General features: G+C 43.4%; 22 protein-coding genes across 43 annotated transcripts in view; 5 read left to right on the top strand and 17 right to left on the bottom strand.

The window, feature by feature from the left end:
* The window catches only part of pex1 (peroxisomal biogenesis factor 1), an 11,619-nt gene extending 9,964 nt beyond the window's left edge, over positions 1–1,655 (bottom strand). The window contains exons 1-3 of the mRNA XM_085261748.1: positions 1,523–1,655; positions 176–322; positions 1–33 (exon numbers count right to left, since the gene is read on the bottom strand). The exon at positions 1–33 is cut by the window's left edge and continues 51 nt beyond it. Coding sequence (XP_085117874.1) covers positions 1–33; positions 176–322; positions 1,523–1,630 — 288 coding nt within the window. The 5' untranslated portion in view covers positions 1,631–1,655. The remainder of the gene's footprint in view (positions 34–175; positions 323–1,522) is intronic.
* An 11-nt stretch (positions 1,656–1,666) lies between these two features.
* Positions 1,667–4,092, top strand: rbm48 (RNA binding motif protein 48). The gene is made up of 5 exons (XM_085261751.1): positions 1,667–2,006; positions 2,250–2,440; positions 2,522–2,667; positions 3,300–3,829; positions 3,935–4,092. The coding sequence occupies exons 1-5, from the start codon at positions 1,878–1,880 to the stop codon at positions 3,995–3,997; spliced, it is 1,059 nt and encodes a 352-aa protein (XP_085117877.1). The 5' UTR covers positions 1,667–1,877; the 3' UTR covers positions 3,998–4,092.
* On the bottom strand, positions 3,993–5,941 carry clxn (calaxin). The gene is made up of 6 exons (XM_085261752.1): positions 5,783–5,941; positions 5,439–5,597; positions 4,736–4,840; positions 4,481–4,632; positions 4,252–4,356; positions 3,993–4,161 (listed from the first exon to the last, which is right to left on the bottom strand). The coding sequence occupies exons 1-6, from the start codon at positions 5,856–5,858 to the stop codon at positions 4,111–4,113; spliced, it is 648 nt and encodes a 215-aa protein (XP_085117878.1). The 5' UTR covers positions 5,859–5,941; the 3' UTR covers positions 3,993–4,110.
* Positions 5,942–7,409: 1,468 nt separating this feature from the next.
* LOC146549400 (synaptotagmin-like protein 1) lies at positions 7,410–21,868 on the bottom strand. The gene is made up of 15 exons (XM_085261749.1): positions 21,603–21,868; positions 16,439–16,565; positions 16,001–16,152; positions 15,806–15,911; positions 15,672–15,726; positions 15,562–15,598; positions 15,440–15,480; positions 12,620–12,736; positions 12,316–12,482; positions 12,129–12,231; positions 11,850–12,011; positions 11,388–11,466; positions 11,168–11,267; positions 10,213–10,418; positions 7,410–8,861 (listed from the first exon to the last, which is right to left on the bottom strand). The coding sequence occupies exons 2-15, from the start codon at positions 16,561–16,563 to the stop codon at positions 8,719–8,721; spliced, it is 1,593 nt and encodes a 530-aa protein (XP_085117875.1). The 5' UTR covers positions 16,564–16,565; positions 21,603–21,868; the 3' UTR covers positions 7,410–8,718.
* A 1,179-nt stretch (positions 21,869–23,047) lies between these two features.
* On the bottom strand, positions 23,048–26,120 carry cd164l2 (CD164 sialomucin-like 2). 2 transcript variants are annotated; one of them, XM_085262394.1, is made up of 6 exons: positions 25,842–26,120; positions 25,357–25,443; positions 25,058–25,150; positions 24,926–24,967; positions 24,588–24,747; positions 23,048–24,369 (listed from the first exon to the last, which is right to left on the bottom strand). In XM_085262394.1, exons 1-6 carry the CDS (start codon positions 26,101–26,103, stop codon positions 24,354–24,356), a joined length of 660 nt encoding a protein of 219 aa, XP_085118520.1. In that variant the 5' UTR covers positions 26,104–26,120; the 3' UTR covers positions 23,048–24,353. The 2 variants fall into 2 exon arrangements, with proteins under 2 accessions (XP_085118520.1, XP_085118521.1); XM_085262395.1 differs by lacking the exon at positions 24,926–24,967.
* A 3,569-nt stretch (positions 26,121–29,689) lies between these two features.
* On the top strand, positions 29,690–32,669 carry gpr3 (G protein-coupled receptor 3). The gene is made up of 2 exons (XM_085262144.1): positions 29,690–29,935; positions 31,021–32,669. Exon 2 carries the CDS (start codon positions 31,051–31,053, stop codon positions 32,044–32,046), a length of 996 nt encoding a protein of 331 aa, XP_085118270.1. The 5' UTR covers positions 29,690–29,935; positions 31,021–31,050; the 3' UTR covers positions 32,047–32,669.
* A 426-nt stretch (positions 32,670–33,095) lies between these two features.
* On the bottom strand, positions 33,096–42,078 carry wasf2 (WASP family member 2). The gene is made up of 9 exons (XM_085262710.1): positions 41,935–42,078; positions 40,681–40,846; positions 40,330–40,464; positions 40,039–40,192; positions 38,782–38,899; positions 38,518–38,639; positions 37,368–37,523; positions 36,603–37,072; positions 33,096–34,530 (listed from the first exon to the last, which is right to left on the bottom strand). Exons 2-9 carry the CDS (start codon positions 40,811–40,813, stop codon positions 34,370–34,372), a joined length of 1,449 nt encoding a protein of 482 aa, XP_085118836.1. The 5' UTR covers positions 40,814–40,846; positions 41,935–42,078; the 3' UTR covers positions 33,096–34,369.
* A 1,438-nt stretch (positions 42,079–43,516) lies between these two features.
* Positions 43,517–50,234, bottom strand: LOC146549396 (putative methyltransferase-like protein 24). The gene is made up of 5 exons (XM_085263250.1): positions 49,697–50,234; positions 48,718–48,816; positions 47,018–47,154; positions 46,583–46,850; positions 43,517–44,605 (listed from the first exon to the last, which is right to left on the bottom strand). Exons 1-5 carry the CDS (start codon positions 50,018–50,020, stop codon positions 44,300–44,302), a joined length of 1,134 nt encoding a protein of 377 aa, XP_085119376.1. The 5' UTR covers positions 50,021–50,234; the 3' UTR covers positions 43,517–44,299.
* Positions 50,235–52,231: 1,997 nt separating this feature from the next.
* ahdc1 (AT hook, DNA binding motif, containing 1) lies at positions 52,232–71,886 on the bottom strand. Of its 3 annotated transcripts, none has more exons than XM_085262847.1 (6): positions 71,326–71,886; positions 59,667–59,861; positions 58,034–59,366; positions 56,181–57,898; positions 53,968–55,702; positions 52,232–53,077 (listed from the first exon to the last, which is right to left on the bottom strand). In XM_085262847.1, exons 3-5 carry the CDS (start codon positions 59,243–59,245, stop codon positions 53,974–53,976), a joined length of 4,659 nt encoding a protein of 1,552 aa, XP_085118973.1. In that variant the 5' UTR covers positions 59,246–59,366; positions 59,667–59,861; positions 71,326–71,886; the 3' UTR covers positions 52,232–53,077; positions 53,968–53,973. The 3 variants fall into 3 exon arrangements, with proteins under 3 accessions (XP_085118973.1, XP_085118974.1, XP_085118975.1); XM_085262848.1 differs by having other exon boundaries at positions 59,748–59,861; XM_085262849.1 differs by lacking the exon at positions 59,667–59,861.
* A 1,945-nt stretch (positions 71,887–73,831) lies between these two features.
* On the bottom strand, positions 73,832–90,256 carry yrk (Yes-related kinase). 4 transcript variants are annotated; one of them, XM_085262903.1, is made up of 14 exons: positions 89,731–89,828; positions 83,086–83,129; positions 81,571–81,810; positions 81,292–81,394; positions 79,687–79,785; positions 79,443–79,546; positions 79,171–79,320; positions 78,079–78,243; positions 77,357–77,512; positions 76,547–76,726; positions 75,756–75,832; positions 75,510–75,663; positions 75,218–75,349; positions 73,832–74,372 (listed from the first exon to the last, which is right to left on the bottom strand). In XM_085262903.1, exons 3-14 carry the CDS (start codon positions 81,785–81,787, stop codon positions 74,164–74,166), a joined length of 1,746 nt encoding a protein of 581 aa, XP_085119029.1. In that variant the 5' UTR covers positions 81,788–81,810; positions 83,086–83,129; positions 89,731–89,828; the 3' UTR covers positions 73,832–74,163. The 4 variants fall into 4 exon arrangements, with proteins under 4 accessions (XP_085119029.1, XP_085119026.1, XP_085119027.1 ...); XM_085262900.1 differs by lacking the exon at positions 77,357–77,512; XM_085262901.1 differs by lacking the exon at positions 78,079–78,243.
* Positions 90,257–90,640: 384 nt separating this feature from the next.
* sesn2 (sestrin 2) lies at positions 90,641–100,040 on the bottom strand. 3 transcript variants are annotated; one of them, XM_085262897.1, is made up of 11 exons: positions 99,217–100,040; positions 98,286–98,351; positions 97,479–97,667; positions 94,083–94,265; positions 93,050–93,271; positions 92,738–92,873; positions 92,544–92,659; positions 92,331–92,414; positions 91,732–91,838; positions 91,495–91,639; positions 90,641–91,256 (listed from the first exon to the last, which is right to left on the bottom strand). In XM_085262897.1, the coding sequence occupies exons 1-11, from the start codon at positions 99,550–99,552 to the stop codon at positions 91,170–91,172; spliced, it is 1,671 nt and encodes a 556-aa protein (XP_085119023.1). In that variant the 5' UTR covers positions 99,553–100,040; the 3' UTR covers positions 90,641–91,169. The 3 variants fall into 3 exon arrangements, with proteins under 3 accessions (XP_085119023.1, XP_085119022.1, XP_085119024.1); XM_085262896.1 differs by having other exon boundaries at positions 92,544–92,873; XM_085262898.1 differs by lacking the exon at positions 99,217–100,040 and adding an exon at positions 98,743–98,860 and having other exon boundaries at positions 92,544–92,873.
* Positions 100,041–101,346: 1,306 nt separating this feature from the next.
* Positions 101,347–106,291, bottom strand: matn1 (matrilin 1). Of its 3 annotated transcripts, none has more exons than XM_085262904.1 (10): positions 105,998–106,291; positions 104,390–104,574; positions 104,134–104,298; positions 103,814–104,036; positions 102,871–103,002; positions 102,591–102,763; positions 102,273–102,504; positions 102,031–102,183; positions 101,876–101,951; positions 101,347–101,751 (listed from the first exon to the last, which is right to left on the bottom strand). In XM_085262904.1, exons 1-10 carry the CDS (start codon positions 106,083–106,085, stop codon positions 101,700–101,702), a joined length of 1,479 nt encoding a protein of 492 aa, XP_085119030.1. In that variant the 5' UTR covers positions 106,086–106,291; the 3' UTR covers positions 101,347–101,699. The 3 variants fall into 3 exon arrangements, with proteins under 3 accessions (XP_085119030.1, XP_085119031.1, XP_085119032.1); XM_085262905.1 differs by having other exon boundaries at positions 102,871–102,999; XM_085262906.1 differs by lacking the exon at positions 102,871–103,002.
* A 6,400-nt stretch (positions 106,292–112,691) lies between these two features.
* Positions 112,692–126,739, bottom strand: nobox (NOBOX oogenesis homeobox). Its single transcript, XM_085262167.1, has 9 exons — positions 126,569–126,739; positions 121,863–122,578; positions 118,640–118,802; positions 118,436–118,542; positions 117,819–117,952; positions 116,478–116,617; positions 115,146–115,407; positions 114,347–114,651; positions 112,692–113,790 (listed from the first exon to the last, which is right to left on the bottom strand). The coding sequence occupies exons 1-9, from the start codon at positions 126,600–126,602 to the stop codon at positions 113,336–113,338; spliced, it is 2,316 nt and encodes a 771-aa protein (XP_085118293.1). The 5' UTR covers positions 126,603–126,739; the 3' UTR covers positions 112,692–113,335.
* Positions 126,740–133,229: 6,490 nt separating this feature from the next.
* On the bottom strand, positions 133,230–174,068 carry sdc3 (syndecan 3). 2 transcript variants are annotated; one of them, XM_085262015.1, is made up of 6 exons: positions 173,497–174,068; positions 143,965–144,058; positions 140,204–140,967; positions 139,127–139,313; positions 138,619–138,672; positions 133,230–136,363 (listed from the first exon to the last, which is right to left on the bottom strand). In XM_085262015.1, exons 1-6 carry the CDS (start codon positions 173,548–173,550, stop codon positions 136,197–136,199), a joined length of 1,320 nt encoding a protein of 439 aa, XP_085118141.1. In that variant the 5' UTR covers positions 173,551–174,068; the 3' UTR covers positions 133,230–136,196. The 2 variants fall into 2 exon arrangements, with proteins under 2 accessions (XP_085118141.1, XP_085118142.1); XM_085262016.1 differs by lacking the exon at positions 138,619–138,672 and having other exon boundaries at positions 173,497–174,061.
* Positions 174,069–176,104: 2,036 nt separating this feature from the next.
* pum1 (pumilio RNA-binding family member 1) lies at positions 176,105–203,941 on the bottom strand. Of its 4 annotated transcripts, none has more exons than XM_085261679.1 (23): positions 203,812–203,941; positions 199,882–200,054; positions 194,335–194,457; positions 193,611–193,679; positions 192,368–192,473; positions 190,066–190,259; positions 189,687–189,859; positions 189,328–189,592; positions 189,147–189,240; positions 188,652–188,750; positions 188,360–188,502; positions 187,976–188,114; positions 187,753–187,887; positions 187,059–187,358; positions 185,114–185,356; positions 184,069–184,363; positions 182,415–182,544; positions 182,085–182,219; positions 181,282–181,419; positions 180,500–180,625; positions 180,175–180,296; positions 179,529–179,721; positions 176,105–177,951 (listed from the first exon to the last, which is right to left on the bottom strand). In XM_085261679.1, exons 2-23 carry the CDS (start codon positions 200,041–200,043, stop codon positions 177,820–177,822), a joined length of 3,516 nt encoding a protein of 1,171 aa, XP_085117805.1. In that variant the 5' UTR covers positions 200,044–200,054; positions 203,812–203,941; the 3' UTR covers positions 176,105–177,819. The 4 variants fall into 4 exon arrangements, with proteins under 4 accessions (XP_085117805.1, XP_085117807.1, XP_085117806.1 ...); XM_085261681.1 differs by having other exon boundaries at positions 184,069–184,339; XM_085261680.1 differs by having other exon boundaries at positions 192,368–192,470.
* A 3,787-nt stretch (positions 203,942–207,728) lies between these two features.
* Positions 207,729–216,492, bottom strand: nkain1 (sodium/potassium transporting ATPase interacting 1). Its single transcript, XM_085262558.1, has 8 exons — positions 216,147–216,492; positions 215,432–215,820; positions 214,465–214,602; positions 214,277–214,357; positions 213,538–213,735; positions 213,285–213,345; positions 209,901–209,982; positions 207,729–208,242 (listed from the first exon to the last, which is right to left on the bottom strand). Exons 2-8 carry the CDS (start codon positions 215,483–215,485, stop codon positions 208,233–208,235), a joined length of 624 nt encoding a protein of 207 aa, XP_085118684.1. The 5' UTR covers positions 215,486–215,820; positions 216,147–216,492; the 3' UTR covers positions 207,729–208,232.
* A 4,998-nt stretch (positions 216,493–221,490) lies between these two features.
* Positions 221,491–226,797, bottom strand: snrnp40 (small nuclear ribonucleoprotein 40 (U5)). Its single transcript, XM_085262477.1, has 10 exons — positions 226,560–226,797; positions 224,571–224,700; positions 224,376–224,469; positions 224,088–224,253; positions 223,843–223,965; positions 222,903–223,023; positions 222,735–222,817; positions 222,549–222,610; positions 222,090–222,193; positions 221,491–221,860 (listed from the first exon to the last, which is right to left on the bottom strand). The coding sequence occupies exons 1-10, from the start codon at positions 226,668–226,670 to the stop codon at positions 221,811–221,813; spliced, it is 1,044 nt and encodes a 347-aa protein (XP_085118603.1). The 5' UTR covers positions 226,671–226,797; the 3' UTR covers positions 221,491–221,810.
* Positions 226,798–226,808: 11 nt separating this feature from the next.
* On the top strand, positions 226,809–232,258 carry zcchc17 (zinc finger, CCHC domain containing 17). Its single transcript, XM_085262478.1, has 7 exons — positions 226,809–226,925; positions 228,075–228,272; positions 230,389–230,489; positions 230,715–230,806; positions 230,897–230,997; positions 231,114–231,250; positions 231,523–232,258. The coding sequence occupies exons 2-7, from the start codon at positions 228,134–228,136 to the stop codon at positions 231,697–231,699; spliced, it is 747 nt and encodes a 248-aa protein (XP_085118604.1). The 5' UTR covers positions 226,809–226,925; positions 228,075–228,133; the 3' UTR covers positions 231,700–232,258.
* A 2,356-nt stretch (positions 232,259–234,614) lies between these two features.
* fabp3 (fatty acid binding protein 3, muscle and heart) lies at positions 234,615–237,461 on the bottom strand. The gene is made up of 4 exons (XM_085261818.1): positions 237,271–237,461; positions 235,701–235,873; positions 235,041–235,142; positions 234,615–234,952 (listed from the first exon to the last, which is right to left on the bottom strand). Exons 1-4 carry the CDS (start codon positions 237,341–237,343, stop codon positions 234,899–234,901), a joined length of 402 nt encoding a protein of 133 aa, XP_085117944.1. The 5' UTR covers positions 237,344–237,461; the 3' UTR covers positions 234,615–234,898.
* An 11,239-nt stretch (positions 237,462–248,700) lies between these two features.
* Positions 248,701–256,436, top strand: dclk3 (doublecortin-like kinase 3). 3 transcript variants are annotated; one of them, XM_085263249.1, is made up of 7 exons: positions 248,701–249,025; positions 250,163–250,374; positions 250,879–250,987; positions 252,351–253,535; positions 254,629–254,761; positions 254,846–255,013; positions 255,133–256,436. In XM_085263249.1, exons 2-7 carry the CDS (start codon positions 250,238–250,240, stop codon positions 255,843–255,845), a joined length of 2,445 nt encoding a protein of 814 aa, XP_085119375.1. In that variant the 5' UTR covers positions 248,701–249,025; positions 250,163–250,237; the 3' UTR covers positions 255,846–256,436. The 3 variants fall into 3 exon arrangements, with proteins under 3 accessions (XP_085119375.1, XP_085119373.1, XP_085119374.1); XM_085263247.1 differs by having other exon boundaries at positions 250,856–250,987; XM_085263248.1 differs by lacking the exon at positions 250,879–250,987.
* An 840-nt stretch (positions 256,437–257,276) lies between these two features.
* On the top strand, positions 257,277–263,584 carry zftraf1 (zinc finger TRAF-type and ring finger containing 1). 2 transcript variants are annotated; one of them, XM_085261540.1, is made up of 7 exons: positions 257,277–257,815; positions 258,085–258,419; positions 259,476–259,570; positions 260,249–260,392; positions 261,424–261,635; positions 261,783–261,961; positions 262,985–263,584. In XM_085261540.1, the coding sequence occupies exons 2-7, from the start codon at positions 258,132–258,134 to the stop codon at positions 263,195–263,197; spliced, it is 1,131 nt and encodes a 376-aa protein (XP_085117666.1). In that variant the 5' UTR covers positions 257,277–257,815; positions 258,085–258,131; the 3' UTR covers positions 263,198–263,584. The 2 variants fall into 2 exon arrangements, with proteins under 2 accessions (XP_085117666.1, XP_085117665.1); XM_085261539.1 differs by having other exon boundaries at positions 258,070–258,419.
* A 2,680-nt stretch (positions 263,585–266,264) lies between these two features.
* arpp21 (cAMP-regulated phosphoprotein, 21) lies at positions 266,265–275,711 on the bottom strand. Of its 5 annotated transcripts, none has more exons than XM_085261538.1 (20): positions 275,477–275,710; positions 271,817–271,982; positions 271,504–271,669; positions 271,370–271,408; positions 271,192–271,257; positions 270,993–271,107; positions 270,667–270,805; positions 270,330–270,467; positions 270,145–270,244; positions 269,943–270,038; positions 269,815–269,852; positions 269,658–269,708; positions 269,223–269,413; positions 268,618–268,749; positions 268,388–268,506; positions 268,178–268,249; positions 267,936–268,097; positions 267,723–267,816; positions 266,890–266,996; positions 266,265–266,755 (listed from the first exon to the last, which is right to left on the bottom strand). In XM_085261538.1, exons 3-20 carry the CDS (start codon positions 271,663–271,665, stop codon positions 266,597–266,599), a joined length of 1,980 nt encoding a protein of 659 aa, XP_085117664.1. In that variant the 5' UTR covers positions 271,666–271,669; positions 271,817–271,982; positions 275,477–275,710; the 3' UTR covers positions 266,265–266,596. The 5 variants fall into 5 exon arrangements, with proteins under 5 accessions (XP_085117664.1, XP_085117663.1, XP_085117660.1 ...); XM_085261537.1 differs by having other exon boundaries at positions 269,943–270,041; positions 275,477–275,709; XM_085261534.1 differs by having other exon boundaries at positions 269,815–270,038; positions 272,524–275,711.
* Between the last annotated feature and the right edge of the window lie 4,133 nt (positions 275,712–279,844).

The following is a 279,844-nucleotide window of genomic DNA, read 5'->3' as shown; positions in this document are numbered from 1 at the left end:
TGATGAGACCTGATGACATGGCCTTAAGAAGCCCTGAGGAAAAACAAACCAGTAAACTAAACAACTAGTAAGTCCAGACAGAAACTGACAATCACTGTACACTGTCACAAGATGGAGAAAATTAGCTTCTTCTGAAAATACAGCGAAGAACAGATTCCTCACGGAGGGGCTCTACCTGCTCTCCATCTGTCAGGCCCTGCTTCTCTCCTAGCTGCCGACACAGCTCCACTTTGTGGCTGCCCAGGCTGGAGCTGGCTCTGTTTTGAGTCCAGGTGAGGAACACTGGAGGCCCATGACCACAGGACAACTCCAGAGGCTGGTTCTGAAAAAGACCTTAAATGGGTTGACTGTGAATGTCACTGTATACAAAAGTATTCTACAGTCATTGCCAAGTTGCATGGGATCATGCAACTTGGCAAAGACCCCAAACTAGAGCAGCAAATCTCCAACAGAGTGGCTGTAAAGGAAAGGAATCAGTGTGTTGCAATAGCCCAGTCAAAGTCCAGACCTCAGCCTGATTGAAATGCGGAACCTAAAGAGAGCTATGCATCAAAAAATTCCTGCAAACACTGTAGAGTGGGACAAAGTTTCTCCACAACGCAGTCAGACACTAATAACAACATAAATAAAATGGTTACTTCAATTTAGTGCAGCTAAAGGTGGTTCAACAAGCTTTACTGAATCAAGGGGTGTACTTTGTTTTTCACATGACTGCATGTTTGCTGAAGCACCTTTTGTTTACCCTAGACTACACCATGACCACCATCCTTGCTTGCAACCATGCTTGAGCAAACAAATCGTCCTCATTCAATCCATTTTACACTGTTTAGACTAATAATGACAGGGTTAACCCAGTTCTGAATCCTTTGTAAGTAAAGGTCAAACTTAAGGAGAGGAAGCCACGAACCAGGAATTCCTGTTAGCCAAAAAAGTGCAAATATAAACAGAAAGCCTTCATCAGAAAAACACTGTTCATTCATAACAGCGAACAGGATACAAGCTAGAAAAGTCATTTTAAAAGATACACTAGACCCCGGATTTATTTCTAACCTAGTCCTTTGTCTCCACCAAGTGAAACCGTAAAGGAACTGCTACGAAAACAGCTCCACCGAGAAGGAAACAAATACTGAAATACTAATTGCTAACTACCCTCTCTCTCCATATGCTGTAGTATTGTGTTTGACTCAGCTCCTCTTCTATCTATATTCAGAGCACGTTTCCAGCCGGGCCGAAGTGGAGTGAATGGAGTCATGAAAAACTGATCTTTCCAATTCATTTGATCTAGAGAGCAGCCTGACGCGAGGTCTAAACTGCAGAAGTCACGTTTTATTTTGTAATGTGAATAACTGTCAAAGGGTCTCGGAAATTAATTTACAGCAGCATTAATTTTGTTAAAAAAAATACAAGAATAGAACAACATACAGAACGGGCCAACATTTTAGCTAAAAATTGTTTAAGTCAACAAAGCTTCTACTAATTTTACCTAAACGATAGTGCTAGGTGGTTAGCTAGGCTATCTTACCTCGTTCAGGGAAAGCTGTGATATTAGCTTCAAGGGAAGGTGTAAAAAGCAGTTTTTTGCGTTGCTAAAAGTGACAGTTACGGGTTGAATGCCCTGATTGCTAAACATGATTTTCACAAAGTTTTCTATTTCGCGTTCAACGCGTCAAGGAAGCTGCACCGCTAACATCAAGTGTATGACAAACTCATAGTGGATCGATGTGCTCTGTGTGTGCCAGACCAGAGTAGCCGATATTCGGTTGAACGCATTTCAGAATAAGACGTCCAACTACGACATGCTTTGAATGAATCCTATTCAACACGAGAATGAACCTTTATTTTGAAATGCATCAAGTGAAAAGTTAATTTCCACAAACATGGCGGCTCCCGTCAACAACAGCTCTGGCTGCTGGAGAGTCCCGGAGGTTTACAAACATCACGAACAGCAGAGAGTGTGCATTTCTCGACCAAAATATAGGGAAGGAAGAAAAGCCAAAGCAGTTAAGGTAAGAGGACCCTTTTGTTTAGAAAAGAGCGTATCTTAAGGTGTGAGACACTCCCTGCTACATGGGAACGTCACTTACAGTGTTTTTAAAAAAACATTTGCTCTCTTCCGGATTTTATGGACTCCACTGAACCACAGTGAGAGCCTTAACCACATCTGGATGATAAATATAACCACTGTTCGCAGTTTTCACATGAGCATTTTCCCATCAGTGTACCGCAGTCAAGTGTTGCATTATTTGCAGGTTTACACCATAAATTTAGAGAGTCGTTACCTGATGGTCCAAGGGGTCCCAGCGATTGGGGTTATGACTGAGTTGATTCAGCTGTGTGCCCTCTATGGAGCTGTGGAGGAGTACAGGCCCCTGGACGAGTATCCTGCCGAGGAGTTCACAGAGGTGTACCTCGTAAAGTTCCAAAAACTCACAAGTGCCAGGTACAAGATGTCACTAGACTGTTCATTATGCCTAACTGGCAACGTCTGAAGGACCTTCTGAATAATTTGGTTTCATTTCAGAGCAGCAAAGCAACACATGGATGAGAAAGGTTTCTATGGTGGTGTGCTGCATGTGTGCTACGTCCCCGAATACGAGACTGTGGAAGACACCAGGCTCAAGCTGCAGGACCGGAGGAGCTATGTCATCCGGGCTGCTCAGAAAAGAGGTATAATTTTATGTCTATAGGTTATATTTTGCCTCACAAAATCCACCACTCAAATGAGTAGCTTCTTAGTTCCTCATTAGTCCAAGCAAACTTCAGTTAACATAAATAAGGATAAGCTTTATTTGTCAGTTGCAGTTGCCTGCAGCTGAGATGACAGACCTACAGTAGATGACCATACAGACAATACATAAAATATACAAACTTACATTGGGGAGACAGGTCAGACTAGGCAGCAGAAAAAAAAGGGTAGACAGTGAAATATGTAACATATAGGGGCAAGGTCAGGAGAAAAAAAAGGTTTCTGCCCATGGTGACTCTGACAAATGAGTCATCATGAGGAGAAAACACAAAAACACTCCATAGCACATAAAGAGCAAAGATATCATCACACTATACTCCATGAAACACAGACAAGCAACATAAGGGCGGGGGTGCACCAATGTGCACAGACGCTGCGATTCTTCGTGCCTCCAGCTGAGCCGCTGTCTCTGTAGACGGGGAGGTAAGCATGACAGGAGGCGTTGGATCCGGGGAGGGATATCTGCATGCACTTTTATTTTCATTTGACTCGGATCTTTTTGAATGATGTGGATTTTTGACACTTTTTTCTGTCTCATTTTATTATTGCAAAGTGAGAGAAAGGGAACAGAAAGAGGACACACAAGAGGAGCCTACTTCATCGGAAACAACTACCACGTCAGACGACAACATCCTCACACACAAACAGACCTCTGGAAATGACAATACAAGGGAGACTCCAAACATCAGCCACTATTTAGGCTTTCCTCTACTGCCATTACCTCCCCAAGAACATCATTACCATAGGCCTAAAAGTCAACATTTACCAACAGAGGATAAAATGGGGACTTTGCACAATACCTGTGCTGACACATTAGAGCAGCGAGAAGGGAGTTCAAGGAGCAAACAGACCTTATCGAGCAGACCGTCAGCACGTCAGGCTGCGGCAGTCAGATTTCTTCCTCGGACCACACACTTGGAGAAACGGAAACGCAAAATGGAAGAGGCTGAGGAGGCCTCCAGTACTGTTTCTGGGCAGAACGAGCCTTTGATTGGACCAAAACTACCAGAACCATCCAAACTGGACATGGAGGATGAGTCACTGAACACAACTGTCAGCCTGATCAGGAACACAATGAAGCAGGTACATGTGATTATATTGTTTTGGTTGTAATTAAGGACAAAATAATATTTTCACTATGCTCTAAATCACTTTTTACAGTTAATCCAGTTTCGTCGTCTCTCCTAGGTGACATCGAGTCCAGACATCAAACCAGTGGAGAAGAAGGTCAAACCACGCCGTCGGATTTGATAGAGCAGGATTTATTTATTTTTTCTTAATTAAACAAATCTTGCATCACAGCACCGTTCCATTGAGGTTAATATTAAAGATGTTTTGGCTAGGTATGCAGTTATGTGATTTGGTTATTGTTCGAATTGTTCCTGAAATACGTGTCCCTCAAACATCTCGATTCTCTGAAAAAAAAGAAAGAAAAGCAGACTGTAAGATTGAGAATTTTTGATGGGGAAATTTAAAGAGCTTAACAAATTCTCATTACAGATTACCCTGAAGTCAGGAAGGCAGGTTCCAAAAGCTTCCAGCAATAGGTTCTCATCTTTCACAGTCTTTTCAAAATCTTCAAAAGACAATTTGCCATCATGGTCATAGTCCTGTGGGAGGAAGCACCATTGGCAGAGCTGCTAAACTATTTACAGACCTGAGAATTTTTTAAATAGTGTTTTGGTTTGTTTTAATCATGTGTAAACAGTTATATCTGTGCAGCAAACAGCTCACCATCTTCTTCAGTATGATCTCCACCAGGTCTTTGATTCCTTCGTCAGGGTCCTCCTCATTGGGCTGTCTGATGAGCCTGCCCTTCAGCATATGAAGCATCTCCTCTCTAGAGATGGCATTGTCACCATTCAGGTCGTAGACAGTGAAGCAGTCTGAGCCATGCCAAACACAGGGATTTTTTTTAGGTAGATAAAGCTACATGTGTGAAGGTGTGAGAGTGAGGTTAAGCAAAAAAAAGTAAGATTGAGAAGTTACATTTTATTTTTTCATCCAAGGTCCCCCGAAGAAAGACGGACAGTCCCTCGATCCACTCTTTCATGCTGACAACGCTGTCGTTGTCTTTGTCAAATGTCCTGAAGACTGAATGACAGACAGTTACACTCACAACATGTCTTGGATTTAATTATAGATTTCAATTGTTTGTACTGAAGAAACTTCTCATTCCCAACTGTACTCCTGGACAAGTGTACTGAAAGATTTAATTTAATCATTCTGAAAAAGGTGGTGGAGGTGAGAATTCTGGGTTGTACTTACAGGGTGATAGTGATGATTTGGAGATTTTGCTTACTTTCCACCATTTTATTGACATTTTACTATTTCAAAAAACAATATTGGCTCTGTTTAAATTTGATGGCACCAACATATCTCAAGACAGCTGAGAGGGCAACAGTAGGGTGCAAAACTAAGTGGTACTAAAAAAAGAAACGATGCAACTTTAGGTTAATTGGCAGCAGGTCACTGACATGAATGGATATTTTATTTTATTTTTTAAAAACATCTTAGAGAAGCAGAGTTCCTCAAAAGTAAAGATGGGCCGAGGTTTGCCAGTCTACAAAAAACTGCCTCTACAGTTTATGCAAATTCGAAATGATCAAATTTACATTTTACAGAGCGTCCCACCTTTTTTTGGAACTGGGTTTGTAAATAATATAAGTTTAAATAACTGTAAACTGAATACCTCTACCCGTCATCCTGTCATCAGTAAGTCCAAAGATGCTGTGGAGTGTGCTTATGAACTTTCCTCGGTCCAGACCGTGCACAGCTCTGCCAGAGTTGTTCTGCTCCGCCACAAGGACGTTAAACTCTCGGATAAGGCACTCAACCTCTTTTTTACTGACTATAAACAGAAACATAAAAAAAATGGCGTACACTTCATCTGCTCTAACAATACCTAGACGGCAGTGTGTATTTTCATACCTGCTAAGTAAAACAATGAACCGTAAAGCTTAGCATGGACTGAACTACCGCTATAACAAAGCTGGCTTAGTTTATTGATTTGAGAAGTTTAACCGTCATACTCACAGTGCTCCACTTGTTTCGAAATGTTCTCAGCGAGCGTCTGTGTCGCCCGTTTGTTCACAGCAGATATTTTTGACATTTTCGACGAGGCCAGACTCAGCTACAGTCCACTCACAGGGAAGTTGGTGTACTGTTGCCATGGCTACCGCGAAACGTTTACGGTAGTGTGTGTTCAAGAACCTCGACGGTTTACTACCGGTGGAAACACCGTAACTACACATCATTTTCTACTTGAATTTTTAGCGCAGTAACACAAACGAAGATATGCCTCAACACTGACTGTCCTGTATCTGTTCCACTAGAATGACAATGAACCGCTGGCTGACCAAAAACCCATTGTTTTTCTGTCTTTCCTTAGGGCTATTTATTCTCCTTCAGAATACACGTTCATTTATATACTGAACAGGTACACATGAAACATGTTAAAATGGTTTTTTAACCCATCATCAGACCAAAATCACACATCAGGAAGAGGGCGGCTATATACTGTTTATGTTTATAATGCAGATTTGGGAAATGTTTACTGTTAGTCGCTTCAGGAACCTAATAAAAGCTTTGCTAAAATTTATATTTACCATCTAAAGTATCTTGGTGTTTGAGAAAAAGAAAAGAAAATGTGGGTGTTATGGAAGAATAGTGCAGCATTCCTTTAGTCAGATTCATCAAAGCCATGGAAATAGCTCCAACTTCTCCAAAAATATATATTTCATATATGCAATCCGCGTTAAGTACAAATTAAATGCGTATATCTCAAAATATTAATCATTCATTTAATGTATTATAGCCCAATATTATTTATTTTAAAAATGACTTTCTCATATAAAATGTACTTGTTTTTCCAGATTGTAGCATGCTTGCAAGGCATTTTCCAATATACAGTGCCCCATTCCTGATGAGTTTTTGGGGTTTTTTTGCTCCCATTTAAGTTTATGAGACAAAGCAGCAAGGCAGCTAGAAATGATTGTTTGATGGTCATTGGATCAGTCGTTAATCTGCTCTTGGAGTTACTTGGGAGGGCCGGCCACTCCTGACAAGATTCAACATTGTTTTCTGTTTGTTGATAATGGCTGGAGTCCCAAAGCACTAGAAATGGCTTTGTTGCCCTTTCCAGTCTGACAGATGTCAGCGACTTTGTTTCCCAGCAGTTTCTTTAGAGGCATGATGTGTTACTTTTTGAAAACTTTTAATCCACTTCACTTTGTCGCATAGGTTCTATTACCATGTCATTTTTTGATTCAACAGGTCTGTGATGTGGTTAAAGTGAATTCATGATTTAACAAGGAGAACTTTTTCCCTTGAATAGATTAAATCATTTAAAAACTGCATTTTTTAAATTTACTCAAGTTATCTTTGTCTAATATTAAAATTTGTTCTGAAACATGCAAGTGTAAAGCATGTATATCTGATGATTTAAAGGGCAATTTTGAGGGTCTAATGCAAATAGATACACAACAGATATGTAAGGAGAGTACGTCCACCATCAGCCCCCCACAAAATAAAAGTGCACAGTCACTTTAATTTAGTTTTTCAAGGATGATTCAACACCGTGGACCTGCTAGAGTCAGAAGTAATTTTCAACTGATGTCTCTCGGCTAGATATCATATTAGACATGAAAAATGAGTCAAGGAGAAAACAAGGACAACCTGTAATTTCTCATGACAAAAAGCTTACAGGAGTAGAAGATTAATACATTATTTTAAGCAGACAGTGTTGTGAAGCAGATATCAAAACAGACTGCAGTTCTCAGAAAGAAACCTCAATGGTGAATATCTGCAGGGCACACAAAATTAGAATTAGATAACTATCCAAGGCAATAATAAAAAGTAATAAAATAGTAAACCTAATTATATAAAGACAGAATGACCGACATTTAAAAATTCACCACAAGAGCTTAGTGTTTCAGGGGAAACTATGAAACCAATAACATTTAATTCTTACAGTGTCTTGCAGACGTTTTTTCAACAATTAATATTGCCTTCAAACAGCCTCTTTATACCAATAATACTGGACTTCCAGTATCTGGTGTCAACAAGAAAGGTGCAACTTAAGGAAAACCTGCGATGAGATGCAGAAATCACAAACGTTAAGACACAACACACAGACACTTACTGTTATTCCAGCTTGAAAAAGTATTGTAAATATTGCCATCTGCTGGACACAAGTTATGAATCATGATTCATGTAGTAAATTCTTACTTGGTGAGAAATATAAAGAAGAATAGCTGATGTGAAAAATAAAATTTATTTTTAGGGAAACACGGAAACAGGCCCTTTTCTTCTCACTTCTTTGCCTGTGACCGTCACTGCGCCCCCTGTCATTTGCTCAGTGTGTCGAGAATTTGTATACAGTCTGACCACAAGGTGGTAGTCAGCTATTCAGTCAAAAGAGATTAGGTGAGTGAATTCAGCTGCAAGGACTTTCCAAATTACTTACAATAGGGATACCTAAAAAAGATACAATTATCTGAATGAGGAGAATTTCTCACAGTGAAAGTCATCAGGCCTGCCTTTCTTAAATTGTCTGAAAGGGCTGAGACTGCGTTTGAAATAAAAGGAAAGACCTCCCACCCCCTTCTTACTTCATGTAATATCACAGAGAAGTCACTAAGCCAGGGCACTAATGACTCAACACTTAGATTTGTACTTCATAAACTACACTGAATAACAAAAAAGTGCCTCTTTGCCAGATTAGAGCCAGACTGAACCGATCCAATCCACTCCGTTAAGGCAAAATATTATACCACTGCTTACACCTCCCTGTGTGTTTCTGTGCCATGTACAGTATATAGTATGGACATATGAAAAACACCTGTGTGTTTAAGTGTGCATCACTGTGACAGAGAGGTAAATGTGAAGATGTGAAGATGGCTTCCCTTCAGTCCGACCATAATAGCAACGTGCATACGAATGATTCCGCTTGAGTGCAGGATACGTCTGAGTCACTCAGACCGCCGGGTGAGGTTAGTTCTGATCGGTAGCGTTGCGTCAATCCAGTGGTTTGGATTCTCAATCATGGACATCCACACAGTGACTTCCTCTTCTGTGGAATCCATCCAGCTGACGACCTCGCCGTAACTCTGACCTGGCATTACAGAAAACCCACATGTGTGGTCATTATTTATGTTGTGGACTTTACCGCAGCTGTTTTTCTCAAAGAGATGTAAACACTCCCTGCATGTCCATGCACATACACTCCATTTGAAGAAGGAAAAAGGTTTAACCAACAGACTAAAATTCTGCATACAGCCATTGAGAAATCGTGACTACAACCTCCAAGCTAAAATTGACAGCAACAAACAGCCTCAGCAGGCAACAGCTCTGCCTGTGAAGAACACAACTTTGCTCAAAATCTGTCTGTAACAAAACAAATCCTTCAAAGCTGTTACTTCCCACCACTTCTCTGACATGATCTTCTTCGCAGTGAGACATAATGGAGCTGATGCTCTGCCTGCAATTTGATCTTGAGTGCTTCCCACTCCATATAAAGCACAGTAACACAATCTACGAGCAAAAAAAAACAAAAAAAACACCATCAGTATTAAGGATAAGTACTTGAGGGAAACTAAACTGTTTTCTGTATGTCACTAGACACACCTGCTAAATCTATCTTGCAGTCTATGTGGTAGATTTCAAAAGCAACCAAGCAGACGAGGACAGACAGAGACGCTGCATTACTAGCGACGTGACTTCGCTCCGATGACACGACCATATGAAATGCCTGACATGCCAGCAGGCATTAGTTCAGTATGAAGCATTTCACTCTAAGGTTGTCTCAACTATCAGCACTATAGAAAAAAATTAGACAGGTTTTCAAGACACAATCGACAAAGCCTACTATTGAAATATGAGACAAGTGCAACAATTGCATTAATGTTCCAGCCCTGAACACAGGAAGTGCTTTCCTCCTGCAAACCTGTGAAGTATCACAGCACCCACGAGACACCATTTGAAAAGCTTAGCACAAAGACAAGGAGATCCTGTCAGAGCCTCCAGTCAACTACAGAGACAAACAACAGACAGGGAGACAAGAGGAAACAATGCAGTCCCTAATCACTTGGGGCTCTTAGATAGTATTGCAGGTAAGGATGTATCATGCAGCGATATCTTACCACTTTTCACTGTTTTTCACTAGTTATAAAAAAAAATAGCCAGCACAACACGCTGACAAACTATTTACAAAAACTGTTAGAATCACCTTCGTTTATAGTCACTCTCTAGTCAGATTTATGTGTAACAGTAACCACAATCTATTCAAAAAACACAAATTATATAAATATGTGACCTTATTACGATGCTGCATTACTTCTTTGTACTTCTCAGAGGTCAAGTTTTCTTTCTATATCACCTCTTCCTCTGTAACCCTAAATAGTTAGGGTCTTTTTTGATGTGATTTTCAGTTAAACTATTAAAATGTGCAATATAGATGATCTAACCAGTTCCACAGCTCAGACGGACGCCCCCGAGGACATGAGTCTTTAACCCTTCGCGTTGCCACACCGTCAGCTCAGCACAAGCCTCCCTCAAGTCGCTGGTATGGAAGCCGTCGTAGACCATGGTGTGGTTGTAGGTAGGACTGATGGAGTGCTTCACCACCCGGGTCTTCTGACCACTTTGACGACTTGCATCTGGGAGTATGTAGCTTGTGGGGTGTGGAGCAAGTAAATTAGTGGGATTATTTAAAGACTCAAATTACAGGCATATGGAAATAATTCAATATTCATGAAATGCTATCACAAAGTTTTGCCCATTAGGAAGAAAAAAATAAAAAAATCCAAAAAACATACATGATTTCAATTTGGCCAACCTCCCTTTCAAGGCTATCTCCTTATGCACCACTTCCACTGTGACTGCTAGTTTCCAAACTGCTCCACGGGAGTCCCATTCTGACCACCTGACCATGTGAATCTGCTATTTTTCCTTAGGTTACTTTACCATAACGTGCTTTTGATAGAAACCACCTTGTTACCATGCTTGTCTGAACATTTTTGGCCATGCCAACAAATCCTTGCTCACCACCAGCCTCATTTGCAACTTGCACATCTATCCAGTTCTCCAAAATGAAAGTTTGCCACTTAGTTTTGGAGGATATGCAGTGTATAATCACAAGTTCAGAGTGCATCTATGAAAAGTAGAGTGAAAAAATATATAGTTTTTAGGAAATGTTTTGTAGTCATGTTGGAAGCACTGCAGAGGTGCACAACGACATGACCCTGAAGGGGAGATTGACCACATTTGAATCATGTATTGCGAAAATCCCCATGAAAATACGGGGAACTCTGTAATTACTGATAAGAATGCAACATGACATGTAATGTGCTGCTTATACGTAATGACAGAGTAGATAACTGATGACAAAATATCAGGAAATGTGGTGCAGAGCTGACGCACCTTCTAACAAAGGAGTCTACAGCACCTCCTTTGTTGGACAGGAGACCCTGAGCCTCCCGAAGCCAGATGTGAACCTCTCCGGTCAGAGGCAAACCGCCACCTTAACACACACACACACACACACACACACACACACACACACACAGAATGCATGAGATTCGGGTGATTGTGGTACACAGATATAACGTGCATCCGTGTTGTATTAAGGTATTTTCCTCACCTTCATATCCTTCTGGGATGTATTTAATAGAGAACATGATGTTCCCACGACTTCTAATGGAGTCTGGGCTCAGATAAACCTGTGACAGAGCGTACATAAAATAAAAAAAGATGAAGTCAGAGGAAATGACAGTATGAAAAAGAAGGAAAAAAGGAAGCAGGAGAAGTGTGGAAGCAGGGAAAGATTAAAGTTACATAAAACCTAGTTGAAATTCACAGCATGTCTTCCTCTCCCTTCAGCTCTCCCAGACACAAGAGACACCTCCCCACATTCTGTCTCCAACAAAGCTGCTGTAACTGCTGCTACAAAGACACTCAGATACTAAACAAATGTAGATGCAGGCACCACAGTGGGCTGGTAAATATTTATCTGGCACCATTCAAACACAAACACACACACTAATTTATGCAACTACAAGAGTGTGTGTTTGCATGCCACTCGTTGATGCCAGGTCCTTCCTACCCGTGGCTGCAAGTCCTGCCACAGAGGCTGTGTGCAGGTCCAATCCCAGAGCGCCAGAGTCACCTCCACCTCCCCGAGAAATACGTTCCTCCCCAGGGGCTCGGCATGCCACACAGAGAGGTTCAGGGTCCGACTCCGCAGCTCCCCGATCCGCACCTTATACTGAAAGAACATACATCATGAGTGTGTTTTTGTTATTTAGGTAACTTTAGTTAAATGCTGGTGGGGGATTTCTGTGATTGACACTTTATGTAACATGTAAATGACAGAGAGTCTCACTCTGAGTGTCTGATCATAAACTGGGTTTAGGGTCTTCTTCTTCACTGAAGTCTTCTTCTTACTGTGATTTGACTTGTCCGGCAGGAGGTAGGTTTTAACATATCTGTGAAAAACACACATCCATTGCTAGACTGGCTCCATATGGGCCCGGATCACATCACATGCATGCAAACATGCAGTCACTTACGGGTCAGACCGGTTCTTGCGTGCTGCAGCAATGTCCTCACAACGATACACTTTGACCTGCAGCTCCTCCCTCTGGCTGTTGTAAGCCAATGAGTACTGGATACGGCCCCTCACCTCAACCACTCCGAAATCCCCCGAGCTGAACAGACTCATCATGCTACCGCTGAGCTATAACACATACGCAAAGGAAAGATCAGCTCCTACGTCATTGTCCTGAGCTGAGTCATCTTGCGTCGCCAAATAGGCAATTAATCAAATGTGTGTGCGTGCATGCAAGTATGCTGTGCGTGTGTATGTGCATGTACCACGTAGCCCGAATGAAGACTGTTGGTGGAGCTGCTAGTTCTCAGAGAAGAAGGATCCGTCTCTGTCAGGCTGCTCAGCGAGTCAGTGTCCCCATTATAGTTGTCAATCAAGTCTTCCTAAACACACACACACACTCACAGTTCTTATGCAGCGTTATAATTAGACACAAAACATCTGTCATAAACTTTTAGTATACTTTGAAGGAGTTTTTAATGGGTAAAAGTGGCATCCCAACCACCCACACACACACGAACATGCACACACACTCAATACACCATAATAATGCCTCATTTACAAAAGTACCCAGAGCCATAATTTACCACTCAGTAGAAGCCCCTCTGGCTGCAATAACAGATTTCAGTCTTCTTGGATAACTCTGTACTGGCTTCACACATCTAGATTATTTCTGATATTATTTTTTAGAAGATTCCTTCAAACTCATCAGACCGGATCGAGAAAGCATCCATCAACCCGTTTGCTGCCTTCTCCGTGCAGATCTCATTTTACCTTGGACAATCCAGACTGCCAGAAAACACTCCTGAGTAATACTGATTCACTGATATGCTGAAAGGTGATGTGTTTATCCCCATGTCAGGTTGCTTCTTATAGTGTCCTCTGTCTTTGATTGTATTCAGCCTTCCCTCAGCTTTGTCCAGCTGACAAATAACCCAAAGAGTTTTCCATCTTCAGATTTTATCCTTTACTCCGTGCTCCATGGATAGTAGCTAAATTCTGGTCTCATCAGAGAATCTTTTTCCTCCTGCTCTCGAAGACTTGAAGTTTCTGCTTGTATAAGCCAGGTAAGTTCAGAACATCCACTCTGTTACTCTACAGGTAATCAGAGGGGGAGTGGGGCTGTTTTAAGTCTCATCTATTGTATTTGTATAGCGCTTCACTTAGTCCCTATGGACCCCAAAGAACTTTACACTACATTCAGTCATCCATTCATTCACACACTGGTGATGGTAACATTGTAGCCACAGCTGCCCTGGGGCGCACTGACAGAGGCAAGGACACTGGCGCCACCGGGCCCTCCGACCACCACCAGTAGGCAACCAGTAGGCAACGGGTGAACTGTCTTGCCCAAGGACACAACGACCGAGACAGTCGGAGCCGGGGCTCGAACCGGCAACCTTCCGGTTACAAGACAAACTGCCAACTCTTGTGCCACGATCGCCCACATGATGGGCAACCCATCATTCGGACTATCCTCCACACATCATCAATCTGAACCGTGGTCTGAGTAACCCTCGTCACTCAGGCTACTCACATATGGACTCTATACTCAGACCAAGTCTTTTGCACTACTAAGCAAGCACTTCTCCTGTTTTGCATATATCTTGATTGATAATGTCTCCTCATTTCTTGTTTGTTGCTAGAAAAAATGGAAATAGGTGCAGGAACTAAATGAAACATACAAACATGTTTGGAAAAAAGTATAGAAGGGAAAAACAGTGTTAATACAATACTAATAACGTTAGAAGTCAGCATTTCGTACGATCACCTTTATTCTAGCGCAGTCTGAACTCTCTCAGACAAGCTTCTTTTGTCTTATCAAGTAATCTTGTGGAATAGTTCTCTAGGCTTCCTAAAGGACGTCCAGGGCTCTTCTTTGGATCTTGGCTGCCTTTTGTTCTGTTCTCCGTCAAGATGATCTCACAATACTTCAATAACGTTGAAGTCCCTGTCTGGGGAGGCCACTCCATGACTGATAGCTTCCCATTGTTTGTTTTTCTATCCATGTATGCTTTTACTGCATTAGCAGCATGTTTGAGGTCATTATTATGCTGAAAAAATGAAACTGTTACCAATCAGTTGCTTTAAAGAAGGTATTAAATGGTGGATCCAAATCTGATGGTACTTTTATTTGCTCATAATTCAATGATTCAAATCTCCAACACCACTGGCTGCCATACAGTCCCAACTAAGACAAATGCTCCACTGTTTTTTTACAGATTTAAATGACAAATTTCCACTGATTTTCAGTTCAGCACTTGAGCTTTTTCTCCCCGTTTCCCTTCCTTAAGAATGGCTACTTGACAGCCACCTCTCTACTGAGACCATTTGTGATGAGGCTTCAGTAAACAGATCAACTGAAGGGCCAGTTTGTTTAGTTATTTATTGCTAAATAGTCTGTAAGTATTCATGTAGATTAATCACTTGTTCATCCATTGAATTAGGTGCAGTTATTTATCCAAAAACTAACCAAGAAAACAATCCTCTGAAAATGGTCAGACTGATAAAAAATGACTGAAAAAGCACTCAAAGAAAAACTTTGAAAGACCTTCAGAAAGACTTGAGAACTGGTGCTCAAAACAACTAAAAAAAAAAACTACAAGAAAGTCCGACTTCTTGGAAGCAAAATATAAAGAAATGAAAGGTGGTTCAAGACTTTTGCAGAGTACTGCAGTTTTGCTAAATTTGCTGATAAAACTGATTCTCTATATGCTGCACGAGTCTAGCTGAGTCCCTCTTTTCCTTTGCTTGCAACTGTAACACAGCCTCCTGAGAACCATTGCAATGAGTCTGAAATTTTAACAAATGAGACATTTTGATTTATCGAGTAAAAACTGATTGTAAGTGATGACTGATTTGATCAATATATAATTAAATACACAACAAAAACTGCGCAACTTTCTGGAGCCACTGTATGAAAATGATCGTTGAAGTACTGCATTGGCTGTTTTTTGGATTTATACACTGAAAAAATGACAAATATTGACTCAGTGTCTTTGAATAGGAGGTACAATAAAGACCAATTCAACAGTGTTTGCCAGAACCATTAGTCATGGTAATCTGTGGGTGTGTGGTATAATCACCTCAGGTTCCTCCGATTGGCCGTTACTTCTGGTTTCACATTCTGTGAGCACAACATTGAGTTAATAACATTACTGAGGGATGGCTAGAGAGGCACAGACACAGCGGGGGAGGAATTTCATACCTTTGGATGATGAGGAGCTGTTACTGTGCTGGAGACCCTGTAAATTATTCGTATTTACATGGTTATTAGGACAAGAATGGAAAAAGGGGAAGAAGAATGCACGCACAAACCTGTGACACGGGTCCGTTTACTGTGGATGTGGGTACCGGTTTCAAACTCTGAGTCCTGAAAACAAATATTGGGAGATGTAGCAGCAGATAAATGTTACAATCAGTCCGTTTGTCTCACAGTCATCCCCACAAACCCTTCAGTTTCTTCCTGGTTGCTGTCCTTCACACGTCCTTCAGTCTCGAGTAAAGTGTTGTTGTTGTCCTCTCGCTCCATGTTGAAAAGTCCATTCAGGGACACATCTGTCAGCAATCACAGACAGTAAACACAGACAGACAGAAAACAGTCCTGCTGATCGCTGACAATTGTACTACATGAACTGAAAACTGACCTCTGCTCTTTGTCTTCCTGTGGCGGATGGTGGCGTGGACCAGGTCGCAGCCCGAAGTCCAGTTGAGATGGCGTTTGCTACACTCCTCGCTGAACCACGCCCCTGACAGGAAGCGCAGACGGGTTGAGTTCGTCTCTCTCCGCTCGAGGGTTCTGCATCATCAACAGAGAGACACTCTTTGTAACACCTGATATTCAAAGCAGCTTAATTAAAAGTTATGGCAAAAAAAATTGATAAAAACATGTGACGAAGTATAAGGAAATAATTATAATTGATCACCAACTGTGTCTTACTTGACCTGAACACTAAAGGGAGATTTTGCACCAACACCAAAGAAAGTAATATATGCCTGAGGACCAATCCCACCCATACGGTTACAAACATCCGAAGAGATTAGCACACATATCAGTCAGACTTGAATAAATAGTCACCTCTGACCTTACACGTCCTTCATCACGGCGACGTAACTCCAAGTCACGCTGTACAACCTGCAGGATGGAGGTCTGCTCCTCCTCCGTCAGGTGGCTCAAGTCAAGTGAGGAGTCTCCCTGCTTTCCTTCCATCCCTAAGACAAAAGTGTGTTTGACTATCATTACACAACACAAATAGTGCAGTACAGTACAGTCAACAGTAAAGAAAAAAGAAAATTCGGCAAACTAGCCTTCCAGATTTTTTTCCCTCTTAACAGTAATGAAGGTTTGTCTGGTTAAAGTCATTTGAAAAAGAAAGTTCACATTCCTATAAAACACTAAGTACATCTTGCTGTTCCCATTGGAATTAAGAAGGTAATCAGCAGCCAGGTCCTGCTAATCAAATGCACTTCATTTATGATTATCAGTAAGTGTGAGTGCCTCTTTAAAAGCACAAGTTTGGGAAGTTTGCTGCTCTTTACTTCTATGCTAACACAATGCCACGTTCTTCACTGGAGTGGATGTCCCATCAAATGAAGTTCAAGGTCAGGCCATGTAATGCTCAGAGAAACTGCAGAAAACCCAAGAGCTATAGCCACAGTTAGCATGTTAAATGTTAAATTCATGACGGTGTTAAACAGGACATATCTTCTTATCTCTAAGAAGAATGTGGCAGCACAGATTAGGTTTGCAAAGTTCTAAATAAACCACAAGACCTCTGAAACAATGTCCTTTAAAGAGACAACGCCAAAGTGTTTAGCCACGATGCACAGCACTACTGTCACGCCCTAGCAAACTTTGCGTGTGTGTCCTGTTTTCCTTTCCTTCTGACTTCAGCTGCCACCCATTTCTTCTGAGGAGCTGGTGCACAGCTGGCTCCACTCAGCAATTAACCACCCACCTGCATAAAAGCTGGTGACGGCCCACTTAGTCACTCAGAGTGAGTGCTGTGGTGAGCTTAGGTGTGGGGTTTGAGGTACCAGTGAGTAGCTGTTCCCCCCCCCCAGCTGCAAATGACTGGTTATAGGTGTACTGTTACAGAGCATTTAGTGGTGTGTTTGAGCTACCAGTGAGTAGCTGCTGACAGCAGCGGTGTTTTTCTTTGGTTTGTTAATGATTTCCTTTCTTTTCAGTGTGTTTTAGTTTGTTGACATATTTGTTTGATTGTTATAGTGTAGCCATCTCTTTAAGTCCTTTTTAATAAAGGTTTTTTGTCTTTTCTTTTTCCTCCTGGACTTACTATTGTTACTCCTCATCCCCTTGGCCCTTTTGGGGGACATGACAACCAAACACCTCATACTAGCTGTCAGCAGGTGGTGAAGTGGGGGGATGTTTTGGGCGTGGTTCTCAGCCACAGGACCTGGGCACCTCACAGTCATTGAGCTGACCATGAGCCCCTTTGTATAACCAAAATATTCATGTCAAATATAGCAAATCTACAGCAGAACAACTGAAAAGGAAATGAATCGAGGTGATGCAATGGCCCAGTCAAAGTCTAGACCTTAACCTGATTGAAATGTTGTGGCGACATAGCTGTGCATCAAAGAGAGCCTGCAAACCACAATAAGTTGAAGCAATGCTGATGATGTTGTGTAAGAAGAGTGGACCGAATTCATCCACATATGTTGACCCTTTGTGGGGGAATAAGTCACACAGAAATAATCACCTCAAGTTAATACTGCTAAAGGTATTTCTACAAGTGGTTTAATCATAGGGTGTACTTTTTGTTTTTAAAGGACTGAGCCGAGTCCTGTAAACTTTTTTTTCCCCCACATGTAAAATTTGGTTAATGGTTCACAATTTCCACCGTAATGTGAAGTGTGCTACCAGAGGAGATAGAACGTTGGACCAGGTGTACACCAACATGGCGAATGCGTACAGAGCCCAGGCTTATCCCCACCTGGGTCTGTCAGACCATCTCTCCCTTCTGCTACACCCAATATACACACAAAAGATCAAGAGCACTGGGATTACAACCAAAACCGTGAGAACATGGCCGCAGGATGCTATTCCGATGCTTCAGGACTGTTTCCACTGCACAGACTGGGATGTATTCAAGGTGCAGGACACTGACAATCGTGTCGCATTGGACAGTTACACCTCCACTGTCTTGGACTACATCTGTTTCTGTGTGGACAATGTAACAACTTGGAAACGATTCCGTGTGTTCCCTAATAATCCACCCTGGATGACACACGGAGTTCAACAACTTATTCGAACAAGGAACAACGCTTTCAAATCCGGGGACCAGGAGGCATACAGTGCTGCCAGGGCCAACCTGAGAAGAGGCATCAAGACTGCCAAGCAGCAGCACAGGAGGCGTATCGAGGCCAGGTTTGAGAACAACACAAACCCAAGGCAGGTCTGGGAGGGCATCAGGGCTATCACGGACTACAAAAGAAGAACACCATCACCCTCAGCCGACAGTTCTACTCTGGCTGAGGATCTAAATCTCTTTTATGCCCGTTTTGACAGGGAGAACACCGACCCTGTCCTGTCCCCTCTCCCCTCAACCGACCCTGCTCCGGTCCTGAGCACTCATGAGCTGAGGCGTGTGTTCCGGAGCATTAACGCCAGGAAGGCGGCCGGGCCGGATGGAGTGCTGGGCCGGGTGCTAAAAGACTGTGCTGCGGACCTGGCGGACGTCTTCACCTCTATATATAACACCTCGTTGTCCTGTTCACTGGTACCATCCTGTTTCAAAGCAGCAACCATCGTTCCCATCCCAAAACAGTCAAATGTCACATGTCTGAACGATTTCAGACCTGTGGCACTCACCCCCATTCCCGCCAAATGCCTGGAGAGACTGGTCATTAAACACATCAGAGCTGCTTTTCCACCATCCCTGGACTCGCACCAGTTTGCATACAGGGAGAACCGGTCAACCGAGGATGCGATCGCCACAGTGCTGCACACATTACTGAAGCACTTGGAACACAGGAACACCTATGCACGGCTCCTCTTTGTAGACTACAGCTCGGCTTTTAATACCATCCGGCCATACAAACTCCGTCCCAAACTCCACCAACTGGGACTTAACTCCTCTCTGTGCAACTGGATTGTGGACTTCCTCACTAACCGTAGACAGAGTGTCAGAGTGGGTAAGAACACCTCTTCCACCCTTGTGGTCAACACCGGTGCCCCTCAGGGGTGTGTTCTGAGCCCTCTGCTATACACTCTCTTCACCCATGACTGTATTTCCTCCTGCGCGTCCAATCTCATTGTTAAGTTTGCAGATGACACTACAGTGCTCGGACTTATATCCAACAATGATGAGACAAACTATAGGACAGAGGTGCAACAACTAGAGTCATGGTGCCACGACAATAACTTGGTCTTAAACACCAAAAAGACCAAGGAGATCATTGTAGATTTCCGGAAGAGGGGTCATAACAACCATCTGCCTCTCTTCATTGGCAGTGAGGCGGTGGAGAGGGTGAGCAGTTTTAAATTCTTGGGGGTAACTGTGACCGAGGACCTGTCCTGGGGCAACCATATCACCTCAGTTGTACGGAAGGCCCAACAGCGCCTCTACTACCTGAGGAGACTGCGGAGCGCACACATTCCCAGATCTCTGATGTTGAACTTCTACAACTGTGCCATCAGCAGCGTTCTGACGTATGGATCTCTAGTGTGGTTCCCCAGCTGCACCAAGGCCGATCAGCAAGCACTCCAGCGGGTGGTGAAAGAAGCTGGCAGAATTATTGGAACAAGTCTGCCAGAGATCAGTAATATCTTCCCCACTCGCTGTCTGAGGAGGGTGCACAGTATCCTGCGGGACCAACATCACCCTGCGCGCCACCTTTTCCATCTGCTGCCCTCAGGGAGAAGGTACAGGTCTATACAGGCCAGAACATCCAGACTGGCCAACAGCCTGTATCCACAGGCTGTGAGGCTCCTGAACTCTCTGCCCCCCTCTCACGGACAATAACCATATCCAACTTCTTAATAGCAATGAACTGGTCTGCATTGGTGCATCATATCTTTATTCTCTTCCCCCTCCTGCCCCCCCCCTCTTTCTTAAATAGATAACTATCATATCTGATATCATATCTCACAGTACAATAATATTGAATGGGTTGCATTGTTGTATTTTGTCATGTTTCTCAGGTCTTTGTCTGAATTTCTACGAACATTATTGCTAAGGATTGTCTTATTGCATTGGAGTCACACTGGGTTAAATATGTACACTTGGGTTTTAAGGGGTATTTATTATTTTCTTCTTTTTTTTTTTTTCTTTTTTTTTTTTTTTGGGTTGTATGGAAGCCCCAAACGCAATTTCATTGTTCTTGACAATGACAATAAATAAATAAATACTAATACTAAATACTAATGATGACATTACTTTGCTCAGAGAGGTCTGAAGGTTACAAACTGCACAAATTGTCATTTACATGAAACATAGTAGAGAAATGCTTAAGAGGAAACCTATAATAAAGCTGTTTCTTTTTTTCTTTAAATCACCTGAAGCGAGCTCCCTGGTATCTTTCAGGATGCAGTACTCTTTGAAGCTTTGATACATGCTGTTCCAGGTGAGCCTTTCCTGTCTTCAATGACTTTCACTCCCTCCTACTCTTAAGTACTCTACTGTAGACAGCCTAAAAAACTACATTCAAAAAGATTAATAACAACCTACTACTGAATTCACTTTCAGCTAATGTGAGGCCGAGATGGATGATCTAACCTTCTGCACCACCATGTAATAACTGTTAATGAGTTTTCATGTCCCCAACGCCTAAGGCTAGTTACTTTTGAGAAGTTAACGCATGCGCGTCAGGAACGTGTTCGCCTGTCAACGGGTAGGTTAGAAAACGCCACGCACAAAGTGCTCCAGTTTTCACAAAACACGCCGAGTAATATTAATAACAACGTTGTTGTTCTTATCAATAGTTCCTCCATAAAGCACTCCTTTGGTGTTTTTTTTATTGTTATATAGGTTTAAACCTCTAAAAGTGACTGAACACTTGTTTTTAAGACTGTTAATGGGTTTAATTATTTAGGCTTATTTATTTACGCGAAGTGCCCTTTAGGGAGAAAAGAAATAGGTCAGTGCACTTCTTCTCATTACGGATCTACCGCGAGAGAGGAAACACCTGTCGCAACTTTTCCCTTTAAAGATTAAAGATTAAACTCTCTCCTCTCCCTTCTGTTAGAAACACAGAAAGAAACACACGAAAGAAAAACCGGGTTACCTTATTTGACAGCTTCCACTGGTTCCATCGGGGGGAAAAGTTCTCAGGAAAAGTTTTCCTCAGTGCGATGTGTATGTCTGTGTACGTCGACGCTTGTGTGCTGAGTAAACGGAGTGAACACGCCCTCCAGAATTAGTCCGCACAGGAGCTGCTCTCAGCTGTGTGTGTGTGTGTGTGTGTGTGTGTGTGTGTGTGTGTGTGTGTGTGTGTGTGTGCGCGCGCGCGCGCGCGCGCGTGCTGATACTGTGTATTTGTCTGACTGTGTGATATGACTCACGCGGATGTTTTACCAAACTGCAGGGTGGAGGTGGGATGTATCTTGTAGCTGTCCACACCTGCTAAGCACACACACTCTTGCCTACCTGGCCTTACTGTGCACAAACAAGCACGCAGATATCGAGCCTTCTGGCTGTTTTGAAGAGGAACACAGACCCATACGTGTAACCAGCCTCGGTTTAAATTTGGTAAGGTGTTGGACTTCCCTTTCCCTCAGTGGAACTGCATTGTGTGAGTGTGTGCAAGGCAGAGGGGGGAGGGTAGGAGAGGATGAAAGAAAGAAAAAGGCCCAGTTCTGTCCTTTGTCACCAAACTTGGATGACAGCCACAGTCTCCTCAGATGGGGAAAGCTTTTTTGTGTGGACTTATTCAAGCCTGTATAGGTCCTGGCTCAGACAGAGACCAAAGCATCCAACCAGCCCTCGCTCTGCTCCCCTAAAGAGTCCCATCAGTGCTCTGTTAGTGCCAAATACTGGGGTCCATACTGACACCCAGATATGGTACATGGACAGGTCATTTTTATTAACAGGTCCTTGGTCTTAAGCAGATCATAGTTCAGTTCTTCTGCCGAGTTCTATTTTATTTATATAGTGCTAAATCACACCTCGGACGCCTCAAGCTGCTTCATATTTAAGGTGAAAACCCAAACAATCACATGACCCTTGTGAGAACATGGTAACAGTGGGAAGGCAAGAAATCCCTTTTAACAGGAAGAAACCTCCAGGGGAACCAGGCTCAGGGAGGGGCAGACATCTGCAGTGACCAGTTGGGGGTTATGAGGGGAGGAAATGGAGAAAATAATGATTAATAACTAATGATTAAATGTAAAGTGGTGTTAAGGTGAGTGAATAATAGGAAGTCCTCAGCAGCCTAGACCTAACTAGGGGAGGTTTCAGGGTCACCCGATCCAACCCTGATTAAATGCTTTATCAAAAAGGGTCGTTTTAAGCCTGATTTAAAAACTATGGGGGCTGTCTGTGCCCTGAATCCAAACTATGAGCTGGTTCTACAGAAGAGGGGCATGAAGCTGCAGACTCTGCCTCCTGTTCTACCTTTAAGTACTCAGGAACCACGAGTTGTGTTTGCGTATTTAAATGCAAGAAAGCAAAGACATACCAAACATACTGAGAGACACCTCTTCTTATTCCTAGTTTATTCAGGAAATCCAGTGTCATCACAAAAAAATCAAACAGCTCATATTAATGAGTTTAACCAACATTAGTATTATTTAAACAGGATCACGTCTATGTCACCTGTTTTATAACAGCAATCAAATGGTTCAAACTTTATTATAAATCTGAGAAATCAAGTCAGAGTTCTTCTCCATGACTACCACGTTGGGTTTGTCTGAACTACTGACAGTAAGAGCATCAAAATAAAAGTAATGCACCACTAGAGTCATTACTGGAGGTTTTTATAAAGATTGAAATCCTGACTCTGCTATTAGGGCTCAGGTTTTAGGTTATGGTGTGTCTTTCTCAGTGGTTCACAGGTTGTTATCACAGTTGTTATCTCTAACACTTCCTTTCCATCAGTGAGGTGCAGGTGTCCGAGCTGTAGCTTATTTTTCCCCCCACTAAAATAAGACTGGCAGTAGCAGGCCACCATAAAACAGCCGACCCCAAAGCTGGAAGCAGTGATGTCAGTGGCTATACAAGGACCTGCTGAAAATGTTTAAACAATAACTGGTGAATGAAGCAGCCTGCATGATTTTCTTCTCATGGAAATAGAAGAAGCATCACTGCTAGTAAAGCTATGTAATCACTCCTCAAACCATTTAAAATGTAGGATTACTTTTTTTTTTTTTTCAAAAGGCACCAAAGGAAGGCGTCTCCCTGCATCCGCAGCAGCACAAACACTCACTGCAACTTGACGGAAAGAGGTATAACAGCCTGTGAGTGGATTTTAGGACCTTAGTTACTATATTTATATTATATTAATCAATAATTTCATACATTACAGGTTAACATTTGGTTATTTTTGTTTCAAAAAAACTCTAGAAAGTTATCAAAATGCACATGAACAGAAATGTACTCAAAGACGATGGATAAAATGTTTGTTGTGACCTTGTCTGAACTACAGCCTAAATTTAATAATATAACTGCACCACACTATTTATAACAGTATAAACACCTAAATTACTGTAATTTAAGGTGAATTGTATGATCAAAAAGCAGTTGCATAAAATTCTGCAGAAATCAAAGTCTTGCTTGATCGTGCATCTAACACACTGATCGTGAACTGTAAATACTGCAGTGAGCTCATGCACAGACACTTGTTACACAATGCAGTATTTTGGGAATATGTCCTCGTACAAACACACCCATCCCCCAGGGGGTACACACAGGGACCAGACCAAAAAAACGACAGGGGGAAAAAAGGAGAGGGAAAAAAATTCTTGTCGTCATAACCAGATGAGTCACCGTTCTGCTGTCCTTCTCTGCACCGTCTGCTTGTCCGTCATTTATCTTGTCTTCACTGTGGCTGCTCTCTGCATGAAGACAGACAGAAGAGTGTGTATAGACTGATGGAAAGTGTGTGTGATCAGAATCAAAACAAGACAGGCAGAGATGCTGAAGGTGAACCGTTTGCGCTGTGCATCGTGTGTTGTTGACGATTCCTGCCACCAGAGGCTGCTGTTGCACTTAACACGTTTCGCACAAACGCGTGAGATTCTGTGTTCTCCAACACCTCCGCGCATAAACTCACATGGGGTCGTAGCTGCTCTGCTCTTTGGATTTGAGGAAGCGCATGGCGAAGAATCCGCCTGCCTGCAGACACAGCACGAGTATGATGCCGCCTATGAAGCTGGACATGTCGAACTTGGCCTGGGAGAACTCGGGGGAGGAGTTGGTGTTGCTGTCATCACCTTGAGGGAAAGGACACAGAATTCACTGGTTGTTTTATATATATATATATATATATATTTATAAAGTGCTGTCAGGGTTTTTAGCGGGTGGAGATGACTGGATTGCCTTTAGGGAATCTTTTAGTCAGCTGTTATGGGACTAGGAGATGACGTCTGAAGCAGAGTTGATTCAGTTTACCTGAAACGGTTTTACCACCTCCCGCAGCGACAGACTCTACAACTGGGGAATGAATTATGTAACAGGGTTATGAAGATGGCAGAAAAACACTTGATATCATCCCCCCCAAAATTATGTTCATTTTTTTAATACCTGTGCACAATTCAGACACTCTGGTCCAGCTGCAGTTCATGCCGTTGTCTGCCGAATCCCCTTCATCGGTCACACACATGCCTGTATCATTGCCTGAGGGAGACAGACCCCGGCATCACTCAATAATTCAGTGATCTTCTACAAACCAGGGGAGCTAGTGTTACAGCAGCATTGGTGATTGAATTACTATCAGAGGTCACGTGTGTGTGTGTGTGTGTGTGTGTGTGTGTGTGTGTGTGTGTGTGTGTGTGTGTGTGTGTGTGTGTGTGTGTGTGTGTGTGTGTGTGTGTGTGTGTCACCATTTGGACAAAGCCTCCAGACACAGCCTGTCAGGTTGAGCATGGAATCGCCGACACACAGGTCACATGACTCGGCTTGAGAACAATCTGTAGGAGGGACAACACTGGCAGTTAATTAGCAGTGTCAATCAAAACCCAGCTGGCTGGCCAGTGCCCATTTATTCTACAGCAGCTTCATTATTATATGATATCCTGTTAGTTTGGACAGTATCTGAGAATGCAGAAGTTTATGATGATAAGAAAAAGATAATTGCTTCCTGTTAAACTCTCTTATTTGTGCTGCTTTGTGGTGTGTTAGTAATAATAGACAAAAAGCCATCTTACCAGTAAATAAGAAGTGAGACATTAATGAGGAAAGACAACAGATTAAAGCACGAAAATAGACAGCAGATGGCAAGCTTAGGAAGACACACAAGCAGGTTCAGAGCAAAATATACTGAAATGGACACGCTGTAAGAAAATAAAACATACGGATAGACCCATACCTGGCTGTAGATACACAGAATGGATCACTGCTAGAAGCAGCAGAGTGGAGGAGAGAACAGTAAATGCCACCAGCTGCATCCTGACTGCAACAGACACCTGCGAGCAACACCTGGAAACGTTGGCACTTAAAAGGGAGTTGATTTTAAAAACTAAAAAAAGGCTTTGAATTGAAGTCTCCTCAGCTTGTCCTCGAAAGGGTTTCTGGAGGTGATGATAACCAGGACACAATGACAGATAAGAGTGAGGAGATCTGTGTAACATGAGCGCCACTAAACTTGGTTCCCTGGCAACCAACTGGCCCACCTCAAGCCACCTGAAATGCATGCCAGTTGGAACGGACTGACACCTGTTTACCTAAGCAGGCGGTGAATGTATACACACACCTTCATTCACATATATGTCCTTATGAAGCCTATAAATTAAAGAAGGACTAATGGGAATAAACTGAGCTAAATTAGTGTTCATTTTGATGTTACCTGCACTTAAACGCATGACAAGGTTCTTTGTTTTCCCTGTTGGAACTCTGGATTTAGTGATGTGGTTGCCTGCTTTGTTAAATTTTCTAAAATCCATGTTGTGGGGACCTTGAATGTCTACGCTTCCGTTAAACAGATGTTGATATTTCAACATCATGAAAAGGGTGATCATCAAAGTCACTTGCAGTCAGCTTCATCGGCACCAAATGTCATGTGATGCCCATGAAGATATCAAGAATAAAATAGCTGAAAAATGCTGCTGACCTTTTAAACCTGAGGTTTATGTTGCTATTGTAGCTAAAATTCATTCCTTCAATGTCTTTTGTGACTTATTGAGATTCTTTTATCTACCCAGATCCCCCAAAACATTCAAAAAATGAACAGCTTCAAAAAGGAATTCATGCTAATTCATGTTATTCATACTTACAGCAATACAAGTCAAGTAGAGGAAGGTTTAATAGACCTTGATCTAGATATAACAAGAGCTAATAAGGTCTTCATATCCCTTTAAAGATTTCCAACAGGCTTCTGCTAAAAAAGTACATTGGCTTTTCATCTATTCTGTACTCACATTTTTACCTCGGTGATGAAATTAAGATTTTTTTTTAAAAAACTTTTTTACTGTATACCTTTTAAGCATCACCACCCACCTATTGATAGAATATGTTTCTTGTACTTTATCTGTGCAAATAAATATAAAATATCCCAGATAAATGTAAAGAAAGAGACAAAGAAAACCATTGTAACACTCTGTGACACTAGCCTAGATCGGGATGTTTGTAGTAATGTTACTCTTAATGTGTGATTAGTTGTAAAAGCTGAAGAGGTTACAGTTAAATCGCACATTCCTATTGGTAAAGCTGGATCTGGATGTAAAGGACCAGACGTGAGTATTGAGCATTACTGTTTGAAACTACAGTGAAGTCCATATGGGATTTTGGACAATGACACATTTTCTGTTTGTCTACAAATCACGGCAGTATGTTTTGTTTTTTAATCCAACAATCCAGATGTAAATGAGGGGCAGACTTTGAGCTTTACTTCAAGTGGTTTAACAAAAGTATTACATGATATAAGCAGTTTCAACAGCAATTAAGCAATGTTTCCTGGTTATTCCATGACAAATCAGGCTGGTGAGAGACCTGGAGTTGATTCCAAGTGTTGAGCTCTGTAGATTTTCAGCAGAACTCTCAACATGATGTCCAAAGAGACATAGATGTAGGTGATGGAGGTAAGGCTGAAAAACCAAATAGTCTTGTTAGAGAAATAGCAAAATCCTTATAGGACAGGACAAATCAACAACTGACCTTCTCGGCTACACAAAAAAGCCTGAAAAGCAAAAAACCCCCTCATCTGATTAAGAAAAACCCTTCACATCATCTAAAGACAGAGAATCTGTCCATGATGCCCAGGTGTTCTAGACTTTCAGACTGTTTCATGTTCGTTAAACCATTTGATGTAAAGCTCAGACTCTGCATCTGAATCACATCCTGGTTGTTTGATTTTAAAGCGACTGTGATGTACAGAAAGGCAACATTACAAAAAATTGCGTCATTTCCAAAAACCTGTGGCGCATGGGGTTAGCTCAGAGTACAAAGGTGCTCAGGTTTTGCTTTTTATAAGAGGCTCCACAACGTGCAGCTGGGCAAATGCATCAGCACAAACTGCACAAGTGCTTCCGACCTTTTAAGTTGTCGCTGTGTGATGCAGATGCACTGAGTCACAGCCCCCAATCAGGCCGCAGGGGAAAAAAACGTGCAGGATCACGACAAAACTTTGCAGCTTTATGCAATGATCGCCACCTCCTCCACTCACACCGACGTGGCTCCTTTAACTCCCACATCTCATATGCTCTGGCACCCATTGTCTGGGTAGATCTTTCTTCAGAGTGGCTCGTGTGTGTTAGGAAGCAAAGAAAACACACACACAAAGGGATATTCCGCAATCCTGTTCCACACGATTTCCTCCTCCGCTGTGGGCAAGCAATCTACAACACCGGCCACAGACTAGTTTACACTCCACGGAGCACTGCTAGTATTAGAAAAGATATACATGACATAATAACATAAAGGACAGGGTGGCACACGCACACACAAATAATCTATAATTATTAAGTGTTTTACATTAATGTAAAGCACAGTTAATATTTTAACAAAATAGTTTAATGCTGTGTAAAAAGAAGTGGGTAACATGAGCAGAGCAGCCGTGATTCTGCAGAAATTTGTAGAAGCTGCTTAATACCGGCGACATTTACGAAGGTGACAAGTGTTGCGCCTCAACTCTGCTCGGTGACGTAGGAGGGGTGTATCGACAGGAAGCGTGTCCTAATATGGCTCGAACAAGACGAGATTCCCCCAGTTAGCTCAGCGCCGTGCGCCACCACGCAGACAGCTGTTGAGCCCAGCCTGTAGCGTCCTACGCTTCGTGTCAAACCGGGGGAAGCCACGAATCCCCTGCTGCTGTATTACTGTAGGGGAGGTGGGGGCGTGTATTTCTGTGAAGCGATACTAAAAATCAAAAAAAGACGAGACAAATACGGTGGATAACAAGCAAAATGTACGACTGATTCCTGTCTTTGCTGGATTGTAGGAAAACTCTCACCACCCACGGCCTAAACACAAATGCTCAATCCTCTTAGAAGATTTCTAAATGATTATGAGGCTGTGCGAGGCTCATAAAGACAAGTTATATCTATATATCTATTTATCTTTCTACATATATAATATGTATGTATGCTGATGTTATTTTGAAAACAGTTTTAGTGTATAATACTTCTTGAATTTTACCCAGCACTCCATATTAGTATACCCATATCTCTGTTAGTGCAACCATGCACGCACAGGCCAGTTTTTCACCACTTCACCCTCAAGAATATTTCACCTATGTGCTTTACATAAATTTAAATTGTGTTTAAAAAGAGTTCAGTGTGTGCTAAAGCTGCTCCCCATCATTCGTTCATTCAGCAGGCTCTCTGTCTCCCTGTACGACATCTCCCCATGAGTCATACTCTGAGATTCAGCACCGTGGACAGCGCCAGCGCTTTGCGTTGTGCGCTCACAGCTGCCAAGTTCCAGCCCTGCCCAACACAAACTCGTATCCTCACCTTCAGCAAGGGGTCTGGGTCTTATTGAGAAAACGTGTGTGTCCGTCGATGGTCGTTATTTATAAGAAATGAAAGCATTAGCGAGCCGCAGTGGGAGGGGCGACGGGGCTCTGCCGCATTTTTCTGAATGAAATTACTCCATGGACGTCCCCTCCCACTTCTCCCCGCATCCCTGGCGCCGTCCCTTGATTGGTCGAGGCTCCCAGTCACTGACGTCAGACAGACTCTTGTGGATGAGCCCGCGCGCAAGAACATTCATTCTGCCTCCAGTGAGCGATTCGGCGAGCTTGAAGAAGGAGAGATGCAAGCGACGCCAGGTGAGAGTTTGGCGCAACTTTGGTGAAGACGGGAACGCGGAGCTGTGTCTACACGGGAACCGTCGGTATTTAAACCTGCTGTCGAGCCTTACCGCGAACAGCCTCACCTCGGCTCCATCACCTGTGCTGGATCTTACAGGAGAAAGAGAGAAAAAAATCAGTGTGACTCCCTCAGAGGACTGACTCGTTTAAATAAGGTGAGAGGAATTTAGTACATGCTCGTAAACGTGTCTCGGTACGTGCATGTGTTGGGGGGCACGCTCTACGGTGCAGTGAACCCGCATTTGTATGATACTTAAGGGTCCCCTGCGTCAGGAGGTGGGATATACCTCCTCACTGTGGGAACGGAGAAAGAGCGCGGGGTAGGGGGGGACTCAGTACCCGAGGAGCGCAGAAATAATGCGCTTATAACGTTCCTGCAGGACGTCCAGTTTGTTTTCATGTGTGCGAGCAGATAACTGATAAGATCCTTACCGCGCAGATTTTCTCGTGCATGCATGTTGCACGTAGAATTTATTCGAGGTTCTGCGCCTCTGCTGTGCGGCATCACGAGGAAAACCCAGACTGTGGCTTACATAATAAATCGAGTTTACATATAGCCACGCGCACATATGCCTTAAACTGTAATCCTATTTTAAAATGATGCCGTTCATTCATTCTTTTCAGTGGGCAGCAAATGATAGCCCACCTTTTACAGTCACGTGTTAGCCTGGTGATTAATTAAATATTATATATCTATCCCAAATCATTCAAAATACATAGCCTGTTGGTTGACTGGAAGTTTCGCTCCTTCCCACAAGACTTCCAGTCACGAGATGAATCTCGTGACGTCCCAAAATACAAACACATAGATTTGGGTAACTGTTAAAAAAAAATTGAAAAAAAGTGATAATTTTTAAAGAAATAAAACCTTATATGGGCTTTCAAAACTACCTTTTTTCTACATAGCTATTGGAAAGTAGTTTTTTGTGTTGTTTTCCCAAAATGGAGCAGGTAATGATATCACAAAGAGCAGGAGAACACAACATCTGAAGGTCTTATAGTGGTAGGATGGTTTCTCAATAGCTCAGCCGTGTTGGATTACAAGATTATAGCATTTGAAGCAGCGCATTAGCACATCAAGTGCTCTTCTGCTCTGTGTGATGCTACAGCCTGCATCCTGTGGCTCAAACCACACCAGCTTCTGTTTCTGGAAATGCTGTTCGATGGACATGTGGGAGCTGTGGTAGTGACTCATCTTTCTGATAGTAACGTATTTCTCAATTTTTTCTCTCTCCTTTAGGTTTTATTGGTGTGACTGCTGAACCAAACAATGATCCTGAACGCCACAGACTTGGGCTGGGATTCTGAATCCTCAGGTGCAGAGCCCATCATCCCATCAGACCAACTGGGAAAGTCATCTGCTTATGAACTCCCACCTCTCACAGCGTGGGGCGTGGCCCTCTGTGTTTCAGGGACCCTCATTGCGACTGAGAATGCCATCGTAGTCATCACCATCCTGGCCACCTCATCTCTTCGTGCCCCTGTCTTCCTGCTGCTTGCCAGCCTTGGTATGGCTGATCTTCTGGCTGGTGTGGCGCTGATTCTGCACTTCCTCTTCATGTTCTGTGTGGAGCCCAGTGATTGGTCAGAACTGCTGACCTCAGGACTACTGGTGACATCACTGACTGCCTCCCTCTGTAGCCTAATGGGTGTTGCCCTGGACAGGTATCTGTCTCTGAGCCACGCCCTCACCTACGGCTCAGGCCAGTCACGGCGGAGAGCCGCCATCCTCCTGCTGCTGGTCTGGTTGGGTGCATGCATGATTGGGGCGGGGCCAGCAATGGGATGGCACTGTCTTGAAGACCCAAATTCCTGTTCTGTAGCACGACCTCTGACCCGGACATATCTATCGCTGCTGTGTGGGGGCTTCCTAGTGGTTGTAATGGTAACCCTGCAATTGTACGCTGGGATCTGCCGTGTTGCTAGGCGGCATGCCCATGCCATCGCTACCCAAAGGCATTTCCTCCCTTCCAATCAGTCATATGCAAGCAAGCACGGCAGCGGGAGAGGTTTCTCTAGGTTGCTCCTGGTCCTCAGTGTGTTTGTGGGCTGCTGGATGCCCTTCTCCCTCTGGGGGCTGCTGGGAGATGCGTCCAGCCCTCCTCTGTACACCTATGCCACCTTGGTGCCAGCTGCAGGCAGCTCCCTACTAAACCCCATTCTCTACAGCCTGAGACACAAAGACATTCGCAAGGTGCTGCTCCACGCCTGCTGCCCACACAGATACTCGCACAGCACACACATACACTACCCTGTTGATGTGTAAACTGCCAAACCTCAGCAGACTCAACCCAACATAAGATCTATGCCAGACATATCACCGTTTGTGTGCCAAAATACACTCATTGCTGCACTGACTGTCACTTGGACTCTGACACATGTATACTCCCACACACGCAGGCAGCACTTTTCAGAGATAAAAGTGTTTCTACAAATCAGAATGTACTGAGCTGTCCTGGCTGGTGGCCATCTTGGGACAAAAGATACTGTTTGTGCTGTGTACCTCATTCTCAGTCAACTGTAGCTTCACTGGATTCCCAGAAGAAAACAATCACAGAAATACTATATGTGTATTATACATATATAAATATATATATATATATATAAAACAGACTTGATGAGTATCGGCACTTTACAACAGGATTGGAGAGATTATAAATAGAAGCCTTTCACAGTGTAATGACATGTGATCCAAAGCCTGAGTTCATTTACTTGAATGTCTGCAAAGCAACATGTTCTATAATGTTGAGAGTATATTTTGCACATGTTGTTAAAGGCACTTTGAAACATACTGACAGTATGTTCGAGTTGCACAACCATTTTTAAAAAATTTTTTTTTTTTTAAAAATGAATATTTTATACTGGTGAATAATAAATGATTTTTTTCTACCAAGTAACGTCATCCTTCTTCACTGCTAGCAGGGCTTTTAGTGCTTGTCTCTTTCCATCTCTCACTCTTTAACTCGGACCGCTGCTGCTGTTCCTGTATCTTAAATTATTTCGTGTTCGAAGCAATGGGCGATGTTATTACCGTCCTGGAGCACCCACTGCATCCTTGAAGCAGCCGTGGCATGAGAATGCGGCGATTATGCAAGAGGTTTCTCTCTCCTCCTACCAGTTTTCTGAAAATTTCTGCAGTCAGTTCGTTTTCACACTCTCTACGCACGCGGCACCGAGGGCTATGAAAGGTGTCCAGCAAAGACATAAAGAGGATGAGTCACTGGAAGCCTGAGCAGAGCTTTTTTTTCCCCTCCTTCAAGGTTTAACCTCTCACTTAAGACATCATAGCACACACACCAAACACTGAACAGTCAGTGAAATTCACTCTCTTTATTGAACGAACTAATCATTTGGAAATTTAAGGCAGGAGAAGCAGATCTTTGGCTAAGCATGCCGTGTCATGGTGCATTAACACAGACAGACTTAAAAGAAAAGGCACTTAAAAAAAAAAAAAGTGGTCCACATTAAACAGTCAGTTCATTGGACTCATCATCATAGTTTTGGAGAAAGCTGACAGGAACCTGTATTGCTAACCAAATTAAGGCACAGACACTGAAATTCAGTATAAAAAGGCACTGTGATTAAAGCAACAAATTCTAGTTGATCCCCAGAAAATCTCAGAATACAATTGCAGGAAGAAAAACATAAGAAAAGTAAAATACATTAGCTAAAAAAATAACATTAAAAATAAAAATCAAGTTATTAATGTTAATTTCTGCATATGTTAAGTATGGCAAACTTATCCAACACTCCTGGTGTCTGACATCAGCCAATACCTCTCTCCTTATCTCACTGAATAATTAATTACTGAGTTTGTTTATGAGCTACAACCACAAGACAAAGGTTCTCATGAAACCACTTAAAAAAAACAAAGAAAAAGTGAGAAGACAAAATACAAAATGTAATAAAAACTGTGCTTTGGGATTTAAAGTGATTGAATTAATAATCCATAGATATAAACTTTACATCCGTATCACATAATCTATGAAGAAGCTTGTCTTTCCATCGATACATATAACTACTGTGAACTGAAGCTGTTGCACGTGTGTGTGTGCTTGTGTTCGATTTTACTCTCTATTATCTGTTGCCATAATGCACCACAGCCACTAAAAACCAGGCTTTAAGCCCTCAGCAAAGGATACCTGACTGTAACAGACACGCAGAGAGAGGCGGAGGTGATGCATTTAGGCACGCGCTCAGGAGAGACGTGCCTCACATCACATAGCGCTCTTGCATCAATAACAGCCGTGTGTCATCCAATGAGAATTAATGGCAAACTAGGACAAAACCAGACACGCTCGCTCCATTTATAATTCTGACATAAATTATTTTGAATATATACGTGACCGGATCGAGGAATGTGATTTGAAATTGGTCACAAGCAAATACAACATGCACACGTCCTCTCAAAGTGACCAGCTTTCACACAAAAAATACACAGACCTCTGTGCTGTTTGTACTTGAAGGCTGGAATCTGAATGGGAATGCACAGGTGTTTTCTAAGACTGAGGAAGAAAACAAACAAACAACCACACACACACAGACAGACACAAACACGCACACGGTAGTGAGAGGAAAAAGGATGGCGATCAATCGGACCAGTCATCGTCCTCTCCGAACTCGGAGGAGTCGTCCTCGCTGTCGCTGCACTCCACGGCGATACGGCGCGACAGGATGGCGGCCACATCGTTGCCGAAGTGATCCCTCTTCTCCTGCTCCCGCTGTTCCTCCACCTTCCGCAGGTTGAAACCTGAAAGCGTGTTAAACGGTTTAAAGGCGTGTTCAACATCTGAGTAATCTTTATCCAGCTTAACTCTGTCATTATTTAGGTCATTCATAGAAAAACGCTGTCATCACTGACTATCAGGGTAATCAGGGAGCTGGCAGATAGTAGTCACAAATCATGTATGGCACTTGAAGGAAAGAGTCCACATACTCAATACTTAAAATGCAGTTTTTAAGTATTTAATATCATTCGAGACCAGCACACATTGTCTTTTTAAAAGCTGAACGTGTTACCTAAGGTCCTTGACTTAATTAATTACAGCTCAGTGGCATAATTCATTTCCTCCTCTGCCCTCTTCCCTGCTGTACTGATACAGAGACATACTGTTTCCAGATAATGGTTTGAGGCGAGTGGGAGTTGACTGCAGCGTTAAAGTCTACAACAAATCAACTAGTTTAAGATAAACAGCTCATAAAGCTCAACAATAACACATGATTAGCATATCATTTTGTATGTATCACAGGATGATGAGAACCGTATGGTTGTGAAGAGGGAGTATCAGTTTGACTGCAGAGCTGGAGGAGTCAAGGACATCACACTTATTTATGTAAGCCGCAACATGTTGTGGAGAAAATACTCACTGCCGAGTGGAGAAAACAAAAAACAAACCCAAAAAAAACCCAAACAAACCATTCAGGGTTTTGAAGGACTTTTCTTGTCAGCAGCCTTGATTCAAATTAATGGTTAAAACGCTCAAAATAGCCACTTTATTCACCTGCTGTTAATGTAAATGTCTCATTAGCCAATCACATGACCGTAACCAAAAAACATTTACGTGGCACAGCTGTTGATGCCAGAGTACTTCAGAAACTGCTGATCTACTGGGATTTCCCCAAACAACCATCTCTAGGGCTTAAAACACTGAAGAAATGTTTCCTGGTCTGAGTTTTGATTTCCGACTTTGGGCCCGTAATTACCAGCCGATCGTTATTCAGCACAGTCTAGCCAAGTACTGTTGCTGACCATGTCCATGTTCATGACCAGAGTGTAACACATCATGTCACAAAGCTCAAATCATCTCAAACTGGCTTCTTGAACATGAGTTCACGGTTTGTAGGTCCCCGTTTTTTTGTTTTTTTTTTATGCATGCCACTTTGTTTATACTCCTGCTCAAACGTATCACACTGTTTCACTCACTGACAGCTGGGAGTAAAAATGTGTCAAAAAACAGCGGCAGGCAGCAGGGACCAAATTAAGTAGTAAACATTGCAGGATTCAAATTTTTTTTTCTCCAATCTGCTTTGTAAATGTTTCGCAAGTAAGGGAATGCACAGACAAAGTAAATGGTGACATGTCAGTGTGCACAAACGCAGAGCATATATCTTCTTTACTCTTTGGTAGTTCAAGTATTGTGTTAGTGCTTAAATCTTTATCTGAGAAACTAGCACTGATAATCACGTTTTAGAACAATAGTGGTGTTAAAAGAAAAGGGTGTGCATATCTCACTGCTAGATGTCAGTGGATTGCAGTCAACTGATATCTATTTTCTCACATTTCCCAATTCAAGTGCATGAATTAAGCTACGGTGGCTGTTGTAGGACAAAAACAACAACTCTGGAGTGTTTTGTTCAGAGGGAAGGTGTGCTTTTTAAGACTCTTTAACCATGTCAGCTGTTTGAAGATGAGAGGGCTGCATGTCTAATCTCCTGCCAAGAAGTAATTTTGAAAATACCAGGAATAAATAAGCATGTTTTTGCACTTTTTCCTGATTTACAGCCCTGACTTCAATTTAGGAGATGAGGCCTGATGTGAGGAGGAACAGATGATGCTTTATTTAGATGCCACTGCTGTTGTCTCTTCATGTTTTCATTACTTTGGTGAAGGGGCCCTGTTCTCCCGTGATAAAAGATAAGTCTGATCTTTTATATCTTGATTCTGACACAAATTAAAGTTTGCGACACAAGAACGCCTACAAGTTAATTCTTCATGGTTCGTTATATATGTATGTTTGCTATGTGTTGCATGTTTTATTTGTTTCCCATGTTTGACACTTTGGTCCGGCCCATGAGGCCCGAGGTGTTCCTGCGGTGCTTTACCTTGTCGGATGGCCTGCAGCAGGTCACTGCGAGCGTCACTGACGGGCTCTGGCTGAGGTTTGGGAGCAGAACAGGCTGTTACCCCGCCAGAAGGTGGCGGACGAGGAGCAGAACTTTCGAAAGGTGGTGGAGGAGGACCGGGGGGAGGCGGTGGAGGAGGTGGTGGCGGTGGACCCCCGCCTGCAGGCATAGGTGGTGGAGGAGGGATGGCGGACATAGATGGGGGAGGAGGGGGAGCAGGTGGAGCGGAAGAGGAGAAGAAGGGAGGGGGAGAAGGTGGGGTGTCAAAGCCAGAGGGAGGTGGGGGAATCCCAAAACCAGAAGGTGGAGGAGGGGGAGGAGGTGCAGGGGGAGGAGAGAGACTTGGGCGGGAGTTGTTCGGGGAAGAAGCATTGGGGGGAGCTGGGGGAGGGTGGCTTGGACTCAGCATGCTGACACGCTTCTGGGTGGGTGCTCCATCGTTACCATACCTGTAAGTGATGGAGAGGAAGTTGGAGGTATAAAGGATAATATAAACGGCATAATGGAGCCTTCACTTCCCTCCATTAACCTGCAATTTGTGTGCAGCTGCTTCCAGAGCAGCTCCTATTCATTAAAGAATCACAAAGTCAAAGACTATAATCCGTTTAGCTTCAGCTCAGAAGGCGCGTATAGGATTTCAGTGTAGCTGTACGTGTGGCTGTACTTTCACTACATGTTTGCACGGGTGGTGGTGCAATGTGTGGAGCATGTGTGGGCCGGTATGTATGATGTTACAGTACTTACGCCATGTCCGGAGGCGGAGGAGGCAATTCATCGGGACCGGGAGGAGGAGGAGGCGAGCCAGGATCATAAGCATAGGAGTTTGTGCTAAGCTCAAGGCTTTCAGAGTTGAAGCCCTCCCCAGATCCAATACTTCCATTCAGGCCCTCACAAGAATTCCTTATAAGAAATGAGACATCGCTGTGAGCCCAAAAATAAACCAGACCACAAGTAACAAATAATAAGAAACACGGACGTGACTAGCATTTTGTGCTCAGGCCGCATCTGTTTATGCGCATTTATAACAATTTCATAGACGTGCCAAACGCATTTTAAAGCAGCAGAAACAGATTGTTACACAAAGTGTTGAGAGAGAATAGCTTGTTCTTCACCTATACAGCTTGTCAGGAAATCGGACTTTTTCTCCTTATCAGGCCTGCTGTCAGGCTGATGAAACACTGCAGGAGCTGAATCAGCAAAACTTCCCATTTTGGTAAAAAGAATATAATCCAAAACGAGGAATTTAGGACTCTTTGATGTTATTATAATGGGTACTATTAACTAATTTGTGCACATATATCTGTTGTATTCATTCTTTTAATTATAATATATATTAAAATTAAAAAACAAACATATATACACATATGCGCGCACACACACACACACCCACACACACACACACACATATATATATATATAAAAGTATGCAACAGTATTAGTACCATCAAGAACAGGGCCCAGTGTGACTCACACATTTGTTTACTGCAATTTTCCAATGACGGCCAGCTCTACACCCAACCCCCCGAGAACATTTTCTGACAGGACATACCATCCAAACCACTGTGTACAGATCCAGTGATAAAAGGGGAAAGAATGAGCAAAATAATGTCTCATCTGTTATTTTACTTTGTAAAGAGAAACAATAGATTTTTATTGTATTAATTAAATGATTTATAAGATGCTTGAAATCCACATTAAAGCCTACTGGGTATGTCAGGGCTCAGAGCCACTGCAGCCTTGTGGATGACGCTGGATGAAAATGATTGATGTTTTGTGATGGACTATTGTGAAGATATTATTTTACTATAATTCGACTTTGATGGTTTTTGTTCTTTTGATTCCTGGTCAGTGTTAATGACTGATAAACAAAAAGGAGGCATCTCAGAAAACTTACATCAAGTCAGACTTTGGTACAACAAACTCCTCTCCCATCTTACGCCGTTCCCATTCATCCTTTCTGGTCTTGATCTTTCGAGGATTGAGGGTCCGTTGGTTCAGATGGTCTTTCTTTTCCTTCTGCTCATTAAGGAGACGGTTTAAAAAGTGCAAGATTAGCACTGGATTCGAACATTTTCATGTGATGTGACTAATTGTAGATTGCTTTTACTTGTGTAATGACTCATGTCTTTGTGCGTATGAGGGTGTTTAGGAGTCTCACTCTGTGCTTGCGTTTCTCCTTCATGATGTCCTTGGTGTCCTGCAGCATCTTCTCCTTCCACAGGTCAAAGAAGTAGGAGGAATCGGTGTAAAACTTTAGGGCCTCCTTCCCGTCGTCTCTGTAGACAACAATTTACAGACATTAATAATTATTTCTAGGTATCAGTTGCACAATGTGCCATCTTACAAGTATGAAAAAAAAAACAGTGTTAGTTAAAAGATGGTTATCTGGCATGTGTGTTAGTCTTAAGACGCCAGTAAACTTCCCTTTTTAAAAGAAAACTTCACTAAAAATACATTAATGTCTTTAGTCACATCCAGATCACACCGCACGGATAAATCATTGTCCGTAAAGAATGATCCGAGTCAAATTATCACCACATTTACATTCAAACCAGGAACAGCTCTACACATTACATTTAACATTGCCTTCTGATTATTCACACTTCAGATGACATATCGTGCCTTGTAAATGATCTACACTCACAGATATCTTAGCTTGTGACTAAAGACGCTTTACATGCATCCATCCGTCCCTTTTTCCCCCCACTTATCTAGGCTGGAGCCTATCCCAACTACTACACAGCAAAAGGCAGTGTACACCCTGGACAGGTTGCCAATCAGGGCTCCCGCAGAGAGACAACGATTCACAGTCACATTCACACCCACAGTTGATTCGTAATCAACAATTAACATGAAATGCATGTCTTTTGACTGTGGGAGGAAGCCGGAGCAGCTGGAGAGAACCCAGGCAATGGTGCTAACCACGACACCGCCATACTGCCCTCTGGGGTTATTTCCCACAGAATATCTTTCCACAATCAATTGATTGGTGGGTTATTTAACAGCAAAAGCAACAAGTGTGGCTTGTCAAACAGCTGCCAGAATTAAAACCCCAAAACTGCCTGGACTTAAAGAGGTTACACACTAAAAACAAAACAACAGGGAAAACTATGGCGTCGACACCATAATTCTCTAGGATTTTGTAACGGCGTACTATGCGTTTTCTAGTGTAAAACTGCCATTCGTGTTAGACTGAGCCTCCTTAAATCAAACCTAATACTGCCCAGACACCTCCGAGACCCTCTCCTTGATAAGAAGCACATGTAACAGGGGTAAGCTTAAATAATGCACATTACAAGAATCTCCCATGCATGTGTGTTTCCATATGGGCACATGTGCTTGCACGTGTTCTTGTTATTCACTGCTGGAGCTGCTGCAGTGGGTAAATATGAGCTTGGCCTGTGCAGCATCTTACCGGTATACGCTGAGCTGGTTGAGCGGTGGAGGTGGATCGCAGTACGTGTAAGTGTCTTGTACAGGCATTGGCAGAGATGGCCTGGTGAAGAGCTGCTGGTCCTGGGTCAGACTGCTTTTAAAAGCCTTCTTTGCAGTGATTCCATGCAAAGAAACTGAGAGAAACAGACCGGCAATGTTTTAAACATGTATTGTGTTCATTAGATTCTCTGCAAAGGAGGTTTCAAACCAATACTCTACACTGATACCAGTATAAGTAGTAACGTTAACAGTAAAATGTGCAAGTACATACCCTCCTCTTCTTTGGGGTCCAGCTGGGTGACTTTAACCTGCAGGCGATCCACTCTTTCTCCAAGCGAGCTCACCCTGCCGGCAAATTCTCCAGCCTGAACAAACAGCTCCCCGAACACGTCCTCTGCATATTTGCCTGCACGCGTGCACACACACACACACACACACACGTTTCTCACTTGCACCAATTAAAGGATTTATCTCACGCATGCATAGCCAATGAAAATTCACATCTACATAAAAATGCATTAACTTTTTTTTTTAAAACAATAAAGATCCATGTAATACATATTCATAACTGCTCATTAACCATTCATACACACACTGACACCAGAGCATAACAGAAGCTTACTGAGGCTGCCGAGCTGGCGGATGATGTTAGCCAGGCTTATGTTGGTGACACATTCCAGCTCACTGCGGATGTTAGAAGGAATGGGATGGCGACAAATATGCCGCGGCTCTATATTCCTCGTCACCAGAGGCATGGTGGGGTGTGCTGGGGGTAGGGCAGCCCAACCCTGTTGGAAAAGGAGAGGTAGGTCAGGGGAGTGAAAAACATATAAATGTAATCAAATTAATATTCAATTTTACTATACTTTTGCACCCAATGAGCACCTATTTTCATTATGACACGACTGTGAACTGGTCCTAAATAAGTCACATGAGACAGACGCCTACAAAAATACACTGACCCAGACAGAGCTAAAGCAGAAGCAAAACTATGCCTTCGCTCCACCCATCGAGCATGCACCACCCACCCGGTTTAGAGTGGACAAATCTAAAATGTCCAAAATAGCAAAGAGCAGAACTAGGTGGATTTGTGATTTCCGCACTGCTTAGAGCAGTGGAAACACATCACGTTATTTTAAACAGATTAGTCAGGGCAGCCGTGTGAGCTCACGCAGTGCAGTAACTCCACAGTGTCCAGACTGAATAAGATAAGCAAACGACAGTTCCTATTAAGGGGTCAGAGATTTGCAGTGACTGCAGACTCTCCCTGCTTTCAACACAGTGCGGCCTTGATTTTGGTTTACTCTCTAAGTACACCCTGTTTTGACTGCTGTTGCCCATTGCAGCTGCCTAATTACAAGTTTTTTCCTGTTGGTGGTGAATCATGGCATAAATGTTACTGTGTGTAGAAAAGGAAAGAAAAAGAAAGCGGGAAAAATGGAGGGTCGCTACCTTCGTACCTCGGGATGTGTATATTATTACCAAGCTACCTGGAGGATTTAGTGATTAATCATGAATGAAGGAATGCGTCCATTTCAGGCTTAGAGGCTTGTTCGTCACTGACAGGTCGCCCACTCTGCCTTTGACAAAGTGCTATTAGCTAGCTTTACTGCACTTTCCCCCCCAACTTTACACCGAGCTCCTAACTTTCTCTGACGTGAGTAAATACGTGGTAAAAAAAAAAATAAAAGACGGGTTACACTTTTTTTGCGCCACTAACTTAACTTAAATGGAATAAATGTAACTTGGGATCTCGGCCTTCTCAGAGCAGGAAGTAACTTCTAGGCGTCTCTTATATCGAAGGAAAAGCCAAACAAACGTACATTTACGCCACTCGCTTAAACAAAACAACACACAACAAAGACATTTCACTTACCGTCAAACCTGGTAACCTTAGGCGTCTCTTTATACAGCCCTACAATTGTTATTGTCTCAAGTTTTTCTTAAGAAATGTTGTTCGGTACTGTATGCGGGACCGAGCTAAACAGATCGCCCAAGTCCCGGGGTTGCGAACTTCTGATTGGTCGAGCGGCGGAGTTCTTTGAAGCTGATTGGCTGCTGGGCCTGTCACCTGCTATAACCGAGAACAGGATGTGGAAATTGCAACGTAAAAAGCGCAACTCCACCCAAACTAGTGGCAAACATCTGTCCGCAATTTACGTAAGAGAGGGTGGAGGCAGCGGCACATTCCAACGTGCGCTCAAGCGAGTTGGAACGCGTCCGAGGAATGACTGGCATTAGCTTCCATGGATAAAATGTGCTGTGGAGAAAAGCTCATACCGACAAGCAGGTTGTCCAGTAAGCCTCGGTGAGTGTTAAGTGCCTGCTTAACCTCAGCTCAGCCCGAGCAAACTGCAGAGCTTTAAGTTAGCGTGCATCCAGGGAAGACTCAATCACATAGAAGTTGGCGTCACGCCTGTGAATATGTGGTGAATACATTTGAGACAATGTGGTTATTTTAATGTTGCGATGGGCTTCATCTTGCGGTATAGTGCTCACATTTGTTTTGGCATATAAAGTTAACACTGTTACACCCAGCTTCTTTTGTTTTCCTTCATAGATCAAGTGTCCATACAATGTGGTTGGAGGAAATAGACTATCAAAGTAATTTAATTGTTGCACGCTTGTAGACTTTTTTTTCTTTTTACTTTTTTGTGCTGTTTCCCACTATCAAGTCCATGTAAATACCGCACGTAGGTTGATGTGTGCTTCTCTCAAATTATTAAACACAACCTTAGAATACACTCATAAAGACATTAAACCTTGTCATTTGTAAACAACCACAGATTCCAAGATCATCAGTACAAACAATTATATGTGAGTACAAGTTATTGAGATGTGTCACCACTTTGCCAAGGCCTGGAAGAAGCCCCGAACTGTCACCCTCAGTGACAGGACACTGGTTAGGATGTTCAGGAATAATCCAAGAACCACCGAGGCTCAAGCCTACTGCGATCTGGAAACTGCAGAAACACCAGTGTCACTGTCCACAGTGAAGCATCACCATGGACTGAGAAGGTGCTTACCAAGAAAGAAGCCCCTGCTCCAAAATCTTCAAGCTCAACTTAAATTTCCAACTGCCCACATGGACAAACCAAATACCTTCAGAAGAAAGGTTTGATGGTTAAGATGGTCAATGGACAAGATGAAGTTTAAGCTATTTGGTAAAGTTGTAAAGAGTAAAGTTGAGGCTCTCAAACCAAACAACACTGTACTTGTACCAGCGGTTACGGATGATGGTGGCAGCGTCATGCTTCGGGCTGTTTGTTGCCAGTGGTACCATCAAATTCTTCAACTTCACCTCAAATCAACAGCTAAACGGTTGAAACGTGGACAATATTGGATGTCTCAACAGGAAAAATCATATCAAACACATAACGGTTTTTGGAATGGATAAAGCTATAATAAATATAGGAAAATATGGGTGAATATATAAAACAAATTGTGAGATAATTCTTTTTAATTCAATTCAGTTTTATTTATATTGTGCAACATTGAAACAACAGTTGCCTCAAGGTGTTTATCTTCCACAGGACACAAATTATAGGTGCTCTGACACACCTGACCCATTGCATTACAACCAGTCACTAACAGAGTAACCCTTATTTGGAATTTAATGTGGTGTAAATTCAGGTTTTAAACTGCAACTTGATTGTTTTCCTCTAATACATCATCACAGTATACACACCCAGTTTACGATAAAAGCTCTTCTTCGATGTAAAATTTTATTGCACGTATAAGTAATTAAGGCTTACAGTGATGTACTCAAAGAAGTTAACCTGTTGGATCAGACTCGGGTCAAAGGGTTGCATTTTGGGATTCATTGGTAAAAACAAAACAAAACACAGCTTTATGGTACAACTGTAAAATAAAGAATAGCCTGTCAGACAGTTGTTTTGCATTCAGAAATAGTTGGAACATATATACGTCCTTTGTGACACAGTACAGTCTATATGAGTTGAAAATAGTTGTTATTATTTGGCCTCTAACTTGGTTAAAACAACAAGCCCTTCTTCTTCTCAGTATTTGGATACAAGAAAATGCTGTTTTAAACATAAATACAGTTTCCATTTCAGAGTTGGCTGTACCCTTTAGCTGCAGATTTCTTCATGTCCACTAGAGGGAGTTGTCATGTGAAGAACTGTGTATGCCTGAAATCCCAGGAAAAACAGGAAACTTCACTAGCTGCTTCCCCCTCTTTGGATAATGTGTGCGCAGCTTCATCCAGCAGTGTGTGAGTCTCAGTGTCGTGTGTTTACCCAGCTGAGTGTGTAGGAGCTGTGAGCATTTGCTACTGTCTGTTTAAGGACACTGTGACCCTCTCCTGCAGAGCTGTGAACCAGCTTGAGTCCACAAGCTTGAAGACCTTGAAGGACACTGAACCAATAGCGGAGCACTTCCTCATCCCTTCCGCCCACCTCAAACCCTGCCCACTGCAGGTGCACCTTAGCAACAAGATGGTGGACATTCTGTAGAGTTCCTGCCTCGATCCAATTCTGAAAAACGCGCCACTCGCCGCTTAGCAGGTCAGCATACAGGAAGTGAACCTAAGGAGAAGAAAGAACAGAGGAAAGTACGGCTCTGGTCTAGCACCTCCCCACCCTCCCAAGCACATAGGAAGCCTAAGTTAGCAAAACACCAGATACAGAACAAAGCAGGCTTTTAGCAACAACAGAAAAGACACTGATTAAGTCAGGAACAGAATTTCCTGTCAGCATGCAAAAGCACTGTAAAAAAAAAAACGGCTTTATCAGCTGATCTGAATTGGGATGGTACTGAAATCAGCTCAGCTTTACTAAGAACAATTCCCAGCACCGTCTATATGTTTAATGATAGTTTATTAGGATATATTCATGCTATGAGGGGGGCTGTGGCTCAGCAGATAGAACAGGTCTTCTGCCAATCCCTGCATCCCCTAGTCTGTATGTCAAACTGAACCCAGAGTTTCGCCCGATGCATCCGTTGGAGTGTGAACATATATGTGAATGGGTGACCAGGCTTGTAATGAGAAAGTGTTCTGAATGTTCAAAATATCAGTTCATTTACCATATTACTACTTTCCATAGTGGCCCTGCTGCTTTGTAATCATACAATCATATACAGTCAAATATTGATTAATAGAATTATTAGCTGCAGTTCTTGGAGAAATCGCTTGCAGCTCACTTGCAACTGTTGAAAATACATCCTTACAAGCTAAAAAGTCACAAAATAGAACAATACGTAAAATGTTGAGTCTGTTGCCCTCCCCGTTTAGCATGCAGCAGAAATTAGTACTAGGAATTTTAGCCCACTCTTCTTTGAAGAGTAGTTTTAATTCAGTCACATTGGAGGGGTTTGTAGTTCTTAAGATGCTGTTCCGGGTTCTTTTGTGACCTCCTGGATGAGTCGTTGATGCGCTCTTGGGGTAATTTTGGTAGACCGGCCAATCCTAGGAAGGTTCATCACTGCTCCAAGTTTTCTCCATTTGTGAATAATGACTCTCATCATGGTTCACTGGAGACCCAAAACTTTAGAAATGGCTTTGATATGCGTCAATGACTTTGTTTCACAGTTGCTTCCTTAGATTGTGAAGTGAACGTGTCATGTTCACTTCACTTTGTTAGACAGGCCGTATTTAAGTGATTTTTTTGATTCAACGGGTCTGAGTGTAATCAGAACTGAGTGTGACGAGTAAAATTGAACTCAGCTTTCACAAAAAATCTGGTTAATCACAGTAGATTTAATTAACAGCACTGTCGGTCATAAATGTCGGAACAACTGAGCCACACAGGTTTAAAAGCTGGCAATGGCAGCCACTTGTGTAGTCTGCGTCATGGGCTCTACATACTTGAACCAAATTTGGATCAAACTGGAGGCAATCAGGCACTGAAGCAGTCAGAATTGATTTGCTTGTCCAATCAGAGGGAAACAATACATGAAACCTCTAATTAAACACATGAGCAGTGTCCTGAGTTGTCCAAACATCTTGTGCACCACGTTTGGTTATTTTTGGATGAAATCTGAATAACAGAAAGTCAAAAGTGTTAACAAATGCAACAAATGTGCACGGTCTGTATCAATCTCCTCTGCGTCATCCACTGAATCCAGACAGCTGTGTTCGAATTTTCCTTGTCCATCTAACAGCGAGAAAGTTTAGCCCCCCCCCCAAAATTTAACCCACTCATTTGATCATTTCTCCACCTATGGTGGCGCTATTGCTTACATGAAGCTATTGTATATTTTAATTCCATGCTGTGGCACTAAGTAGTTATAGATGAACGTATTGGACTGCTTGCTATTCTGTCACCCCGCATATAATCAAACTCCAGGTATGCAGTTCCCTCTTGTGGCTGCAGGAAGCAATTGGGTGATTCATTCACTTAAACTGTTGCCATGGTAGCCAGAGATGGCGCAGAGCCCTGTTGCTATGGGAACATCTGAGTAAAAGAGCTTTCAGGGTATGTTGGGGTGAAAAGACTCTAAGGTATGTTTGTTTGGCACTGTTTCTCTACATTTCAGTGTGTGTGCATGCGTGCGTGTCTTACTGTGTGATGTCCCAGAGCTGCCATGATGTCTGCCAGTGTTTGAGAAACACCACCCGGGTTTCCTCTCCTCTTGTGCGCGCGCTTCTTTGGAGCTCGCCACTCAAGCCACATCTTGTGCTGGCTGACCACGCCTCCATTGCCATGGTTACTAGCCAAACTGTTGCCAAGGTGACCACCAGATGCATTAGAGTTGCTGGGATCAAAACAGTGTATTTCACATCCCAGCCCCGACACAGTCTTCAGAAAGTCTGCATCTCCCCCATCCATGCTACAGAGACAAAGACAGACATACAAAGACAGGAAGGAAGGCAAAGGCCGTTTGAACATTATTGCATGCATGATTAAATATGCATTGCATTGTTTATTCCAACTGAACCGGTGATAAGAATGCATAGCAGCACGTGCATTGACATAAGGCTCAGACAAGTGGCACACCTGAAGGAATATGCGACACACGTTTTGTGTGTAGCTGGAAGGAGCCAGTCCTCAGCACACAGCAGCCAATGGGCTGGCGCTGCAGGGCTCTGTGCTGGCTGAGCCTGCCCTGGAGATAAAACCTTGGAGCAGTTCATCTGGGGACAGACAAGAGGAAAGAGTCACATAAGACGGGCTGGATGGAGGTCTGGAAACAGCGCGACACAGAATTAGCATTCAAATGAGAAGAGGGGAAGCTAAGGAAGGAGAAGTTGTTCAGAAAAGTGGCCAGAATTGTGTAATTTGTGAGAACATTGCAGAGTCATGGCTCGAAATAACTTTGAATAAAACAGAATTGTTTAACGATAAACTCATAATTTGATAGCGGCTGTTTAAAAAGGCCACACGTGGACTGTTTCTGTTTCTGTTTCTGCTTTTGTCTTGTTTTCTGTCACATATGCTGCTCCTGCTTTGTGCTCACATTAAGCACGGTGAAAGTTTCAAGTCATGCAGTCAGGGAAAGTTTAAGGTTTCAAACAGCTCTGTTGTAATGTCACCGACTGGCTATCCTTATACAGTCATCTCAAACACTGATGCCCCACCCACCTGCAATTCAAAACACTTTGTGAGGGGCAGCCAATCACAAGAAAGCTGGCTCTAAGTGAGACACAGAAGGTGAACTAACATGCTTCCCTGAGGTATAGTATGAAATACATAAGAATTCATTTAAGTCTGAGAATAAAAACATGGAGCATTATCAAGCCCCTTTAAATAATACCAAACTAAATCAGCACACTAGGAGCAGTTTTTTAAATTCTTCCATATATAACTTTCCTTCCCAGTTCTCCAGCACTTGGTGTTGCGTAAGTTTTGTCTCTTGTTTGGGAGTTTCCTGTCTGGAACAAAAAGTCCTTACTGGCTCCAGATATGGTAGATTTCTGCTGGCAGCATATTGACAGTGCCTGACTGATCATATTACTGCTATGTTAACCCCCCACACTCGACTGCAGTCAAAGAAGTGTAGTAGTCAAAAAAGTGAAGTTGCTTTTCTTTATTGATTTCTGTTAAGGCTTGGCAAGGTCTAACTCCTGGCTACAAAAATGTGAAGCCCCCACTGAGCTGGAGTGCAGCCTTCAGGGAGTGCGTTATTTATTGGACCAGTGGTTTCCAACCTAAGGGCTGGGACCTCTCCAAGGGGTCAGAAGATAACCCTGGGGGGGGGGGGGGGGGGGGGGGGGGGGGGGGGGGGTGTCATGAGACCAGATTTTTAAACAGACAGGAAAGATGAAGAAAGCCGTCTGCAAATAAAAACCTGATTTTTCTTCCTTGACTTTTCTCGTGAAATATAGCAGACACTTTTTAAAGGGTCACAAGCCAAAAGTTTGTGCATTCGACATTCGATGTGTATTACTGCACATACAAGTCCTTTATAACTTCAAGTTGTATTCATCCTGTTATTTCTCATTGCTTATCTGTAATCTTGTGAAATGTGTGTTATGTTGTAGGCTTACTATAGTCTCATTGTTCTACAGTCCCGTAAACGGTTAAAAAATTACCAGACTTCAGGTTGCGTTACATAAAGTAAATGATGTTAGGGAGTTTTGAAATCACTCTCAGACATTTCAAACCCTCTGATTATTTTTGCTCTTTCAGTTTCGGATAACTTTGTGAAGGAAACATTTTTCACTGCAGCATTTTGGATGGTGCTCTGCGCAGCCTACCTGTGGCCTTGTGATATATGAGATGATTCGATTGAGCTCTGCTGTGAAGGATGGCTCGCCTGCTGCCCACAGCTGCACTTCCAATGCTCTGGGTCCCACCTGGGAACATGCATGACATGTATATTTATATATACTCCAGCGCAAGGAATACCAACACATCCAAGAGAATTCTGAATGTGGTTAAATAATGTATAGGAATAGCAGTAAAGTGTGCGAGTGCCCAGGTAGGAGTGCAGAGGAGCCAGGTCACAGGCACTGACCTCCGTCCTGCTGGTATTTGCCTAAGGCGGTGTAACATACAAACACACGTTTGCACACACAACCCCACCATCACCATCAATCTGCACCCCACCTAACTCAGAATGAACCTTTTGGTCACCATGGCAACCTCTGTGGGGAGCGTGTGTGTGTGTGGGGGGGGGGGGGGGGGAGAGGTGATGATTCACTAGAATGAGTCAGAGTTTAGCCTTGGGCAGATAAAGAGACAGTGAGAGAAGAGCAGAGTGAAAGCGAGAGGGCGAGAGGAGTGAGAGGTGAAGAGGGGACAGATGCACCTACACACAAACACAGATGGAGGCTGTAGCACTCTGCAGCTGAAGGGCAAAGACAGAAAGACGGGAACAGCTGTCATCTCTCTCTGATGTGGGGTCAGCGCTGAGCTGCGCCCCCTGCCCTCACCTGTCCCATCATGCCTGTAATCATGCAGGGAGTCGTGCACAAACTGGCCCAGCATAATAAATGAACTGGATGAGGACGCCACAGCAGCAGCAGCAGGGTGGCAGTCCTGTTGAATCCCAGTGATCCCAGTATCTGTCTCCCACTTAGTTCATTTTTTAAATTATTTCTAAACTTCATTCATAAATTTAATATATTGGTAATTTAAGTTAAAATTAAAAATGCAAGTCATCCCAAAACATTTACACGTGTACTATAATAAAACATTCCACGCATAAACTTATTTCCCTACTTCTTTACGAACCTGGCGCGAGTGCATCTCGTTCTCGTCCTCGTACGCTCTTGCCCCCTCCCCCCTCCTCTGCCCGTCGTCCACCTCTGCCTCCTCCTCAGCCACACCGGGCGTCCCCCGATGCCGTGAGCTCCGCTTCGGTTGAATGCTGATAACGGAAAAGGCGACCCCTCCGTCCCGCTCCTCTAACCCCATCCACACCCGCGCGACTCCAGGTAAAAGTGACCCGACGACAAGGAGCTGGAGCGCGAGGAGAAACGGTGGGATTAAGAGGAGTAGTACTCCCGAGCGGAGGGAGACACCGCAGCGGCCCCTCCACGGCGCACAGGTCCGCATACCTCCACTTCCGCGACGGCTCCGGCGAACATCTCCGGCGCTGTGCCCTGTGATTTAACTTTTTTTTTTTTTTTTTACCCTTTTTTTCGGTTTTCCTGGAGGGCAGAGGAAAGTCCCAGCTGAGAACTCCCCTCCTCCACTTTCCTCCGCGACCTCCTCCTTCTCGTTATCCCCAGGGGAAAGTTGCTGATGACGAAGCGCATTCCTCGGTCAGCGTTGGCCTTATTGACACAGTGACCCCCGCTTTATTTAACCTATAAGTAACTAGGTTATAATTAACAGGCATGTAGGATTAAAGAAAAACACCATTTCGTTTTTATAATGGGCAAACAGGCCACCTCTACCGTAAAAATAAATGCTTTATTTATCAAAAAGATGACCAACTACTGATATTCTTCCACCATACCAGTGTGAGTCATATAAATTTATTATTAGGGTATTAAAAAATATTGAATAAATAAATAAAACTCCAGGCTGTCATATTTAAGATGCACAATCACTGCCTGTGGTCTGTACTTTTATTGAAGTTTGGAAAGTTTATACTAGAACTCTAAATGCTCATTTTGCTCCACATTAATGTCCTAGGCTACTTGGCATCAGAAATCTTCATATTCTATACATCTATTTATCACAAACCATACTTATCGGTGTGTTAACCCAGTTTTAAGTAATTTTAGGTTCTTTCTTGTATGCTGGAGTATAAATACAAAATGAATGGCATCTGAGTAAAATGATGCAATTATATAAATGTGTTTCCATGATATAGTTTAGGACATTTTCATTAATAAACCCCTAAAATGTCCACAAATATGCTAAATAATAGAAATGGATGGCTTCTAGTGTTACCTCTGCTTAACTTGAGAAATTATTGTACCGATAATGACAGATTATTGTTATTAGATTTGCTTCTGGTGTGGGATGAAATTGGCTGCGATTTTCCCTAAATTAAACACACACAAAAACGAAGCAGTTGCATATAAATGAAATTGCAGTGTTTTATAGAAATGCCACACAAAAGAAAAGTCTGAAAGAGAGCTGTCGCTCTGCACCATCCCCCTCTCGGTCTGTCATGTAATGTTGTTGACAGTTCGTGCACCCTTCCACCATACAGTGGAATGTCACAGCAAACACATTTCCTCCGGCCATGTCTGAGTCTATTTAGTCAGTCTGTTGACAAACTGTACACAAAATGCAGCCAGTAAACTTAGCCCATCTGCTTTCTTTCTCTCTAATTCTCTGTCTGGCATGCACATGCATATACACAAGCTGCAGATGTACAGTATTTGCCGTATAGTAGCAAGTTTCCCTGCGAGGGCATGAAATAGGCATGGGTTCCTTTCCTGTCAGCTCTCTCCTGTACCAGCAGTCTTTGGTTGCTTGCTTTAAAACATTTCCTTATTTGGATGAATTGTGAAACTACAATTTTGCGCATTTTTTTTGTTTTGTTTTAATGGCTTTAAGAACCAATTCAACACCTTTTTCTGATTTCCTCAGTCTGGTTTCTTTCTTTTCCCTCCAACGTATCCTCCCCTGCTCTCTCCCCACCATCTATTCCTCTCCTCCCCTCCCTTTCACTCCCTGTCGAATTGTGTCCTTGAGTGAACTCGCTCGCTCGCACACTCGCTCACAGTCCCAGACAGCCTGGGCAAAGCCCAATACTCAGGGAGGCTCTAAAACACAGCCACACACAAACACACTCACACCTCCCCCCTTAATCCGGCAAAGAAGCTCAATGCTATAGACGAGATTACCAATGGCAAGAACAGAATGTGTATTTAAATATTTTGCACCTCAGATACATACATGATATGTAACAGACAGATATACAATTTATTTATTTTTTTTCATCACAAAAACCACCAAACAACACAAGACCACAGAAAAAAGAAGGGAGAGAGTGAAAGAAAGAATTAGGCCCCGCCAAGACTTTGGTGTCTGGGAAGCTTCACTCCTTTTGACCCCACAGGCACACACACGCACACGCCCATACACGCACATGTAGGCACACGTACACACAAAAACATGCATGTCACACGAACGCAGCCGCTCCGTCTCAAACTCACACAGAGAAAACAAGAGTCTCTTTGGGGCCGTTGTGTAATTTCAATGTCTCTTTCCCTTGTAGTTAAAACAGCAAAACACAGGATGTTAAGTCTCCATGCTGCAGTATCCCCAACCCCCCACCCCTCCCTCCCACCCACCCCACAGAGCAGAGAAACCATGGCAGAACGCAGAGGAGGGCAAGTTGATGATGGGCCTTCACAGCGAAAGAGAGGCCCCCTGGCTTGGAGCTGGAGTCATATGTACAGATGCTGGTATTTCAAGAGCAGAAACTGATTGAGTCCACTTTTTCTCTTATGGGACACAACACAAGGAGTGCACAGAGAGGGACATTTGCTAGGCTTATGGCATTTCAGAAGTTGATTCGGGCTCAGATGCGGTTCGAGTTTGGGCACAAGACAGAAATGCAGAGCTGAGAGCAGAACACAGTTGCTGGTTTAGCAGAGGAGGAGAGAAAACAGGGGAAATAAACACAGAGAGAAAGAGCGAGTAGTGTGATCTTAGTTTGCCCACATTGCAGATACAGGGAAAAAATAAAATAAATAACGCAAAGATTTGGTGAGTTAGACTTCCAAGGGAAACAGAGTCCTCCATGTATCACAGCAGGACTCCAAGGGATGAGGAGATAGGTTTGTCTTTGTCCGTCAGCGTCTGGTATTCATCTGTCAGCTCCTCCTGGCCGTTCCCTCATTCCAGCGTGTGAGTGCGCACACGTACGACTTCATGTGGTCATGTTTAGGTAGTGAACAAATCCGCGCAAGCGTGTCTCGCGTTTGCGCGTGCGTGTGCATTTGTGTATGTGCATGCTCGAGTACGTGAGTTGATCTTGATTGTCAGTGCTGGAGAATTAAAGCTTTAACTGTCCAAAAGCTGGCAGCTAAATTCTCACCCTTCATTTCGCAGTCCCTCACAAAGAAGTCCCCTTAAAAAAAGGAAAAGAAAGAAAAGAAAAAGAAAAAATGTTTGCAAATCTGTAAAAGCTTGAATCGAATGCACCTGAAAGGAAAACGGAGAGAGGGAGAGACAACAAGAGATCAGAAGAGACAATAAAAGTAATATGAGACACTTTCTATTAAAAAAACAAAGATTTTTAGGATATTTTAGTCAGAGCGATGTGTCCATTTTGATGAAAATTGCACTTTTGCATTTCAGCCTAAAGATAAATATATGGGGTTTAACAAGCTAGAGAGGTTTTGAAATACAAACTGCAGCAAAACACATTCAAATTCACCTGTAACCTCCATTAAATTGGCAAAAAGAATGTGCAAATGTGGTTCTAGAGAGTGTGCAGAGCAGGGCTCAAACATGCAACTTTGAACCCATGTCTTTAGCATTGTTTGGTTTGGTTTGAGACCATCCTACACCCTTTTTAAAGTATTTTGTATCTTAGATCTAAAAAAAAGAAAAGAAACAATTTTATTATTGATGTCCTTTCCCCCCATTAGCTCAAAAACAGATTAAAGGTAGCGAGCGTCTTTTACTGTAAAAGTTGCTTGGCACAAAATTGCTCATGCACACAGATATAAGCTTCGCACGACGAGGCTTAAATTGTTTTTGATGGGTTATTACTAAAAGGTGACCTGTTCCATTTATCATTGGACAAAAATACTGTTGTTAGTGTTGCTCTGCAAATAAGTGCTATCAGCACACATCGTCTTTTAAGCTGCCTTTACTGTTGGTGTTCTAGATACACTGAAGATATGAATTGGCCTTTTATGATCATGTTTATGGGGTAAGTCTAATAATAACAAAACAGTAATAAAAAAAAAGATTTTGCTTCTACATCCAGTTGAATATTATGTAACATTCATTGCTTAACAGTTTATGGATCTATTTATGCATTTCCACCCTTTTCCATACCTACGTTGTCCTCGACAGTCACTCACCTGCCGTTACAGGCTTGTGACGCTGAAGCTGTCATCACCGGCTGGGTCCAGGAGCTGGCACAGCACCCCGCCACCCTGAGCCGCCTGGGAGGGGTAGCGGTGTCCCATGCCTTGGTAGGATTGCTGGGGCACAGAGTAGCCACTAGTGTCCTCCTGATGGGGCGAGGAGTCCAGGGGAGGTTTGGGGTACGGGGAGTGAGGCAAGGGCCCCTGCCGATGGCCCGTGCTCATGGCGTGGGAGGTCATATCCCGCTTGTGTGGGGTAATGGCGGCGGGAGGGCTGCGCTCCTCATAAAGCATAGGTGTTGCATGGCAATGGAGGCCGGGGCTGGGGTTGGAGTGTGTATGCGAAGGGAGGTGGGTGTTGAGGTTGGTGTGTGCATTGAGGTGGGGTTGATTGTTGGAGTGCGAGAGAGGGCTGCTCTGTAGGTGCGATGTTGGATGCGTGTTTGTGTGTGAGCTCAGGTGGGGCTGTGTGCTGGGATGATGTGCGTCGTGCGGAGTTGGAGTCAGATGTGTGTGCGTGTTTGCATTTGGGCTAGAGAGCGAATTAGCCGGTGTGCTCCCATGTGGACTTGCGTGCGGGTTGCTGTGTGCGTGCACAGCTGTATTTGAGTGAGCGTGTGGGCTTGGGCTGCCGCTGTGCGATGTCTGTCCGTACCAGTAGGGGGAGCTGCAGTAGCTGGGCGAGTCGTACTGCGAAAACTGGGGGTCTTTCAGAGGGGGGCGGTGCGAGGGACTGAGTGCAGTGCCGCAGTGGGGTGTTAGCCGTGGTGAGGGGGAGCAAGAGGGGGAGAAGGTCCTGGAGGGGACAAGGTGGTAGGACTGGTGTGGAGGAGGGGTGGGCTTGGGTGGATAAGGGGGAGAGGAAACACTGGGTGAGAGGGAAGAGGAGGATTCTCCAGGGTATAAGGCCGGATATCGCTCCTCAGAGGATGGTGTGGAGGGGTGGGCAGAATAGGGGGAGGGGTACTCACAGGGGTCCTGGAGGTAGCTGGAAGGTGGCGCAGGATTAGGAGTGGCCAAAGGAGAAAGGCTGCTACTGTCTCCACTGTAATAATCCAGCCCTTCCTGAAACAGCCCGGACCCCTCTGGACCTACAGCAGACACCGCTGGTCCCACCGCTGACGTAGACGCAGCCTTGCCCCTCCCTTTGGATCCCGCTGGCCTCTCCCTCTGACAGGGAGACAGACCTCCTCTGCCTCCTCTCGACCCCCTGCCCCGTCCTCCGACCCCTCCGCGCTTAGGTCCAGGAGCAGGTGTTGGTGAGGGACTGGATGGGGAATCAGAGTGCAAAGCAGAAACTCCTTCTTTTTCTAAATGTGGCTCAGTCCGTTTCCTGCGACCACGGCCGGGTTTGTTGGTCCCCCCGCCCTGGAAGAGGACATTCTGGCTCCAGTTATAAGAAGGTCCCGAGGCACTCTCATGCCAGTCCATCATCAGCTTCTCCAGGCTGGACAGACTTGACTGGCCCCCTTCTCCACTAACAGAAACAACCTCATTCTGTTTGTACGTGCCACATGTGGAACTAGGGCCACTATTAGTGGCTGTGGAGCCAAGATGTGAAGAGTCAGAAGAAGATTCTGACAAACTTTCAGGGAAAGGTTGTCGCTTGGCCTTCTGGGGGGTGTAGTTTGAGATATCCAAGATGTCTTTGGACTCATTGGATCCATATTCACTATAGCCATGGTACTGAGGTCCAAAGCTGTCTGTTGACCAGCCACTGTAACCTTGTCTGAAAAAAATAAATAATAAGAATACCAACATGTATTATACAATAAATAAAAACACTTAAGCAGTATTTGTGCAAAAGAGTTTTCACTGCTCTTTGTTGCAGTTTCACAAATCAGTAACAGGAGAAATCTCAGTGGCAGGCTATGACAGTGCACTTGTAAGCTGGGTAAGGATGAGGAATATTTAGCCAAAATTTTAATTTTCACAAGGCGGGCATGGTGATATTGAAAATTGCATGCTGGAGTGAAACATTCATCCTGAGAAATATAATCATCAGACGTGATCGGGTTTTTCAGATATCTAAAAGCCTGATTTGCACCTTTTTTTTGTTTATTGTCAAATAAAATATTTAATTACCTACATTTACATTTAAGTTTCATTAAAACCAAGTCAAATGTTTGTGTGATAATTTAAGATTTACTTCCATTAGTTAATGTAGGATTTCTTTTAATGACACCTGAGTGGTAGAAGTGATTTACCTGAAGTTCCACTGATTGGGGTTGTATTGTTTGTAACCCTCTAGGGAGAAGGAGCTGAAGGGGCTACTTTTGGCCACAGACATGTATCCTCCTCCAGGTGACGTCGGCCCTGTTGAGTCCCCCCGCATTGCAGAGGAATGACTTGCACTTGGATATCCACCGTAGCCCCGCTTGGCTGTGGCTTGATAGCTAGAATAACCCATTGGACCGACAGGGTTGGCCTTGCCAATGTTGTTACCAGACCAGCTGCAGTCTGAGGATCTCTGTGGCACCACAGGAGAGGAGCAGGAGTAGCCAGAAGAGTAGTGGCCATAAGAGGCGGGATGGGGGGAGCTAGGAGAGTGTGAGAGAGATGGAGGAGTGGATTTAGGATAGGTAGAAGTGGTGGGGGATGTTTGGGCAAGGCTGGCATAGCTATATGGAGGCCTGCTTGAGGAGCCAGGTGTCTGGCCTGAACCCTCCGCCCCAGAACTTGCACCCTTAGTGCTCCACTTAGAGAATGCGGTAGACCAGTTGTGACTGGTAGCTGGGCTGGATGGCTCGTATCCAGGGGTAGATGAAGCTTTGCGGGGGTCAGACTGTGCGGAGGAGATGTCCAGCAGGTCCGAGGAATCATCAGAGTCGAGCAGTGATCGGAAATAACCAGCGAAGAGGCCTTGTGAGTCCTCCCCAGCTGGCCCAACCCCTCTGCTCCCACCTGGGCTGCTGTAGGCACCTCCCCGTCCAAGCTCACAGGAGGAGAAGCCCCCCCTTGGAGTTCCACAGAGCTGATACCCACCCAAGCCTTTCTGTTTATCCATAGGTCCCTCTTCACCCCAGCCACCTGCCCCATTGGGCCAGTCTTGCCCCATGGACACCCCACTCCCTTTGAATGCACCATTTTTTTTCATACGTCTCCTCCTGACTATTTTCTCACCCCCAGGCACTGTTCCTACTACACCGCCTCCTCTGCCCACCCCACCTCCACCCACACCCTTCCCTCTTTTCCTAGGTAATCCATGCTCAGACAGGGGGCTCAGTTTCCGCTTTTTTCCGATAGATTCAAAGAAGTCACTGAAGGTGCTCTTATTACACTCTCTGCCTCTGATCCCCCCTGCTGCTCCTCCTCCCCGTCCAACACCTCCTCCTCTGCCACCCCGTGGGCGTCTAAACCCAGTGAGCCGGTGGAGCAGGGTGGATATTCCAGGGTTTTCTGAGGGGGTATGAAAACTTTCTGGCTCACTAGGTGTCCAGCAACGAGGGGGGGAGCAGCGGCCAGTCACAGGAGGCTGGCGGTTTAAAAAGGCCAGTTTGGAGAGAACATCCCCATATTCGGTTTTCACATCATTCGTGTCATTAACATAGGATGGATAAGGATAAGGGAGTTTAGTCCGTCGCCGCCTTCGGGGCTTCTTGGGCTGGTCTCCATTACCACCAGGGTTCCCAGCATTTGGAGGCTCCCCCTGTATTCCTGGCAGGGGCTGTTTAGGCGGTCGTCCCCGCCTGCGTTTGAGGATAACAGGGAGCTCTCCGGGAGGGAACATCACCATCACACTCTTTCCGTTGTTTTTCATTCGGAGGAGCGCAGTTGGCTCTCGGGCTGCCTCTGAGCCCTCCACGTTGCCATCATTACTCTTTTCCGTCCCCGTGATCGTTTCCAGATTAGAAATTTTGTAGCTCTTCTGTCGCCGGCTAAGGCTGACTGGAATGCGTGCCACTTTGACAACAATCCTCCTCACCTGTAAAGCAGACACAAAGGTAAAACAGCTGCGACAGCAAATTGACTCAATGTTCATTAGTGAATAATATGACGTTATATATAATGTCAAAAAGAAGTGGTGATGCAGCGATATGTGACTAAAAAATAAACTTACACCAACAAAACGCCCACGTCTGCCATTACTGGGAGGACATACCCTCAACTCCGCAACGGGTTCCTCCTTCATCGTTAGCAGAGATCCAGGGATTGTGGGCGTGTTCCCAAATGAGAGATGAGGAGTAGCGTGATCGTGGATAGCCTGGGCTGCCTGACGCTGTTTCATTACACTTTTAGGGCCTGCTTTATGAACAGGTTTCGTTGAGGGCCTGGACCTGGATTTAGGTCCAGGTCTATAGCCGAGTCTGGGACCAGGTTTAGGTATAGCTTTAGGAACAGGTTTAGGTACAGTTAGAGCAAGAGCAGTGTCTGTGTGACTGGTAACTGCAGGGAGAACAGCCTCCACAGATGAATGCTCTTCTTTATCACCAACTGCCACCTCCTCCTCTTTTACCCTCCAGATCTTTTCCTCTAATACTTCCTCATCCTCCTCTCCTCCCTTTTCCCTCCCTGCTTTTTTTTCCCCATCCTCAATGCTTCTGCGGAGGCGTGAGGATTTGCGCAGGTGACAGGGAAAGCGGGGACGTCCAGAGCTACGGAGTGCATACTTTTTTTCTGTCTCTATGGGAAGTGGGGAGGAGTCAGTGTTTGAGTTTGGACCAGCAGGGACTGGACAAAATGTTGAGGGCACGTCTGTCTCTGCAGTTCGGACCGGGGCTGCCAGCTGATTGGTGGAGGCAGGATGATTGCCTAGCGCCAAAGACAAGGGCTGCGGTGAGTGTATGGCCTCTGGTGTAAGAGATTTGGAGAGTTCTGGCCCTACAGAAGCTGCGTGTGAGTTCACATCCGTGAGTCCACAGTTCTCCATATTTGCATGAGAAAAAGCCTGTGCATGCACATCTGGGTCTATGTGTGTTTGCATGTTTCGAAACGTCTCTGCAAACGTATGTGTCTCAGCAGTCGTGTGAGTCTCTGTCTGCCGCCGCCGGCAACTGCTGTGCCCCAGCCTCCTCTGAAGATGGAGGCCGTTGGCCAGGGCAGACGGAGAGGAGGAGGGAATGTGGTCGGATGTTACCAGTGTCAGTCCATCATGAGAAGGATCCTGGAACCCCCCCTGGAGCGTGAGCTCCCTGGTCCAGAACTCCGCTCCTTCGAGCGCTTCAAGCTCCTCGAGCCCCGGCACACACCCCTTTTCTTCAGCCCGAGCCTCACCACAGCCCACTGGAGCCCCAGTTTGGCCTGAATGCAGGTGATCTGATAAGCTACTCATTCAGGACACAGTTTTGCTGGCACTGAGGCAGGGAAAAGATGGATGTTTTCAGATTTATGTAAATGGGTATTTCTTCTTTGTAGCTGTCGTCCTCTAACAGCTGGCAAGAAGACTCAAAAACCTAAAGACAGATACGAAAACAATATTACCAACTGAAAAGTAAGCCCATAAATATGTTAAAACCTCCTCCTTGAATTTAAGACATTTAATCCAAACCCCATGAGTCTCCCCACCCCCAAAAATGGCTTTTGCTAAGCATAAATTATGGAACACGTAGAAAAATTTGCAGAGATGTAATTGCGATTGTGAAATCGAATCGTCAACATTTTTGGCAATGGGCCATAAACCTAATCCATGATGCACTCTCCTCTATTAACTGTGCCACCCACACAGCAGCATTACAACATTAGATTACATTTACCATTCATATCCTGTTCAATTTGTTGCTTTTACCAAACGATCATGGCACTGATTCTGATTTTGATTCTGAGTTGAGCCTCACTCTGTCTGCCTGACTGGCTCTGTTCTGCAGGGGATCATTGGGTCATCAATACTGCAGTGGAGAGCTCACATACTTCTCCCTCTCCCCTCTGCTCCTGTCTTTTGCCCATGGTTGCTGGAGTGAGAGAAAGAAAGATAGAGATACAGACAGGGGGAAGGGACAAAGAGTTGAAGAAGGTGGAGGAAAATGCGGAGTGGGGGGAAATAAAAGGAGAAAAAAGAAAGGAGGAGGGTGGAGCAGAAAGAACAAGAGAAAAAGAGATTAGTACATGATGTCACAGCATGCATCAGGCCAGACTAGAATCAGTATTTTGGTGCGGGCTGCACTATCTCATGCAATTATTTTGGAGGATGACTTGCAGTATAAATTTTTAAAGTCTAATTGTAGTTAGTGTTTCATTCTGATGTGTTCCAGCATAGTGTGGGTACAAGCGTATGCTGGTATAAATACTCAGAGGATCATCAATACGCGACAGTAATGTTTTTGCCGCATGTGCGATATTTGAGTGAGAGGACGTATATGTTGTTGAAAAATGCAAAGAAATTCAACTGTTGAATCATGTCGCACAGCAGACATGGGTGCGTGCGCCCACACACACATACACACACACTGTCACTGCTCGTGCCACGTTTCACCAAAACTATTCCAAATGCATTACAAAGCTCTAGACTCTGAGGGTGCAACAAGAATGAGAATGTGTGAATAATCACATCCACCAGGGGGAAGCAGAGAGGTGGTGAATGGAGAGGTGTTAAGAGGATGGAGAGATGAAGGTGACAGAAAGACAGGAGCGATGGAGGGATTATAGAAACCCAAAGCATGGGGAGAAGTGCAGGCAGAAGTGCTGTGAAATCTCAGCCCCGTGTGGTGTGAGACTCACATGTGACTGCATCCAATCACAAGTAAACGCAACATTTGCAAACTTAATTTATACATACGCACACGGCTGACTCCCAACACTGTACCGCACGGTCTACATTCAACACAATTATGTCCATCGTCAGATCTCCCTGCCTCCCTCTCCAACATATGGCTCTGATTAGGAGGGAGGGTGAAGGACAGGGAGAGAGAGAGAAAGGCGGGGATGGAGAAAGGGGGAGTGTGAGACATGGGAGAATGGGAGAGTGAATGGGTGAGAACATATGAAAAGAGTGAGAGAAAAAAGAAGAAGAAGAACAGGAAGGTGAAAGATATGATTAAGTCGGTAGCGGGGCAGAGACAGGCAGACAGATTTTTGGCAAAATGAGGGAGCAAAAGTTGGTGAAGAGGAGGCGAGAGGAAGACAAAAGAGTAGAGGGAGTAGAGGAGAAGAAGTGGGAGAGTTTCGCTGTAGCAGAGTTTTGCGGCTGCACACATGGAGCAGAGCAAACCTTGGTGCTCTGCTGCTCTGAGGAATGACACAACTAGGACAGACGAACATGGAGATGAACACAAACACGCTAAACATACTTTCTTTAACCCCCCTCTCACCCACACAGCCCCCCCATTCCCAGCGCTACCTCAGATTCCCCCACCCCTCCTCCGCCTCTCCCACTTTCATTCTCACTTTCTCTCTCGTCTAATTAACAGCGCTCATTAATTAAGGCTTCATCTGACCAGTTTGTGAGAGAACAAGAAGAGCACATGCTTTAATTAAGCATTGCGTCACATGCGCTCGCTGCGCTCACGCACACACATGCGTGCACGCGCTGTCACTCAGAGGCGCACACGCACCAGCGACACATGCCAGCACGCAAACGCGCATGCAAAACATGCCCCCACAGCTCCATCCTCCCACACACTCGCACATCGATTTACACATAAAGACAGACATATCACGCACACATGTGAACCCATGCACGATCACACGCCAAACAAAGACAAACATGCAAATATCCCTCTACTGTGCTCTGCGGGGGGTTTTCTGACAGGGTTTTAGATGCCAGCCAATCAAATGCTCCCACTGTGATTCATTGTTTTAAGCAAACACTCCTGGCATCCATCAGCCGCCATTCCAATGTAATCACCGTCATACGTAGCGAATGCGTTTTGGTGCATTTTTTGCTGTGAATGGCTCTGGGGCTTTGGAACACACAGTCGCGTAGTATTGTCTCTGTGAAAACAGCCGAGGGTGCGCGCTGCTCCCACATGATGATCTGTTGAATCTGTTTCACAAAGAGCAGCTCTCGTATGAATGATACTGTTTGAACAGTTTTCATCTTGCACATTTTCTTTTTTTTTCTCGGAAAACTTTTAGGTCTAATTGTGCAAGCGCGGGGGAAAGGAAACAGAGGGAGCGACACAGAAAGAGAGAGACTCGAACCTCTCAATTTCCAGTTTGGGCCACTGGCCTGTTGGTGCGTAGTCTAAGAGGCGCAATGACTCTGTACATGGTAGCTGTAAAGCATATCTATTCTGTTCCCATCTATCTCACTGCCACAAAGGCTTGCAGACTCACAGGCCTGCCAGCAGAAACCCTCAATGAGGAACTAGAACCAGTGTGTATGGTTGTGTTTGTGCGCGCACGCACCAGTGTGCTCGTGTATAAGTGTGTCTTCCTGGGTGTGTTTGTAAAAGCACTCACTGAGCTCTAACGGGTGTGCAGTTGTTGCTAAGAGACAGGCAGCAGCACCGAAACAGCATGGGGGGGTGTAAGGGAGGGGGGGGGGGGACATAGAGAAGAGAGTGAGTGAGAGAGAGAGAGAGAGAGGTGGTGAGGGGAGGAGGGGGCTCCACCGAGAGGTTTAGACAGATAAGAAGAAGAAGGAGGGATGAAACAGAGGGAGCAAGATGGAAAAAGTGTATGTGAGGCCAGCAGAGAAGCATGAGAGGTGGGGAGGGGGAAGTGGGTCAAGGGGTCCGCAGAGGCTGAGTGACACCGCGCAGCGGCTCGACTACACCGTCAGGCTCTCGTCGCTCCATCACCTCAACCCTGACGCAACCCCAACCTTCGGCTCCAACAAACATACACGCAACAATAAAATCCTTCCACGGAAATCATCGGTGAACGGAAACATGAGAAAAACACAGCAACAGTGTGTGTACTTTCTAAAAATGTAGCAGACACGCGTGCAGGCAGCGGTTTTGGGGTGTTTACCCCTTTTCCATAGGTGAATGCAAGGCTGATATTGCTCACATTTGGCTATTTGATCATAATTTTAAGTCTGTGTAGATGCTAGGCTTTATTGTTTGCTTGTTTGCGATTGGTTTGATATCCAGAATATAACGTTCGGTTATCCAACACTTCTCAATGAGACACTGTGACCAAGCAACTTGTTGAGTCGTTGACTGGCGCTGTCGCTCCAGCTTCACACATTACACATTACGTAGTGTCAGTACCATATAGGAGCATTACTTGATGTTGCACTTTAACACTTTGGCCCATAAATGCAACATTTGACGATCTACCCTGTATGATGAGTTTTGACACCTTAGTATATATCAGTGAAGACGTGGTTAGTAAGAAAAGCGAAGTCCACCCTCATAAATTCAGATCCAGTCATTTTGTTGGGCCTGAAATATGACAGAAACTGCTCAGTTCAGAAAAGACCTTCAAGGGTTACTCCTAGTAGGTTTTCAAGGGTTAAGGAAAGACAATACAGGTAAATCGATATGCCACACTTGATTACTTACATGAAGGTGTTTTTGTACGTACTGGAAGTTCTGCTGAGGTTTCAGGTTTACGTATGCAAATAAGGCATTATCTATCTAAATATGAACTAATCTGCCTACTTTTCCAGAAGGGAAAACTGAACACCAGATAAAGCCAGGATCACAATTCTTGTTACATTATAATATTTATCTGCAGAGTCAAAGGGAATGTCGTTTGGCACTTTATAAATTGGAAAATGCTGTTCACAACCAGAAAAGGAAAACATTTTTATGATTAAATCATACTATAAATCAACCTCTGAACAATATAGGGACAAATCTCTCTTCAGAATATAGACGGGAATAAAACTGAAGAGTCTGGTGTATGTAAAGTGGAGAGCTCCAGCTCAGAGTGTGAGAGACTCTAAAGCTACGAATTGTAAAAATGTCAACACATTTTTATTGGAAAGTAGTATTTACAGGCAAAAAGTTGGAGCATTAGTAGTAAGTCATCGTGAAACTCTTATCAGTCAATTCCTTGTAGTGAGACAATACAAGTTTATGAAATTTTATGTTAACTTATGTTAATGAGGTATTATCCTGTTAAATATGCGCTAATTTGCATAAATGCCCAGAAGAGAAAGTCTGGAAGAGTAAAAGTACTAAATGTGAGCAGTTTCTTTCCATTAGTCTGAAGGAAGACTTAACTTTGTTCATTCTGAGCTGCATTACAATACACAAGAATATCCTCATTTAACATGAGCTAAACCTAAACAGAACTTAGACATCAGCTTTAAAATAGCTGTCTGACATTTGGATAATAGGTATTTTTTCCCTTCCAAAAAAAGTTTTCAGTATTGAATCTTTATTAGTTTAGCCAATTTCTCAAAAGTTTTAATTTAACTCAATAAACAAAGAGTAAAACTCAAGTTATAAGGTCCTGTCTCAACTGCAGTGCACTGCAGCCCAACAGGCAAAAACAGTGAGCAGCTAAGCTTTAACCATATGCAAACTCTTCTGATCAGCAGACCTGGGTTGTCTGAGAGCTCGAGGTGCTGGTAAGTGTGCCAAAGCGGTGTTACGTACAGACCGCCGACATCCCCGCACACAAATTACCATCAACATCCCCTCAGAACAAAACCGAACCCTGGTGAGCTGCAGCTCCATCCACACACGTCAGTCAAACACAGACAGTCCAAGGAACACCCTTTACATACAGACCCCCCCCCAAACACGCATACACCCACCCACCCACACTTCTTTCACTCTGACCTCTCCTCTCTTTCTCACCCACTCACATCCCACCCGTCCTGCTGCCCCCCCCCCCCCCCCCTCTGCAACCACCTTCCCAGCTGCAGGAAATTCCTAATGATCTCCATCATCAGTGCGCGCGCTGTATCTCCTGCCAAGAGTAGGCGTGTGCGCGCACGCACGAACACACGCACGTACACACACCAAGGATGCACACAAAGCATATCAATGAGCAGAGACCAACACATAAACCATATGTGCAGACAAACAAAAAGAGGCAGACAGACAGAAACGCATCTAACGTAAACAGACTTCACACAGAGCAGATACAGTGGCAGCTCAGCCAAGGATGCACACAGGGGATTGGAGAAGTAGCTCCAAACACTAGACAACACAAAACCAGGACCCTCCACCACCACTACCACCAACAACACCCCCCATTTGACTGTCTCACTGTCTGCCTGTCTCTCTCCTGTTGTTTCTGCAGGAACCTACATGCTGTAGTTATTTTAAGACGAGCAGGACCGTATTACCCCTTCCTTCCTTAGCCCCTCCTCACTCCTCTTTCTCACTGTTCCTTCTCTCATCTCCCCAGTACCCCCCACTCTCGCACCACCACTACCACCCACCTCCTGCCCCTAGTTTCTCTCCCACAGCTCCCACTCCCCAACACCCCCTTCCTCATCTTCAACTCAGCCTGACACTCTCTCCTCTCTCTCTCTCTCTCTCTCTCTCACTCTCCTGCAGGCAGTTTACTGGCGCTGCTGATGGCCGCCCCTCATTCGGGTCATGTGACCAACTGCGCCAGCTGGGAACAGCGAGGAGTGTGCACATGTGCGCACGCATTGAAACACATGAACAAGGACACACATACACAGGGATATGTCTGGAAAAACACACACACATACACACACATACACAAACACATGCAAATACAGGAAGATGAAACCAACCACTTAGGTGCAAATACAGAAACACTCCCACTTACAGTTCACACAGGTGCGCACACACGCAGACACACACGCTGAAGCACGCTACACGCTGACACTGATGAAAACCCACACTTAACAGCCACACATACCGGCACACGTGAAAACAGTCACGCACATCCAGCGCACACATTGAGGACACACAAACCAGATGCTTGGACCCCGACACACACTCAGACCTTGAGGCCAGTGTTTTGGAGAGGGGCCTCCGTGCTGCGGCCCTGACTTCCTGACTCCTCCTCCTCCTCCCTCCATACTCCTGTTCCACAGTTGCTGTGGGAGACGCTGCTGCAGCGCCCGTTGCCAAGGAGAAGGCTGCTGGCTGTTTGAACAACAATGGCCGCCTTGTGAACATTCCAACTGTAGGTACTGACAGCTCATCAGCCACAGCCTCAACATACACATTTCTCAGAAAGCGCGCACGCACACACACACACACGTGTACGGCTGACACTACACACCAGCGCTACACCACTGTACCTCTCTGTGCTGTGGTTCTTGGCCTCAAGCCTGTGCGAGGTAACACTTTCAGACACAAACACAATGAGGCAGGCACACGAAACACACATACACACATCTGTGCACGCTCTAAGAAATTATGACTTCTGCTGAGAGGATAAGAAACCCTTCCGTCCCTCTCTGTCTACCTGCATCTCTTTACCATTGCTCTCTCTCTCTCTCTCTCACACACACACACACACACACACACACACACACACACACACAATTGGTGCGCAGTGCATTCATCCATCTTCCCCCTTCTCCCCGACTAGTCTCTGTCTTTCTCTCTTATCTCTTTCTCTCTCCTCCCCCCTCCACAGCCTCCTGCTTTCAGTCTCTCACTTGCTCCTCACTTGCTCATCTCCTGCCTCTCTCTCTCTCTCTCGCCGTCTCCCTTTCCGTCTCAGGAAGTGTGTGTTCTCACTCTCACGCACGCACACACTATCATCCTGGCACGCACATATGTGGAGGACACACATTCACACATAGACACACACACACATATATATCGAGAGAGAGCCGCTCACAATCTCTTTCTCTCTTGGAAGGTAGCGAATCTTTTCGTCCCTTGGGGGCATACACTTCCTCAGAGAAGGAGGGAAAAGGGAAAGAAGAAAGAGAACTAGAAACAAGGGTGGAACGGGCAAGAGAGAGGAAGATGAGGAGGAGGAGGGAGGAAGACAGACAAGAAGGGTAGAGAAGAAAGGAAGGGAAGAGGGTGAGAACTATACTCACAGTGGGGATTTATAGACAGACCCCTTAGTGCTCTGATCATCTGTTCATATTGATGGGACGACATTGAAGCCACGCTGGTGGAACGTTGAGACGGCGCTGAAGCCAAATTGGGTAGTGGGGGGGGGGGGGGGGGGGGGGGGTGAGGAGGGGGGTGGGGGGGGTGCGTGTTGAGGAGAATCACTAACAAGTCTCTGCTTATCCTCTGACTCACTGTTTTTAAACACACATACCCAGACACATGTATACTCACACACAGCTGTAAAAAAAAAAAAAAAAGACAGAAACTCTAAGAAACACAAAGCTGCACATGTGCAGATAGGTGTGTGTGTGTCTGCGATAATGATGATGCGATCGTGTTGTGTGCGCAGACACGGAGAGATGCTTCTTGTGCGTGCGTGTACGTCTGTGTCTGCGTGTTTTCCCCATCTCTCGCTCCTCTTTAATAATTGAGCTGATTCTGTCCAGCTTGTTAGGGAGGTACACAGCAGCTTCACACTCTGTCTTTCTTTCCTTCTCATCCCTTCTGCGCCGGTCAATCCTTCCCTCCCCATACTTCCATCTTTGCCGCTCTCCCTTCATTTATCACCCTTTCTCCTTCCTGACCCCTCTGTCCTCTCTCTGTCTCATGTGCTCTCCCTCCCTCCGTCCCTTCCCCCAGCTCTCTTCCCTCACAAATCCCTCCTGTTCTTTGACCTCTCTCTCGCCTTCTCCCTCAGCAGCCTCCCCCTCCACCCCACTGCCCTCCATCATCCCTCTCCTCTTGCCTATCCCCACACCCTGCCGCACCTCGCTCCATCCTCCGGAGGTGAGAGGTCGGTGCTTCCTCTCCACTGTCAGACTCAAACCGGCTGCAACCAGACCCGTTGGAGGGGGGGTATGGGAGGTAGGGGTAAGGGGGATGAAGAGAATGAGGACTTGGGATGAGGAAGGACATATAGGAAAGGAGAGGCTGAAGGAGTGAAAAAGACAAGTGAAAGGAGGAAAAAAGAAAGGTGTGTTGGGGGAGGAGGGTGGCACTGACTGGAGGACAGGTGTATGGAGAGCAGTGGGGTTAAAGGAAGGAAGGAGGCGAGAGAAAAAGAGAAGGGTAGATGTCTCCTCTTGAGTCACCGCTTTTGGCGCGGAGGAGCCGTTTTATGAATGTATCGTGTGGGAGGTGACAGAATGGAGCATACAAACACTGCTTACACTAATGCTAAACGGTTGCTGTGTGTGTGGGTGCATCCGTGCGTGTGTGTGTGTGTGTGTGTGTGTGTGTGTGTGTGTGTGTGGGGGAGTTGAACCACGTTTACCTGCCTGTGGCAAAAGCTATTTCACTTCAGGTAACCATTAGATTAAAAAGAGTCATAAAAGACAGAACCCTTCACCCCAAGGACAAAGTAGTGACTAATTATTATTTTTTGCCAATAGTGGCTTGTTGCAGAGAAAAAGTTTTTAAATATGCCCAAACATGTCCTTTCACTCTACATTTCATTTAGAGGTCTTTTAGTACATGATGTCAGTTTTTTTTCCTCCTTTTTTTCCACCAATGATTTAGAAACAACAGCAAAATAAGCATTAATTTTGTTTGTATGGCGATACTCAACTTAGGTTCAGAGGACAAATCAGACCCACCAGAGGATGCCAGCTGGCTAACTCCTTTAATAAAACTGACTGAAGAGGTTCAGGTTGTGTTTGAGTGGTTTACATGTAACCGTTTGGAGCTAAAGCGCAGTGGAACAACTGGATGCAGTATGATATGTTACATAGGTCTTAAAAAAAAGGTTGGGTCTTTTTAATGTTTATTTGTTTTATACTAGAAATATTATTGTTTGTTTATTAACTGGCCTCTGGCCTCCTGTCATTGCATAAAGATGGCCTCTGGGCAAATCGAGGTGAAAATCCCAGCTTTAGAGAGAACCGCTAACAACTCTGAACGCTATCCAACCAAATTCTGTTGCTTTGAGGACAGTGAATGGCTTATTTGTGGTGTGTTGGTTAATCTGTGCTCTGCAATCAGTTACTTCTGTATTTTGGGAGGCATTTCAAGTACAAAGTATTATTAATTGCTGGACTCATTTAAGATAATGGTTTAAATTCCCTTTTCCCTGAGTGCTGCTGTGAAGGGTTCAGAGTTGAGAGCCACAATGATCTTCAGCTGTTGTTTAAAAAACAACAAAAAAAACTTCACTTTGTTGCATTCAGCCAGTTTTGCACACAGCTAGAAGGCAGATGCTTTGCAGAACTAAGGAGAGTCCTTTCTTTTTGGAGAATAAGCATTTGAACAGATCCAATCTCCTATAGGATTTCAGATTTAATCTCCGCTGTTTGCATTCAAGAATGCACCAATTATGAAGCTATGAGCCAGTGCAGATTTTTATAAAAATTTGCCAGAATGGTGGCATTTTTCTGTTTTTTTTTCTCTTTTGTTTTTTGTAGTTATTTATTACACCTTGACAACAAAGAAACGGAAATCTCCAGTATGACAAAAATAACTCAACTGTTTCAAAGTCTTTCGAATCATCCTCACAATATCTTTGAAGGTTTAGCCAGCACAAAATTGGTAAACATTATTTTATGTTAGATATTTGGCCAATATAAAGGTGCATCCCGATTTGTGTGTGCGGCTCAACTTAAGCAGATGATTTGTCACAAGACCACAGAGAGTTTTACTCAATGATCCTGGCTCTGACGTGAAAAGCCCTGTGTGCAGAGTAGATGCATCAAAACCTCCATTCAACAGGTTGCACCATCCTGCTTAGCTCAAAACTTGCCAAGACACTGAGAAATCAGTGGAAGTCAGTGGCTATACTGTACCATTCCATGCCCTGTGTGTGTGTGTTTATGTGCGTGTGTGTGTGCGTGCGCTTATAGGTGAATATGTGCGTCCATTCTGTCTTCTCCATCTCCATGACGACCTCCATATCAAGGGGACGTCTGACTATGGCAACCTCACATGCTGATAGGCAGAGAGAGAGGAAACAGGTGATTGGTTGAGCTGTCGGCTGTCATATCAGCAGGGTGTATCTTTGTTACACGCACACAGACACACACATTCAAAACACGCACACACACACACACTGACTTGTCTGTGCCATCAACCTATACGCCTACAAACTGCAGCAAGGCACAAACAAAAGGTACCTCCAAAGCACACACACACTCAGATTTGAGACGAGATGTGGTGTGTTAGGTGCGCTGACCCTGCCAATGAGGACAGGAGGAACATCAACGGAGCTACAAGGCCGTTGCTATGACAACTAGCCCCGCTCACACAGGTAGGAAGCACAATGGGCCTAAGCTGTTATATGTTCACATTCCCTCTGTTTGTCACTCACTCTCTCAAACACACACACACACACACTACCATGCACTCAAGACAAGTCTGACAGACAGCGGCTGAATGCCAAGGTAAGGCCATTTCCTTTTCATTCCAGCATTCAGAGGGTTGAAATTATTCATTATGTCCAAGTGGACCTGCCAAAAAGAGAACTCACTCTTCAACCAGCCACTGAGAGAGTGAGACTGTGTGAGTGAGAAACAGACAGACAGACAGACAGAGCATCACTCTGCATACTAACAGCACCTGCACTAGGGCAGCCTGTGCACGTCTCTGAGGGGCCCTTAAATAACGAACTGTCACTGCCCAGACACTGACATTGACTTCTCTCATCCCCTCTTCTTCTCCTTTCTTGCACTTCCTCTGCACCCTCTCTCTCTCCTTTTTTTCTTTGCACCCCCTCCCTCCTTTTCTACTAAACCACAGACAAGAGCTGATAATCACCACCATGAGTATGCCTTGTCTCCAACACACTGCCTCTGTTGCCACTGCAGGATGTGCTGCTGCTGCGTCCTGCCTTATTGCCGTGACAGATCTGGGGGGCTGCCGAGAAGGAAACCAGAGGGCTGGATGGATGCTCTGCTTCAGAAAAACATCTGTCCGCCAGCAGGAGTTGTGCTCACAGCTACATCTGTACTACATGCACACTGATATGTAAATATATAGATATTAGAAAAGTCCAATCAAGCTGACCCACAGGTAAAAATCTGTGCAGACATTAAACGAACAGAAGAGAACATATGTGTGTGTGGGTCTGTGTTTGTGTGTCAGCAGTGTGACAGTACCCGGGGTGCTACTGTACACTGCTGCCCTACCTTCACTGTACATATATATTCAGTGATAATGAGGCTAAGAGGTGAGAATCTTGCAAATAGTGAGGAAAAATAGGTGAGGGTACACTGGGTTCACGCACGGAACTACACTGCGCGCACGCGCGTGTGTATGTGTGTGTGTGAGCGCACGCGCGTGTGTCTGAACATCATCATTTAAGGTCTAACCACACACACGCTGCATGCCCACAGTAAAGCCCAGATGACCCAGCAGCACGAGCGGCACGCATGCAGAGCTCCGTCCAGGTGACTGCGCCGATGAGGTTAGTGTAAGAAAAACATTTTTTTTAAAACTCAGAAAGAAAGCCAGAGGTGCGCAGCACAGCTGGCTGAGTGGACGGCGAGCAAAATTTGAATGTTTTGTACATAGGTCGCGCACTCACCAAGGGACACAGAGTCTGGGGGCTCGCGCTGCCCGCTGGAGCTGTTGCGGTGTCAACGCTGGCTAGGGGCTCGCGCAGCTGTCGGCGGCGGCGCTCACTCCTCTTCCCGCCCGGGTCACGGAGCCGTTGCCTTGACGGCTGCAGCCGTCAGCGAACAGCATTCCCCCTTCATCTCAGCTCCCCGTGTCGGAAGGAGATAGTCCTCCCACATCAATGTAAACGCTGTATTCTCCCGCCGCGCGCCACCGTCTCGAGCGGCTCAACAGAAAAACCGCTCCTCTGGCTCACATCAATATCTGCACCACAAAAGACGGGAAAGCAAAAAAACAGAAAGGGGAGAAAATGTAAAAAATAAGGAGCAGGGGTGCTGCTTCACCGTCCTCTTTCTAATTCAGGTGCTGACACAGCCGCTTGCGAACACTGTGCTTCGGTTTGGGGTGACAGGCGCGGGACTCCCCACTATGCGGGAGGCGAAAATCGACCGTGCGCCCGTGCGTCTCTGCCTCTGCAATTCCAGCTCTCTGTCTCTCGTGCGCTCCGGTCTCGGCTGTGCCTCTCCAACGTGCCTGACTGTCAAAGCCATCCGGGCACCCGTAGCTGCCTTTACTTTACACCTCTGGAACTATGGGAACAGTAGTCTTCTGAAGAAAGAAAGCGAGTCACGGTGACGTTAGAGAGAGCGCAAACAGCAGCAACAATATCATAAACCATAAAGACCCGATGGTTTATGAAACATTTGTTATTAATAACTTTCTAATAACAGCTTATTCAGGGCTCTGTGGTAGATAATGCTTCAAGTAATATGAAGTAAAGTACAGCATCATACTCAGGTGATGCATAAACGTTAGGCACTGGTAAAGGAATCCCAAAGTAAAGAGTAAATAACTAATATTATAACAATCAGCAATGGATTAATGTGAAATTAAATTGATTTACTGAAACAAATGAAGGAATTAATAAAGATTTACTGATCATAGTATCTTCCAGATCCACTATACGTTCCTGGATCAAGAGTTATCCATTGAATGACTCATAGCAAGTATCAGGTTTCTTTTTTTCATTCCTTCATCACTTTTCTAGAAACTATTCAAACATTTTTGTGTCTCTTTGTTGGAAATCGTTAACAATCTTTGGTAAATTCAGGGGAATTGCTGATGCAACAATTACACAGCCGCTGAGGCTGACTGATGGTTGGTATTTTCATTGTCATAGTGATAACATCCACAATGAACACGCTGCAAAAGACTGCCATGCATTTACTCTACATTGATATTAACCTTGCTCAATAAAATGTGCACATTACAAATATTTTGTTTAATACCCATTAAGTTTATAACTATAACTATTTGTTCTAGTCCTGTATTCACATATCAAACAATGGTTTTGCAGATCACGTGGGTATATTTATTTACACAGTTATGTTTGTGTCTTTCACCTGTGATTGTAGACCTTTTACAAAGCAGTTTGTGGAAATAATATAAACTGGTAGGCCCATTTAGTAAAAACGAAATCTCTCGGCGTGTGTTTAAAATCATAATAAAGTGAAAGGAAAATGTCTCAGTGTAGTGTTTGTTTTTAATTTGAATCTAGAAGTTGCCAAATTAATAAAGTTAAATAGTTAAAAGAACTAAATTTGCCTTTCAACTCAATCAGAAGTTTGACAGTAACTCGAAATTTGCTTTTAATCATGTCATTTTACATATGCATATAAAAAAAGACATAGTGTGACGACATGACGGTGTAAGTGTCCAAGCACACACATAATCAGAGACATGTTCGAAAAAAAGATATCTGATCTTTATTACAACGACATGACAGGGGAATCTCATCATGAAGCTTACATTCATTTCAGACACCATCCTTCCACAGTCCTCTGATATATTTTTCCCCTGTTATGGATACCATATTGCCCTGCCCTCCCAAAAGGATGAAAATTGTATACATGTTAACTAGATATAGAAATCTTTGTGATGCACAGATATATCCAAGTTAAATTAAAACAAACAAAAGAGACAATCCATACAAAATTGCCATACAAAATATCAGACAAATAAAGCGCATTCCTGACCATCCCTCAAAGTTTCATAGCACAGTTTTAAAGGTACTTATTTGAAAACAGTCATTTGACCAGTTTAAAGGCACACATTGGCGATAGGGTGGAAAGCAGGAAACAGGCATGACTCTGATATCAGTTCAGCAGCTCTTTTTATCAGAAAGAGATAAAAACTGATCTCTGTTCAGTTAACACAGAACCTAGTACACAATGTACATAATCTATTCAGTGACCACATAGGGGCACGAGGTTCATTTTCGACTGCTTTTGGAGACTGTTTAAAGCAATGCGTGATAATCACCTGTTGCACCTGCGGTTCTTTCTCTTACAACATATTTATCTCAGGCGAAAAGTAAAATCTAGCTCCTCTCAAAAAGAGAAATCAAAGGACCTGAACGTATATGGCAGCTGAACAGATCATGTATCCACTCGACTCCCCCACCCCCCCAACCCCAACACAGCCATCTACATCTTCTTTCAGTTCCTTGTTGTCATGGTTACACAGTGAAGCAACATTACTGCAAGGCCTGACCAGAAGAGCTCCAACTCTTCAACACGCCTAACTGATCTGTCCTGAACAGACTGCAGTGAACAAAGACAGAAGAGGGGAAACTGTCTTTAAACAGTTACAACAAAGTAATAATAATATGAATCTTTTATATGTGTGTGTACGTGTGTGTGTCCTGTATGGTACATGCACGTCAAATACCCTGAGAGCATGAGTATGAGTACTACAGCGTGCCCGTCAGTGTATTGCTGTCACGCCTGCCCTACACGTGTGCCGGTCACAGGTTTTCTCCGGGCTGATACTGTGGCTCTGTGGCGGTGAAGTAATCCTCCAGGAAGGACTGGAGGTACTCAAAGGTATGCCTCTCATCAGGCTCCCGCCTCCAGCACTGCAGCATCAGTTCATGGAGCGAGGTCGGGCAGCCCGGGGCACAAGGCATCCGGTAGCCCCGCTCCACCTGCTCCAGCACTTCACGGTTGTTCATTCCTAAAAAGAGACATATGCAGAGAGCGGGAATGTTGGCGTTAGAGAGAGAGACAAAAGTGCCAATGGATTCTGAAGAAAATAAAGATCTGACCACTTCCAGTATTGTAATTTATAAATGGTGCATAAACATCTGGAATTCTTTACATAGTAGATGTGAATGGTCTTAAAGTGAAACAGGTCTGTCCATTGGGGGGGTCTGTATATTTTGGAAAACTGTATAAACCCCAGTATTTCAGGACTTTTATAGCCCTCTGAATTTGAACCATGACACGTGCCAAAACAATCTTTGTGGGCCCCCGGCAACTTCAGCTTTTTCATCAACGCAAAATTCAGTTTAAAGGCACACTGATGGGCATCCAGTGAGCATTACGGACCTGTTATTTCAATCAGGAATGGTTTTAAATTTTTACGAGTGGAGTCACAGAACTTTATGATCCCCTCACATTAGTGCTCTTCAATTAGTCTCAAATTATTCTTTTTGACAGCCCTCTATAAGAGGTTTGTAATCACAGCCAGACTGGCAGTAATTTTCTGGTTTCTCTTTTTTTCTTTCTTTTTTTTTTTTTTTTAAATATAAATGTTTTGTCCGTTTGGTTTTTCCATGTGGTACATACAGTACCAGGGAAGCACATAAGCTGCATGTTAGTTTACACAAGAGGTTAGCAGGTTCTTTAGAGATATTCTTCATTCATCCGCTGCGATTAGGTTTCTTTGAGACTGCTTTTCCAGATGGTTGATAGTGTATAAAAAATTTTAAGAATGTAGATGAAAAATAACCCCTGGGAATTTCACTGTGGATAAGGAAAAACCTGTTGCTGCATGTGAATTAAGAAACAGAGCAGTACCTGGATATGGCACACGTCCCTTAGTGATGAGTTCGGTTAGTAGGATGCCAAAGCTCCAGACATCTGACTTGATAGTAAAGCGTCCATATAGCGCAGCTTCTGGAGCCGTCCACTTGATGGGGAACTTCGCCCCTGAAACCATGGCAACACAGTGGAGATGCATAATCATATAATTAGGATAGGTTGTGTATAAAAATATAGACATGGAGGCAGAAGGAAACTGTTAATCACAGCATTGTGCGAGTGTGGCTCTTTTTCTTAGGCGCACGCAGTTAATGTGACATCGTGCTACCTTGTCTGGCTGTGTACTCGTTGTCCTCGATGAGTCTAGCCAGGCCGAAGTCGGCGATCTTGCACACCAGGTTGTCTCCAACGAGGATGTTGGCTGCTCGCAGGTCACGATGGATGTAGTTCATCCTTTCGATGTACGCCATTCCAGCTGCAATCTGCACACCCACACAGACGACAGGTGCTCAGACCTGTGGTAGATTATAAGCTGTTTTCTTTCTTTTTTCCAGTGTGCCTGACTATAACTCACCTGTGCAGCCATGTCGACCAGCTGAGGCAGCTTCAGACTCTGCCCCTCTCCATCTTTCAAGAAGTCCAGCAAACTTCCTAAATTAAAAAAGTTACAGGTGAGGTACAGGTGGGATCACAACAGACTCTTATACCTGCTGCGGTCCAGAAAAATAAAGAGAATCTGGTTTTGGTAGGGATTCTGCGTTTTGTTTATCGGGGAATCAAGGGGGTGGGGGGGGCCCTTAACTCTGACCTTCCACTTCACACAGTGCCACCTTAAGTCACCATCCCTTCTGCTAATTCATTATTGTGTGGCGTGAAAGCCTTCGCTGGTGACTGCTTAGGTTTTTGTTCTTGGTAGTTTGTTTGATGCCAAGCAAGCAGGATATCTGAAAAATGTCCTTTTGAAAGATGGATGAAAGTTAGAGTGGCATCCAATTAAAAATAATTATTAGTGCAGGTCTGGAAGTGTGGTCTACTTATTTATTTATTTACTAGAAAGATTTCATTACTAGATAGGGAGTTTCTGAGAACCAGCTTTAATTTCCCAAGAACTACTGCACTTAATTAAAGAAATCTACCCATTGTTATTTGTTTATACGTTTATCCTGGTAATATCTGTATATTATTTTGCTCTGTCGGTGTATTATGATGACAAATTCAGAGGTTTGTCACCTCATTTAGGGAAGTAAAAGCCAGTCCAATTTATGGGGCGTTCAAATGTTCATTGAGGTTTCTACCTGCTGTAAGGGCAGCATTTCATATCTACAGTGTGTCAACCACACGTGGCGGTTTTACTTTTCCTGATACCTTGGCTCATGAACTCAGTGATAATGTAAATGGGCTCCTCAGACACAACGGCGTAGAGCTGCACCAGCTTGTCATGACGGAGTCTCTTCATGATCTGAGCCTCCTCCAAAAAGGCCTCGGGGGACATGGTTCCTGGCTTCAGAGTCTTCACCGCTACCTTGGTGGTGCCGTTCCACATGCCTGGCATACAGAAAAGCGTGTGTTAGCGCACACCTCAGAACCTGGACGAATGCACCTGTCTTTATGTCAGTGTGACACGGGGAAGGGTGCATATACTGTACATCCACTGTACCCAACAAATATGACAACACAAACACCAACACATACAGATGTAGATATCTGCCTGATATAAATATCTGTATGTGTGACAACAGGTACACAACATGCAGGCTATTTTGCATGCATATGACAGAGCATGCATGATGTGTGAGAGAGATGAAGAGGGAGGGAAGGGGGAGGTTCTGGTCTTACGTCAAAACCAGCAGCACTTGAGCTACATGGACAGACACAGAGCTTGGCCGGGCCTCGGGGAGAAACTCTGCACGGCTCAGAAAGCCAAAACGCTGGGATTTGACAGAAATTTCCGTAAGTGTAAATGCAAAAACATCTTTTTGGCAATGCCAGGTAATTCAACTGGAATACACATACTATCTCACATACACTGACATAAATGGCCATCAACAGGGCAGACAATGAGTGCTACCAACAATGTTTGCCACAGGACAGCAGCAGACACTACAAAGGACAATGACAGACAGCTTTCCCTCTGTGCCTCTAGAGGGTGTCAGAGGTTGGCGGCGTCGGTCTCACCCATCCACACGTCCCCAAAGCACCCCTGCCCCAGCTTCTGTTGCAGGGCCAGCGTGTCCCTCGGTACCTCCCAGGCGTCCCGCCCGAGACCCATGGTGAGCGGGGTGGAGTTGGGACAGGCCTTTGTCAGGTAATAACACAGCCCGTCATTAGAGCCTAAGTAAGGAAGGAAGAGGAGGAGGAGGAGGAGATAGGTGGCAAGAAGGTGGAGATGGGGGGGGGTGGGGTTAAGAATGGATGAAGAAAAGGGGGTGAAGTGGTGGGTGGAAAGATGGAAGGAAGAAGGGTGGGTGGGAGAGGTGACAAAGAGGTGAAGTGAGATGATGAAACATGCACATGCAGTCACAGGGGACGAGGAGAACAACTTTACACACCTGGATGTAAAACACACTTTTTGAAAAAATTTATTAAGTATTTGCCTCAGAAAATGTAAAAACAGGTGCAGACTACATCTGACAATGATGTGTGCGTTCCTACGTCTGTGTGGTCTGATCCTCAGGTGTATTTGTTGAAGATACAGGAAGAGAGCAAGAAACACAGATCACAGGGCTTTACCGTGTTTGCTCCTCACACCAGAAATGTTTACTGATGTTCTTCGAACTCAACAAATGCTTACGTGTTATATGTGACTGCTGCAGTTTTAATGTGTTTTCATTCTGGTGTGCATCTGTTGTTATCTCGCCTCCTCTCACCCACACGCATCCCCTCCCCTTTGGCCCTACCCATCCAGACTTCTCCAAACTGGCCGTTGCCCAGTTTCTTAATCAGCTGGAGAGATTCACGGGGAATCTCCCACATATCCTTGGTCTTCACTGATAAGTCGGCCAGCTTAGGCATGCCCCGCTTACAGCTGCCAATCAAACGGCAGCACAGTCCCGCTGCTCTCTCTGAGAGCGAGAGGGAGAGACAAACAGGCAGGCAAAAAAAAAGGAAACAGGAGGAAAAGAAAACAGCAGGTGCAGAGATAAAGGAAGAACAAGACAGGTTGCTTATGCGCTTATGCAATTGACAACTTAACCGAAAACTAAAGGCGCAAGGAGAAATTCAGCACAACAGACATAAACAGACACTCTGAACAGCAGCAGCATGTGTAGATACAAAAAGGCAAAACAGGGACACTTGAGTTATGCTGATAAAACTGTCAGGTGGCTTCTGATTATCACAAACTGCAAAAAAAAAATTCAGTAGCAGCCACTAGGGGGCAGATTTATACTGACAGAGGAAGTACAGGGTGTGAGCCTTTCTTGTTACACAAACTCTAAATAAAAGGTTAAAAAGTCTGCAGTGATCAGTGGTTAAAGCACTCAGATACATTTAACAAAGTAAATATGATTAACCATGTCTCACAAACACATCATTACAAGTTTCCTAACTGTGAGGCATATCAAAATGTATTTTAAACATAGTACGTCATTTTTATGAAACGCCAAAGTGTAAACTCCATTTTAATGTTGCGGCTGTTGAGGTTTACCTCAGTTTGATAACTTGATAAGGAAGTTGGTAAAACAATCATATTAAAAGCTTAATATCCATCATTAATTTTTATTCAAAACACGAATCTGCAGAGTAAAGCAACGTAAGCCGCAAAAAAATGGAGGCACCACAGTGCTGCACGTGTGCAGTACTTTGGTTACTGCACCTACTTTCTGTGCCACTCAAATGCTCTAATTATGAGCATTTGAGTGGCACAGAACAGAATGAGATTGTAAATGTTGCTGATGCAGGTTTAAAGCCGAAGAGGCAAAAGCAAAAGAATGCTTTCACACTCCGAAGGAAAGGCAGAAAGGAGTGCACATTTCCTGCATTTCTGTTACCTTGGTAGTGCACGACCAACTGCTGCACGGTATCAAACTGTGATCTGGTGGTGATGTAGTAGCCGCCATTGTCTAGCTTACGAATCTTGTAATGCTTCACGTGGTCTCCCTTGTTGTCGTCCCAGTCACGGATGGAAAGAGAGTAAGCACCTGCAGAGAGGCGGGAGAAGGGAGAGGATTCAGATCTGTGTGTGTGTGTGTGAGTGAGTGAGTGAGTGAGTGAGTGAGTGAGTGTGTGTGTGTGTGTGTGTGTGTGTGTGTAGCCATCTCACCCTTGGTGGTCTCGCTCTCTCGTATGAGGAAAGTTCCCCTTGGGTTGCCGTGACCCAGCAGCTGTCTCTCCGCATCCTTCCTTCCCATCTTCCCAAAATACCACCTGTCACCACGACAACATCACACAGGTCACCCACAGAAAATGGCAAACCCTCGCTTGATCTCTGCCTTCAGACTACATGTCAATCACACAGCATAATCGCTCGCTTCAAACAGGGCATGTGCTACTGCTTGTGAACTCACTCCTCGGCTTGTATGGAGTCCACTGGAGCTACGTAGTTGGAGGGGATGTAACCAGAGTTGCCGGTGTCCAGAGAGCGAGCTTCCCACCAGTCGCCCTCTCTACAAAAGACACACACGCACATGTAAAATTCATCGTTTGCAAAACACCAGTGCTCAAAGGTTTTCGGTTACTGAGCAATGTCACTGTTTTTGAAAGAAAGATCTGTAGCTTTTATGCAAAATAACATGAAAATAAACAGAAATAAATGGCAGTTAATAAGAAAGCCACTACAGAAACCTTCATTCTAATTATGTTGTGCTGGTGAAAAAACCTATATAACCCCGGTAGCTAAGTGTCTAAAACAGCGACCTTTGTGGGTTCAATTCAGTTGCCATATGTATATATAACCCTTAAAAAAACCCTCTCTCAGAGTGCAATGCTGAGAAACAAAGGTGATTCCAAGCAGGAAACACCAAAAATTCAAGTTTTTTATAACCCAGTGTGTACGACTGCCTCTACAAAACACCACAATATGGCTCTTACAGGTACTGTGTAATAATATTGCCAGCCAAGATCATACGAGGCATCGTTTTCTCAAACTAGAGACCCTGACGTACTTTACTTCTTGTTCAGTTATGCGCTGCAGTCTCACATTTCTTTCATTTGTTAACACTCTGGTCAAAGGTAGTTTGCCCTGTTCTTTGAAAGGAAGCAGTGTGTTACACATCATTGATTTTTTTCCTCTTAGATCAACAATACAGAAATGTGTCAGAAAGAAACTTCCCTTTGTGATACTAATCAAACACACGACCGCTGAAGCGGATTAGCTTTTCTAGTTATTTTGGGCTGTGCTAAAAGTACCGAAACAGGCTTTTTAACACAAGCACAAACACTTGAACACAGAAGTGGTGGCGAAGTAGGTTCAAAAACAGATATTAATTTATGAATAGTGACTCTATTAATCATTTATTGTCATTTAAAACATTTTTCATCAATGTTACTTTTGAAAAAAAATGTACGATTCTAAATTACCCCAAACTTTTGAGTTGTAGTGAATGCCTGCTGGGAGCAGCTGTGGTTATGTTTGATGAAGTGAAAAATGCAAATAACCTCTTGAGGGAAGATAAATTAGCCTTTTTTAGCAAACCAAATGATCTTCATGTAACTAAAAGCAAAACTAAAAGCATAGATCGGAAAGAAGATTAGCAGCTTAGGTGTGAACTTAGGTAAAAGAAACCCCAAAAACTCCCGTCTGAATGTAAATCATCATATAAATGGGATTCGGGATTTCTGAGCAGGGCAAAGGGTTTTGTTTTTTTTTCAAGAACAAAAGATTGTCAGCATTGCCAGCAGCAGCTGAGACCTCTGGCAGTTCACGGTGTTAATGGGTGGTATTTAATTGCAGCCTGTGGTATTTAATGTATGCAAACAAAATTAATTACCTCTCAGAAGTCCTTAGTGATTTAATTTAACGCCTTTAACACAGATCACATTAACATTGTTTCATGAGCTCCTGACACAGATTGTCGTGTTTCTTAATGATGGAGATATATTTATGTGGGGTTTTTTCCGCTTTGTTTTTCATTAAAGCAATGTGTAAAAAAAAAAAAAAAAAGTATACTCACGTGTTGTTAATAATTTGGAATTTTTCTCCTTTTTGGAAAGTGAGGTCGTCCTCAGTGCGGGCGTCATAGTCGTACAGCGCTATAAAGAGAGTTACTCCACCACCTGCACATGTGTTCAAACAAGAAAGAGAATGATTGGACGGTATCGTCAAGGTCTTTTGAATATGTCAGTGGAGACATAGACTGAAAAACAGCAGGAGGGATAATACGATGTTAATTGTTTAGAGGGACTGTAAATTCATCTTTCTCACAAACAAACACACACAGGCTCAGCTCTACCTGTTATGGCTCCTGACCGCTGGTTGATTTTGGTGTTGGGGAATGCGCTGTTGGACAAGAAGCCCTTGTTGAAGTCCGGGATGGTCTGAGTCGGGTCAGGACAGTATCGGCCCTGATTCAAGGCCACGGAGCTCCCACCTGCGTTGCTAGGAGACAGATCTGCTATGTCTGCTGCTTCTTTGGCAGACTTCTTCTGCTTGCAACAGGCACACCCCATGATAACCAGCACGGAGACGGCGTCTGTGAAAGCAACGCAGCAAAGCAGCGTTACAGTAACAAGACACAACTTTTTTTTAATGTGAGAAGTCAAAATCTTCTTTTTTCTTTTCATTATTTTTCATTTCTTTTAAAAAAAATTCTTGCATTCTTGTGAATATGTGCAAGAGAAAAGGTTTGCTAAGGCTAGACCAGAGTTTTTTGCGTTTTGAGGGCAGATGTCCTGGGAAGTGGGCATTGCAGACTCTCGCTGCCTTTAGGAGGACTGGGACCTTAACTGTGGTTTTCATGGCCAAAGTGTTTGATCCCCTCAGAATACTCAACATTTTGCTTTTTTTGTTGTTGGTAAAGTTTGCTAAAGCTTGCCTGTTAATGGATGCTGATTTTTATGGAATAAAAAAAAATTCAGATACAGCAGATTATAAAGCCACCTGAATGAGTGCCGAAACATTTTTATCCCACTGAAAATGCCACATCTAGATGAACAGAATCAACTTTCTTGGATTTGCTTTACATAGATGACTGGGCATGCATCGAGACAGCTTATACTGTTTAAGCAAGCAAACCCAAGAGGTGCGATCCTAAATTTCCCAAATAGTGCCCATAAAAAGCAAAAACTCTACTCGATTTAAAATGTGGCTCATCTCCCCTTCAGAGTCGTCTACTCATGCACCTCTACATGCTCTTACACTCAAAATGCTTGTTCTGACCTCGTTACGATGACGCCATATTAAAAAGGGAAAAACCTGGTGTTATATTTACTGCCTTTGCACTACTTAACACTTTACACTATTTGACTTCATAGCACCATCTTGTTTACGCTGATGCATGCACTGCAGGCAGCGCTAATAACGATGATAACGTTGAAGCTAGCAACGCCATATTGACATATGACGCGTACCACGAGCATCTACTTTCTTGTTGCATTACACGGCTGTCAGTGCATGTCGGGTAGATACGCGCGTCTGTGACGATTTTGCACACAAATCCTGTTTAAACTTTCACCAATCTCTAATACCAGCGATACGTTGAAAAGCCCTCAAAGAGACAGACCACATTTAAGTCCGCCTACATAATTTCCACAATCTTTTTATACAAGCTAAGACTTCAAACACAAATCAGTAGAAAGTGAAACCAACACAAATCAGCATACAGGGGGTTAAAAAAAATATGGAGAACTGTAAAGAGAGAAGTAAAAAATTTTAATATAAAACTTAACTTCCCTGAACAAGGAAGAGGAGGAAGAAAGCGAAAAAGGGGTGGAGGTAGGGCGGGAAGGAGAAGTTAACTTATTCTCACCTGATGTCTTCCTCTGTCAGATCATCTGTCAATCACCATCGCAGCTGGAAAAAAAAAAAGAGGGAAAAGGTGAGTGACAAGGGCTGGAATGAGAGAGCGGGGCAAAGGGAGGATGAGTGGCAGAAAAGGTGGGGGAGAATGTGAGCGAAAGCCTCGAGAGCGGTAAAGCATGAATAAAGAGATGTGTGAAGGCAGAAGTGAGGAGGCAGAGAGGTTAGAGAAAGAAGAGTCAGAGACAGCTCGAGATAAGGATAGACAGTGAGAGATGTGAGGTTAGCCACTTCCCTTTTTGCTTGTTTCGAGAGAGGGTATTCAGCCATTCTCTCTGGTCAACAGCTGTGAGTGTGAGTGTTTGCATGCGCATTAACACGCCTGCTTTCTCTGTTCGAGCATGTGATGAAATAAGCCCATAAATGTCAGGATTACAGCAGAGTAACTGACACAAAGTGACCGTCTGTAACAGTGCGAAATGCCTTTGTGTTGATTAGCACGAATGTACGCAACCTTGACTTCCAGTTTCCAGCTAACTGTCAGGCGTTGCCAAAGCAAAAACCATCATAGAAAGGAATGTAAACGTGAAAAATTAGGTTGTTTCCAACATCATTTCTTTAGGAAAACCTAAATGAACCACTCAGCAGTTTATTAGTTTTGCTTAGCTTGGTTCAAAAGTTGGGAAATATGCTTATTCCCTTTTTAGAGAGTAAGCAGAGATTATCGAGAGGTCGTCATTTTTTCCAAATATGAAACCTCTGCCGAATTAAAGAGGTAGCGGAGGTCAATGAACAAAGAACACATTAAATGCCACAAAATAACTAAAAGAAGACAGAAAAACTGTCCCAGATTCAGTTTCCTTTTGGGGTGGCGGCTCAGGACGTAGGACAAGTCACCTCCTAATCAGAGAGGGTTGGTGGTTCCATCCTTGGCTGTTCTAGTCTGCTGGTACTCAACTTTGAGTTTCTCCTGATGTGAATATTAGATAGAAAGCGCGCAGGAAAACGTGCTTGTAAGACTGTGTGTGAGTGAGACGTGTTGTGTGGAGCAGAAAAGTGTTTTGTAGGAACCATTTAATTTACACTGAGCTGGACAGCTTTAGCTTTTGGACTGTATGTCATAAAGCAAACAGTCGGGCTTTTCATGTTCTTGTTTTCTCTTTACAAGTCAACTAGAAGAAAATGGTCACCATCACACATCCTGGTCATAGTTTTTTCTCCCTGTTCTCAATAAAAGCGCACTAATAAGAGAGTTTTATCTTTGTAGTGTCATATAATGCAAAGTCCCTTCAGATGGCAATTTTTTGTTTGTTTTACCCTTCTTGGTTATTATGCGGTGGTCAAAAGATTAAACAGTGGTGCCCAAAGTTGCCTTCAAAAGACTATGAAATAATTCACATCAACTAGTTTTCTCTGAGAGCGGTTGTAGACCTCTTCATTAGTTTCAGCTAGGTGTAGCTATCAGACTGATAACTGTGTACACAATGGCCACGGGATACAAACTGGCAACCTTTGAAGAAAAAAGCTCCAGGCTCCAGCCACCCCACCTACTGAGGAATGTGGGGGAAGTCACACAAAGGGAGAACAATACAAGTTATAGCAGCATCAGCAGCAAAAAAAAGGTGATTTACTTTCATTACAGAAAACACACCAGAGGTCCAAGTGAGCAGCGTCAAGTTTGTCCCAGCAAACCTCTCCATCTTTAAAGCAGCAAAAGCTGTTCTAACCTACATCGAGACGACCGCGCTCAAAGCGAAAGCGCGCAAAGCCTCTATGTGTGCACAATCCTGCACACACACACAAACACTTATTCACTATCAGGCTGGCCATCATGAGAGCTGCAGGAAGTTAGCCCTGTTTGAGTTTCCTGTCCACCCCTGTGATCGCTCCCCCCTTTTCCTGGAAACTGAGGACAGAGTCCACACACACACACACACACACACACACACACAAACACCCACCCACCCCCAGTGCACACACCCAGACTTTCCTCTGTGTTGCTGCTGTTGTCTACTCCATGCCCACACCCCTCCGACAGCAGTCGTTCATTCTTATTCCCTTCACCCTCCCTTCAGCTTCTCCTTTCTTTGTGACAGTCCACAGAAAGTAGAAGTGGCAGAGGATGCAAAAGGACCCTTCTCCCTTTCATCTTTATCTCCATTTCGCCCTCTCCCTCACCTCATCTTCTTCTGCATGTCTAAGACTGACAGATGACCACAGGTTGAACTGATACAGTAACAGATAGGTTTTCACATTCTGGAAGTGTTTGCAGGGCGGCTGCAAAACCCATTGTTCTCAACTAGATAATCACTCTCTCATCCGCCATTTTCTCTGCACATAGAATAACATCTGATTATTAACAGGACCGTACATCTTTACACCTTAATTTAAAAAACAAAAACAAAAAAAGAACACATGCACACACTTGTGGAGGTCACACGGCACAAAGCACAGCCTAGAGTGAGGTGCAAGGCACGCAAGTGTGCTCCTACATACCAGTAAGTGACACAGTCAAGATACAGATTTAAACACAAACCCATATGCGAGTGTATTTCCTCCTCCTTTTTGTTTTTTTTTGTTTTTGCCTTGTGATAACATTCAGGGTTTTGGTTTCAGTCTACCATTAGGTAGATGAAGGTACTAGAGCAGACTATGAGTGTGGGTGTTTGGTGGTATTGGCAATGAGTGGTGAGGTGGGGGTTGCAGAGTCAAACTGATACCCTGCATATATGTCGTGACTTGTGTAAAAAAAAGCAGAGAGTGCGCTAAACACCAGCATGCGTAACGATCCAGCAAACAATCCAGTTCCTCTTTGACACCATAATGAAAAAATGAGACGGCAGACGCAAGAAACAGCTGTAAAATGAACGGCTTGCAGTTTTTACCAGATGTGTGTCAAGATTATTATCAGTAGGTCAGTCATATGTGCAGACACAAAACCTTTCACCTTATGCTCAACAAAATGCCACACTCTGATATCACATAGCACATCACATTTGACCATCCTATAAGTGCACTTCCTTTTGCATCTTCTTTTTAAAAAACGCAGGTGTCAAAACTAAACATCTGACTGGGTGCTGCATGTCAAAGCGGATTTTTTTAATAGCAGCTGACAAACATACAGAAGACACTATAATAAAACTCTGTGAAAGAGAAGCTACTTCCTCTGGTGGGGAGAAGCGCGGTGTTGGTTTGTGATACGTTTGTCTACAATAGCGGGGCCTTTTACACCATGTGCTAATCACTGATATCTGTTTCATATATTAAAATCCTCGAGTTCTTTTCACTCACTTCATGTGCTACTTCGCCCAAACACCCGCATTTCTCCTCTCGATCATTGGAACGGTACAGTTTCGTTACACACGGTTTTCACTTGATTTCATTAAAAAAAAAAAAAAAAAAGGTCGACAATAAATTTTTTTAAAAGAAACAACAACAAGAGGAATCCCTGATGACTTTTTAATGCCAGCTCTAACTGCAGTGAGCACTGCTGATTAAATTTCATTCATCTCCATTGTCTCAGACAGGAGACATAAATCTTGGAAATAGGACTTCAAAACCTGCGTACCTGCATTTCTGGGTCTTGCTTTTGTTGTTTTAGCTTAAACTAACCTTCAGGTAAACAGAGTGGGAGAAACTAGACTGTAAAAATACTCCTGCATTCGACATTTTACGATGTAAAAGACGTCAATGGCATCTTTTTAGAAATTCTTGCAAATGTATTCAAATTACAGCTTTCAGTCCTCAGGGTAAGTCTCTCCAGGCTCTTCCTGGGAGACCTCTGCAAGCAGAGTGAGCTGCATCCACAAACTGGCATCTTCACCTTTCTCTGCAGCTGTTCAGCGGGTTTAGATCTGAGCTTAGCTCGACCAACCAAGGACAGAGACAGATGCCTGTATTCGCATTCTTTATTGCCACTACTGAGCAGGTATACTCAGCTCTCAACATAATGTGGTGTAATAAATCTTCTGAGTTTCTTATTTTATTTTAAGAGGCCTTGCTTAAATCAAATAAAATGCTCTTACTTGTCCATTATATTCCATTCAGCTTCATGCTAGTCAAAGTCTTTGTGGTTCCACAGACCTGCATGCTACACAAACATACGTGATTATGCCACAAACTAAAGAAAAAGGGGTATTTCCACCAGTTTGTAAGACATACAGATCGTCGCCTTGCTGAAAGGTGTGGCCCAGTCTCATGGTGTTTCTCCACTGACCCCTATGCATTTGGCTACGTTCACTCTTCCCTCAATTCTGTTTCCCTGTTCCTGCCTCTGAAAATAAACCACCGCGCTTCACCGATGGGATGAGATTAGCCATGCTATGAGCAATGCATGGTATTTGCCAGATATGGTGGTTGGAGTTCTTTCCCAAAAGTTACTTTTGCTTTTTTTTTTCTCTCTGCCTTTTTTTCTCAGACTACTGAATTTTCTTTGTCTACGTGACAGACGAGTAAAAGCAAAGATGCGTAGGCATCTAAAAATACATGCAGCAAAATAAATACCAAATGTGACAGACTGCAAGCTCCTTTGACGACTGAGCACTCTGTAAACTTTATGTGCAAAATGTCTCCTCTTCGAGATTAAGTTAAGAATGTTAATCTGAGAATCAGTGGATATAATGTAGTCAAACTGCAAGCACCTGAAAAAACTAAGTCACACTTCATTGAGTACGGTCACCTTTACTTTTGATAAATGGAGATCTGCTGTGTGTTCACTCGGAACAATTAAAGGAAGCAAATAAAACCACATTCATTGCATTCTTACAGAATCACAATAACATCACCCTCCACCACCATCGTCACTCTCACAAACATCTAAAATCTGAAGGACACACCCTTTCCTGAACAGTGGACTGTAGATAAGCTGCTCCCAGCGGGAAAACTCACTGTAGCAACACACACACACACATACATGCACACGGTGTTTCGTATTCTTACACCAATTCTGCACCAATCTTAGACTGCCTCCACCCTTCTTCTCCCTCATCTCTCTTTCTTTACCTTCCTTGCACTTCACCTTTCTCTCTCTCTCTCTCTCTCTCTCCCCCCACTGACTCTCTCACCCATGGGCAGGAAACTCCACAGGATGCAGAGTGTGAGTGGGGCAGGAATGATAGGACAATGGGAAACAAGCTGTCACTGAACCCTCACACATACACACACAATAGCACACACACACTCTTAAACACAGGGAGACAGAGCTGGAAGGCAGCAGTGGAAAAGTAAGGTGCCTCGGTTATCGGGATGTCCTGTTTCCACATGATGTCATCATATCCTCCAGATACAGAGGCCCCGAGCTGGCTCGGCTGGAGGCATATATGAGCGTTTGCGTGCACTGAGGCTGAACACTTTCAGCCTGCTTCTTAAGAAATAGAGCATCACTGTCTGGTCCTTTGGGTTCATCATGAAGACTCTCCCTCGGATGACGGCATGGATGAAAACGTACAGAAACTTGTCAACTCGACCACACCGCCGCAGGGGTGCAGGGGTGTGTGACTATCAGGCTGCAGGCCTCATCTTGTATGAGTATTCACCTGTCACGGCCCTTCTCCGGTCCTTAAGAAAGCTGTGCGATGTGACTATGTCTTTTTCTAAACTTCTCACTAAAAAGCGCATCCACGCCCCTTTCCTTCCTGCCTTGCTCCAAGGCTAAAGACAGGAACTGACCTGGTAAAGAAACAGGAAGTGATGAAGTCCAGCCTTGGACAGCCTAATCCTGTTTCTCCCTGTCCAGCCCCTAAAAGATTTCTGGCCAACTCCCTTGCGGATATTTCAACGTTTTAATTTGTAATCTGTTACCTATCTGTAGCTTCCCGATCAGTGATTGGGGTGGGAAAAAAAAGGCATATACCTCCAACAATGAGGCTATGATAAAGCCACAGAAACCTCTTATACCTTTTCCTCAAGGTGGTTTCCTGTAGGCATGTGGCCAATTAGTCACATTTAGTGAAGGAATGTTTAACAGTCTCTTCTGGGTTTAGGCCTAAATGATGAACCCTATCCAGGCACGTTTTACCATAAATCCAGAGCCTGTATGATTTATTAAGCCGTTATTAAAGAAAAAGAAGAAGCTAAAAGGGCAATAACTAAGGTCTTATACTGGAAATGATCCATTTGAGAGGACCAATTTCTCTGGTAAATTCCGCTGTTGCAAAAAAAGAAAGAAAAATTGCACTATTAGCAAGTCTGATTTCTAAATATCACCCTCTGTGACATCTGAAGAGTGGAAGTAAGCTACTGGTAAACCCACACTTGATTAACTTCTCATAGCAAGTAGACAAACTTCCTTTTATTTCAAACAGATACGACGTTTCTCAATTTTCACCAGAAGCTCAAAATCAACGACAGCGCCCTGTGGCATTAGAAAAGTGGAAAATATTCTACTTATTTAGGCATTCAGCTCGCATCCTTTTAAGTCGTTACAGCTGAACTTTGTCTCGAGTCAAGCGAATTTACTCACATATAGGGCTGAAGTTTAAATAGGACGCACAGCCCACCTGTTGAATGACCCCACAATTTGGTAGTAAAGCACCTGTTTGGTTTATTTATTTTCATTTTTTTTGTTCGCTTTTTGTTTTTTTTAGTCTCAAACACAGTAAGCCAGATGTGTTACACCGCTCTGATATTTACTTTGGAACAGAGAGCAGAAACTTACCTGACAAAAAGAAATCACTCCGGACAATCCTCGAGTCGGGACGCTCGGGGACGGAGGTGGGTGAAGCGAGAGCGCTGTCCGTGGGAGACTCGAAGGGGACACACGGGAGTGAAAGAGCCGCGCGCTGCTGCTGCCTGAGAGCGAGAGGATGAGGCAAGCGCGCGCCTCGGCCGGAAGGCTCGGAATGAACTTCACGCGCACAGCGAGGTCCACCCCACATAGGAAGAGAGTGCGTGCAGCGGACAGTTCAACAGTGTCGTTACGCTTAACAGAAACGATACATAGGAGCGTGTTCTCGGTAACTATGGCGTCAGACTGAGCTTACGGTCACGAGCTCAGCTTGGTTAAAACGTTAAAGGAATGCGCGCGCAATTGAGCTCACGATAAAGCAAACCGATAAGAAAGTTTTAAGATTTTTGTTTTGTAATCTCGAAAGAATGCGATAAAAAAAAAAAGAGATTATAAAACGCTCCGGTTCTTCAACAGTGTATCCTACACACAGCTGGGGGAGTGTTTGCAGTCTCTTCGTGCGGACGATGCTCAGATGAGGTGGTGCGCTACACGTTTAGCCAACTCGTGTGAACGACAGGAAGACTGAATAAGATGTGTGACATCCGCGTGCAAGAAGGCAGAAGTGCAGCAGATGCTTTTGGGAGTGTGGCGGCTCACTGTGCCGGCACCTTTCTGTCTGTGATCTGCATATTTCAACAGAAATCGGACAGATGTTATTGGCACATCGTTATAATTAGAGTTGCACAAGAAAAACTTACCTTCAAAAAGTTTTTTTAAGCCTTTGTCGCCATCTTGCGGTTTGTTAATGTAACTTAATTAGCCCAAACTGCCCATATCCATTATAAGAAGGAAAGACTTAAAAAAAAAAAAAAAAAAAAACCACACACAACACTGTTGATTTTGATAACAAAGTAACTTTTATTGTATATAGAAATACAAGCTGTTTGTCTCATCTCAGCCTCAGTGTGCAACAGACAGAGAGGACTGAGTCATCAGTAGTACTGGTGTGATCAATGGCGTTTGTCTGACAAGCAAACATTCAGCAATGAAAACAATCTGAATCACCACACTGATTTTGATATGCCAGACCCAATTGCACCACTGCACCTGGCGTCTGTGTGACAAGAATGTGTGCAAGACAGCACCACTTGAGGTTCAAGTGTGAAATTAAAACCTAATGATAGACTTCAGTGCAAAAAAGAAGAAAAGGAACAAAATAAAGACAAAAAATGGTAACGCAATTTAAATGCATGACATTCCAGGCGCAAAGCAGCATCAAAACATTAACACTGAAACATACGATATGAATGAGCAAACATTCACTGTAGTGTATGTGTGTGTGTGTGTGTGTGTACAAGGATTGGACTGTGGTGTAAATCACAGCTGGCTCAGCATCTGCAAAAATGTGTGCAAGTGAAGCGAGGCTGTCATCTCATGTAGTGTGTAATAGCTCGTAAGATGTAGAGAAGTGCCGCCTGTAGCCGGGCTTCCATCACTATTAGGTTGGCATGAACCTGCACCCAAAAAAAGAAGAAAAAAAAATAAAAAGAAACATGTCATTTCCTTCAGTTCACAAGGTGACACGCTGTAACACTTCCTTCTCTGATGACATTTAAAAAAGGAAGGACGCACTAAAATGCCAAATGATACATTAGTTGATTCTGAGGGTACCAAAGAGAGATGACGTGTTAAAATGTCAAATGATACGTGACAGAGGAGGCCAGGTTAAGTGCCTGTTTGAACTTGTCATACCTTTTCAGAGTGTCTGAAGTGTCTCCAGAAGGAGTGGTAAATGCGTGCTGTGGTCTGCTCGGGGTGACAGGCCATGGTTTTTACAAACACCTTCAGAGAGCGTTCCAGCAACACGTTCACACTGCCGTAGTCGTAATCATCGTATCTGGACTTGCGAAGTGACATAAATGTTAATGCTACAGTAGAGAAATGTTAAAGGTGGCTGAACTTTTGCATGGGTGGCACCTTTACACCCACCGTATTCCATAAAGACAGTGGATGTAGTTCCACAGAGCTTTTCTTAGAGTGTGAGTATCCACGCCTTCATGCATGGCCATCCTGTGGTAGGTCAAGTTGCACACAATCTGCAAATTCACATTAGTGTTTGCTCAGTTCACTTTTTTATAACTTTATAGAAGATCACCTCCTGTAGACCATTATACAGAATACAGATTTAAACACTTCCAAAAGTGGCTTCACTTTTCAGACCTCCATCCTTTATATACAGTCTAACCAAACCAGGTGATGCTTGTAAAATTCACAAAAGAAAAATGAGCTGGGATTGGTGTCAGTCATTTGTTTATTTACCGAATGATCTGGAATAAGTGCAAATAAAAAGATTTCTGTGTATTTGCAGTCTACTCTAAGCCAGGAAAACCCTTTTCTACAATACACATGTATTCACCACCCACTTCTTTTTCCTGACACTAAGCAGTTTTATTTCAAGTGTATAAACAAACAAGGAGGTCAACAGTATCTCCTCCCATTCTTAGTCTCAGCTAGGTGAAGTAGTGTAACATGCACTTCAAGAGATAGACCTTTCACATCACCCACACAGCAGCCTTTGGTGATGGTACCTGAAAGTTTTCATCCAATAGCTGGCCCATGTCTGGCAGGAGCCTGTTAAGCAGAGAGAATCCATGGTCCTCCCATGAATAGTCCTACACATGAGACACAACCATTAACAACGTTACCATCTACAACACAAGGCACAAAAAAATCAAGGAGTGTTGCTCACTATAATAAGTTTGACATAGATTTTAAAAAAGGAAAAATATGCCTTAAACTACCTGTGCTCGCATGGTGGGTGGTGCCTGCTCTCCTCTGGGAGCAAAGTCCTCATATCTGAATTCTGGTTCCTCCACAAGACGCAACACCAGGTCAGGTGGAGCGCCCCTCACCACCGCTAAACCAACAACAGAGAGGAAGTGGTGAGTCAACAGGTGACTGAGAGTGATGCAGGGGTAAGCAGTCAGATCTGTACCCGTAGGTATGCTTTCGCTCCTCTCCCTTTCAAAGCGAGTAACCATCTCCTCCTGTGTGCACTCCTCCTCCTGCTGCTGCTGCAGCTCCACCATCCTCTTCATCAGCACCTCCACCTCCACGGCTCCATCAGCCAGCTGGAGAAGATCAGATAAATGAAGTCGGCGCTTTGTTGTTTCAGTGTGTGTTCGCAGTTTTCTTTCCTAAGTGAGTGGGTATCTTTTGGCTGTTACTAAACTTTAAATCAACTACCTCCACCCTCCTGTCATTTTAAGCCTGTTAGGCCTGAGATCAGAACATCTGTTTGACTCACCTCGTGCCTGCCGTCCTCGTGAGCGGGGCTGTGTGCGGGGCTGTGAGGACTGTGAGAAAGTGATGGAGGCTGAAAGGTGTAGCCCCCAATGTGGTCAGGTTCTGGGTTTAAACCACAGCCCCAAACGAACGAGCACAACGAGTGAGCGTGCGCCATGAGCACCACGGCGTGTATCAGTTCAGCCAGTGACCAGCGAGGCTCTGCTCCGGGGCACACCAGTTCCTGCAGGACAGATAGGCAGATGTTGGGCTCATGCAGTTTCAGATTGTGTGTTTGCTGGAAATTAATGCCAGGCTGTGGACCAGTTTGCTGGGGGTGTTACCGGTTTGGCATTTGTTGGTGGTTTGATTTGCCTGTCTGCACTAAAGATAAGCCGCATTATCTAATTTAGCAATTTCCCTTAACTGCAATTTTAGACAGTAGAAAATTCTACTGGAAGCACTTTGATACACTTAAACTTTAAGAAGATATCAGTGTTATGTTTGATCCTGTTAGATGGTTCTCAAGTTAATCTTTTAAAAGCAGTTGCAGATAGACTTTTGTGCATGCCAACAATGTGGTACCTTGTACAGAGAAACAACACACGAAGGCAGCTTCATTTAGGGTTTGCTCAAACTAGTCACCCAGTGCTTGTCTGACTCAGGTGATCAGCGTGCACAGTTAAGCACACTCAAGTGCTATCTCCGTTGAGATACACATCTGGGGTGACTGTGACAAAGAAGGCAAACCGCCCCCCCCCAAAAAAAAGATATCACACTAATATTGTCATTGTCAATTCTTTTGACTATGGTAATGAAAATCAGATATTTCACTCTCACAGTCCTAGGTATCAGATTTAAAGAGGCGGAACTACACCTGTCTGTGCTGATGCAAAATGATAGGGTCTGCTACTCTTTATATGGAAGACAATTGGGTGTTTACCACACAGGAAATAGCGGCTGAGTCACTGAGGGAGTGAGTTTGGATTCAAGTCAGAAATTAGAGTTGGAGTAAGACACAGGGAGTGAGTGGGCGAGCGGGAGATGTGTCTGACCTGGATGTGCTGCTGCGTAATGAGCCAGGGTCTGTGTGCCAGCAGCTTGTTGAGTGTTTGCAGGCTGCGGAGTTTGGCGGGAGCGTGCTCCAGGCCGCTTAGCCAGCTCTCCTCCCCTCCGGCCTCCAAGTAGCCTGCGCTGTGCTGCTGCACCAGGTATGAGCAGTGGTGCCGAGCTGCAGCCTGCCAGACGCAAAGAACGGTCCAAGTTAACAGCCGGGAAGAGAAACTCTAACCCTGACCACTGAAAACAACGCTTCACACATTCTCTGTTCACATATCTGTGTGCAACAAATCCATAATGCAGAGAAAGTGTCAGAGGTTAAAACAACACAGCTGAACTTGCACAGGTGGGTGCAGTGAGTGGTATTTCTAAAGTGTTACGGGCTGTTAATGTGAAGCAATACTGAAGACACATAGATCGCATTAGCAGAAAGGCACTAACAGTCTTTGGATGTCTTACTGTTTTGCTATGAAACAATTTCTGAATGTCCCTGAAGGTTTCATTGCCATTACTGTTCAGTGACCATTACCAAAACGTGTGTTATTTGCCAACTGAATGCAGATGTTTAAGCATTAAGAATGCGACCTTCTAAATACTCTATTATACAAATATATGATCACATCTCAAATTTGAGTTCAGTCAGTATAGCAAAAATCTGTATAAACATTTTTCAAATTGAAAAAACATAAGTCCAAGGCACAGCATCATAACATTACAGTATTAACATCTAACTGAAGCTACATTCCCAGGTTATACTACAAAATGTCTTAACATTAATTCAAAATTCTATAAACAAGCATACTTTCTCTCTCTTGCAATATTATAATAATGCATTTCCGTCAGTAATAAAGGCAACTGCAATTTAATACAACTGCAATTCACAACAACAGCTGCTCCAAAGTGCTTTATTTTACAATATAAAGATCTGCACTCAGCAACAGTGGGGGGAAAAAAGAACTTCCTTTTAACAGGAAGAAATCTCCTGTAGCACCAAGCTAAGAGCAGGGGAGCAATCTACCATGACCAGCTGGGACAAAAGTTGGTGACATTGCATTAGGAGTGAAAAGAGGAGAGTGGGAAATGAAGTCCAGAGCAGCCTGAGCCTACAGCTGCATTAATAAGGAAGCTTCAGGGTCATGTAATCCAGCCATAACTATTCATAGTTTTTAGTCAACAACTAGCCAACACGCTACCCTTGCCATCACAACCAATAAGAGACAGTTAGTAGTACTGCAGGACAAGCTAAGACCACTTTGATTATCCATCCATGGCGGAAAAACTAAGATATAAAGAGAACTGTGAATTTTGGGGACTTGAGATGCATATTCTGCCTCTGCAGCTTTTTCAAAAAGTCCCTGATAGTGGTGACGTCTCTCCCAGTGCTCCAGTTTTGTGACATCTACCTATATCTTGTAAAGAATCCCTCAGCTTGCACTGCTACCAGGATGAAAGCTTTCAAAGTACGGACTGGAGGACAATGGACCAGAGTTCTGTTTTGCCCTCCAGGCAGCTGTGTCCCAGTAGCTCTGACATCAGGTGAAAACTACAAATAAGTTTTATTAAAAAAGAAAGTTTCAGACTAATCTTAAAAGAAGAGAGGGGGTCTGTCTCCAGGATCCAAACTGGGAGCTGGTGTTAGGGAAGAGCCCCATATCTTTATTCTACTTTTAGAATTTCTAAAAGTAGAACTAGGAGTCACAAGTAAGCCCGTAGTCTGGCAGAACAGTGCTCTGTTGAGATAACATGACACCAGAAGGGCTTCAAATATGATGGAGTTCGATTAATCCAGATTTTATGGTGAGGAGAAGAAGTTTAAATTCAGTTCTGGAGTTAACATGGAGCCAGTTAGAAGCGAATATGATAAAACCATATTCACAACACTCTGATCATAGGCAAGACAAGCATCGAAAATACGTAAATACATAACAATGAAAAACACTGGAAAATACTGGCAACAGCTGGTGCTACCCCTCAGTGTCCTAGCAGACACACATATGGTATCAATTTCAAAATCCTATGTCGCCTTATTCTCAAGTTGTTAAGTCATTCACAAGATTTTCAGAAAACCTGACCTCTCACCTTGAGGTCAAAGTCACTGAGAGCCGAACTCCTCAGAGATTGTTAATAGAAGCATGTATGGTATCAACTTCAAAATCCTTGGGGTCTTCCTTCTCAAGTTTTCACATTCACAAGACTTTCAGGAAACCTGAGCTCCGACCTTGACCTCGAGGTCACAGATTCAAACTCTTCAGAGATGTTTAGACACACCTATGGTATCAATTTGAAACTCCTTCGTAGCTTCGTTCTTAATGTTTACAATCTTGGGTGTCCACATAGCTGCCCGTTCAGTGGGGTGACGACAATACCCCATCAGCCTTTTATGACTGAGGGGTGAAAAGCAAAAAAAGCAGGAATTATGTGATAATCCACTGTAATCTGGTATTTTGACTTAGTTAACGTTCTCATTTGTTTTTCTTTTCCCTACACATTACTATGTGTCACGACAAGAAGCCATGAAGCAGGAATTCTGGAAAGTCAAACATGTGGTGGTTTAGAACTGTTTAGAACGCCTGCAGCATTTAATAACAATGTCAGTATTTAGCACCAGTTTATTGCTGTAGCAGGAGGAAGCAATACAGTTTTTATTGCTGTGTTTATATTTCATTCTATCCCTACTGAAAACGGACCATTAACATCAGTGCTTGCAATTGTAATCCTCTAAGTGAGACTTCTAAGGTCCCGGAGAGAAGACAGAGGACAACAAAGGACCTGAGCCTTCTACCTGCACACACAGTCATTGCCGTCAGACAACACATAAGTGTGTTTCCATAGCATTCACACTCAAATGCTCAGAACTCGTACCAAACATCACACATCAAGTCCACCAATATTACCCACTGCTCTAACTAGTACATCAGGCCAATTAAAGGTTCTGGTGTTTAAACACACACACACACACACACACACACACACACAACTCTACTCTAAGATTTTGTTTGAACAGTAGAAAAGATTAAATGGAGACCAAAGAACTATAATCATTTTGTATCAATGACAAAACGATTTAACCTCAAGTGTCAGAACTACTACGATGGAAAAAATCTAAAATAACAATCTCGTCTGTTTGAGAGTGAGAATTTACTTTGATGTTCACAATTGTTAATTCTTTATTTGGTTCATCGTGCATGCACATGGCTGCAGTACACACTACATATGATTTCTTTTTAAGGAACTACATATACTATTTCACATGTCTCCTACAAAAGACCTTAAAGGAGGCTGAATAGTGTTTTACAAACAGTCCAAATTATGATGAAACCCCGTTCGAAGCAATTTGTCAGCTTTCTGCTGAAAAGTAATTAAAGTTGGAGGCTAAAAAACATTTTTCTTACCATGACAGCAATGTAGTGTCTCCAGTGACGGGGCAAGGGGCCGTCCATCTCCAACAAAGCATGCTGGGTCTTTAGGAAGCAGCAGAGGTAGGCTGGGTGCATCGCCATGACCATAGAGATGTGATCCACACGCCCCAGCGAAAGAAAAGACTCAATCAGGACATCCTGGTTTGGCCCTCCTTTTAAAATCTAAAGAGGAAAAAAAACAAAACATAACTGAATCCTGAGTAAACTTAATTAAGGTTTCTTCTTCTTTATGAAAAAGAAAAGAAAAAGAAATCTGAATGAGTCACATTATGAGCTAAGACATTATCAGCCACTAGCTTTGGCAACTCAGCTCAGGTGTTGCATCTGTTGAATGCAACAGGCAGTGTAGTATTGCAGCAGAATAAATAGCATCATTTCAATGAGCAAGTCTGTTAGGTCATTACGTATGTCTGTTTCTAAAACGGAAAATAATTTAAAAATAAACTTACATAAAAAACCCTGTGGGAAAAAAATGTAGGCCAATGGAGATTCAAATATATTTTTAAGTTTAGAACATTTCAATTATATTTATATGAAAAGCTTAAGTTCAAAGTAACAGCTGTTAGTTCATTATGTTAGCAACCTGAAACAAGCCCTGTAAAAATCACAGGATTAGACATGAAGGCCAGCTGTGTGCCACTCTGACATCAACCTGAGGGGGAAAAAAAACAATCTGGCATCTAGACAGGGTGCAAGTCTGACACACAAACAATGGAAATAGCAAAAACATACTTGTAGTAATCCGGAAACTCATTCTTTTTTATTAAGTTGCATACACACCTCTTTTGCAGGGATAAAGGCACTTGGACCTGAGGCCAGAGCCCGAGGTACCTGGACTCCTTGCTCCTGGCAACAAAAGAAGACACAAACAACACGTAATTATCATTCAGTTTGTACTTGATTATTGCTCTGGTTTATCAAAATTTCAGTCAAGATTCCAATCAACCCTAAAGGATTCATCTTGTCTACGGAAATCAACCTCAAACGCAGCTCATTTCTGTGACTGACACGCGAAAAATACCTTTTCAGACTTTTTCCATGCACAAAAAAGTTTACCATTGTAAATATTCACATTTATCCAAATCGCTGATATGCTTATATGAAATATGTTCAGCTTAACAACGCCTCAGCCTCCTTTAGCTTGCCTAGACCTTCTTTGAACCGTAACAGGACACCCGTTTCGTAACTAGCACGCTTCAAACTTCCACGTTTAACCAAAACACGCGTTAAAACTCACTGACATCGGAAGCTCGGACGCTAAACGTTGCCCTGTTTGTTATTTTCAGCACAAACACAAATGAAAGGCGTCTAAAGCAGCCTGCCTTTTTAATTTCTAGAAGCTACACTGGGCCGTGTCTGCTGGTGGTGTGTTTTTCAGGCAGCGGGAGGGGGCGTGTCCGGCCCGGTTGTTTGTGCACACCGCTTCAGAGTCTTGCATCACCTACAGTCTGATGAAACCAGCAGCAGTCCGGTAGCAATAAAAATCACCATCAGCTGATGAGAGAGGTGAACCTACCCTTACCTAACCTTATAACGTCATCATGCAAAGCAAAAGCAGTCCTCCTGAGAGTACCTAAAAGTCCTTTAATGGTACAAAAGGTGCCCGAGCGCTATTGGAGTAAGATTTTTTTCCCCCCTATCTGTCAGTTAATGCGGCCTGCAAACCTCACAGAAGAAGGGGAAGTCTGTCGGTGAATTGTGCATGCATTACCTGTGCGGTCCGCAGGAGCTCGACGGCTCTCTCCCGTACTTCCTGCAGCGGACACGACCTGGACAGCCGGAGCAGATGCAGAAGAGTTTGTTTACGCAGTCGCTCCGAGCCGTGCCGCTCCAGGTCTAAACACAGGAGAACCCCTTGGCTTAACTCCTCCAGAGCCGCTCTCCGCTCCCCGTCATCCCTGCTGCACAATCGCGCTAAGCTCTTCGAAGTCGGTCCAGCATCAGATTCAGACTCGGACCGGTGGCCACACGAACGCCGAGCGGCGGGCACTCCTCCCGGCTTGCTGCCTCCATTAGCCTGGCAGGTAGCCGCGGGATTACTGGCCATGTCCCGGAGCACCTTTGTAGAGTTGAGCTGCCTGTCGTTACCGAGCAGCAGTTAGCCTAAAGTATTAATTTAACGCTAACCCTTAACGTTAGCTGAAAACATGTATTCTTCTTCACTGACACAACCTCGAGGTATCTGCCGCCGGTCTTCTTATTTTTACTGCGCAATCGTCTGCTTCGCAAATTATTAACACCGACGAACCACCTTCAGAGAGCGCCACCTTTTTTTTCCCACCCGGCTTCCTGACCGTGAACGCCGGCGGCGGTTAGCTCGCTACGCTAGCAGATGCTGCAGACTCTTTCAGCCGCAGCTATGACGATTTCCGGTAATGAAAACAACGCGAGCCGCTGATTTATATTTGGACTGGGCATCGTGGACATAATGCCGAGTTAAACTTAAAACTATCTTGCGTAAGGCACCGGGAATAATGTAGAGTTTTCACACGCTCCTTCCGCTCAGATCTTGGCGAGCTTCCCCCGTGCAACGTCATCGTGACGTATGCGCAACTTTCCTGTGATAAACAGCAGGCGGCTGTTGTCTCTTTAAATGTTACTCTCAGTAACAGCGTATCCATAAGTCGCTGTTTTCTCTTTTCTTTACAAAGTGAGCATGTGTTCATTTCAGGCGGGTTTTTTTTTATTTTATTTTATTCCTAATGCCTTTGCTCATACTGATAAACAGGTTTTAGTCAAGATGATACATGAAGGGATATATATAAAATAAAGAAATCACCTGTTTTGAAAGTATTCTTATGACTCTGCTTTATTGTACCCACTCTGTGTTCTACACTGTAATCACTCCAGTCTTTTTTTGGACACATAGTATATCTGTAGAACTATTATATTATACTTTTCTGCAATTTCTGCTGCGATCTTGGCTAGATCTCTCTTGAAAAAGACATTGATCCCAATTAGTCTTTTTACCTGGATAGTATTTTGTGTTTACTAATTATGCAAGCTGTAAACTTACACATTCCCCATCAATTACCAAAGCCTTGAGCAAGGTCATAAAATTACTGATATTACAAAAATGACAAAGCTTAAGTTTAATATTTAATGTGAAACAGACACCAGTCAGGGTTAATATGTATGATGATGATATAATTACTTTTATCATTTAGTCAAAATCACTGAAATTAAATGGTAGATTAGCTGATGTCATTCTGTTACCTTCACAACTGCAGCAATCCTTTAATTATACAAGAACCCAGCACTTTACCGCAAACATCTCGGACTTTGTCTTGGACATTGCCACCTGGGAAGTACCTAAAATGTCTGTGTGCTGAATCAGGTCACTGAGCTAATGTGTGGCAGACATGCTGGCAATATCAACCCAGTCCTTCTGGTCCTCTGGAAACCATGTTGTGGAACCTCTGGGTTTTTCCACAATCTTTTATATTAAAGTAACTAAAACTGTATAAATTATTTGTTGTGTCTGTATGTGCACGTGTAATTCTAGAGTGGGATATAATGGTTTCACAATTTTCTGTTTACTTCCTGAATCACCTTTATTTAGGAAAATAAAAAGAAATCAATGATGTGTCCTTAGTATCAGACATATCTTATATTAATTTACCTGTATATATCATATACAATGCAAGATAACTTTTGTGAGGATGATAGGAGAAAAAAATGAAGAAGATGAAGGAATAGGGAAATATGACAGTGACATATAAACAGACAAACAAGTGAAGGTGATGTGCTGCTTCGTTTGACATGACAAGACACACACTCTCTGGGGTTTCAGGAACTTCAACACTGTGGCAGCAACAAAGAAAAACCCTTCAGCGTTCCATCACCGTTTCCCTATGAGGGAAGACTTTTATTAGCAAACACACAGGCTGGCTTTGGAGGATGACCTTCAGGGCACATACACACACAAACAGACACACAAACACACACAGAGAGGCATGTTCATGTGGTAACCAACGTTTGTGTCCCAAGGGTAGAAGAGACAAGAGCAGAAGTGTAGAAAAACAAGAGGTGGTTTGGAGGGGTAGGAAAGAGCCAAGGCCTGGATTATCACACACACACACATTGATATGGAGAGGGGTGTGTCTTCAATATTTTACAGGAAGTAAATTTTGTGTGTGTGTATGTGTGTTTGTATTTGTACATGGGTGCATGTGAGTAATGGGATACGAGTCCTTAGACGATTTTGTTCTCCAGCAAGGCGATCCTCTTCGACATGCTCTCTAGTAAGATTCTGTCAAGGAGAGAAACTGTGAAGGCAGTCAATAAATCAGACAGTGCGAAAACAACTTTAACACCCTCCCTCCCAAAATAATATCCTCAGACAGTGTCACCTGTCATAAAGGATATGTTTTTTTGTTAGTGCCTGTAGGGCAGCTTCAACTTTCTTTTGGAACTTTACAAGGGAGTCGCATTCACAAGGGTCACCTGTGGAGCCAAGAACACACGGGTTAAAGATTTGTGTGATTTGTGAAGTATAACAACACATTTGTTTAAAACTTCTCACCATTACAGACGTTAATCTGTAGCTTCTTGGCAATCTGGCTCATGGCCTTGAAATCGGCGGTGTAGAAGTAGTGCTCTCCGGTTGGCTCAGAGGCAATCTCTTTCAGCTCGTCCTCAACTGCATTGCCCACTCCGACAGCATACATCTTAAAGCCTGCAATGAACGCGCTCGTTCCTTCATCTGATTCACATAAGTATATATTTTTAGTCTGCTTTAGACGTAACCTTCCCACTCCCTCTAACCGTTTTCCTTGGCCTTCTTGGCAGCCTCTCCGATGTAGTCCTGACTGCGCCCATCGGTGAAGACGATGCCCACCTTTGTGACTCCAGGCCGGGCACCCTGACCAAGGCTGAAGCTGTTTTCTACCAGATAACGGAGAGCCTGGCCTGTCATGGTTCCCCTCTCCAGGTAGGCCATCTTTTTCACAGCTTCTTTGAGGTCCTTCTTGTTGTTGTAGCGGCCCAAGGGAAACTCCTGCGGTGGAGCAGAATTAGGATGATGATGAGGGTGGAAGTGAAAATGCTTACTCTAATGTAAAAAAAGAAAAAACTGACTCATACCGGTTTGACTGTGCTGGAGTACTGCACCAGTCCGACATGAGCCTTGCTTTCACTGACGTCCAGCTTGTCGATGATCTGGTTTATCCATTTCTTGACCAGCTCAAAGTTCTCAGGACGCACGCTCTTAGAGCCATCGATCAGAAACACAACGTCTGTTGCGGAGTTGCTGCAAGCTGGTGAAAAACAAAACATACACACACGGACACACACGGGGCATGTTAATGTCAGAGCATATTTATCATACTTGGACACATACCTTCTGAGACAAACACCCACTCACCACTGCAGCTACGACCATTGTCCATGAGGGTAAAACCTTCTCTGCAGGCACACTTGTATGATCCTGGTGTGCTGATGCATACCTGCTCACAGTCATGATCCCCAGTGGCACACAGGTCAGACACTAGGTCTTCTTACATGCACAACACACACACACACACATAAGAGGGGGCAGGCAGGTAGGGTTAGAGGGAGAAATAAAACTATGTCAGTTTGAAAATGGGAAATTCTAGCATTGATTTTTTTTAATGATCCACTGTGACCTGCAGTTGACCTGAACAGGTTTGAATATATGTAGATGATGCAAAAATCCAGTGGAGCCTTAAAGCAAACGGAGGAAAAGATCGGAGCAGCCTTAAGCTAATAAAATCCAGTTTTCTGGAGGATTTTTCAACGTGATGCACAGGCTCCTCCTCAACACTATGATAATGCTGCTCTCATCATCTGCACGTGCAGCGATGCTGGCTGCCGCAAAGCGAGAAGCAAACAGCAGTCGAAGCTGCCGCAGACTGGGAGCGCCGAAGGGCATCACTAATTAGAGGCTTAATGATTGGCACTAATGGATCGGTAATTACAGATAGATCAGTCTCGCCTCTCGGTTATGTGAGAGTTGACTGAAGAACAGGACTAAATCTCATTCCAAAAGGTTGTTTCTACCCTAATGCCCTCGTGCTGTGGGGAATTTTAAATGAGTTTGAAGGACTGAATGAATACATTGTAATCTTGTCGAGGACGAGCAGAGGACAAAAGGGAGAGAAGAATAAATTGGAATGAAAAGGATGACAGTCCAGACACCTTACCCTCAGTACAGGGGAGCAGCAGACAGCTCTCTCCACAGGAATGAAGGTGTGCATATAATGAATCCCTCTTTCTTGCTGCTGTATCTATACCTCCTACAGTACATCTCTAATCCTTCTCTCATCTCTTCCTTCTCCCCCTCTTACCACAAAAGGCCTCCTGGAACTTCTTGGTGAGCTTCTCGATAACGCTGTAGCTCTCCACATAGTCCACATGGTCATCCAGAGGATCGCTGGCCATCTGCCTCAGAGTGTTCATGTCCACGCGTCCCACACCGATGGCAAAAATCTCAATGCCGGCGTCTCGTGCACGTTGAGCTATATCCTTTACATTGTCCTGGGGACGCCCGTCTGTCACAATAATGGCAACCTGTGACAGTGAGGGTTCAAAATAGATTATAAAGTTACCATTGCGGTTATGAAAGAGGTGAATTTCACGTGCAAACGCATCTAAACATGTGGCAGACCTTGCCGACGTCAGAAGATTTTGCACGAGCGCCCTCGGCCTCACTGAAGGCAACATTCATTGCAAACTGGATGGCCAGGCCAGTCATGGTTCCGGTGGACAGCGGCTCAATTTTGGTCACAGCCTTGATCAGCCCGGCTTTGGTGCGGTGGGTCTTCAGAGACACCTACAGTTCCACAACAGCGCAGTGAGTGAGATCGAAATGAGAGAAAACAAATCAGAAACGTCGGAAATCGTTTTTTAAACTTTATCCAAACCTCATTCTTAACGCGGCTGGCATAGTTGACAACTCCCACACGAGTGGCGCTGGGTCCAACATTCAGCCCCTCGATGACTTTTGCCAGGAAGACTTTAACTTGCTCAAACTCTGAGGGGCGAACACTGCGACTGCTGTCGATGATGAACACGAGGTCGGTGGGACGGGCTTTGCACAAACCTGCCGCTACACGTGAAGAGAAAAGCAACTCAGATGTCACCGTAATCTCATATTCATTTTATAAAGTTATAAATTATTCCTCATTCCATCATTCCTCATGATGATGGATGGAGATCATGAAAGTCAGGGGAGATGTGGGTGGAGCATGGAGTGAAGGGCTGTTGAGAGGAAAAGGGGAGGGCAGAGGTGATGGAGAGTGGTGAGATGTATATGAGAGGAAGGGCTGGAAACAGGACGCACAGAGGCAGCAAGGGTGGAGAGAGGGAAAGGTGAAAGTACTGCGATGGAGAGAGGACACAAAAAGAGCCACTGACCCACTTTAAGTGTTTTCAGAAAGCTTGTTGAGTATCTCTTGCATGAATATATCAATAATTAATCCATAATTAGATTCCACCAAGAAAAGGCGTGAGGTGTGGTTACATTTTCACAAAAAAAACATGGACTCTGACAGATTTTTTTAGAAAAGGTGTGATGAAATTAAGCTTTGCTACAGCGATACGGCTGGTGACCCGTAGCATTTTCAGTGTAAACGCGGGCATTTTGGCATCATTAAGCAAACTGCAGCCAGCGTCTACTGCATATCACTGATCTCCCTCCTCGCCCTTCACCTCTCTCCCTCCCTCCTCCCCCTTCTCCTTCTGTACACCTCCTCTCAATCTTTGACATGCAAGAAACAGCAACGGCCACACTCCATCCTGAACAAAACAATTATCCAAAATGTGCTTATACAAATTAACGACTTGAAAGAACATCATAACCCCTTTTTTCACGTGGCAGAGCACGTCATCTACTAATCAGGAGGTAGAGCAGGTCATCTTCTAATTATGAGGTTGGTCTTTTGATCCTAGGCTGCTCCAGTCTGCATGCCAAATGTCCTTGGGCACAATACCAACCCCAAGTTGCTCTCCGATGTAGCCATCAGAGTGTGAATGTGTGTGAATGTTGAATAGGAAGCATGTAAAAAAGTGCTTGTATGAATGGGTGAATGAGGAGAGTTGAGCTGCATAAAGTGCTATAAGAACCAGTCCATTTACCTTTTCTCCCAGTCCCTTACTTATCATTCTTAAATAGCTATGATATATACAGAAAGTTAGTGTCCACATCTAACCATCATACATTTTTCCCCAAAAAAATGTATGATGATACAGCATCTCATCCAGCCTATTCACACACAACACACAAAAAGATTCTAACCACTCAAAAAAAATTTTTATGTCCTTCACCTAAAAGGCAAACTGATGATCAGAGCAATATTTCTCACCTGTTGAGACCAGACTAATGCTCGCTTTTTAAAAGCTGTGTGAGGTTTTTCTGCTCTATGAGTTCACTTTTATGATGATAAAAGGCAAACGGGTGTTAGAAGCAAAGCATCACACAATCAACAGGAGTTAAGACATAGGCTTTAGGGGTTAAAGGTCATTATTCTTACCCATGGCGGCGGCTGTGCGAAGGTCTAAGTTAGCTTGGGCTCCTATTAGGCCAAGCAACAGCAGGAACAACGGCTGGATGGGCGTCATGGTGACAAAGGCGGGGGGTCCGAGCGCGGCCGCAGACGGTCCTAGAGTTGGGAAGCAGAAAAGAAAGCGAAGCGCAGCTCCAAGCGATGGGCACGGCCACAAAGTGAGACCAAGCGACTCTGAGCTGCAGGTTATCAATGCACGAGCTTCACACACTCAGCCCACAGACAACCCCCCTCTAAAGCTGCAGTGTGTGCACGGATGAGTGTGCGTCTGTGGGAAAGAGAAGGAAATACCTGCTCTGGGAGGACCTAAAACGGTGGGCAGGGAAAGACAAACACACCTTGATATGGTTAGGATGGACAGGTAAGTGTGTATGTGAAGGTGGTAAATTTTTGTTGTGTGTGCGCACCGGTCCCCCAGTGGGTTACAGTATGTGCGTGTCTGGCTGGGGGTACAGGAGCGGCTGGGGTTTGGTGCAGGGCTCGCGCCAGTGCTGCTGCCCCAGGTTGGATTTGGCCAAAGCTCAAATAAACACCGACATGAATTCCTCTTTTCTATCCGTGTTCCCTCGTATAGCAAACACACATTTATTGTGCGGAAGTGAAGCAGAGCCGCCATACACAGCCTACAGTGTTCCTGCTGCTCTACACGTTGAGCTGCGTGTGTGTGCGCATTTTTCTGTAAATTTTAAATTGTAGGTATACAATCCATTTCCTGGTTTCTGAGTTTCAGTATTCAGTGTCATTCTCAATCTCCTTGCTTCACATTTGTAAACCCTTCTGAAACATTTTTACCTCAAAATCAGTTTTATAATAAGACAGATCAAACACACACACACACACACACACACACACACACACACACACACACACACACACACACACACAATGAGAGTAAAGGTAAATCAGATTTCCTTTTTTCAGCATCTTCTCCTGAACTTCTCTGGTATATACTCTCCACTGTATGACAGGCAGCAGGGCCCCATTGGAGTAAACACAGCAGCAAAACACACTTTCATCAATAAGTTCATGTACACATCTTTAATCTTGCTATAGAGTCCACACAAACACACTCAACAGAGACCCCTCTTTTCCCCACACACAAGCAGACATTCCTCTGAACCCCCACCCACCCCCTTCCTCCTCCACACAAACTCACTGAACAAGCCGCAATTGAGGAGGGAGTCTGTGAGGGGAAGAGGAGTCGGGGCTCTGGCTGTACAGTAACCAGTTAGTCAGATTTCCAAGTGAACATGCTGCAAAACCAACTGAACAGGGTGTGTGTGTGTGTGTGTGTGTGTGTGTGTGTGTGTGTGTGTGTGTGTGTGTGTGTGTGTGTGTGTGTGTGTAATAGTGGTGAAATGTTAGAGATTAAAAAGAGAAGAGATGTTATTCCTGGACAGTGTGTCATCTCTGGAAATGGTCAGTTTGGCTCATAAGAGAAGATACATCACACATGCACAGCATTATGTAGTAACACACACACACACACACACACACAGACACAGGTTATGTAACACTGTCTACCGGCAGGCTGGGCAAACATAAGCAGGTAACTGAAAGAACCGGACCTGCATTTGAGAACTACTCTGCTCAAAAACATTACAGGAATATTCGTTCATCGCAGTAAAACACAAAGTCAGCGAAACTTCAGGGATATCAGTCTGTTCATTTAAGGAAGTGAAAACCACTGTGAATCTATTTCACTTGTTTTGGTGCAAATTAAAGTGCTAACAGGGGTAAGAATAAGACAGATAGAGGAGAAGGATATAAACCCAGCAGTAGCACCAGTGTCTGCTCCTTTGAGCAATAAACTGGAGGAGCACTGAAAGAAACAGAGTCCATGAAGGTGTCACAAGGGCACAACGATTATGTTGCTCGCATCCCAGCACTGTGCAATTGAACTGGCAGGTCCACCACTGGCACCCTGTTCTCTTCACAGGTTTACACTGAGCACCTGTGACAGGTGTGAACAAATCTGCAACATCATGACCAGTTTGGGAGTGGCTCAGTGATCATCTGAGGAGACATATCCCACAGACGTTCTACAGAGAGGCCAGTTAAAGTTAACCTGATTAGGTTAGCTTAGGTTTGGTCAGAGACATGCACGGGTACCCTGCTGGAGGTCATTTTGTAGGGCTCAGGCAGTGCTCCTCCTCCTGTTCCTCCACAAACAAAGGAGCAGATAGTAGTCCTGCTGCTGGGTTGATGTCCTTCAACAGCCCTGTTCAGTTCTCCTTGGGTGACCCTTATCATCCTGTGTTGACGCACGGCTTTAGTCACACAGATATCGAGCAGAGCAGCTCAAATACGGAAAAATGATTCAAAAGACTGCAGAGCAGATCTTACTTAATGACAGTAGAGAAGGACTGTGAATACCAGTTAACTAGATTACCTTTTCCCTAATCTTTGGCTAATCATTAGTTTAGAAAAATTTTAAATGCCACCTTTAAAAAGGTGGTTTTGCTTGACTGAGAAAAAAGTCGTTCAACAACAATTTAGGATAAATATTTTAATCCAATTTTATATCCAGGGCAAATTTGTTGTGGTCCCCTGCGCTTTTAGGTGTTGGCCTGATTTCTGTCTGTTCTCCGCCCTTTGGTCTAGCTTCTCTTTATCGTGTGGGTGTGTGATTGTTTCACTAACTGTGCTTCCTCCTCCTGGCTCTTCTCTGCACTTGTTATCAGATTGTTAGCATACTGTGGTAGAAGTAATATAGTGTGGTAGAGGTGCTTAGGTGTTTTAATGCTTCCTTGTTACCAATCCTTGAATCTATACTCACCTGCCTTCTCCTTCTTTATCCTAGAAAACTTACCTGCCTGTGTCATTCGCTGCCCGCCTACTGGAGGAAAACACCCCAGCAAAAGATTGAGACTGAGCTGAGTTATCAGTTGTTTTTTTAATCACACACCTTTTTTGGTTTAGAGCTGAGCACTCTACCTGTGGGTCCTTCTTATTAAGCAACAACACAGTTAATCTGGTTTATCAAGTGAATCAGAGTGTTTGAGGTCAGGAGTCTTAATTGAGTGTACAAATAAATAGGTGTGAATCAGGGAGTGAACGGTGGCATAAAAATATATATTTTTAACACATCCGGTGTGTAAAGGCCTTTAGATCTTATTGAATTAGAGAGAATGGAGGGGTTTGAAGCATGTGTAGTAGTTGCTATGCATTTAAACACTGTACTTTCCACTTTAGTACATTTACAGAAGATCCAGTCAGCAGTGAGCATCTATGCCAGATACCTGCAATTAGGCCATTAACCATCATTAGAACTGGAAATTATGGTACAGCTCCACCAGCACATGTAATTTCAGTGGCTGCTGAATTGTTCAGTGTTATTTCATGACCTGTGTACAAAACACAAGGACTGCCTGATTATTTAGTAGGTTTATCATCTAAAACGCAGAGGCTGGGGAAAATCTGTCACCATCATACTGTGAAACACTGAAACCTGAAGTTACACTGGTCATAATGGATTGACAAACCAGCTTGTTGCCCTGTTACAGTCAGTATTGCCAGGACTCAATACTACACCTACACCTCAGCCTTAGCTCTCGACCGACCCTAAAGTCATTAATTATGGTAACATGGGAGTCACAAGCAAACCAATACTGGGAAAATGTGTGTGTGTGTGTCACATGTGACCTTGAGCTTCATTTGGGTGAAGACCCATTGGCCAATCATTGTTGGTAAGTTTGATTCTGACCAATAGTGCAGGAAAAACTGCAGAAAGACAGATGGATGTCTGATGCCTCACCATGGCATGAGCTCATCAGTCCTTCAGCCGAATGAGCCCTGGAGTCCTGGAGTTATTGCCTGGTATTTATGGTAAACAGCCTGGTTTTGTTGGCATTACAGAGGCGTTCGGGTTCAGTGTCTTGCACAAGGACATTTTGGGATGTGGACAGGAAAAGCCGGGATCAACCACTCACCTTCCGATTAGTAGAAGTTCCCCTTTACCACCCAAGTCAAAGCTGCTCTATGAGATTATGAAACCTTTGGAAAAATAGTCTTTTTAAGCACTAATCCATTAAAAAAAAAATAATAATAATAATGATCATTCATTGGACACCCACAATCAGCTCAAACTACACAGTTATATAAGGTTTTCCTTTTTCCAACCCATCCGTTTACCTTCTTGTAGCAAAATAGAAATCTAATATTAAGACACGATGTATTTGCTTTTTTTCCCCAAAAAGGGAAACGTTCCTGTAAGTTTATTTTTTTCTCTGCCAACCATTTCAAGGTGCTCGGTTTAGAAAACTATCATCACAATAGTACTGCCAGACCCGGGGAGTGCATGGAAAGAAGTGTAAAACAAACACATTCCTCCATCTCAGCCTCACTGCGTGCCATTAAGCATTTTCATAAGGCAGCATACAAATAATGCCACTTTTAGTGGAAATATTTACTATCAACAAGGTTAGCTGAGATATTTTATCGCTGTCAAATCTGGACCTTCCACTGTTTGTCCTCGTTTTTAAAGCCACGCTTGAACACACAAATCTATTTATTTTATCCAATAGGGTGTTATTTTCCTGAGCAACTCGCCCTCGTGTCCCATCTTCTTTCAATCCCAACAAAGTCTGTTTGTCATATCTTCTAAAAACAAACGAAAAAATCAACAGTTTAATGCTATTTGAACCAGGCGACTGGAGGAACTCCAAACTGTGTCTCGGTTTTGTTCTACAACCAACATCATTACTTTCAATCTGTTATATCAATAAACTTTATCCACCAATATCAATAAACTCCATTACTTGATCTGACCGAGCAGTGTGGGGTTTTCTTTTACTTTTTAACCGTCAGTCGGTGCGTGTGCACGCATACTGTCACGGCTTTTGGAAAGAGTGGGAGGATTTAATGTTTGACCACATCCATAAATATTGAAACAAGTTGCCTTTCTTCAAATCTCAGAATACTGAGTAAATATTGACACGGTGGGATCGGGCTGGAGAGAAGCATCCCAAACCTGTGCTCACACACGTATGCACATATCTGCACACGCACACACACAGTCGTTTCCCTCCAGCTGTGCTCTGAACGCTCTCTGTTCACACGAGGGAAGTCCTGGAAAAAATAACTACAGAGTAACCCGACATGAAGCGCTCCTCAGTCACATGTGTAAGCTCAGTGATACATGAAGGACTCTGAAATTATGTAAATAGCACGAGTACTACACAAAAAAGAGTCAATCAGTATCAGACTTCAGCCCGAGTAAAAACATTTCTTCCTTGAGTTTGAAGAGAGCCCTCACTTCTTCACAAAATAAAGTTCTGTGCGTGCCTTCTTATGCAAGAAATTTTTGCACTGCAAATGAAGTTTTTGTGTATGTGCGCGAGTGTGTGTGTGTTTATGCTGCTCGTCTCCTGCCAACAGTAACAGCTCAGTAGCCAGTGAGCAGGAAGAGAGGTTCATTAAAAACCAAATACAGAGCTTACATAACCAACAGTTCTGTTCATCCCAGAACCCCCTCCCCGTGCTACAAACACACTTCTCCTTCATCCCCATCTTCTTTCCCTCCCACGCCTACTGGCAGAGCCCACCCATCATCCTCTTCTCCTCCCATAGCAACAGCTCATCTCAGCTCTCCTCCCTTGTTCCTAGACCAGCAGATTGCCTCAGTCCCTCCATCTCCCCCGTCCTTTATCTGCTCCCTCAGTCCCTGCCACCTCCTCTTTGCTCTCATCATATCTCCTTCTCTTACTCCCACACCATTCCAAGCTGTACTTCAAACTTTACAAACAGCGGGAGTACGAACCAGGAATATTAACTAGAGTTAAAACAGGAAACCTTTGATTTTACAGAGAACAAGGAAATGTCACATTGCTCCCAAACGTCTTTTTTAGTCTCAGGAAAAAGCCTTCAGCTCTTTCAGAGGTGTGATTTCATATAGGGATTTGGTTTCCACAAGCCTCTGTTACTCACTTGCATACTAAAGATAAAGGGTGTGCAAGTGCAGTAAGTGTGAGAACACAGCAGATGGCAACACAGATTAAGGCTTTGGGCTGTATTAGTAATTGTCTGGAGTAACTCTGCTCTAAAATCCACTGTCGTGATCTTCCTCCATCAGATTACAGACTATCAGTCAAACCCATTCTCCTCCCCAGCAGAGGAACATTTGAAAAACTGCATCTTTAATGCTACAGATACTGGCACGTGGTTGTCTCACACTAAAAACCACCAACATAGGATTAACTCAAGCATGAATCAAACCGGACAAAAACCCCTCATTTAAATTAGAGGATCCCAAAACGAGGGATGTGAACTACCTGGATCACACGAACATAATCTGCTTTCACCAACAGTCCTCTTCTGATATGAAACTTTAGATCAAAATCTCACAGTTTTGACACAGTGGAGAAAATCCAGCGTGCAAAGCAGGATTGATCTAAAATTAGCAGCATCACTGGGAACAGTTTAGAAGTGCACGGGGAGAAAACCTTGAAGGGGAGATCCACCAGTCTAAGAAAAGAAAAGAAAAGAAAAAAAAAAGCCATGACCTTCATCTTGATGGCCAGAGTTGTGGACCATTATGATCACACCTCATATTATCAGTTTATAAATCAGCTTCTACTTATGGGTGACCACAGCAGGACTGACAAATGTTAACAAATTCTTTATCCAGTTTAACCGAATCACAGAGACATTGGAACCAGAAACATTTTAAAGCCCTAATATTCAAAAACAAAAAAGCAACAGGACTACATATTACACATATATTTCTAACTTATTTATAACTCTAAGGATATTATAGTATATTTGTGTCTTTATTGAACAGTGGGGGTGGGGTGGGGGGTCCTCTGAAATGTAGCAGGTTACATTTGTGCAACATTTCTATCACCATATTTTAGCAGAACATGTGACTGAAGCCAGACTTGAATGTCCCTGATTAATTCTTTAGCCAATTTAAAAAATACAGACTCAGTGATGTTATTTTTCAGTGTAGTGTTTCTTCACATCTCATTCTGATTTCTAAACTGGTACCAAGATATCTTTTCTGAGGTACCTGAAATAAGCTACAATTTGAGCAAAAACAAACTGTCCTAAAAAGGGACATCGAAAGACAAAAACAAAATACGCTTCAATTGTTGTTTTAGATTATAAAACCAAGTTAAATGCAGAAATAAATGATTAACAGCGCAATGAGCATTTATTGCAGCCAGCAAACTAAAGCCTGGTGGCTTTCACATTTCAGCTGAGAACATCCTAATAGTAACAAAAACAGGAAATTTAGAAATCCACATATATTATATTTACATAGACAGTTGAAACACATGCACACACGCTCACACACACTTAAAGTCAAAAATGTATGGGAGAAAAGTCGCAGTGGAAGTGGCTGTGGATCTCTCTAGGACTGTCATACTCAATTTTGACACAAGAGGGCACTGCAGGGCTTTCTGGAGAGGCCGCGTTGACCTGCGAGGGCATTAGCAATGACTCCCTGGCTGGAGTATCCTCCACCCTGAGGCAAGAGTGCCGCAGCGTTGACACAGGTGGCAGGACGGTGGCGGTGCTGGTGGTGCTGCTTGTGAAAGTCTGGTTGAGTGAAGGATTCTGGGAATTTGCATGCAACGACTCCTGGTCCTCCCCAGGAAAGAACGAAGGAAGAGGGAGGGTGGTGGAAGAGGTAGGCTGGTGCTCTCGACCGGGTCCCAAGCTGCCAGGGTAAGCAGGAGGACACTGAGTACGCTGGTGCATGGCTGGCTGACTGCACATGTTGCCCCATGGGTAAGACTGGTACGCTGTAATCCCAGCTGGATGGAAAACACACGCAGATCCAAACAGACTGAAAATTCAGCTTCAGTGGCAGTAATTGAAACCTCAAACATTTCACCTGTCATAAGACTAAGAATGCCAAGAGTATCTGCATACCATTTAATTCTAATGTTTTTCCTGTGCCCTCAACATGACTCCCTTTTGTCTTATTAATCAATGCTGACCTATACATTTCCTTATTAAATCACCATGCAATTTAAACATCCAACTACAAAGCTTCTGATCTTTCTAATTTGCACCACTGACTGAATGGTGACTAAAGCTGATGATATGACAGTGATGAGAGCAATGTATAATACAAGATTAAAAATAATTATTGAAAAACTGAATCCTTGTTCAATGATTGTGCAAACATCTGTTTACATAGAAAGCACCAAGTCAAACTTTCTTTTGACTTCTGGGTTAGTTTACACTAATGTAGGGTGTATAGTTTTTACTTTCCATTTGATCCTATAGGATCTTTTGTCAGAGTAAAATTTCATATTTTTTCCAATACATCAATTAATGCAATCTCATTTTACCCCAGTGACTCACCGTGGTGACCAGATGACTGCAGTAGGATTTGACCTGCACTCTGGGACTGAAAGTAGGCATGACCTGTGGTGGAATAGGTCACCACTCCTGTCGAGTTTCCTCCAGGGCCAAAAGTCAGGTAGGAAGTAGGATTAGACTCTGGAGGGTTAGGGGTGAGGTAGGGGGATGGTGTGAAGTAGGTCATGCGGGGCAGAGATGCTTGAGGTTGGAGCTGAGGCTGGCTGGTGGGGTAGGAGGTCTGGAGCTGGTAAGACAGAGTGTTGCTCTGCTGGCTAGACGTCAGGTAGTCCAAGTCAAAGAGCAAACTGAGGACAACACAAACAAGAATTTAGTGACAAACATGAACATCTTTGATTATTGCTCCATCTGCAGGTTGTGGTTGCACTTATGATTACTTCTAGTGATATCGAGGCAGACAGACACAATCAGAGTTTTATTCTCAGGTCTCACGTTATTTATGAGGTTTCTGCCACCATCTCTATGCAGTACATCTGCGTTACTGAACATGCACAGATACTGCCAACCGTATCTACAAAGTAGAAGTTTTAGTGCTGTCACACATCTATAGTCATACAACCATAATTGTATAAGAACAAAGTGACTAAGTGCAATCTCTCACAGCATATTTTAGCTAAAACTGACTCCCTGCTACTACAGACGCTGTGTGAGCCATCACTACATCAGTATTTCACAGATTCCCTCTCTGCCTACTCTCTGTCCTGCTGTCAGCTCTTATACTCATCCATATTTGAAGCATCCTCTAGTATTCATGTCACAGTTTGCTGTGAGTGGAGCTGACCTGGTGTCAGTCGGCAGAGACTGGGTCTCACGGTGGGCCAAGGTAGAGCCACCCTCCAGAGCATCCAGGAAGAGGGGTGGGGTGTGGGCTGGTGTGTTGAGGAGAGGGGGAGTGGGGTTTGCAGAGTTAAAGGTTGAGGTGAAAAGAGGAAGGCTGGCTCGCCGCAGAGGGGGGGGGCTCTGCATGGGACGGGGGGGATACTCCACCAAACCCTCCTGAGATGAAAGCTGTTGCTGGCCTGTATCCCTCACTCTGCTTTCACCTAACAGATAAAAACCAAGCAATTACAAAGTAAGATTAGGCAGAGATACTGTAGTTTGGTTTCTGTGTAATTTTACTATCTCAACCTGCAGTGTGAAGGTTTGCTGAGCTGAACAAAGATGTCATTCTTCTATAAACACTTTCTCATATGTAGGAAAATCCGTTAATTAAAAACCTATGTTTGTAATGCCATAAAAGCCACAAATTTTATCGAGGTCAAATTTGCTGCTACTTTACATAACCGACCCTACAACTGAAAGAGTTTTGGTGGACAAGCTTTGTCCGCCTCTCTTCCAGTAAAAATAACTAATGTTAACAGAGGATCCTAAGCAAATGTAACGAAATTTTTCAGCCATGATGGAGGTGGGGTGACTGCATCACTGCTTGATCATCCAGACATCAAAGAATTTAAGCTGGTCCGGTTTCTTTAGGGATTAATAAAGTATTCTGATTGTAATCATTCATCAGCACCTCACAAAGGAATGATAATGCAGGTTGAAGGGAAACTTAATCCCAAATCCAAGTTTACATATTTTCCTCTGACCTTTAGACTTATGTATCCATCTAGATTGTTTTGTTGTGATGTTTCCCTTTTCATCAATGGAACGAGATGGTCTTCACATTACAAAAAAACTTAACAGCTTTGTCTGTTTAATCAAACAAAACTAAAGTAAAAATTCAAAAACCTTGTTATGAGCAGTTTTATGTAGGACCTATTTTTTTTTTCCAATGCTACTTTCAGCTGTTCACTTATAGACAAGGGCTCGCCACTGTGGGAAGGTCTGCATGTTTGATTTCTTTTTAATGATTATGTATATTTATTTTTGCACTGGATGTCGCTTATTAGGCAAATGTGTAATGTGCAAAACAAAAGGGCACAGAGCTTGCTAACATCATAGCTCAGCTGAAGGGTGATGCGATCTTTAACACCTTTGTATGCAATTTTAAATTTGGGTTGAGTCGTTTATTTTAACAAGATAAAGAGAATTCCTCACAGACAGACTGAATGCTCATCAAGCTAATGCATGAAAAGCAGAGTGTCGTAAAATGTGCATGTGTGGATTTTCACACCTGGGCTGCTGAGGCTGGACAACAGGCTGCTGTGGGAGGGTGGGCTCTGAGTGGTTATGGTGGGGAATGAAGGTGGCACAGGGGCAAGCTGGGGTAGCTTGGGAGGAGCATAATAACGAGACAAAGAAGCGGCTCCCTTACTAAAACAAAGACAAAGAACAAAAATGCACTTAAGCATGAATCAAATCAAAGTACAGAGATAAAAATCTAGAGAGGTGTGTGTGTGTGTGGGTGGGGGGGGGGGGGGGGGGGGGTCAACTGGACTTCTTTAGGTTTGTGAAGATATCTTGATGAATGCTCAATCATCCAGGTAAGTAGATCTCCAAAAGTTGATTCTGTTCATCTGGACGTAGTGTTTTGTGAAGATAATTCACCTCTTATCCAAGAGGCTTCTTCAGTTCTACAAACAAAAGACTGAGAGTCCCAGGTATTTAACGCCTAGTGGGGGCTTTGGAAGTGGTCCTGAGGGTCATTGACCCATTATTGACCCAGAGCCTCTTCACATGAGCCAAGGTGTGTGAGAAGAAGAAGAAGAAAAAAAAAAAAGAAAAAAAGAAGGACTGTATTACTATCACCGGGGGTTAAGGGTCAAGTCACTGTGAGGGCTTGCCCAGCCTCATCATGTGACCTTAATAGCTCAGTTGAGGCTCAGCTGAGTAAAGACACAGCAATAACACTTTCAGTACCTACTGGGCTCCGGTTCGAAGTGATCTAGCCTATCGAAAAATGTGATTTCAACAGACGTAACTCAGTCATGAGAGAGACTTAATCACAAAAAACAAAACTACCATTTCTGAAAGCCGACAACGGGGGAAATCCCCCCCCCCCAAAAAAAAACCCCACACACAGAGCAGCAGGTACACCATCGTCTCAAGGTTTTCCATTGTTGTGTCGCATACAAATGACGTCACATCAACGATGGTCGTTCACAGTGGATGTGGATTCAATTCTGGTTTATTTATATAGTGCCAAATCACAGCAGTTGCCTCGAGGCACTTTGCATTGTAAGGTAAAGACCCTACAATAATGCAGAGAAAGCAATCAGACGACACCCTAGGAGTGAGAAACAGCAAGAAGAGAAAAAAAAACAAACTCCCTTTTAACCGAAGAAACCTTTGCAAGAACAAATGACCTCCTTTACTTCTCGCTCAAACCATCTTGTCTTCTTAGTCCAAAATGTGAGCACTGGCATCCTCAAAAGAGTGACCTTTATTCTTTAAGTGTACAGCCTTCAAACCTAAAGAAGTCATCTACCTTATTTTCTTCAGTCTCTCTAGACTACCATGACCTGGATGACAGCAAACCTACACAGACACACAGAAATAAAAGAAACAGAAATACCTGTTGTGAGCCAGTGTGGGCATGGGATTGATTTGGTGATGTGGACTGTATTCGGCTCTACTCTGTCCGTGTTCCACCTTTGCTGTAACAGCACGTACTTTCCTCCACTTTGCCCTCCGGTTCTGAAACCAGACCTGGGACCCAGAAACATTCAGGGGGGAAAAAATAAGACTGAGGAGGCTAACAAAAAAGGTAGAAACTGCTTTACAGAGGATGAGATGGGATTTTCAGGAACACAAAGAATAAAATGCCAGTAGCACATCTTCATAAGGAAAACATCACAAGTCTTCAGTAAAATTCCACAGAAGATGAACAGAGTAATAATAATAATAATAATAATAATAATAATAATAATAATGGATACTTTATTGATCCCCATGGGGAAATTACTTGTTTTTCTCTGCATTTGACCCATTCACTCAGTGAAGCAGTGGGCAGCCCACTAAGCAGGCGCCCGGGGAGCAGTGTGTAGGGACGGTACCTTGCTCAGGGGTACCTCAGGGTAGCCGTTAAGTGGATTCGAACCGCCGACCTTCCGATCATGGGGCGACCACTTTACCTACTGAGCTATCCCTGCCCTAAGAGTCTAACCATAGACCATAGAGTAAGAGTCTAACCATAATTCTCTGAGGTGTGACGCCAACTGAAGTAGCAATCACTTTCCTTTTTTCTGCATCCGGATAGTGATCCTCTTGGAAAAGGGCCTCTAGATGCTCTAACTGATCTGTACGCAAGAGTACGTTAGTGTACACACACACAAATTACAGGACAATAATTTGCATAGCAGTCAAATGTGAGCACACAGAGACGTTTCCCCTCACCTGTGCTGTAGAGCGTCCGTGTCTTCTTCTTCGGTGCAGGTGGCAGCAGGCAGCTGTCCACAGACTCTATCCCTGGCAGCAGTGGGAAGCTGAGGGCTCGACCTCGGCCCCTGGTGCTGTAGCGGATGGAGCGTCGGGTGGAGTATACCTGCGTTATCTCCATCTGCCATGAAGAAACACTACCTCAGCACAGATGTTTTCAGTCAAATTCAGTAAAATGTCCCAATGGTTTTTTTTCCCTTTAAAAAAAGGATTTTAAATAGTCAGGTATCAATTATCACATTTTTAAAAGCTAAATATAATTTTGGAGAGTCGTTTAGGGGGGAAAAAAAGGAAAAACCTTTGAGTGCAGTGCAGAGTTGAATGTTTCAGCCCAAACAAAGCAATGCAGCAATCATTTCCCAAAAATAAAAGTTCATTTAGGACTTCCAGGACCAAGTAATTAATTTCCATTGTTCTTTCCCATATGTGATATTAACACGTCTGTTCCAGGGCTGCAGCCAGCAGGTAATGATTTTTCTCATTTTCTGTTAATTGCTTGGTCCATTAAATCTAGTGAATATAAAAATGCCCACCGCAGTTATCCAGGACCTGATGTAATGTCTTCAAACTGCTTACTTTTTCTGATGACAGACAATAACCAAACATATCAAAACTGCCCAGAGACAAGAACAAGTAAAGTAGTCTTAAAGATTGATCAGTTATGAAAATAAACAGTTCTTCTCCTGCCAAACTGGTAACTGACTGTTCCAGCTCTACCAAACTCACATATCAGTTGTCAGTCTCTGTAAAAATTTGTCTTCAGGTTAGCGTAGTTCAAAAACAATCATTTCTGATTTGATCTGGTCTGAAACGTCTTGCTGTTGTAGAACCAGTGACATTATCTGAGATCTACGTCTGAGTGGTAAACATTAAAAGTACCGATTACTAGCAGAGTGCATGCTGTGGGTCCAAGAGTGTCATCCTGGCAAATAACAGTAAAGAACAATTAATTTACCGTTATCACCTTACATAGCTTTTCAGTGAGATGAGATCATTCTCCACACGCTGAATGTGCTCGTTAATGGCTTCAAAGAATCTGTCCCCTACGGATATCACACTACATTACACACTGAACATTCAAATCCAGGATGCCATTTTCACAGCTGCATCATTAATAATTCAGAGGACTGTAGGTGTGCATATTTCATACACATTAGACTGTAATTACACACTGAATGAGCCATTATTAGAAACCTGTTGAGATTTACTAGAAAATGCAAAACTGTTGGGTTAAAGGTTAAACTTCATGATCAGCAGCCAAGTATAATGTGTTTATTTTTGTCTTTTCACACACTGTAACCCTGAAATTCTCTCGACACAAATGTCCAAATCATTCAGATAAACTGTCTTTGCACTGCTTAATACAGAATCATTTCCACCTGAACCCATATGAGGATGCTACAGGTAATTATCGAGAGTATTCACAACAAGCGAGTGGGCGTCGTGTATCCTGCATTGTCCATGCTTTACTCAGACAGCATCTGGCAGGTTTGTTGGAGAAATTTCTCTAAGCACAACATCCCAGTGCACTTCAGACAAAGCAATGCCCTCGCAAAAAACTACCTCATCAAAATACTCCCAGTTCACCATGCAATGCAGTGAGGAGTGCTCGGACCTTTACATAGGAGAGCAGAGATCTTCGATCAAGAACACAGACAGAGGCCATCTATGGGCACTGTGAACAACCACCACTGAGTGGAGGTAGTGACGCTAATTATCAGCCACCTATAATGCAGTCCTGAAATCCTCTTCCCAACCCCCACAGCTTGACCCATGTGACCTTAATAGCTCACAACAATATGGCAGGGCAATGTCTCACAGAGGAGTCACATCTTGACTCATATGACCCTTAAAGACTGACTGGAGATTTATGCTTCAGCAAGAAATCTATGCTGTAGCTATTAGTGTGTACCTGAATAAATAGAATAAGTGTTTTTAATCTGTACTGCCACTGTTGTGTATTTTTGACTCTCTAAATAAGCTATACACAGAGCACTGGTCAGGTTCCATCCATGAATGTGTTTTTATCGCTAATAACCAAAACAAATCCAGTTTTTCCCTCACTGTTTCTGGAACGCACCAACTTCCAACATGTCTGCAAATGTTTATATAAAGGTCTTAACCTCAAACCCCTCTGAAAACTTATGGGGAAACCTCTTGTGCATCACCCTAGCAATGTGACTACATGTTAGCTCAACGTAGCCCACGATTGTTGCGATTGGCCATTTCAGCACCATCGATTGCAGTTTTGCGCTTCTTCCTTTTTTCCCACCTTTTTCACTGCAGTTTTAAAATTTATTAGTGAAAGTGACAATCATCTCTTCAATATAAGGAACATTAATAATAATAGTATCAATATAAGTACTCACAAATGTCAGCAAATTTCTGGAGGGAGACTGTGTAAACTATTGGAATGGATGTAAGGGAATGTATAAACAAGTGAAAAATCTAGAGGGGCAGATTTCAATCCCTAGTCCCAAGATTTTATTTTTTTTTTCTATTGGCTGGCACTACATATAAAAGACCAGGACATTAGCACATTGTAATTAACACAATGCACCATAAATGCCAGCAATGACGTTGGCCATTTGCGTAGGTTACATTGCAAGCACTACAAGGTTCCCAGCAGAAGTCTAAATCGGACAGAACAGGCTTGTCCACATCTTTTAGGACCACATTTAAAGTGACAGCCCCATCAGGGGTTAAATACCTGGGCCTTAAGACATTTAAGAAGTAAAGAAGCTTCTTAGGTGAGTGAAGAGACACCTTTATAAACCCCAAAAAATGTAAGTCCAGTTACCTTCAGTTCAAGTAATTAGGGCTATTTTGACGTGGGTCGGCGAGAACCTTACAAGGACACTCAGAGAGCATCCTTGACAAAACCCAGCAAAATATTAGTGGTGAAAATGCATCCAAAGTTCTTACATGTGAAAAAGAACCACTCGAGGGAATGTACTGACATGATTTCCTAACATTGTTGGGGTTCATGTGTGAAACTGGCTTAAGTTTGAGAAAGATCTTAAATCTGCGTGTCTGAAATACAGCAGCACACAAACAGAGTTTGGTGTGAATGTGTCACTCAGGTTCAGCGTGCAATGAATCTTGAGCAAATGAAAGGGAAAATACATTTCAAGTAGTTCACAGATCATCAGGTATGAGCACATGAATGGTCTCCTCTCACCTCAAGTGGTTGTGGGCCCTGCTGGGGGACACTGTGAGGCAGAAGGGGGCTATGAGGTCTTTTGTTACTCTGTGGCTGAGGACATGTGGGCTGGATGGAGACAGGAGGCTGCGAGGAGTACAGCATGGGGATGGGAACTGGGGGACAACACAGCCCTGTCCCCCCAAACCCCAAGTAGAGTGGGTCAGAGAGGTCACAGCTGTTCGTCAGAGCCGAGGTCTCCTCTGAGCTCATCGCTGGCACCTCCTGTGTCTCACTTTTCTTCATCTCCTCAGACCTCTCACCAACATCCTTTACTCCTCTCTTACTTCTCACCTGCTCACTTTGCTTCCTCCCTCGCTTCTTCTTACTCTTCTTCTGCTCATCTTTTTGTGCTAAGCGCTTTGTCACTGTACTCTCTTGTTCATCAGCAATTGTTTCCTTGGCCTTCTCAATCTTGTTGTCTTCCATCTGCACCTCCTGTGCCGCCCCCGCTTTCAGCCCACTCTCAGGCTTCACCTGCTCCTCCTCTGTCACAACTTTCTCTTCTTTCCCCCCCTCCCCATCCTTCTCTTCTCGCCATGTCTCCTCTGCTGCCTCTTCATCCTCCCACTGACTAAACACTTCCTCCTCCTTTTCCCTCCTCTTCCTCCTCCTCCTCCTCCTCCTGCTCATGTTCCCTCGGTTGCTGTTTTTTGACAAATCCTCCAGTTCCTCACACAGAAGGCTTGGACAGTCTGCAACAGAGTAAAGCAAGAATTTGTTTTTTAACTTAAAAATTTGGACTAAAAATCACTCATCTGGTTTTACTTCAGCATCCTACCTTCTAGTAATATAGTACTCTGGACATTAATGAGTTCATAATTATCATCAACATATTACATCTTGACTTCTACAAGAATACAATAATAACAGAGATACATTTTTGGATCAGGCCAGTCTGAAAAATGAATACAGGCTCAAGAACTTCAAAGCCAGAATTCATTTTGTGGCAGTTAGGAGAAGGCTTTAATCTTTAAGTTCCAGCCTACTGCACTATGTTTTCATTATGTATCATTTTACCCAGTTTATTTGGTCAGATATTGCAAAAATATGCCCAAATATGCGTGTTTTTCCTAACAAGCTCCTGAAAACTGAAGGTTTCTCACCTCAAGTCATTATAAGCTGGAGCTAAGTACTATAAAGCGAGTTCAACATACCCAGGTTGTCTTTGTGTTATCTGGACTCCCTTATCCGAACATATTTAGTCAGGAACACATCAAGCTTTTATCAACTCACTAAGTTAACCTAGGTTTTAACCTGCACATTCACATTAAACTGGGTGGCATCTGTGGCATTATCAACAGAAAACAGATGTTAGTAACAGAGCAGCTGATTGTTCAAAAGATGAATCTATAATATTAGAAAACCATGAATTGGTTGAACACATAATACAGACTGAGAGAAACACAGCTGCTCCAGACAAAGCAGTGGTGGTGAAGGAAAAGCACTGCACAGTAGATAAATACTGACAGCGCTGAATGAATGCATGGACACTCAGTGCTTTGTAAGACAGGAAAAGAGAGGGTAATAAAGTTTAGCCTATTTAAAGCCAGGAGAGAAAGACAGCAAAAATGCCCACTGTTTATCAGAATCTCGTGGATTATAATGAGTAAATGACTAAATTAATGTTTAGAAGGCAATGTTAGTTCTCATTCTTTCAGCTGCAGCTTCGCTGTTGGTTGATGATCTGAGAGCAAGTGAAGAGTAAATGCAACAAACAGAATTCAAAGGCAGGCTTAGTCTATGTGCAAATTAAATACAAACCAGCCAAAAGTGGAAGGGAAAAAATAAGGGGAAAAAAAGGTTTATCTAAAAATATATCTCTCTTATTGATCATCTGGGAAGTGTGAAGACACTAGACTCTCCTACTATCCACACAGGAAGTCAGAGGAATCTTCCAGGAATGGTGTCATTTCACAGAGAACTGACAGGTCAGTAGACGCTGATTTCAGACCTAATGATCTCTAATCTAGGGAACAAGTTATCATGGTGAAGCACCCTGGTAAGAAGTGAACCATCTTAATAGCACAGAAAAACCCTGATAACCAGACAAGATAAAATCCGACTCCATCATCAGGCCTCTGCAGTGTTGGGAAAAGTGAACTAACACCTTTTTTTGTGTGTTAACTAGTAAAACTACAAATGCTTCCTTCACCAAAAGGAAAGTTGTTGTTCAATGTCATTCTTTTTATTTCCCAACCGGTTCCCAGGTTGAGCACTCTGCAGACAAGTTAGAGCAGGAAGGCTGAGACGGTTTGGACATCTGTAGGGGAAGTAGTGGATATACTGGACAAAGGATGTTGAAGATGGGAGGGAAAAAAGGAAGACCTCGGAGAGAAAGGTGAGATGCAACCTTTCTGCATATGCGGGTGATTCCTGCCATTTATTAGCTCGAAAAAGGTGAGAAGGGATTCTTTAGCAGTTACCTGGCCGTCCTGCGTGGTAGTGAACCTGCAAATTCCTGTATCGATACCATACCAAGTAAACACAGGGCCAGTATTACTGATACCAAAACCAATAGTGATACTTTTAACTTATAAAAGGCAGCTTATGTAGGGGAGCTCATCGTTTCATGACTTATGAGATGAATCATCACCAATCTGCAAAATCTGAACACATTTTAATAGGGTTAACATATCGATCCTATTGTGCTAGTATCAATCCGATACCGATACCAGTGATGGTATCAGTACTACGGATAATTGGGTCGTTAGTGGCTCACGGCCTAGCTCCACTGCTTGGCATCTGACCAGACAGGTGACGCGTTCCCTAGATTTTATTTATTGTTGTTGGCTTTTGAGTTTACGCTTTTAATATAAACTTAACTGAGTGGCACTTTTGCTGGGTTGACTTAATTTCTTATGACACTGTGCAATAATTTCATTACATGTTCACTGTCAAGTGGGTCATTGCTAGGTTTTAAAATTGCTGTAGTTAACCAAACTATATTTCTGTCTTTGGTAATAGGGATGGGAATCGAGAACCGGTTCTTGTGTAGAATCAGCTCCCAGTAGTCCAATTCCTTGTTGTTAGTCAGCCTGCCTATCATCCTGCTTCTGTTTCAGTTGCACTTGTGGTCCTGTGTTAAAACACTGGCACAGTCTGCAGCGTGGATATGGATGTTACTCTTATTTCACAAAAGGACGAGCACGGGATGGTGAAGTGGAAACTACATCCAGCTCAGAAACAACTGCATTATGCTGTTAACACTACTTTGACTCTTCACACACACACAGCATGCTAATACTAAGCCAACCAGACAGCATGCTAAAACCAAGCTAGCCAAGAACCCAGAGTGAAAGCTGAGTGAATGTGGGCCCCAGCCCAGCAGCCAGACCCTGAACTTTAACAGGTAACAAACATAAGCAGTTGGGTTGCAGCCTCCATTTCTAGATGTTCATGTTTCTAAAGTAGAATCACTTTCAAGTGTTTTCGTGCTGGTTTTCATCTTTACTTTGTGTTCACAACTAAATACTAAGAGAAAGATCATTTGTGTCACCCTCATTAGGATAGGGATTTGTGCTGTGTGTAAGATTGTAACCTCAGGTTTATATTGTTAAATGGTAGTTTTGAGACAATACGTTTCAGCTATTTTATAGAGTAACATGAAAGTAGTGCAATGAGCAGTGTAACAAATTACTTAATTACTCCAAAGAGAAAGTAACACACACTGCTCTCACACACACACAAAAAAAAGGGAAAATGCCTCCAACATACACAAACATTTGATCACACAACATGCTATTAATTTGCATGAATGTAATGTCTTCAGGAGTTTTTCCTTCCCACTGTCGCCAAAGTGCTTGCTCATAGGGTTCATATAATTGTTGGATTTTTGTATGTAGGTATTATTGTCGGGTCTACCTTACAATATAAAGTGCCTTGAGGTGACTGTTATTGTGATTTGGCGCTGTATGAAGAACTGGATTGAATGTGATATACTGCTTAGTCATGGTGGTGATAAGGAATCAAATCAATAGGTGATATCAATATTGGAATCACTAAACTCATCAATTTCCATCTTTATTTGGGTAATTTTGATTCAGTCCAGCTTCTTTTCTTTTCTCTTTTTAAATTATTCAAACTGAAGCAACCTATATTAATGAAAAGCACAGCTCAACTCTGAAAATGCCACAAAGCAGGTGTATATGCATTCATGAACTCTCACGCCGCTCAGCTACATTGGTGCATTTTCCTCTGTCACTCACTGAGCTGGAGTCAGATAAGGTACCAGTATTTGGAGAAATAACCCGATGATGTTTGAAGATTTCTTTCACATCTCCAGGGTCACGTGGTGACCCGCAGGTCAAATAAAACGCGCGTCGGTCTCGGGAGGAGCAGCAGCCTGCGGTGGCTTAATTAGTGTCCCAGCCGTGCGCCGCCTCGTGCCACCACCTCACCTGACCGTTAATTAACTCTGAGCGGCTAGGTGCTGCTAAACTAGCCAAGCTGTCCCCATCTCCAAACACCGGGTCGTGAATGTTAATAACCGTGTTTTAAGTCGTCTCCGCGGAGCAGAGCTGCACTGGGAGCTTCACTCACAGGGGGAAAAAAATAAAAGCTTTAAATAAGACGTCTTTCAAAAGTTTGTTAAAAAATGGTGTTAAAAGTTTGTCCGCGTGCATCAATTGAAAAGGCTAAAACAAGCCAATAAAACAATTAAAGGGCAGCCTGAGTATCCTTACCCAAGTCTTCACCTGCGTCACCGTCTTCGTCCATGAACGCCACCGTCAAAACCAATAAACTTGTGCTAATAATCAATTAAGTCGAGCAGACAACGAAGCGAATGTCTTCATGACCGCAGGTTAATGGGCTTGATTGATTGATTACCTCTCTCTGCTGTGTGACGGAGAATTATCACGTGAAGGGTGAAACAGAAGCAGCCAATCACAGAACAGAACAGATGCACCATAACTCTACTTTTACAAGGAAAAAAGGTGTCTCAAAACCAGGTAACGACTTCCTGTTCAAACAAGAAGCCTGAGTTTTATCCTTATCTAGTCTCGCTCATCGCAAACAGCTAAAAAAAAAAAAGCTTAAATAAAAATGGCTTCTGAGGGCTCAGGTCTGAGGAGGTTAAGATATTGCCATCTATCGATTTTATCCCGTTTATTCATTTCTTTCTGGGACAAGTTTTATGTTTATACTTTTTTATTTTACAGTACAGGGGATTTACTTGTGAATCATTCAAGCATAAAAAAGGCATCTAACTCAAGGCATGTGCCATTGAACTTAGTGAATAACCAATTTAGGCACTTTGTTACTAGCAGCCTGTCGCTAAAACAAATCGTTTGGTCCCATTTCTTTATTTTAATATATGAAAAATGTCAAAGATAACACAGTTTGACAGGCATAACATTCTGTTTCTGCATCATCAAGATGATCCCGAAGAGCTGCTCATGGAAAACCTGGCATATGTCAGCATCGGGTGCAGCGTATACTTAAAGAAATTTAAGGAAACTGGAAAAGTGGAGGACAAAAGAAGAAGGGACATACCTAAAGCAACTATACAAAAAATGAACAGCATCTAAAAGTCAAGTTCTCAAGAAATCAGAAATAATCCAGCAAACAGCTGAAACAGGACCCGAGAGATACATCTGGGCTTTCAGTTGATCCATCTACTGTTTATTGAAATTTCATCAAAAATGTTCTCAGTGGAAGGGAAGGCCACTTATCCTTCCACCTATTAAATTCAGGTTCACAGGGGGCCTGGAGCATATCACGGCTGCCGCAGAATAATAGGCAGACTACTACACACTGGCAGAAAACCATTCACATTCACAGTTAATGCCAATTTAGAATCACCAGTTAACCTAACCTCACTAACTGCATGTCTTTGGACTGTGGGATGAAGACAAAATACCTGTAGAGAACATGCAAGCTCCACACAGAAATGCTCCGGCCAGGTTCGATTTGGATTTGAACCCAGGACCTTCTTGCTGAGGCAACAGCACTAACCAGCCCCATTGTGCTACTCTAACGATGAATGATGAATCAGGCGAGTGGTGTTGGAGCTCTTTTCAAAAATTAATGTAATTATGAACACAGAAAAGTGCTGTCAGAATTTGATCCACCGTGCAATACCATCTGGAAAGCATCTGAATGGCAGCGTGACAATGATGCCAAACACACTGTCAATGCTGTAAAACCAAACCTGGATAGAAAAACACACAATGCAACGCTATCAGGAGTTCAGGTTGTGTTGAAGAATGATAGCGGTCTGAACAAATACCGACTTTCAAGCTCATTAGTATTGTACAAACTCTGTTTTTCCCTTATATACTGTATTGCATCTAAATAAATCATTGCACCTTAAGCAGCTTGAGGTTACGGCACAGCTAACAGCTGTACAATGTTTTTCCCATTTTCTTTTTTATGAACCTAATTTCTCAGATCACAAACTATGCCTTTATTGTTGGTTTCTAACTTGCTCCTATGTGTTTAAATGGCTTTTTTATTTTTAAAACAAAACTGTTTGTTGGGGAAAATGAATGAGAACATTTAAAATGACCCTCAATATGAAATAGGTAATTATTATTATATGTATAGTATGTTGATAAAAGTGGATTCTGGGATTACTTGAAGCATTTTTGCTGTAGTAGGTGAGATGAGACGTCTAAAACAAAATCATTCTGTGAATCATGTAGCTTATTTAAACTAGATCATAAAGACAAAATGAATGTTTTGATATAATCACCAAGGCGCTGTAGTTTAGATGCAGATTTGTTACACCTCTTAACATACTAGACTCTAAATGCAGGAAAACTAAAGCCGTGGCTTTGCGGGGGAACTACATGTAGTTTTTAGTTTGAGATCCCGTGAAATAAAGACACGTGTCGCTGCTACACATTTGCTACACATTTGCAAATGTATCTGAAAGATGTTTTATTTTCTTTCAGCTTAAATTAATAATCATGTAATCTGTGAAATCTACGCTGGGACTCCTCATGGTTAACCCAACCCTACAGACTGTCAGCTGAGGATAAACAGCGCTGATCCCTTGAGCTTCTTACTCCACAAAGGTCTAAAAAAATAAGCCGTTGTAAAATCAGACACAAACGCACCACAGCCTGCTATCTGTATTTTTGTAGTATGTAAAATTACAGCTGAAAATAACCAGGTTAAAACTGGGTAGTAAATCAGGTTGTCTCTGCCACGGTTGTTCCTCTGTTACCCAGCAGATGGGGTACTGGTTGGACCCCAGGCCTGCTTCATTCTTCCCCAACTCTACTGTGCAGCTTTGGCTCGGCTGTTCCACCCCTCCCACAGGAGGCTCACACACAAGGAGCCCTCAGCCTCTGTGCAGAGGCATATTTCCTCATCAGCAGCCCGCTCTCCAAGGCCAGGACAGCTTGTTAGCTTTGCTGGATGATAGCCAGCTGCAAACCCACTACTCAGGTGACCTTGGTCTCATCTGGTCTCATGCTTGAAGAGCAGGAATAATCTCCTTTCCTGTGTGCCTGTGTTTGTACTCACAAATCCCCACAGACAGTTTATCTAACTTTCAGTGAGGAGGGAAGAGGGAAAAAAAGATATTTTTATGTGTTGACTTAAGAAAAATAACATCTCTGTCTGTTTCTCCCTCGAGGGCCCACAGAGTTAAACAAGTGTAAATGAGGTGCTAAGAAGCTGTGATCACGCAAATACAAATACAGCATCTCTCTTAGATGAAGCACAGAAGAGAGGAGAGCTGCCTCTAGTGTCAGCGGGTCGAAAAGAATGGCACGCAGGCCGAGCTAATGCTGGCTGGTGTGTGAGAACATGGAGGCAGACTTTGTGTCTGCACGCAAGCGCCTTTAAATGCATGTTACTGAAATGTATTCATCTCCTGTTTCAAGTGCTTCGTTGCTGAGTCATGAGTGGACCCAAGAATAAAGCCTGGACCTCAAGTTTGAACAATCTTCAGCCGCCAAGGGAGCTGAGTCACATTTAAGACCGAGATATTGAAGGAAAAGTTCACCCACATTACAACACTGCATGTGATCACAATAAACTCATTTAAGCTTCCCGGTTTGAGGGGATTATTTGGTATTTTTATGCATCTCCTGCAGCAAAACGGATACAAATGGAACTTCATGTGCCCTGCCCACAATGTAGAAAAGAATTACATCTAAATAATTCAACGGTAGCCTGTCTTTCGAGCAACATTGTCTTGGTGGGTAATCCACAGACTACAGTGACAGTGTTCACTGTAACCAGAAGAAAAGGCAGTTTATAACCACTGTGAGCGCTACAAGCTGCAGACTGCATTAAGATGGAAGTGAAGGGTTGAGAAATCTGTAAACCTGGACAAAAAGAACAAAAAGGTCTGCATAGCAACATCAGGTTTTTGTAGTCTGAGTGAAGTCCTGTTTATCCTTGAAGAAATTTTACAAACTGCAGCTTTGATTAGGAGGAGGAGAGGGCACTAATAATGAGGTCAAAACACTTAAACATTACTCCGGTAGAATCAAAATTAGCTGCGCCGAACAGTTAAAGTTTATAATTACATCTTCTGAAAGACTTTTCCAAGTAGCAGGTACATTTGATGGCACCCCTTCATCCAGCCTGTCCTAGTCTACAATGAGCGAGAGGCAGGCACGCCCATCAACAAACCTGTGGCCACTTTTATAGGTGGTGAAAGAAAACTGGATGAACAGAGGGAAGCCATACAGTCACAAACTGCCCCAAAGTGTCACAAACGCCTCACTGGAAGAGCCGATTCAACCCTGAACCTTTTTACTGTGATGTGCATTTAAAATACTTCATTAACTGAAAGCAGACTTGCTGACTGTGGAATGTGCAGTGTTTGCTTATGAGGGAAGATGCATTATTACATATAAAACCAAGGCTGGATTACCTTGACCCCGAGGGACTCGGAAATTCCCTGGTTCATTGAATGTTAATTAGTTTTGGTGATTTGATTAATGGTGCGTTTGTTAGCAAATTAGCACAGCTAAAGTACAATACCTAAGAAAGTGGGGGGTGGTATTGTTTTGTGAGTGTTTCGGGCCTTTTAAGCAGGGAAGTATGCGTCAAACTAATATCTGGGGGGTAGGTAATAATTTGCAGAATATATGACGGTGATGGTGTCTGGTGAAATAATGAGACAGTGCTGTATGTATGTATTAAAGAAATATTGGTTTCTCGCAATACAGTCAAGAAGTTTGGTCTAAAGATAAGAAAGTTCACCTACATGCACCTTTAAAACAAACAAACCTGACCAAGAAGAGTACCCCTGAAACTACAACTGGTTGTTTTTACACTCTGTAATTTGTATGTTTAATACATATACACAGTGTAATAGTTTGTGAACTTTACAGGTGCTGGTGTGCAAACATTAAGGCTAGCTGTTTCACCATTTCCAGTCACATGTTAAGCTAAGCAGTGGCCTATAGTTTCCTATTTACTGTATGAGAGCGTTCTCAATCTTCTCCGCTAACTGACGTGGTTTCTTCCTAATCTTAAATTGACCCTCATGCATATTTTAATAAGATCTGAAGGCAGGGGGTCAAGGACGTAAACAACATGAAAGCATAAATCCATCCTGCCGTGCATCAGGGGTTCAGGTTGTTGGTGGTGTAATGGGGTGGGGGATATTTTCTTGGAACATTTTGGACCTCTTCAGTACTAAATGAGCATTGGATAACTAGGGATGCACCGATACCGATACTGGTATCGGGGCCGATACTGTAAAATGTGTGTGTACTCATACTCGTAAAAGTTAACCGATACCATGAACTGATACTGAATTATTTCATTAATCAGAGATTGGCTTGTCATTTTTGTTGTAGTTTTTTTAGATTGGCCACTAGGGGGACATCCTGCGCTAAACAGGCACAGGGTTAGACGAGTCAGACTGGCAGCTCCAGATAAAGAGAAACTGGAGGCTGCTGTAGCTAGGCTAAACAAAATGTCAGCAGTGTGGACCGGAACAGCCAACTTTAACTCAGGTTTTGGAAAAGCGATGAAAAATGTCAAGAGAAAATCCACGGGCAGTTAAAATAACAGAGGCTCTGACTCATTTTATTGCTCTGGATGACCAGCCAATGCCAGTCGTGGAAAGCATAGGATTCTTCTCAGCATACTCGAGCTGCGATATGAAATTCCCAGCCGCCCACACATCAGGGAGATAATGGTGCCAAAACTTTCTAAAGCAGTAAAGACAAGCAGTGTGTGCGCGATGTCAGTCTTTGGTTTAACAGCAAAGTGGACTGATGATCCACAGGCAGATGAGGAGTTTGTTCGTCAATGCCAAATACTTTCGTTATTTTGTTTGTTTGTTTACAATATGGACACTCTGCAACAATTGAAAAGTTTATTTTATTCTCAAACCTAATTTGTATTAATTTTATTCCAAACAGAAGTGTTTATTTATTATTCCGAAAGCTCGAGACAGTGCCAATAGTTCAGTGATATTTTGTTAAATTACAATGTGGAGACTCTGCAATAATTTAACAGAAGTGCTTATTTTTCACTTGAAATTTTTTTGTGGTCATTTTTATTAAGATATTATTTATTATCGGCAGAGAATAAAACAAAACCTGTCTTCCAATTCATTGCATTTGTGTGTGTGTGTGTGTGTGTGTGGTAGAAGTATCGGTTTTTGTAATCTGTATCAGCAAGTACTCAGATCCAAGTATCGGTATCGTATCGGTTTGAAAAAATTGGTATCGTTGCATCCCTACCTATAACCTACATTTATCTACAGTAAAGAGCAACAATACAGCAACACCATGTTCTTTATAACTTTATAACCTGTTTCCAGCAGGATAACACACCATGTCACAAATCTTAGATGATCTCAAACTGGTTTCTTGAACACGACTGTAATCAAACGACCTCCATAGTCACCAAATCTCAATGCAGAGAGCACCTTTGGGTAGTGGTGGAACAGGACACATCATGGATGTGCTGTGTGATGCTATTTTGTCAGTATGAGCTGATGACTTTGTAGAATATACCGTATGTCACAAAGACTTCAAGCATCTCTGAAGGCAGAAGGAGGTCCAACCTGGTACTAGCAAGATGTACCTCGTGAATCAATCGACATGTGTTGTTGCCATAGTTTTGTCCCATCTGCATTTTTTATTATTACAGCATAGTTTTATCCATTTATAGCAAGTTATTTTTGTGTCTCTTGACTATGGGTCATTGACCTTAATTAAACTTCAGGTTGAGAAACACTGCTGTTGTGAGATTATAGATCATTAGCCACCAAAAAGACAGCAAAGGAATAATTGCACAATTTTAATGTCACACAGTTATGTAGTTCCTTGGTTGTTTGTGTCATTAGTCACAAATTCTTGAGAGGAAAAGAGAGATTTTTAATCTATTTCAGTTTAAAAGAAGACAGGAGAGGACAGATTTACCCAATCAGGTTTTTTATTTGGAACAGAGTGGCAGATTAGTGACAGGGCGGTAGCGTGGAGGATCCGCCTCCTTTCGCTCACTCAGCCAATGACAGAAACTCAGCCTTAAAAAATGCAAATGTATAAAAACAGGAATGGGAACAGCAAACATAGAGTAGTGTAGCCTCCACTGGGCTTCACACACACAAACACACGCTCACACGCACACTCTCAAACATGCACACTAACACTCACACACACACATACAAATTTACCCTCTTTCTCTCAGACACGCACACACGTCTTATTTGGCTACGCAGGCTTAAATGGCTACAAACGCACACGTTTACACTTTGACAGTCACTTTTAGAAAAGACAGTACGTGTTTATATCATTCCTGCCTGTGAGAAAGTGGCGTGTTGTCTGTCCATCTGTCCTGCGGCAGACAGACAGGTAGACAAGTCAGACAGACAGTGAAAAGACACGGTCAGTGTGTGTGATAGCCACTGTGAGGGACGAGCCGCCCCACATTCAGCAGTGAACAGACTAAACACACCCTCACGCACGCAGAAACACACGCACACACACACACTCGCGTCGACAGGCTAGTCAGTGTACACAAGAGTCTGCTGTGAAATATCAAGGTGAAGCACTCATGCATACGCAAACACACAGGTAGCAGGTTTAGATGAGGTGCAGACACAGGCGCGCACAGGTATTCTTGGACTGGCGACGGGAAGGAGGGAGGGACAGATGGAAGGAGGGGGCCCAGGTAACTACACACACAGGAGTGGAAGAGTTGTGTTACCTGCATGTGGAAGAGCGTGAGAACTGCTGGAGTAGGTAAACAAACACTCGACCACAGTACATTCCAGCTTTAACTCGCCCCTCTCTTCTTTTAAAGACGCACACTTGGACAGAAAAAAATGCACACACACTCACACACACACACAGACAGAGCCATCCGCACACACCCAGACGAGTATAGTTTTGACTCCCATGCATTTTTGTTCTACAGTACTGAGTATAATAGAAGCTACTAGCCCAGTCGCACTGGTGTGTTTATTGTTACAATCTCTTAGATAGAAGCACAGCCCGCCTGTCTCCTCACGTTGTCCCCTCCCCTCCCCCAAAATGCTCCCACGGCAGGTTAACGTTGACCTCATAAACACTAATTCATTTTCCTCTCATAACCAAAGCTCTAACGGCAAATGTTATGACTGAATTAGTGCACGTGGGAGCAACTTTTTAAAAAAAAAAAAAATTTCATTAAAGCCCCTCACACTTCCAAGAGGCCCCTCCCATCCCCAAACAGAGAGACAATGATGGAAGAAAGAAAAAAAAATCATAAGGTGAGGCATGCAAAAGGGTGTGTGCGTTTATGGCTGTGTGTGTATGTGTGTGAGAGGGGTGGGGTGGAGGGCGTTTATTGGATGATGGCCGGACGTGGAGTTGTGCTTTTACACAAACAGACCAAACTCTAAACCAACCGGCAACTGATCGATAACTAACCAATAACATTGAAACCACCTGATCTTGCTGGAAATCACAAGTGATGACTGTCACTATGACGACGACGATGATGGCGATGACGGCGACGAGGGGTTCGATATGCGCTCGTGTGATATGATTTACAGTCTACTTAACGTCGGCGCGGTGTGTTTCAGTGCGCTGCGAGTTTTATTTCAGCTGTTGTGTGTTTGGTGTGTGTGTGCGTGCGTACGTGTGTGTGTGACAAGAGCACAGCTCATCTAAAGGGATGACGTGATGTGATGGATAAAAACTCTTCATGGTCATGCAGATGGTTAGTGACGCCAGAAAGGATACGCTGATATTTACATATAAACTTTTTTCTTTTTTTAAACTGCTAAATACACATCCTCCTGTTTATTATTATTATTACGGCATTATTATCATCATCATCATTATTATTATTGTTCACCATCCAGCCCAAGAACATTGATATATTATTGATTATTATTACTATCCATAACTAGTCTTTATACAGCTTAGAGGAGCAGAGGGAGGGGGGCCTGCCGGTGTCTCCGCAGCGGCTCCTTGACGTTGTGAAACACGCCGAGCGCTGAGCACCGTTTTCTGGTTGGCCGAGCACAGAGCGAGAGGTCAGCGCCACCTTCGAGCAGATACGAGTGTGTGTGTGTGTGTTAGCGTGTGTTTATGCGTGGCTTTGTGGACGTGCGTTTGTGTGTCTTTGAGCACCAGATTGACGGAAGGCACACAAAAGAGACCTTTCCTCTCACCTTTGACCCCGGGCTCTGTGCGGCCAACCAGACGCTCTGTATGGTTTGTTTTTCTTTTTTTTTTCTTTTTTTTAAGTGTATGTGTAAAGTGGGGGTGGTGGTGGTGAGAGGCAGAGTAGAGCCCGATCTAATAGTTAGTCTGTCCATAGGCTCACTCCACCCGTCTCCACCCCTCTCCTCTCCCCTTTCAGGCCTTTTTTCAGATTTGCTCCGTTAAAAACAGAAGAGGATCTCTCTCTCTCTCTCTCGCTCTTTTTGTGTGTGTGTGTGTGTGCTGGAAAACACAGGTTGCAAGAGCATGTGTTTTGTTTTGTTTGTTTTCTTACAAAATAATCATATCATTACATACAGAACAAGAGAATCTGTAGAATATTAATAACAACATTTACTTTAAAAACATCTCGCGTGTACGTGTTATTTTTTTTCTGAATATATTTGGATTTTTTTTTTCCTTTTTTTGTCCTCTTTTTTTCTCGTTTTCTTTGAAAAGAAGGTTCCATGTCCGCAGAGAGAAAGGCGCTCTCAAGTATGGAGACGGGAGGAGAGAGGGATGAGGAGACCCGAGCAGATAAGGAGGGTGGGGGGAGAAGAAGAGGAGTAGGAAGGATGGAGGAGGAGGAGGAGGAGGAGGAAGGGCAGGACTTATAGAGTATCTTTCGCTCTTCTCTTGCTCGCTCTTTCTCCCTTCCCGGTGTGCGGCGTGTCTCTCTGGCGTGTCAGTGTTATGCATAAAACTCCTCCTGCTTGTCCGGTTTCTGGTAGGTGACGGTGGCCTGTTTGGGTTCCTCCAGCGTGTAGCTGCCCTCGTCCTTCTTCTTCATCCTGTACACCAGCAGCATCACCAGGAAGGCAGCGAACAGGGCGCCCACCACGCCTCCCACTATCACCGCTGCAGCGAGATGGAAACAAGAGTTAGTCGTGTCAAATTTGCAGCAGATTAGATGCTACAAACACTCAAACACATGCAGAGACAAACACTAAAATGCCATTAGAGCCGCTGGCACGTCTGCGGCCGACTATGAAACAACACGGAGCTGCTTTAGAAACACTTCTAGCAAATCTACCACAGCATCACTACCACCTTCCTGCTAAGTGAAGACGGATGAGCCCGAATGTGCCAAAATACATTCTGTGCTGCCAACCGCTTTGTGTTAAAACTGCAGCCCTGCAGTGCCACATAGCAGTTTAACCCTGTGGGGGCTGCCGGGGCCAATCAGCAGCAGCTGCTTTGTTTCCCACCGTCCTTTGCTTCCTCTGCTTATCTTGTCGAAATGGTTAAAAACGCCCTCATTACAGTGACTGGCATCCACGCCAAAAGCGGGAAACAAGCGCTTTGTTTCCATTCTTTGCGTCGGGAGAGTTTACTTTGTTTATCTCCATTTCTGCTGAAGGGATTTAATTAATGCAGTTTTTCCACCGCGTACTTTCACCGCAAAACGTATTCCCCTCGTCTGCCTCGTCGCACCGTTTTACGTAATTAAATCTTCTATAAGATTTCAGTCGGTTTTATCTTCTTTTGCCCAATCATGCAGTGCGTAACTACAGTCTGTGCGTTTCACCGTGTCTCTTTATCTCACCGTCTCTGATTTTGTTTATACTCAGACTTAAGGAATGTTCACTGCACCATTTCAAGTTGCTGTCAAGATAGCACATAATGAACCACTTGTCCGCGAATTCATAATATCAAGTCATCATTAAGACGAATGACTAAATCAAGGATTTTAGTCATGCTGGTGGGGCTGGGCCATGGATGGCATTGTCATTCAGCCCATCTGTCCACCGCTTTTATCCAGAATTAAATTGGACAGAATGGCCTGAAATTTGGCGAGGATACTGATGTTCCCCTCGGGATGAATTGTGTCAACTTTACTGAGCTCGCTGCATTTCTGAAAGCAAAGAAATTATAATTTTATTCCAAAAAATTTTGTTTGAGTTTAGTTCTGAATAACAAGTGGTACCCAGCCGATGTGCAAGACAGCAATAATATATTTAGCATGTTCGCAGTAAAGAGGACCTATTATGTTCTTATCCTTCTCCTTTTTTCTTCCATATACAGTCATGCAAAAAATAATGCTTTCATACCGCTCGAAGCTTTCCTGTGAAAAGCTGAAAATACCTCATGATTCAGTAGATTGTAGATTCACCTTTAGCAGGAATGAGTGAAAGTAATTGTTTCCTGTATTATTGTATCAGTCTCTCACATCATTGTGGGGGATTTTTGGTCCACTCTACTTTACAGTGTTGTTTTAGTGCATTGAGGTTTGCAGGTTTATGCCTGTCATTTTCATGCCGGCCATTGAAGCACCTTGATTATTTTCTTTTTGAGCCATTCTGTTGTAGGCTTGCTTTGTGCTTGGGTTCGTTGTCCTGTTAAATTGAACTTTAGCTGTTAGACAAATGTTCTCACATTTGATTCTAGAATAATTTGTCATACAGACAAATACATGCTTTCCAGAGGTCTTGTGTAACCTTTCCAAACAAGCCACACTTTTTCAGTCTTTATTTAATTGTACTGTGATGAACTTTAACATTTAACACACTAACATGTAGAGTCTGAGATGTAGCTCGTAGGTTGTTTTTTGGGGGTTTTTGCAGTTTCTCTGAGCATTGCACGGCAGTATGCTTGCATACCTGAATGCTCCAGATCAGGAAAATGCCCAAACTTATGCTCTCACTTGCTGATGATCAATTTATGCATTATGCATTTGATTAGGAGCAGCTGGCTGCTATTGACCTTCTTAACTCTTATTAAAGCAGTGAGAGTGTTCTTAGTTTTTCACATGACTGTATATGTTGTTAGAATAGTAGATGCTCGTATTACTTATAGCCAAAGTTTAATAATAATAAAGCCAGTGTGCGTACCGATAATCAATTTGAGTGAAAAGCTCAGACTTCAGCCAGGCTTTTTGTACTGCCGTCTCTTTATAACATCAAACCAAACCAAACCTGTGTTTACAAGTGGCAGCCAATCAGAAGAAAGCTGGCTTAAACCCAATCAGAAGAAAGCTGGCTTAAAGGGAGAGGAAGCTAAAACACCCTTTTTTTTCAGATTTTGGTGCTAAAAGGGCTCTGTCAATGAAAAGCTGCACTACACTAATACACGTCTACTGTCTAGTCTAAAATATGTTGCCTCCTGCTCTTTACCGATGAACAGGAAATCAGCGAAAACCACAGCCAGAAGTCCACCAATCAGAACGGCTGAAGGAGAAACAGAGAGCCAGTCAGGTCAGGCAAATTGGCTGCTCCTTTCTTTTCAACAACAGCTCTTTGGGATGAGGAATAGGGGGCACTTGAAAAGGAACTGGACTTAGCCAAAGGGGAAAAGGATGAGAAAAAATAGGGGGGGAAAGGAGGGGTTGGATAACCCGAGAAGAGGATCTCTTGTTCTCAATGGGTCAAACGGGGCTAAGCAGGACATTCTGTTATGGTGATGAATCTGCACTACGTGAATGCGAGGTGATGCCAGATTGTCAGAGCAGCTTCCTGAAAGCAGGGAAAGAACACAGGAGGCAACTGGGAAATGTGTTCTGCCAGTCTAAGGGGTGATTAGGAAGACATGCTCAGAGACAGACAGGTGGATGAAAAGGGCTCGAATTCAGACACGACACACATGGAAGCCATTTTCATGATCTTTAGTGATGGATAATCTTACCTATCAAGACCTCTTTTCTCTCCAGGATGTTCTTCTGCGGCAGCTGGGCCGCGGAGCTGCCTCCGTCCACAGAGTTGCCGATAAGATCAGGTCCACCCGCCATTTCGCTGCCAAGATTATTGCGGCGTCCATCCATGATTTCATAATCTCCACTTGGTCCTGCAGCACCCACTTCGTTGGTGCCCTCCTGAGATGGGGAACAGAAAGTGAGACCAATGAGGAAACTTAAATTTGATGTAATCCCATTTCCCCCACAGAGCCGCTGCACTGAAACGCATCCAAACCAACACAGAACTTTCCATGGCACATGTTCGCCTTTAAAACAATGAGCCTCTGTATATTAGGATGGGAGAGAGCTGCAGATTGTCCAACCCATCCAGTATACGCACAAAATCTGGCAGCTTAATTATATGTGGAAAACCAGAAAAATCTAAATGGATCGTGGTTTAATGCAGTTTCTGTGATTAACCAAAAGCACATGTGTCAGAGAAATGCCTCTGGTCTCGAATAACGAAGAGGCAGTTAGAAGAAGAGCCGTTACGGTTTACTGGACCATAAACTGTATTTAAAAGATGGAAGAGCAGTAACAGCATGATGCCACATGATGTTTTGAAGCCTCAAGTTGAGCATTTTGGTCTTTACCGTCTTGATTTTAGGAAACTGAATGTGACAGTCTGAATGAGGGAGATGACACCTCTTCCTTTCTGCCTCTAAAATTGAACCATATTTTAGAAAATTGGAATTACATTTAACAAGACGTTCAACCAGCAATTGAAGCGATAAACTCATCAGTAAAGTGTTTATTGAGCTCACAGATCAAGTAAGCATCTCACTGATGTTGTGGATGCTGTTCTTGTTTTTTGAGTCTGAGATGAGGACACTAAGACTACTGTTTGTTAGATTTGGCAGCTTGAGCCCAGAAGTGATCGGCCTAACTTTGCATAAAGAGTGGAAACAGCAGGAACCAGCGAGGGTAACTCTATACAGGTTTAAATAAATATCACAAGTCCCGAAGTTCACAAATGAACATTTTTCATCTCGTTTGCCTAATACTGCCTGACATGAGCTGAGTCCTACCTGTGTTGTTGTGGGCTGCTGTGGGCGGGTCGTCCTCTCTGTTGGCACCGCCTGAGTCGTTGTCATCATGGGAACCCTGGGCCTGAAGGGGGTCCTGGTCTTGACAGTGGTAGCAGTGGTTGTTGCAGCTGTGGTGGGCTCAGGGGTTGACTCTGGTGTGATGGACATGTCTTCTTCTGTAGTGGTTACGTCAGTGAATCCTGGGTAAAGCAAGCTGGGCTCTGGCGAAAGGTAGATGTCTTCCTCTTCTTCTGTGGCGCTCAGGTCATCTGAACCAGCAGAGGGCGCTGCACTTTCAGCAGGACTGGCTGCAGGATTGGTGGTGAACATAGGAACGGCAGCAGGGGACCGGGGCGCGGCAGTGGTCTTGGCGGCGGCCCGGATTCTCTCCAGCTCTCTCTCACGTTCCCTCTCTCTCTCCCTCTCTCGCTCTCTCTCCCTCTCCCTCTCTCTCTCCCTCTCCTTCTCTCGCTCCATCTCTCGGACACGCTCCCTTTCCCTCTCCCTTTCTCTCTCCCTCTCCTTTTCCAGCTCCCGCTCCAGCTCCCTCTCCCTCTCCAGGTCCCTATCCAAGAACACGCCGCTCTCTCCTTCAGCTTCAGTGAGAAGAGGGGTGGTCGTCGGGTCCTCTGGGTTGGGGCTAGGCTCTGCTGCAGGCGGTGCAGAGGGAGCGAGGTCAGTTGCTTGGGTGGTGGAGAGAAGTAGGGGTTCCTCTGTGGTGAACGTGACAGCTACTGATGTTGGCCTCATACCGATCTCAGGAACTGAAGAGGAGAGAATTAGAACAAAAAATGAAATAAGACAAGAATTTGAGTCAAATTTGACACAGTCACTCCATCACAAGCCACCACCCGCCCACACACACACACACACACACACACACAGATAACAGTAGATCAGAAACTGAGACTATTGCTGGCTCATTCACTTCACACTCAGTAGTTTACTCTCTAGTGACACTTCTGACACTTAATCTGATTAGTCTTACTCAGCCAGCAGATTGCATCGTCCCTAACAGGTGTCCCCGGTGTATATCCCTAATACCTAAAGTTCCCCTGATGGCTTACTTGATGGGCTGCAGTAGAAAATAAGAAGAGATGTGTAATGGAAGAAAGAGAGGAGCATACAAGGTCTGATACGGCTGTGCTGTTCTTCATGCAGCATCATTAATCCTGTCATGCCTAAGAATGGCGAAGCATGTCATCACATCTGAAAATCACTGAAAATCAATGCTTAAATACTGTATGCCTCATCACCGCAGGATCCACTATGATCACAGAAGTTGCACCGAGCAGAATGATGTCTTTAACTATCTGTAATATCTGAAGCTGCAGCCGCACAGGTTTAACGCTGCTCGAAGGCAAGAGGTGTCGGGATCGATCCAAATATCCATAGTACCGATATCAAATATGCATCAGTACTGGACTGGATTGATACTTTGTTTCTATCGTCTAACTTCAGTATGTAGCTCAAAGAGCTTTATGCTTAATAAACTATTTTCTTGGAAGAGAACGGAAGATAAACCGAAATGCTTTAGAGGCGGGCACAATTACACTCCTGATGTCCAAAAAAGTTTTAAAATTGTTTCAAAATAGAAGCTGAAAGAGTGTTTTTTTCTTTTGTTAGCTAAGTATTGTGGAAAGTACAAATCACAGTGGTTTACTCATCATTAAAACCTGTTCAAAATTTGAAAATTGATGCTAATTCATCTCATAAATCATTCAACACCCTGTATTTAATTGGTATCGGATCGATACCAAGGTTTGCAGTATGTGCAGCAGTACCAAGGACCATCACCAAAACAGACAGCATTCACATTGTTGTATTTTTATAGCTTTTAATAAGAGAATGTGGCAAAAGTTGCCTTCAGAGTTTTCTGAAAGGCGTCCTAGCAGGTGGGTAACATAGCAAAAAGGGCTTAATTTAACCTAAACTATCATTTTGCCTAAATTAAACCAAACTGCAAGCGAAAACTGAAAATAAATAAATGAATAACCCAGCTAAGTCTGCACTGGTAACTCACATGGGAGATGAGCCCCAGTCTCCTGGATGAATCACACACACTAATCAACCTACAACCATCCCCATAATTTACAGTCAACAGCAACCGTGATCCTAGAGCAACATTTATTATGACGTTGCAGGAACAAGTCAACATGGTGACATCGTGTCTAAACTTGTAAGGCTTCCACATGAAGCTGGAACTAAGCTCCTCAACCAAAGGCTTTCCATAATGCAGCACGTTAATATGTTTTATTAAGATACACCTTCCCTGGTAAACTGCCCACCTTTCAGACTCCAAGGCCAACCATTTGAGGTTTGAGGAACCCCAAGCTTGGGCAACCATCATGACATCATCCCCAGCTCTTAAGCAGCAATTAATTTGTCCTTGACTACACATGCAGCTATCTGCTTTATTCATCAATAATCCCTTCGGTAATTTTTAAACGCTGAGGAAATATTTTCTGCAGAACTACAAAAAGCATCATTCAGCTTTTTTTTCACAGCCAGCTAACAAACAAACTGGGATTTATGAGTACAAGTGTCTCCGCCTCCATCTTTCCTTTAAATGTCAGCAACACAAAAGCACACACAGAGAGTGCTTAACTATGTTTGGTTTGTTTGGTTTTTTTTGGTTGCTTTTTTAAATCGCTTATAAAATAGTGAATGTAATGATGACTTGGCACCCCAATTAAATCGCCATTTTCTGCTCATTTAGCTGTCTGACAGCAGAAACTTAACAATGTGTACACGAGAACGACTGCTGCAAATTACGAGTTCAGCTGTGTTAAAAACCTGGAGAAGAGAAGAGAAGAGAAGAGTGATTCATTTTCTTTTTAAATCTCATAATGCTATTACTCCACCCCACCTTTCATTCTGTTATAGCAGTGAAGCTCTTTGGGTTGAAAGAGAAACAAATTGAATTTACAGGCACAAAAACACGAAGGCTGTAGTGGAGGTGGAGAGGATATCGAAATATGGACTCCAACAATGCAGCTTCTGTTAAACACATCAGACACCACAACAAGAAAAAAAGAAAGAAAGAAAGAAACTGGATGGCTCTGAAGCAGCTGTGACACAAAATGAACATCTGCCTGTTAAAAACGAGCCCTTTCTTTGGCCTCTGTAGTTCGGTTTGAGCTTAAGCAATTTGCCAGGCTGCTGTTTCAGCCACAGGGGGTGCCTCTGCTACACTCTCCTGCTTTGAATGGTAATTTATTTTGAGCGTGCTCGCCACTAGCGCAGCGCCCGAACTGAGGGCAGCTCAAGCTTCGACAGCAAGATCAGAAAATCAACCTGAATTACAGCAATGTGATTTACATTAAGTAGGTAATTCCTACAGCCCGGCTCGAGCACGGGCCGCACGCTCGCACATAGGTGCCCGCGACACGCTGGTGTGCGTGTGATCCTCTAATCTGCATGGACTGTAATCTGATTAGAGTAAATAAGATCTCGGGGAACTGAGCTTCAGTTAGTGCTTGTTTGTAAGGGGTGTGTCTGAGGAATTTTCTTAATAAATCTGTTCCCGAACTTCTCAGTCGAGCCACACGGCATGTTTATGTGGTGTGACTTTGGGTGTGTGTGTGTGTGTGTGTGTGTGTGCATGGCCTCCACGCATGTGTGTCTGGTGAATAGAGGAGGGACTGTGGGGGTCTTCGGGGTCAGCAGATTGAAACCCGACAGCTGTTGAGTCTGAAAGAACCAGGGCATGAGTGTGTAACCTCACACACACACATAGATATATATATATATACACTTACAGCCAGAGCCAGAGCCCGAGTAGAGATCCTCGTCGTCGTAAAATTCATCTCTCGCCGACCCTTCGTCATCGATAGGCAGCGACCACTTCTGTCCCTGTTAGACAGAGAGATTACAGATGACTGAGAAGTTTGTCATTTCATTTGAAAGAGAAACCACTTTTGCAGATTACACACACACACACACACACACACACACACACACACACACACACACACACACACACACACACACACACACACACACAGAGTTGTCTGGTGCAGCTGCATTATGTTGGACAGGGGAACATCTGTCTGTCTGTGGCTCTATGGAGGAGCATAGTTAATGAGTTGATCTAAAGCTGGGATTTTGGCAGTGGAACATCAAAGCTTTTAAGGAGAGAAGAAGGGGGTGGGCGGGTGGTGGTGGTGGGGGTTTCCATTTTGTCTCTGCGTATGTGTCATTTGCAAGTGATGCTCGGCCCGTAAAGCAGCAAAGCAAAGGAAAGCAATTAACTTCTGAACTTCATTCCATTACGGATTAATAGGGTAATATTTTTCAATATGAAGTGTTCGGTATTTAAAATGATAGGAAGTACTCATTTTTACACTCACAAAGCAAACGTGATATCTTTAAATTGCTTGTTTTGTCTGAGCGGCAGTCCAAATACGACGGTTTGAAAATTACTGAGAACGGAGGCCAGCAGCAGCAGGCACATTTCAAGCAACCAGAGCAGGAAAATGACACCAGTGCTTCCTGCCTGCTGTGACACAGAGCTGGCAAAAGCATCTGACCGATTAAAAATCACGAAAGTTTCTAAAGTTTATTCCTACAGACTCGTGAATGTCTGCACCAAATTTTAATGGAAATCAATCAGACACTATTGAGATACGTCAGCAGTCTAAAACCCAAAAATCTATTCAGTCTACAAAAATGTAAAACGGGAGACAACGTTTAGTTTGATGAATGGCCTGAGAGGATCACAACTGTCCGCAGATCACTTATCGCCATCTCAAAATAATTATGTGGCTCGGAGGTGAAAAATATCACCCCCCCCACACACACACACACCCTGTCTGAAATGTGCTCATAACTGTCTTGCAGATCATTTCACAGCGTCCTCCCTTCTCATCACTCCAGCTTAATCCAAGCCTCCTCCACGTCAGCCCGCGAGGAGGAAGCACAAGCACGCCGACCCCCACCGGGGTCAGGTAGGGGAGATTAGTGAGGGATCATTCAGGGGTTGAATCTCTGAAGTGAACGACCTCAGCCTCCGTTCACTTTGAGGCTGATCCCTCCTCCTCTTCTCTCTCTTCCTTCATCCCTTTCTCTCGACCTGAATCCCACATCCGTGCGATGTTTAAACGCACACTTTAGCACTCAGAGATTTTTCCCATCACACAGGGTCAACTAATGCTGCTATCGAGTGCATGCACTTAAGAGATGCCGCACGCGCTGCAGTGCAAAGATAGATTCAACCTACAGAGGTGTTTATGCACAGTCAGGAACGTCCAGTCAAATATTTACAGACCGCCTTTCTATACTGACTTTTATTCACATGCTAAATATTTTACCTGTTTTTTTCAATGATTAAATAGTTGGATCGTTCACATCGAAGCCGAGTCCCTTTCATTTTGACAAAAACTGTTTTTATGCTAAATATCTTAAAGCGTTTACTTAAAACCATCTTCCAACGATTTAAACACGTACTGCATTGTGTGTGTTTGTTAAAAGATGTAATTTTCTGTAACAGAGATTCTGCTACTTGGGGGCAGCTGAACAAGAGGCCAATGCAACCGAGATTTTATCTGCTTCTCAAGTCGATGTGTTCACACTGCTGGCAAACATTTGCTTATTTGCATATCAAGCAGGCGTAAAGGACCATTAGCATGAGGAGTTGTGCTTCTGGCCATGATGAAGTCCAATAAAGACTCCGCTTACAGCTTTGTAAATTGGATCTTTAACTGCCAAATGCTCCAATCAGTCACTACCACGGTTTTACAGCATTTTGGATTTTTAGCAGAGCCTGAACAATATACCATTTAAGAACCGATAGTGATATTAGGTGATTTTAAAATCTAATATTTTACTATATCGGCTGATATTTTTTTTCCTGTCAGACACATGAAACATAAACAGATCCTCCCAACATTTGCTATGTGCTGATCGGCAAATAGCTAATATCGGCTGATGATATCAGCCCGCCAATATATTAGTCGGGCTCTAATTTTTAAGATTCATCTGAGTTTTGTTTCTGTTTTTTGCTGAAAACAGCTGCAGTGCTGTGTGAAAATGAAACTGATGAGAGCAGCTATGTGAGTGAATTAAAACAGCAAAATTGTTGGCCATAAACGCGAAATGACATCCTGTTCTCGCTCCCAGCTGGTGGCAGCAGAGCCTGGTTCTGCCAGAGGTTTCTTCCTGTTAAAAGGGAGTTTTTCCTTTCCACTGTCACCAAGTACTAGCTCATAGTTGGCCATATGAATGTTGTGGTTTTTGCCCCATCATTGTAGCATCTTTAACTTACAACATAAAGCCCCTTGAGGTGACTGCTGTTATGATTTGGTGATTTGCTCATGATAAACATTTCTCAAGTGATTCTTCGACAATAATTTTCAACTTGCAGAGAAGAGTTCAACATCTGAAGATTCCCTTCTGGGATGGGTTTCATATCGTCAAAAAGGGTATTTAACCCCCCCCCCCCCCCGAGTTTTTTTGTGCATAAACCAAACAGTGACCAAAGACTGAAGTCCAAAATGAAAGTTAAGTATCTCGGGAAATAAGGCAAATAAGGAAGCAGCCTATCCCTTGTGTTAAAATATGATGAAAAGCTTTCTAGGGGATCAATATTGGACGAGTTGGGAGTGAGAAAGTGTTGAATGAATGTAAAAATGGCAATATTTACACTACAACCTTTACACTAGTTTATTATTATAGCACACAAACACAAATCAGGCCCAATTTTGAGGTCTGGCATCTTTCCCAAAGACCTGGATGCGCTGAGGGTCAACCCACCAAATTTCAGATAAGTGGATGATCTGCTCTCAGCGCAAAAACGGAGCAGACCAGAAACGCTGATGTATACTGATGTTATACTGTAGAGTCAATCAGTGCATTGCTGGCATAAAAAAAGATCATAAATGTGCTTAAGAGGATGTTTTCTTAAATACTTCAGAACTGTTGCTACGCTTATTGGAGTAACGGAGCGCAAAGCTTTTTAACGCTTCCTCCAACGTGTATACGTCGTGTATATTTTGAGCCCAGACCGAGCTCAGTAGCAAACAGTAAGTAGTGCAATAATCCAATGACTAAAAAGGGTTTAGTTTTTGCTCCAGGTATTGGAAAACAGTCAGTCTTCTGCTGAAAATCTGACCAAAGCAAACTTATCTCTTCAGCAATCTTAAGCCCATCCCCAGGGCCTGCAGAGCTGTTTTTCTTTCCCTTTTTTTTGCCAGCCAGTGTGATGCTAATTGTGCACACACAGAGGAGCACAGGCTCCTCCCCGGCTCCAGACAGAGGAAACCTGATGCCTTTAAAAGCCAATAAAAGCATAATGGAATCTAGAGGCCCGAGTATCTCAGTCCATCACATCACAGCATGAGGTGGAGCTGAAACGCTATATGTACCTCCTGAAAATAAAATTGACTTAAAGCTGTTTGGAGGCCGGACACAGTGAGGAGATTGGTCTGAGAAGTGTGTGTGTGTGTGTGTGTGTGTGTGTGTGTGTGTGTGTGTGTGTGTGTGTGTGTGTGTGTGTGTGTGAAGGCCTGGAGATGTCAAACCCGGACAGTACTGAAAATACCAAAAAAAGACACACCAGTGTGAGCAGAGTGCAAATGTGTCTTTCTCGTATCTGTGTGTGTGCTATATTCCAAGGATCACTTTTACAATGAAGGCCGTTGCTATGGGCAACCTTTGCCTTTCACAGAAATTCCCATCTCCCAGTGAGAAGCTACCAGACACACACACACACCCTCACACGCACGTATGAGAGCTCTAACTACATAAGCAAAGGTGTTATGTAACGTCAAAAAAACAACTTTATAAAAAAGAAGCCCCACCATCAGTCTCCTCCTCAGGCTCTCCCCCTCTATCGGTTCCCCCCTTTCTGCCTCCCTTCACCTCCCCCTGAATCCACAAACTCCGTGCCAGTGTCTCCCTGTCCTCGCCCCACTTTCCTTTCATCTTAAACTCCATTCCTTATCTCGAGGCTAGCCCCCTAAATTCAGCATGACTGCCAAATAACAAACACACACACAGATACTTAAATAAACACACCCCGCCCCTGAGGGCGGCACCAAAGCCCACCCCAGGGGCCCCATTTACAGGTCCACACATACACACACACACACACACGCGCAATCAACAACCTCCAGGACTCCAGGAGTACAGCTGTGGAGCCCCTGTTTGTTTAGTTGTGCATCATCTACATTTATCCCAACATTTAGGAGCAATATAAAATCCACCTCGGTGCCTCGACATGCTTAAATTGTGAGTCAATATGTGCGAATTCACAGCGTGGCGGGCAGCCGTGCGTCACTGCATGTAATTACACTGAGTGTGCGTCTGGACCAGTGTAATCACAGGTTTTGTCTGTGGTGTGGTGCGCACGTACATGCAGACATAAATGCTCCTCGGACCTTTAGTGTGGGTGTGTGTTTTTTACAGGTTTTTCTTTTGGAAGAGGGGGGCAGCTCTGCATTTCGCCTGTGTTTCGGGGGAGCTATAAACAGCTGTACTTTCAGCCTGCACCACATAGCTAACCAACCACAGCGAGACGCAACGAGCTCCCCATCCACCGCACGCATAACCTAAGGCCAAAATCATCTGTGTGCCCTTAATTTCCCTCCACCGCTGCATTTTGTTCCCAGTCGTTATAAAAGGAAACTGTAAGATGACAGCTATATATTCAGCTGGATGTGCGAGGTGAATGCAATCCTGGTTTTTGGCAATGCATGAAGCAATGCCATTATGAGGCATGCGGTGCCAGCTGGAGTCATTTTTAAAACAATCTCGTCAGGAATATATAATTTTATACATACATATATATATATATATGTATGTATGCACTCGTGTAAAAAAGAACAGGAGAAAAAATGACATTAAGGGGCTGTAAAATCATGTTTTCACAAGGCCAACCCTACTGCGTCCTTTGAGGGGTGTTGCAACATTTGCAGTTAGTCAGGCAGAAACATGATCTGAAGCCGGCATCAGGTTTAGCACCATAAATGTGATCCTATAGCTTGTCTATGCATGTGTGCACAGCTACAGAGTCTGGATTTTATGCCTAAGCCAACAATACTGTGGTTTCACAAATATTAATACAGAAAATCCACAGGAGCTAATCTGCTCCACTTTTTTTAATTTAGGTATGGAGTAAAGTATTAAAGCAGCAGCCAGTAGGTACCAGAATTAGATCAGGAGAAAAAGACCAGGTGTGTGTGTGTGCGCATTTTCACTGTAGGAACAATGGGTCTATAGCTCTCAGCTAATTCTAAGCTTCAGGAAGTCAGATAACAATGGGAGGCAGAGGTGGTCCTACACATAAATCAATTAACACACACAAACATCCAGTAGATTTTCTGCCAGATGTGCACGACCCAAAGATGATTTTGTGGTTCTTGTTTTTTTTTCCCCCGAGTGGTCGAGATCAGTTCAGCTCGGAGATCCCCTTCAGGCTAGCTCTGCAGATAGAAAGCTTCATTGTGATTGACTTCAAATGCATTCCTCAGTAACCCGAGAGGCTGCTGCTGCTGCACAATGCCTCGCACAAACACGCGCGCATCCACACGAGCATTTTAGTCTACTGATACAACACACACAGCCCTGCTCTGCTTTGGAGAAATAATCGTTAATTGTGCCTTTTAATATGTGAGATTTTATCGGACCGAATGTTCCCAACTGCCGCAGCATCTCTGAGCTCTCAAACTGTGAAAAATAATTTGAATACTCCCTCTGCTTTCTGGCACCAACTCAGTACCACAGACTCGATCTGTCCCTCTATTTACTGCATCCATGGTGCGGAAGAAGAAGAGGGCTGAAATACAATGGATGCTACAGGCTGGTCAGATTTGGTCCTCCCCCCTCCACACACTGTTCATTTAGGATTAAGCGAACCTTCCAAAGGGAACTCATCCATCGAAATTTTGTTCAGGATTCAAATACTGTGCTAATGTGACAGACAGCACAGGAAGCTTTAGATGGTAGCCTTGGCTTGACCTTTGCTAAAGTTTGAGTCACTGAACTGAAACTCTCATCTGCATTTGTTTGTCTGCATTTCAGCTGAAATATCTGACTAATAATGTGTGCAGTGTTGAGGAAGTGTGCACCACAGTTTGTGCTTTAGTTTCATTGAGTGAAACTACAGTTTCTTAATAGTTTGCTACTTAGTATTTGAAGGTATCCATGTATGTTCATTACATTCATAGAGTTTAGGGATACATCTGGCTTCCTAGCATTAGCTGATAGCTGATGACACAAATGACTTTCCGCCGTCATGCCCAAATACAGTCACTTGTGGCTAAGAAAAAAGAAGAGAAGCAAAAACACTAATGTTAATGTTAGTAAAGGTTTTTCCCCATAAATGTCAATAGATTCTGTTTTTCTACCCCTCCCAATTCAAAACCATAATCTTAGCTACAGTGTAGGACAAACATGTTTTAGTTAGCCAAAATAGATCAAAACATTCAATTTAGACTGTAACCCAAAACGTAAGCGGTCAGCCGATGTGTTTCTATGACTGTTTGGATTGGCTCTATATCTGCCCTATCTGAGTTTTTCCCTATTTGGGGGAAAGTGCAGTAAGAAAAGTTATTTACTCTGAAAGAGGTTGTAAAAAGAGTCAGGTGAGTAAGTCAGCCTCTGTTAGCTGTTGCTAGCCTCTGTTAGCTTCTGTTAGCCTCTTTTAGCTCGTGTTTACCTCTGTTAACTACTGTTAGCCTTTGTTAGCTACTGTTCAGCGGCATTACACTTCAGTTCAGGAGATGAGTTTGAAGGTGAGGAGGAAGCGTAAGTTATTTTATTAAGATTATATATATATATATACATATACATATATACATATATGACAGCAATAGCAAGTGTGACCAGCAGTAAAACTATCGAACTTGTAATCTGAACTAAAATAAACTTGCTAAGTCGTGCTAAGCTATGAGCAAATCACTGATCAGACTCAATTCGTAAAGAAGCCACAAGTGCTTTAAAAAACAAACAAACAAAAAACAGGTGTTGTGTTGTAATCCAGGTCCAGCTTTCCATTTCTATTACTGGTATGATGTCACTCCTAGCTTCACCGTTTACTTTTCTTTTTCTGCCTTTATTAATTGGATAGTGTAGAAGGTGGGGAAGTGAGGAGAGACACGCATGAAATGTTTCTGGTCAGATTAGAATCCACAGCCCTGCAACAGCCTTTCAGCATACGGGTCACCTGATGAACCAAGCGTGCGGCAGAGGCACCCCGAGACCTGACTTCTGAGGTAAAAGGATCGCATTACATGGGCTTGACTAACACATCCCAGTTGTAGCAGAAAATCCTGTGTTGGATGATTATGTATGTGCCACTCTGTAATTAAACATTTGCTTCTAACTCTGCCCACATATCAGGATTCACTGGCAAATATGTCAGCTTACTGAAGCAAAACATGCTCTAACTTCTATTCCTCTGTGACCCTGATACTTGTTAGTGATCAGTAAACAAACTGCCAGGAAGTTCAAATTTTTTTAAAGCTTTTCTGATGCATTAGTGTTGCAACTCATCATATTTACACAGTCGGGGCGCAGTCTGAAATCACGGTGCCATCATGTAATCATATGTTGAGTACACTGCCAAATCGTTTATGCTGATGAGATCTCTCTAACACTAGGTGGTCTAAATAAACATTCGGCTCTGTATCCCACAGCTACGCCGCTGCCTCCACCTCCTTTGTCTGCCTCCTGTGTTAGCAATTAGCTGTATGTGAACTGTGGATGTTTGTGTTCAATAATGGCGTGCATTTCAGGCTCCACTTATAGTCCAGGTTGCTCATATTCGCACCAGAGAAGCGCGACGTTGCAAAACTGAAAGGGTGTTATTGTTGCGCTCGCTGAATGCTTTTACCTCTATGTGGGTGTCCTAACTGAACCAAAGTGCCACATGACCAACAATAATCATCTGGCAGACATTTGAGGCGCAGATCAGCCCTAAAATCAAGTGTAAAGTGATTTCAGTGAGCCGTATTTCAACTCTCCCTGCAGTTTAATAGATAGATAGATGCAGAGCTTCGTGAAGCAGGTGCTGATTCACAGCCATGTCTGCGTCTGCTCCTCTGCAGAAGCCCGTCGGTTGGAGCTGGAGGGTCAGAGCCAAGCTGTTCGCCGGCAGAAGACTAGCATCACTCTGCCTGGAAGCGGTCAGACTGCTTGGCACATGCCCTCCGGCTACATGCGTCCTTACAGGAAAAACTGCAGCCTGTTTACCGTTTGTATGATTCCACACCCATCTTTCCTTTCCGGAGTGGATCCCCGACCCTGTCAATAGTGACCTCTAATCTCTCCTCCAGCTCTTGCTTTTCTGCCTCGTCTCATTCTCCACCCTTCTCTTCCTCTTCTTCCAGCTGGGCAGGCAGCCAACCTGGACTCTAACACACTTACAGTCAGATGTAAGAGAGATAGAGGGCAGTCTGTGCGTGTGTGAGTGTGAGTAGGTTACCAGGTGATGGCCTGGTTAAGACACCTGCCACCTTCAGCAGAGATTAGCACAGACGCCTCTGCACAGTCATGCTGCTCACACATTCTGTGACACCTCATAACACACACGCATGCATGCACACACACACAGACAGACTCACACAGACAGGCAGACGGTCGAATGTCGAGACAGTATCTTGTAGCACTGACGTCAGGTGCGCTCACACGGTCCAACACCTGCACGCCACGGCCAAGAGGGTCAAAGAAATCCTGTCTCAGTCCAGGATGCTGATATAAAAAAGGTTAAATATACTTCCTGATTCACAGATACACAATGAGACAATGGGGCCCCTGGGCACAGGCACAGACACGATAAAGTGACCTCTTTCTCACAAGAGTACCCCTGCATGTCATTAGCAGTTGTTCTGTATATTTCTCTGTAGTATCCTGGAGGTTTTTAACTCTGAGGTTTTATTTACAGAGTCCCCGTAGGGCAAACAACGCCATAATGGGTAATGGCATTGTTTGCTTTCTACTTGTGCTCTAGAGAGTCCGCATCGCTCTGACATCACAAGTTAAACTGAGCTGATCGCGCTGGACTCCGAGCTTGTAAATATTAAACAACAGTTACGCAGCAAACACAGCTGAAAGTCTGACGTCATCTCTCGCCATACGACAATTGAGGTCACACACGAATCTAGATCATCATATTGCAATTATTTATTTATTCATTTTTACCTTCTTTGGAATAAACAGTTGTTATTTGATTCCATTATTGCTTTAATTGATAAAGTGATAGCAGGAAATTAAACAGAAACAGAATTTTTCTCTTGCTAGAAAGTCGAACGAGGACCTCCAGGCGACATTTAAGAAGTACCTCATATTGCCGTTTTTCATCCGTGGAGAAAAATACAGCCAGCTGATGTTTATTCAGCGTGGGTACTTTTACTGAAAAGCACAAAAGAGAGAAGACTGCAGAGCGGATTGAGTCTATATCTGGGTTGTCTGGTATGAGGTATGACAATGAAAGCAACCTAAATACAACTAGAGTCTATCGCATTTTGTTTAAAGGAGGCATTATCCTTGTGCAATACAACAGCCCATGTTTGTACGGCTTATTAGTACTGAGTGGCTCTATCACAATTGTTGCACACGTACTTCTTCATTTCCGTAAATAAAGCTTAAAATAACACTAAAGTGACACTTCCTGCCACCAAAGAAACTTTGAGAGCGCCGCTTCTGTTTTCAAACCTTTCTGTCAGCAGATCTGCATCAACGTTTCATCCCAATGTAGCAACAGAATATCTCAAAAAATGTAATTTAAAGTGCATTTTTATTCATTACTTTTATGTTATTGTCAGCCAGCACGCACAGAGGGTGAGCGCCAATTATGGCACCTTCATGCCACGCTGTCATATTGTAATTACAGGTTTTCTACTTGTAAATAAATTTATGTCAGTGCACAAGTCATCCCCGATTTAGTAAACAAAGTGTAACTGACGGAAACAAGTGAATAAAACTATAATGAAACAATCGGATCAGTCTGGGTACCAATAGATGCTCCATACAAATGGGCAGTGCTACTTTTGACTGAGCTTTTGGCCCCATGACCATTGAATGCATCAATTTTGGGGTATTTACCTACAAATACTTTCTAGGTACATTAGAAAAATTGGGTTACAAGTCAGGCTTACAATGTAAGTAAATGTAAGTAATCTGTAAAGAAATGTTTAAGTAATATTAGGTAGTGCATGTATTTTATAGGACAAAAATAAATAATGCAAAATTTCTTTGTAATTTTACAGAAAAACAAACATTTCCCCATCTGCTGTTGTAAGTATGCTGTGCAGTTTGTGGCTTATTATGGAGCGGTCACATAGGCCTGCAGATTTTGATGGTATTATTGTTTGTTGTAAGCTGGTAAGGGAGAACAGTCCACATCACATTTATGTTGGTAAAATAAAAGGACAGTTGAATAATAGAATATTCACCATGCATATCAACACAATGAATATTTAATACAAATATAAAAAAAATAGACTTAAAGATTAATCCACTCCATAACAGTGGAGTGCAGCGAATTTATGATGTAAGATGGGAAATATTGTTATGAGGAAGTTGCACACAACTTAAAATTTCACAGATTTACTTATAGTATAATTATTTCTTTGTTTCCTGTGAAAATCTGACTGTTACCTCCTTATTCTAGCAAGGGTCTACCTTTAAGTATTTGTGGGGGTAAATATAATTACATTGTAATTTCAAACGAAATACCTTGAAATTCCACATTACAGGGGATTACACCTTAGTCGTAGGCGTGTTATAGTGGGGGGTTTTTTTAATATGTAGAGCATTGTTGTGGCTGTGATTGTTACTGACATGGTATCAGGATGTGATACCTGATCGTCTAAACCTGGGTAGGGGAACTGCAGGTTTTAGATATGTCCTTGATCCAACACAGCTGATTTAAGGTAAATTACATTACCTGTAATTTGGCTAAATTACAGGTAATGAACTAATCGTTTGATTCAGGTATGCTGACCCAGGCTGAGATCTAAAACCTGCAGGACACTGGCCCTTGAGGCCTGGAGTTCCCCACACCATTCAGCAGATATTAGGATGATTTCTTAACTATGGTGCTAATACAAAATGTATTTACTGCTATTGCTTTAGTTTCTCCTTCAAAATAATCACCCGTTCTCATCCCCGGGGCCTTTTTTGTACTGTAAGCCAAGAGAGAGAGAGAAAAAAAGTAGATGATGCTTTTAAATTTAAAGTCAAATTATTATTTGGCATCAAGAGATTCTTTACAGTTACGGCTGAAGCGGGGGGGCACACGCAGGCAACACTTTTTTGTTTCAAAGAGGAAACCCGCTGAGCAATTTTACTCTTATGAGCCGTTTAAAGAGATGGGAAGTGGCTCCCAGTGTCTCGGATAAAGTCAGACGTAATGGGGATTATTAAAGAAATGTGTTCTGTTAGTCGTTAGACTAAGTGAAGCTGTGAAACAAAAACAGGCTCTGACATTTATAGCTGTCAGCCTTATTTTGAATATGCGACTGTTATTTAAAGGGATCCTCTCGGTAACGATGCTGTAAGTAGCTCTGAGTGGGAAGGTGGAAACAGGAGCGCGTTTGCCAAACACATTTCTGATCTTTTTCCCGCGTGTTTGTCTCAGTTTTTCACACGCGGGTGCTCGCTGTGACCAATGAACGTGAACCATCGAGCAAAAACTATAAACACGCTCACGTCTAACAGCCAGGAAATGAGTGAAAACCTTTTCCTCTCTCCGATATTTATATTCCTTTCCGCTGATCAGATTCTTGATAGCGCTGCCGTGGCAGGTCCATATCGCAGCCGCGCCGGCCGTATTCATTCCCCACACAAAACCTGTGGGAGGATGGCATTACACCGGCTCTAGTTTGTTATTCCAGCTTGCTTGGACCCTAAAGCTGTCTCAGCGCAGCACCAAAACCACAGCTGAAAAGCATCCAAGCACTAATATTATCTCCTTCTCCACCGAGTTGCAGGGACAAAGATGATTTACGTGAAGAAGAAAGTTGTGCGTTTGCTAAATACGGTATATGGTACAGTGAGCGGCTGGGGCAGAGAGCTGCAGGGACAGAACAGGTGTACTGTGGAGGGAAATCATGAGTCTGGATCACTGAATTTAAAAGCATTTCATGCACAGACTTTCAGCATTCAGCTTCTGCATCTATCACAGAGCAAAAGACCCCGAATCAATGTATGGAGATGCGCAGTATACCTCAGTTATCATTCATTTGCTTTCATTATTAACCAAACAATTAATCCTCATTAGGTGGAAGGCTGCCTGGGGGGCTCACGTTAAATGATAAAAAATATGTAACACAATCTGGTTTTCTGCATTAATCTCACAACTTCAGCGCTAACGTCGATCACAGCAAACCCCGTGGTGCTACGCTCGTCTTGTATTTACCTCTCATCTCTTTACAGTAGTTTCTATTGTTGAGGTGTGTCATCCCTGCACAGCGTTCAGATGGTCCGCCTACGCACCAGGGATTCACAGGAAACGATGCATGCAAGTAATCCCAATTTTATGGCACGATATCAGCTTCACTGTTTGCTGTTTACTCTTCCATATTATATTACTGCCGATGGAAAAACCACCATTAAAAAAAAAAACACGTTCAATTTAGAAGACACTGGGTGGGTTTTGATGTGAAATAGTCAGAAAAAACAATTTATTTGTAAGAGAGGGGCGCGCTAACCATAACCGTGGGAAAACTGCTCCATTCAGTTCCTATTATAACAGCTTGTGTTTGTTTGGCTGCACTGTAAGCTGATACACCAGTTGCTCTTCTGTTGTGTTTTTGATAAAGTAGCTCTTCGGCTCTTTTTCTTTTGCTATGACATTAAACAGACATGCTACCAACCATCAATATTAACCAGACAAAGACTGAAATCTTAGAGAATCTTTATGTTTGCGATCAGCTGATCGAGGCTAAAAGAGCAGCGGCCCTCGGAGACGGAGTGTGTGTTTAACCTTTAAAGCGTCCGACAACGCAAACAGCTGACACCGAAGCTCGCCGCAGACTGGGGTCAAAGTCACGTGACTGTGATAGTGACACATCCGCTGGGCTGAAACCTTGTAATGGACGGGGGCTGTGAAGCTGTCTCGCACTCACACACGAATCCTAACGCACAGATCCGCCGGGGTAAGCGGTGTGATGGGAGGAGGGGTGACACACTGTGGGATGGAGATGTATATCTGTACGTAGGACCCAGCTGTTACACTAATCTGACAATCCAACAGGATTAAAGACCATCTAAAGGCTGGCACACGCTCTGTGTGGAAATCTCCTCCATTATATATGACCTTATGAAACATGCATCTCTGAGTGTGTGTGTGTGTGTGTGTGTGTGTGTGTGTGTGTGTGTCACTGTCCTGCTGCCAGAAATGCCTTGAGACTCTGACACAACTGCTGCTCCCACACTCCACAATACACCACAGTGTACTTGTTGTTGTGTTTACGTGGGGTGTGTATTAGAAGTTTTGGGAGCCGGCGAGTGTGTGTTTGTTGGTGAGTGTATCAAGTGTATTGATGCTAGGTTGGAGAAGTGTTGTGAGTGAATGCTGCTGGATGGCTGCTGGGCCAATGGCGGCGTTTTTTTGTGGGCGCTTTATGCGAAGTGCTGGTGGAGAGAGGCAGAAGAGAAGGAGGAAGGCTGAATGCAGATTTATAAGTGTGTGTGTCTGTGTGTGCGATTATAGCCCAGCTCAATGGGCCCATTTCTGCAGGGCCAGTGGGAGGGCGTGGCGCCTGTGGCTGAAACTTTTCTCGTGTTTCTAAGGAACTTTTCAAAAGGGCTCAGAAATGCGGCTGCGTGTGAGAGAGAGCGCCCCGCGGACCATGATGCCTTTGTGTAGCACAGGGTGAGAGGGGGCACTCGGAGTACACACAGAAACGGTAATCAATGGTCTCTTCTCAGCCCCGAATCGAAGCGCGCACACACAAACGTAAGCCGGCGACGATGATGAGAATCAGGTTTCTGCCAATATTCAGCGATGGGAATCACAAGGCAACATCTGTGTGTGTTCGTATAATTGCAGCTTGTGTAATCAGGCTAATGACTGTCACGCAACTGTACGAAGCCCAAAGGGGCGAACGACAAGGAGAAGCAGGAAAAATCGATACATAAAAGGCAGAGAGAAATGGAGATTATTTGCGAAGAGGAAAAAAAAAAGAACAGAACTGAGGAATGATGGGACGGATGGACCCTGAAGCAGGAGGGCGGAGAACAAAGACAGCAGTGTTTTTGTCTTTGATGCAGGGCAGAAAAATCCAATCAGCCCTGTGTAATTCAATCTGGAATGGAAAGCTGCACCTTCGCGAGTGTGTGAGCAGAGGGCATGATGAGTATTATTATCATGGCCATGCCTATCGTTTTCTCTGAAACACACACACAGGGGGAGGTAAACAAATCGCTGTTTGCAGGGAATGGCAAGCAGGTGACCTTGCTGCTCTCTCTTGGCTCCCCCCCATTGGTTGACCGACTTTGGCGAGCAGACAGCCGGTCCCGTCCCTCGCAGCCAGTGCCTGCAGGCCAAGTCCCTGTCAGCACAGCCGGACAGGCGATTGATTCTCCGTGTATCATAAGAGCTCTCGATATCGAATACTAATTACGCAGGTTGCGATATCTGGTGGCGGAGTGAACTCGAGATAAGGAAAGAGCGGCACGTGGTCTCTGCCTTAAAGGGGCCACACACACTGAAAGCTCGTGACCTAATCAGATAATTATCATGAGCTCCTGATTAGCTCTGACAAATCAGTGTCAGAAGACTTCAAGAAACGAGTAAACAGAGAAATTAAACATTTGGCTTGTCCTGATTTTTTTCAGTGAATGGATACTGTTGTCTCGGCAGATGTTTACATATACTTTCCTTCAGGTGATATATTGAATTTAGCAGATAATACATGGCAGCGGGTTAGCCCCGGGATGGACTGGTGACATGTCCAGAGAAGTACCGCACCCCACGCCCAGGCTCACCTCTGACGACAAGCTGGATAAGTGGTTAAATTAAAGAGTGGAGGATGGAAGTACAGTGTATAATCCAAAAACATTGTCTGTATAATCCCGTCAAGCTTTAAAGTCAATATTTGGTGCCATGTACGTCAGTGCTTCTTAGTACCAGGGCACACCTAAAGGGTCATAAAATGACACAGGTTCGCACTCCGAAGGACATCCTGTTTTCAAGGTTGTATAGTTTAATATGTTACAGTTTGATTATTTTATAGGCCTGAATCTATACTTTGTGTCTTTGAGGGTTTTCGGACGTTCCAACTGCAAAGAAAAAAACTTTGGGGCATGTTTTTCTGAGCATATTTAGACATTTTAGAGATTTTCTACACTCAGCTAAAAGCAGCAAGTCAGGAGTAGGAAACCGAAATCAGACTCTTATTGACAGTTACATTAACCAGTTGAAGCCAAGAGTAAAATCCATCAATACACATATGTCTTCCTCAAGTTACTTTTACTGGATCAGCTCTGCACTGTTCTGTTAAAATCAAATAATTTGTCTGTAACTTCGGTACATCTCTCAACTGCAAGATATCAGCTTTACAAGATATACAAGATATACAAGATATACTATATAATGTAAGTGTGGCAGAGCCTGCCTCCAGGCTTCATGCTACTTTCTGTCATCAGCTTTAAAAGTGAGTCAATCACCGTAGACTTACTTGATAAAACACCCATTTCTATAGCACAAATATACAAGCTTAGAGCCTGATCTAAAAACATTTTCATCTCTACAGCTAATTTCCCCTTTTATTCAATTTTATTTTATTTATAGCGCACCAAATCACAACAACAGTCGCCTCAAGGTGCTTTAAATTTAAATTTTAAGTTAAAGACTGTAAAACCCTGATAATAAGACAATCCCCTATTAGCAAGGACTTGGTGATAGTGGCAATGAAAAACTCCCTTTTTAACAAGAAGAAACCTCCAGCAGAGCCAGGCTCAGGTATATCCAGCCATCTGATATGACTTGGTTTTGGATGACATGAGATTTTTGTTTACATCAAGGCTTAAAGGTATGCTTTAAAGGGTCACTTTTGATTGTGTCTGTGGTTCCTATCTAGTCATTTTTAAGGTTGGACAACATAAGGCTACATAAGGGTACTTGTAATTTTTTTAAATATTTTAGTTCTGATAAATGGGTGCATTTATTTGTGTGATGCTCTCACACACAGTCAGTATGTTTACTTTGCCAGCTAAGCTAGCTAGCTTTAGCCAATTACTTAGCTGCCACAGTTTTGTTCAAATATCATTAATTGTGGCTCCAAAAAACATAAAATTAGTTCTGTCAGCATTAATCTCGTTAAAATGACGTTAACGCCATAACCGCATTAACACGACAATCGGATCACCTCATGCGTGGGGCTGCAGGGCATCAATGCGTTTGCACGGTTAGCTCGTTAGCGCCGCGCAACCCCATGCACGGGGTGATCCGCGCTAACTCGCTAACGGAGATTTGCCGCATTAATGCGGTTATGGCGTTAACATCATTTTAATAAGATTAACGCTGACAGCACTACATAAAATACAACATAAAAGTTTGCTTAACCAAAACGTGAAGTCAGACTGGCTGTGTCCTTCTTTTACATACAGTCTTTGGTCTCAACACAGAACACAAAGTTAAGCTTTAGAAAGAAACCAGCATTTGTGTTTCCCAAAAGCCCAAACTATTCCTTTAAACAGCCAAAACAGTAGGAAACCACTGCTGCACGGTACATCTAGCAAAATTAATGCGTGCGTGCAGCAGGTAGCTGTAAATAAGCGTCTAACCAGGATTAACAGGCCAGATATGAGCGCAGCCTTTAAATGTTATTCAGGTGGGGAAGATTCATTGCCAACCAGACAGTGTTATCTCCCTTCAGCCTCTGTTGAATCAAATATCATCACAAGCTCCAAGTGAAACCATGCTCATTCATTTCTGACTGTTCTTTACAGCTAAAGATAGCTTTATCTCTCAGTGGGCAACATTACTCACTGACTAATTAATTAAGAGGTGTATTTAAGTAACTAATAGCTTGAGAATGATTGTCTAACGCACAGATTAGCTACACACTGCTTAGTATAACAATTGGTGATCAGTAACCGCCTGGTACTGTGGGCTCCGACTTAATTAAAGTGTGATTGTGGAGTCTGAAAGTAACGAGGTGGTCAGCATCCGTGTAAACTAGCGGAGATGCGTTAGTGGAGGACAGGGAAATGTATGGGTTATGATACCATCTTGCTCTTATAGCCCTCCTGTCTCTCGTCTCTGTGTAATCCTGTCCAGGTTGTTCTTTCCATTCAATCTGTATCAGCCGCTATAAGCTCTTTACAGGCGTGTGTTAACCACCAGGCTACCCCTGTCTCCCTCTCTCTCTGTTTCTTTACAGCTAGCACGGCTCCAATCCACCCCGTCTATCTCCCTTTCAATTTCTCATTTTTCTCCCTCGTCAGCGCCTCTGCTCTTTCATCATTTCACTCTACATAAAGTCAGTCCCTCCCCATTCTTCCTCTATTTTCTGATGAGCTCCTCTTACCACTTTTACATATTAACAAATTCGATTCTCTGCCTGGTCACCCCCGTCACCCCCCCACCCTCACCACATCAGCTGCGTTTTGTTCTCCTCTCCAATCTGCTTCTGACTTGCACTTTGGCCAGCACAAAGTCTTCTCATATAACTTTAGTCTGTGATTGCCTCTGACCTCATTCCCCTTTCATTTTCTTCAAATCTTCTCTCCCTCCACCTCTGCACCACACCTAATCACGTCTGTCGCCACACCTTGGTGCCTTGTTCAGTTTTTGGGAGACTACGCAACCACCAATATTTGTCTCTCCGTGTATGCAGGTGGCCCTACGACAGATTGGCGACCTGTCCGGGGTCTCACGTGAGACCCTAAATTGGATAAGCATAAAAAAATGGATGGATGAATTATTTCCAAGTGCGCTGAGCCACGTTTCATGTCGTGTAGTGTTTTGTTTGGCACAAATGTATTTCTTCCTCTTGTTTTTCTACCTTGTCAATCATCTTACATCTGTATTTTTATAGAGCAAATCATCCCAATCTCTCTCTCATCTCCAAAATCCTGTGAATTGATTTTTATGCGAGGGACTTGGGAAAGATTTCTTGCAATAATCCGGAGGACGCAGCATTGTAGCAACAACAATGAGCAAATTAGCAATTGTTAGCTCAGAAACGGTGTCCACTAATCACTAACATCCACAAAGAACTGGCTCCGAGGGTAATATTAGCCACCACTAGCTATCCTACTAATGAAGACAGATTTCTGTCCGTCTAATGTAGCCAAATGGATATCTCAAGTGGATCTTATTCATCCAAACTGCCTGTGATAGTTAATCTGCTCAATTAGCTTGCTGTTTTCAATTTACTTTATTATCTAACATTACAATTCAACCACAGTCAGATCAAAGACAGTAAACTACAGTCTGCAAGATGGATGTTGCCACTGTGACCGCACCCACTGGTTAGTGAAGCCTCGAGCTCTTGGACGTTGCCATTTTGGTGTTTTGAGACTGGATGTGACAGGCGAGGGGTGGATCTTCCTGTAAAAACCACACGCTTACTGGCATTTTTTCCCTACAGACTTTTACGCAACCGGGAGTCTTTTTGTAACCAACAAAGCCAGTACGAAAGATGGACATAGCTTTCAGGTCTGAAAAGTGATAGCTGGAAGTCACTTTGGAAAGTGGCTGGCGAGCGTTTGTAGGCCATTTGGTGTCTTCTGTGCAGGTAAACAGAACAATCGCAATGTCGGGGAATATGCATTGGTCACCGCATGCTCATGAACCAGTCTGTAGGCCTGTGTGACTGGGCCGATACTCACCTGACCCTACAGTGCCACCATGATTACACCACATCCAAAATGGGGGATAAGACAAAAACGACCACGTGTCTGCGAAACCTCAGAAGTTTTAGGGGCTCAGTCACTCATTTCAGGTCATATTGGATAAAAGAAGTTATAAATCTTGGTAACACTGTATTCCAGAAGTGTGGATTAACTAGTGAATGCTCATTGGCTAATCACCTGGGATTGATATGTTGTTAGCCAATCGGTGTGTGGTCTCTCTCATCACGTCCAAGTTCAAAACACCAAAGATGCTGAGGATGAAAATGTTCACCCCGAGGCATCAAAAAACAGTGGATGACATCACACTAGCTAGGTACATCTTTGATGGTGTCTACGGTAACCACAGCCACAAATGTAACACTGCTGGTTGCCGACTGCAGTTCAGTTAATGGTTAAATTATGCAGAGAAACAATAACACATGTTGTTTGTATGCTAACCAAAGAACCTTTAAATTTGAACCAAAGTAAATAAAGGCACAGCTCACATCAGAGGCTGACTGGGCTCATTTTAAAATGTCAACCAGAGAAAAAGGAAGAAATCATCGCCGTGAAGACGAAACGCCTCTCCTCTATAAATACCTCCTCTCTCTCGTCCTCATGCTGGGTATAATGTTTCAGTGTTGTGCGACCTGTCGCTCTGTCTATTGTATCTACCTCCATCATGTCGTGTCCTGTCACACAGACACCGCGCTCGATCGGACAAGGGAAACAATTATCATGTCATACACACGGCTAAATAAACAATACGTTCACAGACGTGTTTGTGCGCACAATCCTGGTGTCAGTCAGCCTTTCAGACCCGAGTCTCTGTCGGCTGAGATTAGGGCTAATCCACAACTGTTGGAATGAAAGATTAAGAATGAATCACCTGCTGCAGGAAAACCAAGTGTGTGCATGAGTGTGTGCACCTGCATGTGGAAGGGTTTATAAGACAGGCCCTCTGGGGAAAGAAGCGTGCTGCAATCACCAAGCAATATTACACAACCTCTATCCTCCTCCACAAACACACACACACACACACACACACACACACACACACACACACACACACACACACAGAGCATGTTTCAGTGTCCCTAATTAATTGGATCGATGTTCTTCCCTCATGGCCTGCTGATAATTGAGGGGACGTGAGTAACATGTGGGAAGCCTTTTGTTACTAACTTCCTGTTTATAAAGACAGGAAGAATAGACGAGGAGCTCTGCAGCGATGGAGGAGAAGGAGCAGGAAGGCTGGTGGGTGGAGGGTGTAAAGATGGATGGATAGAGAGAAGAAAAACGTTGCAGCAATGAGCTCCTGACCTCGTTCGCTCCTCTGTCGGGACGTTGGGCTAAATAATTCAAACACACACACACAGAGTCACATGCCTTTAGCACACAGTATTTCTCGTCGGCATGAGCGGCCTCCCCGTGCTCCGTCATCGCCTCCTCTGCCTCCATATTCGCATGTAAACACATAAATGCATCACTCAGGAAGCTCGAAGAGCAGATCTATAAATGCTCTCTCACTGTAGCCGTGCTGCTATCCCAAGGCCACAAACACACTTACAGGTCGTGCATTTCCGTATGCAAACAAGCGGATCCTTGATGAATTGCATAGTGCCAAAAAAGGAAAAAGAAATTGATATTTGTAGCTTTAAACTGAGGAAATGTCTTTATTCTTAAAGGAAATGGAGACTGAAAGAAAGAAGAGGAAAAATCTGCGGAAGAGACGTGTGTACGAACCCACGTGTGTTTTCATGTACTTTTCTCATCCAAGTGCCGATCTGAGCCCATTCTGACACCGCTTAAGACATGAAAGCCATTAGACAGGGAATAAAAACTTCCACAAACTAGAATCCATTTAAACTTTCATGCACGTAAAATCCCTCGTGTTTCAATTCGATCTGACATCGTTCCCGTTTTTTTAATCTTTATCTCCTCCTGTGAAACCTTAAAGATGTTCCCCTGAGAACACACCCTCTCTGTTTTACTCCTACATCTCCATTTGTGTGGTACTCCACCGCTATTCAGTACAAATAACCTTACACGGTTTTGATTGCCTATAGTGGCTATTCTGAAACAGAGGGAGAGGGGTAGTATTTCCAGTCAGAGCAAGTCAAACATCGGGCCTCTGCAAACAAGATGCAAACAAAGAAACTGGTTCTTTGCAACAGAGCATGGAAGGAAGAAGAGTTTGGGATTCAGCGGTAGTTAAGCTGAGCAAAAGCTACAGCCTCCTTTGTTGTTTTAACTTCATTATAGTTTATTTTTACAGGCGAATCAATACATCTATCAAATGTCTGTGGAAGACAACGTCTTCCCATCATGCAAAGTGACTTTTTGTCTCACTAAACCTCCCAAAGAAATTGTATTTGCACAGATATGCACTCCCTGGGAACTTTATTAGCAACTAGTTATAAACTGGACCTCGTTTTCCCTTCAGACGTGCATTATTTCTTCATTGCACTGATTCATCAAGGTGCTGGAAACACATGATCATCAACATCACACAGTTGATGCAAATTGGTCAGTTGCACATCCATCACCACACGCCAAAGATGCTGATTGGATTGAGATCTGCTAACTGTGGAGGCCATTTGAATGCAGTTAACTCATTGTCGAGTTCAAGAAACAAGACTGAGGTGATTTAAGCTTTGTGGCCTGGTGCGTTATCCTACAGGAAGCAGACACCAGAGGATGGATACACTGTGGCCATAAAGACTCGCCATCAATACTCAGGGAGGGTAAGAAAACTGTCAGGGCAAAATATGCCAAGAAAATCTCCCCCACACATTAAGCAGCATGAACCATCGATACAAGTATTTTCGCCCAGAGAACTGCTGCTCACTGGACACCAACATTCATTTTTTTATGCATAAGGACACAGCAGAGAGATGACAGGAAATAATGGACAACAGAAAAAAAAGCTCCCAGTTGTGACTGCTGGTGGTAAATGTAAAAGTAAATGATAGCACTGCGGGTTATTAAACTAATGGTTAACTTCATAATAAGTCCTGGAGATGAGTTCTTCTTAACTAATGATATAGTCTATAAAACCGTAAAAAACAAAACAAGCAAATTATAATTTTTTTTTAAAAAAAGGTCCAACAGTTAAATACTGAAATATATTGAATTCAGTTTAATTTCTAGAGTTTTAGAGTACTAAGGAACAGGGGATGTAAGATCAAAAGCACTGGAACATTTAACTGTGCCAACAAATCCGCCTCCACGACAGGTTAGCAACAAGCTAATGAAGGCCATGTGATCATGTTGAAGAGGAAGATAATAATGGGAATACCATCAAACTACTATTTTGGGGGATACAGTGAGCCAGCTGTTTTAGCTCCATGATGGACCTCAAGGACCGCCATGCTGCTCGAGGAGAGTGGGGAGTGTATACGTGTTCTACAATAAAGAAATATTTTATTCACGGCTTCTCCTCCAAGATTACTTCTGCACAAGGGCAAACCTGACACGCTCGTGATTTCCATAACGCTATCACCAAGATAAAGAGTGAACCTCCGGGATTTTGCTTCTTATTTAAAGGTAGAAATTGCTCAGACTGGCAGATGGAGAGGGGGGTGGAGGGTCAAGTGGAGGCCTCCAAGAGGCGAGGCTTAGGGTCCTGTTGGGAGTGTAAAGTCGGGGCTTATCGTGGCTTCACCCCACTCTTATCAGCCGCATGCCAGGAAGTACACATTCCAGCATCTCCACTGGACAACTCCGAGTGACCCCACCCATCCGGCCCTTTGTTAATGTAATTATTGTGTTGATACAGAAACGGGAGAGGGAAGAGAGTGGTACTAAAAAGACACACACACACACACACGAGTGATAGTGAGTGAAAAATGATAGCATCATCTCAGCGTATAGTTAATATGCTGCTAGAAGGCATCTACGATTCTCACTCAGCCAAACACACACACACAGACACACATACACAAGGGTTTGTTAGTGGGAAGGAGGCGCCCTGTTTCTGGGGGTTTTATTTATAGCGAAAGCTCTAACACACAGAGATCCCAGAATGCTTTGTGGGTTTGGGAGACGGTGCCGCGTTTACGCTCTCTAATTTTGAGTCCTGTAATAGCACACGCGCACACACTCACACACATCTACTGTAAAGGTGAAAGACAACTGCCATCTTTTCATCTGGATGTTTTTTCCCCCACTCGCTGTGCTTGAACGGGAGAAGGAGGAGGGAGAGGAGGAGGGAGAGGAGGCCGGGATGAGACGTGAATGAAGCAAGCGACGAGAGGGGAGAGAGGAAAACGAGACGGAGCGAAGGAGAGGGGGGGGGGGAAAGAGAGAGGGAATGAGGGATGGGAGGGGACGGAGAGGAGAGCGGGGTGATAAAGCTGTGACAGCGGCAGCCATGGTGGTTGTCATGGCGACGGCCGCGGAGACCAGGTAGAGCAGTCTCCTGGGAAAGAGCAGTGCATGCCTCCCTCCCCCACCCTGACTCTCTCTCTCTCTCAAAATCCCTCCATCTCCATCGCTCTGGCCTCGCTCCATCCCTTTGCTGCCATCCCAATCATCCAGTCCTCATTTTGCCCAATATGGCCCATCTCTTTCCTTTCTCTCCCTCCATCACTCTCCCACGGTCCTTTTACTTCCCTCGCTCTGGTTTTTTAGGTTCCTTTTTTTATCCCCTTTTAATCGCCCACCATTCCTCCCCGTCTTTCCTCGCTGCCCCCGTCTTTTCCCTTGATCCCCGTCTTGCCATTAACTCTTTTTCTTTTTCTCCACGCTTTCTCCATTTCATGCCCTCCCCTCCATCCATCGCTTTCCCTCATTATCTTCTCTTTCCATTCCTCTCCCTCCCTTCCTCTTGTCTCTATATTCATCTAACCCCCCACTCCAGAGAATATGTATGTGAGTATGTCTGCGCAGTGCTGCCCAATTACTGCAAGGGAGTCTGTGTGTGTGTGTGTTTGAGAGTGTGTGTATGTGTGTGTGTGTTTAATGTGTGTGTGTTCCTAGCCTGTTTTGACCTACCTAAAACACCTCCAGCATTCTCCGTCTCCCTCTGACTCACTGAATCAACAAAACTGCTGCTGCACACCACAGCTATTCACAGGAGCTGCACGCATATGTGTGTGTGTGTGTGTGTGTGTGTGCGTGTGTGCGTGCGTGCGTGCGTGCGTGTGTGTGTGTGTGAGCGCTGAGTTTGTGAGATTATTAGGGGCACAATGCTAAAGTGCGTCAGCGCACACATGTGAGCAGGCATGTCTGCACTTGCGTGTGGTGAACTGGTCATGGAGAGAGCAGGCAAAGTTTCCACGGCACACGGGGCCCCTTCCATCAGGACATGTTAGCGTGGCTCGGCGTGGGACTAAATGATAACTTTCTACCCTGCGAGTCTGGAGCGTAAGCAGAGATTAGATGACACATCTGTCAATTAAAGCAAATAACATTGCCATTTAAAGCAAAATATGTAAAGATTTAGGGATTTGGCACATACATTGTTTAAAACATAACTGTGCACAGCAAATTCTTCTTCAGAAGCACTGTTTTTTTGTTAATTACAATTTAAAGTCAGAAATGCTGATATTTCTCAGCATGAGAGATGCTTTTTTGTGCTTGCTTTTCATTTGTGCTGACAGCCTGTGCATGACTGATGTTTATGTGGAAAGCTTAATGAAACTGTGGTGCTAAGTCACTTCCAGCCAAATCCCGACTGTTGAATGACTGTTGTCAGCGGTTATCAGAGCCACACAAAAGCACCTGTTGGGCAACATGTCCAAAATCTCCAACCGGATAACCGCCGGTCTAACATCGATCGACTGCTGACAAATTTCTGCAGAAACAGAACTTTCCTCCAAAAACAAACTAACTAACAGGAAAAGGATTTAGCCTATTGGCTGACCCTAATCACCAGCAGGCGCCCTGGTACTAATCAATATGCTGTGTTTAGAAGGCACAGCTGACCAGTAGGGTATTGCATCATGCGTCACTGCACTTCTATCTGCTTTTCTGGGAAGACTGATGTCAGGCTAAAAGCAACAGGCTACACTGTAGGATATACAGCTACTCTACAAATTGATTTTAATACTGTGTATTAAGTCTAAAACTAACCAAGTGTCAACACTTTGGTGTTTATAGCTAAGCAAACCGTGCAAAAAAGGAATGTAAACAGGAAGTAAAAACAAAAACAAAAGAAGCAAAGCAGTTAAGTCCAAAAGTTGGGCCCCAAAGCTTACAACTGCCCTAATGAAGAACGGTGTTTTAATCTGGAAACACACCTTTGCTGCAGTTCTTTGAGGCAGCCTGTGAATCAGGTCTGCCTTAGATCTACGTCTACAGTGAGCTACTCTCAATTGTGTTGCTGCTGCTTCATCGCCCAGCCGAGGAGGGGAGCGAAATTACAAAATAAAAAGAGCAGAAGTGAGACTTCTAGTTAAAAACTAGAAGAAGAGTGAAGACTGTCAAGCTCTCAACCAATCAGCATGGTTTGCTTGGTGGTTTGATCCCAGTCCGTCTGTCAGAATATCCTTGGGAAAGATGCCAACCCCGAGTTGCTCTTTGATGCATCCACAGAGTGTGAAAGTTAGAAGTGCTCAGGTGTAGAAAAAGCAAATAGATGAATGCACAGATTCCACCATTACTTCAGCTCATCGGGGCAGAACAACCCCCACTGAATCAGGTAGTCACAGGAGCCAACCTGCACACCAGCTGATAACATTACAGCCTTTATTATCCATGGGTATAAATGGAGACGAATATGCCTTTCATGATAAGAGGTAAACTATTCCAGGTTATCAGACTAAAGCTCTGTCCTTCTTCATGTTAATCTGAGCTCTGAGAACAAGTCTTCTCAACCACAGGGGCTTCATTTAGTCTTTGCTAAAGATGAGCTGCAGCATTCTGAAGCATCTGCAGGCTGAGTAAAGAGTATAATAAATTACAATGATATGGCCATGAGGACAAAAAAGGAGGCTGGGTCTTCTTCTCAGCACTTTTATACTCAAATGAAAAAAATGGTGTTAAAAGCGAACGAAATTTGCTCCACTCTGACAGAAAAACCCCTCAAAATGCACGCATATAATCGCTCGATAAAACAAACAATCTTTTTTTCCCCTCGTGGTTGCAGACACCCACTAATTTTGTGTTCTGGGTAAACAGTCACATGCTCTTCACTGGAAGAAGAATATTCACAAACAAGGGTCACATGAGATGAAACGTCTAAATTATTAGTATGCAGTTTGACATCAGCGGGTAAAGGTCCCGCAGATTGCTGCGATCTTTCTGGGCTTACTCGGGGCCAATAATGACGGGCTCTGATTTATTGTCAGCTTTTTGCACACGGCTTTTATTTTGGAGGTCAAACTCCACGCACAGCTGCAGATTCTCAGCACCCATTGTTCTCTCAGATCAGACGAGGTCATATCGGCATGACCGGCACCGTGCAGGCAGGTCTCCCCGTCCATCCCGCCGCCGTTATCGCCTTAATGGTAAATGTGAAATTTCGATTCCCATTTGGCTGAATGGAGCACTAAAACTCTCCGCGAGAAAGAAAAACTAATTTCACTCAAATGCAGCACATCTGCTGTCCTATGTGATAAGAAATTGCTTTCAGATATGAACAGACACACAAACACCCGGGCCGGTGTTAGGGGGGCTGAAGCCTATCTTTATTCTCTCACTGTGTCCATGAATGCAGCTCCGGATATGAACCATGATCCTTTTCATTTCCTCTCTCCAGTGGAAGGTGGATACCATGCCCTCACCCATCCCTTAATACACACACCTGAAATACTTCCTCCACCCTGGCTGTGTTTTCTACCTGCCACCTTGTGTGTATGTGTTTGCGTGAGGGGGACTTTGTCCTCCAGGAGAGCGAGAAGGACCCACTTCCTGTGTCAGATTGCCTCTCACATTCCACACTCTCCCTCAATCCGCCCGGCTTGGGCTATTTTTTCCCCTCCGCCTTGATCCTTCTCTCTTTCTTCCTCTCTATGGGGGCTTTGTCTGCTATCGGAGGCACAAAACACTGATTCATTCCACGAGTTGAACATGATCCTCAAGAACACGACGCCTTTCCGCCAAACACAGACAAACACACTCGCACCATAAAACGCACTTGTTCAAGGAGAGAGAGGGCTGGCGAGAACAAGTTGTTGGCATTGGAGATTCACTATTTTTGAGCCCACACACAGACAGATGGACAGTCAGGGTTCTCATGAAGGCAAACGGATGCGCGCGCACACACACACAGGCTATCCGTGGGACACAACAGATGTCTGTGGGAAAATCAGTCTCCCATGTAAAATAAAGACGGCTGGATGTGATGTCACAGCTTTGACAACAGGAAATACCCACAGGGACAAAACACAGAGGAATCACTCAGAACACACACACACACACACACACACACACACACACACACACACACACACACAGTCTCCTGGCTTCAAGCCAAGAAGCATCTGAGAAAAGAGCTCATCAGCGGATGCACGCGACCACGGGTCATGCGCGCGTGCATTCAAAGCCCGGGGTTGCTTGAGGTTGAGTCTGTAATTATGACCCTCGACGGCAGCTGATCTATCAGTGCGCTCCTCACCACGGCGTATATTTACGTGTATGTGTGTCACACACCTGTCTCCATCTGCACACTTAAAGACAGATTAGGTCAGCTGGAGGCCAAGGATCTTTGGCAAGGATTGCAACCGACTGACCTACTAATCAGTGTTTATATCTGTGAGTGTGTGGTGTTGAAAACAGCTGCCAGAACTGGTGCAGCTTCACCGCAGAAACAACGAAAGATGGTCCAAGCAAAGCAAGGGTGAATTAGGCAAGAAAAGGCATTAAGCAGCAACATTTGGGCCTTTTGTACAACAATATGGAAATAAAAACTGTGACTATGTATAAAGGTGGCTTAAAGCTGATGGATCTCTCTGAAGTAGAACTGGTTTCTCTGGTCTGTTTAATTAATTGCCTGTGAGAAATAGAGGTATCCAAATATCGATGGTATCGACAGCAGTGCTGGTATGTGCATCAGATCGATACTAGTGCAATGGAACCGATACTATTTCTACCTCTATGTAGCCTGCTGAAATGTGTTAAATTGTTATTATTATTTGATTAGAAAACGTATTAAATATATGTGTTTAGTTATGCTAACTAATTATCATGGAAATTAAAACTCTGTGATTTAGTGATCATTAAAATGTGTTCATTTTCTATGTTGAAAGTGTCAATATCGGTATTGGTATCGGCTGGCCCTGCATTTACTTGGTATCAGATCGATATCAGCATTTGCAGTATGGCACTAGTGAGAACAGCTCGGGACCTTTAACAGGAAGTAGCCATGAATGAAGGTATAAAACTAAAACTGCAGATGAGCTAAAAATAAAACAGCAGGGGAGACGTGTTAAAAACCTCCAGCTTCTGAGTCTTGAAACTCAAAAGTAGATCTGGATCTTGATTTGTGTTTTTGGCGCTATCCTCGTTTTCTCTCAATGATTCAGCGAGCTTCCTCCCTCTTCCTCCACCCCCTCCTGCTGCTTATGGGATAAATCTGGATTAATCGGTAACGGAAAGTGTGGGCGTGTTACGGGGGGCGCGTGAAGCTCGGCGTGGATAGTTCCGGAGAGGAGATAGGTGTGTGTGTGTGTGTCTGTGTGTGCGCGCGCAGAGGAGGAGGGGGGAGGCTCGCGCATTCCCTAAACAGCTTGCCTCCTCGCGATTCCCGATGACATCATTCCATCCGAGCACTCGTTCGCGGACCGCATCGCCGTTAACTTTCCCGTTACCCCACCCACTTTGTGCCACAACCACATACCGCCGCGGGCTGTCTCTGTCACACACACTTATAACCGGAGAATGCCCCCCAGTTGGATTCTGGCATCCGCACAATGAGGGCGCTGATATCTGGGAAGTAATGGAGCACCCCTGGACATCCAGTCACAGGCACACCTTCTCTCTCTCTCTCTCTCTCTCTCTCTCTCTCTCCACACACACACACACACACACACACACACACACACACACACACATCGTCCTGCAGCGCGAGTACCTGGTAATAAAGTCGTTAAAACCGCAGTATGACTGGAGCCCCCAAATTAAGGGCAGGATGTTGAGCTGGTGACACAGACACCACAGAACGAGGCACCGCACTAACACCCGTAATCAAGCCCAATTAGAGATAACCCGCTAATTAACCCCCCCCCCCTCTCCTCCACACATGCACGCACACGCACCTCCTGACTCCAGGGGACACACAGGCCACAATAAATCCCGACATTGAGACACAAAGGCTGGTGTGTGTGTGTGGGGAGGGGGTGTGCGAGGGGGTAGCCGCCCCCCCTCCTTAACAGGAGTCTGGAACGGCCAATACGGATCCTGGGTCGAGTGTAGGATTTCCTACCGATCACCGACGCGCCGCCACTGTCTCATTAACGATAGCGCACTCACACACACACATACACGTGTGCGCGCACCCCGACTCCCGTGTGCGCAACGAGAGCTCCCCGGTTAACAAAGGATGTAAGGCTCGTGCTTACCGTGGTGGCGTGAGCAAGCAGCGCCGTGAGCGCCAGCAGCCAAGGCAGCTCCATGGTCGGGGTGCGCGGGCACAGCCTCCCGGTGCCGCCGCCGATGCTGCTGCCTTTACCGGTGTGGGAGGGGTGGGGGGTTCTGGGAGGTGGAGGGACCCCCAAAAAAGAAAAAAAAGCTGCTGCTGGCTGTCGCCGGCTCCTTGCTCTCGGTGCCTCGGTAGTCTGTCCAACTTCAGAGCGAGCCGCCCGTCTGCGCGACCATCCGTCCTTGTAGTCGGGCTTTTTAATCCAAGGCTTCACGCGCTCCTGCTGCTGGTTCCGGTCACCGCTGAAGCAGATTTCCACGATGCCTTCCGATCTGTCTGTTTCTGCGAGTTTTTGCGCTCGAAATCTGATAATTTACTACCAGAAGAAGCCAGACCTCGTCTCTCTCGCTCTCTTAATACACGCACGAGCTCTCTCTACCTCTCTCTCTCTCTCTCTCTCTGAACACACACACACTCTCAGGCTCTCTCTCTCTCTCCTCCCCCTCTCCGTTGAGGGCAGGATGTTCCGTATGGCGACGCTGGCCTGGGAGTTTGGCAGGAGGAGGGGGTGTGTATATGTGTGCGTTAAAAGGAAGTGTAGGGGTTGGGGGTGGATCTCCGCGTGCAAGGGCGAGGATGCCCCCTGCAGCTCGGTTAGGCACCCGCAGCCCCCCCTAAAACAAAACAATAAGCAGTCTGTAAATTCACAAGCAGCGGACCGCGGTGTTGGTTTGGTTAACCGCTCACACACCTTTAACGGTCAACCGCGCTCCTGCGCCGTGATTGGCTCAGTCACACCTGCGCCTGTACGTAAGAGGGGTTGATATCGCGCGATAACACCCCCCCCCCCCCTTCCCTCTCGGCTCTTGCAGTATGGTTAGCTGTTATTGCACCGCAGCAACCGGAGTGGAAACATTTAATGACCCGTCATATGCTCAAAGTTGTGTTCGCCACTTTTACAACCACCAGCGACGTCTGAAGGTGAACTTGAGCGTGCCTCCGTTTGGTTTCTCAGCTCCACCTGCCACTGCAGACCACGTGTTCCCTCCTTATCCCGAAATTAGCCTTGGGAAAATGTTGAATTGCATCTGATTGATTGCGAAAGACTATTAAGTAGGTTTTACCTACCTGTGATTAGTGGGATCAGAATGCTTTGTTAGGCTTATAAAATGTGACCTTTTTTAAAGAAAGCACTGCCAAATAAAGCCATCAGGTGTGTCTTCAAATAAAACTCGGTCTGATGTAGATTCTGGTAGTCTTGGGTGTGTTCTCCCACCACGTTCGCAGTGAATACATGTTTAACATATTGTTAAAAGTATTCACTCATCTGCCTTAAGGCAGGGTAGGGTTTAATATGACATCGGCCCACCTTTTCCAGCTATAACAGCTTCTGTTCTGGGAAGATTTTCCACAGGTTTTAGGAGTGTGTTAATGGGAATGTTGACCTTCTTCTGGATGTGTATTTGTGAGGTCAGACACTGATGTTGGACGAGAAGGCCTGGCTCATAGACTCCGCTCTAATTGGCGTTTTATCAGGTTGAGGTGAGGACTCGGTGCAGGCCAGTCAAATCTTTCCACACTAAACGTGCTTATTCATGTCTTTATGGTCCTTGCTTTGTGCACCGGTCATGTTGGAACAGGAAGGGGCTATGCCCAAACTGTTCCTACAAAGTTGGGACAATTAAATATCTTGGTATACTGAAGCATTAAGAGTTCCTTTCACTGGAACTAAGGGGCCAAGCCCAACTCCTGAAAAACAACCCTACACCTAGAAACTTTACACTTGGCAACCGCCAAACCCTGATTCATCCGTCAGATTGCGAGACGGAGAAGGGTGACTCAGAGAATACATCTCCACTCCTCTACAGTCCAGTCGTGGCGTGCTTTACACCACTGTAATATTGTGCTTAGTGATGTAGCCGCTCAATCATGGAAACCTATTCTGTGAAGCTCTCCAAGCACCGTTTGGAGCTCCTAAGAGCGACCCATTCTTTCACAAATGTTTATAGAGGCAGTCTTCATGCCCAGGTGCTTGATTTTATACACCTGAATCCTACGATTTGAATGGGTGACTGAATACTCTTGACAATATATTGCAGTCTGTTTGAATGACAGCACTGGAGGACTACAAGATGGATGTGTTCTGACTGAGGCCTGTTCAACACTGCAATGCAGGCTGATTATCAGTAAATTAGGACTTCTCCACTGACCGTAGGAGGGTTTTCACTCATGCTCTTCCTATTGCGATCACATAATGAGCATAAACAGAGCAGGGAGTCAAAAATAATAGAGGCGGTTTTTGGTACACATTACTTAAATTGTTCCCGACTTCTTCCATTCAGCACTGCTGGTTTGTCAGTCCTTGCGATGCCCCATTAAGGTGCCAGCCTCATTAATCAGCCACATTTATGGGAGAAAGTGGAGCATCAGGACCAAACGCCCTGCTCCCCTCTCTTGACTCTTGCTGTGTAATTGCAGCCGTATCCATTCGGTAGACATCGAACACACGCTACGGCACAGAGGATCCTGTTTCTCGATTCAACATAACGAGAGTACCAGACACACAATGAAGCACAGCGGAGGCGGGTAAATTTTCAAAGTTTTTTTTTTTTTGTTCAGTTTGGTTTCAAAATAAAGATCACACAATTGTTTAGAGACAATCTACAACAGGAGTTACAAAAAATAGTTGCCCAGGCAATAAGCATACACAGGTTCTGTTAACTATACACATATGGTTACAGGTGTGCTCGTAGTAAATATACACAAGGCTGCTCCAAATGTACACCGCGCTGTGGCGGGCGGCCTCTCTCTCACCCAAAAGGACATGGACAGTATGATACAGCACTTACAGCACTAGAGAAAATGCCAAAAAACACAAGAGTCTCCTCTGTACAATCCACGCGTTTACCCCTGAAAACAGTCATGGGTAACTGAGGAGTTTGGGGGGAGAAGGGGAAGGGGGGTTTAAATGAGTAAAAGTTATTTCTCCCACCCAGCCAGCGTACTCAAAACACATGACACATTTCATGGGGTAAAGCATTCCTATAAAAAGATCTTAAAAAAGGTCAAAAAGTCCCCCCCCCTCCCCACCAAAACAACAAACAAACAAAAAACAAACCAGAAGACACCACTAATCTATCCGAACGTGTCCAATTGGGAGTCGGCGGGAGATCGACGTCTTTAAGTTAAGCAGTGACGAGATAAAGATAAAACCAAGCGTGGCGAATCTTTGTACAAGTACAACGCTGTATAGAAAGGGCTTTTCAAAACAAAATTTGATATTACAATTTACAATATACAACAACTCATATGTCACAACCAAGGAGGTGAGAATATACACTGAAATGCACAGTTTTTTTTTTTCCTTTTTTTTGTCCCCCAGAGTGAGATTTTTTTTCTTTTTTTTTCTTCTTCTCATACCAAAAAAGGGTGGTAAAGCACTTTTACATTACAAGGGTTTACAAATGTACAATTATACAGTCAGAAGTATGTGGTCACTACTAGGATACATTATAGATACAGATTCAACATCAAAAACCAGAAAAACTACAAAGTTTTATATATATATTTATATATATATATGCAAAGGTCTACACCAAGTATACACGTTATATTTATAGAAGCAAGACCAGAAAACGAATCTCCCATGCTAAATGATCTGTCTGCTGGTTAGCTGATGGTGGCGCGCGCGCATGTGTGTGTCTGTGTGTGTGTGTCTGTCTATGATTCGGGGACGTCAGACAAATTAAATACTCGTTCCATCTCATAGTGGTAAATAGCTAGAATGAGAGGAGGAGGAGGAGGAGGGGGCTCTAGGATTGTGTATGCAGCAGTAGCAAAAAGTGAAAGATTTATCTTTTGAGTTTATCAGAAGCAAAAAAGGAAAAAAAGAAAGAAAAGAAAAGGAGGAGTGGGGTGAGTAGAGTGGGTCTCACCTCTCCTTGTTCACCCCCTCCTGCCACCGTCGCTGCCTTCCACTGCACCCAGTTTACAGACTGGAGTCCAGTGGGGGGGAGGGGTGCCAAAAATCCAATCACGAAAAAAAAAGAAGAAAAAACCCAACCCACCAACTAAGGCTGCCTGTAGCAACAGGCTCCTCCCGAAGGGTTGTCATGGAAACAGTGGTGGGAGGGGTACACGATGTCCTCTATGAGGATTTGGTGGGGTGAAGTGGGCATGATGCTTTCTGAAGGGTCAGACGAGGGGGTGGGTGGGGTAGACATGAAGGCATGAGGAAGGTGAGCTGAAGGGTGGGGAGGTGGTAGACATGATTTTGGGGTGGGGGAGGAGGAGGGGGTTCAGTTTACATGATGCCATTAGGAGGGCCGCAGAGAGGACCCAGGTCGACGCCGTTCTTCATGTAGTACTTCTCGAGCTTGGCGAGGATGTGTTTTCCATACGTGTACTTCCTCAGCGTGGAAATGTGAGGCCGGATCTGTACACACACACACGCACACACACACACGTTAGTCAAAAATTGATACAAATTTGCTCCTTTTCGAGTCCCCTTACATGCATGCAGACCTCACATCAGTGACGAGGCTGACATTAACTGAGGTTGATAGATGCCAGTCTATAAACCGACTGAGCAAACATTACTAGAAGAGTTAATAAATAAAGGAATAAATAAAACCCAGCTCTCTAATTTCGCCTTCTGATTTGCACTCCCTCGACACTTTGTTAGACACATCTGTTCAAGTGCCAATCACAAGGCTGAATAGATTTAGGCACGTAGACACAGCCAAGGCGAGCTGCTAAAGTTCAAAGTGAGCATCTGAATGGGATTTTCCTGCACAGCCATCTCTAAAGTTTACAGAGAAAATATCCAGTGAGCAGCAGCTCTCTGCTGAAAGTGCCTTGTCGATGGTAGAGGTCAGAGGAGAATGGCCAGGCTGCTTTAAGCTGATAGGAAGGCAACAGTAACTCAAATAACCTCTTGTTAGAACCAGGTATGCAGTAGAGCGCACTGTGTCAGTCCTGTCAAGTAAGAACAGGAAACTGAGGCTAGAGTTCGTACAAGCACATCAAAACTGGACAACAGAAGACTGGAAAAATGCCACCTGGTCTGATGAGTCTTGATTTCATTCGGATGGATGGGTCAGAATCCGGTGTAAACAACATGAAAGCACCAGCACTTGTTTATTCTACGCCACGAAGAATGAATGCAGCCCTGAAGGAGAAAGGGGGCCTAATCTGGCACTCGCGAGATGTACCTAATGAAGTGTCCGGTGAGTGTACGCATTAATGCAAACTTCACTGAAATGTTCTTTCCCATTATGGATGGAGGTCAAGCTAGCAGACATATTTGTACCTTAATAGCTTTAGAGGTAGTTGCTACTTGGACACAACAACAGAGTGCATTAGCTGGATGAGCTCTCATCAATCCAACCCACCTGCACAGTTTTGCATTAGTGACGGTTGGTTTCATTATAGTTTTGTTCGCGTTAGCGATCTAATTTGCTTAAAAAAAACAAAACAAAATAAAACAAAACAATTCACACTGCTGAATTTAAGACTGCTGAATTTAACCCTGGGGAAGCTGAAAAGCTTCCCTAGGGTTTGACATCTAGAGCTGAAACAAATAGTCTCGGATTTATAGGTTTTATAGCCGAGAACAGCTTCAATTTATTCACCTCTTATTCCTGTTCATGAGCTGAATTAAACCATCTTAAATCACTTTGAGCTTCGGGCTGTTTGGGGAATAAATGAATGTGCTGAACTTTACACCAACACCATAATAAAAATGACTATTTCCAACCTTTAAATCACAGATACTGCATTTGATTGCTCTAAAAAGGGTGAAATGTTCAATGATTATCCTTCAATTGTAACACAGAGCAGCGCTCTAAACGCCAGAAAACACCTCCTCATCCAGAAAATGTCAAAGCTATACAACAACGACTTCCCCATAAGTGACTGCAGTAAACACTGAACAAAAGAGGATTACAATCACATCTTTTATCCCAACATTTAGACGGGACGCACGATGACCCCTCTGGCCCCTTTACCAACCTTATGCATTACGATTTTGCGCTGCGTTGGCTCGGCCACATCGATCATCTTCTGCACCACATAGTTGGCGTACTGGTCCTTCATCATGGTGTATAAGGCACTGTGGGGGCCCTCAGTCAGGCTGCACACTTCATCTATCAGTACGGCCCGTTCTGCCCGTGACGCATGGGTAACACACTTCTCAACCACATTGCTGGAGAAAGGAGGAGGAGGAAGGGGGGACAGTGTTAATAAAAGCCACAAGAATAGAGGAGTGAGAACACAAGCAAATGTTTTCCCACACCAACAAGCCTGTCTCTGCATATGAAGTACCTGTAACCCAATTTGATCATTTCTGGCCTGAATTTTAAACAACAGCAGGTGACTTAAAGCTTAAAGAAGCTCCAAAATCACATTAGATCATCTACTCTGTAATGTGTGCCTATGGTGTAAATATAAAGGCTGTACCATGTTTGGTTCATGATCAAAGTGTCTGAGTAACAGATGTTATCATAAATATCGTAACGTCCCCCAGGCACAGAAAAAGTTCCTTATCTGATTGCAGGTGTGAAGAAACCAAAGGAAAACCTCTCAAACAAAGATGGAGCTGACAACGTGCGCACGCGTGTGTGTGTGTGTGTGTGTGCGCACGTGCGTTGGTGTTTACCTGGCAAACTTGTGCTGGCTGAGTCCCAGTACATTGCCTCTGATCTCAGCCACAATTTTACTCTTATCCTCGGCTCTGCCATGCTCCAAAACGTGCTGGATCACGTAGTTGCCATATTGGTCCTAAATAAAACAAACCGCAGACACATTAACTAAAAACGTGAGAAGGACAGCTGGTGGCTCTGACGTCACATCAAACACAGCCAACTTCAGAAATCTGGAGGCTCCGAGAGGAGCTTTTTTCCCCTCTTTGAGCTAACTTGAAATGTCGTTATCCTGAAAAATATAAAGCTGCAGTCAAAGACTGACAGCACTGAGTGCCTCACCTGCACTAGCTGCTCTGTGTGCTGATGGAGCTCCTCCAATATGGGCAGCGTCTGCTCGGGGAGGCAGTGTTCGAGAATGCGCTGGATCACTCGGCAGCCGTAAGGGTGAGTGGAGAGGGCGAAGACCTGAGAGACGCGTGTAGTTGCACATTTTTAGTCATTCCGCTCACAATCGCATATCAACTCAAGCTCAGTGAGGTGAGATGAACTCAAACTGTTTTCACTTATGGTGTACAAAGCGCCTCGAATTATCAGAGGCATACTTTTGCATACCCGGCCCACCCCTGCAGGGAAGGTGAAACACAGATTCCTGACATGCTTTCAGCTACACAAACAAATCTGAGCCACCGGGTACGAGACGTGCCGTTACACAACATACAAATGCTCGAGAAGCAAAACACTCACACGGTGGTAACATTTACTGTCAGAGCGCCGAGTCGAGAAACCGAGACCTTTCATGTGTAGACAACAAAAGGATGATGCACGAACACACAATCTTTATTTTAACACTTTATGCTAATGTAACATTTAGCTTGTAGGTAGGTAGAAGATGGCTGTCGCCACTGGGCTGAGGTTTCTGTTGCCAAGGCAACATACCCTGTCCCTGAGAAGAAAAAAAAGAAAAAGAAAAAAAAAAGGCCTGAGCATGTGTGTCTATGTGCTTTGGCGGTGACAATATGCTCGCTGCCTTCAGGCAGCAGCAGCGAGTGTGTGTGGATGTCAGCCATGCGCTGGCGTGCTACAGTGACTGAATGTGGAAATATTTTTTTGTGCAGACCGACCTGTCCCTTAAAGGCTTCGATGATGAAGTGCAGCGCGTGAGGCTGGACACATTCGATACACTTCTGCACCACATGGTTACCGTTCTGGTCCTTTACGCACTTCAGCACGTGGCCGTCCAGCTCCCGCACCATCTCGCTCTGCAGAGACGAAGAAGAAGAAGAGAGGGACAGAGGGGAGGCGGAGTGAGGAGAGGGACAGTAATTGTTTGTGAGAAATCAAATATTGCCTGATGGCATTTTTCAGCCTCTCCTTCATTTTTCATTGCAGCTCACAGCCAGACAAATAACACTGGGCTTTTAACAGATGCCCTGCAGGAATCTATTGGGGTCTATTAAGCAAAGATGGATAACTTACTTCCTCACATACACACACAGAGAGACCCTATCCTAAAACACTGACTTCAAACTAAATTATTTCCTGTTGATATTCCTCTAGCTTTATCTGAATAGCACCAGTTTACATTTGCATATAAACTGTGGCGTCTTTAGCTTCATTCAACGCTGATGATAGAGTGCATACAAGGAGCCTGCTGTTTCACAAGGGAGCGCCAACATAAAAGCTCAGCGTACCTCTTCATCGATGCTGCATTCTGCTGTATAAATAGAAATGTGTTATCTATGAGCAATGTGCTCTCACTCACAGCTGAATTATCAGCACGTGGATAATAGATGTGCTAACAAATTGGGACACTAGGATATTTCCCCCTTTCCCCCCCCGCCTTCAACAGAAATCCAAGCGCAGCAGAGTTGTGACAGGATAGATTTATTTAGGGTCATGTTTACACGCTCACAAGTGTACTTACAATAACCTGCTGATCCGAGGGGATGAACTCCAGAGCTTTCTGAATGACCCTGCAGCCGTACATCTGCAGGGCCAGAGACAGCACGTGACCTCGGATTCTCTCAGCGAGAGCCAGCTTCTGGTCCAGGCTGCCAAACTGAAACGCACAAACAAAATGAGCCTCTAATCCTTTTGACAATATGCAACACCACACATGTAAGCAAAATCAGACAGGCTACAGAAGCTATTAAAGCTAGGCGTGGTTCTGAAGAATAATCGACTGAGACTTTCCCATAAATTTAACGTTGGTGTTTCAAAGGCACACGCAGCACAGCATCAACTGCGCACACACCTCAAAGAACTTCTGGATGACGTAATTCCCAAAAACATCCACCATGAGCTGGTAGGCCGCCTGCAGGATCTCGCTGAAGACGAGCTGGCGCTCTGCTGAACTGGCTCGCTCCAATTTCAACTGGATAAACCTTTAAAAGAGAACGAGGATGAATAAAAGTATATCTTTTAAATTAAGTTCGACAAACATCTTTTGTTCTGTTTTTCCCCCCTTCTTCTTTTTCCTGTCTGCAATGTATACAAGCCTCATGAGAAAATACACAGACTCTTCTCATAAAATCAACCAAGTGCATAAAGGGGATTTACAAAGTTTAGATGAAACTGGAGATGAAGACAAACACGTCAGAGCAATAAAGCGAGACAGATGTCCTGAGACAGAACTGAGAGAGAAGTGCTCCAGTTTCTTTAACCTGAGGGACAGTCGGAGTGGAGACGGTCCAAAGAGGGAGCTGAAGGAAGTGAGCAGCCTGTGAGGTGAAGAGATGGATGCCCGGCGAGGAGAGAGATAAAACAGACTGAGATGGTGGAAAGAAATTGTCTGGGACGTGCAGATCGGGCATGTTGATATGTTCACAGATGACTTCAGCAGAAAAGTCTGCACATGTCTGGACTGCGTCACAGTGTCGGGCAGTGATGTTTCAGTGACAACACTTTTCTGTCAGTATCAATGTTTAATATAGAGGTTACTTCATGAAATTAAAGAGCTTAATCGCCAATTTTGTCTTCCTTACACTGGCTCCTCATAAAGTTTAGGGTTCAATTTAAAAATCTGGTGATCACTTCATAGCACAACACGTTCAAATGTCTCCATACATCAGTGAACCACTACAATCATGTTGGCTGTACATAGATCCAGTGACCTAAGATCTGTTGACACTGTTAATACCTTTACTTTAACAGAAGCTTAGGATGCACCGTTTCAGACGTGGCTTTATTTATTTTAATCGATTTATACCATTTTAATTCTAATTACTCTGTATTGAAAAGCACTTTGTAAATTTTGCTCTTGAAAAGGACTCTTCAGTCACACACCAACTGTCAGAGATCAATATGTGAGAAATAAACCTGCCATGCAAGTACATTATCGATGGGCACTGCTACAGCTCACCTGGCTGAGAAGGTGACCTCCCCCTGTGCTAAACCCACGACCTCGTCCCACTTCTCTCTCCAGTCTTCATTGTCCTGTCTACTAAAAATTCTCTGTATAAGTTAATGTGTCTAAAGACAAATAGACTCAATGGCCTGATAAATTTGCAAGTTATTACTTGAAATTCAAGCACAAGCGATGATTTGGTGTGTTTAAACTGCTGGTAATACAAAATGAACAGTCTGGAGGCTTCAGAGTCTACAAACACCCACCGCGAACGATTAATTGCTAAAGCGGCTGGTATATTAATCGTGCAGCACATCATTAGTCGCAGCCACAGACAGACTTTACTTTTTGTGTCTACTTTTTCATTACAACTTAACTGGCACTAGTGGTACGCCTAAAAGTTGACGTTTCACAGTAACACATCCTGTCACATACTTGTTGTGTGGTATCCTATTAACCTGCAGTTATTGGGGCCTCCAACTGACTGCCATTACTCATGGGACAGACTTTCGGGGGAATTCAAAGGTGTTATTTTATACTGGAGGTAACTGCCCACACGTACCTGCTGCCGTGCTGATCCTGGCTGAACTCCATGATGTGGCCGGCGATGTCTCGGAGCTGCAGGTTGGGATAGCGGTTGTTCCTGAAGTCCTCGAGCAGGCGGCTCCGGCCTGATGGCATCACGTCCGACATGCCGTAACGTAGCCGTGATGATGGGAAGAGCTGGCTGCTGGGGGAAAAGAGGGAGGAGCCCGAGCTGGCGGCGTTGCGGTACTTGGCCTCGGCTCCTGGAGCTGCGGAGATGAAACGCCCACTGCCATTGGTCAGGCCTCCTGAGGCGTCAGAGAGAAAGGGGACTGTCACAAAGTCAAATGAAGAGAATATGAACCTAAAAATACATCACACACAAATAAGTACCAATAGGTACTACAACAGTAAACGCAAGTTATACAATGAACATCATTCAGCCTGTCTGACACAGAATTAGCTGAAAATATATGGAATTAATCCTTGAAGTTGAGCAGTAGATATTACTACTCAAAAACCTGTGTTCTTAGATAAACTTGGTGTCTAGCTGAGCATGTCAGTGCACGCTTGTTTCCTTCCTTTGAAAAAAACAAAAACAAAAACAAAGAAGTTCTTTCTGATTGGTTGAATCTGTACAGAATGACAAATCTGATGCATGTGAATGAATATGCCACAGCTAGGTAATCCATCCGAGTCATAATGAAGCCTCGCCCTGACTGTCAGTTTGTTTAATTATCATTCCATCAACACTGATTTGCATTAAAATTCACTCTGCCGACTGTCAATCACGCAAAACAAAACACTGCGACACAATTTATAATTAGTCCCTCAAAACATGCTGCCGTACAAATCTTCAGCTCCATTTGTTAGTTTGGAAAACTGAACAACGGCCGCTTCTCAATTAAGCCAGACACATCTTTTACTAGAATAAACTCTAAATGATGCATATTTGTTTACATTATTGTAAAGCTTTAAAAAAAGTTCTGGTAAGTTAAGTAAAGAAACCATCAACTGATAAAACATCATTATAAACCAGCAGCACTCCTAATTAACACAACATCCAGAGAAAAGATGCTTACCAAGATTGAGGTTGGATGAGGAGCTGTGATTGGACAGGGAGGGTGGAGGTGTGAGGGAATGGGAAGGCCCCTGGTTGGGTAAAGGCATGCCCACAGGGCCAGGGGATGGACTGAAGCCCAGGGTGCCGTTGTAAAATCCTCCATGACCAATCGGGGTGAGGCTGGAAGGTGTGCGTTTATACAAATCGCTGTTGCCTGTCAATGAGTCCCGTCTTGAGCCACTGCCACCACTCGAGTTGGCCACTAGAGGGAGACAAAGATATGAATTCAATCAGGTTATCTGTTTGTATTTATCAGTAACTGTTATTCAGTTTAACTACTCACAGCTACATTATACATTGGCAACAATGTTCCCTCTAATTTTTCATGTGTCTGAGCGAACACACAAACTCCCTGAGCGGTCCCTTGGACCACTGTGAGCAACAGCAGACGTGTGCACTGTGGTCACGCCAGCATCGAATCCATCCAAAGTTACATGGTTTATTAAAATAATCAAATTACAGCATTTACATTTATGTTAGACTACTTTTAATTAACTGCTTTAGCCCACTTACAATGAAAATGTAAACAAATCTTGTTCATGACCTGTGTAGCATGTTAACACTATTGGGAGTAAAAATAACTTGAACTCCAATTTTGAAAACAAAACTTTCTCTCTCTCTCTTTTATAAAGCTCTGACTTGTATTATGAGTCTGTGGTCTGGGAGAGAGTCCTGTAACTCTCTGTCTGCAAAATACAGTATATAATGATACAATGCTGGGCAATTAATTATATAGTTACTTCTTTAAAAAAGTAACTGAGTTACGCAAACAACAACGTTTTTTGTAGCCGTTTACCTAAAACTGTAGCCAAGGCGTTTTTTTAAATAAACATTTCAAACTATTTACAGAACAATCAGCTGTTCTGCATCAAATTTGATGCCACACAAATTATTTGTGCCACTCCAAAAAATAATTTCTTTCCACTATAAAGGAGAACAACAGTCTGATACCTGCAGGCCTGACAACAGCAGATGTATCACTCCTGTAACACCTGTAACATTCAGCAGTCGCCTCATTGTTCTGACACACACAACAAAACTATTGACTACACTACACACTAACTACACAAGACAACACACTAACTTTAGACTCCAAACACGCTAAACTTTGCAAATCTCTCACATCTCAGAACACCGCTGTCACTCCTAAAACTTCCCCCCCTTTCTAAACAACTAGATGCCACGTTACCATATCATTTTTTGATTGATCGACATGCTACATTTTTCCACCAATAGGAAAGGGTGGGGTATTTTGGTTTTGCTCACAGGCGGAGAGTGCTTTCGAACATTTTTCTTATAAAACGCAGTTTTTACCGTTTCTTCCCGCAGTAAATATAAACAACGATAGTATTCAGGAAAAAAAAAAACACTGCAGAAATTTTTATCATAACTCTGGTTTTACGCGGCCTATCAACATAATTTAAAAACTGGTATAAAGTTCACACTTTTTCCATCAATTGTTCGTCTGTCCTGCTCACATCTCCAATGGTTGTACACGTTGTTATTAACGTGGCTTCACTCCACATCAGCCACGCCGCTTTGCTAGCTAAAACACCGGTGTCGGCACATAAGGACGCTGTCATAGCCTGTCGACGACGCTGATTAGCTGTGTATATACGAATGTGAATCGCATCATTGGCTGGACTATGGGATAAGGTGGCATCGTTCTAATCCCATACGGGAGCAGCCAGTCACTTACTGACTAACACTGCAAAACAGAATTGTTAAAGTATTCATTTTAATTTCAATTCAGGTTAGATTTTGTTTCTATGCGCAACGCAGATTTTCTGTGCAATTGCGCACGCGCGCAGCTTAGAGGGAACATTGATTGGCAAGTCACTTAGATTTATTTTAAAAGACCCCAAAAGAACCAAAGATATCATGTGGAAAGAGTGCATTCCCACCTGCAGTGCCAAACCCTCCCAGCGTGGCCCCCAGAGTGGCACCGAGAGAGGATGAGGCTTGCTGGCTGAAGCCCAAGGAGGCAGACCCTGGTCCAGGCTGGGCAGAGCCTTGTGAGAACAGAGAGGAGCTCTGGGAAGAGGAGCTAAGGGACGAGGATCCGTAGAAGGAACTTCCTCCCAGAGCGCCACCGGGGCCACCCTGCTGCTGAGGCTGCTGGGATGTCATGGCACGGAAAGGACCGTTAGCCCCGCCACCAAGACCGCCGTTGGCACCACCAGCAGAGGCTGCTGCAGCAGCAACTGGAGACGGGAAACAATCCAAGTCAATCATCTCATAAAGCAACAAAAAATTTATATTGTGTTAAGTAAACGCGTCGTTGAAGATAATCGTAAGATTGATTTCTTTTACTTCCCTAACAATGCTTTCAATCACCTCCATCAGTGACGTAAACCTTGCTTTTTAAAACTCAGTAACACTCCCTCATGGGAACTCCTTGTGCAAATCTAAGTCCAGACTTGAAAGTACATAGTCACAATCCCATAATTGCGTGCTCTGGTTAGATGGGACATTTAGAACATGCTGTTAAAGGCCACAATCTGTAATCTGCTGTTTTGTGTGCATGACAGTCTCGTTTATTGCAACAGAGGCAGGCTGGGCTTCTGACCACACGCTCCAAGTGAGCTGCTAGTTTACCTGCTTGTGCTGCAGAAGGCGATATGATGACGGAGGCGGGGGCCATGAGGCGGACGGGGCCACTCCTGGCTCCCGTGTTGACCACCAGGGCCCCTGTCTGATCATAGTAGGCTGCGGGCGCCAATACTGGATACCCTGAGAAAGAAGATTTTGACATGTTTCTTTCATATAGATGACGGGCGGCAGTAACGCATAACTGAGCTGTTTATAGTTTTGCACTCACCGGGTACTCCTGCTGCTAACCCCTGCCCAAAGGCGAGGGCTGAGTTGACTGCTGCTGCTGCCACCAGCTGGTCATTTTGCTGACCCTGTTGCCCTTGGCTAGGGGTCAAAGGTCGCTGATTTCCTCCAGCACGCATCACCTTTAGAAAGTAAGAAAAGCAAAATTCTGAATTTGTTCCGTGTAGAATAAGAAACAAAGCTCAACCGCACAAATGGGAGAAGAACAAGTAGCAGTTCCCTGATTTGCTTATAATCATTTAATAATCAATGAAGAGGTCTTTGTCTAAATGCACTTTTTAAACTGGCATGAGAGACGAGCGCTCACAGAAATATTTTGAGCCGGTGGGAGCCCGTGTGTCAGTTTTCTGTCGGACAGTCAACTGACCTGCTGTTGGTTCTGCTGGCCCTGGCCTGCTGCCTGCTGATTGGCTGAACTGTTGGCTGCAGCAGCCTGCTGCTGGAAAAGGTTGGCTGGATAGACACCCCAGGGGGTCACACCGTAGTACTGGGGGGGCATCACTGCTGGACCTAGACACAAAGAGATACACAAAGTAGCTTTGAGATATGGCAACAGTGTCCATATTTATGGATCAACATATGAAAATTACATTTTTGTTTTGCATTTAACAGAAATCTAAACGGAGGTGACAGCGCGTCTAAAAAGAAGAACGTCTCACCGAGTGTAGCTGCTGCTGCTAGGCCCGCTGCGTATGGGTCTGTCCCTGGCGGCGCAGCACTGATGATGTAAGGATTGGGCACAAATGCTGGAGCCAGACCTGGAAAACACAAGGAGGGTAAAGGTGGACCAGGGCAAAAGGGCTTTACATAATACATGAAGGAAAATCACAGGACTTGTTGTGAAGCTATGGCATAACTACTTAAGAGACTCGCAACGATGTCATATTTACTAATCAAATCTCAATCTTTAAGGCATTATTTTATTTTAAACTGAAAGACAAACAATAAAAACAGCCAGTCTATACACCGAGCCGGGGGGTCAAGCTTTGCAAACATTAGTGGAAACCCTGTGCTACGAATACAAATATACCAGAAGAAGAAGCTGGCCAATCATCATGAAATGCATGTGACTGTTTGTTTTTGGGTAGTTCAAAGATAATGCGTGCGTGAAGCCATACAACCATCTGACATGCAGTTTAGACAGACACACTTACCAATGTGAGGCTGCTGTGCGGCTGCCAGTGCGTACTGCTGTTGCTGGGCTGCTGTTAACTGCTGCACTGCTAGGGCATTGTTTCTCTGAAACAGCTGCAAACAGCATGAAGAAAGGTGAACCATAGGTGAGCTGAGTGCTGTTAACACACGCTAAATAACTCCTCTGTCTGGTGATCTTACCTGCTGCTGGTTAGTGTAATCAAATAGGCCCACAGTGGGTGCAGAGTCCATGGGCATCTGAGAATTGTAGTCAAACTGAAGCGGCTCCATCACAGACTCCATGGGGTCCATGGTAACACCACCTTGTTCCACGCCAGAAAAGTCATCAGGAGGTTTGGGAACTCCGCCACCTCCCAGGGGTGTCAAACCCTCAGGCCCTACGCCCCCGGGACCACCCAGCAGATCACCCTCTGGGCCGGGAGCCGGCATGCTGCCCGGGGGGCGACTGCATGGAGCAGAGGTTCGGTTAATATCTAAAGGGTACCAATCATTTCTCTAAGGTGTGGGTGTGTGTCCTCTTGTGTCACGCAGATTTTTACCCAAACTCTTTGACGTCCACGTCGAGGCCGTTCTGTACAGGCAGCCCATTCGGGTTGATGACATCGCTGATCACATCAGATTCACCTTCCGTTAACTCTTTTAGTTTCTCTCCCTCAAACGTCGTCTTTGGCTTCTCCCTCTTTTCCTCCTCCACCTCTCCATCCCTCTGACCCTGTGTGACGGAGAGAAAATGATACAATGAGACCAGATGCACAGTGTTACTCCTCTGCTGTACACACAGAGGAAGGCGCAGGAAGGACAAAGTGACACTGACAAAAACTACACGTTGTCAGTGGGAGAAAATGACACAATGGGCGTGTGTGGCAGTTACAGTTAGCATGATCAGGGAAACAGAAGTGTTTGAGTAATGACACTTACATAGGGTCCTTTTCGAAGACAGGAATCCAGTTTGTCAGCCGGTGAGGAGGACAGAACGTACTCTACCATGCTAACCCCGAGCCCTCCGCTCTCAGACCGTGGAGACATCACAGAGCCCACCCCGACTTCACCACCGCCATGGAAACCTTGCCCTGGCCGACGGGACACCATGATTGGCTGAGACACCGAGTGATCTGCCGTGAGAGGAACAGAGAACGACACATTTACTCAGCAAACTGTGCAAGCAAAAAGTAGCAGTTTTCAAAACAGATGGCTTGAAGATTTTTCAATAGAAATGATCATCCGGAGCAGTAACAACATGTTCAGCTGTTACAGATGTGCTGGGCGAAATAACAAAGCTCCTGATGTATTTGATAGATTCATAAGAAATTAGGATATCAGCAATATCAAATAATCTTAATCCACTTACACACAGTGCACAAAATCTGAGTAACTTAAACTCAACGTTGGGCCTGTGTAGGCACTATGGCTGATTTCAGTAACTTAATCAGTGCTGTTGGCAGCTTCTCACACACATACAGCAGAGCGCATGTAACCACATGCTGAAACAAGCACTGGCAAAGGGGAAGGTTCCAGTTTCATTACATACTGCACATCACTTTTATTTACCGTATTTTTCATTTTATTTATGTACTGAGGAAGTTTTGGTGTTGCTAATAAATCTGATACAGCCATTCCCACACGTGCACCAGAACTTTCCAAGACCTCTCTTAACAGAAATGTACGGGGAAAATGTTCTGATGCTGTCACATCAGACATTAGCCGGCTCATCCAACAGCTACTAGCTCCCTAAAACAAAACCTGCATGAAATCCATGCTGGATTGAGTAGATGTGTGAATAGCATGGCTAATAGTGAAGTACATTCACTGGTATAGCGTGCATAAATTCTGCCATGTGACATGTGAGAAAAATATCTGTAGAAATATTCCTGAGCTGATTCTACAGAAACTGAAGTGCATATGTGGAAACGGCTCAAAGTTTTAACTAATTTATCTCATTTCATTTACTCATCAGCTTTACCAAAAACATCAAATCAATGTGTTACAACTCAATTATTCATTGGATATTGTCTGAAAGCGTTTTCAGTTTTCACAGGACTCTACGCAGCCCTGTAAAAAGCTATGATTAACAAGGTTGTAGCAGATATAGCCCGAAGTCTCTCACACCGTTGTGGGAGGGGGGTTTCACCCACACTTCAGTTCATTGAGGTTTGTGGGCATTTGTTTGTGACGCTCTCCTGAGGTCCTGTCACAGCATTTCAATCAGGCTGAGGTCTGAACTTTGGGCCATTGCAACGCCTTCATTCCTTTCCCCCACCTCACTCATTCTGTTGTAGAGTTACCTTTGTGGTTGGGATTACTGTCCTGTTGTTCCATTTTGTTTTTGCTGAACAGGCACTGTGCATTACAGCCAAACATCTACACTTTGATCCAGAAGTCTTGTGGTTTGTTCAGATGCAAATTTGCAAAGCTTTAGAGAGAGACTTTCTCCTGGCAGCCCTTCCAAATCATGCCAAACTTGTTCAGTCTTTTTCTGCTAACGTGACATACTAACTGAGGCCTGCAAACCAAAATGTAGCGCTTGTTTGGGTTTTGCTTACTTTCTTTGAGCATTGTTGTGGTGGTGGTGGTAGGTGGGGGTGGGGAATTTGCTAGGATTGTGCAAACACACACCTGAATCCTCCAGACAAGCAAACTGACAAAACTTGTTACTGATCTGTTAAGTGCATTTGAATAGCAGCACCCAGCTGTTCCTGACCCACTTAATTCTTATGGAAGGTGTGTTTAGTTTTTTTTTTTTTTCTTCACAAGACTGCAAAGAGTAATGTGAAAAGCATTTTTACATGACTGTAATTCATAAAAAAATTAGAATACAAAATGATTTTTTTCCCTTTTTTTCATGAACCAGTGAGTATTTGACACTCTAGAAATGAGCTAACACGCGTCAGCATTTTTTCCCGGTGCAGACATGATGTACGAGGTGCGCCAGATGACTTGTAAAAAGCCGGGATATTTCTTTTGTCATCCCGTCTACAGAAATAACCACACTGTGTTAATTTGATACAACAGGAATCTCAGATCTCGACATGATCTGGGAGAACACAAGAGATCTCACTCTGACATCAGCCTTTGAGTCTGGCAGGAAACTAAATATATATTTTCCAAACACCTGACAGTGATTGTTTTGGTCGTTTTTGTGCTTAAGTGGGGGGAAAAAATGCATTCACTCCAACCTTCTCCCTACAGCCATGGCACAAACAGATCCCAGGACGGCAAATACCTGAAGCCCCCCATGCACTGTCCCTCCACTGGTCCAGGAAGATCCCCTTTGGTCCATCCTTCCCAGAGTCATCTGTTTCCCAGAACTTCTTACCAGTTAGCAGCTGCTGCAGAGACACAAGACAATGAAGAAATGAAACAGGTGGCAAAAGAAATGATGAGGTTACACAGATATTGCTGGCAGATGGGAGAACAGGCAAACTAAAAATCAATCCATACAGAACAGGAAGTTTGTACAAGCAGAGCTCTGAGTAGATGACAAAGACTACAAATGGGCAAACTTCTTTTTTTGTTGCTGCAAACAGTCCGTTCTTGTGTTTCCAGCAACATCTGTACTTCGACCCTTGACTGAACCCCCCCGAAAAAACAAACAAGAACAGGTCATTCTAACTGGATGAGTCAATCAAAAACATAAACTGCTTCTGCAGCAACAAAAACTAGCGTAGAGGAACAAACAGGAGCTCGATGTTCCTGCTGGGAACAGCTTCATGCTTGGATTCAAAAGAAATTCTTGCACCTTATCAGCAGTTCAGTTGTTTATCTTCATCTCTCCTCGGTTTTTATTACACCCAGTGATAGTTTTCTTTTTTTCACAGTAAAAAAAAAAAAAACTTTTGAAACTAATCTGATGTGCATCTTCTGGCTAGAGGGGGCAAAAAAATCCATTTATAGTTAAAAAACAAAGATTACAGAGTCATTTTTGTAAGCTTTTAATAGTCACTCTCACTACTGATATATTACAGTGTATAGCAGCAAAACAGTAATCAAGCAAGCCAAAACTAACTGCAGGCACTGGCCCAACATTAACAGACTTACTGAGTGCAAAATACAAAACAAATAACAGCCGGTCCAACGAGCTCGAATTAATAAGCATCTCTGCTCAATCTCTTCTCGGCTTTCAGAGCTTTTCAGTCTCAAAAAATACAACCCAACACCGCTTTTAGCTCATAAGCAACTGATCCATTTCTATTTTTTTTTCCTCTTGGATTTCCTGCTATTCAAGTTTGACTCACTCCCGGTAATCCATCATGTTTCTATTCAGCCAAATGCCCAAGCTACAAAATACAGGGCAGGCGGTTTAATGTCGCAGTGTTGATCCACGGCGTCTGCCCTCATCAGAAGCACTCATTTCAACCTAAATTTAGAAGTGCAAACATGAGCAACCAGCCTCAATGCTTCATTATTGGCAGAGGTCACCATCTTCTTCACAATAAGTGACCCTGATTCATCAACTCTTGTCTCACCTCTCCCATAGCGCGTCCCTCAAGAGCGAGAGCCTGGAAGTCATGGTTCAGCTCGTCCATGGAGCGCACCTGCAAACAGAAAGCAAATGAGACTGTCCATTCAGCTAACACTTATCAAGGACTATCAGGACCATGTTAAGAAAATAGATATATATTAGTGATCATTTTGAGAAAGCTGTGGAGATTAAATCTGTCATTTCAACTCAAAGAACTGCCACGGCTGCTAAACCCTCAACAAAAGCCCCTTGTGCAGATGAGTTAGTTACTTTAGAGTTTTAGTTACAAGGAAATTATTTCCCTTTTAGCACATATACTTATCACCACACTGTGTTTAAGGATGCTGAAAAAGATGGTGCAGAGAGATGCATCGGGTGAAATAAAAAAAAAAACGCCCCGAAACTTTCACAAACGTGGCAGAGTTGGAGGGATTTGTGAAAAAAAAGAAATAGCTGGCAATGGACAGATGCAAGGATACCGATGGTTACACCGCCGTGTAATAAAGATGATGTATGTTGCATCACAAGACAACATGACAGCTGATCAGGTTGTGTCACTAACTCATCTACACAAAGGCATTTTGTAGAGGTTATAACAGCCGTGGCAGCTCTTTAACTTTGGCAGTGTTACCAGGTCACTAACAAAAAATTTGATTCCTTTAATGTCTCTGCTGTATGTTGCCACTTGTGCAACATTAACACACACACACACACACACACACACACACCTGGCTGTCATGGATGTTGTCTCCAGTGGGCCAGCGATGTTTGCCGGGCTGTTCGCCATGCTGCCGCTGGAAGAAGTAGTCTACCATGGCATCGTCCTGGGAACGTCCAGCGCCCGCCACACCCTGAGAGACACAAGTACACACATGCACATTACCCTGGAATTACTGGTAACAGCAACCAGAACACAGTGCCTGAGAAAGACTGCAAACGTTATTCACCAGAGCTGAACATGCTGAAAATATACACAGAAACCAGAGTTCTTATTGTTTTGGGGGGGTTTTCCTAATTAGTTATTTTATGTTTTATTTTGACTTTTTGTTTTTAATATAGTTCAGTTTCACTTTTCAGAGTGAATTTCCTTCTTTCAGTTTAGTTTTTATTGTTTAAGTTTTGGTTTTAGTCTTTTTAATTATTACTGCATGGAGGGCATGTTTCAGAGGTAAAAAGAAAATCAGTATTACAATATAAACACAGCTTTAAAAGCTGAAGTTTTCCCCAGTTAAATATCATCTCTCAGGATGTGTCATTTGGATTTTTTCAGAAATCAGCAGCATCACTCAAACACGACAACAGGCTGAAGTATGTAAGGCCACATCCTCTCAGGTCCAAGTAAGAGGCAATACTTCTGTTTAACAGAAAAGCCTCCAGTCACTTCCTCCCTCCCTCACTTTGAGGGAAAACTCAAAATTCCCCCACAAGACACCACCATCAAAGAATCCACAGTTACCATGTACTGGAAACAGCTGGGCTTACTGTTTGCTGTACACGCAAAGCACAAGACAGCCAGTCAGACCAAATTGTTGCTTATCAGAAAACATTCTTCTCCCCCAAGGATTACTCATGAAAACACCAACCTTGTTATCATGAACTAACATTTTCTACCCTTCAGACTACCTTGGGGCCTTAAAATGTTTCTTTTGCTGTGGAACAAATACAATTTACACAGTGCTGAAGACAGTATATCGTTCAGACCTGTCACAGCAGCATCACAGTATTAACAGATTTGGGGGCCACATTTCAGACTACCAAACAACATTTCAGTTAAGCAGCAGAGGACACTACAGATGAGCTTCAGGAACATTTTTGGCTGTAAAACGAGTACAGCAGGAAATCCAGCAGCGAGGAGGACATAAGGATAGACGGTGTGTCCAAACCAAAGACATGTGACACTTACTGGTTTTTGACCATTGTCTAGCTTCAACATCAGAAGTGACCTTATATGGATAAGAGGCTAGAGTGCTAAGGGCCAAGTTAACAGCTAATGCAATAGGTCTAGGCTGATAGGGGCTTCCCATGATGCACTGAGGGTTTCATCTTCACTCATCTCTTTCTGGTATGTGTTTATCCAACCTTTTGCATTTAATCATCACCATCATCACCAGAACTTCACTCACCAAAACTGAAGTCCAAACATCTTGGATGGTCTGTACTGCACAAAAAAATCTAAATATTTGTCACATAACCCATAAAAAATGCTCAAAAAGGCTATAACAACACATACAATGTGAAGTCGCTCAGTCACTGGCTCAAAGTGGTGAATGATGTATAGGAGACTAAACTGAAAAGTTTCAGGAGGAGTTGATTGCCACTATAGAAGCATAGTATAACATCATGCATTGCACCGAAAGAAAAGGTAGTAGCGCATCACTTAAAACTCCCACAAGATGAAGCTACTTTCTGCTCCTTCTTTACTCACAGATCACCACAGTGAGTAGCTCCAGGTTTGATTTGGCAGATTTTTAAGCTGGACCTTCCTGACACAAACCAAAGAGATTTGGGATCATTTGCTACAAACTGCCGCAAAGTATATATATTCCTTAATTCAGGAATATATGTTTGGTTTATTATGTATTCATCACAGTAATTCAGCCCATGTTGGTTTGTTACATTTTACCTTTGTTAATCTGCAAAATCCTCACATCCAAAAAGGTGACAAAAACTTCAGTAATTTTTCTATATAAATACCTACAAAGAATCAATTATCACAGCAGCCACGAGTTTGTTTGTTTTTTACAAAAATGAGCTGACAACAATGAATTGAATCTTTATGATATAAAACTGACTCTCTAGAAAGCCCGAACATGTGAATTGTAGGTGTAACACAAAAAAACCAAAACAATAACCCATTAGAGGCAGCGCTCTAATGATTGTAGCCACCTTCATGCTACAACATGTCAGCTTCATTTCCAGAAAATAGCTGTGTTCATGGACACCCGATGTAGCAGAAATAACAACAATAATAACTTTTACGCAGTGGTTTAAAACAAACAACTGAGTCAGATGAAGATCAAGTTTATGCGCTTCAACCTCATAAGCGTGGTCACCTGTGGACTTAAAATAAGAGCGTGGAACAGTTAAAAGACCCTGATCAGATTAGGGCTGAACGATTATGGAAAATAATCTAATTGCGATTTTTTGCCCCAATATTGCGATTGCGATGCGATATGCGATTATTTTTTAAGGTCTTTGTCTTCTGTATTATTAAACAAAGACAAGCAATACATCATATAGTATGGCCAATACTATATTACATTAATTTTAAACTGTTCTTTCCTGGAAGACAGACCTCTGTTATGATGACATGAGGTGATGCATGAATTGATGACTGACATTTTTATTTAACTTCTTCAATCACAACAGTATATTTGAACATACACAATAGTTTATTTTTAGCTTACAAACATCTGAGCATAAAGTGCTGACAAGGAACCCTGGTGTAAACATTAAAATGAAAGTCAGTACAATGTGCAGATTGCAGAAATATACATAAACAAAATCAGTGGCTTTACCACACTCAGTTTTTCGACATCTGTGAACTACTAGACAGTCATTCAATTAAAAAATAATATTAAATAAATAAAACTAATAAATAAAAAATACACACATCTTACTGATCTCTGCAGTCAGTAACATTACACATAAAGTGCAAACATAATAGCAATTGTATAAACACACACACACAAACACGCCTTTAAAGTTTAAAGGCGTGAAATTGGACGGTCTAGTTCTGATTAGCGTCACCGCTGTCTCGGTGGAGTTTAATAAACTCGGCCGTCTGCTTCTTGCTATCTAAAATATAACCAGACACTGGTGTAAATTCTCGACTGTCTCATACTTCTGTTTAATAAGTTTTCTGTTTGACGTTTAGTCAGCTGTGTGAAAACCAAGGAGGAACCCACCCGGGGGATTAATAAAGTTTTATTTTATCTAATCTAATAACTTTAATCTCAGCCAAACCGATTTACTCACGAACAAACAAAACACTGAAAAAAACCCAACAATAACATTTTTAGGTTGTCTAAGTGACTTATATATTACGTTTAACCCGAGCAGCGAAACTCCGCGGTGATCTGAAAATGATGTGCCGGGAGTTGTGCCGTTCTCGGCCGCATCAGTAACCCTCGAGGTCCCGGCTAGCTGTCGAGCTGGTGGGTAGCAGACGCCTCTGAAAACGTCGAAGCACTTTTGCAAATATGGGATATCTTGATAAACCGAGCAGATATTTGATGTTTACACAACTACTTTCTCGCCTGAAAATATGTTAAAAGTTTATTTTGTGACCCAGAAAGATTAGTATGAGTAATTTTAAAACTTAGTAGCGGCCACCATTGCTGGAAACTGGAGTTTGGCTGGGCCGCGCTATGAATTCTGGGATATGGTAGTAATTTGGACAGCCTTCGGCACGTCGCTGTGATGTAATCGGTCTACAAATGCGGCCTCAGGAGGATGCAGCCCATGAATTTGGACATGTCCAGAGTATAATCGCAGCCTTTGCGGTTAGAAAATTGCACTTGATCATGTCGCGATATTATCGCAAATCCGATATATCGTTCAGCCCTAGATCAGATGGTCAGAGGCTAACTCCTAAAATAAGGTTTTCACAACATCTGAGCTTCAGAAGCCAGTGAAGGGTGTTACCGCTTCACTTGAAAACCATAATCCTTCCAAACTAGTGATCTAACAATGAGGAAGGTCCCCTTTGCTGTGGCTGATGCCCTGCATTTATCAAGCGTGATGCTAGCCATTTAAGCAGAGCTCCTTTAACAACCATTGTTTATTCAGCTAATAACAGCCGAGGCAATACAAAAGCCTTAAAGCTAGTAAGATAAGACTGCAATTATTTGGTTCATTAGCTCTCGAGTCAAATGCACATGTTCCAGAAAGCTTGAGATGAGTGTCATCAAGCTTTAATGGCTGTGTTGCAATGTCTCATTTTCTGGTGCTCTAATCAGGGTTTGTAACAAAGTACTGGAGATTACAGTCATATGGGTATTTTTATGATATTGCTTAAAGTAAAACCGTAGGTGTAAGATCAGTGACCTTTACCCTCATTTGCCTAGATGCACCCAGATATGACCAGTTAAAATTGCCTAACAGAGTTAGCTAGCTAGCCAAGCACCAACCAGAATACATCATTTGAGAAATTCAGTGATAATGTCAAAGAGAAAAGGTGAAAAACCCCAAAAACGTAGACAATTCCTGGCTACATCTGACAGCTACACCTGCTAACACCTATTAATAAGTAACACTGAAGCTGCATCCCCACTTTTAATGATGCATAGCGACATGGCAACAAGAAACTGTTATGGAGGGCTGCAAAAATGTGCGATAGAAGCTCATTGGTGCGGTCCTCCACAACAATCCCAGTTTCTCAACTGGCCACTTGGGAAAATTAATTGCCCATTCCCTGCTTTAGAGGGTTACCTAGACAACCAGAGCTTGGAATGCTGCAAACAACAAGCCATCACTGCAAAGTGCAATGAGTGAATGGTTTCCAGTGTAAATAAATAGGAACTGAAAGATTACAAAACTGTGACAAACTAATCATTGGTTGTTTATGTGTTAGTTAGGCAGGAGCACCTTCTATTGGTAGATTATGAGGACAAGAACCTTCAAAACAAGGCAGACATGCTCAGATTAAGGTAGGTTGGTGTGGTCTGCCAATTTGCGGTAAAATATTGCATGATGAATACTGATAAGGGAAGGAAAATATGACTTGCACCATTGTGAACAACACTATAATAGCTGTAGTATTAAAACAACAACAGGTACTACATTGTTAAGAGTGAGAAGTCTATTAGTTCTTGTTGGTGCCACCCCACCAAATTACAACAAACTGTGACACCAGATAAGCTGTTGACCAGTTGACCAGCTTTCAGTACTTTTGTAGTTTATACCCAAATATCTGCTGTTTACAGTTCAGTTTCCTGTCTTACACATGAGCCTCGTCTTACTGGACTGACTAGTTTTTGGTTGTTTTTGTTAAGTTAGTGCTGGGGTAATCTAAACAACTAAACATTTCCTGCTGTTAACAGCATCACACTTCAAAAGTTTCATTATTAAACCAGCAGGACATTTTTATTGTCTGCATGTCAGAGGAATTACAATGTGTTTATCACAGAGAGAGGCGAGCTATAATAGCCATCCAGGTAGACTGCTTTACCTTTTGTATGCGCTGTAGTAGAAAGTCATCACGCCAGTTTAATTCAATGGAAAAAGACATGAATGAATGAAAATAGCAAATGTATCAGAGAGGCGGTTTTTACCTGCTGGCTGGGGGGTGTGGCCTGAGGGGTCTGCCCAGTTGGAGGGGCATGTCCTCCGCTGCTCAGCACCACGGGCATGCTGGGAGAAGTACTTCTATGGTGGGGGCTGAATGAATCCTGCCAGAGCACTGCTTTCCTCTTCAACACACACACACTGCTCATTCCACCACAGCCTGTCCAGAGTGAGTGAAATGCATCAGTCACAGAAAACATAACAGTTCAACATAGTAAAAGTTTGGAGCACTCTGACCAATTTAACACCGAATCTTATGATGAACGGTGAAGATCCAACAGCCGCGAAGCACAAGTGTCAAATTATGAATAAAAACGCTGCAGTCCAATAACCAACTTCGCTGCAATAAAATAATTATTGAGATTTGATGTTTATTCATTTGTGGGCTGTAAATTAAAAGCTCATCTGCTCCTAAATGAGAAGAAAGGGAAAAAACACACTGCAACACAATGCAGCATAATTAATCAGCACAACAATCTAAAGCATGAATCCATGCATCTCTACAAAAACAACAACAACAAAGCTGACTTTTGCCAGGGTGGATGTACTGCAGGGTTGTATAATACATGCTCCTCTAAAAACAACTCAGAATAATAAAGCTGATATCCCACTATATTATCTTCATACCTAACATTTTCCCATGTCATCATGCCAGCTTGATGCCAAATTAGTTCACAGCAATTAAACTGCTGTGAACAATGACCCCTAACTCAGAAACGAGGTGGCTGGAAGCATATGAAGCAAAATGAACCAAATCATTTGTCTGTAATATTACGGTTCCCCCAGAGTTGTGGTCAAAGGTCAGGCTCAGTGCCACTATCCTGTAAACCAATTAATATAGATACCAAACTACACTTTATATTCTGACTACACTCCAGTGTACTGTAGTACTTGCTTTATGTTATTTATTTTCTGTGCTTATTATTTTGTATTTTAATTTTGTTTTTACTTGTGTGAAGGGAACCTGCAAAGTCAGAATTTCATTGTTCAGTGTAACCACTTTGTTTTGCAGTATTAATGACATAAACTTCTTGATTAAGGCACAAATGAGAAAACAAAGGAAATTGAGCCAAAATTCATTCATTTTCCAGTAGGGCAGCCCTCACACGTTTGACAACAAACCAGAGATGCAAAAATATTTAAACAAATATTGTTTACTTTCTGCACCAGGTGACAGTTAACGCTGTTTTATGCAACTGCAATACAATAACAAAAACTAGCTTCACGCGAGCTAAAAGCAAACTTTAAATCTATCAGTGTGCACAGGTTATATATTAGAATCACAATTCAAAAGCACTACAATGTACCTAAAAAATAAAATTTTAACCTAACTAAAACAGTCAAACCTTCAAACCATCTTTGGACTTTATTCTTTGTGAAGAAAGGTCAAAGAATATCACACACAATGCTGCAATACTGCTTACCAGACTGTTGGTATAACACTCTTACGACAAAATGGTGAACTGTTATTAAAGCTGCCTAACTGCTGAGGATCAGCACAAGAGCACTGGGATCAACAGATACAGAAGTAAACCAGAGAACATTTTACAAGCCAGCCCAGGGCAGCAGCTGATTTAACTGCCAACCTGCCTATCGGCAGCAGAATGTAAACTTTACTGCACCCTCTGTATCTGGCTGATGCAAACACGCTGCTATGAACTCCAGTGACAAAGGTTCACTTGGCAGGAATGTTGTGAAACTTCTACAAATTACTCACCCCTAAAAAGGTATTTAGACACACACACAGAGTGGCCTGCATATTCTGCAGAGTCACTGATGAGTTACTTCCTGACCAGTTCAAGGTGTTTCACAGCAGTGTGGCTTCCAAGGAGCCACACTGTCTTAAAGTTGTTTTTAACTGGTCTTTATCAAAGTTCTGCAGGTTGTCTTGAGTTTTTCACTCATTTTCTGTCCTTGCACCTGGCCATTTTCAGAGGAACACTTTTTTTCTTTGTTCGTTAAGCCCCTTAGCACTGACCTATGAATCATTCAAGCAGAAAAAAAATACCTAACTCAAGGGATGAACCAGTGTTGTGTTTATGCATAACAGACAACTTATCAAAGAACCAACTTTAAATGCAACATTAGGCACTGTTACTAGCAGCCTGTCGCAAAACACATCTTTTGTTCACATTACTTGAATCTGTATGAAGGAGGAAGCATTCCTGAAAACTATGGCATAGATTTCTCATTTTCCTAGTTAAGCATAAAGAAATAAGGAGGGGCTTAAAACTTTTGCACAGTACTGCACAGTACTGCACGTGCAGAACTGTTTGTTTACAGGCATGGCTTTCAGGGGGTAAATCAGTCCTGCAATACATCCCCCATTTATGAATATCATAATGTTTAGTTTTTTGATGAAAATGTTAGCTGGTATCTAATCATTCAACAGTTTCCATGACAGTATAGATCAGATGTATTATAAACTACAGAATTAATGGCCATAAACTTTGATCCGAGGCTCTCTGTAACAATATCCCTGTTATTGTATTGGAATGCACAAGTCTTTGCTAGATTTACCTCTCAAACCTGCAGTGCATTTAGTGCATTGTGTAAAAGGAACAATTTAAAATAGTAACTATGCACATTGGTGTGAGAATTAGAGGATTTATTTAGCCATGTAACAGAGACAAAGATGTGGTGCTTATTTTTTAAGAAGTTGTTTTGTTAACCCAGGTAAAGAGTGAAGGACAGATTATCTTTAAAATGTGCGGTGTGGACCTAAAGGCCAAGCATTTGGTGGTCAACAATTTTACACAACAGCCCCTGATCTCCAGCAATGAGAGAAGGGTGTAATTTGTATTTGACTCTTACCTCTAATCTCTGTTAAAATGAGCAGCTTCCCATTAATGTCCCCACAGGCTAGAAAGAAATTACAAGCACTTCTTTTTGCACTGAGCCATATACGGTAATTACCTTTGCAAGAGACTGGCAGACACTATGAATCAAACACATGCAAGCTACCAACGTCTGCTGTAACCACTGTGCAACACACCCCCTCTACAAAGACAAAACCACAAGCTGACCGGATGAAGACCCCCCTCCCATAATAAGATAAAAACAAATCGACCGACTGATCATCCCTCCTCCACTCTTGGACAGGCCACAAGGAAATGTTAGCTCTTTATCCCTCTGCTACTGCTCCGAAATCAGCCAGAGAAACACCCGGAAATCCAGCACAGTGCGGCCATTCCCCGCCGAGAAGCGCACACGGCTCGGTCTGCCACAAGTTTGATGCGAGGACCCGGAAACAGGCGGCGGTGTTCACGGTCTAACTGGGTTAATCATTCAATACCGGGGGATCAATCCACCGCATACCGGGCACAGACAGGGGTGTGACAATACGAGAGGGGCAGCATGCAAGCTAGCAAGGGGGGGATAACGCTGGAGCAACATTTCTCTCCCGGCAGACATGACACATCAAAACGAAACCGAGTATGGGGATGCTTCGTGAAATAATTCACGGCAGCTACCTTTATGCATCCGCGTCCCGTCACGCCAGCCCCGGAGCTGCCGTGGGGGGGGGTTCACTATGTGTCTACCAACAATAACACGGCCTCCCGACACAAGCTCAGCCCGGGCGAACCGGTGGACAAACGCGCAGTGTTTTTAACCGCTCCCCACCACCGTAGTGTGGTTATTAATAAATAACCAGAGGACTACACCTGTCCGCCGAGCCTGCAGCCCCACGGGTCCCGGTGACGCGGATGCTAACAAAGGCCCGAGAGCTGTCTGGAGCGGAAGACCGACACAACGGGAGGAAGGAGGCAGGCAGCAGAAAGGGAGGCAGCCGCTTCAGCCTCGCAAAATATTCTCGTTTAGCGCCCTTTCAGAGCCGCAGTAACGACAATACCCGCACCGAAGCGTGCATAAACACCCCCCTGAGCAACCGCGACCGCTAACGACTCGATACTCACCGGCGGAGAGGGTGGATGGTCGCGGATTTCAGCCCCAGTTTCTCTCTAACACCCCAGGCTTTCACTCCGACAACATGGCGGCTCGACGGAGGAGCAGGCAAGAGCGCTGCATGACGGGAAGGGATGAGAGAGAGCGTACGGTTCACTGCGCCAACCGGGAGGGGAGGGAAGGAGGGTCACACCGGACCGGTCCCTTTGTTATGCATGTTTGTAGTCTGCTTGCACTGCGGGGCGTGTTTATTATTGTTTTACCTGCACCTCATTCACCTGTCTGTTAGCTAAAGGCGAAAAAAGTAAATGCTTTAACAGACGGCAGCTTCTCTGTTCATCTTGTATCTCAAATAGAATACGTCACTAATTAAATTAAATTATATTGCAATGTTACAATAAAAACTTTATATGTGTGTTTAAATTTAAAAAAGATGTAAACATTTTTCAATATATATTTATGGTGCTATCTTCCGCTGCTACAGCCTTCCTTTACTGTGGGCTATACAATGCGCCGGGGTCTCCACGGTAACGGGGTGCGCCACAAGGCCAGCCAGTGCGTGGCTCCCGGACGCTCCGTTACACCTCCGGAATGTGGGCAGACGGCGTGAAAAGGGGGCAGTGAGCGGCCCACATTACAAAAATAACCCAGTGGTCCTTTGGAAATGTGCCAGTGGCGACACCGTGACTGCAGACCGGAGAGAACGCCGTCCGCACGCACCAGCGCGCGGATGACGTCATGGGTACAGTAGATAATGGCTACCCTTATAGAAAATGTATTGGGGATCATATGGGGCATTTGTAGGACTCCTCCGGCCCAGTAATCCCGGATTAAATAGCCATAAGTATATAATTAGCGCCACTTGTTATTTTTAGACGCACAAAGTTAAAATAAGATTACCCCCCTCTTTGTCATTTACAATGTTTGAAATTATACCTCTAAGTCTCTATCATATGAGTTCCACTCAGGAACATGGTCAAGTTGTTCTGTATTGTCTTCTTTTTTAATATACTAAAAGTAATCATGATACTTAAATCACAATATAGTAATACACACTTTCAGACACAGCTGCTAATCTTTCTATGAAATTGCTGTTATTTTATTTTGAAATTCAACTTAATTACTTGAAATACACTAAACAGCCATTTTATTAGATACACTTAGCCACCACAAGGTTGAACCCCCTTTATGCCTACAGAGTTTTCTAAATTTTTCTTGGTATACATTCAACCAGCTGCTGGAAACGTTCCTCAGAAATTTTGCTCCATATTGACGTGACAGCATTGTGTACTGGGAACCTCCTGTTCTACCACATCCCAAAGGTTCTCTTTTGGATTGAGATCTGGTGACACTGGAGGTCATTTGAGTACAATTAACTTATTGTCTTGATCAAAAAATGTTTGAAATGATTTGAGTTTTGGACATGCCATCAGAAGATGGATACACTGTTATTATAAAGATCAGCAATAATACTCAGATAGGCTCTGGCATTTGAACAAAGTCGGTATTATGGGGCTCAAAGTGTGCCAAAAAATCTTCCTGAACCGTCAACGCACGGATGGGTCCATGCTTTCATGTTGCTTACACCAAATCCTACCCCTACCATTCAAATGCTGCAGCAGAAATGGAGTCATCAGACCAGACCATATTTTTCTAGTCTTCTATTGTCCAGTTCTGGTGAACTCATGCAAATTGTACACTCAGTTTCCTGTTCTTAGCTGACAGGACCTGGTGTGGTCTTCTGCTTCTGCAGCCCATCTGCTTCAGAGATGCTCTTCTGCATACCTGTTGTAACGACTATTTATTTGAGTTTCTGTAGCACTCTGGCCATTCTCCTCTGACAGTTGACATCAACAGGGCATTTTCACCCAGAGAACTGCGGCTCACTGTGGATTTACTCTTTTCCAGACCATTCTCTCTAAACCGTGGAGGTGGTGGTGGAGTGGATCAACAGTTTCTGAAATACTTCAACAACCATACCTCGTTCAAAGTCACTAAAGTTATCTTTCTTCCCCATTCGTTTAAATATCACCACTTAATCTTTACTCTATCTACATGCTTAAATTCACTGGGTTGCTGCCATGTGATTGGGTGACTAGATAACCATATTTTTCCAGTCTTCTGTTGTCCAGACATGTGACTAGATAACAAACTTTTGAACATGTGTACCTAATAAAGTATGAAGTAAAAAAATTCTAATACATTAAAGGTGAGTAATACACATTTTTAGAGGTTTAAAAAGTATATAAGTAATGAAAATTTACGGTGACTGTATTTTCAAATTTAACTGTCTGTTTAGAGTTCATGTTTTAAAAAAATGAAATTAAAGTGATTTTATTTTGAAATTCACACATCAGCTTCATTAATGGATCCCAGTTCAGCAGCGGAGGCATAAAATAAGTCAACTCACATGTACCGTTACTATTATAATGTCACTTTGAGACAATGTTTTGACAGTCAAATCCTCGCTGCAGAACATCAGCCCAGCTGGGTGCATCATTTGGATAACGCTCCTGACTAATCCTCCAAACAATTCAGTGCCTTATAATCCCAATATTATTACAATGTAATCAAAGGATGGAAAGCACTCAATTTATTAAACCCTCCTGGGTGAGACAAATGAGTCTGCACACACACACACAAGCACACACGCAGAGACAACAAGAGCCACATTTCATGTAGAAAGTGTAGTTTTATTATTTCAAACTTCTCCTTAACACCCGAGAAGGTTTTCACCTCATACCTGTCTCCCTCCTTCCCTTTTCCTTTCTCCAGTTACATCTACAAAAACTACTCATTACTGTGTATGGTACATTTTCCTCCTCAGTCGCCATGCTCTGGAAATCAGCGAATGAGCTGCAGGAGTGGACGTAGCTCGTGAGATGACGATGCTGGGGAATATTAGCTGCAGATGGGCTTAAAAGAAGGCAGCGTGAGGATGTAAGCAAAACGAGAGGACGAGGGAAACGGGTACTAAGAAAACAAGTCTGGACGTGTAACCCTCTCCTCCCACCGAGTCCCACCCACCTGCCCCCACCCCTTTTTGTTTGTTTTTTCTTTCCCTAAATGGAACCAACAATAACAATCATTGGCTGGTTATTTACATGCACAGTGTCCCCCCCGTTACCACCCCATAGACACACTAATGCCTGATCCCAAAGCCATCTGCTGATCAACAGTGTTACATGTTACAATATGTTGAATAGATTTTCCTGACAATCACTTTTACTTGATTTCAGAAGCAAGCCAAACCTATAATTTAAAAAAGACAAGGCTGGTGATATTCCATGGTAAAACAAAAACAGCAACGAAATCAGCCTTTTGATAAATATTTTCCATGTTGTGAAAGCCCTCTTGTACAAAACTATTGAAAACCCCATCAGTCAGCCACGCCGTTGCACCAAATTGCACCCCTTTGTCACAACAAAGCTGGGCACTGTAGTTTATTTTAAACACGCACCTCTCCCTCACTGTAAATACTACCTGGACATAAAAATAGTTTCCACAAACGTGCTCTTTATTGCTAAAGAAACTACAGCGTGCAGCTGTTGTAGGAAAGTACAGTAAAACAAATCAGTGCTGGGCGCTACAGGGAAGCTACTGAAAGATGGATGTTTTTTGGTCTTTTCATGTTTTGCCTTGTATTTACCGTAATAATAAACAAGTGAAATATCACCTGCCTTATCTTTTAAGGAATTCACGGTTTTCTATGCGTCCTGGGACCTCAGCAGTGGCTTCGGCTGGAAGGTGAAAGCAGGGAAGGAGGAAGGGGGAGATGGCTTTGGGAGCGGGAATCGTAATCGACTGCTCTACACATCACCACGTTCTAAAAACAACAACAGGTACGAGCCGTGCCTCTTTTTTTATTAGGTGACCCCCCCCCCAACCCACCCACCCACATCGACGAGCCCAACCCCACCCACCCCCCAAACAAAACAAAACAAAACAAAACAAAACAAAACAAAACAAAACAAAACAAAACAAAGCAAGAACAAAAACAAAAAGAAATCACAGGGGCACCAAGTGGTAAGAGTCCAGGGTGCAACTGCAAAGCACCAGCTAGTCCTGTGGAATTACACAATCACACACACACACACACACACAGCAGTGGGAGTGTTGAGAGCTGGCAGTTTAGTGAACTGTCCCCTCGGTGAGGCCAGCTCTTGTTCTATGAATCTCTTCTCCCCTCGCCTTCCTCCCGCGTCGCCTTCCTCTCGTCACGCCGCCCGGCATGCTGGTTCTTCCCTGAGCTCTGTACATTCTTTTCAGGGCCATATTTCACTTTCTCAGACACACACACACACAGTCACACACACTCACACGCCTCTCCGTCTGGGTGGGGTTAAGTCCATTTCTCAGGTAAACTGTGACAGAGTGAGTCCATCCACAGTGACACCATCAGGGTTTGGCCTGAAGGGGGTGCTACCAACAGTTAACCAGCCCTGCAGGGGTGCAGAGAGGATGACATAAGTTAAAATTACAATATGCTGCACTTTGACATAACTGCATGAAAAAAGGCACTTCACTGATTTTACTCATGAAGTTGAATTTCGTGTCATTAAACTGCTCTGCCAAAAAACCAGTCCTGTAATTTTCAAAGGCAGGTTTTCATGCTTTAACGCAAAAACTGCTATGGTTATGAAATGTCTAACATTTTTTGAGATTGATACAAATGTATGGAGTTAAATTAGCCTCAAAAGGATTACAAACTAATACTTACAAGGATAAAAAAATACTGATCATTCCTGCACAAATGTTTACGTTCAAGGACACAAATCTGATCATTTTTACTTTCAAAAAGCTGCTACTTTCAGCTGCTCCCTTATTCACAAGGGGTCGCCACAGTGAGCCGCTCTGCATGTTTGATTTGGCAGATTTTTTATTTTTTTTTGCACCAGATTAACACATTCACTTGGCAAGCGAAAGGTCACTGGTTCGATTCCAGGTGGAGACACAAATCCCCTTTGGGTTTGTATCAGGAAGGTCATCCGGTGTAAAACTCTACCAGCCTAGGCGAGTAGCCCAAAGAAGCCCTTCTTGACACAACCCCAAAGGAACAGTATCCTCCCGGATCAAACCGTGGATCTTTCCCTCATTAGGCGACAATGAAAACCTTCTTTTAGCTCACTTAAGAGCTTTGCCTGATACGGAGAGATCTCGTGATGTGTGCACTTGTTTATTTGGAGCATTTTTCACATTTGCAGCTTTGAACGGTTTCTCAAGCTGCGTTCAAGTGCTAGTGAAAAATTGGACACTGGAGGCCTGTAACTGAAGAAGGATTTTGTCTCATCCAGGTAGCTTGAGGGTTAAACCTGGGTTTTCAGTACCATGAAGATGTGTCTCTTTTTAGCGGCGCTCCAGAGCAGGTTAAGTTCTAGATTAGAGATCAGAGGGTATGAAATCACCACCTACTGACCAATCAGTTCTCCAGCAAATTATATCATCATTCCCAGAAGGTCCCATGGACCTCTGTGCGTGGACGGCATGAGGATCGAAAGTTTTTTTAATAGTGTCTAAAGTCTTTGCATTTCCCTGATAATTAGCAATAAATATAGATTCTTATATTATATTTTAAATATAGATTTTAATCACCATTTAATATCTCTGGAGTAGGTGACACAGGGATCATTTTCTGTGAAAGAAAACTCATATGATCCCATATGATTGCAGAGAGATACCCTGGGTATACTGAACTTGCTTCATAGTCCAGGGCCCTGGCCTTCCCTTGGATTCTAAGAAAAACTAAAAAAGTTTTTAAAGCTACAGGTCTGGATATATATGCATTTGTAAAGGAGTTTTATATTTGTTCAAATTGCTTTGTATTTGTGTGTGGATTGGAGCATGCATTTTGTGAGTACCCAAAAGTACTCACAAAAACGTTGTACACATTTTCATCATCCCTTTGAGACTAACTTAACTCCATACAAATTAAGGACTAAAAACAGATCCTCACTCAGCTTGACTGCACTACATTTATCCAACACCATTACACAATAGCAGTGCTACAATGCTGGAATAGCGCTTGAAAGATTAACAAAGAAAGCAACAAAAACAAAGATATTAAAATAGGAGACATTTGGAGAAGATGGCTGTAACTCACGTGTAAAGAGGCTGCAGCTGCAGATGAGAGGACTTCTGAGGAGGCTGGTAGCCATAAGAATCGAACCCACCAATGAAATCAACTTCATGAGGGGAGAAAGAACAAGAATGACATCATTCCACTTTCCCTTAAACTGTGTGTGTGTGTGTGTGTGTGTGTGGGGAGGGTTATATACCAGGTGTTGTATTTCAAGATAACTCTCTCACAGCATCAGATTGTATCATCTTATGCGTTTGGCATGCTTTTATAGACTGCAAACTGTGACATCAGAATGAGCAGAGATACAATACCAATACATCAACCTCCCTACTGCCTTTGTGTCACTGATACATAGTTCTAATCTTTCTCAGTTGATTAAAGGAACAGAGTCATGTGGTGTCGAGTGAAGTAGGATTGATTAGCTGCATCAGTGGGGCTATAAAAAAAAACAAACAAACATCAAGTTCTGGATCTGTTTTCTCTACAGCTAGAACTGAACAGCTCCATCATTTTAAAGTAAGAATGTTGTAATGCTTTCTTTTTACAATGAAGCACAAACGTGGTTTAAAAAAAGGCATTTAGTTATTTATTGATGTGTACACACTTATAGAGCTTTCAATAACATGAAGTGTAAGACAGATTAATTACCTGCCACATGCTAGGGAAAACGTGTATTCCCAGACTGGTTGCCGACTGATTACTGGAGGTTGCTGGCTGTCATTAAGTAAAAAAACCTTGTGGTTGCTTTGGTCACTAGCAGATTGCAGCAGTTTCCTGTAATTTGCCTGGAAGATGCCTACTTTTCAGTTTGCGTAATGCTTTATTCAACTTTAACTACACTCGAAGAGTAAATGGCGAGTATTTGCAGGCAAATTGCTTCAGCTAACTCTAGCAACCAACCAGTGACAGAATGCACACTTTTACATGTTTTCCCCACGTGACTGGTAGTTTCTAGATGAATTGTGTGACATTAGTGTATAACAGATATATTAACTCATTCACAGCCATTGGCAGTGAATGAGTTAAACCCATTGACTCATTCACTGCAATTGACGGCTATAGACGTCAATGGCAGTGAATGAGTTAATATGTGGTGAGTATATCAGCTGATTTAAAACAAGCAATGTGTCACCATTATATTAGGTAAAGAAACACATTTGTCTTGAATATATCACTCGAATCTTTTTTTCAAAAGGCAAAAACAAACAAAAAACAATAAAAATGCACGACACTGCAGTTCCTTGAGTGGCCACTTGAGGCTCACTTCAAAAGTCAGTGTGTCCCCACAGACTCCATAGATTGAAAACGTGACGTCATTCCGGGGTAAAACCGCAAAGGATTCTGGGAACGCGTGGCAAGCGGTACTAGCGCACGCAGGCTTTCACATGAAAACAGTCACACAGCGATAAAAAGAAACACAAAAAATGGCAAGAAGCTGTTGTATTATTAACTGCAATAGCCGGTCGCATGACAGCCACTGGAAGCCGACGGGTAAAGAGATTGTTTTTTTATCGGATTACGTCGTGGAAGAGAAATTGTTCACGCTGTGTTTCCGATGAAACAGCTGATGGATGGCCTGGATTGCAGCCATTCGAAGACCAAATATAAAGTATAAATCTTATATTGATTTGAATTGAATTCATTGCGCTATGCTGCTTTGTTCACTGTGGCTTTGCGGGCTAATGTTTGTTGTGTTTTGTAGGAAAACCAGCCTACAAAATGCTGGAATGCGATCCAGACTGTGCACCCTCTTATCAGCCTGGGTCATACCGAGTTTAAAGCTGCTACCACAGCGAGATTTGATCGGTTAAGAGAGAGAGTGATATCAAAACAGCCACGCAACGTCCTGCATATATGTGCCCAAGTGTTGTATTGAAGCAATCAAGTGATGAATAACTGTTTTCCAGTATGTTGTTTTGCAATGTTTTTTTTTTTGCATTGTTGATTTGTTTTTTAAGGACGCAGCTAATAAAGCATAATGGGAAACAATTATGCCTCTTTCTTGTAAAATTCTATAATAGAATGAAACAATAATGCCAGTTATAAATAAAGACAATAAATTGAATGAATTACGAAACACTCATTTTTTGTCTATTAGATCTGAAAATGTTGTGTAACACTACAACCTGAAACGACAAATAGATTGCGTTTGCCTGTAAAGGAAATAAAGGAAAAGAATTTAACAACAGCTGTGAAATGGAATAGTCCAAATCACCAAAGTAAACTGGACCTGGGCTTGTTGCAGGGATCTGAAGTTAATAAACATCTTGTGAGTGTATGCACTCACACTTAGGACCATATAATAATAAATATGTCCGTGATGAAAGTTGGGCAGCACGCTAACGTCCTTACTCCACTCTGTATGCTCGTAGGGGTCTGACACTTTCACTCCTTTGATTTTCTCCTCGTCCTTTTTTTTTTTTGCCTTTTTGTCATGTCTGTCTTTGTACGGACGTTTTATACATAACTGTTTTTGGGGCAAATAAAATGCAAGTAGGGATTAAAACCGCAGAATTAATGATTACCGGTGCTGGAAATACTAGCGCTTGATGCAGTGTTTTGATTTTGTTGCCACAGGTACCCACAAAGCAATGCGCGAAAGTCACGTGGTCTGTCAATCTCTATATTAAAAAGCCGAATTTTTGCAGAAAAAAACCCAAATCTATTACAAAATCTGATTTAGTCTCTATATTATAAAAACAAAAAAACAACATGGCGATGGATCTAAAGCTAAAATTTAGACCGGCTGATGTCAAACACTCGCTATATCCATCTTTTATATACAGTCTATAGTCCATCTATTTTATGAGTGTGAGTGGTGCCTTGTTTTAAAATAATACATAGCTGAGAAACTTGATTTTGGTTTTATGGATTTTAAACAAATCGTGTAGATGTTGCGTGTTACTGTTAGAACATCACTGACACTATGCTATGACAGGCATATAATTGCAATACAGCATGCTATTAAGACGTTAGAGACACAGCACTCGCCCACTTCCTCTTACAGGAAATCAAACTTATAACATTGATATGGGACTTCATTTCTTCCACTGAGTGAGCGTAAAACACTCACAAGAGGCACATCACGGGAACAATCAGTCAGACACGCAGATGGCACACTCACGCCGACAGACAAGCACTAGCCAGCTGACAGACGGACACTCTCATGGTGGGAATGCATCCTAATACTCCCCACAGATGGAGGGCTCAGATCACCCAGAGGGAATCCTCTGCAGTGATATCGCTAAGCATGACTCACACAGGAGAAACCAATGAGACGACAGCACTCGCACTCAGAGTCATGGATCTCTCACATAAGAGCCCTCGAAAATAGTACGACAAGCACACCTAATCAACTGAACAAGGTGCTGGAAGAGCTTTTAGTGAGAAGAGAAAGATACTCACAGCTGTCCTCGTCATCCTGGAAGACTTTGCTTACGTAGCAGGCGTAAACAAAGCCAAAGAGCTGTTGGAGAGGAGATGATCAGAAATAAATACAAGGGTTGTTCTGTTAGCTGAGTCACTGCTGACTTGTCCAATATTTCTCGGAAAATGTTTTAGCATGATATTGAGGGTCAGCAAAGTGATACAAAACCAAAAAATGAATGTACAAGAACGTGTGTGTGTGTGTAAGTGTGAGTGTGTGTTTGATACGTACAGCCAAGAGGATCTGAATGGCTGAGCTCAACACCTCGATGTACTGGTAGTCGAGCAGACACCCGGACACAGTGATGACATGGTGGTCATCGGGGGCCATGCGGGAGTCTAATACTGGTGTTACCAGGCAACCAGGACCGTGCTCCATCCACCACGAACGATGGAGGGATGTGTTGAACGTCATGAGAAAGTCTCTATCCTAAACACACACGCATACAGTAGACACAGAGCTAATTGTCATTCTCTTACTGTATCTTAAAGCTTCTTTTAATTGTTATTAATACAGTGATGCTTTTCTTCTGTCTTCTGCCATGTCTACACTGTTATGTTAAACATAACCAGTTATTAATGAGGTCAGTCTACGTAGAAGTAATACAGATCAAACTTGAGATTCTTTGCTTGGTTTTGCAAAAAGGGAAGACAATCAGAAAAAAAGTTGTCTTAAAAGTAGAGGAGCAAGTGAATGAACACAGTGGCTGAACTGAGATGAATACGGATTATTTTAAACTTTAAATCACTCAAGGCTAATTTACTAGGATCGAAAAAGAAAAATACGGATGTAAAAAGACCTGCCTTAATCGTTAAGTCTAAAAAATACTTCTGAAAAAAGCGACATAGAGCCAGAGAACTGCTAATATTTGGTAGCTGATGCAAAGTAAAATGATCTATAAAAATGTACTTAAATATAACAACAAAACCATACAAGTCAGAACAGGGGTCGCACACAAAACACAACTTACCTGAGAGAGGTTTCCAACCTCCAGGTAGAAACAAATAATGAAGGAGTTCCATCCCACCCAGACGACCAGCCATACTGCATACTGCCAAACAGAGACACAGGGATCGGTGTTTGGGGACCGTAAGTTACACACACAGTTAGTGCAGGAACTGGGACTCCGGTGCAAGATGATGGATATACACTACTCACAAAGATGAGGTATCTGAAGCGAAACTGCACAGTGCCAAACATGCCCAGGATGACGGCCATAATGTGCAGGAAGTTGGCCAGAATGGGAGCCCACTGGTAGCCCAGGAAATCAAACACCTGCCTCTGAAGGGCTGCCACCTGGGAAGGGGTGGGTCACACACACAGACACACACACGTATATATGCATATTAGGAAAGAAACAAGCACACATGCAAATATAAAGGACAGAAAAACACAACACACACACACAAGTAGTGAAGGCTACACACACACATACAGTGACAGGGAGACACATACACAGGCCTGCCGCAGTTGTTTCCATGGTAACTGCCTGGAGCACCAGCCAGTCCAGTGACTGTAAAAAAAAAAGAAAAAAAAAAAGAGGAGCACCCCCAAAAAGCTCCACCAAACTAATGAGAATCTATGGGCCAAAACCCTGTGCCGCACAACAACTCATCAGCCGGGCAAACAATAGCCTCAATAACTGCTCCTCACACTGCTGCTGTCCACGCCTGCATCACACTCACTGCGGGGAGATGTTACAGTCACTCTTATAACACAGTCATCACCCTTGAGAGTGTCAGTCCTGAGCTATTTCAGAGGAAAACAAACATCCAACTTTCACTCTACAGTAGAGACCAGGTGGTGAGAAGAGCATTTTTGTTCTTTACATTCAGATGATTTTTTTTTCTATATGGAGCTATCAAGCCTCTCTTTATAAACATAGACGACCCTGACACTAAAGACCCCCCTACCCTGTACCCTTCTGCTTTATACACACACCCTAGCCTGTAATGTGGCATGGCACCCCAGCAGCTGCAGCTCAAAGCTTTTTCCTTGTGTGACTGCATGAAGAGGCCAGACAAACATGTCTGATTACAATGTGTGGGTCTGTAGCACGCTCCTCTAATTATATCTTCATGGTGAGTGAGTAGAAACACACACACACACACACACACACACTTACCAGCTGCAGTGAACATATCACCAGCAGCGTGCATCTCCCGTCGCACTTCCCCATTTTGGAGGGCTCAGGACGCGGCTTGGAGCCGCGGAGGCTCCGGGGAAAAGATGGGTCCCCGGTCAGATCCAGACTGCCTGGTCGCCTCAGCTCACAACATTCCCGGCTGAATAGACGTGCCCAAGGCCGCCGCCTCCTCCAGCAGCGCTGGTCCGGCTCTTCCACTCACAGTGGATGACCCATCTTGGCCTCTGCTTTTTTTGTTTTTTGTAAATAACAGTCGCGGGAGGGTTTCAGGAAGGAGAGAGGTGAGGAGGAGGTGAAGAGGGTCCAGTTCACGCCTGCTGCGGTCTGACCACCACAGAATCACCTCGGCCACACCTTCCGAAGAGGGGCTACACAAAGACACAAAGAGAGACGGAAAGCTGTCATAATCCGCTCCGGGCTACAGACAGAAATGAGCATCATATGATACCGGATCACACGGGGGTGGTGGCGGTGAGGAGGAGGAGACCGACCCCGCAGTGGTGGTACTACAGCTAACGTTTGGCTACATACACTACGGACACAAAGCAGCCCGTTGTGACTCACGGTTTTCTAGGAGCGGAAGAGTATCGCCCCCCTCCCCACCTCCTCCTCTCCCAACCTCCGTCGTCTGGATCGTCTTCTCCTCGAGCTGCTCGCGGGGGAAGAAGTCAAGTTAGCGGGCGGTTTTTCTTACCGATACCGGGCTCCTTTGCTCCGTCTCGCAGCGCCTTTTGTCAACAATCGGTGCCGGGGCAGGAGCAGCCGGGGGGAGAATGAGAGAGAGAGAGAGAGAGAGAGAGAGAAAGAGAGAGAGAGAGAGGGGGTGGAGGCTCTCAGTCACCGCGACCCCTCGAGGAGGAGCTGCATGGATTCTGCGGATCCGCGTGCGCGAGGGAGTCAGCGAGTGAGCGCGAGCGAGCAGCCCCGCGAGGCTTTTGAAAGGATCACAAAAGAAATGGGGGCCCGCGGTGGGTGAGGGGGTTCAGACTTGTGGAGGAGGAGGAATAAAATCGCCTCCTCCCTCCAGCACCACCATCCAGACCGAGGAGAGGGAGAGAGGGGAGGCTGGCCCCCGGAGGTGCTGCCCTTTTCCTCAGCTTGTGGTTATTCGGAGCGGAAATAAACACAATTAGCAGCCTTGTTTAATCTCAGCTACTTACCACGAGCAGCGCGACAGCACAATACAGTGAGCTGCACACAAGCTATATCAGAGAAGGAGGCAGATGATGAGGCGGCTATTGCAAAGGGCCACGCAGGAATCAATGAGCAAGACAAATGTTTTATTTGGACTTGTAATTCACCATGCTTTTGTGTCAAATCTTTGCAAATAAAGAATTCTGAGTTGTCCTGTTTTGATAAATTAAAGCACAGACTGAAGTAGATATGCAGTCAAATATAATTCTAAGTGCGGTACAAAAGTATTTGCCCCCCAGTCGTAACCACTTTTTAAGTGGTTCAGTTCAGTTCCACTAACCACACCCAGAGCTGATTACTGCCAGACCTGATGAATCAGGAACTCACTTAAACAGAACCTGTCGGACAAAGTGAAGTAGACTAAAAGATCTAAAAATAAAAAACCAAACAAAAAAACAACAACAACACAACATGCCATAATCTAAAGGAACTCAAGAACAGCTGAGAAACAAACTGACATCTATCAGTCCTGAAAGGGTTATAAAGCCGTTTCTGAGACTTTCGGACTTCAGTGAACCACAGTAAGAGCCGTTATCCACAAATGGAGAGAACCTGGAACATTGCAGAATCTTCCCAGGAGTGGTCCACCTGCCAAAGTTACTCCAAGAGCGCATCAACGACTCATCCAGGAGGTTACAAAAGAACCCAGAATAAAATCTGAACTGCAGGCCTCAGCTGTGTCACTTAAGGTCAGAGTTTGTGATTCAACAAGACTGGGCAAAAATGGTATCCATGGGAGAGTAAGAAGAAAGCCGCTGCTAACCACAAAGAACATGACAGCTTGTCTCACAGCTGCCAAAAACATCGTGATGATCACCAGGACTTGTGGGAAAATATTCTGAAGACAAAAGTTGAACTTTTTGGAAAGTGTGAGTCCTGTTACATCTGGTGTAAAACTTACACAGCGGTCTGGTGCTTCAGGTTTTGGAGTGACTGAGTCAAAGTCTGGACTTAAATCAGATTGAAATGCTTTGGCATGATCTTAAACAGGCTTTTCATGTTCAAAAATCCTCCAGTGTGACTGAATTAAAGCAAATCTGCAAAGAAGAGTGGGCCAAAATTCCTCCACAGCAATGTGACAGACTCATTGCTAGTTATCACACACGGTAGATTGCAGTTCTTACTGCCAAGGGTGGCACAACCAGTTATTAAACTGCATTTTTTTATTCAGTCAGGTTATGTTTGTCAAATGTTAAATTGGCTTGATGATCTAAAACACGTAAGCTAAAACCTAAGAAATCAGGAACGAAGCACATACTTCTGTTGGGCCTTAGGGCAGCCCCTCACTTCATCCGCTCTGTGAAATAAGCTTTTCAAGCCAATCTCTCTCTTTGAGACAACTTTCTTCTGATTGGCTGCCTCCTTCAAGCAGAAGGTTTTAGCAGCAGTTGGGTGGGGTTGCTGTGTCTGTGATGACCATATAAGGGTGTCATCTTTCGTTGATGTCATAGAGATCCAAGATTAGAAAAAAGTGCCTGACACAGAGTGTTTAGAGCAGCCTGAAGTTTGAGTTTTGCGTCACAGAGATTTTTTTCTTTTTATTTATTTTTTATTTTATTTTTTTACATAAGATGACATCACTATTTCAAAGTTTGGGCATGTTTAACTCACCCTTGTTACCAGAACCAGCTCTGGGCATAAGCTGGCAGAGCAGCTGCTCTGAGCCCCCCCCCCACACACACACACACCAACAGGGGGTCCCCCAAGAGAACACGAAATGTAACAGTGTTAATTACATAAAACATAAATGAAACATTCATGCACACTGTAACCATTTGAAACCAATCATTTCAGAAACATCGGGAAGACTGAAGTTCATCGCAGGGATCAAGCAGGACTCATGATCTTCACCAACAGCTCCTCGGAGGGAAATCGTCTTCTCCGCCATAGGGCCGTCCCAGAAGATGAACAGAGGTCTAAAGGTCATGTGCTTTAGAAATAGGAAACAAAATCCAGCAAGGACCTGAGAGATGTATTTGGTCATTCAGCTCCACTGTTCACAAAAGCCTCAACAGAAATGGTATCAATGGATGGGTGGCTGTCAAGAGGCCATCATGAAATACCATCTGGAAAGAGTCACACAGTGGGACACTATCAGTCATGGACTGGTCTCCCCAGAGCCCAGATCCTAACATCATTGAAGCAGTGTGGGATCTTCTTCACAGAGAACAGAACAAAAAGCAGCCAACATCCAAAGAAGGGCCTTGAATGTTCATCAAGCCCAGAGAACTATTCTTAAAGACTACTTAAAGAAAGAAAGCTGCCTATGAGAGTTCAGGCTGTGCTGAAGAATAAAGGTGGTCATGCTAAATATTGAGCACTCTATTTAGATTCTTTGGAGTACCCCGAGTGAGACCGAATTGAAGTCATGCACTACAGACAGTTAGAAAATTAAATTCTTTTAAATGAATTATGCTGAGGTATTAATAGCTAAAAATGCACTGTCTACAAGTAGTACTGGTCTTACTCGTCTGTGAAATAATGAGTTCATTTCAGGTCTTTGAAAAAACACACACACACAAATGCACACGCAGTTACACAATAGGGCTTTATAAAATATGTAAAGCACACTTTCTCTTAAGAATGGTAAAACCTTTATTAGGAAAACTGCAGCCAATAAGAAAATGCACAGGATAACATAAAAAACAAAGCTGTGTGGGGAGCTAGCAGCCAGTTTATGGTGTTTTCGAACTGCACGCATAATGAATCCCAAACAACTTGGAGTGGATTGTAAAACTGCACCATAAACCTCCAAACCACACATTTAACTTGTACCATTGTACCACTGCATAAGTGATTTGTGAACCCTTTACTGAGATTTCTGCTCTGACGTCTTGTAAAATTATAGACAGTCACAACGGGACCAAACTAATAGCACATTTTTCATGTCTTTATGAAGCCCTGAGATAGACTGGCAACCTGAATACGCTGTTAAGAAAATGGATGGATGTCTTTATTAAACACATTAAGTTACAAGCTGTAAGTCCAAGCTGGAAAGAGTAAGTCAGCATCTATACCTCAGTAATGATTTCTCCAAAAGATACTCCGAACAAGACAAGTTAACAAGATAGGATAACAGATATTAATCCCTTTAAATCCTTGTAAGATAAATGCATGCAAAGTCACAAAGTTAAATCGCAAGTTCCCTAAAAAACATTACAGAGACGAACAAAGCTGGAGACTACAAAACCAACATCCAAAGATGTTTCTGTTCATCAGTCCACAGTAAGAAAACTCTCTACAAACAGCTGAAATTCAGACCTGTTTCTATGCTAAAAGTGCAATCTTCACGTTTAGTTTGGGGTTAGTTTTAGTCTTGTTTTCATTACAATAATAGGCATGATATTTGTCAGGGGAATATTTATTTAAGAAGTTCAGAATTGATATTAAAATATGAAACAGAACACTCTGTAAAGACAGTGGAGTCAGATTGATGTAAACATGGTAAGTGCCAATAAACACATCCACAAAATCCTCTTCAGAGAGATCCTTTTGGTATCCATCAATAGGCTTTGTGCATAATTCTGGTTGAATATTTGACCAAATTTTTAGCAGAATTGGCAAAGTTCATTTAGTTGGTTGGTTTCATGGATTGGACCCAACTTTTAAGATTAATTCACAAATTTTCATGGATTAGTTTATGCATCCGAAAACCAGTTTTGATGTATTTGGGATCATTTTCCTGTTGGTACTTCCAAGTGTAAACTGTCTCCCTGTTGATTTGCGGTGAAGTTGAAGAATTTGCTGGGAGTCCTGTCACTGTGTCCAAAAAAGCTTAATTTTTGTCTCATATGACCCATCAACCTTGTCTCCAGATGGCATTTGGTTTGTCCGCTTTTTTCTTTGTAAGCATGTTATTAGTCCATGTGATGGCAGTTTCCAGTTCTTTGCAGGCTCGAGTTTTTGTGGTTCCTGGGTTATTCCTGAACATCATAACCAACTTCCTGTCACTGAGGGTGACAGTTTGGGTCTTGTCCAGACCTTCACAAAGTGGTAACACATCAGAATTACTTGTACTCACTGATTAACTTGGAACCTGCAGTTGTTTAGAAATGGCTCCAAGAGACCATTCCAACCTGTGTAACTCGACAATTCTCTTTCCTACATCTTCACTGACTTCCTTGGACTTTTCCGTTGTTCTGAATATTAGTCAGTCCAATGAGTGATGTCACACAAATCCTTTTTATAATGGCAAATAGAAACTACCAGTTGTAGTCAAGCACGATCACTAACAAGTTGATAGAATTTGGCCTTTCCACATTAAAAGACATTGCGTAACCTTTAGCAGAGCTTATTAGAAGATTTGGGTGAGTATGTGTGGAGGAGTATGCATACTTTTGGCTCTGTGTGGATTAAAGAAAATAGTAATGCTGTACTATTATTTCACCCTGGAAAAAAGAACAGTTTAAAATCCCAGAATTACCATATCATTTGTGCCCATGATGAGTGAATGTGAACTTCAGATCTGAACCTGAACGGCCCTCACTGAGAGCTGTGGCATGATTAGCAGAGGGTTGCTCAGTGCTAATAATAGAAATCTCCAGGAATTGCAACAGTTTTGTTAGAGGAATGTCAACATGTTCCCAGGTTACATAAGTTAAATAAGAAGGCATCTGATCAAGCTTACTGCTACTAAAGAAAGTTTTCCCAAGAGACGTTATTCACTAACTTTTCTAGATCCCGATTGCTCACTCCCTGTTTATTGTATAAGTTTAACCTGATTGTGTTTATAGTGGTAATTAAATGAAGATTCGATAATTTTTCTGGTTAATCAGTTTAGAAATACTTGTAAAGGCTCCACAAACACAACAAAGCATTTCAGTCAGAAAATAATTTGACAGCTCTTTTTTTTTCTTTTTTCAGAATATTGAAGTTTATTATAAAGCAGTACATCAGAATAAAAAAAGAAGTCGCTGTGGAGGTTCTTGTGCCTGAGCCTAATAATCTTCAAACGCATCCTGAGGTTCTTTTGAAACAGGCTGAAATTACAGAGAGTCCTAGACCACTGTCGAACACCACCCATCCATGTCCAAGGCAGAACACACACACACACACACACACACACACACACACACACACACACACACACACACACACACACACACACACACACACACACACACACACACACACACACACACACACACACACACACACACAGCCCCTACTGAATTTCTCCCATGTACAGACGTTTATCACTGGCACCAGACAGCACTGTGTAGAGAGACAAAGGAGAAAAAAAAAGGATTCGACTTTGATTTTTGTTTAATGTTTCATAAGGAAGCTTAAAGCGACCTAAGCGCCTAACTTAACATAATTCTGGCATACTGACATCCACCTATCCCAATGTGCCTTCAAGTTATCTTAATTAATTCTTGTGTTAATTAAAAAAGTGTATTTTAGGCCTGAAACACATCTTAACCGATGAAGTTAGTTCACTCACCTATAGGCTCCTCTGGGTGGAAGACCACTTCGTTGACCGAGCCTGCGTGACCCGGCAGTTTGTACAGGATCCTGCGTGATGTGGTGTCCCAAATATACACAAACCTGTAAAACATGATGCAGAAAAAAAATGGTGCTTACATTTGAAATCGCCATATGTTAAAAACTGTATATGTCATACAGTCACTCACCACTTCATTAGGTAAACCTGGTCATCTGCTCGTTAATATAAACATCTAATCTAATCTTATTTTTACTGGTAACAAATCACATTTTCGTCACTGCATTTTTCTTAATTATGTCCTTTGCGGGATGCAACGGGACAGAGTTTGCTTTCAGAAATACAGATTCGATGGTGCACTCAGAGTACAGCAGCTAACCTGAAGGTGACTTGAGCCCTTTGTGTTTGTGTGCGAGCTCATATTCATGTACAGTATGAGTCGGTGTATTTGCTTCTCACCTGTCGGCCGAGCCTGCAGCTATCTTACTGCCATCAGTAGACCAGGAGCACCTCATCAGGTTCTGAATGACAGGAAAAGATGAATTAGAAACAAAGCATTACATGTGTGAGCTGCTGAGGTGAAAGACAAAAACGCTTGCAGGACTCCAGCTGTTTGTCACTTCAATGAAGAGGGATATAACTTACCTTTTCAAAGTTGTGAACATTGCCCTGGAAAATCTTCACACATCTTTCCTTGGGAGCAAATGGTCGAACATCCCAAATACGGACTGCACAGAGACACAGGGAGACTTCAAGAACAGGATTCACCCATACAGCCAACCACGTTTATGAGCCAAACATGTCTGATAGTACCTGTGTTATCCATGGAGTTTGAGAGAAGGTATGACCCCTCGGAGCTCAGGCTGAGCCCAGTCACTGAGTCACCGTGTCCGTGCATGTTGTAGATCAGCTTATTCTGCCTCAGATCCCACACCTGCAACAACACAATCAATAACTTTGGGTAGGGTTCCTGCAGAAAAGCCATGCAAAGTCATTCTTGAACATTTTATAAGAGGTGCAAAAGTAAAAAATGATTCACTGCTTTATGGTCTTTGCAGTACCTCAGGGAAACAGCGTCCCAACAGTGGCTAAATACAGAGTAGAAACAACTTTTTCACTTGTATTTAAATGAAAAAAACCCAGCGCTGAGCTACACGTTAGCATCAAACCGCTCCAAACTAAGATAAAACCAAAAGTATTTACGCAATCTTTTGGTCATGTTGCTCCAGAATTTAAGAGCCACAACCACTGGGAAATTATTTTAAAAAAACTAATTATAGTAATTTGTCCTGGATACATTCTAAACTGTGCATGAACTACATGTAAAACCTTAGTTTCACTTTTCAGCCTTGTGTTCTTGAACATGACTAGAGGCTCCCTTTCTTCTAATTGAAAATAGTTATGTATGAAAACCCATTTATATGCCTGTCAAGCATGTAACACTTTGATAGGTGGCAAGGATAAACAGCCCACTCTGGCAAGCTGTGCTGAGTCCATAGGTCCTGCTCGCTTCTGCTAATCAAATTCCATCTTTTTGCCTTCTTTGGCCACAGGCGTCCAAGATAATTATTTGAAATTAAAGCGGCGCCATGAAGTGAAAAATTGGCCCAGCCGAGATTTAATTTCACTAATACACTATGTGTGCTGTGATAATAAAATCCACAGCATAAACAATCTCGTTTTTCAGGATACCCTCGAAAGAACATGGACAAGAAGTTCCATCAGCAGTAACGTGTTTCCAGTGTCATTCTACCTTGATGTCATTGTCGATGCCTCCTGACAGGATCTGATCGCTGGTGTCGTTGAAAGTCACAGCCAGCACCTGGTAGGTGTTCTGGAAAGTGTGGATGGCTCCTTTTTTACGGATGTCCCAGAGCTACAGAGCAGACAGTGACATCAAACAGAAAGCACAATCAGACCTTCATGTTTAATTTTGTGGGACAAAAATGTGGCATCCAGACCTAAAGATGTGGATAAAAATAAAGCTGGAAAACTCACCTTCACTGTCCCGTCGTCACTGCCGGTGCAGATGAGTTGGGGTCCACGGCGAGCTGGGTAGCATGTATTAACGAAGGAAGTGTGGCCCTTCAAGCGCTTGATCCTCTCGCCCGTTTCACTGTCCCAAACACCTACAGTTTTGTCTGTGCTGGCTGAGAACAGCATGCTGAAATGACATAGCAGGAAATAACAGTTAGTTAACCCTTTATAAAGAGCACAGGGTTATTAAGCCCTTAATAGGAAGTGCTGATTGCATGTGTCCTTTGCTAAAGATCTCCACCTACTTACCTGCCATCTGTGTTGTAGTGCAGCTCCATCACTGCTCCACTGTGTCCCTTCAGTGTGGCGTAATTTTCGCAATCTCCATACACGTTCCAGAGCACTGCAGCAAAAAAACACAAAACACCGGTACACACCAAGTTATTCACAGTGAAGAAGTCGTTGCCTCACTGCAGAGATTTACTGGGAGTTTAACTAACTTACATATGAGTCTGTCAAATCCTGAAGAGGCAAGGGTGGCTCCATTGGGGTGAAACTTGCAGCAGTACACCTCACCCTCGTGGCCAGACATTAGCATGATGGGAGCCTGGAGGCTGGAGGTCCGTGGGGGGCCCTATGGGAGACATATACGTGGTTAATACAGAGGTTGAGGTTAAAGAGGGAATTTCAGAAAAAATGTACTGATGTGAGGCTATGACAAGAGGACCTTGCAGTACAGTCAGTGGCATGGGTTTTGATTTATATGGTAACACTTTAAACAATAACTAATACAATGTTTCCCCATTATCAGTTCTTTCTTGATTCCTGATCAGTTTTCTTTGTGGGAACAAAAGCCGGGATCAAAGGCAGCTGTTGGTATAGAAACGTGTCCTGCCAGGTGACCTGGGAGGGTAGATACATCTGGAGGCAGATGATTAAAGGTTTGAGTATCTTGTTTCTAAATATTCAGGTAACTTATCCAGTTTAATCATACTGGATATTTTTAGCTTGTATTTATAATTTATTATAAAATCAGATATGGACTGTGAACGTGGGTCAAAGTGTTGTTGTTGTTTCTTTTATATAATAGTCTCAAAAACAAATGTCAAGGTCATATTTAATGAAATGCTGGTGTTTTAATGCGAATAAAGATGATCTGCAAGGATCATCTACCTCCATCTCAAGCATCCTCCTCTCTCACACCAACCCTCTGCATGACATCCTTCACTACATCAAAGGATCTTCTGTGAGGTCTTCCTCATTTCCTCCATCTTCAACATCCCATCCACTATCCCTCCTCTCCACATGTCCAAACCATCTCAGCCCTCTCTAACTGCTCAATCTGCAATGTCCCTCTGATGAAACTTTGCATGCATCTTTAGTATTGTCCATTCGGGTCCTTCCCAATGTAAATCTGAACGTTTTCAATTTGTCAGAGCCATGATACACCATCCAAACCATACATACAGCAGGTCTCATTACCACCTTCCCTTTCACTCCTGTAGCTGCTCTTCCACAATCCATGGACTGCATCCTGGCTGCACTCTCTTCTTCCCTTATCTAATGCCCCGTCCGTTGCTTTGGATGTTTGAACCCATTTATGTAAACTCATATACCCTCACTGTTACACCTCCCATCAGACTGGAATTTGATGCGTCTCCCTCTCATTCACACACGAGTTCTCTTTTGTGTCTTCTGACTTTCATTCCTCTTCTCTCCACCACATACCTCCACCTCACCAGGCTCTCTTCCCCCTCCTCCCTCCTCTCACTACAGATCGGCTGCAGACATCATAGTCTACCGGCACTCTTGCCTGGCCTCATCTTTCAGCCTCTCCATCAAGGCTGCAAACAAGAAAGGGGCACAGAGCCAAACCCTGACATAATCCTACCCCCACCTTGAATAGTCGAAATGTCAGAGTTAACAGCCAAAGGAATAAAGGTATCTATTTGTTCTACACTGAGATACAAAGTAGGGGTTACCTGGGAGTAACTTCCTGAATTCAGAATAGAAATGGTGGTCAAGATAGTTGATAATGTCTTTTACTTTCTTTATCACCCGTGTTTCTCAGTGTAAACACAAATCTCTTTGCGCGACCCCCGTTATTTTGGAGCTGGTATTATCAATGTTGCTGGGAGTTTCTATCCTTAAAAGATAAAACATTAAACCAGAACACAAAAGAACATTTTCTGTGATCGCTTTAAAAACTCTTTTTAAACAATCGTTTACCCAAATCTAGATGGAGACATTGTAAAAAGCATCAAAGTGAGAGCTAATGCTGTGCTAATTTTATTTGCATGTTTATCTGTCTCGCTGGCAGCCCAGATAATGAACCTAAAATCACCACAAAGGGAAAATGTGACTTTTTTCCAGGCGGCTTTATATATAATTAATGACAAAGCGTACACAGTATAGTGTGGTTACTTGTTCTAAGTGTTTGAGTCTACTTCAGTAGCCACCCCTCCCGGTTGTAGTAACAGCTACCCTCCGTACCGTGGCCACGAGTTGCTGAGACTGCGCCGCCGCTATCAGCTCCGTCCGGGGCCGCTTCACGGCGGAAGGAACCACCGCCATGTCTGCCGCTCTTTTCATAGGCTCAATCATCTTTACAGGACAAAAATCCGCAAAAATTTAAAGCTTTAACGATACAATTTACAAAAAATGAATGGACGTCTTTCATACGAGACGTCGGAGGAAGTAGCACCAACGTATCAACACAGAAGAAGTACTTCCTGTGAGCGCGAGGAATACTATTGGTCGAGGTTTGCAACGGCTAAGATGATTGGTAGATTAGCCGCTCCGCTTGTTGTTGAAACGTTTTGAACCGGATGTAAAATAACCATCGTATCAATCCGAAAGGTAACGCTGATATCATTTTAAAATTATTTTCTCTGAAATTATTGCTGCATGAGGTTATGTTTATTGTTTATTATAAACTAGAACGTTAAGCAGGCACGGGCCCATTTTCTTGTTCATATTTTATTTATTCAATATCTGTTTATTCATTTATTATAGCTCTTTAGTGTGGCTAACATTAGCCGAGGAGCTGCTGTTCCATTCAGCTTTTGTGTTTGAGATAAAAAAGTGAGTCTAATAGGTTTTTATTGCTATCCAAGAGATCCAACACATAGCTGTGAAGCTCATAAAAATCACTTTCGGGTACAAAATATGACACGGCTGAATAGCAAGTCAGCATGCGAGTGGGGGTAAAATAATCAGTGAACATAATAAATTAAATCAATCTCTTTTTAGATTTAGCTTTTGTATACTGTTAGGATCAAATGAACTGTGTTGACATTTGACTTCAGTAAAAAAAATATGTCTTTGTTTTAGCATGAAATTCCATGACTTTTCCTAAAGTGACCCAAAATACACGAAAATTAAAATGTTTAAAAATTCATAGTGTTTGTACAATGAGGCTGTTCTAGGTCGTATCTATTCAGATGGATTTTAGATCCACCGGTGTGGTTCAAATAACAGAAAATTTTGGTTTTAGGGAATTTTAAAATGGTACATTCCATGCATGGAATAATAAATTGGCATAGAAGTATTTATATATTGAGGTCATACAGAGGTCAGAGGGTGCCTTGGCACAAGATCTGAAATAGGATGCCATGATCATGGGGTAGTTAGAACCGTTGCCTTACACCAGGAAAGTTCCTGTTTCAGAACCTGTCAGTGGCCTTTTGGTGTGAAGTTTCCTCTAGGTACTTGGGCTTCTGGCCACACTCCAAAGACATACGTGATTCTAAATTGGCTGTGGATGTGAGGTGAATAAAGTGCTTAAAAGTGCTGCATGAATGTATAGTTAAAATGTGCTTGTAGTCTAAAGTGGTCATAAAGACTAGAAAACTGATGTATAAATTCAAAAACAATGCAAAAATACCCGCCATGTAAGAATGTGACCTACAAATAAACAAATTAGAATTAGTTTATTCTGAGCTAACAGAGTTTAAACTCACTAAGATTAAAACAGAGAGTATAAATGCACCTGATCTGCCATTTCAGGGATTGTGGGAATCCAAGCGCAAGATTCAGTTATTGGAAACCGTGGCTGTTTTGAGACGATGTCCGACCGTGACCGCCGACCATCAGAGCCGGCTGGGCTGGATGGTTTGCCACCACTGTACAGCATTGCCAAAGGAGAGGTGGTTTCAGTGCAAACTTATGGAGCATTTGTTCGACTGCCGGGATACAGGAAGGAAGGTCAGTGAAAAGATTTGATTATTCAGATGAAAAATAAAGAAAAATAGGTTGAAGAAGAAAAAAAACAAAGTGTTGTTTTGTCTGGAGATCTCTTCCTGTTAAAAGGGAGTTCTTCCTTCCTACTGTCACCATGTGCTTGCTCATAGGGGGCAGTAATATTATTGGAGTTTTTCCTTTAAAATTGCAGGTCATTACCTTACAGTACAAAGTGTCTTGAGTCAAACAAAACACTTTATACTGTTATACTTGTTGTTGTGAATTGGTACTATGTAAATAAACCTGAAAACAACAAAACCCTTAAAAAAGGACATACATGTAAGTATAGTAGGTAAGCCTGCCCTAATTATTGTAGCGTCTTTACTTTACAATGGGTGGCTGTAGCTCACAGGTCATCTACTGATCGGAAGGTTGGTGGTTCGATCCCTGGCTCCTCCAGTCTGCATGCCAAGTATCCTTGGGCAAGATACTAACCCCAAGCTGCTCTCCGATGCATCCATCGGCTCTAAACTGTAGACTCAGTTTAGAGTCAGTGCTTGGGAGAATGGGTGTGATTGGGTGAATGTGGCATGTTGTATACAGCACTTTGAGGACTCCTGGAGAGTAGAAAAGCTATATAAGAATCAGTCCATTTACCATTTACAATACAAAGTACCTTGAGGTGACTGCTGGTATGATTTGGTGCTATATAAAATTGAATTGAATTGAATTAGTGTACTGTCTCACTGTGTGTAAGAAGACAAGGCTGAAAGACTTCAAAGACACAGGTCAAAGTAAGATATTTCACATTCTTGTTATGTTTAAAAAAAATTGTTCTTTTTGGCTTATTAGCACAATCATAGTTTCTTCTATTATAATTCATTTGTGTTATCTTCATAGCAACAGAAATTGAAGATGTGTGTGTACAGACAGGAGGTGTGGGAGGATGGTTGGGCGGGGTTGATAAGAAGTGGGACACGTTGATGAAGTGGGATGACTCGTATCTATATTTACACTTGGGTTACCTCTTTGATAATGAAGTATGATTTATTGTGGCTTGGCCTTGACCTACATGTCCAGTTAAACAGCAGCTTTTCATTTTCACCACCGGAGGGCGAACCGAACAACTTGTGCTCACACATTCATAACCTGTAGCCTAAAAAATGATTTGGAGAGAACTTGTATGCTTTATTTAAATTACAGTCCCTTTGAAGTGAGAGTCAGTTAAAGTGGTTTGAAGTAGATGTAATGATTAAGCACAGTTATATGATTTAGTTGGTCAAATGTTATTGAAGCTTGATAACAGCTGGAAATAAGTTTGATTCTTAATTTAGTATTTGGGTTTTCATTTGTCATCCAACACGTATTCATGTGTCAACCTTTTCTGTAGGTCATGAATGCTCACCATGAAGTGCTGTACAAAAGTCTTGAGCCACTCCTTATTTCTTTATGTTTTGCTGAAAATGGGTGCAGTGATTTATTCAAACCTGTGCAAACATGAATGGAAATACAGAGTTTGTACAATTCTAATGAGCTCAAAAGTTAATATTTGTTATAACCACATTTATATTTCACAACATAGTCTTAACTCTGTTACCTAACTTTCTTTAGGTAGTCTTCAGGAATAGTTCTCCAGGCTTTTTGAAGGACATTCAAAGCTCCTCTTTGGATGTTGGCTGCTGTTTGTTCCATTCTCCCACACTGTTTCAATAATGCTGAAATCTGAGCTCATGGGAGGCTAATCCATGACTGGTATAATGGTTATGCATTATAAGTTTTTCTATCTGGGTATGCTTTTGCTGCATTGGTATCATGTTTTACAGATGGTTGTAGACACTCTTGTATTTTCTCATGACCTTCTCTGTACATATTGACAACGATATGAACAAAAAAAAAAAAAAATTTTGGATTCATAACTTAATAAGACCTGTTGCAACTGATTTTCAATCCACTTCTTGTGTAATGTGGCATTTGGCCTTCAGAAAAGGCTGAAGAACTGTTGTTCAAGACCGTTTTATAAATTACGAAAGAAAGTCTGGTTCCAAATATAAAGACATGAGGGTTTGCTTAAGACTTTTGAAAGTATTAATGTATTTTAGGTGATATCTAAGTAAATGAGATTTGTCCTTTGCTTTCACAGGTCTGGTACATGTGAGTGAGATGTCAGCTTCCCGGGTGGAGAACGCTTCAGAAATTGTGGATGTGGGAGAACATGTGTGGATTAAAGTCATAGGGAGAGAGGTAACAATATCACACGTGTTTTGGACAACATTTGTTAAATGAAGGTATTCTTCAACTCCAAACCCCAGAAAGGCTGCATTAAAAGCCCTCCTTTACCCTTAAACCTGAAAAGGTGTCAGAAACTGCCACTCCAGTGGGCTCAAACTCAACCTGGTTCTCATAAAGATAGTCACAGAAGTGCACACACAGAGCAGAAAGTTTACAGCTTCTTCCTCTGCTCATCAGGTTCAGGGTGACAAGGTGAAGCTGTCTTTCTCCATGAAAGCTGTCAATCAGGGAACAGGGCGGGACTTGGACCCCAACAATGTTATGGCAGAGTAAGTGCTTACGGATTCATTGTGTGTGTTTTCATGTGTCTGAACAGGTGTGTGTGTGTGTTGTTAACATCTGTGTGTGTGTGTTTATAGGCAGGATTCAAGGCGGCGTAAGCAGTTTAGAGACCAAACCAGCAACAGGATCACGCTGGAGGCTGTGCTCAACACAACGTGTTCAAAGTGCGGCTGCAAGGGTGAGGTGACATCATGAGTCATGTAATGTGTCGAAGAGACTGTGCTTGTTTCACACAGATGGCAGATTTGTTTGAATTCACACTGCAGTTGTTAAATAAATTGTTACTCTCTTCAGGTCACTTTACAAAGGACTGTTTCTCTGCTCCTGGCCTGCAGTACGCTCTCTTGCCTGAAGAGGACGATGAAGAGCCACAGCAGCAACCATCTACAGCCGCACAACATCAAGATTCAGACAAAAAGAAGAAAAAGAAGGTGACAATGTGACCTTTAAAGCCCTGCGCAGCTCTCGCTTCCTTTTCCGCTCTACCTTTCCTTTGCTGATTCTTTCTTTCTCTTTTTCATCTGATGCAACAACCCCCACATGTCTCTCTGCATGACATGCGGTTGTGACCACATTGGGAGTCTGTTGCCTGGAAAAATGATTTTTGTGCTGATTTAAGAGGAACATACTTCAGTGTTTGGGTTTTGAGGTATTGAAACTGCTTTTTTGTGCAACTTCTTTGTTTTTAACGCCTATTCTCCAGGAAAAGAAAGCAAAGAAGAAGAGTAAGAAAAGGGAGAGGAAGGAGTCTGAGAGCGACAGCAGCAGCAGCAGCAGCAGTGAATGTAAATCCAAGAGGAGGCGGCAAGAACACGAGCGTGACAGAGATGACAAGAAGAAGAAGAAACACAAAAAGCACAAATCGCACAAACACAGCTGAGACAAACACAGGGTGAACGTGGTTGGCAGCAGACTGAGAGAAAGACTTCCAGCTTTAATATCTAAACCTTCATTCACTGTCTGTCAAGTTCAAAACTTGAAGGGAAGTGCTGTAAATACAAACATGTGATAATCTCCACTTGTCCTGAAGTTACCCCTCCATAAAGGGAGGAGTCTGCCACACTGTGTAATCAGATAGGTGCAATCGATATGGCGGCAAGTGGCTATCCCTTTCCAAAACCCCGATATTGTTTACAGCTGTTTAGGATCTGGGAAATCCATTATACACAAGCGAGAGGGTAAAAAAGGAGAAGGGAGACACGCACGCACATACACAAGAAATAGTTAAGACATAAACAGGAAGTGTAAGGCACCACAAATGAGCTTTAGAGTAGTGTAATAACACGATAGCCTGAGGTTGTCTGCTGGTTTTGTTTTGTTTTTTTGTGCGTGTTTGCGAGTCTCACCTCGAGGAGACTCTTTAAAGTACACCCAGCCGTCTTCCTGCATGTCCACTGTTTGCTCCATTAAAACTATTTTTATCTGTAAAGGTAACAAAATGTCTCACGATCTCTTTGTTCAAGGACCTTGAACTCCTAATGTTGCCGTCCTTGGAGGACCAAAACACATGTACACGCACACGCAGTAGAATTTTTCAAGCTCTGGTCCACCCATAACCAGTTAATGTTTTAAAGCCTGGACAGGCGCCCCTACACAGCATAGAGCCCAGGTTATGTCACGCAAGTTTTTGTTTTTTATCAGGGTTAGAGGCCCAACATCTTGTTTCTTCTTCTCTGCTGCTTTGACCCAATTTCAAGCTTCTGCTTGTGAGGCTGCTGAGTGAGATCGCTTCCAGCTGCGGCGGTTTGAAACGGCTCCAGTGCGATCCACCGTCAGCGGGTTTAGTTTACCGCTTAATCTCAAAAATGTTCTCTATTTCTTTTCCTTTCTCTGCTCTGACAGTCGTATGAGACACTCGGCATGACTGCACACCCAGACGTGTTGCATTAATACACATACCTGGATTACAACTGCAGTAAACTGTGGATTCTGCATTCATTTACAATGAACTGCAGGCTTTAATTTTAACCTTGGGTTGATCTTATGTTGTTTTTTTTCTGTGCAGAGTGTACCTGGAATAGGTGACACATTATGTTTTAAGATGTTAAATGATTTGGAAAAAGATTGTTTAAAGGCAGCTAGAGGAAACTTTTTTTTTTTAAATAAAAACCTTGTGTTTTAGAGTTATTATCGCATTTTTATTAGTTCTTATTCTTGATTTTCAATCCAGTGTAGTTCTGAAGTAATTAGCAGACACTTTGATGTCTGATCCTGATTGCACAGTGTATCTGTCGACGGCTGTTCCTCTTGACTGTTCCCTCCCTGTTTTACAGCACGGAGTTGTTATCTGTAAATTTGTCTGAGAACACATTTGAGCTCCAGATGTCAGTTTTCAAACTAGCCGTGAAAAGATTTTCAAGCACGAGCCGAATGATTGTGACACATTGGTCGTTATCGTTTGCTCAAATTGGAATTACTAGTATGATCCAGGTACTGTATCAGCCTTGTGATGTTTCAAATCCACAAAGCACTGAGCACTATGACTGTATAGTTTATACAGTGTGCTACGCTGCACATGCACTGTACATACCTATATATGATATATGTGTTTGGGTTAGTATCATAAAATGAAAAACAGCCCTGTGAGTGAGCATAGTAAAAAAGCTGTTCTGCAGAAATGTAGTAAAAATCCAAAGTTTGAAAATGTAAATGTAAAGTTATTTATTTAAGGGCTCCAGCGTGATTAGTTTTGCATGAGCTTTGCATAAAATCAACTGTGCTCTGTTCAGGAGCTGTGAAGCCACATCAACATGGTGTCATGGCGACGTGAAGAAAATTCAGACCAGGTTTACCCTGCAAGAGGACCTCTCACACCTGTATGTTAGTGGCTCAAACTCTGTCACTTAGTGCTCAGAGCTGCCTTAATTCTTCTTGGCAGAGATTCAACAAGGTCCTGGAAACAGCTTTTCTGCTCATTTGCTTTGTTTGTGTTTACTCTGCAAAATTTTCAACACACTGCAGGTACAGTGCGCAAAAACAGCCGCATCCATAATCTCTACCCTTACTCCATCCATTCGTTCCTCAACCATTTCAGCTCCGGGTAACTTTAGGAGGCAGTCGCAGCAGGAGGTGGCCTGGGCTCCTCCTCCGCCCTTTCACCCCTTTACCCTGCATTTAGTTGGCAGTGCGTCACTAGCACATGACACCAGTGTACCCCGGGAAGGAATGATATGAATTTAGACAGCACATGCACAGGCCTAATTCAAGTACAGGACATAACATTATCCACACAAGTACAAGCTTTACCTCAACTTTCCTTTAACCTCACCAGGGCAAAGGCAAGATCCACACTCATCTGTGCACACACACAGGAGCTGCTAAGAGGCTATAATTAACCTCCATGTGAGTCCCTCTAAAGCCCACTGTGATGGAAAATGTGGTCACACATCTCGAGTCTATAGTTGTGTTGGACTACTGAACTCTTCAACCCTCCTGTTTAAAAGTACAGCTCAGATTGGAACAATTTCACGCTCAATCCGCCTCGAATACAGCCCTGAATGCACGAGATCAACCTCGCAATCAGCCTCCCCGAATAAAGCTTTAAATTGATCATTTAGATCCCAGATCAGTTTTTCCTGAGCAACGTTTCTTGTACCTCTGGGCTACGGACCGTCATTAAAACAAAGAAAAACACATCCAGGGAGCATTTTTTTTCCTCCAGTCTGTCCATCAGTGTAGACACTTTTATTTGAAACGTATCAGAACTCCACAGGAAAACTTTTCAAACACTTTTCCAGGCAACATGTTCTTCCAGGCCACATTCTTAAAAAAGAGAAGAAATGCAGACCTGGAGTCTTACAGAGAAACAAACATCAAAAAAATTGATGGAATTTATTCATTGTTTCTTACAGTAGAATGAACAACGTATAAAGGAGGTGGGGAGGAAGAAAAGGAGTCGGAGGTCACAGTCAATACTAAATTAATACTAAAAGGGACAATGACGGGGGTCGATAGCAGCCATATGAGGAGGTGGGGTTGTTTTTCTTTTTGGCCTGTTTTGAAGAAGTGTTAAGGAGTCTGGGATGCGGGATTTTAGTTGATGCAGGTAGCTGCTGAAATGTTGTGGGATTTCTTTTTCTTTACTCTGCCTTCTCGTAGCGACGCGTGCAAACAACCTCTCCGAGTTTGAGTGTCTGTTTGAAGAGAGAAGAGAAGTTACATACACATACATACAGAAGTTACATTTGAATTATTCTTTTTTTGGGGGGGTGGGTTACTGACCAGCAAGAGAACGTTGCCGTTGACTTCCCTGACCAGGCTGGTCTCCTTTTCGTCCCACCGCTGAATGTGCACCAGCTTCCCGTCCTCTATCTTGACAATAGACTGGCGGGGAGCAGAAACGAGAGTCAGACACACATCCAGCGAGCGAGTGAGGATCATTTAAATCAGTGGTTCGGCTTTCTGTTATTTCATTGTGCGCTTCACCATTGCGCACAATGAAACTGTGCAATCAGAGAGGACGACAACGACTTGTTGGGTAATTCATGTGCTCGTGCAACAGCCCACAGAGACATCAGTCTGAATGTGAGCTCGCAATAGCCACAGCTTCTTGCCATCAGCAAACACTCTGCAGTATACATTTAGTTAAAGTGTATGCTCCTTGCTCCTTTCCCCCGTAACGTTCCCTTTAAACGCTACCGCGCACTCAACTTTATCTCTTTCCCAAAGCTTTATGTCATCCCATCACGACTGTTTCCACGGCGATCCATCAGCCTGTGCACTTTAATTATCACACCATATTTCTGTATGGTTACTTCTCCAGTGTGCAGGGAGGTTCCAGCAGACTTCTCCTTACCTCATACGAAGCCTGCTTAAAACCTCTTTCATAAAAGGCTAAATGCAAGGTTTTGCATTGTTCAAATTGGACCTTTGACCTCTCACCTTGACCTTCCTGTCGTCGGCGGTTGTCTCGTCGAACTCCTTTCCCAGCGTGAAGCTGAGCTCTGTGTTTTTCATGGTACTCTGAGTCTTCAGCGTCACCGTGTCGCCGTCCACTGAGATGATGGTGGTGGGCTTGGTGAGGTTGGCCACTTTCCGTGTAGCGAAGCCCACGCCTGTGTAACAACACAAATTTAAAACAACCAGGTAAGTCAGGTGAGGTGTGCTGAGGGTGGATTATCCCCGTGGGAAATAAACAAGTCTAAAGGTGAGGCAGAGACTCAACCTGTTTCTCTGCCGCTGGCACTGATCCTCTCACATAGGGGCAAAGGTTGTACCAGTGTATCAAGCAGATGTTGAGATATTCTAACCCGACTTAAAGGAAACGTCCTGGGAGTGTTTACAGATACCGAAAGGAATATGTTGTTGCACATCCAGAGCAAAAGCTGTTGGTTTGCCCCCGGGCTGCCCTTCATCTGACATGCCCTCTAATCTCTCCTTTATCAGCCACTTAAGCGTGCTGCACGTTCTTCAAACACTGCAGAGTCCCTCCGACCTGGGAGAGTGCCTGTTTGGGCGTGTGTGTGTGCAAATTATTACCTGCTTTCCTGGTGTGCGTTTGTGTGTGTATGAGGGATTGAGTGAATTTGTTTCTCTGGGTAAACGTGATTCGCACCATTTCTTTTACTGAAGGGAAAAAATCTGTTTCTGTTTGAAGTTAACAACCCAATTCATTTACAGCAGCGACATTCCCATAGCACATGTGTGTGTAGATGCCTCATCGATTAAAAGGACTGGGGTTAGAGGTTAAAGGGCGTCTGCTTGTTACCGTGATCAGAGGAAATACGTCGATGGTGATGTGGCTCTACACAGCTGTAAAACAAACTCCATCCACCTGCCTCCATTCCACGCTCCACAGCCATGTGTGTGCCAGGAGCCAAACTATATCTCCATGTTCCCGTCCCACCAGCTCCTCCTTCCAGCTTGATATTCGGCTCCTCCCATGACCTCACACAATGAACAGCTTTCAGCGAAGGTCACCCACATTATACTACACTGTGTGTGTCTGTGTGTATGAATGCCATTCAGTGATTCCCACAGTGGGGCTGATTTTTTTTTTCTTCACTCAAAAAAGAAAAGGGGGGGGGGGGGTCCTCCCTCCTTTCCAGCACTTGGCCCATGTGGTCAGCCACGATTCCTCTTTTTCCTCCCTCCCTCTGGTGCCCATCTTCTCCTGCTGTATTTCTGTTCCCAACCTACGCTTCGCTCCACCCTTTACTCTACAGCCTACCCCTTTATTTCTCCATTTGAAGCCTCCCTTATTTGCTCCCATGATTGATCATTTTTTCCCACACCCTGTATCAACAAGCTACTTAAAACAGTTTACATATGAAACACACCTTATACCATTCAGCTCGCCTCAAACCCGTCTCAACATGCGCTCGCTTGCAGCACTGGCACTACTGCTGCATCCTCTGTTTCACACGCATGCGCGCACACTCCCCTGCGCAATGTGCATGCATTAAAAAAAAAAACAGAAGAAGAAAGAAATAGAAATACACGGAACACTTACCCAGCTCTTTCATGTAATCATCAAATTTATCGCTCTCCTTGAGGAGCCATGTGCCAACGAAAGCATCGACCATGTCTGCAGCGGTGCGGAGGAATGAGGGCGAGAGAGAAAGACGGTGTGTGTGAGTGAGTGTGTGTGTGAGGGAGAGAGAGAGGCGGCAAAGCAGGGGAGCGTCAGAATGAGAGACGAGAGAAAGAGACAGGGGGAGTAATGTAAAGCACCACCAGCTTTGCTGTGATCTTACTGGCTGAATGTACCGGCTGTTCGTGATGTCATCAGTCTGTGTCACCCACAGACTGCCGGGCGGGGGATGGGGAGGAGAGGGGGGAGCAAAAAGAGAACACGTGATAGCCTTGGTTTTGTCAAAGTGATCGCCATGCAAATAAATTGTGTTTGAATTGCTTGAAAGGTTTGTTTGCATCTGCTTTCTGTTCGTATTATCAGCCATAATAAAGAGGATCAGAGAGGGCTTTAGTAGAGAAATCAAAGAAGAGGGAGAAAGGGCAGAGTGGAGAAGTCAATGGGGAGGAGGTGGAGGAGTACGAGGAGGTGAGCCTGAGGGAAAAGAGGCCCACCATTGAGTCTTTTTTTTTTTTTTTTTTGCAGCTGTTGGTTGTAAATGTCGTATTTTCTCTGCCCTACTTTTACTCCCTAGTTGTTCTCCTCATCTCTGGTCTCTCCACCTGGGGGGTTTCCATCCACCTGCACTGTGTGGTTTGCCGGTTATTTTGATGACCTAAATGTGGCTCACCAAAGTGTGAAAAGTGTAACCAAATGTGTATGTGTGTTTGTGAGAGTGCTTGTAAACACAGATACAGGTCCGAGTATGCTGGCAGACGTGTGTTGCAGTTATGACTGTGAAGATAAGAGTGCTGGTGTGTTACTATAGTGCTTGTTTTCTAGACACAAATACAAAACTTGTTCATCTCCAACCGGTTAGAGATTGCTGCCCCTTCCTTGTTCTGCCAGAGGTTTCTTCCTGTTAAAAGGTAGTTTTTCCCTGTTGACAAATTGCTTGTTCATAGGGTTGTTTGATTACAGTTTCAAACGACTTGCAATACAAAGCGCCTTCAGGTGATTTTTGCTGTGATTTGTTACTATTGAATTGATCTGTATTAACCCCAGAACACTATCGCTGGGTGATTTTCACCCGAGCAAATACATTTACATGATTTCTCTTTCCTGCAGCTGTTAGCGTGTCGAGCAGACTGTGCCTTCACCAGGGAAGTCTCAAATGTACCAGGAATAGGTGGATCAAAGACCAGCCTTCCAGTGTCATTATTTATTTATTTATTTTTAGGAATTTTCCTTTTGTTAAATTCCAGATTTTTCTGTAATTGGCAGCATTATCTTAGGGTCCCCCCATGACACTTTTTTCATTTTGTTAGACGTGACACAGGTGAAAGTAAAAGCAGACCACTCTGATTCAGATCCCTATCAGATCCCTGCTACAAAGTCCACGTAATATCTCGGTAGACCTCTTGGAGGACAGAGCAGGTCCTTGTCTGCAGACTTCACAGCAAGTTAGTGGATGTCATGAGTCATTTCTCTTTCAGCTCTACCAAGCTAAATGAGAATTTCTGGCTTTTGCAACAACACATCTGACAAAGTGGATTGCCTTAGTTTGCTGCATGTGCGAAAGGGAAACTTTGCAGAGTCCGGAGAATCAGATCCAGATGTTATAGCATAATAACTGCATTGTAAGACTCAATAAATACACCTTGTTGTTATGTTTGGAGTCAGACATCTTCCTGGTGCAGAAAATGCAAATACTCCACCAAATGTGGAGTTTCCTGACAGAAAAGGTACCATCCATCCATCCATTTCTGAAACACTTTTGGGGAACACATTTGGGAGATTAAAAACAGGAACACAGAGGGCAAGACTTCACTGATGGAAGCACATTGTTCTTCGGTCTTTTCATTGCTCTCGTAGTTCCTGATCATACAGCAGAAACAAGCTAAATAGGAATAGAGCAGCATTTTAGGAAAAATGCGGAGAGATCCAGGCAATAAAATATTAGCTTAGCACAGAACCTAGAGTAACTATTTAGACAAGGCATCTGTCCAAAGATAAGTTCAGACAGCTGCAGATGCCAAGCACAAGCAGTCATTCTAGTTATACTTTTATAAGTCCACTGGAGTCTGCTTGATGGACACACATGCATAGTTGGAGCATTTATGCTGTAGTCACAATAAAACTGGAGATAATGGAGTTAAAAAAGTACACCAGGGAGCACATATAAACCTCTCTAGTTAACATAGTTAAAAAAAATTTCTTTTTCCAGAAAAGAAAAAAGCTTAAATGAAAAACCTTTAGCTGTAGCTTGTGCTGGACTAGGTTGAATGGAATATTTCCCAAGGTTTCCCATTACAGCTGTGTTTTTTCTCCTCCTTTTTAAAAATAGTACTCATGTGTTTTTTATAGTACTCAGGTCTGTATTATTAAGCTTTTGAGTTACAGATGGTTGATGTTTCAGTTTTACTCAAAGAACGCAGTTTTTGGTAGATTAGTCTCATTTAATACCACTGTGTAGTATCTAGGCTAACCAAGCTAGCTAACTAGTGTTAGGCTGTGTCCCCACAGAAAGCAGGAAGAAGCACATTGCTTTGAAGCTGACAGTTGGTCCCTAGTGGATGTTCTAGGCCCCAATTGCTGGCAACTCTCCTGGTGTTGTCCAAATATTGTCACAAAACACAAACCATACATCAAATAATTCCTTCAAAGCTAATTCTTTAGCGTTCTGTGGTCTACATGGATGCAAGCAGAGCCCCTGAGTAAGTCAGAGTCCTGTTAGCGGGCGTTCAGAAATCAAAGTCGTCATGTGGTTCATGTAGCTTTCAAATAGTTCCTGCAAAGGCTTAGCAGGCAGTTGAAATGTGTGGTAATAACATACAGACTTGTTTTTTTTTTTTTTTTAACTTCCCACCTTTCAAAAATGTATCTCACACTTCTGTGCTGCTATATATGTCACCATATATTGGAAACCTTCAGAAATATTGCGAGGCTTGTGATGAGCCACCATTGCTTTAACTGAAAATGGTCCATTGGAGAGATTGAAGACGGTGCAGCTCTTATCAATACCATCCTTCCAATGGCTCTGGATGCTAGCTGCTTCCTGTGTGGATTCAGCTGTAGTCTTAGCTGACAACGCTCCTGGTATTGTCCAAGTACGCTCCTAAAATAAGGCCCTACTTAGAGAGACTACTTTGAATGAGAGTGTTATAATTTTCTAATTCAACTCTTAGCATGAAAGCATTTCTCACCATGTCAAAAATCATTTCAAACTAATTCTAACTTTAACACTAACATCCAGTCCTGAAAACGTCACTCTGAGATGTGTATACAGGTCAAGTGTAATTTCCTGCCTAAAACTTAAAAAAACCAAAAATTCAAATCACTCCTCACAAGTACAGATGTAAAGACCTGTTTTCGTCCTCACTGTGATATAAGTCCCTATGGGTTGGTGTGCAGTCAGGTTCAAGTCCCCAAAGGGCATCATAAACTAGCCTCCGTGCAGAAGCACAAGTGTCCACTTATTATCTATCTGTCTCTCTCAATGTGACGAAATTCTCCCCTATCTGCTAATGCATGGTCAGATCTGTGGACGTTGTGTAATAGCAAACATGCATTAAAACTACCACACTGTCAAACCACACACACACGGGCAGACAGAGTGGGCAACAAAAGTCAATAGTGAATACTTATCGAACCATGTTACACACTCTGTCCTACTGCCCTTGTCCTCCACCGGGCCTCCCTTTGCTGGTGTCAAGTAGTGTGTCTAAACTGGCACATGTGTGCGCGCTGGAACGAATCAGTGGTGCGCACGGGTCTGACACTTGACATGAACAGGTGTGAGAGGGACACATGGAAAAAAGAGAGGAGAGGACAGAGAGAGAGGAGGTGAAAGGTTAAAATCGTTTAGTTCCAGCTTTTCCTCTTACCCTCATTTGCCTACATTGGATTTTATTATTTAAACAGTTACATAGGTGGTAACATGTCACTCAAATATATGTATATATGTATGGATATATGGTTAAAAATTGAAAGATTATTTTATTTGTTTGGGGGAGGGGGGGGGTGTTCTTCTGCCTATAAAGGCTAGAATCTAAAATTAAAAAAGAACACGTCAGTCCTGTCAGTGTCTGTGGAAATATCTTTCCAAATGTGTGTGGGTGTGTGTTTGATCTTATGCAATCCTGTGATATAGTGCTCTGGGATGCCACTATGGTTATAACTCACATAGAGTTTTTTCTGGGAGTCTGAGGCGTAAAATCCCCTCTTCATAAAGACTTACATATGTGTGCTGGAAACTTTAGCCGTGCTGGGTAAAACCATAAGTTCAAGTGCAGTATAAACACTATTAAGCGTAAGTAAACAGAGATAGCATACCAACATTTGCACTAGCAGGTACATGAGCCGTGTCTTTATTTTAATCTTGGTTAATATAATTATCACCTCTAAGCTTCTTTTGGGCTCAGCCTGTTCAATCTGAATACAGAACAAAATCAGTTAAACTGCTGTTTGCATTGTCAACTGCAGATAAAGCCCCTATAGCTATCTAGGAGAAGCCTGCACAGAGTGTTTGTCCTCAAAACACAGCACAAGCAGGGATGTGTGCTGGAGTGCATGTGTGAACATACATGTACGCTGACCTCACATACAGTTGTGGTCAAAAGTTTACATACACTTGTAAAGAATATAATATAATGGCTCTACCGAGTGTCCCGTTATTTCTAAAACTCTGATTTTTCTCTGATAGAGTGATTGGAACAGATACTTCTTTGTCACAAAAAACATTCATGAAGTTTGGTTCTTTTATGACTTTATTATGGGTTAACAGAAAAAAGTGATCACATCTGCTGGGTCAAAAATATACATACAGCAGTGCTAATATTTGGTTACATGTCCCTTAGCCATTTTCACTTCAATTAGGCGCTTTTGGTAGCCATCCACAAGCTTCTGGTTGAATCTTTGACCACTCCTCTTCACAGAATTGGTGCAGTTCAGTTAAATTTGATAGCTTTCTGACATGGACTTGAAAACATGTGGACAATGCTGAAGAACAGCATTGTCCACATGTTTTCAATGGGGTTTAAGTCAGGACTTTGGGAAGGCCATTCTAAAACCCTTATTCTAGCCTGACTTAGCCATTCCTTTACCACTTTTGATGTGTGTTTGGGATCATTGTCCTGTTGGAACACCCAACTGCGCCCAAGACCCAACCTTCGTGCTGATGATTTTAGGTTATGTTGAAGAATGTGAAGGTAATCCTCCTTCTTCATTATCCCATTTACTCTCTGTAAATCACCAGTTCCATTGGCAGCAAAACAGCCCCACAGCATAATACTCCCACCACCATGCTTGGCTGTAGGCATGGTGTTCTTGGGGTCAAAGGCCTCACCTTTTCTCCTCCAAACATATTGCTGGGCATTGTGGCCAAAAAGCTCAATTTTTGTTTTGTCTGACCACAGAACCTTCCACCAGAAGGTCTTATCTTTGTCCATGTGATCAGCAGCAAACTTCAGTCGAACCTTAAGGTGCTGCTTTTGGAGCTAGGGCTTCCTTCTTGCACGGCAGCCTCTCAGTCCATGGAGATGCAAAACACGTATGACTGTGGACAATAACACCTGTGTTCCAGCAGCTTCTAATTCTTGGCAGATCTGCTTTTTGGTGATTCTTGGTTGACTCTTCACCCTCCTGACCAATTTTCTCTCAGCAGCAGGTGATAGCTTGCGTTTTCTTCCTGATCTTGGCAGTGACGAAACAGTGCCATGCACTTTATACTTACAAACAATTGTTTGCACTGTTGCTCTTGGGACATGCAGCTGCTTTGAAATGGCCCCAAGTGACTTTCCTGACTTGTTCAAGTTAATAATTTGCTTTTTCAGATCCATGCTGAGCTCCTTTGACTTTCCCATTGTAGCGTTTGTGGGTGTTTGTATCCAATGAGCCCTATTTAACTGGCCTAAGAGAAGTCAGCAGCTGTAGTCACTCATAATCACTCACAAGTTAAGAGGCCATGCTATGAAGCTCAGTTCACTGACAACTTTGTAAGTCACCAAAATTGCTAATTCATGTTGCTGTATGTATATTTTTGACCCAGTAAATGTGATCACTTTTTTCTGTTAACCCATAATAAAGTCATAAAAGAACCAAACTTCATGAATGTTTTTTGTGACAAAGAAGTATCTGTTCCAATCACTCTATCAGAGAAAAATCAGAGTTTTAGAAATAACGGGACACTCGGTAGAGCCATTATATTATATTCTTTACAAGTGTATGTAAACTTTTGACCACAACTGTAACTACAAGGCTAAAACCAATTTCACAAGCATAGAAGGGTGTTTTGGGGTTTTTCTATAGAACTTTATGTGAGTGTGGGAATAATACAACTAAATAAACATCTGGAAATTGCCACTCCCTTCTGTAGTGTGTTCATATGTCGGCTTCTCTCTCGGCAATGCTTATATAATTTTATTCACACTGATTTGTCTATGCGGCGCTCAGGATAGAAAATTACAGGGTGATTATGAACATCATAAATCAGCATGACTCAGATTGCAGAATGAGCGACAGACTTTTAAACGTGTTATTTATTGTGCACCCACCTTTCAGCATGGCATGTTTTATGAGATTCAAGATTCAAGAAGTTTGTCATTGTTCAATTGTTTCAACCAAGGTATGCAGAACATGCAAAACCTTTAAGCAGATGGACAGCAGCAGAAGACGGCACTGGGTATCACTCCAGTGAGCTAAGAACAGGAAACTGAGGCTGCAATTTATATGGGCTCACCAAAAGTAGACAGCAGAAGATTGGAAAGACATTTCCTAGTGTGATGAGTCTTGATTTCTGCTGCAACAACAACATGAAAGCATGGATCCATCCTGCCTTGAATCAATGGTTCAGGCTGCTGATGGGGATATGATGGTGTGGGGGATAATTTTGGGAACACTTTGGGCCACAGGGTACCTGATTATTGTTGCTCACCATTCCATCCCTTTATGATCACACTGTACCTTTTAAAGTTTGATTGCAGGAGGATAACACACAATATAACAAATCTCAAATCGTCTCAAAATGGTTTGCTGAAAACGACAAGTTCTATATACTCAAATGAGCTCCACATTGACCAGATCTCAATCCAATAGAGCACCTTTGGGATGAGGCGGAACGGGAAATTCCATCTCGGATGTGCAGCCAACAAATCTGCAGCAGCTGTATGATGCTATCGTGTAAAAATGGACCAAAATCTCGGAGGATTTTCCAGCACCTGGTTGAATCTACCATGAATGAAGGCAGTTCTGAAGGGAAAAGGGGTCCAACGCAGTGCTACGAAAGGGTACCTAATAAAGTGTCGATAGAAAGGGAGAGAGACAGACTGTAATGACCCGACTGTCACTTGTGGTTTGTGTCTAAGTTTGAGGCATGTGTGGCATCACATGACTAGTCAGCCACGGACATGTGGCTCATGTGACCAGTCTGTGATCATTTCCAGTCTTTGGCAAAAACCAGATGAATATGAACGTGGTAATGACGATTTTTTTCTTTCGTTTTTGCACAGGACTTATTCTCCAGCTTTCAACTGGTAAATAGAATTTTGTGGGTCACCCCATACACTTATGACCTGGTGCCTGACTTTTGTAGTTTTGAGGAACTTTAGTAGCGGTGGTTAACATGGATGCGTGTATACAAATGGCTCATCTGGAGTCCTGCTGTGGATGTCACTGTAGAAAATAAAGAATTTAACAGTATGTTGCTTCCTCCACCAACACTATTGACTCAGTGCTCTTCCTGATTAGCTGAAGGCTGTTTTTAAATGTTTCTATTTTCAAAGCTTTTATTTTTTTTTTATTTGTGAACACAGTGGAGTACTTTTACTCTGATTCATCTGCACAAACACTGGTAGGGTTCAAAGTGGCCTGCGTGGCTTTATAGCTACTCCATTTTCAAAATAGGCCTAAACATGCTAATGGGTTGTTTTTCCTCCACTTCATAATTGTTCTGTTATGTTGATAATAAAAAAAAAATAATGGAAAAACAACTGTTGTTGATTTGGTTCTATAATTTAATAATCGGCACAAAACATGTTGTTTCTGTAATGCAACTTTGCAGCTGCAGAGTTCACACATGGCAAAAAGGTAATAGTAAGAAAATATTTACACATATAATACGGATAAGTTAGTATATACTTAACCTAAATATGATTATGGGGTTCATACAGATGAAAAATGGCTCCTTTGACAGTAACGTTTGCATATGCCTGGGTTAGTCAAAAGATGCCTGACTTTGACTGTGTCAGAGCTTTTAAATGTCATGGATGTTTGGATGAGTGGAGCCCAAACAGATGGCATCCAGGGTGTGTGGTGCCTGTTATGACATGCGCAACAGCAGCTTCTCGTTAATGGTTACTAACCAGTAACACTAATAAAGTGCAACTCTTTTAGCCACTGGGTTCAGAGAGTCCATGCAGAGAAGCATCCTGGCTAATTTAAAAGTAAGTTAAAAAGATAGAGAAAGCATAATTAAAATAAGATTTCTTAAAGCGTGCCAACCCAAAAGTTCGTCTCTGAAAGGCTTTTAGCTTATTAGAAAGCACCAGCACTGACATGATTTGTTTACCGCATCTGATACGCCTAAGCTCAAAATCCTAGATTTACTCTGCATATCCTCCAGTACCTATCGACAAGCTTTAAAGAGGAAAAACAGACTGAGTCACTCAAGGACAGAGTGCTGAGTCAACCTGTCGTCTTCTTTGGAATTTGTATGTTTTGCAAAAAGCAGTCAGAGAGAAACACAGCACCGCACCGCAGCATCTTACAGCTGATTCAGGTTTCTGTAGCTGGATGGCTCTTCCAAGGAATCGCTTAGCCCTTTTCAAGAAAACCACATGGAACCAAGTCCTCTCTGCAGGCAGGAAGATATAGTGAGTACAGGAGCCACATCTGCTGGTCAGAAACATGAAGTGCAATTATGTGAACACGTAAATCAAAAATTACCACCTCTGAGATATTTACCCTGATTTAAACTTGTTAATATTATCTGGCCAAGGATTCGATCCAAAAGACTGAATCAATGTGAATGTGATTGCATCAGTGGAAGTGTCGTGCTGCAAAACCTCATGAAGAAAGTGAAGCACTGGATATTATTTTGCCTGTGACCCACATTTCTAACAAAGTTTCACGAAAATTAGCAACAAATGGCAGAGAAATTATCCACATTAACCCTCCAGGGTCTCCACTTCTTTCTCCCTTAATAGAAAAAATTGGTTCAGCTCCAGGTACGGCTCTTCTGAGCTCCCTGCTGAAGTACTCTGAAGTTAAAGTGTATAAAATAACAATAAATATTAAAAAAGCTGGTATTCCTCCTGATATAAAGGCAAAATAAATAATAAATATAGTCCTAGCAGTCATCTGAGCTTTTGTCCTCTCTTTGAGAAAACACACGGACTGTTACGTTTCAGTGGTGCGTCCAGGATCAGGAGCCGGAACAGAAGTTGTTGATGCTTCCTGATCCAATATCAACGGTATCCTGGGAGACAGAGTTGTGTGTGGGGGGTGGGGGCGGGGGCAGCGTATCTAAAGATCAACTACAAACTGTGTGTTTCATTGTGTATGTGTGTTAAATTCCATCTGTGAAACTCTGGTAACCCCCTTGAGACTGGCAGCTCCTCTCCCCCTCCGTCACTGTGAATTGTCACCATATCTCCAGTCTTTGTGATATAAAAGGCTTTGTTTGGGGATTCATTTTTCTCCCTCATTCTGTGGTTGAAACATAAAATGATTTCACAAGGACAGTAGCTGGCTTTAAGCACAGACGAGTCAGTTCATGTTCTCTCTTTTCTGAGAATTTTGAAGATGAATGGAGGACGAAACTGGCAAAGACATTCAAGCATAGCTCCTCGATATTAAAAAAAACTTGGCTCTTCTCTTACATGTTCACTGTTTTAAACCTCTAAGCCATGAAGTCATCATCTTCTAGGACTGTCAATCCAAATATACAAAGAGTAAAGTAAGAAAACAAGGGCAAAAGAGAGCGCAATGGCACACAGTGAATGCCGCTGATGTGGATTTAAACCAGCAATAAGGCCCATGCTGTGTTTTTAACCACTAGATCAACCAAATCCTATCTATCCATCCATTTTCTTCCACTTATCCAGTTCAAGGTCATGGCTGAAGCTGGAGCCTATCCCAGCTGTCATAGGGCAAGAGGCGGTACATTCTGCACAGGTTGCCAATCTATCACAGGGTTAACGCAGAGATTCACACTCTGGCCAATTTAGAATCACCATTTAACCTTAATCAAATTAAACATGAAAGTCTCTGGACTGTGGGAAATATTGCGAAATAAATAAAATAGCGACAATCACTTACAGGTAGACTTTTTATGAGAAAATATAGACCTGAATCTAAGGTTAAGATATGAATCTGAAAAAGATTAACTATTTTGTTGGCCTGTCAGAAATGTGTCTGGGTTTTAACCCTTAATGATCCCAAACTCACCCCTGAGGTTAGGTGCAAGTTGCTAAGGCGCGCGCGCGCGCACACACACACACACACACACACACACACACACACACACACACACACACACACACAACCCAACCCACAAATACATGTGGAGGTTTCAAGCAACTTAAAGAAGTCCAGACGCTTTTCTTTGAAAGCTCCTTTGACTACGATGACCTGGATGACTGAGAACCTTCACAGACATGTGGAGGTTTATGTATATATTTGAGCCTGTGTGGATTAGAGCAGCGGTCCCCAACCCCCAGGCCTCGGACCGGTACCGGTCCGTGAGTCGTTTGGTACCGGGCCGCGAGAGTTGAGGCTCAGGTGTGAAATGTATAGTTTTCAGAGTTTTCATCGGTTTTCAGCGTTATTTTGTTATCGTTTTTATCGTTTACTCGGTTTTCCTGGGTCTTTTCATGTGTGTTATGAATAAATTTTCTTTTTTTCGCTACTTTTATTTTGTTGTATTTATCCGCGACACCTTAAAGGCCAGTCCATGAAAATATTGTCGGGCATAAACCGGTCCGTGGCGCAAAAAAGGTTGGGAACCGCTGGATTAGAGAAATTCCAAAATAAATGCAAACCTGTGAACCCAATTCTTGCTTTTCAAAGTCATCAAAGATGTATGCTGTAGAATCAGTCCACTCTGTTCAAAGAAATCAATAATACTCGGTGTCAAGTCTTGAAGACAAAACTGAATACTTCCGGTAAAAATGCTCAAAATAAAGCCACGCGCCCGCTACAATCGTTAGCCATCTCGAGCTATTAGTTTGTTTAATATGTCAGTAGAGTAATTAATTGCCGTGATAAATATGTGTGGATTTTTTTTAAAAGTATCAAGTTCGGGAGACACACACATCTAGATGCAACACAATGCTCACTGATTCAAAGTATTTTATTTTGACGTCAAACTCGCTGAGCTTCCGGTGTTTTCCCCTGTCCATCCGTTCAACTTGACCTGTATCCATAGCAACCACAGTAGCTACAGGGCCCTCTCTCAGAGCATCCCGTTACTTTACGTGAAAGCTAAGAGGCGGTATGACAGCAGTAGCTCATGGAGGAATAAAGCCGAGCAGGAAATAAGAGTCGCTGTTTTTGAATATATTTGTGTTTTAATTTAATTCGCTGTATTTTTTGTTTTGTTTTTTGTTAAATGTTATTGTTTCGAAAGACATGACTCCCTCACAGAAAGCACGGTATGGATGCGAAGGGGGGCGTAACGCTAAATTAAGATTGTCAGGTGAGTCTTTGGTCGGGCTGAATCGAGTTTACGTGCAGCTAAAATAATTTAAAACTGAGTGTCTCAGCCAAAACTTTGAACTACAAAAGTAGGTGGGAAACATTCGCTTTTAGCTACTAAAAAAATACAAATATTATTTAACTAAAATCTTAAAGACCCTTTTTTTCATAGAAACCATTCTGAAACGAGGTAAGCTTTAGAAAACGTTTTTATGTTAATTGATATTAATGGTCTCTGATATTCATATCCTCATATATTTGGGGCTTAATTAATGAGATTAGTAACACCTGTGTTATAACGTCATGCTAAAATGGCTCTTTTGAAAAAGGCTAGCCCGCAAAGGGCATGAAAAATAGTTAACCTCACAATATATATGGCCTAAGCTCAAAACACACACACACACACACACACACACACACACACACACACACACACACACACACACACACACACAGAAAAAAGGCTGATTCAGTCTTCTTTGACTGGTCACAGCTGGCTCTTTATGGGACATGAATGTTTTTCTGTGTCCACTCTGAAAAGCTTTTTGAGTGTGTGTGTGTTTGCTCACATTTGGGGGAGGGGGGGGGGGGGCTGCTCATGTTGAAGGTAAAGTCTTGTGTCTTTGTCCGTTGTTCTTTGTGTGGAAACAAAACATAAAACCCACAGCTCTGCTGACTGAATGGATAACATCTCTCTGTCTCACCGCATTGCCAGAAAGTGAAATGTCAAAGATGCTGTGTGGGTCTCTAATGATTCATTAATCATGCAGATTTTGCTGAGCCCTAAATAGGTCACACAAGCTTTTGTTGGTGTGGGCGTGTGTATATCTGTAACGGCTTTTCATGACTTAAGGAAGCCTAAATAATTCAGCCGACGGGGCAAGGTGCTTGAGGAATCTCAAATGGCCTTTGGACTCTGTAGGATGGAAAACACTCAAATCTGATCAGCCGGATTTGCTTTCACACTCACACAGGCTCACAGGATGAGGAGCGGGTGTTGTGTTACTTATGAGTTTCTATTGTATACAAGTCTACAAGAGATCTACCAGCCATGTCAACTTCAGTCAGTGTTATAGCACACATTCATAAATCCAACTTGGTTTCCGTGTTTGTTCCTCTACCCCTCCCTTTGCTTCAGGTCCTTCTGTACCCATGTCGAAACGTCCAGTTGGGGTCCCCCAGCCCTGGCCCATTCACCCTCATCCTGCAGAACATGCTCGCAGGTCCCACTTTCTTCCTCCACCTCCTCCTCTCCTCCCCCTATTCCACACCCGGCATGCAGAGGAGAGCGCTGAGCGGCCTCATCTGGTCACCATTGTCCGCCCATGTAGCCAAAGCACACTACGGAAGGTGAGCTAAATGTTGACTGTTTTTGGTAGCTCTTTAAAATAAGGCACAATCTTACTAGTGCCTCACAGACTATTTATGAGACATGTTATTACAACCATTTTTGGATTAAAACGATATCAAAAAATCCCCTGTGGTGACTTTAATGCTTTCTATTTGATAATAATGCAACACAATGATGGCTTGATTCATGGCAACTCTTCATCAGAAGTGCTCATACAGTCCACTGGAGATGTTTATCTAATGAAGAGAAGACCCAATAAGATAAAGGAAGTGTTAGTAGAAGAAAAGAAGGGACACTCTAAAAGTGATTCTTATTAATAGCTTAGAATCAACCTGATTTATTAACCACTTTAAAGACAATATTGATGATTTATAAATCCCTTCTAAAAGTGATGATTTGATGTTTTCAATTTCTAAGAATATAATTTAGATGGGATGAATTTCCTAACCTAACAGTGATTTTTGTCTCTGGGCTTGCAAGGTAACAGTATTGTTGAACCGCAGGGGTGTGGTGTCCTTTGAGCAACTGCTGTTGGATATCTCAGAGGCACTGGGATTTCCTCGCTGGCACAGAGCTAGAGTCACACGTCTTTACACAACTCATGCACGAGAGGTGAGGCCCAACCATGACCAGATTATCTTGAAAAAGGAGCAGGCAAAAATGTGCAGAAGGCGCCCCTATTAACCTCCTGCACCCCACACATTCAGTATACAGTTCAATGTAGAGATTTGTGGTCATTTACTCCAACCTCAATTCTGAAAAAGCTGGGAAACTGTGTAAAATTTAAATAAAAACAGAATGGAACGACTTGCATATTTTATAAACTGAACATTTATTTACAGTAGAGCATTGAAAATATATAAAATGTTTTAACTCAGAAAATGTACCATTTTTTAAGATCAAAGACATCCAACACAGATTTTTTTTTGCCCTGCCTCTTGCACACAGAGATTTTTCCAGAATTTCTCTCTGAATTTTTTGACGATGTTATGCACTGTAGATGTTTGGATATTCAAAGTTTTTATATTTTTAGGTTAATTTTTACTATTTGATAATGATGTGTTTTTACATTGTTCTGAAATTCTTCTGTAATTTGTTAATATTTTTTGTTATAGATGGTTGAGCCATGTTACTGACCTGATCACAATTAACCTAAAGTTCCAAATTATTCCTCTGGCTGTTTCTTTTTAGTACCACTTAGTTTTCCAACTTTTGAGATGTGTTGCTGCTATCAAATTAAAAAAAGATCTGTTAATAAAATACTGTATAAGGCTCTGAGATTTGCAAATCATCTCATATGAATATTATTTATATTTGGCACATATTTCAGACTTTCAGACTGAGGGGGAAAATGTGCAACTATAAAACCCCATTTGTGCAAGGTGCACAGTTGTTGTTTTTTTCTTTTGTGTTCAAAAATGTTTTGAATGGTCTGATTTGGACACAGAGAAAACATATTTGGACATAAAGCAGTATGGTGTGTATGTAAAAGTGACAAAGACTGGGACTAGGGGTTCCAGGTCTTCAAGACCGTGTTAGGCTTTGCTGTACTCCACAACTGACTGACAAATGAACCAATATAAACTTAGCTAAGAATAAAAGATATTCAATGTTTTCTTTTCACAATAAGTTGCACATTTTCACAGGTTTAATCTGAGAAGCATCCCTCACAGTTTGCTCTGTACAATGTTGAGCAAAATAATGCACATTGATAGTATATTTCTCAGACAAATAAATCATTGCACAAAATCTATTAACTTTGCTTTTATAATTAGCCAGAGCATTTTAATATAGGTTGCTACAGCCACATAATCACAGTACATGAAATTAAAAGAGGTGGAAAAGATCAAAAAGAAAAACATGATTTTATATTAAATATAAATATTTTAGCAGCCTTATGAAATTGATAGAATTTTTGCTGCAGATCTGATGTCTGTGAGTGTGTTTTTTTCACCACTGTCTCTGTCTATCACAGGTTAAGGGTGTGTGTGATTTTTTCCGAGGGGAGGTCGCCTTCCTGGCTCTTGGTAAGGCTCGTCCTGAGTTGAGCAGTGTGCAGGAAGCTTTGGAGGAATTATTTCCAGAACATTCACATTACCGATCAAGTGCGCAGCGGGCCTGGGAGAAGAGACTAAGGCCACCGCCAGATAAAGCAGCCAAGGCTGACAGTGGGTACAGCGAAGGGACCGACAACAGTGGGACTAACCAAGAGACATGCCAAGACACAAATACACATGCCAAGCCTTATACTAATACTCACACATCTCAACATACAGACACACATGAGGCAGACAAATATAATTCTGACACACAGAAGTTTCATAAAAAGAATTCATGCAGAAAATCTGTTCACCTTCCCAACCACCTGCAGAGGCTAAATGTGAGGGGAGGAGTCAGAGTGCATCAGCCTTCTCTGATTGATCCTTTTAAACATGAAGAGGTTCCAAGAAATGCAGACATACCATCTCCTGCACTTTGTGAAAACTGCTTAGTGAGAAGACTTAAACATCAGAGTCCACAACCGATCAGTGTGCTATCAGCGAGGGTCCCACTTCCTCCTGTGTCAAAGAGGCAAAAAGAGCAGGAGGCAATAAAGCCGGATATCTATAACAACCCATCATCTCCTCGACCAATCAGCAGAGATGAGGAGAAGAGCCATATTCAAAGTGCAGCTCCAGACATTGGTGAAGCTCTTAAAGAATCACAGAATAAAGAAACCTCTGACCCCCCCACCGATGGCAGAGACGTCACCCTGACAGACATTGAGCAATGCTACAAATTTGGACGTGTGGTTGGAGACGGGAACTTTGCGGTGGTGCGAGAGTGCCGCCGTCGTGACAATGGTCAAACCCTCGCCATCAAAATAGTAGAGCGGACCAAACTGATTGGTCGAGAGCACATGATGCAGAATGAGCTGAGTCTCCTGGGGAGTCTGCGTCACCCTCGCATAGTGCGGCTGTTCGCTCACCACCACACAAACACTCACTCCTATCTGGTGATGGAGCTGGTGAGTGGAGGGGATCTGTTTGAGGCCATCAGTGACCGGGGAAAGTTTTCAGAGGCAGAGGCAGGACTGATGGTGTCAGATGTGAGTGAAGCTCTGAATTATATCCACTGCAAGAGCATCGTCCACAGAGACCTCAAGCCAGAGAACCTCCTGGTGGGTTTCAGGGTAGTGAGAATGATTGTTGGGTTCTCAAGGTCTTGTGTGTAAAAAATGGTAATCAAGCTTCTTTTTTTCATTTTAACATAATACTATTCAGGGTTTTCCCTGGCTTAAAAGGGGTCCTTAAGGAGGGTGACAACAAACATTAACACAATTGGGCCCCTGGCAAAAACACTTTGTTAACTTAGTTAGCAGAAGTCTGCCTTCTCATGTTATTTATGTTTCACAACATACATATTGTGTAACATCAATAATTACACCAATGAGACACCCACACCATAAAACCTAACATAAGTCAATATTAGTGGTTTAAAGCAGTGCATAGATGAGTTGGCAAGTGTGTGACACAATACATGCGTGCTAAAACAAAATGAAAATAACTCAAATGAAAGGATACTTCTGCAACAAAACACATGCATGCACACAGCAAAACATAACATCAAATAAAAGTACAAAGTATATTTTTTATGAAATCAAAACAGGTCGGTCATAGTTTTGTCGCATGCCCATCATGTTAAGTAACATTTGTTAAACTAATACCTTTCTAGATTTGTGGTTAGAATACAAAAATTAAAAAAACAAAACCCCAAAGCAAATAGATACAGTTTAATAATAATGAATAAACAGAGATAAATATAGATTTAAAAAAAAAAACACTGCTAAAAGCAGATGGTAGTTGAGATCCTTTATGTGTCTAGTAATCTTAAGTCTAGCAGATAAGACTGAGCCTAGAACTGAACTTTGTAGTACGCTACACAAACTGAGGTTAGAAGGAGAACCGCCACAAAATGACTTTAGATTATAGCAACTATTCTTCAAATTTTTCTCCCACCAACACTCGAGTTTGACACACTCTCATAAACCAAAACAGCCACATCAACACAAGTGTGCTGTCAGATCATCATACAAGTATTATATATAATGTCTGTAGAGTAAGAAAGTGCAATTATTTTTTAAACTCCAAGATGCACAAAAATGTCAACGGGATAAATATTTTGATGACCTCAAAGACTCAAAAAATTCAAACCCAACTTTGCCTCCATGGCTCACTCCGTCTGTGTTTTATTTCACCTACTCCCTTTCTCAGATAGAGCAAGTCGCTGCTGGCATCTGCAGGCTGAAGCTGGGAGACTTTGGTCTTGCCATGGTTGTAACTGAGCCAGTCTTCACCATATGTGGCACACCCACATATGTAGCCCCAGAGATCCTCTGTGAGACAGGTGAGGACTTTATGTGACTCCTCTGCCTGAATTTGGGTTGCGTTTTGTTATTCTGAAAAGTTGTACTTGTCTTTTGACTGTCAGGTTATGGTGTAGCAGTGGATGTTTGGGCTCTGGGTGTGATTCTCTATATCCTGGTGTGTGGCTTCCCCCCATTTCGCAGTCGTAATCGTGACCAGGTAGAGCTGTTCCAGCTAATAAAGCAGGCACAGCTTAATTTTCCATCCCCCTACTGGGACCCCATATCAGAGGGTGAGTTAAGTATAAGTGTACAAGTAAAAGTAAAAGTACTCGTGTAAAAGTGTAAAAGCAAATATGTGTATACACTCATATTTACAGCGTGTTTTTTCTCTGTGTGCACTCGTGTGCAGAAGCGAGAGGCCTCATCCGAGCTCTCCTTCAGCCGGACCCCACCGTGAGGCTGACAGCAGAGCAGACCCTCCTGCATCCCTGGGTGAAAGCAATGGCTTCAACTTGCAAGCAGAGGGCGCTCACAGACAAAACTCCGAGAGACACAGAAGCCACTGAAGGAAAACCAGAAACAGTCCAGAAACCACCTAAAACAAACACAACAGAATCACTGACAGACAAAACAAGAAAACGCGCCATCAATGAGGAGAACGCACTGAAGGAGCTCGGCAGACAAGATGAGAGACAAACAGCAATGAGCAGTGGAAGAGGACAGGATAAGAACAAACCAGCAGAGCAACATCTAGTGGAGGCAAGCCACTTATCCCCACAGGACGGAGAGCACACACCCTCAGAGGCTTCGACTGGTCAACATAAACCAGAGGCTGCCTCTACAGATAGACGAGAAACACAGTGTCCAAGTCCAAAGCTGCTGAACTCTAAATTCAATCACCTTGATTCCCCCACAGCAGCTGAAACTGAACTTCTACCACAGATTAAGACACAAGCAAAACAGACCAGAATGCAGACACCTACAGGTTCTACACCTCCAACCAACCCATCCTCCACCCCTGCTTCCTCTCTGCATCAACAGAACTTAACTTCTGCACCGCAAAACCATAACAAACCAGACGCACATGCCACCACCATCGCCCACCCTCCAACTCTGTCCTGATGTTACTGTCAATCTCCCATTTGTGTGATGAGATCAGGGTCATTAATTTCATTGTTCCGGACAATACTGTTGATTTCTTGGCAGCTGAATCCTTCAATGGCCTGCAGATGAAGCGATTTTTACTCTCCTGGGGATGAATATGGTCGGATTAATGAGGCTGGATACATCTCATAAATGTATGTAATCCATTTATCCTGCAATCAGAAACTAATCACCGTGTTGTGTAATGACCAAGTAATGACCAAAGCACTGTCTGTGCAATACTGTGAGAGAAGGATGGAAAGGAAAATAGTGAAGCGCAGTTTCTGATTTTTTTACATGCTGGTGCATTAAAAATGCATTTTTTAGTCAATTTTTGGTATTTTTTCTTTTTCTTCTGCAAATTATGGTTAACTTTGAGAGTAAAAGGTCATGTATGCCACTGGTTTTAGTAGTTATTTTTAGCTGTAAGCTGAAGCTGATCCAGCTTCCTTTTATACTTGATATACTTTTATACTAGATGTTCTTTCCTAGAAATCTGTCTTATTTATCTAGCAACATTAGTTTGTTATCTGCTCATGAAATAAAAATATACATACATTTGTATATTATTTGTCCAAATAAATTCTGTTGGCAATACAGTGTGTTGGGTGTAACCAGCTTCTGTAAATTTGAGTTTATGTTACTGATCCTGTGTGATGACAGACAGCCATCTGTGGCAAATGGGTATGTGGTAAGCTCAAGTAAGTAATGAAGATTGCCCAACACCGCTAACAGGGTGAGCACATAGGGCTACTGGGTAAAGTGTGTGTACATAGCTGAGTGGGGCTGCAGGCCATTCCACACAGACCAAATAAGGCAGATCTGTGTGTCCAGTGGGAGTGGTTAGATCTGTCCCTCCTGACTGCAAACAGCTGACCTTCTGACATCCTGCCCACCCCACCCAAAGCAGCCAAAGCACAGGCATAACACCCCCATCCTTTACATATGAAACCCTCCCAGCCCTCGGTGCTCCTCAAACAAATATCTAGGACATGCAAACGCTTATAAATGCTTATGGCTTCGTAGTGGTAGTTATTCGAGCACTACATGTTTAGGGCTGAATAATTTATGTATCCTTAATAAGCAACATCAGATGAACCCGGTTTGATAGATTGCAGCAGGGATATAAACATCGAGTCGGCGTACCAGAGTACCGGAAACGAGGTTATTTTAGTCAAAAGGTTTTGATAAAAGTTATATTTATTTGTTTGTTACACAGCAGTCTTATTAGTAAATATGTTATCACGGTGTTATAATATATACAGTTTAAATTATATAGAGCATGTGTGCTTTGGTGTAGTACCCTAATTTCGTCGCATATCAGGTTTTAGTCACCTTTCAAGCCCTGCCATACGCTGACCCACAGGTGCACACTACGCATGCGCCTTTAAAAACTCTTTAAATACCCCAAGTCATCTGCCACAACAAAACATTCCGCTGTCAGCCCATTCACGGCTGTGCTATAGTAGTTACTGGCGCATAAGAGGCCCTGGCAGAGACAGACAAATATTTACTTTCATATCTGCGTCTCTGCTAGTAATCTAAATCGAGAACCTGTCTGAGTATTAACGAAATTGACCTGGAGTCGTAAAAGGCTGTGTGGGGTGAAGTCGGGGGGAGACGGACAGGAGAAAAAAAACCCCCAAAAAAACAAAGATGGCTGTGTAGCTAGAGAGACAAGTCCCAACGGAACTGTCTCCAGCAGCAGCTTTAATCACCGACACGTCCCGCGAGTCCCGCGGACAGTCAGCCGGTACCGGAGCAGGGACGCAGGGAGCAGCCGAGCCGGGCCCGCTGGTGTTGTAAGCCGCTGTCATTGCGAGTAACGGCGTCGAGAGAGGGCACCAACAGCTGAGAGAGCCCGGGTTGTTTTTGTTCTGCCTGGGCAGAGGGAGAGGACTGCTGTGTTTTTGTCAACGTAGCTAGCCGCATAGTCTGCTAGCCTAACTGTAAGTCACCCCCCTCCCCCAAAAAAGTCGACATTTAATTTATCAGATAGTCGTGATTACATTGTGCACATGCTGTCGTTATTATTCATTAATTGGCGTGTTAAGATACAAGTTTGTGAATGTAGGGTCGCGTTAACAATAAGTTGGCCTGCATTCCTTCCTGACTGCCGAAGCGCTAGCATAGCTCACGTTAGCTTGCTGTCAGCTGACCGTTAGCTTGACAGGTGGTAAGCTAACCCCGAGCTAACCTGCAGGTATTTCGGGCTCAGCCTGGTCGCGGCAGGTACATAACAGGCTTTTCAAGAAAGCCACCGTCATGTCTTCACTGGAAGAGCGAGACGTAGGCGTTGCGGCCGCCCCTGGCTCCTCCTCGGCCGGCCTAGGGGTCGGGGCCGTGGGGGTAGCTGTGGAGGCTGTCGCTGGGGTCGCAGCCATGCAAGAGGAGGTCGCGATACGTCGAGAAGGGCCCGAGCCAAACCCAGACGAGCCACCCAAGAAGAGGGTGAAATTACCCGAGGGAGAGGCAGGGAAGCTGGAGGAGAGACTGTACTCAGTGCTGTGCTGCACCGTGTGCCTAGACTTGCCCAAGGCGTCTGTATACCAGGTAAACATGTTGTCAATCACAAATCTGGCCCCCTCCACCCACCCCACAACCCCAAACAAACATCAGCACACCAGCTCAACCTCATAATAGAAGTTGCCCATGTGTCCCCAGCCCTCAATCCCCACTGTCAACCTGTTGAATGTGTTGGCCAGCTCCATTTATTTTTAGTGATACTGGATCCGACAAAGGCCCCAAGTGTCAACAGCAGATTGAGCCATGAGGCCAAGAGACCAGACACAACCAGGCCAGGTGGTCAGCTGTACTGGCTCAAGTTTATAACATAATACTGTGAATTATCCTCAGAGAGAGAAAGAGAGAAACAGAAAAACTACATCCCCAACCCCTCATAAGACTCCCAAAACCTAAATCGGAATAATCTTTTGTCCTTTCCTTGATCTTTACCCCAGCTTTCTACATAATAACCCCAAACTTCTCTTGTCAATGTCAAAGGAGCACATTTGCTAAGTCAATCATTGTCCAGGTAGTCATCTGCATTTACATGCCTGACTACACAGTGTTAATCTTTAACATTTATCGGTAATATAAACACAACACTATGTTCTTTCAATACATAATATTCTGCACATGCATCCAGATATATTGTGCTAGGTTTGTTAAGCCCAGTTTCACACAGAAAATGACATCATTTATGTAAAAAGAAGTATAGTTTCTTCTTTGAGTTATAATCTGTCAGATATTTCACAGAAAGAGGCAGACAGCCTGTTCAGCAGATATAGCCAATTCAGTATTACAACTTAACCAAAATTATAAATAACCAAACATTTAAGCAAACGTGTTGAATGGTTTTACACTAAATTATTTGTTGTAATATGAATATAAATTAAACTGACCACTCTTTCATATTTATAAGTTGTTCCAGTTTATTATTTAAATAAACCCATGTAACATATGATCTGTTATTTCATTAATATTTGACACATTTAAGTCAATATTTATTCTCTAGGTTTCTTCCTGTTTAACAACATCACAAGATAATTTATCACTTTCCTCAGACCTTCTGATTGACCCGTCAGAATCTTGTTTTTGTCCTACTAGTGTACCAATGGACACCTGATGTGCGCTGGCTGTTTTATCCACCTTCTGGCTGATTCCCGTCTGAAGGAGGAACAGGCCACATGTCCCAACTGCAGGTAAACCAGCAAATAAAATGCCAGTGTGGATCCCGATTTTGGGGACCGGTAAGTTAAGCTTAAGGGTGACATAAATTAAACGTGACTCGTGAAAGAAACGCAAAGGGGTATGTAACGTCGCATTCGCAGGGAGATGATCAAACAAACATATAATATATATGAGGATCAAAAGAATTTGGATTTATAATATTTAAAAAAAGAAAACATATAGATGTTAATAATCGCTGTATGTGTGACAATGTTCATACAAAGTTTAGTGCCACCTGTGTACCCAGCTATTATGGATCTACAGTCATTATAGTGAGAAGAAGCTGCTGGAGTAGATCCAAATGTTTAGAAAGCATGCTAAACAAAACTATAACCAGCGACATTTGCTGCTTAATATTTTATATTTCATCTTTTGCTTGTTAGCACTGGGCCTCTTATAAGAGAAACATTCTCACGGTTGAATTTTTAATTAGGTTTATTGAAGCATGTTTGTCTGACATCTGAATTTTTGCACAAACACAAAAACACCTTAATTAGTTTTACTCAGCCTTATAGTACGCTTGGCAACAAAAGACATAGTACTCAGTGGCTCTTGGCTTTACTTTGCGTCAGTATATTCTACATACCTCAAATCTTAAATATACCCCTGCCCTGAGGTGTGATTTATGCTTTTTCTCCCTGTTTGTGTAGGTGTGAGATCAGCAAGAACCTGTGCTGCAGGAACCTCGCGGTGGAGAAGGCTGTCAGTGAGCTGCCGACAGACTGTACCTTCTGCCTAAAACAGTTCCCCCGCTCCAGCTTAGAGAGACACCAGAAAGAGGAGTGCCAAGACAGGTACACACACACACACACACACACACACACACACACACACACACACACACACACACACAGAATGACAGTTTTTCCAAGTTTTGCAGCACTTGTAGCCAGAGAAAGTGAGAAATGAGTTCCAGCCACTTTTCTTACAAAAGGCCCCAAAAGCATCAAATGAAGTGGGCTCAGGAGAGTAAACATACGGACATGTGACAGTAGCATGATAGTGTGTGTGTGTGTGTGTGTGTGTGTGTGTTGACGCGCTGCAGGATCACACGGGGTTAATGTGGTGAAGCAGCTACTCCAGAGGAGAAAAACCACTAACATGATTACAGACTGCACATTATCTTGTATGTGATACTCATGGCTCCTTATGAAGTCCTATGGGGTTGTTGCTATAGCGATAGGTGACCCTGCTTAGAATACTGGTATCTGTGCGAGTGTTGCTATGACGACTGCCGTTTCGCCAGGTGTTATTTTTTTGTTGTTTTTTTTCTTTCCCCTGGTCGGGTCACACAGAAAATGACGGCGGTCTCCCGCGAGGAGGCGCTGACGTTGGCTCGTACCCTCGGGGCCGTTTGCTCATTAAGATATGAAGTTTAATATGGCATAATTACAGTGCATGATTACAGGTGTTTTTGTTGGGAATCCTTTTTAAATGTCCGCGTAGGCCAAAACTTTCCAGTCAGAAGGTTGACTTATGTAAGCATGGCTTCAATTAGGCGTGCCTCGTTGCAGAGACTAACTAGTACCTTTCACATTACTAATAGCGCGCGTCAACATGTTCTCGCTGAAAAGCACCGCTATAAAGGATGTAGCTAATATGAATACATGCATTTATTCCTTGTGGTTGGGTCTCATCTTTAGTGCAGCATTAATTTTCTTTAGTTCCCAGCGCACATTAATTAATACCTTTGGTGACTGTAACGTCCAATCACTACACGTGTCACGCATTTATCACAAAGGACCTGTGGAAAGGATGTCGTTTATGTACACCCACGCCTTTGCTTCCTTTGCGCTCAGCTGTTTCCCCACCATTATCTTGCCAGGGTGACACAGTGTAAGTACAAGAGGATCGGCTGCCCGTGGCAGGGTCCTTTTCATGAGCTACCAGCACACGAGAGTGAGTGCTCACACCCCACGAAGACTGGAACAGAACTCATGGGAATACTGGGAGAGATGGACCAGAGCCACCGCAGAGACATGCAGCTGTACAACAGCATCTTCAGCCTGCTGTGTTACGAGAAGATTGGGTTTACAGGTAACCCCCCCCCAAATAAATAAATAAATAAAAATAAAAAAGAGGATAAAATTGTTTGGTGATATCTGTGCCTGTAATTCAGTTTTTGTCCTCATCACAGCCTTTCTCCTCCTTTCTAATTCATGCTGCATTTGTGTATCCACCCAGAGGTGCAGTTCAGGCCGTACCGCACTGATGACTTCATCACTCGTCTGTACTATGAAACGCCGCGCTTCACTGTCCTCAACCAGACGTGGGTGCTGAAGGCCCGCGTGAACGACTCCGAGCGCAACCCCAACCTCTCCTGCAAGCGCACCCTCTCCTTCCAGCTCATCCTCAAGAGCAAGGTACACTCGCTACCCACTTACTTTATTTTTAGGTTTCTTCACGCTTGCTGGATTTCACTCTTCGCCTGATGTGGTTTGAATGGAGAGGTTTGGAGACACTTAAGGTCCTGGAACTGACTTTACAGACAGATAATCAACTCTGTTACCATGACTCTAACGTGACTCTTGTACCATTTGTGCAAGAGACAAATTTCAAACAGTTTTGGAAAGAAGAGAAGAAGAGGCTAAGGGGATATTTGGTTTATCATGGTAGATTAGAGTATTCTCAAGGTACTTCTGTTTGAACACAGACGTTACCATGTGCGCTTCACATTACTGAAACTCGTCAACCATTTTGGGCTGCATAGAAAATTCAAATGGTTTCTGAAAGATGAGAGCCAAGAAAAGAGCGTTACGGGTTTAGGCAGATTGGTTGTACACACAATGATTGTTATTTAAAACTTCAAGGGAAGTCTACATTTATTTAGTTTTAAAAGACTTTTGGTTAGAAGAGACTAACCAAAAGGTTAGAAATAAGGCAGGTTAACAACCCCAAGACCCCTGTCTAAATGCACAGAGACGCTGCGGTAACTTCAGTGTCAGTGGTCACTGGGATTGCATGCATACAGTCTCATAAAATAAGGCTTAAAAAATGGCTTCTCCCCACACATGTGCACATTTTCACAGCATTATGGCTGCCTTTACAGTTACAGTGAGACATGCCTGAACAGACCAAGAGTGTTTTTATGTGTCATTTTTTTACATTTTCTCTTTTTTGTGAAAAAAGCAGCAATATCTAAAATTACCACCAGTTATTGCATTATGAGGGCGAGGAATTCAGTTATGGAGAAGAAAATTTGAGGTAATAGAAGAGCCCATGGGCATTTCTGATGATAAATGTGTATGTCAGCGATACTTTGAAGTTGCTTATTCTCGCCAACCGACTGATCAAAGTTCAGAGATTTTCAGATGAGTTTTCACTGTAAAATTTGAGCTCACGAGCTGGAGCCGGCCCCCTGCTCTAACCTGGATGTGTCTCCACAGGTAAACTCGGTCCTGGAGTGCTCCTTCCTGCTATTGAAGGGCCCCTACGACGATGTGTGGATCAAGCCGGTTATCCACCACCACTCCTTCAGCAACGACACCAACGAGACCGACTACGTCCCGCTGCCCATCTCCGACTCGGTGGAGTGCAACAAACTGCTGGCTGCCAAAAACATCAACCTGCGCCTGTTCATCTTCCAAGTCCAAAAATAAAGAGGAGCGAGAGAAGGAGGAGGAAGATGGAGCAGGGGTGGGGTGGGGGTGAGGGGTCAGAGAGAGGATGTGATGATTAAAGAGAGACACCGCAGAACCATTGATACCTCTTAACACAAAAACAAATACATGAACACACACCTTCACACAGGGTACACGCTTCTACACACACACACACACACACACACACACACACACACACACACACACACACACACACACACACACACCACTAATTACACATACCTCCTTTTGCTTTTAAAAGATAGTGAGACCCCTTGCCCGAGAAAGCTGTGAGTTGCTATAGAGATGGGTGGGCATTGATATGAGATTGTGATGGCGGGGGTGGAGCCTGCGAAGGCACGGGTGGGAATGTCGGCAGCAGTGGAGGAGCGGGAGGGGGTGGGGGGAAGTTCCCAAATGTTGGTGTGTACCTGTGGTTCGTGAATGACCTTTCAGTTCCTGACACCCACAGCCAAAGGTAGCACACACACCAACCGAAACAGGTGTGGCTGTTGTGTGCGCATGTGTGTGTGCATGGGTGAGAGGGAAACAGAGTTGTGTGGCAGGGACCCCGGAGCACAGCCGCAACTCTGCTCACCTGTTCAGGTGTCCCAAAGACGCGTGATAATGTGAAAACAGAGCGACCGACTCTGCTGAGCTGGAGCACGTGGAGGAGTGTGTGTGTGTTAGTCTGTGTTGTCTTTTCTCCTCCCTCTACACACTGTACGCCTGAGTTTCCCCGCGAAGCTCATCATCCCACCTCCACCACCCCCCCGGTCTGCATTTCATCAAGAGGAGAGACGGCCTGGCTGCATGCATGTGTTTTAGTTCTTCGACTTATTCCTGCAGCTGGGGGTTATATTTAACCTTCAACACTAATACCATTTTAATTTTCTCTTAACCCCGAGTATTTAAGTACCCCTGAACTTTTTCTTTCTTTAGTTGGGTTTTAGCGTGTGAACGGCCACCTGTGTAGTGCATACATGAGTGAGTGAGTGTAGACAGATCCAAACTGTGAGATTATTTGCAAACGTGTCTCCAGGTGAGCAGTATAAGCTTAGAGGACATTACTAGCAAGGCAGGACCACCACAAGACCTTCAAAGCCCCCCCCCAAAAAGAAAGTCCCCTAGGGGTTCACAGTGTGTCAGTTAATTTTTGGTCAATTATCGTCTTTATTTGTTATTTGCATCTCTAAAAGGAAATGTCATCTAGTAGATGGATTATCACAGGATCAGTGTAGTTCTCATTGTGCATTTCTGGAGGGTTTTTTTGTGTTAACTTGTTGTTTTTGTTATTTTTGTGTGTTTGTGTTATAAATCAGGTGAACCTTTGCTTTTTAACTAGATCACACTGGGTTTAAATAAATTACCACAAACTGACTGACACATAGGAACTTCTAGGAACAGTGTATAAGTGTGTGCTGGGATTCAGCAGGAGCATGAGTGAGTTCCTGTTGTCTCTACACCCGATCCCCCCCCTCGCACCCCAAATCTGTGCAGCAGGGTTAGCCTCAGAGAGTCTCAGGGCGATCAGGACTTCTTCATTCATCTGCTCAGAGATCAGCAGCCGTCTCAAGAGGCTTTTTCTGAAGGTCAGACTTCAGGTGGTGATGGATGGTGTGCGTGCGTGTGTGTGCGTGTTTGTGTGTGTGTGTGTGTAGAGAGGTGGTGTTTTACCTAACAAGGGTGACATATTAGTGTTAGACTTACTTGAAGGAAAGCGAAGCAACGTTACTTAAGTAGATTCTACTGTAAAGCAGATAGATCTCTCTCCTCCTGACCTCTACTTCCTGTATTTCTGTGTTTTAATGCTTTGTCTCTATGCCAGTGGACTCACTCATCTCACTATGGCTGTACATGTGCCTTTTATTAAAGATCATGGAACCTGCTTCTGCGTGTCTGAATGTTGGGGGCAAAAAAATAGGCCCGGCTCGGCGAAGGCGTCAGCCCGTATAAATTATGCATTCAGCACCGCAGAGATGAAAGCTAAATTTAATTTTAAGGCCCGGTGTGGATGATGGATATGTTTCATTGAATTTGAAAGGGGGGGGGGAGATATGAATAACTTTGAGTACAAAATGGCTTGTTCAGCTCCTGAACAATAACACATTGGCAGTTATTGCCTGCATGCAAGTGGCTACATCACAGCGAGATGTTAGCTGTCTGAAGACTTAAAAAGAGAGGAGTGCTGTGTGTCTGTGAAAACTAGTTTGATTTCTGGGCTGTAATTAGTTGGGTTCTGATTTGTTTATTTGACTTGATGCTGCAGGAAAAGCACGGGTGTAAAAATAATAAACGACAGCTGAATCCCATTTAGCTGCTTCACATTCAGGGCACTGCTGCTGTGCCACTGATTTACTGGGACACTTGAATAGAGTGGAGGGGCTCTTGCTGCGATTATTTACAAAGCTGAAATAAGTAGTTGTCCGTTTTATTACTTAATTAACAATCTGTATTTGTTTTTAATAATTTTGCTGTTTTCCCACATTCTGAAATGATAACATTTGTCTTCTGTGATTAAGGTAAAAACGAACACTATTCTCTTTTTTTTATTGCACAGGTTTCTAAGAGTAAGTCAGCTGTTGTAAGGCCTGAATAGACAGAATTTACTGTTGAAGATGTGTAATGAGGGTATTTAAACAGGAGGGGGCGCCTAAGTCTTACATTGGGGATCCTTCATTTGCTTAATAGTGTGAAAAATGGTATAATTTGTGCATTGTAAGCTGCTCTTCTTTTACTGCATGATCATTTTAGTCTCCTAGTAACACCAATGCCCTTTTGATCTAAAAGCCAATATCCTGATTGATCATACCAATCAATATGCTTTATGTAAATCCTTTACTTGCTTGCCATCAGTCTCTTATTTCTAAACTCTGGACTTTTCCACAGCGCACTGATCAAGACTGTTTATGTCTGGGTGTGTGGTACGTTTGGCTGTCCTCCTACGCTGAGCTTTATTTCCTGGTGTCTTGTCTCATCTCAGCTCCATCTAATGCCATTAGCATGATCATCATCATGACCATCATCATCATCATCATCGAGTTCAGAGGAAACAGAGTCAGGATGATATAGAAATGTGACCTCATCAGTCCAGCCACAGCACTTTATTCTCTTCACACAGTGCATTTGCTTAAAACACAATATATATAATTTAATATCAATATAAAACTCCATTTGTGTATATAAATTATGCATTCAATACAGCAGCTCTTATATATACTTTTAAGCTTTGGTACAGTGGAATATTTATCTCTGTGAGTGCATGTGTGCATACAGCATATCCAGGGGGCATTAGCAGGAAAGGGGGGCACGAGGTTGTGTGAAAAAAGATGTTTATGTGTTAACCATGTGTGCGTGCGAGCGAGTTCACGCATTGACTAATGTATCAGTGCTCGATCAGTACTGTGCACTCCAGGCAGGCGTGCTGAGGTTAGCGCAGGTAGAAGGTTGGCAGCCGCTGAGGTGGGAGGGCTGGGGCACCACGCAGCAGTAACCAGTCTCCCCACCTACCCCGGTCACAGCTTTACTTTGGGGAAACGACACCGGAACGCCTCCCTGCAGAGAGACAGGGAGAGAAAGAAGCAAAGTTGGTGCTGGGAACAGCTACAAGAAGCATTTAGTGAGAGGGTTTCTTCTCTGGGCTCAAGCAGCTTCAGACTGATGCCCAATGAGACCTTTCTGGTGTTTACCTGAACCATGCTACACTGATGGGAGGCAACCGGTGAGTAGGCGCCCAGAACAGCCTGGGGCTGGGTGTGGGAAGACTGCTGCACCCTCACAGCAGGGGCATAACCTCCTAGAGACACACACACATATATAAAAAAGAACATTATTAATTATATGATACTGGGATTAATGAAAGAAATTAACCATATAAGACCATTATAAATATTTAAGAACACATCAGAGGAGATGCAAGATCTGGTTTGAGGCTTCAATACTGCTTTAAGAAACCATAAAAATACACATAGAACATAATTAGTCTTGAATGTGTAGATCAGTGGTTCTCAGAATGTGGTCATTATAAAGAAATTAAGCTGATTGAATATGACTTTCATGGAAAACAAGAGTTTTATTATAGTGAGTGGAGCTATATCCTCTATTTGACACTCATTCATTATTTTGTTTTCTCTTTTTGAGAAGAGCAAATTAAAAATAATATATAATTTGTTCCTCAGTTTTATCTGTGGTAAATTTGGTGGGATGCAGGTTATTTCACTTGGTGCTGCTTGGGAAATTACACTTGCATGTTCTCCATCCTTCACTCAGTCTGGCTGATGGAGTCATTTAAATTTCCTGCCAACTTTATACAATAATTTATTTCGTAAATTGCCGCAGATGACGGGACTGAATTGTGTCTTCTCGCTCTTTGTCACTGTGATGAATAGAAGCAGCAGGAAAAGAGACCGGTTCACTGTGAGACCCTCAGACTACATCTCTGACAGTGTAACGGCCCCCTCCTCTACTGCCACAGCTTGTTTTCTCTCTCTCTCTCACTCACACGCACACAGGAAGAATGTACCTGTTGGCTGAACAGCTTGGCTGTGGACTTGCTGAGTGGGTGAGGCAGGCCTGCATCCATGCTGAGCTGAGGTAGGGTAATAATACACAGGCACCTATAGGACATTTATAAGAGTAGCTTTATTCAGTGTATGATTGTCTGCAATTATTCCTTTAAAATGTCCGTATTTAACTAAGAAGAGACCTGAGATATAAAGCGCTGGTGTATCCTTACCTGAGGTGAGGGCTGGCAGTAGTTGGCAGGGTTGGGAGGAGGGGGAGGAGGATGAAGGGGAGGTGCTGCATAGATGTAACCCTGACTGGAAGGGTAGAGGGGTGGGGCTTCACCCACTGACTGACAGCTCACATGAGCAAACTGTGAGGAGAGCTCTTCAATCTGTAGGTCAAAAGAAAGGAGGTCAATGCGCACAATACTTCAAACGCACAGCAGTGGAGGTGCCGCGCTGCGATACATACTGTAGAGTATGGCTGTGGGGGGGTGACAGGTAACATCTGCGGAGCTGTGTAAGAGACAGAGTACTGAAGCACCTGAGAGAGACACACATATGGAGACAGAGATAAAGGCACAAACAGTGGCATGTGCTTGAGTGTCAGCTAGACCGTATCTTGCATGTAAAGCACATCTTGCTGTGCGTGTGTGCATGTTTGTGTGTGTATGTGTGATACCTGCTGCTGCGGCTGCTGAGGGGGGGAGCCCTGCAGCTGAGTTTGGCTCCTGATTGGCTGTTGATTCTCTGGAGGGTTGTACACAACCGGGGTTCCATCAGGGTTGAGGAAAGGCTGCCCTGAGAGGTCAAAGGTTGGGTATGAAAATGTGCTTGTCTTCTTTAAAATAATATCTGTGTGTGTGTGTGTGTGTGCGTGTGTGTGTGTGAGCCTCCGTTCGTGTCAATTACCAGTATGTGGGTTCACTAAAATGCTTCCCGGCGGGATCCCATTCTCAATAATGTAGCTGGGTGCCTGCTCCTCTATGATGGGAGGAGACGAGTGAGGACAAGTGGATGGCAGTCTGTACAGAGAGATGGAGCCTGGGAGCGTTCGAAAGAAGAGAGGAGGGAGTTTTATTATAACACCACTTAACAGATACCACATTTCCACACCCCACCTGTCTGTGCTACAGACATAGCGCGCGGCCCCTCGGCGCAGTCTCAGTGACGTTTTGTTCTTCCTGAAGATGTGAAGAAGGCTGGAGGTGTTGTGTGAAAATTTACAGCTATGGTGTGCGAGCGCTCATGGAGTTAAAAATGTTCACACCACAACTTCCACCGCTTTTCGCTAATTAGATGCAACCACTAATTTATAAACAGTGATTTTTCCCAAGTGCGGCAATGGCGCCGATGTCTGCGCATGCAAACGCGAGCGCTCAGGTGCGGATGAACCGACACGTCTCACCCTTTGATGAGTGAATTTACACCTTGAACGTGTGACACAGGAAGTGTCACAAAGTCATTAAATGTTACGCTGAGACGAAGTACAAAAAAAAAAAAAAAAAAAGACGCACCTGCACCTCGTGCGTCCCAGACGTTGTTAGCAGGTTGGCGGGTCTTCTGGGCGGCACTTGTCCATTGGTAGGAGGAATCTGACTCTGTGCTGCTCCAAGGTCGGGGGTCGTTGCTATAGCGACAGTCAGTCTCTGTGCTGCTCTGCCTGCTGCTGCCTGTCCAGCTGGAGCCTGAGCTGTCACGGCTCCCCCTGTGAGGCACATCCAGAATTATCCTACCGTCTTATTACCCCATGAGAGGTGCACCATTAAAAAGCCACTGAAATGATCTCTAAAACCTTTCGTTTGTGCCAAGATTCCTAAACCCTGATTCCCACAAACTCATGAAAATAAAATCTGGGTCTTATTCCTGTTTCTGCTGAAAAGCTGTGTGCCAGCCAGGCTGACCAAATTAAGATGATAAATGACTGTGCATCTGTGCCGACGAAGCTCTACCTGAAGAGTTTCCTCCGGGCCTCAGCATCTGGATAGTACTCGTCCACATGCCTGCACACACACACACACACATACACACAGACATATATAAATGTTCTCATCTAAATATAAAAGCTGAAAGGCTGAAATGGAAAAATTGCACTGCAGGCAAGGTTACCTGGTTTCTGCATGGGCGCTCTCTGGGGTGCAGAACGGCTGTAAAAGTATGGCAGAGAAATTAGTGAAAATCCTTTCTGTGCCCGTGCCGCTGTGTCGGTTTTGTCCTCCTTGCTCTCTTTCTCTCACCTCTTTGTTGAAAATGCGCTCCCGTGCTCTTTGGTACTCCTCCTCTCTCTCCTCCACCGACTTGCTTTGCCTCTCTTGGAAAGGGTGGAGACGTCTCTGCTGTGAGGAAGCAAAGAGAGGCCAGGTGAAATCATCAATGGGATCAAAGTCACTTAGGATGGAAATTTCCCAAATGAGCTGCAATATAGGAGGTCAGACAGACCTGGTCATCTGAGCTGTTGTCTCTCTTTAGGATTATTTTCCACTGCTGGATCTCCTCTGTCTTGTCCTTATGCACCTTGTCCACAAAACGCTCCTCGGGTCTTTGACAAAAGAAGTTAGGACTGCTGTTAAGTTTGCACTGAAAAGTAGCGCACTACGGGAGAAATGCACATTGTACTTGCTTACATGCGTGTGCTGCTGGTCCGGTTGATGATGACAGATTTGCCTGTCTGGTCTACATTGTGCTCCATGCCAAAGTAGGCCGCCACCCGATGGACCAGCATGCGGTGGTAGGATGACATGTGAGGGAATTTTTTAAAGGGACTGAGAGAGGGGAAAAACAAAAGGAGAGATACGGGAATAACAGAGGAAGAGGGAAAGCGAGTGGGAAGGTGAAAGTGAAAGAGAAAAGAATAGACTTTAACACTCCAGCGCTATCATAACATATTCACCTAATCTTTAAAACGTGAGTTGTTTTTTTTAAAAGCTCAGTGAAGGTGTCCTTTCACAGACACACACACACCTATTGCTGGTGATGAAGTCAATCATGTCCTGCTCCAGTTTAAGCAGCATCATGCGGTCCCTGGGGTTGCTGTTGAGGGTGTCGACGATAAACTGGTGCAGGTCTATGCCGGTGGAGTCGGTGTACTCCACACTGGACTCTGAGAGCGACACGGGCACAGGCAGGATGTGTTATAAGACAACAAACACAATCCGAAATTACACCGCAATATTAAACACCCCAGGAGAGCCACATGTAAATAGCGGCACAGAGTCCAATTTTATTACATTTTATTTGCTTCCTTCTTTTCTTTCTTTTATGAGATATTTCAGAAAACACACACATACCTTTGGACAGTGAAGGTTTCTTTGGATCTGTGCTGCTCTTCTCCTGCTCTTCCTCTTTACAGGAAGTTCTCCTGTTGTCATGGCAGCTCGATGAGATGTTTGCGTCTGGAGGTGCCTGAAAAAGAAAGAAAGAATAAGTTGAGTGTGGTGGTGATGGTGATGAGGAGAAGGTGGATGATTATGTGTGTACGTGTGTTACCTCGGTTTCTTCAAATGGTGGGCAGTCCTCACAGACAGCTTCAGCACGCACTAACTTTGGTCTAGCCTGAAACACACACAGACACACACACACAAGCAATATTATGAATTCATAGAGTCCAATGCAATCAATATTTTAGAAAGAATGAATAATGTGAGGCAGAATTATTTTAGCTTACCTTGACTTTTTTCTTTGGTTGAACCTGGCTGCACTGTTTCTGCAAGTAAGGATACAATTTATTATAACAGCGTGAACGGGCATCGGTGGAGGGAACGCATAATTTTCAGTGGATCCACGCTTAGTGTTGCTTACCTGCTGCTCGAGCTTCTTAAAGTCACTCTGACACTCCACGCCCTCCTTCTGATTGCACGGGGGCAAGCATGACGTAGGGGAGGGGCAGCTGACGACGTCACATGACGTGACAACGGAGGGCTTTAGGAGGACATCTGTACTTGCTACAACTGCTTCAGTCATCCTTCTAAAACAGAAAAAAAAACAACTTCCACTCTGAGCCTGTTTACCAAGTGGGTGTCTGCATTTGTATATTTTACTGCTATTTAAAGATATTTTGCCTGCATTTGCATGAGTCTCTGTTTCTGTGTGTGTGGGGGCACATTTTTTCTACCTATGTGGAGTTGTTTACTGTTGAGCCTCACAGGTGAATGATGAGGTCATATATCCCATGTTCCCACAGGGCAGCCAGAAACACAATTATCGTCTCCGCCTCTGCTCGCCTCCTCTACTGTTCTTCTCTCTCTCTGCCGGCACTTTACTGGAGAGGGGGAAATAGCCTGAAGAGTTCAAATAACACAGGAGGGGAGGAGAAAAAAACTGTTAGTGGTCATTTAACAGCAGAAACTGCACTACACATTTGACGAACACACTCGGAGCATAAAGCTGCTGGAAATGACATCAAGACGATCAAGTAGCTGAGCTTGTGTGTCTCTGCTTCCAAAATGTTCTCCTGGCGTCACAGTTAATCACTGCCTAACACCAGCGAGCGTTTTACAGTAAACACGCTCGTGTATCGGTGACGGTAAGGCGCAGCCCAGTGCTCGGATGCTGCATTTGCTGTGTGTATTTACGTGTGTGCGCGTGTCTGCGTTCGAGCATGTCTGCGAGCTTTTCTTAGAAGCAGCAGCTGTGGAGAGTATCACCCGATCCGGCCCGCTCTGATATTCCTAGAATACCAAGCTGAGTCTCTGATCCCAGTGGTGAGAACATAGCTGAGACCAAAGAGATAGACAGACGGGCACGAGGCAGTGGCATTCCTCCATCATTTCCCAACAGGGCCGAATTCTGCTGTAAGACACAGCTCAAGGGGACACTTACTCCTGTAACACCCGGGACAGAATAACGAGCTCAGAGGATGCAGAGTCCCACAGCGTGCTTATTTAACACCCGACTGGAGATGATGGCAGCCTTTTTTGTTCAAAAAAAAAAAAAGAAGAGAAGAGAAAAATCATCTGTCAGTCCATGTGCAACCAAAGTGGTGTTTATGCTCCAGTGAAATGAAACACTGTACATGACAGCAAAAGAAAGGGAATTATTCTCAGTATGGCACACAGGAGACTAAACGTGTGTGTTGGTCTAACATTTTACATACTACTTAAAGAAGGTGAATCATAATGTACTGATGTGTAGTATTGATTATAGTTCCAAACATACTGATATGACCATCTGCTGATATTAGTTTTGATGTCTTAACACAAAGCTGGAAAAAAGCCGCTTCTCTGTCTTGGCGTTGTGATCCTAAGAAAGAAGAAGCACTTCAGAGACACACACACACTCTCAAACGGACATCATTTCAGAGACTCCCCAGCGTGATGTTGGCCAGTTGCTGCTGAACTGTCCTTCAACCAAAACAGACCAGTTTCATGAGCGCTGCCTGAGGCCGACCCTGACCTTGCACCTCGGAGAGGGGAGGGGCGGCGAGCAGTAAACGACATACAATCAAAGACAAACTGAGTATTAAATGAGAGGGAGCAAGCTGCTGTTGAGCTGCGTTATACCTCAACCGTTGAGAGGAGAAATGGAAAGACGGAGCGGGACTGGGGAAGGATATGCACAAGGAAAACAAGACGAATGGAAGGTGCGGGAAGCAGGGGATGAAGAGAGATGAGGAAGCAGTCTGTGGAGACTTTAAAGGTGAAGAGGGGTGACGGGAGGCGATGGAGAGAGAGCGAGAAGAGTGAAGAATTAACGAGGGAGAGGCTCGCCGTGCAGTCTGTCTCCGGGCTTTTCAGCCGACGGCCGTGAAGAGAGGATTTGAGTGGAGCTACCAGGTTTTTTGCGCTGAGCACTGCAGAAAGTGGCCGGCCGCCCGGGGAGAAGGTGTGACACGATCATTAGCGTGTGACGGATGGCAGCGGGAGGCAGGGAGCGCCAGTACCCGCTACATCATCATCCATCTGCTGCTCTCCCCGAAGCCTCCAACCTCGGAGCCACTTACTCACCAGGACACCTTTCTTCTCCAGCCAAAAGCTGCCTGGCTTATACACACTGAGACACAGGCGGACCAGGGGGAAAATGTCCAGAAACTACTTTAGATGGCCACTGTCAGCTAAAGCGGGTTATATTAAGTCCTCAAGCCTGCCGCAGCCATGTTTGTAATTAAGGCCAATGAAGAGAAAGAGAGAAAAGAAATCTGCCTTTGAATAGCAGGGCTATAATTACCATGCATCGTTTAACACAGAGATCCACATCATTGCTTATGTGCTCTTTACACTTGTAGACATTTATCTTTACATTTTACCACCTCCGAGGAATTCATTCGCATCTCTCCATCTCAAGAAAACCTACAAAAAATAAAATAAAAAATAAAAATCCTCGCTGCCTCTGGCCACAGGAGCTGCTGCTGCTGCTTGTGTTTTGTCTCTAAAGGCTGCAGCTGAATCTAAAACAAGATTTCATATGTTTTCTCCCTCAGCCCGGGAGCTCATTAGGAAATGGCTCAGTGACAGACTGAAAATGAGAGAGCAAGTCTCTCTGGTGTTAAAACAATAACTGAGAAATTTCGAGGCAAACTCGCCGCTTTGTTCATCCATAATGTGTACAGCCTCTGCCCCCACAAGCTCCTAATTGGGCTGTTTTTGTTCCCCCTCTTGCATAATATAAAGGTGCCTCTTTTTTTTTTGTTTAGACATACAGTATATATTCATTCCAGCTTGCTTGCAGGTTTTTACTTCATCTCCTTGCTGCTGCACCCTCCACTTTAAGACAGTGAGAGATGCATAGGAAACTAGAGTACACATGTGAGATTTAGGTTACAGCACCTGGGCGGCCACAGCAGTCTTATCACTTAAGTATCTTGCGGGTACGACAGCTGCACTGGTCTGCAGCTGAAGTCGAAGGAAAGGCGAGGAAAACACCTACTGTGCATACATGCAGATACAAACACACATACATGCAGCTCATCAGGGAGGAAAGGGCTGGCGATAGAGGGTTAAAACAAACACACACACACATTAAAAAAAAAGTAGGCTGCAAGAAACAGGTGGCATCTTCATGCACAACTTCGAAGCATCCTGTTGACCCATATAGCGGGACGGGCCGGTGTTTGATAGGGCATGTGCGGTCTACTTTCGGGTTGCGGCTCGCTCTCTCTCTCTCGGTCCTGGAAGCTAGAAAGCCGGTGGGAGCGTGTGTCGCATTAAGCTGACACACCGGGGCTATTTTTACACCAGGGGCAGGGAGTGGACCTCCTGCTCCGGGACTTCACCGTGCTGTCAGCGTGAATCGGAAGGATGGCGGATGTAAAGCAGGAGGAATAATGTGGATGTTATAGAGGAGGGGCAACTTAAACTAACATTTGTACACTTAAAAACACACACGAGGAAATAAGAAATATTAATAAAGTGGCGGATATTCCTTTGTTAGAGCATAACGGACCTCTTTACTAAAGTAATAATACGCATATTGAGTTGACAATAAGAGGCTTTTATCGGCGGTTATCAATCCGCGGTGTCGCTAACATTTCCCCCTGTCGCTACAGGGGGAAATGCGGCTGATAGGTGCGCCCCGGGGCGCAGTTAGCTTGTCAGATTACCGGTGTTAGCCGCTGTCAAAAAGGAGAGCCAAATTACAAAACAATGTTCAACCCAAGTAGATGAGTCGGTGTGATTTTTTTTTTTTTTAAGTAAGTGATACAAAGAGGAAACGGAGGTGACATAACAGCATCAAAAGAGAGAGGGGAGCGTCACTGTCTGCCGGCGGAGTGACCGTTAATCGAGCTAACCGCGGAGATGTACAATTGTTGCCGCGGTGACGGCGTCAGTTAGCTTACCGTGAGCAGGCTGATGTCTTCACTCCCTCCGCGGTGCTTCTGCCGGAGCAGCTTACAAACCGACGGTCCGCCGTACACCCTGCCTCTGCTGATTGTGAGCTCCGTTGCTCCTCCTCCGCCTTTTGCCTATCTCTGTCGGAGCAGAGGAGCAGGGAGGGATGAAGGGAGGGAGAGAGAGAGAGAGAGGAGGGCCGACAGCTCTGAACCCTGAGCCACGCGCCCACACACACGCGCAAGGAATGCACGAGAGCCGGCCCTCCAGCAGCCCACTCATCTCCATCTCGGTCCCTGCGTCTCCCTCGCTGCAGGAGCGACTGTTTCTCTTTTCAACTCGGCTCAGCCTCCTTTACAACTACCGCAATAATCACTAACTACACTTGAATTCTCTTCTATCGGAGCTAAAAATATGCCTCATGTACCCTGTTACCTCATGTACCCTGTTACCTCATGTAGCCTACTTTGGTTGAGTATTAGCCAGCGTTTTGGGCCAAGCTGCTCCATCACAGCAAGGAAAAAAAGAGATTGTGCTTTTCATATAATTTATTTATAGTTAAGATAACTTACTTCCATTAAAGCTCGTGTAGTCTTAATAATATTATGCTAATAGTACATTTCCAAATAATAGCCATTACTGTGCAAAACTTTTGAGACACTCCTCATTTCTTTTTATTTTGCCAGGGAAATTGGAAACAGGTGCAGGAACTTACTGAAATATGCAAATATACATGTAAATACATTATATAAACCAAACAGAGTTTGTACAGTTCTAACAAGCTTGAAATGCAATATTTGGTGTGACCATCTTTCCTTTTCAACACACGCTAAACTCACTTAAGCAGCTTTCTTGTAATTTCTTTAAGTAGTCATCAGAAATAGTTCTCCAGGCTTCTTAAAGGACATTCAAAGATCTTCTTTGGATGTTTGCTGCCTTTTGTTCTGTTCTCTATCAAGATGATCCCACACTGCAGGCACAGTCCAGTCCAATCCAGTCCAGGCACTGGATTTGATTTGTGATTTGTGACATAGTGCCTAAAGATTTGATTTTAAGGTTGGTCTTTGCTAAGCTTTCTGTCATGTGTAAACACAACACGGCTTCTGATTCATGGTTCAGCATTAGGTAGCTTAATAAACAAGGAAAAAAATGTTTGAAAATGGTCAGGTAGAAGCCCTGGACTCAGTTTGCGTAAAAAATCAGCAAATGTCCAATGAAAAACTCTGGGAGACCTTAAGAAATCCTGCAGAACTATTTCTCAAGACCAGTTTAAAAAAATACAAGAAAATCTGGCTTTTTGAAACCAAAATATAAAGAACATACAGTGCTGTAATTAAAATAAAGCAATTGCACTCTGCACGCTGTTACAGTTATGGGTGCTCGTATTAAACATCTATGTACATACACAACAACTCTAAAAACTCAATTTTAGGCAGTTTTTTTCTGCTCTTGAATCTGTAGGGGAAAGTATTTTTTAAAGAAAGAGGAAATTCATAGATGATCATTTAGACCTTCTGTTTGCAACTGACAGCCAATTGGAAGAAAGTTGGCCTGGGCGAACAGAAAATAGAGGTAAGACATCTTGGTTCATACAGAGGATTAACTGAGGCCCAGTATAAGATGAATAAGGACTACTATGAATAATGCAAAGCTACCATACTGGGGTCTACTGATACAAATGTGGGGCTGGAAATGAGCATAATGGGTCCAGTTTAAGAGAACATTTTAACTGCAGACTCTAAATACGTACTGGATATGCACTGAAAGGAAGTTCACACTGGCAAATGATTTCTTAATAAATGACCCAACATCTCCAAGCATGAGTACAGAACAGATTTGCATAGCAGATCTGGTAGCGTCTCATCTGTCACTTGGAGACTGGCGTTAAGGTGAGGAATGGGGGGGATCTGTTTTTAAATTTGAACTGTGTTACTTGTGCTCTTTATTAAGAAGAAAGTATGAATGTCACTTTCACTTCAGCTTCCAATCTGTTTAGATTTTTTTTTAGCAGTTACATTTAAATATAATTTCATTAATTACAAGCATTAAAACAATTGTGGTATATTATTCAGACTGTATGTTTTAGCTCCTGCAATAACGAGCGTTTACAGTATGTAGGGCAATTTAAATATTCTACACGTACGGTATATGGCCTATGAATTGTGCAGTTAATTAAAAATCTGCCACGGTACAATGTTAGACCATTCAAAACAGCATTTAATTACAGAGACAAGAGCTGCGTGTGCACGGCCTATTGTGTGAGAATAATTAGACAGCCTGTTATATCACACGTTGGTTAGTTTACCTTGATGAATAGCAAATAAATCGCTGCCTCCTTTTTGTTTTCTGTTCAGGAGCCGAAGACTGGAGTATCCTTTACCCAACCATGGGACTAACCATTAGTGCTACTCATGGCATTTACTCAAGTAAAAATGTCAAAAAGTGGGTCGTTATGAGAAAAAAAAGTGAATTCAGACTGATACTTGAATTATTATCAAGAGCATGTACTTTAATCAAAAGTGAGTGTCCGTACTTGGATGATTCAGTCAGATGTTTGAATTCGTTCAAATGGTTTATTCATGAACTATTGATAGTTTTAACCTTTTAACATGATAGCCAGCTGGATGAATTCATATGTTTCCATTCATACAAAATCTTCATTTCATAAAACTAATGGTGTATTTAAAAAAATGGTTATTACTTGAGTTTTACAGAGGACAGCTACACTAACTAGCCACTTAATTAGCTAAACCTGTTAGACTGTTTGTTAACACAAAAAACTAATCAGCCACTCACATCATAGAAACTCATAGTTTCGAACTGGTCATCTGCTGGGATTTTCTCACACAACCATCTCTACAATGGTCTGAAAAAGGGAAAATATCCAGTTCTCAGGGTGAACATGCCTTGTTGATATCAGAGGTCAGAGCTGCTTCAAGCTGATAGGAAGGCAACAAGAAGTCAAAATAACCCAAGTAACCACTTGGTACAACCGAGGTATCCATCTGCAACATTAAGATGGGAGGGTCAGAATTGGCAGTAAGCACCATGAAAGCATTGATCCATCCATTTCCATCAATAGTTCAAGCTGCTGGCGGTGGTACAATTGTGTGGAGGATATTTTCTTGGCACACCCTGGACCCCTTGTGCCAACTGAGTGTAATTTAAATGCCACAGCCTACCTGAGTATTGTTGCAGACTTTGTCCATCCCTTTATGACCGCAGTGTACCCGTCGTCTGTTGGCCGCTTGCAGCAGGTTAACAAACCATGTCACAAAGCTCAGATCATCTCAAACTGATTTTTTGAACCAGTGAGTTCATTGTACTCAAATGGCCTCCAGAGTCACCAGATCTCAATCTAATAGAGATTCTGCAGACACGTGACATTAACTTGTCTGACTGTTGCACTTTTAGACGTATAACAATCCTGACATGTCAAGTGAGTGAAAAACCTAATAAACATGATGTAGATGAGATAAACTATGGCAACTACAAGTAAAGAAACATTTCACATTATTATTTATGCATTTAAAAGTTCACCTGTGTTTAGTGTAAGTGTTTTAAAACCACCTTTGCACTTTTCCCCAGGTATGTCTGTTTTGTCAACTGCAAATTACAATAAATATGAATATAACATGTCCAAATGAGCTGAACCTGCCGCTGAAAACCAACCCCTAGTTATATTTGTGTATTTATAATGAAATGGTTTGGCCATCACAGCAGATATGACCTTAGAGGCCTTAGCTGCAGGAGGCTTGTATACTTTATCAACATGTCAGTGTGCGCTAACCACAGAGGACCTTTCAGGCTGACTCATCTCCTTCTAAGGTTTCACCACAAGATACGCAAGTTAAAAGGTATCTTTTTACGTGGATGACATCTAGCTTTATATCACGCCCAGGTCTGTTTTAGTGATACTGAGGTCATCTTTGCAAACATAATGAACTGGGGGAATGACCCCGCCTGCTAGTTTCCCAGGACAAAAAAAGAGTCCCTGAGTTCCCCTGTCAAACACCCTGTATTTTTCGTGCTGCGTGAACCGATTGATAATTTGTAGAGCTCATGAATGAAAATTCATTAGGAAATTACAATCTGTAAACTCACAAAGGACTGAAATGAAAAGCTCTTCAAATTAGACTGAGGAGTTTTGGTCTTAAAGGTATTTTCCCACCTTATAAGGTTGAAAATAACTACAGTACACCCCGTGATTCAGCATATTTAATCACCTTTAGCAGCGACAACTTGAAGTAATCATTTTCTGCATGGCTTGATGCATGCTCAGTCATCCAGGAAAGGTTGATTCTGTTCATCTGTTCAGTGCGAGAAACGTTTCGTCACGTTTCGTCACTCACCCAAGTCACTCACTTCTTCAGTCT

This window comes from Mchenga conophoros, linkage group LG22, assembly GCF_057382185.1.
Source record: "Mchenga conophoros isolate Kocher_MC1m ecotype Shallow Benthic linkage group LG22, M_conophoros_male_GT1.1, whole genome shotgun sequence".
Classification (NCBI taxonomy): domain Eukaryota; kingdom Metazoa; phylum Chordata; class Actinopteri; order Cichliformes; family Cichlidae; genus Mchenga; species Mchenga conophoros.
Note: the sequence above shows the minus strand (reverse complement) of the source record. Positions and strands in the feature narration are given on the sequence as shown.

Excerpts from the sequence above, each read along its gene's own strand:
- sesn2 (XM_085262896.1), bottom strand. The coding sequence starts at position 99,552 with ATGGCCAGTAATCCCGCGGCTACCTGCCAGGCTAATGGAGGCAGCAAG. Across the intron at positions 92,874-93,049 it reads ACGAGGACGGCAGGCACGAG|CTGGCTGATGGAGCCGTGGA; the intron begins GTGAGTCAAACA and ends GATCTTCTCCAG. Across the intron at positions 91,640-91,731 it reads CACTGTCTTTATGGAATACG|ATACGATGATTACGACTACG; the intron begins GTGGGTGTAAAG and ends TCGCAAGTCCAG.
- cd164l2 (XM_085262394.1), bottom strand. The coding sequence starts at position 26,103 with ATGTTACACAGATCTCCTCACTCTTATCTGTCATTGTGTCCTGGTTAT. Across the intron at positions 25,444-25,841 it reads TTCTGTGTATCTACAGCCAG|ATTGTTCTCAAGCCGAGTCA; the intron begins GTATGGGTCTAT and ends TCCCTCCTACAG. Across the intron at positions 25,151-25,356 it reads CTGGAGGCTTTGTCCAAATG|GCAATGATACAGGCATGTGT; the intron begins GTGACACACACA and ends TGTCTCCCTCAG.
- zcchc17 (XM_085262478.1), top strand. The coding sequence starts at position 228,134 with ATGTCCGACCGTGACCGCCGACCATCAGAGCCGGCTGGGCTGGATGGT. Across the intron at positions 228,273-230,388 it reads GCCGGGATACAGGAAGGAAG|GTCTGGTACATGTGAGTGAG; the intron begins GTCAGTGAAAAG and ends TTGCTTTCACAG. Across the intron at positions 230,490-230,714 it reads TTAAAGTCATAGGGAGAGAG|GTTCAGGGTGACAAGGTGAA; the intron begins GTAACAATATCA and ends TCTGCTCATCAG.
- ahdc1 (XM_085262847.1), bottom strand. The coding sequence starts at position 59,245 with ATGAGTAGCTTATCAGATCACCTGCATTCAGGCCAAACTGGGGCTCCA. Across the intron at positions 57,899-58,033 it reads GACGTGGGCGTTTTGTTGGT|GTGAGGAGGATTGTTGTCAA; the intron begins GTAAGTTTATTT and ends TCTGCTTTACAG. Across the intron at positions 55,703-56,180 it reads CCCAATCAGTGGAACTTCAG|ACAAGGTTACAGTGGCTGGT; the intron begins GTAAATCACTTC and ends TATTTTTTTCAG.
- zftraf1 (XM_085261540.1), top strand. The coding sequence starts at position 258,132 with ATGTCTTCACTGGAAGAGCGAGACGTAGGCGTTGCGGCCGCCCCTGGC. Across the intron at positions 260,393-261,423 it reads AAAGAGGAGTGCCAAGACAG|GGTGACACAGTGTAAGTACA; the intron begins GTACACACACAC and ends TTATCTTGCCAG. Across the intron at positions 261,636-261,782 it reads CGAGAAGATTGGGTTTACAG|AGGTGCAGTTCAGGCCGTAC; the intron begins GTAACCCCCCCC and ends GTATCCACCCAG.
- clxn (XM_085261752.1), bottom strand. The coding sequence starts at position 5,858 with ATGTCAAAAATATCTGCTGTGAACAAACGGGCGACACAGACGCTCGCT. Across the intron at positions 4,841-5,438 it reads TGACAGGATGACGGGTAGAG|TCTTCAGGACATTTGACAAA; the intron begins GTATTCAGTTTA and ends TCTGTCATTCAG. Across the intron at positions 4,162-4,251 it reads CCTGCCTTCCTGACTTCAGG|AGAATCGAGATGTTTGAGGG; the intron begins GTAATCTGTAAT and ends CTTTTTTTTCAG.
- matn1 (XM_085262904.1), bottom strand. The coding sequence starts at position 106,085 with ATGACGCCCATCCAGCCGTTGTTCCTGCTGTTGCTTGGCCTAATAGGA. Across the intron at positions 104,299-104,389 it reads CCAGCCGCGTTAAGAATGAG|GTGTCTCTGAAGACCCACCG; the intron begins GTTTGGATAAAG and ends GTGGAACTGTAG. Across the intron at positions 102,764-102,870 it reads CAATGGTCGTAGCTGCAGTG|CTTGCAGCAACTCCGCAACA; the intron begins GTGAGTGGGTGT and ends GTTTTTCACCAG.
- dclk3 (XM_085263247.1), top strand. The coding sequence starts at position 248,959 with ATGACTCCCTCACAGAAAGCACGGTATGGATGCGAAGGGGGGCGTAAC. Across the intron at positions 253,536-254,628 it reads TCAAGCCAGAGAACCTCCTG|ATAGAGCAAGTCGCTGCTGG; the intron begins GTGGGTTTCAGG and ends TCCCTTTCTCAG. Across the intron at positions 254,762-254,845 it reads AGAGATCCTCTGTGAGACAG|GTTATGGTGTAGCAGTGGAT; the intron begins GTGAGGACTTTA and ends TTTGACTGTCAG.
- gpr3 (XM_085262144.1), top strand. The coding sequence starts at position 31,051 with ATGATCCTGAACGCCACAGACTTGGGCTGGGATTCTGAATCCTCAGGT.
- rbm48 (XM_085261751.1), top strand. The coding sequence starts at position 1,878 with ATGGCGGCTCCCGTCAACAACAGCTCTGGCTGCTGGAGAGTCCCGGAG. Across the intron at positions 2,441-2,521 it reads CAAAAACTCACAAGTGCCAG|AGCAGCAAAGCAACACATGG; the intron begins GTACAAGATGTC and ends GTTTCATTTCAG. Across the intron at positions 3,830-3,934 it reads TCAGGAACACAATGAAGCAG|GTGACATCGAGTCCAGACAT; the intron begins GTACATGTGATT and ends CGTCTCTCCTAG.
- yrk (XM_085262902.1), bottom strand. The coding sequence starts at position 89,950 with ATGTGGGGTGGACCTCGCTGTGCGCGTGAAGTTCATTCCGAGCCTTCC. Across the intron at positions 81,811-89,730 it reads GAGTGATTTCTTTTTGTCAG|ACGCCGTCTCCGTGCTGGTT; the intron begins GTAAGTTTCTGC and ends TTGCTTTCACAG. Across the intron at positions 78,244-79,170 it reads GTTGGTCGTGCACTACCAAG|AGAGAGCAGCGGGACTGTGC; the intron begins GTAACAGAAATG and ends TCTCGCTCTCAG.
- snrnp40 (XM_085262477.1), bottom strand. The coding sequence starts at position 226,670 with ATGATTGAGCCTATGAAAAGAGCGGCAGACATGGCGGTGGTTCCTTCC. Across the intron at positions 224,254-224,375 it reads CACTACAACACAGATGGCAG|CATGCTGTTCTCAGCCAGCA; the intron begins GTAAGTAGGTGG and ends ATGTCATTTCAG. Across the intron at positions 223,024-223,842 it reads GCATCGACAATGACATCAAG|GTGTGGGATCTGAGGCAGAA; the intron begins GTAGAATGACAC and ends GTGTTGTTGCAG.
- arpp21 (XM_085261534.1), bottom strand. The coding sequence starts at position 271,665 with ATGACTGAAGCAGTTGTAGCAAGTACAGATGTCCTCCTAAAGCCCTCC. Across the intron at positions 270,468-270,666 it reads GACTTCATCACCAGCAATAG|TCCCTTTAAAAAATTCCCTC; the intron begins GTGTGTGTGTGT and ends CCCCTCTCTCAG. Across the intron at positions 268,750-269,222 it reads CTGGGACGCACGAGGTGCAG|GCTCCATCTCTCTGTACAGA; the intron begins GTGCGTCTTTTT and ends GAACGCTCCCAG.
- LOC146549400 (XM_085261749.1), bottom strand. The coding sequence starts at position 16,563 with ATGGAAGGAAAGCAGGGAGACTCCTCACTTGACTTGAGCCACCTGACG. Across the intron at positions 12,737-15,439 it reads GCCAATCGGAGGAACCTGAG|GAAGACTTGATTGACAACTA; the intron begins GTGATTATACCA and ends GTGTGTGTTTAG. Across the intron at positions 10,419-11,167 it reads GTAGACTCCTTTGTTAGAAG|CTACATACTCCCAGATGCAA; the intron begins GTGCGTCAGCTC and ends ACACCCCACAAG.
- nkain1 (XM_085262558.1), bottom strand. The coding sequence starts at position 215,485 with ATGGGGAAGTGCGACGGGAGATGCACGCTGCTGGTGATATGTTCACTG. Across the intron at positions 214,603-215,431 it reads TGATATGTTCACTGCAGCTG|GTGGCAGCCCTTCAGAGGCA; the intron begins GTAAGTGTGTGT and ends ACCCCTTCCCAG. Across the intron at positions 213,346-213,537 it reads CCATTCAGATCCTCTTGGCT|CTCTTTGGCTTTGTTTACGC; the intron begins GTACGTATCAAA and ends CCTCTCCAACAG.
- sdc3 (XM_085262015.1), bottom strand. The coding sequence starts at position 173,550 with ATGGAGCTGCCTTGGCTGCTGGCGCTCACGGCGCTGCTTGCTCACGCC. Across the intron at positions 138,673-139,126 it reads GAGAAAAGAGGTCTTGATAG|CCGTTCTGATTGGTGGACTT; the intron begins GTAAGATTATCC and ends TTTCTCCTTCAG. Across the intron at positions 136,364-138,618 it reads CGCTGATTTCCTGTTCATCG|CGGTGATAGTGGGAGGCGTG; the intron begins GTAAAGAGCAGG and ends ATCTCGCTGCAG.
- fabp3 (XM_085261818.1), bottom strand. The coding sequence starts at position 237,343 with ATGGTCGATGCTTTCGTTGGCACATGGCTCCTCAAGGAGAGCGATAAA. Across the intron at positions 235,874-237,270 it reads TGATTACATGAAAGAGCTGG|GCGTGGGCTTCGCTACACGG; the intron begins GTAAGTGTTCCG and ends GTTGTTACACAG. Across the intron at positions 234,953-235,040 it reads ACGGCAACGTTCTCTTGCTG|ACACTCAAACTCGGAGAGGT; the intron begins GTCAGTAACCCA and ends CTCTTCAAACAG.
- pum1 (XM_085261679.1), bottom strand. The coding sequence starts at position 200,043 with ATGAGCAGTGTGTGTGTGTTGAAGAGGAAAGCAGTGCTCTGGCAGGAT. Across the intron at positions 185,357-187,058 it reads GGGAGGGTTTGGCACTGCAG|TGGCCAACTCGAGTGGTGGC; the intron begins GTGGGAATGCAC and ends GTCTCCCTCTAG. Across the intron at positions 177,952-179,528 it reads GCAAAATCGTAATGCATAAG|ATCCGGCCTCACATTTCCAC; the intron begins GTTGGTAAAGGG and ends GTGTGTGTACAG.
- wasf2 (XM_085262710.1), bottom strand. The coding sequence starts at position 40,813 with ATGCCTCTGGTGACGAGGAATATAGAGCCGCGGCATATTTGTCGCCAT. Across the intron at positions 40,193-40,329 it reads GGACCCCAAAGAAGAGGAGG|TTTCTTTGCATGGAATCACT; the intron begins GTATGTACTTGC and ends TGTTTCTCTCAG. Across the intron at positions 34,531-36,602 it reads GCTGCAGGCCATCCGACAAG|GTTTCAACCTGCGGAAGGTG; the intron begins GTAAAGCACCGC and ends ACACGCTTTCAG.
- nobox (XM_085262167.1), bottom strand. The coding sequence starts at position 126,602 with ATGGACGAAGACGGTGACGCAGGTGAAGACTTGG. Across the intron at positions 116,618-117,818 it reads CCCACACTGGCTCACAACAG|TAAGGGAGCCGCTTCTTTGT; the intron begins GTATTTCTGTTT and ends TCTTTGTTTTAG. Across the intron at positions 113,791-114,346 it reads GCAGTCATCTGGTCACCACG|CTGGGATTACAGCGTACCAG; the intron begins GTGAGTCACTGG and ends TTTTCCATCCAG.
- LOC146549396 (XM_085263250.1), bottom strand. The coding sequence starts at position 50,020 with ATGCGGACCTGTGCGCCGTGGAGGGGCCGCTGCGGTGTCTCCCTCCGC. Across the intron at positions 47,155-48,717 it reads CATATATCACAAGGCCACAG|ATGAACTGCTCCAAGGTTTT; the intron begins GTAGGCTGCGCA and ends GTCTGTCCCCAG. Across the intron at positions 44,606-46,582 it reads CAGCTCTGGGACATCACACA|GTTCACTTCCTGTATGCTGA; the intron begins GTAAGACACGCA and ends TCTTCTCCTTAG.